The sequence below is a fragment of the Cnephaeus nilssonii genome (genome assembly GCF_951640355.1).
Source record: "Cnephaeus nilssonii genome assembly, chromosome: 9".
Classification (NCBI taxonomy): domain Eukaryota; kingdom Metazoa; phylum Chordata; class Mammalia; order Chiroptera; family Vespertilionidae; genus Cnephaeus; species Cnephaeus nilssonii.
In genome coordinates, this window is record NC_137080.1 from 85,213,408 (window position 1) to 85,458,114 (window position 244,707).

Consider the following 244,707-nt stretch of genomic DNA (forward strand, 5'->3'; position numbering starts at 1 on the left):
ATCAAGTTCTTGGATTATCTTTTCCTGGACCTGCAATCTCTGTGTGACCTGCAGGCTCACTCACTCCATCACTACGGGGCAATAGAGAACAGAGGGTCCCCTCAAGGAGTTCACAGACTAAATATCATTACAAACTAGGATTCTGGAGTGCCTGGGCTGAGAATTTCATTTATTCCCCCAACAGATAATTACTATGAGCCTTTTACGCTGGGCATGATGTCATATGCTGGGATTATCTAAAACAATAAAAGCATAACATGCTAATTAGACCAGACATCCTTCCGGATGACCTTCCGGACAAAGCTGGGGCTGCGAGAGAAGCCCAGGTCCCGGGCGCCAGAGGGAAGCCGGTGCCGGCAGTCAGGGGAAGGAAGGCCTACTCTTGTACGAATTTCATGCATTGGGCCTCTAATGGGGTATAAAAAATAGTAGACACAACCAGAGCCCTCATGGAGCCTATAGACAAATAAGAGCTTAATCTTTGTGAAAATGCTGCACATTCCACTAATCCTATATAATAAAAGCCTACTATGCAAATCTACTGAACGGTGGAACGACCAGTGGAACGACTGGTCGCTATGATGAGCACTGACCACCAGCGGGCAGACGCTCAACACAGGAGCTGCCCCCAGCCCGCAGGTCCCAGGCCAGCCAAGGCGGGTGCCAGCGGGGGCCCCCGATCACCCCGCCAGTCGCCCCACAGAGGGAAGCGACTGGCTGTGGTGGGGGGTGGGGACGGTGAGCGGGCGGTGCCAGGCTGGCCAAGGCTGGTGCCAGTGGGGGCCCCTCTGAATGCCCCACCGGTCACCCCACAGATTGGCCCTGATCGCTGGCCGAGCCTAGGGACCCTACCTGTGCACGAATTTTGTGCACCAGGCCTCTGGTATTATATAACATGTGACTGTTTTACACTCCCTTATCTGTAAAGTGAGGCAAGATTAGGTCAGTGGTTCCCAAAATGGAAGACCTTACAGATAGAAAGGCTTCTATAAAGAAACTAGAGGCCCGGTGCACAGATTCATGCACATGTGGGGTCCCTCAGCCTGGCCTGCACCCTCTCACAATCGGGACCCCTCAGGGGGATGTCAGACTGCTGGCCTGGCCTGCGGGGATTGGGCTGAAACCCGGCAGTCCAACATCCCCCCAAGGGATGTAGCAGTGCTGAAGCGGGGGCTGGGCGCAGCTCCACTGCCGCCCATCCTGGCCCCACTGCACCTGCCGCAGCCGCTCGGTAGCACTGCCAGGAAGGCGGGAGAGGCTCCCGCTGCAGCTGCGATCACCAGCCATGAGCCCAGCGTCTGGCTGAGCGGTGCTCCTGCGGTGGGAGCGCACTGACCACCAGGGGGCAGCTCCTGTGTTGAGCGTCTGCTCCCTGGTGGTCAGTGCGTGTCACAGTGACCAGTCGTTCCAGTCGGTCAGTCGTAATGGTCGCTTAGGCTTTTATATATATAGATAGTTTTAAAAGAGAAAAAGAAAAGAGAGAAAGGGGATATGATCTCACAATACAGTTCTCTAAACTGAAGGGATCGTGTCATTTAAAAAAAAAATCACTCCACAGCCTTATTTTTTCCTTTTAGCAGAAGCCCATATTTGTGCCGGTATTAAAGGTTCCCTCAGGGCTTGCCCAGCTCAGTCTTCCCAGGGTTCTTTGTGGGGGTTTTGCTCATTTGTTTTTTCAGTACAGTTTACCTTTCAGTTCTGCCCAGTTACCCTCCAGAACTCAGGAAGGCCAAGAGCCCCGTTTCCAGAAGAATCATTAAAGGGCCCTTTCGGAGAAGGTCAGAACGCACACTGCAAATTCTGGCTCCACCACTCACTCCGAGGGCTGGGACGTGCAAAGGGACCAAGGCCCAGTGGCTGGAAGGCAGAAAGAAACCTGGTGGTTGCTGAGGGTCTGCTAGAGGTCTGGCCCAGTACCTGGCACTTTCCACACATTATTTACCATCACAACGGTCCCAGGAGAAGTGTCTACTGCTTTGTCCCCATTTTACTGTTGGTGGAAACTGAGCTCAGAAAGGTGAAGTTTCACGCCCAATGTCACACGCTAGTCATCAGCATTTAATGTCAGATCTGTCCACTTATTACCACCAACACACCTCACTCACCGACAGGAAGAGACACCGAGAAAGAGCAGGTGCAGGACCATTGTGAGAGATTTATGCGCCTTGGACATGAAAAGAATTGGAAACTATATTCAAAAGACAATTTAGATAGCTGGCTATTTAGCACTCTTTTGCAGAGTCAACAGCGTGGGCACCTCTTTAACTTGGCTCTTTCCTGGTCCCTCCGCGGTTACCCCCCTTTCTTCCCCTGGACGCCTATCTCCTGCGCTAGAAATGAGAGCAAGCCCCCCGATTCACTTCTAATCACAGTCCTAGGAGAGGTCTTCCTTTTGTCTCAAGTCTTCATCCGCTAACACTTCTATTTAATGAGCATTTATTATGCACCCCCAGTGGGCCAGGCCCTGTGCCAAGCATACAGTGTGGAATAAAACACATCCCCACTGGGGCTGCAGAACAGATGATCTGGAAATGGATACCGTCTTCACAAGCTGATAAACACTCACCCAGAGCTAACGGAGGGAAGAATCCAGACAGGCTTCCCGGAAGAGATGTGTGAAACGGGTTTTGTAGGAGGCAAGCGATGAGGACGAGAAAAAGCACAGGCTCACAGGCAAGAGAAAAAGGAGCAAGCGGCGGGTCCCAAATGGTCCCACCAGCCTCTCTGCAAACCTGCTCCTCCCGGCTCGCTGTCTCAGGCATCAAGATCAGCTCCTCAAACCAGGACCTCCGGCACCCCTTCCTTCCCATGGATCACCGAGTGCCGTCTAGCCTCCTGCTAAATCTCAGCCATTTCCTCCTTTATCCGCACTCCCATCACCGTAGCCCAGCACCACCACTTCTCCTTGGCTCCTGCAACAGCTCCAAACTGACACCCGTTTACTTTGGCTGCATTTGAATCCATTCCACACAGCACATCCAGGCCGCTCCTTTGTTAAAGGGGAAAAGCGGGGGGAGGGTGATTGATTCTGTCACTATCCTGTTGAATCCTTCAGTAGTTCCCAGTGCCTTCAAGATTAAGCCAAAACTTCCGAAAGGGATTTATGAAACTCTTTGTGGTCTGGCCTCTGCCCACCTCTCTAACCTCATCTCTGATCGCCACTCCCAGCCTCAATGTGCTTCAGTTCCTCTAACACGGTGGCTCATCCCTCTGGTTGCCCATTAGAACCACTAGGGAGCTTCAACAAATACCAATGCCAAGGTCTCACTCCGAGATCCTGACTGAATTGCCCAGGAAGGCCTGGCCATCAGGCTGCTGTAGAGCGCCCTCCGCCCCCCCTCCCTGCCATATGAATGTGCAGCCAGGCTGAGGACATTGCTCAAGTTTAACATGTCTTTTTCTCATGTCCAGGTTTACTGTACATGCTCTGTCTGCTGCTTGCTGGCCATGATGCCAGAGACTTTTCATCTGTCTTATTCACTGCTATAGTTCCAGAACCTAGAACAGTGCCTGGAACATAGTTGGTGTTTCATGAATATTTGTAGAAAGAAATGAATGAATGCCCTAGCTGGTTTGGCTCAGTGGATAGAGCATCAGCCCTCGGACTGAAGGGTCCCGGGTTCGATTCTGGTCAAGGGCACGTCCCTCAGTTGCAGGTTCGATCCCTGGCCTAGGTCGGGAGGCAACCAATAGATATGTCTCTCTCACATTAATGTTTCTCTCTCTGTTTCAATGTCCCTTTCACTCTCTCTAAAAATCAATGGAAAAATATCCTCAGGTGAGGATTAACAACAACAAAAATAAATGAATTATTGAGACTCTGCTTTCTCCCATCATGGGGTTAGATCACAGTCGCTCTTTATCCATCTTAGATTTCCTAAAAGACACCCTGGCCACCAGCCAGCCCAGATGCCCCTGGCCTGGATTAGGTAATCTTTCGTGATCTCAGCACCTAAGATCCCTCCCATTATAGCATCTATCACACCACCCTGTATTATATCCCTCACTTAGCTGTGAGCTCTGAGGGAGCCCTGTCTGTGTGTTCATCAGTGTCCCTCCATCACCCGGCAAAGGCCTAGCATATGGTGGGTGCTGATTACATAAGTGCATCATGAACAAATAGGAGTGAATGAGCCTGGTGTGTGGTGCAACGGCAGAGCATGGAATGGCTGGAGTAAGAGTGGGGGCGGGAGAGGAGGCTGGAGAGGCACACAGGCTGCCAAGGGCCTGGCATCCACACTAAGGAGTGAACTGTGTTAGACAACAGGGAGCAGCACAAGTGTTAAGTGACACGATCAGCTTGAATTTTAAGGCAACAAGTTGCTGCAGCATGCAGGACTGGGGGATTCAGAGAAACACAAGGGTCCTGGGTGTGCAGAGAAGATGAGGAGGGGCCGAGGCCTGCAGGGGGGACCAGACCTGAGAGGCAGAGAGAGAACACTTCTTGCAGACCCTGTGGACCAGTGAGGGAGAATGAGGTGCTGGGATTACTGGTTTCCTGCTTAGAAGGCTATGGGTGTGGCATTGGGAGCATGATCAGATGTGGTATCATGATTGGGCAGATGGAGTTAAAAGCTTGGGCTCAGTGCCCAAGCGGCGTGGTTCAGTGGTTGAGCATTGACCTATGAACCACGAGGTCATAGTTCAATTCCTGGTCAGGGCACATGCCCGGATTGCAGGCATGCAGGAGGCAGCCAACCAATGATTTTCTCTCATTATTGATGTTTCTCTCTCTCTCCCTCTCTCTCTCTCTTTCCTTTCTGAAATCAATAAAAATAAGCCCTAGCCAGTTTGGCTCAGTGAAATCAATAAAGATACTAAAATAAAATAAAATGAAATGAAAGCTTGGACTCAGCAACAAAACGCCTTGATTCAAATCTTAGCTCCACCACTTACTAGCTCTCAGTCCTAAGGAAGTCACCTTCACCTCTTCAGTTCACCTGCTCAATAGGGATAGTAGCACCTGCATCGCAGAGATGTTGAGAAGACCGAATGAGGTAAAACTTGTAAATGCTCAGCCATTGCCTAGCACGTAGCAGATGGCATAAGAGTTAGCAAAACGATGCATACACAGCATGGTGGCTTAGCTGCAGATGGCTGCCAGGACTCTTTCCATCCCTTTAAGTGCCTGCTGCCCACCTGTAAGAGGTGGAGTCTGTTTCTTGAATCTGGGCTGGCTTTGGGATTTGCTTTGACCAAATGCATACACTGCACGGTGACATTGCCCTGTGGGAGCCAGCCCGCATGTGGAGAAGCACGAGAGGCCACACAGAGGGAGTGAGGGGCACCTGCTGACAGCCAGCACCACGGCCCCAGACAGGTGAGTGAGGCTACAGCCTCAGCTGAGCCCACAGAATTGTGGGAAATCATAAATGGTTGCTGTTTTAAGCCGGTAAGTGTGGGTTGGTTTGCTACACAGCAGTAAACTTGTGTACAGAAGAAAAAGGACATTACTGGGGCGGTAAGGGCTTCGTTTTAGGCCATCTCAACTAGGAGGCATTTTGGATAGATCACTACATGGATAGTACGCAGTTATGTGCAAATATCTAGGTCACTACATGGAAATGTCTAGGAAGGTGTTGGAAGTTCAAGTTTGGGCTCAGGAGACAGGTGGAGGGAGGAGATAGAGGTTCAAGAGTCAATCAGCATCGAACAAGACTTGGTGCCCTGGGAGAAGCTAAGCTTTTCAAAGGAGGTGACAGGAACAAGAAAAGAGTACCCGGATAGAATTCTGGCCTCATGGATATTTAAGGGGTGGATGGAGAGAAGTCTGTAATGGAGACAAGAAGTAATGATCAAGAATGGACAGAGAATAAGACAGAACAGGGAGCTATGCATTGAGAAGGGAGAATTGAGAGCTTACAGCTACAAAGAGCAATGGATTTGAGTTAGGAGGGAATGGCGATGACAGAGCAATTTGTTTCAAATAAAGTGGCAGGGGTGGAAGTCGGATGATAAGGGGCTAAGGAGGGAATACAATTGAGAAACTAGACACAGCAAATGTAGATTACTGCTTTTAAAAGCCTGTTGTTGCCCTGGCTGGTTTGGCTCAGTGGATAGAGCATCAGCCTGCGGAATGAAGGGTCCCAGATTCGATTCCGGTCAAGGCTCATTTCGGAGTTGCGGGCTTGATCCCCAGTAGGGGGTGTGCAGGAGGCAATCAATCAATGATTCTCTCTCATTATTGATGTTTCTCTCTCTCCCTCTCCCTTCCTCTCTGAAATCAATAAAAAAAATACATTTTTTTAAAAGTCTGTTGTTAAAATGGAACTCACAGAAACAGAGAGCAGGTTAGTGGTTGTTGGGGACTGGGGGATGTGGGAAATGGTAAAGGTAGTCAAAGAGTACAAACTTCCATCGTAAGATGAGTAAGTTTTGGGATGTAATATACAGCATGATGACTATCCTATATAACAAAAGGCTAATATGCAAATCGACCACACGGCGGACTGACGGTCGCTATGATGTGCACTGACCACCAGGGGCCAGACGCTCAATGCAGGAGCTGCCCCCAGGTGGTCAGTGCGCTCCCACAAGGAGAGCACCGCTCAGCCAGAAGCCAGGCTCACAGCTGGCGAGCCCAGCGGCCCCGCCTCCCCGGCAGGGCTCCCGGACTGCAAGAGGGCGCAGGCCGGGCTGAGGGACCCCCCGAGTGCACAGATCTCGTGCACTGGGCCTCTAATAGTTAATAACACTGTATTGACACTTGAAAGTTGCTAAGAAGGTATATCTTAAAGGTCTCACCACATAAATAAAAATAGAGACCTATGTGAGGTGATGAATATGCTAACTTTACCATGGTAATAATTTCATAATATATACATATGTAAAATCATTTTGTACATTTTTAAAAATTTAGTTTTTACTGATTTTAGAGAGAGGAAGGGAGAGACAGAGAGAGAAATATTGATGTGAGAGAGAGACACATTGATTGGCTGCCTCTTGTATGCACCCCAACCAGAGATCGAACCCACAACCTGGGTATGTGCCCTGATGGGGAATCAAACCCGCCACCATCTGGTGTACAGGACGATACTCCAACAAACTGAGCCACAGTGTCAGGGCTCATCATAATGTACATCTTAAACTCACACAATATCATCTACCAATTATATCTCAATAAAGCTGGGAGGAAACAAACCGAATTACCTCCCCCCTCCCCAATATTAAAAATAATAGCATAAAATAAAAAGTCTGTTGTTGCCCTAACCGGTTTGGCTCAGTGGATAGAGCATCAGCCTGCGGACTGAAGGGTCTCAGGTTCGATTCCGGTCAAGGGCATGTACCTTGGTTGTGGGCACATCCCCAGTGGGGGGTGTGCAGGAGGCAGCTGGTCGATGTTTCTCTCTCATCGATGTTTCTAACTCTCTATCCCGCTCCCTTCCTCTCTGTAAAAAATCAATAAAATATATTTTTTAAAAAAAGTCTGTTGTTGATTGAAGTAAGAAACTTAAAGCATTCACTTGGGTTGAGGGGCCTTTCTTACTGAGAGGAGATGCCAAAGAAGACAGAGATTACAGATCCCAAAAAAAAGAGAGGATGACTGGTGGCTGGAGGGCCCGGGAGATGGAGGGAAGGGGCACGGGACTCGGTGGAAAGCTTTGCTTTGGGCGAGAAGAGGAAGAGACAGAGAGGTAGAACTTCACAGACAACTTATAAGCGAGATGGGAGGCAAGGTGAGGGTCACGTCTGGTGGCCTTCCTTCTCTGTGACGAGTAGGTGAGGTCGTCTGGTGACAGGCAGTGCGGGTCTTGGGAGGAGTGAGGTAAGCTTCTGAAGAGTTTTGTAGGGAATGCCTGAGGGGCTACAGGAGTCAAGACTCCAGACTCTTAGGAGGATTTCCTGCTCGTGAGGGTCAGGCTCTCAATACAAGCTTCTCTCCTCTGGCCTGTCCCAATTCTATCCCCTTCCCCTGCGCTGCTCCCCAGCCCGGACTGCTCCCTGGAGGTTCTCAATCCCTCACTTGTTCTCCAAGTATTTGCTGAACATCCACACTACTGAGCCCCATTTCTCTGCGCAACAGACTCTCCCTCTTCCCACAGGCTTTCAAACCTTCCCACACTTCAGACACCGCCAGTGCCTTCCTCCCACACCGGGTAGAGGACCTCACTGCCCGCTTCATAGGGAACAAAGAAATCATAAACTCATCGGTCAAGTGTCAAACACACAAATGCACCTACAGCCGCACCCTCGCCTGCTGATACAGCTTTTTTAAACTGCAGTTTAATTTAGGGGGTCTTGATCAGCATTTTTTCTTTTTAATCCTCACATGAGGATATTTTTCCATTGATTTTTAGGGAGAGTAGAAGAGAGAGGGAAAGACAGAGAGAAACATCGATGCGAGAGAAACACATGCACTGGTTGCCTCCTGCACGAGCCCTTGACCAGAATCGAACCCGGGACCCTATGGTCCAATGCTCTGTCCACTGAGCAAACTGGCTAGGGCTTGATCAGCATTTTTAATGCAATAAATAAAACAGAAAATAGTATCTTGCACAGAGTAATGTACTGTTTCTTAAAGCGTCTGTTTCAATTATGAGGCACCTGTTACTATGGGTTGAGGGGAAAACGTTTGTGCATGTTGGAAAACTTCAATAATAAAAAGTTAAAGCAACAACACTGCAATAGAAAGGCTGTCTCCAACCCTCAGCTAATGCTTGTTTTAGGTCCCCCCGCTAACCTTTTCAGGACCCTTATATTCTGGACTTTAAGCCTTCTCTTTCTGTAAAAATCAAAAACACCTCAGTGGCCTCCTCCCAACCCCAAGTTCCTCTCCCTTCCCCTTCCCAGTCAAACTTCTCCAAAGAGTTATCTATCAGCTCCATTACCCCACTCCCACCCCTAAAGTCTGTCTCCTGCCCACTGCACTCCCCTGACACAGCTCTCCGTAAAGTCCCAGTGACCCCAGGAGCCCATACATCTAGAAGACACTCACTCACTTCTTGTTAATTCCTTCTCATCCTTCCAGCCCCGTGGGGAAGCTTTCACTGACCTCCCTAACAAGGTCAAACCACCCACTGGTGGCTCTCTCTGTTCCTCTTTCCTTTGTAACAGTTCTTAGTTGTCACTGTTAAAAAATGTCACGTGTTTGTGCCAGTATTTGCCTAGATTAGGCCTCCTCAAAGACAGTGATTAAGTCTGTCTTTATTCACCTTGGCAGCCGAGGGCCTCCCTGGCCCAGTGCCGGACACAGTAGGTGCTAAATAAACGGATGTTAGATAAATATTCGGTGCCAGTCTGTGCTAGGCTTTAGGTGTCTGATGATGAAAAAGGTTCCAAAAAGTGAAGGTGGTGGGAGGAGGAGAGCCAGGGAAAGGTGGACGGAGGGCTGCTCCTGTCCTGCTTCCAGACCAATTTGGAGCCTTTTTACGAAGAGCACATACCCCACAGCTGTCAGAAAAGTCAGCGACCAAGGTAGGAATATTTGCCTACCATTCGATAGTTGACATATAGAGCTCTTTAGTGAGTGCTTTATATCCTCTATAGGTGACACCTCTTTCTGGCATCGAGCTACTAGAATTCAGGGTCTGGATCTGTTTTATTGTGCCTACTTGTGGCTGGCATCTTCCACATCGCCGGTCCCTGACGAACTCCACGGAACAGCAAAAGGCCTTATTCTTTGCTGTATCGCCATAGCCACAGGCCCTTTTATTGCGCGTAAATGCTTTCACTACTTGGTTGCTGGTTTCCTGCGGTATATCAGTACATAAACACTCACTTTTGACATTAAAAGATCAATACATATGACAAATATTTAATATCTAACAAACACAGTATGGAGATGCAGCCAGCAAAATACAGACTATCAGAAACTCTACTGAACAAATGACCAGGTTTTTTCCAACAAAACAATTGGGGGGGCGGGGGGTTAAGTGATTTAAGGGACATATTAATTAAACAATTGTATGGGATTGTTTGGATCTTTATCAAATAAAATAACTTGAAAAGGAAATTATAGGATAATCAGAGAAATGTGAATATAGACTGGAACTCTGATGATAATAAGGATATATCACCACTTTTTTTGGAGTTTGACGATAGTTGATAATATTGCGGTAAGGTTTTAAAAGGGTAGTCCTAATCTCTTTGAGATACATATTGAAATACTGATAGATTGTAAAATATGAAGTAATATAATGTATGGGATTTGCTATAAAATAATCAGAGGGAAGTGGGGTGGGGAAGAGGCCAGGGTTTTAGAAGGAAGAAGATTGTCAGTTGTCAATGGTTGAAAGCTAATGTAACTAATAGAACCCCAAAGGACCTACCGTTTAAAGTAATTTTTAAAGTCTGTAATAACTTAGAAGTTTTACACTTTTTAAAATGTCTAAAAGAGAGCAGTGCTTTGATTCACAAGCCTCGTACGGTATCTTTGAAAAAAGGCCTCAGAGCTCCCGGCTGCTCGCCTTTTGTCACGGTTCTGTTGTAGGGCTCCCCTGCTTTACCCCCATCACAACAGGAGCTGGGTCTGTTTCAAGGATGCACACTGAACTGCCTGCCCGCAGACGTCAGGAAGAAGATACCAATGCCGTCGGGCCAGGCCAGAGGCTTCGCAGCCTTCCTACTGCTTTCGAACCCAGGCATGTAGCTTTACACCCATGCCTTCACCGAGCTGTTTGCTGGGGGCTGGACAAAACTGCCAAGTCAATGCTTCAAGACCACACCACGGGCCCCTGCCCATGCCCACTGGGCTTTGCATCTGTCTCTGACACACTGGGTCAACCGGTGACCTGCCCGTTTCTGCCCTTTACTGCCTCTTTCTCATAAAACTTCGAACTAGCCACCTTAAAAATATTCAGAAACTTCTCATGTCCACTGGACCCTGTGCCAAAATCGGGTGTCGGGCAGAAATGAAATTCCTGCAAGAGTTTAACGACATTCAATTGCCTGCTGATACAGACGACACTAACCACCGCTCACGTTTACTGTGGCTAAAGCGGAAATGTTGCCTGACCCCAGCCAGCTGTAACTCCCAAGTCCCATAAACCTTGCTTGGCTACAAACTTTCTTAATTTCTATGAGACAGATCCAGTTGCCAAAAAACTTAAGAGAGAGACAGATTAGGGGTTCCCCAGCAAAATAAGTCTTCCCTAAACCTTCCTTGGTTAAATCAACTCTTCATAAAATAAAGCAGCGAAGTCATTCCTTCGTATGACGTGGACAAGATCAACAGCTAGATTTCATTCACCAGCCTCAAAAACATACCAAACACCAAGAGCCGCATTTATCTTGTCCATGAACAAAGCCAATGGAAACAAAGAACAGTATGTACAAGCGGAAGCACAGGCGTGTTCCAGCTCCATCTGCATGGGGGCAGGGACACACGGACAGCACCCCCCCCCCCCACCACCCCCCGCGCGGAATCTGCCAGCGGGTAACCTGTACTGACGTTCAGTAGAGAGACACGGAAATGTGTGCGTTTTGTCTGTTTTGTTTTAAATGGGAAGGAAAGGAGGAGAGTGGGGCGTTAAACATTGGCGATGTCTTCATTCTTTCCTTTCCTCCCACCCTTCTCTGCATGACAATGCAGGCATACGGGGAGATGTCCAGTGGCAGTTTCTTGGGCAGTTAAATACCCCAATTACAGCCGAGGAGGGCCGGGAAGGGTGTGTGTTCGGGAGGGGAGGGGAGGGTGAAACCCCGGACTGGGAGGGTGGGCCGGGTCCGAGAGCCCTGCGCTCCGCCGGCGGCACCGGCACGTCCGGGCTCTCGGCCGCCCGCGGCCCCGGGCCCGGCTGGTGACGGCGCCGCTGGGGCTGCCCACTCACACCCCGGGCTGGCCGCGGCGGTAGGCTAGGCTCCTTCACTTCCGGTGGCAAATCCCTCCCACCGCCTCTAGAAATAATGTGACATTTCCCCCACCGCTTTCCCAAAGACTGACAGCCCCGGCGAGAGCCGCAGAGCCCGGGGCTGGGGTCTCGCCCGTCACGCCCAGCGGCGCCCAGCTGCGGAGGGAGTGACAGCGAAGGGGAGGGAGAGGGGGAGGAAGAGGAAGGGGGTGTGGAGTCTCACTCTCCCGCCCCCACCCCGCCGACTGCCGCAATTGGCCAAAAAAAACAGTAATTCGTTTTTAGGCTCCCCCAGGGCCCCCTGAACCCCGTAGCAATGAGGAACCCAGTCTCTCCCACCCGGGTGGCCTTCGCCTTCTCCCGCCCCCGTAACTGCCTACGGGGACCCTGGAGCCCCAGGCCACGCCGAACTGCAGAGGCTGGGGCGGGAGGGGGGGTGGGTAGGATAAGGGTTTTGGGGCGGCAGGAATGGGTTGGGAGAAGGGGTGGTGGAAAAGAAAAAAACAGAGGCATGCAAGTGGCTCCCTAGCCAGCTGTTCCAGCTGCCGCTTCCTCCGCCGCGGGCCGGGCGGTGCAATATTCCACCCCCCCTCCATCTTTCTTACCACTACCTGTCCCCCCACCCACCACACGCACACATTCCCCCCACCAGCAGCAGATCTCTGGCCTGTCAGGGGGAGGTAGGGAGGAGCTGGGGGGGAGGGGGAGGCCTGCGAGTTTTCTAACCTTGTTCTTATAAACAAACCCACATGTGCAGCTGCCGCTGCTGCAACTCACCCCACAATCCCGGATATAAGTCCTGCCCCTTTAAGAAGAAAAAAAAAAGCTTCTCCCTCCTGCCTCCCACCCCACCCATCCACAAGGACCTTTGTTTCTCCACCCTCTTTGTCAGTCGGCCCCGCCCCTCCATGTAGAGGAACCAATGGGCTAAGGAAATAAGGCCGGTCTTCGACGTCATCGTATCTGGCCAATCAAAGGGCGCGTTGGTGGGACGCCTCACGGAGGGCGCGCCCAGAGGAAGGCCGGCAGGAGAAAGGAAGCTTGCAGTCAAGATGGAGACAGCTAGTTGCTCCGCTACGGTCGTCGGGAACGGGGACGTGGTGTCCCAGCGGGAGCGGAGCCTGCTGCCTGAGCGGCTTCAGAGGCGAGACCAAGAGAGGCAACTGGAGGTGGAAAGGCGCAAGCAAAAGCGGCAGAACCAGGAGGTGGTGGAGGAGAAGAGCGACTTTTTCACTGCCGCCTTCGCCCGGGAGCGAGCCGCGGCGGAAGAGCTTCTGCAGGGCGGAGAGTCCGTCGAGCGGCTGGAGGAGGCGGCCGCTCGGCTCCAGGGGCTCCAGAAACTGCTCAACGACTCGGTTTTGTTCCTGGCCGCCTACGAAGTGCGGCAGGCACAGGAGGCGCTAGCGCAGCTGCAGGCGGCCCTGGCCGACCGGCGCCAGCAGCTGCAGCCCAAGAAGCGATTCGCCTTCAAGACCCGGAGGAAGGATGCTGTTTTGGCCCCCCAAGTAGTAGATGCGGCTCCCGGCGCCGCGGGGGCGGAAAGCATCCTGGCCTCCCCGCCCTCCCTGACCGAGGAGGGAGCCGCGGGCTCTAGCTGGCTCTGCGGCTTCTCCAACCTGAAGTCCCAAGTCTTGGAGAAGAGAGCGGAAGAGTTGCACCAGCGAGACGTCCTTCTGACCGAACTGAGCAATTGCACGATCAAACTGTATGGCAATCCCAACACCCTGCGGCTGAGCAAGGCCCGCGGCTGCACGTTGCTCTGCGGCCCGGTGTCCACTTCGGTGTTCCTGGATGATTGCAGTGAGTGCGTGCTGGCCGTGGCCTGCCAACAGCTCCGGGTACACACTACGAGAGACACCCGCTTCTTCCTGCAGGTGACCTGCAGGGCCATCGTGGAGGACTGCCACGGGATCCAGTTCGCCCCTTACACCTGGAGCTACCCGGGGATCGACCGAGACTTCGAAAGCTCTGGCTTAGATAGGAGCAAAAATAACTGGAACGATGTCGACGATTTCAACTGGTTGGCTCGGGATATGGCCTCCCCCAACTGGAGTGTTCTGCCTGAAGAAGAGCGAACGACCCAGTGGGACTAAGCAGTTGTTACTCTTCTCTCCACTTATACCAAATTCTTCCCGTGTGGGACTGACCCCCAACTAATGGGACCCCAAAGTGTACTTATCATTGTCACATAGTGTATGTTTTCAGTAATTAAGACGTAAAATTGTGATAGGCGATTTGTGATTTCCATTCAATTCGAGACAGGTATAACACTTTTATTTTTGCTATTTTGATAATTATTGCTAGTATTTGCCCATGACAGTTTGAAGCCTGGGGGGCGGGGGGAGGGAAAGAGTGTGGTTTTCTGTTGGTTTTTTTTATTTGTGGTATTTAAAACTTATTGCATGAGAAAGCAGGCCTTCAATAAATATTTAATAAATGAATGCAGCAGGGCTCTAGTAAGAGGTGGTTAATGTGGAACGATGGTACCGAACCTGTGCCGAGTACCATGAAGGAGAACCTTTTTGGGTTGAGTGCTCTCAGCAGGGTGCTCTGGGGGAAGCCGCCTCTTTGGTCTTCAGCTACACCTTAGCTTGAGCTTCTGGAATCCAGCTGGTCATTGACTTGTTTGGGTCCAAAAGTTCGGCTTGGACCCCCAGAAGCTCATGAGTTTTCCCAACTGTAAAGCCAAAATTATTATAGCTACCAATTTTTTGTGCATTGAAAATGTCATAGACACTGTTCTAAGTACCTTACTCTCCTCCTTCCTCTATCTTTAAAATGTTTCTCTCTCCTCCTTCCTCTATCTTTAAAATCAATAAAATACACTTATTAAGGCCTCAGAATCGTATGAGGTAGGTTCTGTTTGCACTGTTTTTCAAGCGAGGAAACATACGTTGCTCGAGGTCACGCATGCTGGTGGACTGGAATTTAAAGTTGGCTCCAGAGCCCATCTTCTTAACCCACTACAAGATGGTGATTTTGAATTGTGTTGACTTGACAAGAAGCATGCAAAATAATTAAAAAGGGCAAATTGCTTTTTAAAAATATTTTTTTTATTGATTTCAGAGAGGGAAGGAAGAGGGAGAGAGAGAGAGAAACATCAGTGATGAGAGAGAATCATTGGTTGGCTGCCTCCTGCACGCCCCCCACTGGGGATCAAGCCTGCAACCCCTGGGCATGTGCCTTGACCAGAATTGAACTGACCACTGAGCCATGCCAGCCAGGTGCATTGCTTTTTTTTTTTTTTTTTTTAACTTAGGCATAATTATGGTAGGTTTCCTCATACAAAAAAATGGAGACAGTCCTGGCAGGGTCGCTCATTTGGTTCAAGTGTTACCCTATGTGCCAAGGTTGTGGGTTTGATCCTGGGTCAGGGCACATACAAGAATCAACCAGTGAATACATAAATAGGTGGAACAACAAATCAACGTTTCTCCCTTCCTCTCTCTCTCAAAAAAAAAAAAAGAAATTGAGGCAAACATCTGGTTCAGTTTTTTTTTAATGATGTTTTCTATACCCATGTGGTATTAAATGTAACGTGACATTGACAGACATTAAATGGCTGTCTAAAGAGAAGAGGGCATGGAGACAAGATCCAGCTCAGTTTTCCACTCATTTTGCTATGATTAAGGTTACAAACTTGGCTTTTTGCTCTATACACTACCATTCGTTATTCTTAAATGGCTAGTTGAAGGATTTTAAAAAAGCTTTTTTTTTAGTCTAATGGCCTGTAACTAATTGCTTTATATTTAATAATTGCCACAATTATTAATGTGTTTGAAGTACCTTAAAGTATTTATATGTTTAATATTTATATGTTCTATCTTGTTCCAAAAAAGTAAAGTAATTTCTAGGATATGTGAAATGTAATAAGATAACAACTACTGAGGAGGAGGAACAGGATAGTCACAAAATGGAGGCAGAAAAGAGGTCAATAAAAGTGTAGCCTGCTGTCCTGGCTGAGTGGTTCAGTTGGTTGGAGCATCGTCCTGTACAACAAAATATTGTGGGTTCAATTCCTGGTCAGGGCACATACCTAGGTTTCGGGTTTAATCCCTGGTTTGGGAGGCAATCGATTGATGTTTCTCTCTCCTCCTTCCTCTATCTTTAAAATCAATAAAAACATCCTCGAGTGAGGATTTAAAAAAGAAGAAAAGTATAGCCTGCTGAGCCCTATTCCTTAGTCTGATGTTAATCCAGAATTTTCCCCCTCTATTAGCTGACTTGAAAAAGGATCCTAGTCAGTTTCACAATTTACAACATGCACAAAGAAAAAGAAGGGGCGGGGAGGGGGGATCAGTTGCTTAGGAGGAATAATCCTGATAATAAAAGATAAATATTTTATAATGAAATTCTCAATCATATCTTCACATTAGAAACTATGATTGGTATCCCAACACTATGGCCCTGAACACTGATAGCTTAACACCTAGTATACTGCAGGAGAAACCCTGCTTGTGGTATAATAGGCTTGCAATTCATATGTGTGGAATGATCATTTTTATAAGAAAAGTAACTACATCTAAAAAAATGAACCTTCTGCAAATCTGCACTTTTAATCCTATATAATAAAACCTTAATATGCAAATTGACCGAACGGCAGAATGACAGTTGCTATGATGTGCACTGACCACCAGGGGGGAGACACTCAATGCAGGAGCTGCCTCCTGGTGGTCAGTGCGCTCCCACAGCAGGAGCACTGCTCAGCCAGAAGCTGGGCTCATGGCTGGCGAGTGCAGCGGTGGTGGTGGGAGCCTCTCCTGCCTCTGCTGCAGGTGGGTGGTAAGGAGTGAGGGGTCTCGGACTGCAAGAGCCCCTGACTGTGAGGGGGATGTCTGACTGCCAGCTTAGGCCCAGGGGGATCGGGCCTAAGCCGGCAGTCAGACATCCCCCAAGGGGTCCCGGACTGCGAGAGGGTGCAGGCCGGGCTGAGGGAACACACACCCCCTCCCGCCCAGTGCATTAATTTTGTGCACCAAGCCTCTAATAGATAATAAACTCACAAAATTATGGCAGTTTGAACCCTAGTTAATGCTTGCTAACCTCAGCTGAGCTTTCCTTGCTGCTTAGCAAGCCTGTCCTGCCTTCCTGAATAGCCAGCACCACATTACTTATGTCAACTATCCCAGACCTTTTTCTTCTTTCCTAAAACTCAAAATTGAATGGCTGTAACTGCTGATCTCACCTAACACATTGTAGGCCATCCAACTAGAACCCCCTTAACATTCCTCAATATTTGAAAAAATTTCCAGAGCTACCTCTTCCACCTGTGCCCATCCCCTCCTACTTCCTATAGATCCTGCTCCCTTCCCATGGGCCTTTTTCTTTTTCAAAATACCAGATCCTGAGATCTCCACCCTACATATCACTGAATGGTGTTCCAGCTCCTTCCCTCTGTCAGCCATCTTTTTAAAAAATATTTTTTTTATTGATTTCAGAGAGGAAGGAAGAGGGAGAGAGAGAAACATCAATGATGAGAGAGAATCATTAATCGGCTGCCTCCTGCATGCCCCCTACCAGGGATCAAGCCTGCAACCTGGGCATGTGCCCTTGGCAGGAATCGAACCCAAGACCCTCCAGTCCACAGTCAGATGCTCTATCCACTGAGCCAAACCAGCTAGGGCTCTATCAACCATCTCAAAAGAGTAGCTGTGTCCACCTACAACTACATCTGCTCCTTTATGTCTGTAACCTTACCTTGCTTTCTCGGCTGAACTGGCTCATTGATGGTATCAGCATCTAAGCACCAAATCTAGCAGTTCCCGCTCCCCTCCATCCTGTCCTTTCTCTAGGTGCAGTTTACTACCTTACCCTTTTGAAGTTCTCTCTTTCCTGGCCCTCCATAGCCTTGCTCTACCCTGTTGCTCTTAGGGCAGCTTCTTTCCCTTCAGTGGGGTTCTGGTGACCTACAGGCCTTAAGTGTGAGTGATGCTCCACGTTTTGTCTCCAGCTTCTCGTATTTGGTCTCTTCAGAATCTCAGCTCTCAACCTGATGTGCACAGTCCTGTCTGTATCCCCAGCCTCCACCCTCAGTGGGCTCAGCTGCCTTTCAAATTCCATATATCCTTTAAAATCTCCATTCTCATCTCTTTCCCTCCCAAGTTCCATGTTTCATTTAATGATGTAATTGTTCTCCAGACACTTTGCTTACCAGGGCCAAGCAGGTACAGTCAATGAGGAAGCTGCTGGGAGTAGTCCATAGGGAGGAGGGGACCAGATGACTTGGCAGACAACGTCAAGCATTTTGAAAACACTGTACGAGCCAAGCAAGGCTTTTCTGCAGTCTGCATCTGGTCCCTGCGCTGTCCAATTTGTAACATCAGATTTCCAAATCGTATCAGTTCCACTCTCAGCAGGTCCTGCCCATTCATACTGTCCCTTCAAGTCTCTCTGCCATTTCAGAAAGTTAGACCTTACTGTGTTTTCCCTAAACTTAAACTGCCACGGATTTTTAAAACCAAATCAGCAACAATAAAAAACCCTCAAAACCTATGTTAAAGTCACATCCCTGACTTTAAGTGTTGATTAAAGTAATTTAGTTAAGTTTTTATTATGCAAATCTAATGATAATGTCAGTACAATGAGGGCCTATGGCACCAACAGTGTGATGACCAGTTTCATTAAAATTAACTCTGGCCCTAGCCAGTTTGGCTCAGTGGACAGAGTGTCAGCCCAGGACTGAAGGATTCAGGTTCCATTCCAGTCAAGGGCACATACCTAGGTTGCAGGCTCAATCCCCAGCCCTGCTCCGGGCTTGTGTGGGAGGCAACCAATAGATGTGTCTCTCTCACATCGATGTTTCTCTCTCTCTGTCTCTCCCCCTCCATTCCACTCTCTAAAAATCAATGGAAAAATATCCTTGGGTGAGGATTAACAACAACAAAAGTTAACTCTGGAAAAGCAATAAAATAGCACATTAGTCAAGCGATTCGTTTGTTAAATTTCATTTATGAACAGATATTACGTATGGTATGGTATATGGTATTATATGAGTATTGTATAAATACTCATAAAGGATCACTCCAGAGTGTCAACCCAATAAAAATAAGAAATATAGTCAATTTCCTTGTAAGTTCCAATGCTGAAATTCTGATTACAAGAGTTATTATTGAAAAAAAATTGTTTTAATTTTCTTAATCAGGCAGAAATGGACAAAAACAGCAAGATGTAAAGATTCAATACACTATGGTTAATGTTACATGGTAAAACTATGTTTTATAAACATCATGCCAATTACTCTGGTACCATAGAAATTAGACAACTAAATTGCATTTAATTAAAAAATCTCATCACCAACTTAAAAACTTAGTCACACTATTTAATTCTTTTCTTATAAATAAAATAAAGTGGCCATTACCATTAAGATGAGGGTCAATTATTTGCCCAGCTTACCAGGGCCAAGCAGGTAAAGAAGGGCAGGCACAGTGTGGCACAGAAAGCCAAATGTTTTAGCCTTTACTATGCACCTGTTTAGTGCTGAATGCTAAGATCATAATGCTAAACAAAGCAAGCGAGGTCTTCTCCTTCATGGAAGTTCCAGTCTAGTTGAAGATCAAAGGAGTGAAAGAACAATCATGATAGAGAGATTCTGAGAACTCTGAGAGGGTACTGCCCCGTTCTAGCCTCTCCAGGTGAGGGGGGCCTTAAGTAAAGCATCCCTAGCACCACCAGTCCAGGGTTTGAATTCCCTGGGTGACACCCCTGCCCGCTGCCTACTCAGAGCAGCAGCGTCACAGGAGGAAGGAGTTATTCAAAGGCCTGCCTTCCCACCTTTCAGATACTGTGCTTGCCCTCGACTGTAAGAACTGACTAGACCAAGCAAGACAATGCAAGGCCTTTTACTCACCTGGTAACCAACCTCAATGTTCTGTTCAGCCTTTCAAGTACATTATTATAAACTAGGGGCCCGATGCACGAAATTCATTCAAGGGGCTTGGCCCTTTAGCCACGGAGGCTGCCTCGGCCCTCGCAGCCCCCACTTCGTCCGGAAGGTCGTTTGGAAGGTCGTTTGGCTGTCCAGTCTAATTAGCATATTACGCTTTTATTAGTATAGTTTTTTTTTTTTTTTTTTTAGTTTAAGACCTCTCAGTTGTGTTTGTTTCACCAAGAAAGCTATCCATAACCTAATTTTTACAACTAATATCAAGGTACAGGTTTGATTCTAAGATGATTTTTTAAAACAGATAAGTCATGCACAGGTACAGAAAGATCAGAATAAAAAGTAATTCTCCCTCCTTCCTTTGATCCCAGCCATTCAGTTCTCTTCTAAGAACAACTAACCTTTACCTGTTTCCTTTGTATTCTTCTGGCCTACGCATTTTCAAACTTATGTACAAAATATTCTTCTATCCGTATCGTAGGTACCTTGCCTTTGTCACTAACATTATAGTCAGTCCTCGCTTAATGTTGTCAATAGATTCTGCGACTTCAAGCAAAATGATGGATAATGAAACCAATATTACCATAGGCTAATTGCTACAAACAAGAGTTAAGTTCCTAAGGCATCCCATCAATGTTATAATGAAACTATGGGGCCCAGTGCACGAATGTGTGCACCTTGAAAGGAACTGTGGGCCACAAAGCTATGGTAGGCACAGGGGTGGGTCTCAGCCCATCCTCTGCGCCCCCATCCAGCCCCTCCCACCATGGCTCCCAGTCTCCTGTCTGCCAGCAGCCCTGCTCCTGCTGCCGCTGCTCCCAAGTGCTGACGACACTGACCCCACTCTCACCAACTGACGGTGTGAAGCAATTGGGGCTGACGCCAGCAGTGGATGTGAGCGGCGGCTGCTGGGTGATCAGGGCCGGCAGCCGCCACTCGCACCCGCTGATGGCGCTGAATGATCTGGATCAGCGCTGAATGATCTGGATCAGCGCTGGGCACTAGCAGTGGGTGTGAGTAGGGCCGGCACCAGCAGCAGGTGTGAGCACCAGGTGGAACCACGGCACACGGGAGCAAAGAATTTTCAGTAACCACCAGAGGCTTGTCCCAATAACAGTGACTGGCACTCTGCCTTAGTCTGGCGCCCCTGCTCACCTGCTCCACCATCCCGCCCGGCTAATACCCACCATGTTTTGAACATGCCCCCTGGTGGTCAGTGCACATCATAGCAACCGGTGGTTCGGTTGTTCGTTTGTTCTGCCAATCGGTCTAATTGCATATTAGCCTTTTATTATATAGGATGACATTGAACGAAATGACATAGAGTCCTCTCATTCTATTTACCTGCTGAATAGTATTCTGGTATAAGAAGGAATGTACCGTACTTATTTATCCAGTCTGTGATGAACATTTAGGTTGTTTCCAATCTTTAACCATTAGAAAAATACTACAATGAATATCCATATACATAAGTCATTCAGCATGTGTGCAATGTTACCTGTAGGCTAAGTACCTAGACGTGGAATTGCTCAGTCCACAGGTTATAAACGTTTCTAATACTGACAGATCTTATATAATTGCCGTCCAAAGAATTCACACACTCTCTAGCCATGTCTGAGAGTGCTCTTTCTCCACACCCTTATCCAGATACTATGCCATCAGGTTTTTGGATCTTTGCCAGTCGGGTGGTTACAAAATGTTACCTTCCTGTAACAGTAATTGCAATCATCTAACCTGCCACCCGCCTCCAATTTCTAAACCATTCTGCATGTAGCTACCAAACTAGTTTTCTTAACGCATGTCACTGCTGGTCTAAACCCTCTCAGGCTCCGCTGCCTGCTGGACTCCCTGGCCTGGAAGACAAACTCCTCCGCCATCTGCTCTCCCCCAGCCTCCTGTTCCCACACGATGTTTCACTGCTTCATCACACACACTTCATGCTCCAACTAGTCTGAACTAATACCCATTAATCAAACACTGTATCCGTCAGGGGCCTGGCAGGAAACAGATGGCGCACTCAAGATGGGTAATTTGAGAAGAGCTTAATACAGGAGCTACTCACAAAGCTGTGGGCAGGGTTTAGGAGAAGCGTAAGGGATGGGGCAATACCTGTCACACTAGCAGACCAACTCCAGAAGCACATAAAAAGATAATATATCAGAGTTTATTCTAGGAAGGCCAGAATAGTCTGACTTTAGGAAAATGACATTTAATTTATCACACTAAGAGATAAAGGGAAATCCTTTATGATTATCTTAACAGAGATAGAATAAGCCTTCTATAAATTTCAGCTTCTATTCATGAGAACACACTTTTGGCAAAGTAGGAATAGAAGGAAACTAACTCTTTAACTTGTTAAGGATATCTTCTAAAACCTACAGCAACCATGTTACTTAATGGTGAATCATAAAGAAGTTAATTAAGATCAAGACACCAAAAACAGTCCTGGCCCTGTAGCAGTTGGTTAGAGTGTCGTCCCGATATGCCAAGGTTTCAGGTTCAATCTCCAGTCAGGGCACATACCAGAAGCAACCAACGAATGCATTGTGCAACAACATCTCTCTCTCTCTCTCTCATCAATAAATAAAAATTTCGCCCAGCTGGCATGGCTCAATGGTTGAGTGTCGACCTATGAACCAGGAGGTCATGGTTCAATTCCCAGTCAGAGCACATGCCGAGTTGCAGGCTTGATCCCCAGTGTGGGGCCTACAGGAAGCAGCCAATCAATGATTCGCTCATCTTTGATACTTCTATCTCTCTCTCCCTCTCTGAAATCAATGAAAATATTTATTTTTATTTTTAATATATTTTATTGATTTTTTACAGAGAGGAAGAGAGAGGGATAGAGAGTTAGAAACATCAATGAGAGAGAAACATCGATCAGCTGCCTCCTGCACACCCCCTACTGGGGATGTGCCCGCAACCAAGGTACATGCCCTTGACTGGAATAGAACCTGGGACCCTTCAGTCCGCAGGCCGACGCTCTGTCCACTGAGCCAAACCGGTCAGGGTAATAAAAATATTAAAAACAAAAACAAAAAAACATTGGCGCCCTAGCCAGTTTGGCTCAGTAGATAGAGCATTGGCCTTCGCACCAAAGAGTTCTTGGTTTGAGGCTCCTTTCCGGCCGGGGAGGAGGCAATCAATCGATGTGTTTCTTTCACATCTATGTTTCTCTCTGTCTTTCCCTCTCTCTTCCATTCTCTCTAAAAACCAATGGAAAAATATCCCCGGGTGAGGATTAAAAAAAAAAAAGACTGGAAAATTCTACTAAGAACTTATCACTGTGGCCAGTGTGGGTCAATGGTTAGAATGTCAGCCTGAGCACCAAAGAGTCTTGGGTTTGATTCTCAGTCAAGGGCACGTACCTGGGTTACAAGTTTGATTCCCCGAACCCAGTTGGTGTGCGTGCAGGAGGCAACAGATCAATGTGTCTCTTTAACATCCATGTTTTTCTTTCTCTCTCCCTCCCTCCCTACCTTCTCCTATTCTCTCTAAAAATAAATAAATAAAAATCAATGGAAAAAATATCCTTGGGTGAGGATTTAAAAAGAGGGGACTTATCATATTAAATTCTTTTTTTTTTTTTTTTTTGTGGTGGCTTCTCTTTTTTTTTTTCCAATTTTTTTATTAAGGTATTATGTGTACATATCTTACCATTGCCCCCCCCACCCCACTCCCATATATGCCCTCACCCCCCAGAGTTTTGCATCCATTGGTTATGCTTATATTATCATATTAAATTCTACTATTAAGAATCTATGATCTTCAAAAGATGCCATAAAGAAAGTGAAAAGTCAAGTCACAAATTGGGAGAAAATAATTTTTAATACATGTAATGCCAAATAAATATTATATATGAAATATAAGAAAGTTCCACAAATCAATCAGGAAAACACTAACAACCCAAATTAAAAATGGGCAAAAGACTAGCACTTTCATTTTACAGAGGAAGCACAAATGCAAATAATTTATGAAAAGGTACAACTCCTTAGTAACCAGGGAAATGCAAATTAAGGCCACAATTAAAACCAAGGAAACAAACATTAAGAATGTCTGACTCAACGAGTATAAATTGGGCTGATCACTTTATTTATTTATTATTTATTTTTTTAATCATCACCTGAGGATATTTTTCCATTGATTTTTAGAGAGAGTGGAAGTGAGAGGGAAAGACAGAGAGAAATTTTGATGTGAGAGAAACACATCCATTGGTTGCCTCCTGCAAGAGCCCCAACCAGGGCCCAGGCCGGGGAGGAGCCTGCAACCGAGGTATGTGCCCTTGACCAGAATCGAACTCGGAACCCTTTGGTCCCAAGGCCGATACTCTATCCACTGAGCCAAACTGGCTAGGGCTGGACTGATCACTTGAGAAAACATTTTGGCATTACCCCATAAAGGTGAAGATTTACATACCCCACTTCTCAGCAGTCCCCTCTTAGGGACCCCAGAGAAACTACTGCTCAGCAGGAGACATGTACAAAATGCTGAGAGTAGCTCTGTTCATAAAAGCAACACTAGAGCTCTGGTGGGTGGCTCAGTTGATTGGCGTGTCGTCCCATACACTGAAAGGCTGCAGGTTCGATTCCTGGTCAGGGCACATACCTACGTTGCCCAGTCGGGGCGCATACAGGAGGCAACTAATGTTTCCTTCTCACATCAATGTTTCTCTCTCTCTCTCTCTCTTTGCCTTCCTCTCTCTCTAAAATCAATGAAAAGATATTCTCGGGTAAGGACTTAAGAAAAAAAAAAAAAAGCAACACTAGAAATCATCTTTAAAAACCCACTGGAAATCACCCATATATCTACCAACAGGAGAACAGATCACATGTGGTATGATCTATAGATGAAAATGAACTGTAGCTACATGAAGCGACATGCATGAATCTTAAAACATAACGTTCAGGCCCTGTCCGGGTAGCTCAGTTGGTTGGAGTGTTGTCCCAATATGCCAAGGTTTTGGGTTCAATCCCTGGTCAGGGCACATACAAGAATCAACCAATGAATGCATAAATACGTGGAAAAACAAAAATCAATATTTCTCTCTCCCTTCCTCTCTCAAATCAATAAAAAATAATGTTATAAAAAGCACATAATGTTGAGTGAAAAAAAGAAGATCCTGAAGACTGTGTATGATATGATATAATTTTGTGACTCTTGAAAACAAGCAAAAATAGATGTGTGGGGAAATAAACACTACATGATTGTTATGTGAAAAGAAAAGTTAAGGTGTTCAGAATCATGGCTACATTGGGCTGCCGTAACAAAACACCACAGGCTGGGCGCCTTAGCTATAGAAATCTATTTTCTCACAGTTCTAGAGGCTGGAAGTCCAAGAGCAAGGTGCCCACTGATTTGGTTTCCGGGGAAAGCTCTCTTCCTGCTTTCCTGCTATGATCAAGCTGTACATTTATGATTTGTGGGCTTTTCTGTATGTATAAATGTTTTAAAAGTAATGTTTGGGGCCTGGCTGGCGTGGCTCAGTTGGTTGGGCATCGACCTATGCACTGAAAGGTTGACGGTTCCACGCCCCGTGGGGGGTGTGCAGGAGGCAGCAGGTTGATCAATATTTCTTTCTCACATTGATGTTTCCCTCTCTCTAAAAATCAAAATATATTTTTAAAAGAGTAATGTTTGGGGGGGAGGGCAAAGCAAAAAGAATACTTAGATGATTCTATTTATGTCAAGTTCAAAATCATGCAAAACTAAGCAGAGTATTGTTTAAGGATATATGCGTAGGTGGTACCACTAACGAAAGTCACGAGAAGGATGCATACCAAATTCAGATGGCCTCCCTCTGGGAGTAAAGAAGGAGGGGCATCCGGTACTGGGGATAGTCTGTGTCTTATGCTGGGGGAGGAAATAGAGATGTTCATTTGAGCCTATTCTCTTTATGTATGACATATTTATCAGGGAAAAAAAAGGAAAGAAGGAAGAAAGGAGGAAAAAGAACGGAGGGTAAAGGAAAGTCAGCATGACAATCAAGGGAGAGAGGTTAAGGGCACAAAAGCCAGTTAATTATTCAAAGACCCAACCTGTGCCTTGGACGGGAGGTCCAGAGAGATGATCTTTTGGGTTTCTTTTTTTTTTTTTTAAGAATTTAAAAAAAAAATTATTATTATTTTTTTTTTAGAGAGAGGGGGAGAGAGAATGAGAAAAAGAGAGAGAGATTTGTTGTTTGCTTATTTGTGCATTAATTGGTTGCTTCTTGTATGTGCCCTGCAACCTTTTGGTATGCAGGACGACACTGCAACCAACTGAGCCACCCAGCCAGGGCTTGGGTTTTTAAAATTTTTTTTAATCCTCACCTGAAGATATTTTTCCATTGATTTTTTTTTTCAGACAGAATGGAAGGGAGAGAGGAGAGAGAGAGAGAGAGAGAGAGAGAGAGAGAGAAACATTGATGTAAAAGAGACACAGATTGGTCGTCTCCTGCACATGCCCTGACCCTGGTCGGGGATCTTGCCTGCAAGCAAGTACATGCCCTTGAACGGGAATTGAACCTGAGGCCCTTTGGTCCGCAGGGCCAACACTCCAACCACTGAACCAAACCGGCCAGGGCTTTGTTTTCTTTATTTTTTAAAAAAAGGTATAATTTCATTATTTTAATCCCATTATTATATTAGCATTAAAGGAATTGCTAAAGAAAACCAAATCACCCCTAATTCCATTAACATATTTATAATTGATTTATAGCATCTAGACTCATCTCCATTGGTCCAGTGGGGGAGGGAGCCAGCTGTCCATCAGAGATTCCTTAGTCCTTCCTCTACAACCCACTTTTCTCTGCTTGTTCCTCACCACATCCTGCCTTGCTTCATAAACTCGAAGGGTTTGGCCAGGGACCTATCTGATGTGTCTGTTCTCTTACCTTTCTAGATAATATACATACTCAAGGATTCTAGCCTAAGAGACCCCGTCCCCCTTTTCTCTTCATGGAGGCCATTCTACTTCTGGCCACCAGGGGGAACCCTCGGGCTTGCGAGGGGCTCAACTCTGCCCCTTAGGTCATTTGAGGAATATAAGGTCCTTGACTAATCCGGTTATCTTAGAGCTATTTTAAGATTTTGTTTCTCGTTTCTACATCAAATCTTTCTTCTTTTCCTCCCCTCTGATTTTCTGTTCTTTGCACACATCTCCTAACAGGTTCTCTGAGAGCTTCTCAGTCATTCTATCCCTTTTCTCTCAGGGTACTTGCCTTCAGATTCTGTGTATATGAACGAGGAGTCTGGTCATACCTGTGAACATTTTCTCTTGTGGGGAAAAAGCTCCAGAAAACAAACCACATTTTCCCCCAATGTCTTTGATGGTGAAGAGTTGCGATCCTTTGAAGGCCCAAAGCTATTGGAAGCCAAGTCTGTCATTTGGGATCTAAAAATGTCATCCTATATAATAAAAGCCTAATATGCTAAGTGTCCGATCGTCTGGCCATCCATTCAACCAATCAAAGTGTAATCCTACCTAATAAAAGGGTAATATGCAAATAACCATCACTCCACTACGCCCACGATTGGGCCGGCAGGAGGCTGGGGGGTGGGACTCGGGGTGGCCTATCCAGCCGTTGAGATAGGTCCCCCCCCTCCGTGGCTCTCAACAGCCAGATCGGCTGCCGCTGAGGGGGGACTGATGGGGCTGAGGGGGGACCGATGGGGCTGAGGGGGGACCGATGGGGCTGAGGGGGGACCGATGGGGCTGAGGGGGGGACTGATGGGGCCAGGGGGAGGCGCGGTGGGAGTGGCGGCGGGGCCCGGTCCTGCCCCTCAGCGATCGCGGTCAGAGCAGCGGCAGCGCCCGGGTCCCTCCTATCACTGAGGGACCTGGGTGGTGGCGGTGCCCCAATCGTGGATGGCGGCGTGGGGCCCGGCAGCTCCCGCCCCACGTTGCCGCCGCCGCCGCTGGGGTCCAAGCCCCCACCCTGAAAGAAGGCGGAAGGAAAACTGGTGCCAGTAGCCAGGTGAAGGAAGGTCTATTGCACGATTCTTCGTGCAAAGGGCCTCTAGTATGCTAATAATAGGCTAAAACTGCTCAACTGCTCGCTATGATGTGTACTGACCACCAGGAGGCAGACGCTCCAACTGGTAGGTTAGCTTGCTGCTGGGGCCTGACCGATCAGGACTGAGTGAGATGGGCCAGACATGCCCTGGAGCCCTCCCACGGTCCGTCCCTGGCTGGCCAATCTCCCACATCCCTCCCTGGCCCCAATCGTGCACCAGTGGTGTCCCTCAGCCTGGCCTGTGCCCTTTTGCAATCTGGGCTGAGGGATTCCCCCCTCCCCCGAGTGCATGAATTTCGTGCACTGGGCCTCTAGTCTAATAATAAAATAACAAGACTGATTTCCCCATATGGACCAGACCTGACCTTGGAGATCATTCCCAAATTGGAGTCCAAAATTAAAATGGAGGTTGAGCAATGGAATCGTGTTTCTTTAACATGGCCCTTTTTCCTTTCTGTCTCTCCATTCCTCTCCTTAATCATTAAGCCCTTAGGACATCAGATTCTGGTCAGTATCAAACTGCCTAAGGAAAAGCCTCAGGCCCTGGCCGGTGTGGCCCCGTTGGTTGGAGCGTCATCCCATACAACAAAGGGAGTGCACATACCAGGTTGGGGTTCGATCCCTGAGCGGGGTGGGGTGGGTGCATATGGGACATCGATGATTCTCTCTTCCTTCCTCTCTGTCTAAAATCAACTTAAAAAACAAAACAAAACATATCCTTGGGTAAGGATTTTTAAAAAAAGCCTCAGGTCTGTTGAGTCCAGGAACAGAGTTTTGGTCAACTAAAAATAACATCTTGACTTCAGCTGGGTTCCCGCCCCAGGCCCATGAAACCAGAATGACCTACAGATGAGCCCTCAGAAAACCAGACAGATCGATCCCATGGCTGACATCAGGCCTGAATCAACAACCAACTGTTCCTGACCCTGGCCCCAACCAAGCAGTAGAGCCTGTGACCCCAACTTCTTTAGCCACCATGAGTAATAATCTTTCGCTATATAACCCATTTCCTGGAGGCCATTGAGGAGACAGGTCTTTGAGCACCAGCTTACCTGCGACTCTGGGCTTGGCAACATTTCCTCAACTAACAAACCTTTTCTTTCTTGTCTGCAAACTCCTGTTCACTTTTGATTGGCTTTGATGCACACAGTCAAATGGATCCCTTTGGCCAGGTAGCTCGCTGGAGGGAAAAACCCCTCGTATCTCATTGCTTTGTTCTCACACCCCATCTGTGGAGAATACTCCTTGGATTTTACTTAGTGACTTGGAGATCTTAAAGAGGAGTGTGCAGGTACTGGATCTAGTGGAACCAACGTGCCTAAAGGAAGAACGGTTCCAGGTTGGAGATTTGACCCACTTACTGCCTGAGCTTCTTATTCTAATTATGAAGCATTATTTGGTATTAAGTGCACATGAATTTGAGGACAACATAGGTTTGTTATTAAAACTTCTTGTGCTGCCCTGGCCAGTATGGCTCAGTTGGTTGAGCGTCATCCCGTACACTGAAAGATCACTAGTTCGATTTCTGATCAGGGCACATGCCCAGATTTTGGGTTTGATACTCGGTTGGGGTGCATGTGGGAGGCAGGTGATCCATGTTTCTCTCTCATATCAGTCTCTCTCTCTCTCTCTCTCTCTCTCTCTCTCTCTCTCTCTCTCCCCCTCCCTCCCTCCCTCCCTCTCCCTCTTCCTCTCCCTTTCTCTCAAAAATCAATAAAAACATATTAAAATGTTTTAATAGAGATAAATTATTCTCCCAAAAGGCTATAAAAAGTACAGTCTAAAGAAAACAAACAACCTAATTAAAAAGTGGGCAAAAGTGCTGGACAGACACCTCACCAAGGGACATATACAGATGTTAAATAAGCATATGAAAAGATGCTCCACATCATATGACCTCAGGAAATGCAAATTAAAACAACAATGAGGCCCTAGCTGGTTTGGCTCAGTGGATAGAGCATCGGCCTGCAGACTGAAGGGTCCTGGGTTCGATTCTGGTCAAGGGCACATGCCTGGGTTGTGGGCTCGATCCCTGGTGGGGGGGCGGCGTGCAGGAGGCAGCTGATAGATGATTCTCTCTCATTGATGTTTCTCTCTCTCTCTCCCTCTCCTTTCCTCTCTGAAATCAATAAAAATATATATTAAAAACAACAATAACAACAATGAGATACCACTACACACGTATTAAAATGGCTGAAATATTGAACACTGACAACACCGAATGCTGGCGAGGGTGCAGAGCAACAGGAACTCGCATTCATTGCCTGTGGAACTGCAAAATAGTACAGTCACTCTGGAAGACGGGCAGTTTCTTACTAAGCTAAACACAGCCTTACCGTATAATCCAGCAATTACGTTCTTAGGTGATTCACAGAAAAACCTGCATGCAAATGTGCAAATGTTCAATTTATTATTGCCGAAAACTGGAGGCACACCTCGATGCCCTCGGCTAGGTGAATGGTTAGGCTAACAGTGGTACATCCATGTAGTGCAGAGGCCCGAGAAATCAGTTGGTCTGGTCCTGCCCAGGCATTAGGGGCGAGTTAATTAAATGTTTGACCAAATAGAGCAGGCTAACTTTTAAGTTGATAATTTTGTATGGCCCGTGAATGATGTGAAAAATATCCAAATGGCCCCTGGCAGAAAAAAGGTTCCCCACCCCTGAATGGAATACTATTCAGCGAAAAATAGAAACAAGCTATGAAGCCGCAGAAAGACATGGAGAACCAGTAAGTGCATGTAGCTAAGGAAAAGAAACAAGTCTGAAAAGGCTACATACTTTATGATTTTAACTATAGGACATTCTGGAAAAGGCAAATACATAGGGACAGGGGAAGCCTGGGGTGGGGCAGGGAGAGGAGGAGCAGTGAGTGGGAGGAATGCAGGGACTGCTGTTAGGTCAGTGAGACCATTCTGTCTGAGACTGTGGGACGTGGGGGACACATGAAATCATGCATTTGGCAAAACCCATAGAGCCGTACAACACAGAGTTAACCCTAATGTAAACTATGGGCTTTAGTTGGTAATAACAATGCTATATCAATATTGGTCCACCAATGTAACAAATGTACCATACCACCACAAGATAAGGGAAACTGGTTAGAGAAAAGGAGTATATTGGAACTCTGTCCTTTCTGTTAGTTTTGTGTGGGGTTTTTTGTAAGTCTAAAGCTGTTTTAAGAAATGAAGTTTAGCCCTGGCCAGTCTGGCTCAGCGTTGGCCCTCAGACAGAAGGGTCACAGGTTCGATTCATGGTCAAGGGCACGTGCCTTGGTTGCAGGTTCCCAGGGCCCAGTGCGGGTGAGCGCAGGAGGCAACCAATTGATGTGTCTCTCTCACGTGGATATTCCCCTCTCTCTCCCACTGCTCTCTCCCTTCCACTCTCCCTTGAAATCAATGGGAAAAAAATCCTCGGGTGAGGATTATAAACAAGAAAGTTTATTAATTAAAATAATAATAATAATAATTTACAGACTCAGCAAAAGTATGTATCTCCCTTTAGACTATCTTTGTTTTCACTGTTTGGTGACAGGTGCTCAATCTGATGAATCCAGTTTGGTATTCTATTAGTTTTAATTTGCATTTCCCTGTGTTCTCCTCGGATTGAACATCTTTTCCAGTCTGTTGGACATTTCACATTCTCTTATTATAATTGTTATTGATTGATTGGTTTTTAGAGAGGGAGGAAGGAAGAGGAAGATAGATAGGTATCAGGATGATGTTCTAACCAACTGAGCTACTCAGAGCCTCAACTTTCCTTAGTACAAGTCATTTGTTCCTGCCCTTGGCCTGTTTATCCAGTTGATTGTTGATCTTTTGATTGTGGAATTATGGGAGTTTTAAAAATTTGCTTATTCATTCTCTTTTTTGTTTACATGTTGCAAATATTTTCTCAGAATCTGCTGTTTTTCAACTTGAATAATGATGTCTTTTCTCCATGGAAAGTTGTTTCTTGTTTTGGTTAATCCTCACCCAAGGATTTTTTTTCCCATTGATTTTTAGAGAGTGGAAGGGAGGGAAGTGAGAGACACACATCAATTGGCTGCCTCTGCACGTGCCCTGACAGGGGCAGGGGATCAAACCTGCAACCCAGGTAGGTGCCCATGACTGGGAATTGAACCCGAGACCCTTCAGTGTGCGGGCCGGCGCTCTAACCACTGAGCAACCGGCCAGGGCATGGCCACAGAAAGTTTTAAATTTTGAAGGAGTTTGGCCTGGAAATGTGCTCTGTGATCCGAGCCGCCCTCCGACGGAGCCCATTGCTCTGGCCAGCCTTGTCCTTCTGCCCCGACGCTCCACGCTGAGCCGAGCTCTGCTCCGGGGTGCCCCTGAGCCTTCTGGGCAGGTTTTGAAACTGGCTTGGCTTTATCTAATGGGATGAACCTGGCTAAGGAGATTAGCAGGTTGCCTGTGGATCCCACTTCTAATCTGCACCTTCAGGCTGTCCCTTCCTGGCTGGGAAGGAGCTGCAGAAACGGCCGGGGGACTGGCCCCTTCGTGAGCTGGGACTGAGCTGAGGGGGTCGGGGGCGAGGGGGCGTCACCATGGGCAGCCCCCAGGGCAGCGCCCTTCCGGAGGCCCTGAGTCTTCGGCCCCGGGCTCGCTAAGGTCACGCGTGGGAGCTGCGCGTGGAGGCTGCCAGGACCGCACCCTGCACCATGGCGCTGCTGAAAGTCAGGTTTGACCAGAAGAGGCGGGTCAAGCTGGCCCAGGGGCTCTGGCTCCTGAACTGGCTCTCTGTGCTGGCCGGCACGGTGGTCTTCGGCCTGGGGCTGTTCCTGAAGATCGAGCTCCGGAAGAGGAGCGACGTGATGGACAACGCGGAGAGCCACTTTGTGCCCAACTCCTTGATCGGGGTGGGGGTGCTGTCCTGTGTCCTCCACGCGCTGGCCGGCAAGGTCTGCTACGACGCCCTGGACCCGGCCAAGTTCGCCAAGTGGAAGCCCTGGCTGCGGCCGTACCTGGCCGCCTGCGTCCTCCTCCACGCGGCCCTCCTGCTGGCGGCGCTCTGCTGCTTCCTCCTGCGCGGCTCCCTGGAGAGCACGCTGGCCCTCGGGCTCAAGCAGGGCCTGCGGTACTACCGCGACACCGACACGCCCGGCCGCTGCTTCATGAAGAAGACCGTCGACCTGCTGCAGATCGAGTTCAGGTGCTGCGGCAACAACGGCTTCCGGGACTGGTTTGAGATTCAGTGGATCAGCAACCGCTACCTGGACTTTTCCTCCAAAGAAGTCAAAGAGTGAGTGCCCGCCCCCGTCCCCCCGCCCCGGCCCGGGGTGGGAGCTGACCGGGCCCTGGAGGCCCGTGTCCTGTCCGCCCCTTGGGTGGTCGCCGTGCAGAACTTCTTACTGTGCGTGCCAGGCTGTATTGGGGGGCCCTTATGGAGTTGCTGATATTCTGATATGGTGATCCATAAAGGTGGCAACTTCATATGGTCCCACCTAACGTCGGCTATGGTGGGAGGAGGTGTCAGCTACATAAGCTGTGGGACAGGAGTCCCCAGGGGGGACCTTGGCGTTCGTAGAGCACATTACTGAGATGCTGACCAGCTTGTCTCCTTCACTCAGAGTACATGGGTGCAGTCCCAGAAGCTTGCATTTCTTGGTTCGTTCCCTTTCTCCAGCCTTCGGGGCCTGAGCACTGACCTCAGTGTGTCCTTGGGTGTGGAGGGGAGAGCAGGGGACGGGCAGCCAGGAAGTCGAGGCCGTGGCTTTGGCTCTGCCGTTAGTTAGCCGGTGACCGTGGTAAGTCACTTGCCCTCTGGGCCCTCGCTTGCCCAACGGTTAGATAAAGACCCTGGAATAATCTTGGAGGTCGCCTTCGGGCTCTGTCTAGAGCCCGGCAGACAGCAGGTGCTCATTCAATGTTTCCTTCTTAAATCACAGCAGTGCAACACGGTGAAGTGTGTCTGAAGTATTGTATGTGCAAATATAACAGCCTAGGTGGGAAGTCGGGAGGTGCTGGTGGGAGAGAGAATCTCGCCCTGGAGCTGCGGTCCACACGCGTGCGACGCCAGCACACGGCTCTCCCGGTGCCCCCGCCGCCCCAGGGCTCCAGCCCTTCTCCGGGGAGGGGGCAGCCTGCCTGAGCCTCCTCCTGTTTCCTGCCTGTGCGAGAGGTTATCATCCAGGCGAGTTTCCTGTAAGGCTGGCGAGTCCGAGGGACGTGCACAAGGGTGCTGGGCGCGCTGGCAGCAGGGCACGGTTGAAGCCCAGACAACACCACCACCAAACCCCGGAAGGCCGCACCTCGGGTGGGAGGGCAGTCAGGCTGAAGGTCACTGCTGGGATTCTATTTTCTCTGCGGCTGCGGATTACCGCTACAAATCCCCAGTCAAGGAGAGACTTGTAAACTGCGCTGCCCTTCCTAGCTGACAGGTCTGCAGGGACAGCTCGGAGGCATGGTCTCTGGAAGGTGCCCCCGGAGGGTGTGAAGCCAGAGGGACGGGCAGAATTCCTGGGGTGGGGCAGGGAGGAGGGATGTTGTTGTAGAACCAGCCCTTGTGAGCTTTTCATCCCTGCCTTCACTGTCGTTTCCCGTGATTGCCGTCTGCACAGCGCCAGTCCTTGGAGAGATTTAAAATCTCTCTGTAATCCCCAAATCCCCTTCTGTCCCAAAGCGGAGACATTCTCCAGGTGGTTCCACTCTCGTGGTCAGCATGGCCACATTTTCAGGCAAACATTAAGCTCAATGCTCCACACCAGCCAACTTGTTTAGATTTTTTAAAAAGTGTCTTACACAAAAAATCAGGTGACAACATTAAGAGAAACAAAAACAGGAGAAGAAATTCAAGTCAGATTCTCAGTCACAACTGAACATCACCCGCTTTAGTTTTTTCACATTTCACTCTCGTCTAGTTAACATCTACATAATGACACAGTGTAACCACGGCATAATGGCAAGTGAGTGCCCATTTTGCAGTTTGATAGTATAACCTTTGCTTAATGTCCAAAATGATCATTTCCTCTCAGCATCACTGCGATATGATTAACAATATAATTAACAAATAACACTGTGAAAGGTTAAGGTGCACACTGTGTTGATCTGATACATTCACAGATTGTAAAATGATTGCTACCATAGCTTTTGCTGACTCCTTCATTATGTGACATAATTACAATTTCTCTTCTGTAGTGAGGACATTTAAGATCTACTCTCTTGAGCAACTCAACTTTTATTTTTTTGCAACTTTTCAAGGATGTAACACAGTGTTGTTAACTGTAGTCACTACATGTACATTAGATCCCCAGAACATTTCGTCTTATAACTGGATGTTTGTGCATTTGGACCAATATCGTCCCTGCCCCCAAAGCCCCTGGCAGCCATCGATCTCGGGTGTTTCTATGCATTCGGGTTTTCCGACTCCACATATATGTGATATCAGACAGTATCTGTCTAAAACGATTATGATCACCGATTGGGTAATAGTCCGCTGGACAATGGACACACTGACGTGGTCATTTAGGTTGTCTTTATTTCTATTATAACTAACACCGGAATGGGCATCTTTGAGGCTTTTCCTCTCTCTCTCTCTCTCTCTCTCTCTCTCTCTCTCTCTCTCTCTCTCACACACACACACACACACACACACACACTTCTCTTTTAGGCTACATTTCTAGAACTGGAACTGTGGAACTGAAATCCTTTCTCCTTTCCACGCTCCCCACACGCCTCCCCCGCCCCCCCCCCCACTGTGACGTCACACCGTGTTGCCAAGGGAACAGCCTGATAGGTTCCCTAGACAGAGAGGCTACATCATCATTTCCCACAAACTTTTACATTAATGATCAGTGGGTGAAATTGTGAGGGAGGTGAGGCTCCTGGGGGCTGTGACCAGAAAGCCTAGTGGGGCTGGACTTGCCTGAGGGCCGGGGCTAGCTGGCCTGTTGGTGGAAAGGAAGAACAAAGGAATGAATGAGAGAACTTGAGTGGCACCTCTCCCCGGCCCTCGCCCCCCCAACATTTCTTTCTGTTCGCATTTTGACTGCTCACTTAGAAAGATTATTAAGTTTACCTGACAAAGTGGATCCCCAACATAGAAAGTGCATGTATTTTTTGAGAGGCAAAGCACTGAGAAGTGGTAAGCATTCGCCTTTCCCCGGCTTTTCTCAGCAGCATCCTCGGGGCTAGAATTCTGAGGCCACAGAGGCCAAGAGAAGCAAGGTCTCTGGGGAAGGATTTGTAGTTTGCGACCAGTGCTTTCATGTTTTGCATTTTCAACGTTCATTACAGAAAATCCAAGCCTCCACAAAAACAGAGATTTAACGAACCCCCATGTACCCACCACCCAGCTTCCACGAACATTTGGCCTTTCTAGTTTCATTAACACAAATCCTGGGCATCATTTCCCTTTACTTGTAAATACTTTAGGAGGGAGTTCATAAGGAGGGTGTTTTTTTTGTTTGTTTGTTTTGTTGTTTAACATAAGTACAATTAATCATCTCAACAAAATTAGCATTAATATCATCTAATACCCAGACTGTTCAATATTCTGATCGTCTCAAAATGTCTCCTCCGGCTGGTTTGTTCAAATCAGGATCCAAACCGAGCCCACACTCGGCACTTGGGTGCTTCTCCTGAGTCTCTCCTCCTCTATAACAGTTATCTTGTCCTGAAAACCAACCAACCAACCAAACAAACAAAAAACGTTTGTATTGATTTTAGAGAGACAGGAAGGGAGAAACATCCATGTGAGAGAGAAACATGGAGGGGTCGCCTCCTGCAGGCACCCGACCTGGGATTGAACCCACAACCGGGGCACGTGCCCCGACCGGGAATTGAACCAGTGACCTTTTGGTGCACCGGGCGACGCTCAACCAAATGAGCCACTCGGGCCAGGCGACAGTTACCTTTCTCATGCCACGGGTGTCTTGGAGAAACGGCCACGTGTCCGCCAGAATCCCCCTCACTCGGGTTAGGCGGCTGCAGCCACGCTGTCTCCTCGTTCTGCCCGCTCACCCAGCTCAGGGCGCAGGTGCCATCGGATTGAGGTTCGGTTTCGGCAAGAGGTTGAGAGGGCGCTGCTCTGGGCATCTGACCGCATCACACCAGGAGGGCCAGGAGGTCGCTGGCCTGTCCGTAACAATTCCTTTGACAGTTCCCTGTGTTCAGGATGAGCAGAGCTTCAGTGTCTGGGGTGAGAGGCAGACAGGAAGGAGCTCGGAGGCGTGGCACCAGGCCCGGTTAGCCAGGGGGCCTGGCCCGGGCTCTCACAACGAGGGGAGAAGTTGGCACCAAACTCTCACTTTACTGTCCTCAAGGGGACCCGCTGGCTATAGGCATCTGTTCCTCTTCCCGAACAATTTATAAACATCTTAAGACGTTCTACACGTTGGCTAGAAGCTCCCTGAGGAGAGGCCGTGTCCCCCTCAGACTGGGGCTCCCCGAGGAGAGGGCTGTGTCCCCCTCAGACTGGGGCTCCCTGAGGACAGGGCCGTGTCCCCTCAGACTGGGGCTCCCTGAGGACAGGGCCGTGTCCCCTCAGACTGGGGCTCCCTGAGGACAGGGCTGTGTCCCCTCAGACTGGGGCTCCCTGAGGACAGGGCTGTGTCCCCCTCAGACTGGGGCTCCCTGAGGACAGGGCTGTGTCCCCTCAGACTGGGGCTCCCTGAGGACAGGGCCGTGTCCCCCTCAGACTGGGGCTCCCTGAGGACAGGGCTTTGTCCCCTCAGACTGGGGCTCCCTGAGGACAGGGCCGTGTCCCCCTCAGACTGGGGCTCCCCGAGGAGAGGGCTGTGTCCCCCTCAGACTGGGGCTCCCTGAGGACAGGGCCGTGTCCCCTCAGACTGGGGCTCCCTGAGGACAGGGCCGTGTCCCCTCAGACTGGGGCTCCCTGAGGACAGGGCTGTGTCCCCTCAGACTGGGGCTCCCTGAGGACAGGGCTGTGTCCCCCTCAGACTGGGGCTCCCTGAGGACAGGGCTGTGTCCCCTCAGACTGGGGCTCCCTGAGGACAGGGCCGTGTCCCCCTCAGACTGGGGCTCCCTGAGGACAGGGCTTTGTCCCCTCAGACTGGGGCTCCCTGAGGACAGGGCCGTGTCCCCCTCAGACTGGGGCTCCCCGAGGAGAGGGCTGTGTCCCCCTCAGACTGGGGCTCCCTGAGGACAGGGCCGTGTCCCCTCAGACTGGGGCTCCCTGAGGAGGGGGCCATGTCCCCCTCAGACTGGGGCTCCCTGAGGACAGGGCTGTGTCCCCTCAGACTGGGGCTCCCTGAGGACAGGGCTGTGTCCCCCTCAGACTGGGGCTCCCTGAGGACAGGGCCGTGTCCCCCTCAGACTGGGGCTCCCTGAGGACAGGGCCGTGTCCCCTCAGACTGGGGCTCCCTGAGGACAGGGCCGTGTCCCCCTCAGACTGGGGCTCCCTGAGGACAGGGCCGTGTCCCCCTCAGACTGGGGCTCCCTGAGGACAGGGCCGTGTCCCCTCAGACTGGGGCTCCCTGAGGACAGGGCTGTGTCCCCCTCAGACTGGGGCTCCCTGAGGACAGGGCCGTGTCCCCTCAGACTGGGGCTCCCTGAGGACAGGGCCGTGTCCCCCTCAGACTGGGGCTCTCTGAGGACAGGGCCGTGTCCCCCTCAGACTGGGGCTCCCTGAGGACAGGGCCGTGTCCCCCTCAGACTGGGGCTCCCTGAGAACAGGGCTGTGTCCCCCTCAGACTGGGGCTCCCTGAGGACAGGGCCGTGTCCCCCTCAGACTGGGGCTCCCTGAGGACAGGGCCGTGTCCCCCTCAGACTGGGGCTCCCTGACAGCAGGGAGGTGTCTCCCCTTTCTTATGGCCCCCCTCACCACCTGCAGGACTTTATATGCTGTGGCTACCCCAAAAAGAAATACTAATACTGCACTTGCTGTATACCAGGTGCTCTCTGTGTATTCTCCCATTTAATCTGCACCACAGGCCTGTCAGGCACCATATTGCCATTTCTCAGATGAGAAAACTGAGGCTCACAGAGGTCGTTGCCAAGCTCGACAGGGGTCCGGTGGGGACTGACTCAGCAGCTGTTCTCCTGCCTCCCTCCCTCCCTGCTGTGCCGTTTCCATTCGGCTTTCCTTATTGATTTATGGATTCACTGACTAAATTACGTTGGTTTCTCCAGGGAAACTCTGACGCGATGAGTTTCCCGTCAGAGGTGGCTTGGCCACGGGACAGTGGGCGGCAACAGATGGCGGCAACGGGCGGTCCGTGAGGTTGGCGCCCGCTGGGCTAGAACACAGGCTTGTCAATTAAGACCCTCAGGAGCCTGGGCCCTGAGCAGGCGGTTTGCAGCCTGGAGCACGGATGTAAATAGCAGCTCCCTGAGGAGCACCTGCCTGGCTTTGTCTTAAGAAGGCGAGTGGGGCCCTAATCTGTGGTTGGACCAGGGCAAGCGCCGAGCAACAGACGTGCTTCTGGGAGGGAGGGCCAGTTCCAGAGCTGTGGCCCCAAGGGGTCCCCGGCTGGGGGGAGACACAGCAATGCCCTCAGGGAGCCCCAGTCTGAGGGGACACAGCCCTGTCCTCAGGGAGCCCCAGTCTGAGGGGGACACGGCCCTGTCCTCAGGGAGCCCCAGTCTGAGGGGACACAGCCCTGTCCTCAGGGAGCCCCAGTCTGAGGGGGACACAGCCCTGTCCTCAGGGAGCCCCCGTCTGAGGGGACACGGCCCTGTTCTCAGGGAGCCCCGGTCTGAGGGGACACGGCCCTGTCCTCAGGGAGCCCCAGTCTGAGGGGGACACAGCCCTGTCCTCAGGGAGCCCCAGTCTGAGGGGGACACAGCTCTGTTCTCAGGGAGCCCCAGTCTGAGGGGGACACAGCCCTGTCCTCAGGGAGCCCCAGTCTGAGGGGGACACAGCCCTGTCCTCAGGGAGCCCCAGTCTGAGGGGGACACAGCCCTGTCCTCAGGGAGCCCCAGTCTGAGGGGGACACAGCCCTGTCCTCAGGGAGCCCCAGTCTGAGGGGGACACAGCTCTGTCCTCAGGGAGCCCCAGTCTGAGGGGGACACAGCCCTGTCCTCAGGGAGCCCCAGTCTGAGGGGGACACAGCTCTGTCCTCAGGGAGCCCCAGTCTGAGGGGGACACAGCCCTGTCCTCAGGGAGCCCCAGTCTGAGGGGGACACGGCCCTGTCCTCAGGGAGCCCCCGTCTGAGGGGGACACGGCCCTGTCCTCAGGGAGCCCCAGTCTGAGGGGGACACAGCTCTGTCCTCAGGAAGCCCCAGTCTGAGGGGGACACGGCCCTGTCCTCAGGGAGCCCCAGTCTGAGGGGGACACGGCCCTGTCCTCAGGGAGCCCCAGTCTGAGGGGGACACAGCCCTGTCCTCAGGGAGCCCCCGTCTGAGGGGGACACAGCCCTGTCCTCAGGGAGCCCCAGTCTGAGGGGACACAGCCCTGTCCTCAGGGAGCCCCAGTCTGAGGGGGACACAGCTCTGTCCTCAGGAAGCCCCAGTCTGAGGGGGACACGGCCCTGTCCTCAGGGAGCCCCAGTCTGAGGAGGACACGGCCCTGTCCTCAGGGAGCCCCAGTCTGAGGGGACACGGCCTGTCCTGTAGGGACCAGCGAGGTTGCTTCTCCACTGGGCTCAGCAGCGAGGTGAGGGGAAGGCGCCGCCCAGAAGGCCAGCCTGCAGCTCGGACCTGGGGCCTCAGCCCGCAGACTGCAGCCTGCCCTCACTCCGGTGCGGCGCTGGGTGAGGCCCTGCCCTGCCTGGGGCCCCTTCCTCTTCTGCAGAACCACCTGGTGGTGGGCCAGGCCCCAGGGAGAGGGCCCTGCGTGAGGGAGCCCACCTTCTCCGAGGGCTGGGCCAGCTGCACCCCGTGCCGGTCTCTGCTAACCCACAGCCGCTGAGAGGGCCGTTCACCAGCGCTGGCTCTTTCCCACGGGAGGGCACTGGGAAGGGCCCAGGTGGGACACGGTGCTGCTGGAGCGGCGCCAGGGCAGGCGGGGCAGGGAGGGCAGGCGGGGCAGGGAGGGCAGGCGGGGCGGCGGTGAGCTGGGCCACTCCCGGTGAGGAGATGAGGAGGTGGTGGCGGGCTGCTGGGCCTGCTGGGCTGCTCACTGCAGTCAGTGGGGTTGGAGCGAGAACTTCTCTAGCAGCCGCTGCCCTCCCACAGGAGCCTGACAGGCCCCGCTGGTGGCGAGCCGTTCTCGCAGCAGGCGCTGGCTCCCAGCTTCCTCAGCTGACAGGGCCCACGCACCCTCCACACTGTGTCCCCAGCAGTGTGTCACGTTGTCACAACGGCTCCCTGGGACCCCTTGGTTCATAGGTCAACGCTCAATCACACCAGCTGGGCTGCATCTTTTTTTTATAGTCTCAACTTTTATTAAGTAAAAATATGAACGCTTCATGACTTAATGTGTCATCCTGGCGCAGGCGCCATGCGAATCTCCGTGTATTCCAATTTAGTACACGTGCTGCCAGAGCGAGCACCACAGATGGCTCTTCAACATGTTAGACACCAAACTCCACTCATGAGAGAAGTGGAAATTAAAACCACCACGAGATACTGTTTTTCTTAGTCCTCACCCAAGGATACGTTCTTTTGAGAGAAACATCGATGTGAGAGAGAAACATCAATCAGCTGCCTCCCGTACTCGCCTGACCAGGAATTGAACCCACCATCTTTTGGTGTACGGGACGACTCTCCAACCAACTAAGCCACTGAGACAGGACCCAGGATACTCTTTCCATGGATCAGCGTTCACTTACCTATCCTCCATCAAACCTGTGTGGTTTGGCTGTGGGGAGTGGCTCTCGCAGGGGTGGCTGGTGGGTGTGACTGCCCAGCCCCGAGGAGAGATGCAGAAGGGGTCTGGTGTGCTCACAGACGGACCCACCTTCTGGCTCAGGAATGCATCTTTGAGGGATTTACCCTCTAGATGGATTCATAACATGCAGGACGACACGGAGACTAGGAAACCCCAAGCGCCCACCACAGGGAATGCACAGCACTCCAGGAACCATCGGCACAGTGGGGACACCATACAGCTCACTGAACACCTGACGACACTCCCCACTGGCAGACATAAAACATCTTACGACATTGTTAAGGGTAAAAAGACAGTAGTATAGCCTTAGCCGGTTTGGCTCAGTGGACACAGCATCGGCCTGTGGACTGAAGGGTCCTGGGTTTGATTCCAGCCAAGGGCACATACCTCGGTTGCAGGCTGGATCCCTGGCACTGGTCAGGGCGTGTGTGGAAGGCAACCCATTGATGTGTCTCTCTCACATCGATGTTTCTCTCTCTGTCTTTCTCCCTCCCTTCCACTCCTTAGGGGGAAAAAAAAAAGACAGTAGTATATAATGCTGCTACTTAGGTTAAAAAAAAAAAAAAAGCAAACCAGGAAGAACATTTATGGAACCAGCGTTTGCTTGTCCCTGCATGAAGCCTCCCAAAAGGACAGACACGTTGGCCATAGTGGGGGGACTGGAGGCCCAGGGACAAGAATGAGGGGAGTTTTATTGCATGAAGGAGATTTTACTTAGAAGCTACATATGAAAATCTATTTATATTGTCTTTATTTTTAATATATATATATATATATATATATATATATATATATATATATATATAGTTGTTGACTTTAGAGAGAGAGAGAGGGGAAGGGGGAGAAACAATGATTTGTTGTTCCACTTATTTATGCATTCATTGGTTGATTCTTGTATGTGCCCGGGCTGGGGATCGAACACAACCTTAGCGTACTAGGATGATGCTCTAACGAACTGAGCTACCCAGCCAAGGTGAATATCCTTTTTTTAGAGTGCAATTATCATTTCAGTGAATATTGCTGAAAACAATTTCTATTTTAAACAATTACAGGCTTTCTATTCTTGTGTTGTAAAAGTCTGCTATCACTATGGAATGCACTGTTCATGTGCAACTTAAACAATTTTTTTTTACTCAAGATAACATGCATACAGTCAGGTGCGCCAATCTCAACTGTGCAGCTCGATGGATTTTGACACATCCAGACCTGGGTAACTTCCCTCAGGTCAGGTAGAGCATAGCCAGCCCGCCTGATGGGGAGGGAAGACCTGTCACTATAGAGACGTCCCTCCTCTTGAATCCTGAACCCACACGAACATACGGTTGCTCTAACTAAATACATACATAAATATAGAAATGCAGTTATGAGGGTGCATCCTTCAGGTGAGTAAGAAGTGCCCACCCAGCTGGACAGTTCATGTGGACGGTGAGCAAATGGTGAGCAAAGCGAGGGGCAAGCTTCATCCCCTGCACAGGCCCTGACACATCTGTTGAGAAGAACTGATCTGGCCAGAGGGGGTCTTGGTCCCAAAGGGGGAGATGAATTTGGAGAGAGGCCTGGGGGCTGAAGTCTGATGGTCACGAATACCAGACAGAGCCCTGTCCCACAGTCACCGCCGTCCTGTTGCTCTGACCAGCCTGCCATGGTTCTAAGAAATCATTGCATGCCAGGGAGGGTGGATGATCTCTACATTCCCCACTTATTTGCTTCTTGGTTTATCATCTATCTCATCCCCCTTGAACAGGGGTGGGGAACGTTCAGCTGTGGGCTAAGGCCCGAAAAATCATTTGGTCTGGCCCTGCCAAGGCATGAGGGGTAAGTTAATTAAACGTTTGACCAAATATAACAGGCTAATTTTTAAAAATAACTTTCTTTTAAAAAGTATATTTTTATTGATTTCAGAGAAGGAGAGGGAGAGATGAAAACATCAATGATGAGAGAGAATCATTGATCGGCTGCTTCCTGCACGTCCCACACTGGGGATTGAGCCCACAACCTGGGCATGTGGCCTTGATCAAAATCGAACTCGGGACCCTTCAGTCCCCAGTCCGATGCTCTATTCACTGAGCCAAACCGGCTAAGGCCAGCAGGCTAATTTTTAAGTTGATAATTTTGTATGGCCCGCAAATGATGTTACAAATATCCAAATGGCCCTTGGCAAAAAAAAAAAAGGTTCCCCGCCCCTGGCTCCAGAACATAAGTTCCAGCACGGCAGGGCACTGGCTCTCTGGGGTCACTGCTCCATCTTCAGTGCCTAGAACACTGGCTGGCACATAGTCGGTGCACAGCAAATATTACCGAGAGAGCAAATGAATGAATGAGTGAGTTAGACTGTGGCGGGGGACGGGAGGAACTGGCACCTGGTGAAAAGTCCGAGCAGCCCTCTCAAGTTGTCTATTTTTCCTCCAGTCGCATCAAGAGCAACGTGGATGGGAGGTACCTGGTGGACGGTGTCCCCTTTAGCTGCTGCAACCCCAACTCGCCACGGCCCTGCATCCAGTACCAGCTCACCAACAACTCGGCGCACTACAGCTATGACCACCAGACGGAGGAGCTCAACCTGTGGGTGCGAGGCTGCAGGGCCGCCCTGCTGAGCTACTACAGCAGCCTCATGAACTCCATGGGCGCCGTCACGCTCCTCGTCTGGCTCTTTGACGTAGGCTCCTGGCCCGGGGTGCGGTGCAGGGGAAAAGGGAGCCATCTGCCCATTTGGATTTATTGTATTTTTATTTTTTAATCCTCACCTGATATTTTTCCCATTGATTTTCAGACAGAGTGGGAGGAAAAAAGGGGAGGGGGGAGAGGGAGAAACATCAGCGTGAGAGAGACACATGGATTGGTTGCCTCCTGCACCTGCCCTGACCAGGGTCAGGAATCGAACCCACAACCGAAGTATGTGCTCTTGACCGGGAATTGAACCCACAACCCTTCGATCTGTGGGCTGATGCTCTGAGCAGCCAGCCAAGGCCTATTTGGATTTAAAGGGAAGAAACTGGGCCTGGAGCACATGCCTTCCTCCCTCCCTTCTTGGAACCAGCCCTCTGCCTGGCTGTGCGTCAGGAAGGCCAAGGCTTGAACCCCAACACCTCCACTTTCCTTTTGTTTGTTTCTGTCCTGTTGCTTAAAAAATAACTTATTGAGGTGAAATTCACAGGACATAAAATCAACCATTTTGAAGTGAACAATTCAGGGGCATTTAGAACATTCACAACGTTACGCCACCACCACCTCTATCTAGTCCTCAAACACGTCCATCACCCCCAAAGAAAACTGCATACCCATTAAGCAGTCATTCTTCAATCCCCCAGCCCAAGCCCCAGGCAGTCCCCAATCTGTGGTCTGTCCTTGTGGATTTACCTATTCTGGGCACTTCATATAAATGGAATCATGTATTAGGTGACCTTTGGTCTGGCTGCTTTCCCTTTGCATGTTTTAGAGGTTCAGCCTGTGCCTCCACTTTTTGGTCTGAGGTCTTAGAAAGTGCTTAACCTCTCTGTTATATGGGGCTGACAGCACTTAGCTCTGGGACCACTGACTAGGTATGGGCGAATGTTCAGCAAATGCGAGCTCTTTGGATTCATGCTTCTTTTGAGATGTCGATCGCCGTTTACCTGCTATTCTAATTATTTGTGGCTTCATCTCAGCTGTAAGGCCTAATTCCTCTCTGTAGCCACAGGGCTTGGAATGTAGGAAGCCCTCAGTGAATGCTGAATTCATTTATTGAAGAGAGTTCACAAACCTACCTTGCTGTGCTCTGGGCGCTGTCCTGGGTGCTGAAGGGGAGTGTGCATTAGTGAGTGGTAGAACAAGGTGGCACAGAGGGTGACTTTGGCTCCAGCTTTGAGCTGACAGCAGAAAATCCAGACTCCAAATTCCAAGTGTACAAAGTCAGAGACATTAGGTGGGGAAACGTTCTGTCAGAGAAGATTCACTGAACGGTTCCTTTAAGTCTCTCTCTCCGTCTATGGAAATTCTCATGCAGCTGTGCCCTTGGCTGATAGTCCACTAGCCACGTTCCCTAGAGGGGCTGTACTCCCTGAGGGTGGGTGGCTGGGGAGGGAGGGCTTCCTTTAATGTTGAGGCAGAGTCTTGGGAACGAGTGGGTAGAATTAGGAGAGAAGCTTACTGCCAGAAGGCTGGGCTCCACTGGCTGCCCCAGTGCAGCACCTTTTCAGGAACCAGCTCACTATGGACAGGGAGCTCGAATGCCCCTGACTTTTACTTGGATTCATGCTTCTTTTGAGATGTCGACCGCTGGGCAGAGGTCTTTCGTGGGCAGAGCTCTGTGATGAGCACAAGGGTGGCTGGGTTAAGATAGGATTCTGCCCTGAGCCTTGCCCTCCCGGACTTCACAACCCTGTTAGCAGATGACATCTAAGGCATGAACCTAAGGGAACCATTACCAAGTGCAAAACTCAGTGCTGCAGTGGGCCGCCTTCAGGAAGGCAGGAGGGGATCACAGTGGTACATGCAGGAAGAGGACTTGCAGGAAGAGGTATGCTTTCCCACTGTTAAAACTATTAAACTTTCAATGGACCATAACCATAACTTAAAACTCTATTAGTTACTGTTATCATCTACTACCATAATTATAAAATGCCCCCAGAGTAGCCATTTTCAACCTTTTTCATCTCATGGCACACATAAACTAATTATTAAAATTCTGTGGCACACCAAAAAAATTTCTTTTCTGATCTGATAAAAAAAAAGTGTAATTTTAATTCACTTACACCAGACAACTATGTTGTCATTCTTTTATTTGACAATCTAAGGGAAAAGAGGTCAGTGCCCCTGAATTAATAGTCAGATGTCTCAGCATGTTTTATACATTCTTGCAACACATGGGTTGAAAATTGCTGCCCCATAGCATTCATTCAACAGATGTTTACTGAGGCCCTCCCACCAGCCAGTGTGGTTCCAGTGCATTTTACTGGGTGAACGAGATGGAACAGGGTCACCCCTGCCTTGGGGTGGACGCTCTCCATTAGTGGGCCTAGTTCCTTCAGAGTTTGCTATACCCTAAAAGGAGAAGTATATGAGAGCAAACCAGGACTTTGTGTAGAAACAAGTGGCTGACACAATACAATAGACAGCTGGAAACAATACTCACCACACTGACTAATAACCAATACAGCTGACACCTCACCGTGCACCAGGTGCCATGGCCTACACACACTGAAGTGTCACAGCACACACATGGGGCAGGCGACACTTCATCTGAAAACCTGCAAACCAGATGAGTAAACAGGTTTCCTCATCACATGGTTAACTCGGAGCCCAGGCATTTTGTCACCAGTGTTTGCCCCAGTGATGACTAGTGAACAAATCCGAACAAACCACCCACTCACCCCCACACTACTGGAGATAACAGAAGTAGAGAAAACCACATAGCATACTGTTTGCAGAAAAGGAGGTCATTTAAAAATTCCTTCCAGCAAATAGCTACTGAATACCCAATGTGTGCCAAACAATATGCTAGGAACTGGGGGGCACACGGGTGGGGGGCGCACAGAGAGAAAGAGTCCAGGCCTAATGCCCCCAGGACAGGAGAGACCTGAGAGGATGGGAAAGGAGAGCGAGGAGCAGGGACAGGCACCACGGAGGGCTGAAGCTGAATTAACAGGTGAATGTGGAGGAACAATATTCGAGGCATAGAAAGTAGCAATGGTACAGACTGGGGAAGAGAAAGGCTGGGGTGCGGAGGGATCCCAAAGAAGCACAGGGTGGCTGGAAAGGGAGAGAGGGGGGGAGGAGATGAGGTTGGATAGGGGCTGGTATCTTGAGTGCCCCAGCAAGACTCATCAGAGCCCACCTCATTGAAGGGCCCCAGTCATGAACAGGCCAATGGCTCCCCTAGTTTCCTGACAGCCCCAATCCCCCGCTACTCCTCCCAGACCTCCCCTAAGTCTCCTCTCCCCCAACCAGGTGACCGCCACGACTGGGCTGCGCTACCTGCACACGGCACTGGAAAGTGTGTCCAATCCCGAAGACCCCGAGTGCGAGAGTGAGGGCTGGCTGCTTGAAAAGAGCGTGCCGGAGACCTGGAAGGCCTTTCTGGAGAGCTTGAAAAAGCTGGGCAAGAGCAACCAGGTGGAAGCCGAGGGCGCAGACGCAGGCCAGGCCCCAGAGGCTGGCTGATGGCTCCTGGGTCCCCTCCTTCCCGAACACTGGGAAGTAATGGACTCCAAGAAATGCGGACACACACCCTTGTTCAATGTGAAGATCCCGAGGAGGACGGCCATCTCACAGACTCTCCTTGATGGTGGGATGGGAAGTTTAGTGTCCCTAAAAGCATCAGTCAAACATTTGTTGAATGAATGACTCAGAATGTGAATGAATGAGCCCCTTAAGGCCCACTGCTCTAGCACATGGTCTCACAGTGGCCTCAGGGGCCTCTGGGGATGATTAGCCCACAACCTCTCTCTCACACAGCACCCATCTCAGTTCCACCCTGAGGCTACTGGCCACACCGAGGGCTGCTTCCCTTTGCTGAGTTTGCCATTATAAGCTCCAAGAGGCTTCACTCTATATCCAAAGCATCACCAGGTACATAAGCACCGGAGTCTGAAAAAATGTACTGGCCACGTTATCATTTAAAAAAATGCCAAGACTGACAGGTCAGCCATTTTATCTGCTTAATGGCGGAAAGTGGGGACAATTATACTCTTCTAAGAGTACTGGACTCTCCAAATTAGGGAGGGCTCAAAAGAAGAATTCTCCAATGATAGGGCAAGAGCATTTAAAAACAGAGGATTATTTCTCCCCACCAAAAACGCAGTTGAAGGCCTGCTCCTGTCTCAGTCTTGTGCCCTCACTTGGCCAGGAGTGAGCTATGGGTGGAGGAAGTCAAGCTGTTGTCATGTTCCAGCAACATCCCACCCCGAAAGGTCGGGGTGGCCTCCTCTGGCTCTGGGTGAACGGCTGCCCTTCCGTGGAAGAGGAGCAACAATCAGACAGGAGTCTACCCTTTGGAGACCAGGCCTCACCTGGTGGTGGGCCCAGGGATGCCCGCACAGGTGGCCGTGTCAGCCAGCCCCCATGGGCAACACTAATTGTCTACAGTGGAGGGCAGAGTCCTCTGGGAGCTTCTTCCTGTTTCTATCCCCAGACAGCCATCCTTCAAAGCAATATTCTTGGGATGCCTCTGCATTAAAGAGGATTCTTCGAGACAGCCCATCTTCCTGAGCTAGCAACTGCAACACAAGTTTTCAGTTCCTTCAGGAAAAAGAGAGAAAGGAAGCTTTTTTAGTTGGAGAGAATGATTTCATCGCTGTCCTGAGTTTTTGGTGTGGAGAAAGCAGGACTTTTGGTGCTGCCTGGGGTTTGTTCTGGGGCTCTAACTTTCCCATGCTTAAGACCCATCAAAGATGTTTGGACACTGAGATTTTGGTCCCAGGTTTAATTTGACTTCTGATTCCCTGGGCCCCTTTTCTGGAGCCCTCTTTCCTCTCAGGAGTGCTGAGAACCACCGGGAAAGTGCTGCTCTAGGCCAGATGTGTAACAGCTGTACAATAGACATTAAAAATTACATTGTTTGAAAACCACTTTTGTGTATAGTATGAAAATGCCTATCTTAGCCCATTCAACAGCACCCCCAACTTTACCTAATATATAAATATATGTATTTAATATTTTTATTGATTTCAGAGAGGAAGGGAAAGGGAGAGAGAGATAGAAACATCAATGATGAGAATCACTGTCAGGCTGCCTCCTGCATGCCTCACACTGGGGATTGAGCCCACAACCCGGGCATGTGCCCTTGACTGGAATCAAACCCGGAACCCTTCAGTCTGTAGGCCAGCTAGGGCTCTACCTAATATTTTTTTTAACAAAACCAAACCTGACATTGAACAGAAGCACTGTTCATGACCAGGGTAGCTGTGTTTCAACAGCATAGGAGTCACCGCCTTCCTGCCTTCTTACTCTCTTACCTGCAAGAACAGTGACTATCAATTTATCCAAATAATCTCAACATTTTGCTAGAGTCTGGACTACAGTTGAATTTATCTAATCACTATAGTGATTTAAGTAAAAATTTCAAAGCATTTTTCCCCCTGGTCAAAACGTATTTTCCCAAACAGAGAAATATGAATCTCAATGGGGCCAGTTTATAGGGGCAGGTATAAGCAACTTTATGGTCTGAGGTCCAAGGACTAACTGACCGTCCAATAATTATCACCAGTTGGTTCAGAGCAGACTTAGGGTGAGCTGCTTCTTAACAGGTCTCCTCAGGGAGCCATCGTTGCCAGAGAAAGCTGGCCCACCTCTTTTGGTCATTGACCAGTGCCCAGTAGAGCTCTGGCACCAGGTTCTCCCTGGTGTCTAACTTCATTCTTTCCTTGGGCCAGTGCAAATTCATTTCACCCAAGGGACTCCAAGATTTCAAAGTCCTGCTAGCCTAGCCCTGGGATAGGGTGAGAGGTAAAGACAGTGCCTTAGGAGTTTTATTTTTAAAACATTTACTCCACAGTGTAGAAGTATGCAATGCTTATTCTAACATTTAGGAAGGTGGGTTTCCTAGAATTTGTGGCCTCAGTTCAATAACCCACAGTTTCTTGCAACACATTAAAACCAGGACTGAGCCACCAGCAGCAAATAAACCCTGAGTAACCTCAATACGGGTTAATAAGATTAGCTACTTGCTCTGCACGCTGCCCTGCCCCTCCTCTTCTGGGCACCTGTGGTGCTAGGCCAGAAGGTTTGCAGCTTAGCCTGGTGGCCGGGGGACCAAAGCAATTAGGGCCTCGGACCTGCACTAGATAAAAAGATAGCTGATGACAGCATGGCCAGCCAGTTGCGCTGTGTGTTGGGAATAGGGATGTGGGGGAATGGGAATGCCTTCCTAGTCCTCAGTGGACTCGAGATTGGCTTGAAGGGAGGATATATCAGTCCTTAACTCCTGATGCACTCTCTTTCTTGTCCTCCAGAGGATGAGTACAAATAGCAAAGTTACAAGAATGTAGTACAAGGACGGTGTGGGTTAAGTTATATATAAAGGCAAACTCCTATTTACCTAAGTGAAATGAAAACTTAGGTCCAAACAAAAACCTATACATGATTGTTTATAGTGGCTTTATTTATAATCACCAAAAATCGCCCAAATGTGCTTCACCTGGTAACTGCACAAGCACTAGTGATGTAAACACTAAAAGATAAAGGGTACATGTGTTGTTATTTCATGTAAATTCATCTGCTGTGTGTGCACAATTCAACAGCCTGTATTACAGGATTCCCAACTCTTTGGCAACCAAAGGAAATATGGATGACCCTCAAACACATGCCTTTTTTTTTTTTTAAATCCTCACCTGAGAATATTTTTCCATTGATTTTTAGAGAGTGGAAGGGAGAGGGAACAGAGAGAGAAACATTGATATGAAAGAGACAAATCGATTGGTTGCTTCCCACAACGAGGGCTGGGAGCCTGAAACCGAGATATGTACCCTTGACCAGAGTTGAACCTGGAACCCTTCAGTCCACAGGCCAATGCTCTATCCACTGAGCCAAATCGGCTAGGGCCGCATGCCTTCTTTGAGAAGCAGACTCAAAAGGCTACATAAGATAGTTGTATAACATTCTGGAAGAGGCAAGGCAAAGGGATGGGAAAAAAATTAGTGGTTGCCAGGGGTCAGGATGGGAGAGGTGACCACAAAGGGGCATGGGAGAGCTTGGGTGATGGAACTATTCTATTTCTTGATTGTGGTTTTTGTTAAACAAATCTCAAAAAACCTGACTTGGAAAACAAGAGTAGGAACAGAGCAATGAGTGTATCACAGGGCTTAACGAGCCCTGGAACTGATGACACTAGGACCAGGGAAGGGAGAAAGCTGGAAGCAGCATTAATGATAGGGGATAGTACAATGGAAACCTGCTTTTTCAGTGTGATCCTTTCCTTTGAAGAGGATTTAAGAAAGTACAGCCGAAAAAAAAATAATAAAAGAGTACAGCAGAGCTCTCATAGGCAATGCTTCCCTGGCATTGGATGCAACTCCTCTCCTACCTGTCTCTCTCATAAGCAGAAAGTGTCTGGGGAGTGTGTAAGAACAAGACTGGGATCAAGTAAGGATGAGCAAAGAGTTTACACCTGGAGACAGGTCTTGGAGTTGCGAGAGACGCCCCTTTTCTCGTGACTTGAGGTCCATAATGGTTTAGAAAGGTTACAAGCTGTCATAGCCAATTAACAGGAAACTTAATCAGCTGAAATGATGATCAAGCTTTTTATGGGAAGGTCAAGATCGTCTGGCTAATGGCCATAACAGACACTAATAACATAAGCATCTTAAATGCCAAGCTAATACAGATGTCCCACTTTGTTTGTAGCAAGGTGACATGGGGAATACTTCCAGGGTATTTAAGTGTGAAACAAAATGAAAATGTAGACAGACCCAAAGTAATGTCAACACCTAAAGCATTTATTTGGATATCTTTAAGCTTTTTACATATGATACATTCCAAATTTTACAAGTTTTCCACAGATATTAAAGTTATAGCCAATTTATTAAACAGATATGATTTTCCCTGATATAGAAAGCATGTTACATAAACATTTCCACAATAAACATAATACATGCGGAACAAATCAAAATACTAAGATGATTCATTAGGTAGGGAAGACAATTAGCTTAATGATGCAAACATTATTTCATCTTCTAAATTTATCTTCTCTCAGACTCTGACATTCTCAGAGAGTGAAATTCAGGGATGACACCCTCAGTCCTAAAAGCTGGAAAATGCTCATGATTTGGTGAAAATGTCCATAATCCATTTACGAGGGAGAAACCAGACCTGGTCTTCATTTTAAATTGAATCTTGATGAACATTATTGAGAAAAGCCCAAAGAAGCTGGACTTAAAAGCTAAAGGAATGAGGATGTGACAAAAGCCAAAATAAACAATATCATTATGCCATCCACAGTCCAAACCATCAGATCTTACCAATGGCAAAAAGGCCAGAAAAAAGGGGAGAGCACTAGGTTCTAATCTAGGTTTTCTTCCTGTTGGGTGAGAAACGCCTCCTCTCATCTGGGTGAGTCAGTCCCAAGCAAGAAGGGTCAAGGTCATCCTTTCAGAAGACTACCTTGGAGAGGAAGCAGTGACTGCAGCTTCTGCATCCCCACTTATTTTACCCTGAAGCCTGGATTCTGACTTTCCTCCTGGGTACACTGTGGAGTGTGTAAAGCTGCGTGTGATGGAACCTTTAGATGCAGTTCAAAGAAAACCGAGTGAAAGGATTACTTGTATCGGCTGAAAAAAAATCCAAGAGCCTTTCATTGTTCATTTGTCCCTTAGCCTCACCTTAGAGAGGCTCCGAATTTATTCCTCCACAAATCTGCCATCAATCTGTGTGTATCCAAGCTCTCGGCACATGTACATCAAACAGAGTGGCCATGTGGTATAGAATAGTTATAATCAATTTTACTAAGCGGCTATTATTCTAGGAAGGCACCTCTTAGTAAAAACAGTAATGTTTAAAAAGAATACAAAGCCTGGGCACACAGGCTGTCCCAGGAATGTACTAAGTGAGCCAGCACGTAATCAGAGATCCATCTTTCCAGGAAATGCGAGTGGGGAAGGGGGTACGTGAACTTCAAAAGACAGATCTTTTTTTTTCCTGCTAGTGTTTGATTCTAGATGCATACACTTCTCCATTTAGTCTTAGAAATAAAAGAATATGTTGTCTGAAAAATTAGGATACTCTGTAACTTTTCAAAAAGCCCTTTAAAATGAGTTTTCTCTCTCAAAGTCAGAAGTCTTGCCAAAGAAAATAAAATAAAAAATCCAACCTTCCACAGTTCTGAGAACCACCCAGCATTTGAAGACACAACTGCCTCCCCTTCCTCACAGGGGTTCCTCATGCACAAGTGCCCCAGTCCTCTGACAGCTGGCGCAGACAAGGGAAAGCTGCTTTACAAATCCACTGCTTTGCTCTTAGAGGTAGGGTCCATCAGCAGAGGGGACGCCAACCCAGTCCATGTTGAGTCACTGAGCGGGACTAGGAAGTGTGACCCCAATAGACCAGAGACTTTGTTTCCTCCTGCTGGTGAATCAGCTTCAGGCTTAGAGTGCCCTGTGATCAGTACTGTAACATGGCTCAGATGACTGGGAACGGTCAAACGCAGTCAGGTACCCACAGAGGGGCTGTGTCCAGCCCAGGAAGAGAAGCTCCTTGCAAGAAGTTATGTTTGAGGGATACAGCAAATGGTGCAAGGAAATATGCTGACGGAAGATGATTTTCATCAGTCCCTAAAGCCAGAAACTATAAAAAAAAAAAAACCTGGGAAGAAAAGCATAACTAAACAATTTATTTCCAAATCCAGTGGAACTGATTTCCTATTCTTTTTCTTGAAAAGCTGCTGGGTTACAAAAATCCGAGTTTATGTTTTTGGTAGCGCATGACTATAAATGTTGCCAGTCAATGCCAACCAGTGTCTGATTTGCTTCCTGTGCATGTCCAATTTCCTCTGTGATACTGTGCTGGTGCCAGAGCTTCTGAATCTTCTTAAATCGCTCTTTGCACAAATGTAAAGGATTTCCCCGTCTAGAAAGAAGACAGATGTCACTCTGGATGCATTCTGTTTATTCATCTATTTATCCCAGCCTTTCCCGGTTTAGGAAAAGTTATAAGTTATTGCTTTTAGATCCTCTGCAAAATTTCTGTTTGGCAGGCGACTGTGGTTATTAAGACGTTAGTTTTGCAGGTTTGCTAGGAGAAGCTGAAAGGGAATAAGTGCTGAAAAAAAGAGGAAAATGCACACGAGCTATACTTCCTCAGACAGGGCTGAGGGAACAGGGGCAGGGTTGAGAAGTTAAAACTATCAATTTATTGTCCATTTCGTTAGTTGAATGTAAAAAGAAGGGAGGGGCAGGGGAGAGGATAGAAGGAAAATTACAGGGGTACACATGTTCCTCAGAGTACTATCTTTCAGCCACAAAGTCTAAGCAAAGCAGCCAAATGTAAATAACATCTGGGCCTAATATAATTAAGCACAGGTTTTGGAGAGTTCATCCCTGGGGCCTCTGCTCCCAATTCACAGGACACACTCCTCTCACTCTCTAACCAGGGCTCCTCCTAAGAGCCCACACTCCTTAGAGAATAGGAAAACCATCACCAGGAGGCATGTGCCTAACAACCTTGCAACCAAGCACCTGGGGCAGCCCATCTACTTATTCTGCCTGTTTCAGACCTTGAACTTCTGATCCTCAAGACTGGATGGTTATATCTAGGTTAAGACTTACCTTCTTTGGGCAAAAAGAGATGGTCTAACAAATTTTTTAATAGTACTTGAGGGAACTGTAAGCATTTTGCTTATAATAGAAGTTACCATAGAAGTGATTAAGCCAGTTGTATTGCTCTATACACTGAGTGGCCAGATTATTATGATCTCTGAACGCATAATAATCTGGCCACTCAGTGTGAGTGTGTGTGTGTGTGTGTGTGTGTGTGTGTGTGTGTGTATTAGAGGCCTGGTGCATGAATTCGTGCATGGGTGGGGTCCAGCCAGCCTGGCCAGGGGGTGGGGACATGGGCGGTTGGCTGGCCTGCCTGCTGGTCGAACTCCTGGTCAAGGGGACAATTTGCATCTTAGCCTTTTATTATATAGGATATACACTGAGTGGCCAGATTATTATGCGTTCAGAGATCATAATAATCTGGTCACGCAGTGTATGTCCTAAATCTTTGTCCCCAGGTTCTTAAGGAAATAAGCTTATTTCTTATCAATGAAGATTTGCTCTCTTTAGATCACTTGAAGAGCACCGGTTTCCCCATAAAAGCCACACAAGTTCCAACGGGCTCTCCCTATAGAGCTCTGATGCTGTGGATGCCACAAGTAATTCAAACAGTTTTGATTCTCTAGAGTGAGAAATGGAAAAAAGTTGCAACCTGTCCTGTTCTTTCCTTTATCTATCCCGATGGCCCTCATGACATTCTAAGGGCTGGGAAAGGGAGTGCCAAACCAGGCACCAGGTGCCCTCGTTGGAGGAGTCCACAGATACCAGGCATCTCTGCCAGAACAGAAGCCCTGCAGCAGCCTGGGCTGTGAGCAGACCGGCCTCCGAGCTACATGGCTCATCATGTTCACCATGTACTGAGGGCTCTGGAGGCCCAGAGTCAGTGAACCCAGCCCCCCAGGATGGGGGCCCTTACCTGAGTCCCTGGTCAGTCTCCCCATAGTCATCAAGGTACGGAGGAGAATAAAAACAGCCTTTGGTTTTGCCAGCTAAAAATAGCACCTGACATTCCCGTACTCTGTAGAGAGACCATTTACATGTTATACATTACAACCAAGGTTTGGCTTCAGCTTCAAATGGGTTGAAGTCTTATAAAAATAAATAAACAACAGCATTTACAGCAGAGACAGAAGAGTATCAACACATCACTAAAAATCACTGAAATGACTGTACTGTAAATCAATATAGTGAGAAAGTGGAACACTGTGGAATAGGAATTGACAGCTCCCATAATAGTCACATTTAAAAAACTGTTAAGTGTGAGAAAGTTAACTTCTAAACATAAAATAGTTACTGGTATTTTTAACCACTATCATGAGAAAATTACCCATTAAAAAATGGTATACAAACATTTTGAATTAGGCTGACTTGAAACACAAAACAATTCTGTACATGACAAAAAGAATTTTGAAATATGACAGACGGGGGAAAATGCTACTTTCACATTTTCCCTAAGGGCTATTTAAAAAAGTGTCTCCTGATCCCTGACAGGTTTGCTTGACTTTTTAAAAACTGAGCTCAATTCAACAGTTATTGAAAACCTATCACATACAAGAAACTGTCAGGCACTGAGATGACTAAGATATGGAGATGATCTATGCCCCGAGGAGCTCATACTCATGTCACTTCTCTCCTTCAAACCCTGAAATGGCTTTCACCTCACTCACAGACGACACCAGGACATGCCAGGCCCCACGAGTCTCCCCATGATTTCATTCACTCCAGCGACACCAGTCTCCTGGCTGTTTCTAACACACAGCAGGCACATTCCCCAACCACTGTGTACTTGCTCCCTTTCTAGAATGCTCTACCACTTCTTTAGGTCTTTCTTGAAGTTACTTTTTCAGGGAACCTTCCCTGGTTCCCTATCTAAAATTCACCCCCCAGCTGCCATTACCTATTCCCCTCCTTTGCACACAGCACTTTCTAAATCCTTACCAGTCTTGTTGACCTCCTGCCTCCCTCACTAGAAGATAAGCCCAGGAAGGCAGAGACTTCGGTCTGCTTTGTTGACTACTGCACTCTCAATGCCCAGGACACACAAGTCATAACAAGTATTTGTTGTATGTTGTTGAACATACACAACTATATATATTGACCTGTAATATGTCTGAATCCAAAACCATGACGATACAACAAAAGGAGTAATTGTAACTAAATCTGGGTAGAAAATCTAGTCAGACAATTGGAAGTTTCACATTAGAGTGAGGCATGAAGAAAGCAGAACAGAACTGTCATGGGCGTGGGAATGATGATAATAGAACCAATCAAGTTAGCACGAGCCAACTGTGGGATGTGAGAAGACGAGGCTCCCCATGTTCTTCAAATGAATACAACACATGCGAACAGCGTCTCGGAATCCTCTGCAATGTGGCAGTTTTAGAGCCACTCTTAGACAGGCATGCACCGCAGCAGATGCAAAGCTAACAAGCTCCCTCAGGGCTCACCTACCTCAGGAAGATGCCCACTCCAGTACCACAGGAGTAGGTGTGAGCCGTGCAAGCGCCCACATCCTCCCCTTCCAGTTCAGTCTGGCAGCAGTAGCTCTGGGAGCACAGCAGAGTTCCACATACAAGGCACAGAGTTGGGGTTCTGCTCTTATCACCGCCTGATTTGGGGCACCTCCATGGAATAAAAAAAATAAAAAGCACAAGTCATTGCTCTACAGAAGAGGGGCTGAAGAGCTGCTGGTGGTAAAACCACTGTTGAGCAAAACGGTGCAACATTAGGTAGAGCTGAAGATGCCTATACCCTATGGTCCAGGAAAACGATTTCTATAACTGGGAACACCTCACACATATACACAGACACATGTACTGGAAACAATCAACCATTAGAGAAAAAAGAAATAAACTCATCATTAGGAGGAAAAATATAAATTCTGCTACTATTAAATAGTGAAATACTACATACAGTAAAAAGTGATGAATTAAAAGTTATATATGTCAAATGTATAAATAAATCTTACAAACAATGCTGAGTGAGAAAGGTGTAGGATATGTACAGTGCAATGCCATTTTATAGCTTAAAACATGCAAAATAATAATAATAATAAATAAGAATGCTGCTTAGGAATATAAACATTTGCAGTTAACATGTAAATGCCCAGAAATGCTCCCACTCCATTCAGAACAGTGGATCACTGATGCACCAGAGAAGAGATACACACACAGCTTCAACTGTCTAGGCCAGTGGTCGGCAAACTCATTAGTCAACAGAGCCAAATATCAACAGTACAACAATTGAAATTTCTTTTGAGAGCCAAATTTTTTAAACTTAAACTTCTTTTAATGCCACTTCTTCAAAATAGACTCACCCAGGCTGTGGTATTTTGTGGAAGAGCCACACTCAAGGGGCCAAAGAGCCGCATGTGGCTCGCGAGCTGCAGTTTGCCGACCACAGATCTAGGTAACACTTAATTTTCTACACTACTGATTATTCTTTATGTTACTGGCACATTAAATATGTAATCATGTATTAAAAATTACTAAGGGCTCTTATTACTTTAAACCGGGTGGGGCAAAAGTGGGTTTACAGTTGTATGTGAAAGACAGTTTATTCTTATATTATTACTTATTGTATTACTAGAGGCCAGTGCATGAATTCGTGCACCAGTGGGGTACCTTAGCCTGGTCTGCGGGATCGGACCGAAACTGGCTCTCCAACATCCCCCGAGGGGTCCTGGATTGCAAGAGGGCGTAGGCCGGGCCGAGGGACCCCACCAGTGCATGATCAGGGCTGGGGAGGGACGTGGGAGGTTGGCCAGCCGGGGAGGGCTCCAGGGCATGTCCAGCCCATCTCACTCAGTCCCGATTAGCCGGACCCCAACAGCAAGCTCACCTACCAGTCGGAGCATCTTCCCCCTGGTGGTCAGTGCACGTCATAGTGAGCAGTTGAGAGGCCTTAGCATATCATTAGCATATTACGCTTTGATTGGCTGAATGGCTGACCTGATAACTGGACACTTAGCATATTAGACTTTTATTATATAGGACTAGTGGCCCAGTGCATGAAATTCGTGCACGGATGGGGGGGTGTCCCTCAGCCCGGCCTGCACCCTCTCCAACCTGGGACCCCTCGAAGGATGTCCTACTGCCAGTTTACAAGGATCGGGCCTAAACTGGCAGTCGGATAGCCCTCTCGCAATCTGGGACTGCTGGCTCCTAACCGCTCACCTGCCTGCCTGCCTGATTGCCCCTAACCACTCAACCTGCTGGCCTGCTCGCCCCCAACTGCCCCCCGCTGCCGGCCTGCTTGCCCCCAAATTACCCCCCATGCCAGCCTGATCACTCCCAACTGCCCCCCCGTGCCAGCATGCTTGCCCCCACCTGGCCCCCCTGCTGGCCTGCTCACCCCCAACTGACCCCTGCTGGCCTGCTCACCCCAAACTGCCCCCCCCGTCCTGATCACCCCCAACTGACCCCCACTGATGGCCTGCTTGCCCCCAACTGGCCCCCCTGCTGATCTGCTCACCCCCAACTGCCCCTACCTGCCAGCTTGATAACCCCTAATGGCCCCCCTCACTGGCCTGATCACCCACAACTGCTGTCCCATTCTGGCCTGATCACCCACAACTGCCCTCCCCTCTTGGCCTCTAACCACCTCTACCTTGGACCCGCCACCATGGCTTTGTCCAGAAGAACGTCTGGAAGGTCTCCTGGAAGGTCTCAAAGTCTAATTAGCATATTACCCTTTTATTAGTATAGATAGGCCTGGTGCACAGGTGGGGGCTGGCTGGTTTGCCCTGAAGGATGTCCCGGATCAGGGTGGGGGTTCCCTTGGGGCGTGGGGCAGCCTGGGTGAGGGGCTGATGGCTGTTTTCAGGCTGGCCATGCCCCCAGTGGGGACTCTTACTCCATGGGGGCGTGGCCAGCCTGGGTAAGGGGCTGAGGGCCATTTTCAGGCTGGCCACACCCCCTTCAGGGCAAGGGTCCCCACTGGGGTACCTGGACAGCCTGGGTGAGGGGCTGATGGCTGTTTTCAGGCTGGCCAAGCCCCTCAGCGGGGACCCTCACCCCATGGGGGTGTGGCCAGCCTGGGTAAGGGGTTAAGGGCCGTTTTCAGGCTAGCCACGCCCCCCAGGCTCCCAGCCCCTCCTCTGTCGCCAGGGGAAACCCAAGCCTCCTGCTCGCTCTAGCTCCATGGCCACCACCATCTTTGTTGGGTTAATTTGCATACTCACTTCTGATTGGCTGGTGGGTGTAGCGGAGGGATGGTCAATTTGCATGTTTCTCTTTTATTAGTGTAGATTTTCCATAAAAACAACTGTAGACCCACTTTTGCCCCACCCTGTAGTGCAAATTGTTATTTAGATAATCTTGAATGAACCAAACTTGTTTCCCCATCAACCCCTTATTCTGAAACATGGTGAAATGATGCTTTTACAAGTTAACTAGTGTAAAGAATACTGATGTTACGATTTTCCTACCCAAACAAAACAAAACAATGAACAAAATCCCTTAATTCCGTGTAGTGTTTCCAGTGGTAGGAAATGCTCCATCTTCTAATATCAAAACTTACGAGAAATTAGAGGCTTGATTAATGAGGCTGCTGTAATCCTCTGGAAGGTCTATCAATTTGTTAGATTCTCTTGGATAGCTTAAAAACACACAAACATAAAACCAATTAATATGAGGTCATATCACAACAATGACAGGATAACTCATTTTAACTTAGTCAAAACAAGTAAAGGCATACTGAACCCGAGTGCTGAGAGCTACCAGTGGTACATGAAGCCACAGTAAAAAATTTAAAAAGTTACACTTAACATAAGACCTTATGGTTAACATTTTTACTTGCAAAGCTCAGAATAAGCCATTAGGACAGGACAGTAGACAGTACATAGGTCCTGCCCCATTTAAGTGAAAATGTGGTAGCTCTGGGAAGCTGGGGGGAGGGACAGGAAAGGATATTCATCCCCAGGTTTCTACCAAAACACCCCGGTAATTGAGAGCCCAACCACAGAACCTAGCAGAGAGCAGACAGAAAAGATGTGCTGATTAAAGGTGATCTTAAGGCACAAATGAGTGGGAGGAGAGAAGTAGAGAACAGCTAAGTTAGAGGTACTATGTGATGTTGGCAAGTTAATTCAAATATAATTTAGAACTGAATTCAATTGGTATTTGAGAGCACACTCTCAGGGCTCACACCTGCCCCGAAAGGGCCATGTGGTTCGGCCCTTCCCTACTTTACCTACGGCAGAGATAGGAATGGACTGACACCAAGAGGGAGCTACTTGGACCATAGTACTTATACCAGAATCGCTTGGGGAAAATTTGAGGTAGAGGGACATACATGCGAGGAGCCCAACGTTAGAGAAATAGATTTGGTAGGTAGGGCCCCACTTATGTTTTAAAGTTTCCAGTGTTGTTCTGATGTATACCTCAAGTTGAGAACTACTGTTGCACATTATGAGTTCTGTCTGCAGGTTGAACCATATGAAATTGGTGGTACTCAACCATTTTTACTTCTAAAAACTGCAATTTCATATTGTTCAACCTAAAATAATTGTGGTGTTATGGTCTCTGGATTTGGGGCAGACTGTGTATAAAAATCAAAGAAATAGAAAACATAATCTCCTCTAGCCTTCTGATTTTTATGAATATAGTCAGCAGAACCAAGGAAATATTAATAGATGAAATACATCTGTTATCACCTGGTAGAGCATACTGCAGAATCAGAATAGAGCTAATGTCAAAGGAATGAAAAAAAAAAAATGACTGGTTACCACTTGACAATTAGTGAAGTTGAGTAATAGATATATGGAGTCTTATTATGCTATTTTATTTTTCTTTCAGAACTGCTTTTATTTGGATAAATGACCCAAGGAGTCTCATTTGTAACGAAGATGGAATTCACAGGATGTTGTTACATTCACACTTAAAAAATATATCTCTATGTACAGGAATTTGCAGATAGATGTAAACATATGTTACTTTTCAAGTATATTCCTCCCCTTCTTCCCGGAGGAAAAAGAAAAAAGCCATCCAATCAGGCAACTCCTTCAAAATAACTTTAATATAAAGATGTAGATATCTCAAAACAAAAAAAGGGGTTCTTCTGACTGACTGGGTCTCATAGGAGAGAACACAGAATGAAAGTGATGACAACAGCTTGACTTTAGATGGAACTGGACTGTTTCACACTGTATCTAGGAAAAATAGGCAGATTTCTAGAAGGAAATTCACTCCTTATGGAAGCTATTTACTGAGCCAATATGGCTGGTTAACACTCTCACTAGTATACAGTCACCTAGAGCAGGACTCTTGGCCTCAGCTGACACCAGCACAGCCAGGTGGCCACAGGTACTGCCAAGGCTGTCCCCACTCTCTAGGTATGGAGGCCCACCTGAGTTCCCCTCTTGTGCTTGGTCCATGCCTTCCCATGCTGCAACTGTCTAGCATTATACAAGGTACCCTGCTGCTTACTCATTTCAACTACCCTTCAAGTTAACTAGAAAAACTTTTGTTAAAATAAAGGGGGGAAAATGCATCAGGTTATATCATCCAGGCTGTGTGCCCAGTCCCAACTGGAGGCATGTGAGGTGGGGGTATGTGTGGGGGCATGGGTGGCTGTCCTCCAGGGGGGACAGATGGAGGTGGGTAGCTAGCTGGGGGCAGGCTCCGGCCTGGAGGAGGGTGAGGCGGGACAGCATGGGTGGGGAGCAGGAAGTTTGGGTTGTAGGTGGATGGAGGTGAAGGGTAGCTGGAAGTGGGGGGTGGAATGGTCAGTGGGGGTAAGAGGCTGGGTGAGGGTATACTAGCTGAGGGGGTGGTTGGCGGGGGTAGACATGGAGGTAGTAGGGCAGGTGAGCTAGTGGGCCATAGGCTGGGGGCAGGGTTCTGTAGGAGGGGCCCTTGGTCTTCATCATGGACTGCAGGCTCTGGAAGTCCTCTCCAGACATGTAGGAGCTGGTGGTGGACATTCAGTTATATAGCTGGAAGGTGGTGATGGCAGTGGCCATGGTGGTAGCTGGTGCACAGGGGTTGGGTGGGCCGGGGGAGGAATCTGGATTTTGGGGAGGTCACTGGAAACCATAGGGCCTGGTGGCTTGGCCTTGCCTAAGGAGCCAGAGGGGAGGCTTCCAGTCTGGCAGTGGGTGGGCTGGAAGCAATGGAGGGTAAGTGGCTTCAATTTGGTGGTGGTTCTGCTGCTTTGCTCTTCTTTGGGAGAAACAACCGTGGCTCTCTTCACCTGGTGGGGAGGACTAGGCTACAGGGATGGCTTCTTGAGTTGCTGGGCTTGCTGTGGCAGCAGGGCTGATGGCTGCAGGTCCTTGTGGGGACAGTTCAGAGCCAACTGTGACGGTGGCACTGGTGACGCTTGTGTAGGGGTGAGTGATGGGGCTGATGCAGCTGATGAGTACTGTGATGAGGCATCTGCTGCTTTCCTTATGAGTAGTAAAGATGCAGGATTTGGTGGCAGGTGTCTTCCAGAACATCCACAGGGCCATCTTGCGCAAACTGCCCCCACCATCTCTGATACATGGGTTTGGAGGTTCATTCTTGTATTTCAAATGTGCATAAACATCTGCAAGATACATGACTGCTACTGCTATGATCTCTGGTTCCCACAGCAGTGACAAGGATGTGCAATAACTGTCATTTACAAAGGCCCATGCCATTTGAACCAACTTTTGAATTTTGTTTTATCACCTTTGAGTTGTTTTGCATATTTGAGTAGGAACTAGTATGGATGTTCTACCTGTAAGTCAAACTTTATAGTCTGTAGTAAGATTTCTCTAAACCAAGGGTCCTCAAACTTTTTAAACAGGGGGCCAGTTCACTGTCTTTCAGACCGTTGGAGGGCCAGACTATAGTTTAAAAAAAACTATGAACAAATTCCTATGCACACTGCACATATCTTATTTTGAAGTAAAAAAACAAAACGGCAAAAACATCCGCATGTGGCCCGTGGGCCCTAGTTTGAGGACGCCTGCTCTAGACCCACTACTTCTTCCTTTGAGTCATTTCCAAACTGGCCAAACTGTATATCATTTAATAGACTACAAGTTGTTTTGATGATATCTTTCATTTTTTTGTGAGTTTCTTCTACTTTCCCAGCCAGAAAGAGATAACAAGCTCCTGTTACATATCTTGGGAATTGTTTGAAGGAATGAAACATATAGAAGTGATGAAAAGAAATCATTTCAATAACCAGAGTATTGTAGTTAGCCCCAAATGTGTGTCCACATCAAAGATGAACTGAATCCCATCTTGGCAGTACCAGTTTTCAGTGGCTGGATGGAGTCCTAGTTGAGCAGGTGTACGAGCTAAGTCTTTCTTAAATCCCAGTACCAGCATGGTTTTGTGTGTTCAGGTTTGTTGACGTTACTGAAGAGCTGAATCTTCTCTATTCTCCTTCATTTATTTAAGTAGACATGTTTTTTTCAAAAGATTCTCTGAAAATGTTAGAATCCCCTTGCCTCAGGCAAGCCCCTCACTGACCTCTCTTCTTGCCGACTTCGGCCATTTTGGATGAATATTATATTAGTCTTTAAACTTTTGAATAGTTTGAAGTTTTCCATAATAAAAGAAAAATATAAAGCTAAGAAAAAACTAAAAGAGGACCCACATTTTTTTAAAGCAAATATTTCAAAAGTAATTGTTATTTGCTTTCTCTGCCAAAAATAATACACTATATTTATGTTCCTAATTTTGATTTTTTTTACAAACTTGTCACCACCATTGGACTAAGAAGAAAAAAATATGAAGGCACAATGGTCTACCTCTTGGATTCACTTAAGGAAGCCAGTGTTGAAGGAACACAGTATCTATACCCTGCCTCCCTGCTTCCCGCCCCCACCATGTATTTGACAAAATTTAACTTACCTAATAGCATCTCTTTCACCTTCTAGATATCTTTTAACTTCAATGTGCTGACACCAACTTTAATGTAATTGGGAAAAAAGAAACCATTTTTTACTTTTGAAAGGTTAGAACTAGAACTTTTTCTTCTCTAAATCCAGTAAGAGGAAAAAAAATATCTTTGCTTAATATATTTTAACAACTCAAAAGAAAGAAGCTTAGAGAAATACCATTTTTGTCTGCAACTTGTAAAATAAAAAATATGACCCTACGATTTTCTAAAAGAATGCTAAATATATTAAAATTTGTGGCTACATACACAGTTACTCTAATTTGGACACTCTGGAAAAACCAGTATGAATTAATGACAAGCTCTTATTATGGAGCTAGAACACTTATATTAAACGTCTTTTTTATTGTAGTAAAATATATAAAACATAAAATTTATCATTTAGCCATTTTTAAATGTATAGTTCTGTGGAATTAAGTACATTGACATTGTTGGGAAACTACCACCACCATCCATTTCTAGAACTTTTCCAACTTGACAAATTGTACTTGTTAAATAGTAACCCATCCCTCTCTCCCCAGCCCCTGGCGATCACCATTCCATTTTCTGTCTCCATGAATTTGACTACCCTACATTCCTCAAATAAGTAAAAACATATAGTGCCCTTTTGTGACTGGCTTGTTTCACATAGCATATCCTTAACCCTTTGCACTCACTTGCTTTTTTCTCGATTCCTTTATTCTAATGCTAACCGTGTTGAGTCACACTCGACATCCGAGTGCAAAAGGTTAAGGTTCATCCATGTTATGGCTTATATCACAATTTTATTTATTTACCTATTCATCTGTTGATGGATATTGGCTATTGGTGGATATTGGCTCTTAACATGAGTGTACAAGTATATATGTAACCCTACTTTCAATTCTTTTGCAATATACAGTATATCTAGAAATGGAATTGCTGGATCATATGGTAATTCTATGCTAACTTTTTGAGGAACTACCATACTGTTTTCCAGAGTGGTTATGCCGCTTTCTATTCCTACCAGCAATGTACATGGTTTCCAATTTTTCAACATCCTCATCAACACATACATTGCTGTCTGCCTTTTTGAGTATAGCCATCCTAATGGGTGTGAAGTGGTATCTCATTGCTGTTTGGATTTACATTTCCCCAATGACTAGTGACTTTGAGCATGTTTTCATGTGCTCATTGGCCATTTGTACATGTTCTTTGGAAAAATCCTTTGTGCTTTAAAAATTTTTTTTCTGAAAAATTTTTTTTCTTTGCTCATTTTTAATGGGTTGTTTGCTTTTTTTCTTGCTTAGATGTAGGAATTCTGGATATACATATATTCCGGATATTAATCCCTTGTCAGATATATGATTTGCAAATATCATCTCTCATTCTTTGCATAAAATACCCAAATTTTACTTTAAACATTGATCGCTGCCTCACATACGTGCCCTGACCAAACACCAAACCCGGACCTTTCAATGCACGGGGTTGAAGCGCCAATTGGGGTTGAGCCACACTGGCCAGCGCAAAACAGCCCAATTTTATTTTATTTTGTTTTAAAACCAAGGGTATTGGACTAGATAATCCTTAAGGTATATTTCAGTTCCCCAAATTTATGGAACTGAGTCCTTAATAAGTAAGTTGATCAGAGGAAATAACCATTTCCACCACTACTCTCCTAGAGTATTACTTGTTATAATAACAAATCTTCTTACGTTATTCACCAGCGTGGCAAAAATCTTACCATAAAGGTAAATCTTTAACTAAGAAGGCCTAATCATTATGGTTTAAATTACATGGATTGAATTCTTCCAAGCTCACTACTTGAGAATTTTGCAATATCTGTGATAAACTGAAGTTTGTTTCCATATAATTTCATTCAATGTAATTTTAAAAAAGTGTATAATTATTACCTTTCAATCAGTAATTTCGTTATTTCACTATTTTCTTGAAAAAGGCAAATGAGGTTGTTTGGCAGGGAAAGATAGTTACATAAGTGTTCAAAATGGCTTGTTCCAGAAACTGTAAATGGAGAAGAAAATAGTAATACATATAACAACTAGGAGTAAAGCCTGTATTGGAGTAAGCAATAGCAGAGCTTAAAAAAAAAAAAAAGCATGAGGAAAGAGTTCAAAATTGCTAGGTACATAACTTGTAGGAAGTTAACAAGATGGCACATGGACGGGACCCACAGAAAATGACACAAGTCAGAGGAGTCAGGTGACTCCTAAGTCAAACTGGTTATAGTTCCTTGGTGTCTGTTTTACCATTTGCAAAATGGTTTACCTGCATGACTACTTCATGGGGTAAGTTATAAACATTAAATCACAAAAGCAACATTTGAGTGCTCCAGAAAAGTATAAAGCAGCACAGGAATGTAAGATGATTTCATTATGGGAGATGGATTGAGACACTTATTCTAATCACCCCTGTAAATGATTAGGAAGTCTAAATCAGTCTATATGGGGCCTGGGCAACTAGCTGAATGGAGATGCTAGTCGACAAACTTTTAGAGAGCAGCATTACATGCAGGCACCCCATGCCCTTTGCCAGGCTCTATAGATACAGTAAACTTTAAGTCTACCTTTATACTATTTTCATGAAATGAATCAAAATAGAACATAGAAAACAACCATGAAATAGCAAACGAATTCCTACATTAAAATCAGATTTATGTGTAAATATGGACATTCTGAACTTTAAAGAAACACTTGAAATAGTCAGTTTTCACTTTTTAAAAGCCAAAGACCCCAGTTTATGAATAATATATAATTGAACATTTTAACACATGAAAGCAAAATTAGTATACTTTAGAACATGTAAACATACAAAAAGCATATTACTGAGATCCAATAAAAGCAGACATATATCCCTGGCTGGCATAGCTCATTGGTTGAGCATCGTCCTATGAACCAGGAGGTCATGGTTTGATTCCCGGTCAGGGCACATGCCTGGGTCGTGGGCTCGATCCCCAGTGTGGGATGTACAGGAGGCAGCCAGTCAAAAAAAAACACCACATTTTTTTGATGTTTCTATCTTTCTCTCCCTCTCTCTTCATCTCTGAAATCAATAAAAATATATTTAAAAAACCCAGACATATAAATACACGTTTTTATTCTATAATTGTGTACATCACCATAGTCAATTAGCTATATTCTAAACTTTTAATCCGTTTTCATTTGTGCAAGTCACCTTAATTCTAAGCTGCTAGAATGAAAGACTACATACATTTCCTACATTTTGAAAGAAATTAGAAGTTACCTTGAATTTCAGGTGGGGAAGGAACTCCATTTAAGTAATGAAAAAACAAAGCGGAACATTTCAGGAAGGGCATGATGCCAGCTCTGACACTCCTCCACAGGTGCCAGCCAGAGGGTATTTCTTTCAAAGCACTAAGAGAAAAATGAAAATAGAAAAATTTAAAAGAAAAAGGTCATTCTAGTTACAGTACAATGTGGGTAGCCCTGACTCTAATAGAATGTCAATTATAAAATGGTGATATATCCCTAGCCGGTTGCTCAGTGGTTAGAGTGTCAGCCCATGGACCAAAGGGCCTCAGGTACCATTTCCGGTCAAGGGCATGTACGTGGATTGCAGGTTCAATCCCCTGGCCATGTCAGGGAACAAGTGGGAGGCAACCAATAGATGTGTCTCTCTCATGTCAATGTTTCTCTCTCTCCCCCACTCCTCCCTCCCTTCCACTCTAAAAATCAATGGAAAAAATATCCTTGGGTGAGGATTAAAAAGTAAAAATGAATAATAAAATAACATGGTGATATAGCTTTGAATGTTGTTATTAAAATTTATAGAAGTAATATAAAAAGAAAAATCGGAAAATAAAAACTATCCACTATTCTAGAATTTTTATCAGCAGGCACTATTTTGACAAACTATTTTCATACTAATTGGTCTTAGTCATAATTTAACATGAAATTTAAAATTAACATGCTTTTCAGAATATCATAAATGCAATATTCTGGAACACAGCAATCATAACTGATACCAAATTATTCCCCTGCAAGCAAGCACTCAGACTGCTTTAAATTCTTTGCTAATATAAATAATATCAGAGTGTATACATTTATGCCTATAGGTTTTTAATATATATATATATTTTCATTGATTTCAGAGAGGAAGGGAGAGGGAGAGAGAAATAGAAACATCAATGATGAGAATCACTGATTGGCTGCCTCCTGCATGCCCCACACTGGGGGGTCGAGCTTGCAACCCAGGCATGTACCATGACTGGGAATCCAACCATGACCTCCTAGTTCATAGCTCAACGTTCAACCACTAAGCCATGCTGGCTGGGCAGGTTTATCCAAATATTGGATTATTTTGTTAGTGTGGATTCTCAGAAATGGGATAACTTGGTAAAAAAAAAACCAAAACAAAACCGAGTTCTTGACATATACTGTGAGGAAGCTAAATGAAGTTGTACCAAATCAAAAGGACTCCAACAATATGTGAGGTTCGAATAATTTCACTGCATTCCTGCCAGTCTTGATATTGCCTTAAAAACAAATTATGCCAATTAATTTGCACTTTTTATTTCCTAGTGAGATAAAGTTATAAGATAATGTTTTAGAATAGCACTTTCCAAAATAAATTCCATGTCTCCATGTACCATATCCTAAGCAAAAGAAGGGTTCTATGGCCAAGTAAATGTGAGAAGCTCTGAGAATTCTTTTTTAAAACATATCAACTGCCCTGGCTAGTGTGGCTCAGCTGGCTGGGGGTCAGACTGTGCAATGAAAGGTTGCAGGCTCCATTCTTGGTCAGGGCACATGCCCATGTTGTGGGCTTAATCCCTGAAAGGGGCATGCAGGAGGCAGCCAATCGATGTTCCTCTCTCCAAAAATCAGTAAAAACAGCAACAATAAAAACATGTCAACAAACAGCACTTTCCCTTATTTACAAATAAGTGCCTTTTTCATGCTATCATGTAAAGATTATGAACCCACCTTCCTGTATACTGGCGAAGTGTTTTATACAAAGCAAGAACTGCTAATTCTTCTTCACCAGCAGGAGTTTCTTGATCCATTTCATTCTCTTCTGAAAGAAAAGGAAATAGTACTCTGTATTTGCTTATTAAGTGGATTGGTGATCACGTCATTTAAGCACTCAAATATAGCATGAGAATACTCCCACAAAACACACAGAACTTAAATTCCTCAGGTGTGAGCACAGTATTGCTCTCCATCATAATAAGGAGCCTGCAAGCTTTGAGAAGAAGCTGTGCTGATTCAGGGTGCCAGGTAGCCTGCAGTGAGCTAGATCAGCTAAACATATAGTCTATGGTACTCAAATATTACTAAACTTATAAAATAAAAATAATGACTCACATTGCTAAGGAATTTTAATAGGAGAAATAAATTTGTTTCAAAACTTGTCACATTAAACAGTAAGGATAAGTAGTCTAATTATAATTTATATACTATTCTCATCCAAGTACCTTTTCCTTTAATACTTCCTTCAAGAAGCTGACAAAAAGGAGTTACCTGTACATGAGGTAAGTAGGATCTGGATGATGTGTGCCATAGTAACCAGATGGAAAATATGGAGGTCTCCAGTGCCAAGGCTGATCCCTGAAAAATCCTGACACTGCAACGCAGGGAAAGCAAGCACCAAGCCCACCTAGATACCAAATACAGAGCATCAGACAGCTCGCATTCCCTTCACACCTAAACGTGTTTCCATCTTCTTGATATGATCCCCTTTGGAGCTCAGCTCCTCCTTTAAGAAATTTTGTTCATAAATAGCACATACATTAGAAATCCCACTAGAATTGGCTAAATGGAATTCCTTAAGAGTAAAGGGTCTTGATGGGTACTATCATTTCATTTATCCAGTGATTCCCCTCTACAGAACTTACTGTTAATAATCTATATTATAAAAACCCAGTGGCCCTACTGCCATAACGACCAAAGACCAGCGCGGGTGGGCAGGGCTGCAAGCGCGGTGAGGAGTGCACGGGTGGGTGGGGCTACGTGATTTCACGCATTGGGCTTCTAGTCCTATATAATAAGAGCCCAGTGACTGAATGGCAGAATAACCAGAACAATCGGTCTACCAGTCGCTATGATGTGCACAGACCACTAGGGGGCAGATGCTCAATGCAGGAGCTACCCCCTGGTAGGTCAGTGCACTCCCACAGTGGAAGCACCGCTTGGCTGACTGGGATGAGCGGCTGCTCCTGCAGTGGGCTGATTCCCTGCAAGCCACGCCCCCCTACCAGTGCACGAATCCCGTGCACCAGGCCTCTAGTAATAAAAATAATAGCCCTGGCTGGTGAGGCTCAGCTGGTTGGGCATCGTCCTGTGTACCAGGTTGCTGGTTCAATTCCCGGTCAAGGGCACATGCCCGGGTTGCGGGCTCGATCCCCAGTGGGGGGGTGTCAGGAGGCAGCTGATCGATGTCTCACTCTCACATCGATGTCTCTCTCTCCCTCTCTCCTCGCTCTCTCTAAAAATCAATAAACTATTCTAATGAAAAACAAGCAAACAAAAAATAGTTGAAACCTTTCTAGGAGTAAGCAGTGGAAAAAGCATGGATTTTGGACCTCCAATGATCTAGCTATGAATTCCAGCCCCTCTTATGAGCTTTTTAGACAAGTTAACACCTCTGAGTCTCCATTTCCCTGTTAGTAAACTACAGATAATATACACGTGTTTTTAATACTTCAGTAGCAAGGCTGTAAAGGAGTAAATAAGAATGCATGTGAAAGCAGTCAGGTCTACAATAAGTGTTAGCTCTCCTGTTACCTCCTGCTGCCTATACGATGGTGGTTACACAGGAGCGATGCGAACAGTCGCAAAGGCTAACACTTACTAGGGACACAGTGCTCTAAGCTCCTTACATTGATCATCCCACTGAGTTCTGACACATTGTATGAGGTAGGTACTAACCAACTTAAAGGTACAGAATCTGATGCCCAAAGCAATTAAGGAAATAGCACTTGGCACTGCTGCCTGTGGCACTGAACTCAATGTCCTGAGGAAGGGGACCCATTTGAGGTGGGGCTGAAGTTCAGCCAGTGTTGTGTCCTGGCACCAGCCTGCCCAGAAGACATATCTTTCCCTAAGTCACACAAAGGAGATTTCTATTGCTAAGTAGTGTGACCACCGACAGGGCTGTATCTGCTCAATAGCACGGGTCAGCAGCAGCCCTTAATCACTAGTATTATTTTTACATTTCTGTAGGCAAAAAGCATAGAGAGGTTAAAGTTATTTTTAAAAAAATGTATTTTTTATTGATTTCAGGTAGGAAGGGAGAGGGAGAGAAACATCAATGATGAGAATCTTGATCAGCTGCCTCCTGCACGCCCGCAACTGGGGATTGAGCCCATAACCCGGGTATGTGCCCTGACCAGGAATCGAACCGTGACCTCCTGGTTCATGGGTTGACGCTCAACCACTGAGTCACACAGGCCAAGCAATGTTTTCTTTTTGAGGCCCCTCAGAAAGAACTATACTCAGAAGTGGTAAGAATTATAGATGGTAACTCCTCCTGTCTGCCTCTATTACGTTCACTAAGTCTAAGGTAAAGTTCTATAGTACAATAAAGGAACTTTCAAACACAAATTACAAGATACTCACCAATAAATGAAACATGTCAATATCTAATATGCATGGAAGGTCTCCATAATTGTCATTAGGCACCAATGCTAAATATTTAAAGAAAAAATACATTAGCACATTTCATATGCCAATATAAGTATTATTTTTAAAATGTATATAACCTAGTTTACATTTATCTTTTTGCAAGATATATATGAATTTATAAGCTAGAACTTGTATATAAAACCAACAGTATTACCAAAATATTTCTCTCATAATGGAGAGAAGTTGCATGACTAAAAACAAAATTATAGATGAAAAATTACCATAACATCTACGGTACATGTATTAATACTCACATGCAAAAAGTTTACAAAAGTGCCCTTGCACCACTGAAAGTAATGCCACTGTCCAATGTGCTGCAGCGAATCTTGTCAGTGACCTAAGACAGTCATCCTGAAATTGATTGACACAAAGAAGCCAGCATAAGTAGTTCTTTTTTGAGGACTGCTAGTTGAAAATACAGCCAATTGAAACAAAGCTAGACGCACAATGAGATCTCTCTAAATGGTATGCAACTGAATTTATGACATCTTTTTGAAAAAATGTTTTTTATTGATTTGAGAGAGAGAGAGGAAGAGAGGAAGAGAGATATTGATAGGTTGCCTCCCATACACATCCCAACCAGGGTGATTCTACATGAATCAGTTTACATGATTTTACTCTTCAGGACATTTTATGATGTACCTGACACTAGCTATACAGTAAAATTCAGCTAGCTTTGACTGTACATTTCCCTTCCTCATTTTTCTAGGCATAAAATGTACTGTTTTGACATTAATGTGTACTTAATTTAAATGTCGCTTATGAAAGGTAGTCGCATGTGGAGAACAAGCACTGTTTTTAGTTTTTCCCCCCATCTTTTCATGTGTTTAAGCAAGAACTCTAGATGAAGAGCTGAAGTCTATTTAAAAGAAAAACTAGAAATTAACCCACAAACATTACTTCTTCAATATCATTATAGAAAAGGGGTTTACTATGAAATGAGTAAAGCTATGCCTAAATAACCAATTCAGTTTTTAGGCTTTAAAAAAAAGCAGAACCAAAGAATTTTCATTCTACCATTCTGTGAAGTGAGTAAATTGATAACTTACCAGTCTGCAAGGCAAAGGACCAAATAATGGTTTATCTTCATCACTTAAAATTCTTTCTGCAGATTAAAAGTGATTAAGATGGTAAATTTTGAGTGTATACTTTATCACAATTCCAAAAAATAGTAAAAAAAATTCTTTTTGGAGAGAGCATAATACTGTCAGGTTTTGAAATTTCAAGTCATTATACATGAATGAACTTTGGATGAAAAGTAAAAATGAAAACACATTCCCTCAACTGACAAGAAGCTAAAACCCCACCAAAATGAGTTCTCTGTTGCTGGTTAATTTACCACCTGCCAATCTAATATTTTGTCAGTATGTTGCATTTCCTACTTCAAGGTCTTCATATTGTTGCCCACTTTAAACATGTCATATAAATACAGGCTTCTACACATAACTCATGTCCATGTATGCTTGTGACTTAATGAGAGACTTTAAATCTCTTACCTATGCTTTGGATGGTGTATGCACAACTACCCCAACACATTATGGGCACACGGGGATCTTCTTCATTGGGATGAACCTTTAGTCCCACCTTGTAAGTAGCAGTTCCAAATGTTGTTAGCATTTCTTTTATGCTATCAGAATAAGGGTTCCTGAAGTGAACACACAGAGGATTGATTAGCTCAAAACAATGTGCTCACATCAAATATTTCAGATTCTTAACAGCTATTTGCTATGTTGGAACTGAATCACTTAAACTACCTAAGGTAGTTGTATGCAAATTAGTAAAGAGGAGAATAAGAGATCTAGCCAAGTAAGAGAAACATAGCCAGGGGAATTCTCAGGGTGACAGCAGTGTTCAGTCTTGATTGATGCGGGAACACTCAGAAAAGGTATGCTAGGCACCTGAAAGCTCTACTGTAGCATTTAGGGGGGAAAAAGTGACACCTATAGAAAACCAAGTGCATGAAAAAACACACAAACAGGGCAATTATTAACCACAGGAAAGACAAAATTGTAAAAGAAAAAATATATAATTATAACACGTAACATGTATCTGCAGCAACAATTATAATGTAAACATTGCCAACAGATTTAACCAAAAATTGTGAAAGAACTCTACTGGGAGACTGGTAAGGAAGTGGGTATGGTTGAGGTAACAGCTGAATACTAAATTGCTAGCCAGTCAACACAAATTACTGTTTAGAAATGATAAATCAAAAGAGAAGCTAACTAACTGTTGTAACTAGAAATATGGAAGTAAATAGCAGGACGGGGGAAAGGGAGGGGGAATGTGGGAGGCATGGGACTGATTTTTTTTTCTACTTAAGTGTTATTTTTATTGTGTTACTTAGTACATGCCAGGAATAACTTCCAGGTGGCTTTACATGTATTATGTCACTTAAACCTCATAATACTTTACAGATGAGGAACCTGAGGTACAGAGAGATCAAGCAATTTGTACAGCTGCACAGCAGGTAGGCAGTATTACCAGGAACCAAACCAAGCAGTCTAGCTCTAGAATCTACACTATACTTTATAACTAATTGGCTACGGGGTAAAAGAGGATAAAAATACTCTAGTTTTGATCCTGGTGTTAACATAAAAAAACCATTGAAACCTGTAAAGAATTGTTGTGAGTTTATTTGAGCCAAACTGTCGACATATGCCAGGAAGCAGAACCTTAACGAATTGAGATAATGCTCCGGAGAATGGCGGGTTACATCTGTATTTATACATTACAATCAAAGCAGGCATGTAGGTGGGTTACATGAAATTCATTGGTGATAGATTAAGGAGGTGGGATAAAGCAAAACGGGGGAAACCCCTGAGATTGGATAAAAAGTAAAATGATGGACACATACTTAGGTGGGTGCAGGAACAATTAACATGATAATGAAGGAATTGGTGGTATCTGTCCTGGCGCCCAGCATATTTGGTTGTGCCCCAGGGGCTCCAGAAAAAGGGAAGTTACTAGTTACCCAGACATTTCAAGGGTATGTTACCATAGATGCAAAAAGACAGATAGGCTCAGTTAAGGTAAAGGTTGACCTTGTCAGTGAAGATACCGGCCTAGGATGCCCACCATAACTGCTTTTAGTTAAAGTTTAATTTCAGACCATCCTTTGTGGTTACTTTAGGTCTCTGAGTCTGCAAGACTGCTATGCAGGCCTTCCCTGAGCCTGTCAGGTCAGCATGTGGCCCCTTTCGTCCACACTGGGTTACTAATAAGTTGGCGGGGCCATAAATAGATATATGGGGATCAGAAGGAAAGCACAGGATTTGGGGGTAGCTGAGCAGTTTGGATTTAGATGTATTGATGAGGTGTTATTAAGAAAAGCCAGATAAAGGGGTATAACAGGGAGTCAGCAATTCGAACTAGGAGAGGTTGGTGAGAAACATGCAATGTAATTCTTAGGTTCTCTGATCAATATACTGGCAATAACTATCATTATGCAATGCTTAAATGTCAGAATTCAAGATCAATGTCCTATAATATTTTGCTCCCAGCTTACAAATCATATTTTTACTAATTGCTAACTTAGCTTTTCATTTCAAGTGGTCCAAGCTTGAAAGGAATAAATAATGTACTCACTTAGGATGAAAATCAGGCCTAAACCCTTCAGGGAGCTGCAATTCATCCATATTTTCTGAATTCTTTGAAGAGGCAATATCTATAGAAACAAGTATTTTATATCATTACTAGAGGCCCAGTGCACGAAATTCGTGCACGGGGGGAGGGGTGTCTCTCAGCCCAACCTGCACCCTCTCCAATCTGGGACCCCTTGGGGGATGTCCGACTGCCTGTTTAGGCCCGATCCATGGGATCGGGCCTAAACAGGCAGTCGGACATCCCTTTCACAATCTAGGGCTGCTGGTTCCCAACTATTCGCCTGCCTGCCTTCCTGATTGCCCCTAACCACTCTGCCTGCCAGCCTGATCACCCCCTAACCACTCCCCTGCCAGCCCGATCGACACCTAACTGCCCTCCCCTGACACCCCGGTCACCCCCAAATGCCCTCCCTTGCATATTCCCTCTTTATTAGATAGGGTTTTTTCTTTAGCATATTGAACAGTCCTAATTGGTTTGGCTCAGTGGATGAAGCATTGGCCTGCAGAATCAAGGGTCCCAGGTTCGATTCTGGCAAAGGGCATGTACCTTGGTTGGGGGCACATACCCAGTGGGGAGTGTGCAGGAGGCAGCTGATCAATGTTTCTCTCTCATCGATGTTTCTAAATCTCTATCCCTCTCCCTTCCTCTCTGTGAAAAATCAATAAAATATGTTATAAAAAAAGAAACATTTAAGATTCCTCCATATCTGCCTGGCTGGTGTGACTCAATGGTTGAGACCCCAGGCTGCCACCGCTGGAAGGGGTTCGGGCCTTGGCCAGGCTGAGACCCCAACCCAGGTTGCCGCCTCAGCCCAGCCAGGCTGAGACCCCTGCCCAGGCTGCCATCTCAGCCTGGCTGGGGATAGCCCGGTGGGGGTGCGTGGTTCCAGCCCAGGCTGCCTTCGCTGGCCTGAAGATCGTGCATTGGGGGTGCACTGCCCTGCCGGCTGGAGACCCCGGCCCCAAGCCGCCGCCGCTTTGCCCCGGATCACGCGGCTTGGGGGCTCGGGGCTAAGAGGACTGGGCGCCGCCATTTTTGTTGTGGAGTGATGGCTAATTTGCATATTACTCTTTTATTAGATAGGATTCATCAGTCCACAATATTTCTCTGAATTTCCAACATAAATTTCATTCTTTTTTTTTATATATATATTTTTTATTGATTTTTTACAGAGAGGAAGAGAGAGGGACAGAGAGTTAGAAACATCGATGAGAAACATCGATCAGCCGCCTCTTGCACACCCCCTACTGGGGATGTGCCCGCAACCACGGCACATGCCCTTGACCGGAATCGAACCTGGGACCCTTGAGTCCGCAGGCCGACGCTCTATCCACTGAGCCAAACCGGTTTCGGCTAAATTTCATTCTAAATATAGGTCAAAGAAATTAGAAACTACAGGAAAAATTTCCATTAATAAAAGCTTGCATAACATGCATTTAAAGCATACGGTATCCCATTGCTCTGATTGATCAAGGCACCTTCTTTAGTAATCTGTGCTTTTCCTAATAGTAGAACCACTACAACATAGCTAGGGAAGGTAGCAAAAGGAGGAGTATGCTGTTTTGTTTTTTATAAAAACCAATGATAAAAATTCTGCTCAGATTGCTTTCCCTGCGTCATAATTGCAGTGCATGCTGTGAAACTTGGGAAGCCTTTGGTAATGCCAACAATAAAATTAATTAGGCCACTGAGAGCTAAAGCTAGCTCTGTAAGAGATAGTTAACATTCGCCCACACTCAGAAGCTCTTCATTAACACGGGGGAATATGTGAGAAATATTTATTATAAACCTCACATAAGCCAGTGGCTTTTCAAGGAATAAGAAGTAACATAGTCAAGTCAAATGTAGTTCATTAAGACAAAGAAAATTAAAGTAAGCCAAATTTTAAAATGAGAGGTTTCATTTAAAAAATACTATGCTGCCCGGACAGCATGGCTCAGTGGATGAGCATCGATCTATGAATCAGAAGATCACCGTTCGATCCCGGTCAGGACACATGCCCAGGTTGCAGGCTCAATCCCTCATGTGGGGCGTGTAGGAGGCAGCAGATCAATGATTCTCTCTCATCAGTGATGTTTCTATCTTTCTCTCCCTCTCCCTTCCTCTCTGAAATCAATAAAAATATATTTTAAAAAATATTATGCTAAGTGAATAAGCCAGTTAGAGAAAGACAGATATCACATAATCTCACTTATAAGTGGAATCTAAAGAACAAAATAAACTAATAAAATAGGTCTCAAGGCTGGATGCATGGAACAGAATAAAAAACTGGGGTTGGGATGGGGGACAGGAAGAGATTAACCAAAGAACATATATGCATACATGCATAACCTATAGGCACAGACAATAGAATGGGGAAGGCCTGGGTGGGTTGGGGGTTGAGTGGAGAAAGGCAAAAAGGGAGAAAATGGGAGACATTTGTAATACTGTTAACAATAAAATAAACATCTTAAACAATTCTTTCTGGACTTGAGGGAAAAATGAAAGCAGATTATCAGAACTTACTAGGAATCCGTTCTTCTTTCCTAAGAATCTGTAATGCTTTCGTTTGCTGAGATATGGTTCTAACCCACTGAGTCAGATTTGGTTGGTCTGAAAAATTTAACCTGCTAGAAAAAATTATAAAAAGTATTTAGTAGTTTGTTGTTGTTGCTTAGTTAAGATATAAAGACTCCTTAAATGATTATGGGTCTAATATTTTTCTTTCTTTTCTTTTTTTTTTTTTTTTTTACAGGGAGGAAGGAAGAGGGATAGAGAGCTAGAAACGTCGATGAGAGAGAAACATCGACCAGCTGCCTCCTGCACACCTCCCACTGGGGATGTGCCCGCAACCAAGGTACATGCCCTTGACCGGAATCGAACCTGGGACCTTCCAGTCCGCAGGCCGACGCTCTATCCACTGAGCCAAACCGGTTTCGGCATGGGTCTAATATTTTAAACATACTTTTGCCAATGGAAATAGAAATATATTATTTGTTACTATGATGCTAATAACATTATTTGTCAAAAAGTTCACTTTTTTCAGTACTGGAATTTGCAAGTATTTCTGAAATACCACAATCACCATACCACCACCATTATTTACTGAGTGCTTATTATGTGACAAGCACTTAGTAAAGCATTTAACAGTATTAGATTTAATCCTCAAAATATTAATGAAACAGGTTATATTATTATCCCCATTTTACAGATTAGGAAACTGAGGTTTAGCACTATGTAACTTGATTAGGCCATCTAAGGAACAGATCTGGCATTCAAACTCAGTCATATCAGACTCCAAAGCCTTTATTCTTCATTATTATGCCATAATTGGCTCTTATGGAAAAAATACAAAACCTAAACCATAAAAGTGAGGTGAAATCCAACAAAGGTGTTCTTTTTCTCCTTTTATGTAGTGAATCCTTAATTTAACAATGATTAATTTATCAGTTCAACTACAGATTAAGTCAGTACCATGATTTTCTTTTGTGATTAAAAAGCATGAGCTTGCATGGCTGGCCTGGCTCAGTGGTTGAGCATTAACCTATGAACCAGGAGGTCACGGTTCGAATCCCAGTCAGGACACATACCTGCTTGGCGGGCGTGATCCCAAGTGTGGGGTCTGTAGGAGGCAGTCAATCAATGATTCTCTCATCATTGATGTTTCTATATTTCTCTCCCTCTCCATTCCTCTCTAAAATTAATAGATTCATATTCATAAAACTTAAATTAGTACTTGTTCATGTAGATACCATAAGTCTAAACTGAGAAATGAAAATCATATTTAAATAGTAGACAGTGCCGAAACCGGTTTGGCTCAGTGGATAGAGCGTCAGCCTGCGGACTCAGGGGTCCAAGGTTCGATTCCGGTCAAGGGCATGTGCCTTGGTTGCAGGCACATCCCCAGTGGGGGGTGTGCAAGAGGCAGCTGATCGGTGTTTCTTTCTCATTGATGTTTCTAGCTCTCTATCCCTCTCTCTTCCTCTCTGTAAAAAATCAATAAAATATATTTAAAAAAAAATAAAATAAATAGTAGACAGTATTAAATCCATATTTTGAAATAAGTCACACCTATTAACTAGAATCACCCTAAAATTTTTGAAATGACAAAAATTTTCCATTTTAAATACACCAATGGATTTTCATTATTTGGGCCCAATTCCTGAAGCCAGTAATTTGCAAAATATTATATTTAATTGTTAGAATATTCAATAAAGTCCATTTGAGCTTCTGTTCCCTCCCCTATCAACTTACTGAGCATCTCTTGAAAAGTAAGCAGGATCCTAGAAATAACGACAGTTTTCATGAATACACAGGAATTTTTATGTTCTATAGTGTCTATGGGTAAACAAGAAATTGTTAAATTTTGGCCTATTTCTTTCTAAAAACCAAAATATTTTATAGGCCTGCTAGAAGAAATGACTAAATAAAAAGTTTGGAAAGTATCTGGAAAATATTATACAATTACCTAGATTCCCCCCTCTGGGCTTATTATTTCATTATCTTCAAAGGCAACTATTGCTTTGATATAAAGGTTTTATGAGCCAAAACTTACTTGTTAAAAATATTTCTTGGAGGAAGCAGCAGAGGAATAACAGTGTTACTCAAGCACTCACAAAGGGGACAAAGGAATTCTCCATTTTCTACATCATAGCTTGTATGTAAGCGTAATCTCTGTTGCCTTCGCTGTTCTTTAGCTTGAACGGAATCAAAATACCTTTTCAATTAGAAAACATGAGGGATCAAAAACAACGGTATTTTTTTCAGTAAGTACCATAAGCCTCAATATTTTAAATAATTTGTTTTCACACATAATGCAAAAATAAAAATCTTAACATGAACTGAATTATTTTTAATACTGGTACTTTAATTTTTGAGTTGCTTTAATTATCAGAATGGGTTCTAAGAGTTCTAAAACAGGAAAATTTGTGGTTATCCCAACTTAGCTCAGGGAGCCATGGCAATTTCAGGAAGTAACAAGTACACTGTAAAAATATTTTCTTCATCCAGTTTGTTAGTGGACATAGATCCCCACATTAAAAAATATAGCTGATATACTATGAAATTTGTCATTCCTTTATAGTATGTATAACAAAGCAACTCAATTTTAATTGTTATTAGGCAGTGATGTGGAGTTTTTCTTTAATATTTTTAATTCTTTTTCCCTTTTTCTAGAATGGAATTTCCTTTATATAAAAATTCAATTTTGAGCCTTTGAATAAGCTTTTCTTGACCAATAGTAAGAATATATTACCTTTGCCAACAATGGGCATGCATAACGTGTCCACAGCTACCAGTGTGTGTTCCACATGAGAGATCAGGGTGCATGAATAATGGATCATATTTTTCTGCATTACAAACAAACAAACAAAACCCAAGCATTTAATTTTCCCATAACAAATGTAAAACTTTACTTTGTGAAATCCTTGATAAAGGCTTGTAAACTTGAAATGAAATGCTAGTTTATTACTTTCCTTTGAGATACCAATGATTTATGCAAGACCCTGGATTATTTAGAAAGCAGGACCCTTTAACTTTCATCACCCTGAGCAAATAAAACATCCCTGAATTGTTAAAGAAAACTGGAATTCTGTATTTAAGCACATCTTATCTTTTGAACATTTCATACTCTCAGGGCATTGAGAGACTCCCAATCCCTCCAAAAGCCCTGAGCTCAGTAAAAGGGATATTCTTCTTGGGGCTGCATTTAATGCCTTCACGGCAGTTGGGTCACAGTGATCTTTAGCAAAGAAGATGCTTTGGCAGTAATGGGGCACTCCCTAGAGAAGATTCTGTCTAACGACAACCCATCAGAGAAGAACCACAATCACTGGACCAGGGTCCAAGTAGCAGCAAAATATCCAGGACAGCAACCCAGACCAGAGGTGGGGAAAAGGGAAAATCAGTTACTGCTCTGGTGCTAATTTTTAATATTCAAAGGAGATGAAAAATAAAGACAACCATAATATGGGTGCCTGGTTTCTTTTGGAATATTTCGAGTTCTCTGTGTAAAGTAGTATTATCCTAGAAATTTTATAACATTACAGAAAGAATTACTCAAGTTTCAATTTGATTGATAGAATAGAGAAAATATCACAGCATGAAGAAAATCTGCTTTCAGCCAGCCAAAGTTTTTTTCTTCATGAAATAACAAAACAAATAAACTTAGCGACTTTATCTTTGATCTGGAATGAAATTATAAATCGCCTAGTTCAAATGAGCATTTCAAAAGATGAAAACAGACCAATCTTTCCTAACTGGGTGCTTGACAGTCACACTGTGCAGACTTTCCTTACCAGTGAGTTTTCAAACCTTTCAATCCTACAGTGTGAAAGGCACTTGCTACCTAAGTGCATTGGAAAGTCCAAAGACAGCTCCTACTCTCAAGAAATTTACTGGTATTGCTGAAGCATATAGGAACAAGCACATAGGAACAACACTAAGAGGAGAGTCAAGTGTCTATGGTGGACACAGTAACGTGCAGCCTAGATCCTCTGCAGGAATGATGACTTACTCCTCAGCAGTTGGAAGACACTCACTGCCATTCCTCTTTAAAGGGTGACTGCTTTGCTCAAGGTCACACCTCTTTCCAGAGGACCCCAAAAGCAGTCACTGATCAGTCTCCAGGTACAAAGACCCAGCCCTCATGCCCCAACTCAGCATGCCTCTGGAGGGCCAACCAGCTGCAGAGCTCCCATGGGACTGTGTGAGGACTTTTGGGACAGCTTAACTTCTCCCTTGCCCAAACTTGCTTCCTTTTCCCCGTCCCACACACACTGATGCCAAGGCTCTCCCTAACAAATGTCCCACACGGCGATCTCTATCTATCTCAAGAATCTTTCTGGGGAGAAGAAAAAAAAAAAAGAATCTTTCTGGGGAACCCTATCTGAGATGTGATCATTACTCTAAGCCAGAATCTGGCTCAAGGATTGCTTCTCACATAGGTAACTCACACAACTGTTCTCAAGACAGTACACATGGGTTCTATCCATGAGACAAATAAATTGTTGTTTCTGTGTGTCAACTAATATACAAGTGTGTTGAGGAATGGGAATGACTGTTAAGTAGCAAAGCATATTAATGTTCTATCACAAAGAAAAACTTTCCATTGAATCCCTGCTATTTACGAGCTGTGTAATTCAGAAACAATATTAAGCCTTCTGCAATGTTTCCTTATCTGTCAAATGGGGAATTTCTGCCCAAGTTACCTGAGATACCACCAAGCCTATGGAGTTATTGTTAGTTTAATAAAATTTCTGTATATCACCACACGCACTAGGTGGCAGTCATTATTATTTTTTAAAATATATCTTTATTGATTTCAGAGGGGAAGGGAGATGGAGAGAGAGAGAGAGAAACATCACCAATTAGAGAGAATCGTTGATTGGCTGCCTCCTGCATACCCGCAACTGGGGATGGAGCCCACAACCCAGGCATATGCCCTTGACTGGAATCGAACCTGGGACCCTTCAGTCCACAGGCCGACGCTCTATCCACTGAGCCAAACCGGCTAGGGTGGCAGTCATTATTAAAAGGAGGAGAGGATGAAGCTATGACTTACCTGGATCCTGAATGACTTTATTTCTGTTTTTTGATAATACAGTTGATCTTTGAACAAATGCTGCCAGGACCATTGCCTTGCTTTCCACCTTCACCTCTTGCTCCTCTTGACACAATATACAGGTAACAAACTGTCTTTGTTTAGGGACCTGAGTTTGTGCTGGGCCCAATGCTGTAAGTGTTGTATCTGACACCATAGGGCTGTAATGAAAGGTCATGAATATAATTAATAAGCCTAAGAAGTTTCTATATAATCAGAAAACAGTACATGCCAGGTTTGCACATATACGGTTTTGATGACTTAAAATGCCAGAAATCTTTCATATTTATCAAACCATCTCCTTTAGTCCTTAGGGCATTCAATATGCAACACAGAAGCCATACACTCAGTTAACTGAGCCTAGTGTACTCATTCTTTGTTGTTTTGTTTTTGTTAATCCTCAGTAGAGGATATTTTTTACATTGATCTTTAGAGAGAGTGAAAGGAAGGAAAGGAGGGAGGGAGAGAAACACTGATGTGAAAGAGACACATCGATTGGCTGCCTCCTGCACATGCTCTGGACTGGGGCCGGGGGATCGAATCTGCAACCCAGGTACATGCCCTTGACTGGGAATTGAACCCACAACCCTTTGGTGTGTGGCTGATGCTCTAATCACTGAGCAACACCTGCCAGGGCACTGTGTACTCATTCTTTTATGAATGGCAAGGGTCTTTTGTATAACATTTTAAGCATACACATTAATTATCTTATCTACTAGAGGCCCGTTGCATCAAGAGATTTGTGCAATAGGCCTTCCTTCCCTTGGCTTCCAGCACCGATTTTCCTCTGGCACCCAGGACCCAGGCCTTCGCTCTGGCCAGAGTCCACCTTCTTCGTCTTTGCTGCAGACTCAGGCCGGAGTCTGCCATCTTTGTCTTCGCTGCAGACTCCGGAGTCTGCAGTCTTATCTTCGCTGCGGCACTCCGCCCCTGTAGATCCCTTCACCCCCCCGCCCTCCCTCTCATAGCAGGTGTCCTGCCCCGCCTGGCTACTCCGTGCCTGGAGCAGCTGGGCGGCAGCCATCTTTGGCCTTCTAATTTGCATACTCACTCTGATTGGCTGTGGGTGAAGCGGAGGTACGGTCAATTTACATGTTTGTCTATTATTAGGTAAGATAGTTAGAGATGCACTCATAAATATATACTAAAAAAATTCAGATTTATAAGATTAATTCCTTTAACTAGAGGCCACAAAATTTACCTATCAATCTTCTAAATTATTTTAGGATTAAAAATGTACTTATAAGGAAAAAAAACTTTCACAGTTGAGAATCAATGGTCAAGAGATTAAAAATTTTTGATTTTGAAAATTACCCATTATCAAGAACAGCAGAGTTAGAGGCTTCCTCCGCTACTGTCTGCTGGAAGAGGTCTTTGTTCTCATCAATAAAGTTCCGCTGCATCTCAGACATCTGGGCCATGACCTTTTCCCTGCGCAGTCTGGCAATCTCAGCTTTTCTCTTTCTCTCAGCCTTGTCTTTGTCTCTTGAACTCTGAAATTATGCTTCATTTAATTAGACCATTAAATGCTAAAGAAAATCCCACCCCCCAAAAGCCCCTAGAAATATCTTTATTGGTAATACTAATTAAAATCTATTCTACAACCTCACTTTTCTAAATGAAAAATTTCTTCATCAACCTAACATGTTAAAAAAAAAAAAAAAAGCAGACTATAACTATTAAACCTTTGCACTCGCTTGCTTTTTTCTCGAGCTGTTACCGATGCTAACGGTGTCGAGTCACACTCGACATCCGAGTGCAAAAGGTTAAAGATAAACAAGTAGGGGCACATTTCTTGGAAATTACATTTTTGTGACTAGTATCAACTATCAACTTATTGCAGATAAATTTAAATAGTGAACTTGCTACAATTTTTGGTGTTACCACTCGCTACTTCTTATACCTCTTCCGTTATGGTTCCTTCTGTCTCTGCCACAGAAATGGCGGATGAACTTTCCCTCATTTTCTTAATAGCATTAAAAGTCTACAAACAAAAAAAAAGCATTAGTTACTCTGAAGCTATGAAACATTATCAAAATTTTAAATAAACATTTAATGTTTCTCACAAAAAACAAGAGTGATGCAGAAAATTTACCTTTAATATCCACCTAATCATGTCTTTGTGGACTTCCAGATAGGGAGCATTCTGCAGTGTTTCCAGCATTGCTAATATGCTGGGGGAGTTGTTTGGTGCTTCACCAGGTTCTAGGGCAGAAAAAAATGAAAGGCGGAATAACAACAGCTAACACTTCACAGCGATTATTGCTATGCACAAGATAAATGAAGTTGCTTATAACATCATGAGCCTATCAATTGATTTCAGCTCTACTTATTAGAGATTTTCAGTACTTCTTCAGAATGTGACATATTTGTACTTCACAAACAACTTAACAATAGAAAGCTTTAATCTTTCAAAACTGACATCTTATACCAAAATGATTACTTTAATCAATTAAAGTCCAGCTAAAAAGTCTTCCTGAGATTCTATAAGTCTAAGAAAATAAATTAGAATTACAGGGATGCATTTGTGTTTAAATATACCAATTTGCTGTGACCTTTTCTTTAATAAAACCTAAATTTAAAAAAATTCTTCCTTTATGAATTATTTCTTTATTTGAGGAAAAGACCTAAAAGGCAAGTCCACAATTGGAAAAAAAAAAAAAAGGTTTTTATTGGTTTTAGGGATCTGGTATTGAACCTGCAAATCAGGTACATACCCTTGGCGGGTAATCAAACCCATGACCCTTTGGTGGGCAGGCCAATGCTCTAACCACTGAACAACAACCACCAGGGCTCAAATCCATATTAATAAGAGTACATTTAATCCAATGTTAGCTAATTTAGTTTTACTATTAAGAAATGCCAAATTACTGAGTTTTCTTATACATGTACTTTTTATTTTTTTAAATCTTTATTATTGAAAGTAATACATATTTCTCCCTTTCCCCTCATTATAATTACTGGTTTTCTTGATTTAAGTGTTACCATTCTAGCAAACGGTTCCTCTTTCCTAAAAGAAGAGATTGAACTAAGTGATCTTTCATATTTTTCCAGACCTAAAATTCTGTGGCTATGGATTAGGGATCTGGCTTTAAATAATGTGTTTTAATGATTTGAAATGTTTAAAGAGAAATATGAGGAATGTTCAGAGAAAATGATTGTTGAGAGGAAGAAAAGAGAGGTGGGCAGGGAGGGAGAACTTGAGATTGTCAAGTGATGAGTGAATAAAATTAGTTTTCTGTGTGGTTATTTTAAAGTAAAAGCACTTGTGATAAAGAAGGCAAAAGACAATGTTAATACATAGAAAGAAATACTGGCAGAGAACAATAGGGAAAGGCTGGCACCTAAGACTAAAGTTTTCAGTGAAAAGAGGCAGTTTCCCCTCTTTCTCCCACTTAACTGGATGAGGGCTAAGGGGGAAAATAGAGATCTATGAGCACACAAGGATTATTCCTGCCCACCTCCGAGTAGAACCTGGTATTCTCAGTCATTATCTTTTAGGAAGAAATGGCAGAGAACATAACACTAAACAAAGTTATAAATATAATCCCTTGCAATCAGGGAATTCATAAACTCCTATTTTACCACCTCGGCATTTAAACACCTCAGCAAATGGTTCATGGTGGTTTGGCGCAGAAAAAGTACAAGATGAGCTGGGGGCAGTCATCTTTTGTACCCCAAAGCAACGTGATATTAACGGGTTGGGTTAAAAGGACAAAGCAGCCAACTGAACAGACTCCCTCTGACCAAAACTGGCAGTTTGACGATGAAAAGGAATACTGATTATAACTGACTATAAAACACTGAATAAAGAACAGCCCACAAGTAAGATGAAAACAAAGACAACCCTAAGCAAAAAGAGTCACAGTTGCCAACCCTGCAGGTAATTATCAGACCAACTGCTTATTCTGAAAATTATTAAAAAAAAAGCTTTTCTTTAGAGTCAAAATGGTATGATGTCTGAAATAAATGGTTCAAAAAGGTGTGCAAATGTAAAAGCAAATATAGCAAATATACTGAATCTAAGTGGTAGGTACATGAATATTTACAACTCTTTCAACTTGACTATGTTTGTTATTTTGAATAAAAAGCTAAAAAAAAACCTCCTTAGCCTTTTAAAAAAGTCACATTACTTTATATAAAATAATCTCATCCTTTAAAACTAATTTTATTATTTTCAATATATTTTTATAAAATAACAACAATTTAGAGTGAAGTCCTGATAGCATACTTTGTGTTTTAAAAAGTATATCTTAGAGTTAAAATGTATGTGCTACACTCATTTAATATTTCTGTTTATGAATAAAATTCATATTTTTAAGTATATATAGGGCCTAAATATTTTTATAAAAAAATATCAGGATCTGATATAGTATCTTTACTACATAGATGAATATTATATATAGCCTCAAATATATATTCAAGTTTGGATTTCCTATAAGATCAAATAAAAGAGGCTATCTTACATATTTAAAATCACTGCTATTTTGAGTTAGTTTAATAAAAAGTGTATACATACTTGATATCTTCTGAGCAAAGGTAAATGTTACTACATGCTCCTCCATGACATTCTCCAAATGCTGTTTTTCTTCTTGTAGTGCCATTCCAATTAAATGTAACACCTCAAATAAACAGGTTTTATAACTTTTAGTAAAACAAAAGTACATATTTTTATCAGAAATAACAAAAAAGAATTCACTATTGAAAAAAAGAAAAACTATTAACGACTAAGTGCAACAAAAAACAATTTGAAGTATTAATTTTTATTAAATTCAAACTTTACGGTTCATTTTGTAATAAAGCAAGGGAATAATTTCTATTTCAGCTAAGAAGAAAATTCAATTGCAAGTTCTTAGGGTAAGTTAAAATTATTTCCAGATGTGACCAGCAATTCAAATAATATTTGATATTAAGAAATGCCAAATTAGGGCTAGGGTTAGGGTTATTCTTTCCCTACAGTCTTAAAAATCTTCTAAGAATCAATGGCCAAATAATTAGAGCTGCAAACATCTACCATGTAATTATCTAGTCTACAATACTACCTAGTTTAATTTTTGTATCTAAAAATCTTAATCATCTCAGAAAGAGACATACTTTTATCTCTAATACCACACAATTTATAAAGATATTCAGAAATCTTCAGTATATCTCAAAAACTTTCTTACCAAAAAATAAAAAATAAAAAAATTCCTTACCAGACTTCTAAGAAAACACATAACTACACTGACTCTCTCTGCGTTTTTATTGCTCTTACCGTGCTTTACAATTGTGAAGCAGATGTGTGCATGGTTTCCTCAGACACAGGGCTACTGTGGTTGTCAGATGTGCTAAAACTAGGTTAGCCTGAATGACAGGCAGCGAACGTCATATTAGGACCAGTCAATGAGAGGCAGATTGGCCAAAAGGACCAAGGTAATCACAACCATGTAGTCTAAAAAAATCTGTCAGGCTTGTATTTTATTGGCAGATACAAAAGCAGTAACAACATATTTTAAATTAAGGTAACTAACACTACATTTGTCCTAAATTTTCTGTGTACAGATACTGACAAATGTACTTTGGCTTTTACTACAAAACATATAAATAATAAATGTCTTCAAACCTACCCTTTGCAACATGGACTCAGACCAGGCATATCCATTATGTTCTACAGCCCAGTGCAGTATTGTTCTTATGATGTACAACATGACATCTGACTGCAAAATGTTAACCAGGCTTGCAAACAGAGGGCAGAATGGAGGCAAAATTGGAGGTGGAAGTGCTGAAAATAAAGTTATTATTATTATTTTTTTTTTGTAGAACATGCTTAAAAAACTATCTCTTTATTAGATACTTTTGATAGTCTTCACTCAAAGAATTATTCATTAACATGTATCTTAAAGCTATATTTTACTTTAAGGACAGTCAAATGCCTAAAAACAGCTTCATAAATAGCAGTACAAAGGAAAGCCTTTCTTTTCCCTAGAAATTTCTTAAAATCTGAGATAAAACCATTAAGCAAGAGATGACTCAGTATAGACTATTTCCATATTAATATATTTATTAGTCCTGTGAATGTTCACTAGGGAAGCTTATATTTAAATCTTCCACTTCACCAGGATAAACATCAGTGTCAACAGAAAACAATGTTTAATAAGTAAGAGACTGACATGAGATTTTTGGAAAGATTAAAAATACCTGTATCTTCCCTATTTTGTCTTTTTAATTTCCGTTGAGCTTCCTCTGCCTAATAAAAGAAAAGTAATTTGCACAGGGAATTAGTAATATAAAACAACCTAATATCTGAAACTACTGACATAATCTTTGTTATATTATCTTCTGACTTGAGAAGATTTTTATCTTTAGTTTTTCAACCCTCCCCCCCATTGATATATCAAGGTTAATTCCCCCCACTCCCACAATGGGTTCTGTTTTGCTTTAAAATGCAAGAGAAACATGTGCAACCAAAAACTATTTAGGTTTGAATGCTATGACATGCATCAAAAACCAAACAAAAACTCCATGTTTAAGTTTTATTTAACGCCATTTACTGAAAAAGTATTTTAAGAGTAGACTGCTAAAAGACAAAACTTAACTAGCTAAGAATAATTAGGAAAATTCCTAACTCACTCTGGAAAGTTGCAATGCTAAGTTGTAGCAATTCTGAAATGAGTATAAAAGAAGCTAACTGATTATAATACAAGTTGACAATTTGTCTTCAAAAGCCAATAAAATACAGTTATACCATGTATGTGTGTGAGTATGTATATAATATAGATCTTATATATCTATGCACAAAACACTGGGAGCAGGGAAACCCAAAATGTTAGGTGGTGTTATAAATAACCTGTATTTTCTTGTTTGTATCTATTTATACTTTCCAACTTCCCTACAATATAAATGTATCCCTTTTTAATCTGTGAAAGCAGTAAATTTTGCTTAGACTGAAACAACAATAGGAAAACCCAACCCAACTCAACCCTTCCCCAGTACACTTTTAATTTTTCCAATTACCTTGGACTGCTCGGCCCTTGAAAAGTGATAGAAATATAAGTTGAACTCTTTGGCACATTCTGGTTTCAGTTCATACATGCCTCGTCCTGTTAATCCAGGTTTCCTAGGGGAAAAAAAAAGGACCTTAAAATATTATTACTAAAATCATACACTAATTCATGAGATAGTCTTAGATAATAGGATAAAAAAACAGAACTCTTGCCCTAGCCGGTTTGGCTCAGTGGTTGAGTGTCGAACTATGAACCAGAAGGTCCCAGGTTTGATTCTAGTCAAGAGCACATGCCCGGTTGTGGGCTCAATCCTCAGTAGGCAGCCAATCAATGATTCTCTTTCATCATTGATGTTTCAATTTCTCTCACCCTCTCCCTTCCTCTCTGAAATCAATAAAAATATATAAGAACAAAACAAAACACAACAACAACAAACCAGAACTCTCATATATTGCTGGTGAGTGTAAAGCTGGTACTACTCTCTATGGATGAAATTGGCAATCTACATCTCAAGCTTTACATGAGATGTAGATTGCCAATTTTATCTAGCACATCCAAACTCTGTTTATCCTAACTGGACAAGTGAATCTGATGGTGGTGCAATGGCAATAATTCAAAGTCTAACAGGGAATAGGTTACACACATTATGATATCTCCAAACAATAGAACAGTGATGTTAACTTCTATATCTTGACATGTAAAGATGTCTATAATACCAAGTAGAAAAAAGTAGGTACAATTTTAGGATTTAAAGATTCTATACACGTATTTTATATTTTTTCTTAAAGTGTGTATTGTCTTCATAATTGACAAAAATAAAGACACTGCCATTGGGATGGAGAGCCAGGAAAAAGCAGGATTAAGACACTGCCTCAACAACCTTAAGGGGATAAACTGCTTTACTGACTGGGCCACACACTGGATACTAGAGGCGGCAGCATTCAGAGGCCATTCCACAGCTTAGGTGGCACATTCAAATGGAACAATGAAAGCAATTTTAAGGAAGCTTAATGCATTTACTTAGATCACCTGCTCAGGTTAATTTTAATTATCTAAAGCTATTGGCTATGAACACCTATTCTGAATACAAGGAAAATCTTCATAATGCTACTTTAAGTTGCTGAGCACAGGGCTAGATAATAAAAAGTCAGTGAGATATATAGTTGGGAATTATGTATTTGGAAATGTTACTCTCTGAAGGCAACAATATCATTCTCAGTTCCATCAAATGAAGCACTCTAAAAAAAATGAATATATAAAAAAATTAAATGAGGAAAAAAAATAAAGTAAACTCACTTGAAATGGGCAACTGCTTCAATGACACTCTCCATGCCAGTCTCCTTGTTCTCCTAACGGTATAGGAAACAAATTAAAAAGAAGTCATTACCATAGGAATCAAGGTGACAGCTTTCAAAAGGAATTAAATGAAAACAAAGTACATACAGTATTTAAATAAAATTTATGCACTATACTGTAATATTTTGTGAAGTAGTTATACTAATTTCTTATCTATGTTCAGTGGAACATTTCCTAAATCATATCCCATTCATGGTAAGATGTTACTAAGAATACTGTGAATAAAGAATTTTCTGGTGAAAAATGTTTGATAAATGTAGTTGCAAGGCATATTCACTTTTAAAATGCTGTTTTAAATTTTATTACCGTACTTTCCGGCGTATAAGACGACTGGGCGTATAAGATTTTCCTGGGTTAAAAAGTTGTCTTATATGCCGGAAAATACGGTAGTCCAATATATCTACCTAATCCCATCAATATAGTCCAATATACCATATTTTCTGGCGTATAAAACGACTTTAACCCAGGAAAATCTTATACGCCCAGTCGTCTTATACGCCGGAAAGTACGGTACTCCTTATTCTAAAGTCTAAATGAAACTAATTACTTCTTTATCTAGTAACTCAGGATTCATTTCTTGCATTAAGAAGTACAACTAATTTTCTTTTTAAGATCAAAAAAATTTTTTATTGATTTTTAGAGAGAAGAAGGGAGAGAGAAAAACATAATATCAATCGCTGCATGCCCCCTACCAGGGATCAAGCCAGCAACCCAGGTATCTACGTGCCCCGACCAGGAATAGAACCGGCAAACTTTCAGTGCATGTGCAATGTTCAACCAATTGAACATCACTGGCCAGGGCTAAAGAACAATAACATTTTATCTTACCTCGCTATTTAGGGATATTAAAAAGTTGTAATTATTGTTGTTTTCTTTCAGGTGTGTTAATGACATATAGACAGATTTTCCTAAAAGCCCCTCTCTTTTAGATCAGTTTCTCAACATTTTTACTCTGACCTTTGGATCACCTAATTCTTTGTTATGGTGTGTGTGTGTGTGTGTGTGTGTGTGTGTGTGTGTGTATTTGGAAATGTTACTAGGATTTGTAAATATGTGTGAGTGAGCACATATGCGCGTGCGCATATGCTGTATATCGTACAATGTTAAGCAGTATACCTGGCCTATGCTCACTGGATGCCTGTAGCAACACACACCCTGCCCTGAGTACCAAAGGTCCCCTTGGGGTCAAAATCGTCCCTGGTTAAAAACCACTGGTTTAGCCGAAACCGGTTTGGCTCAGTGGATAGAGCGTCGGTCTGCGGACTGAAAGGTCCCAGGTTCGATTCTGGTCAAGGGCTTGTACATTGGTTGCGGGCACATCCCCGGTAGGAGGCAGCTGGTTGATGTTCCTCTCTCATCGATGTTTCTAGCTTTCTATCCCTCTCCCTTCCTCTCTGAAAAAAATCAATAAAATATATTAAAACAAACAAACAAACAAAAACAAAAACCACTGGTTTAGGTATGTACAGTTCTATTAATAGATGAAACGGTAAATCTCTACAAAATAATCCAGTGGGGTGTAGGGACTAGTGAGTGGTTGGGGTATAGATAAAACAAGACTGGCCATCTGTTGAAGCCAGTGATGGGTTCTTTATGTTTCCTATTTCTATAGATCTTCAGAAATTTTCATAATGCAAAGTTTAAAAGAAGTGTTAATATGCAACAGTACAGGTTTAAATTCTAGAAGAATGAAACTAGAGTTCAAAGTTTCTATCTATATTTAAAATTTGGGAAAACATTTTGAAAAGACTCAATGAAAATAAAGTCCGCTCCCAAATGTAAGTTTGGGATTTCTAAAAAGCCCTTGGCTGAAAAACAGGTGGCTTAGTATTTATGATCCTGGGAGGGAAAATAATTTAATTAACCTATGAAAGCCCATGTGAATTATCTGTTTACATTCACTAAAAAAGAGAAATGGTTCACTAAGGAATCTTCAGAAGGAAAAACTTCCAGAAAATGTTAGTTTACTCAACACAGCTGAATAGGTTTTTCTCACTCCCTTCTTCAAAATACTTTATCCATGTCAACTTTGTACTAAAGACCCTATAATAACCTCCCTCTAATGGATATCATTTTTGTATAATGGATATACAAAAATTCATTTCCAAGGACTAGATTTACTTTTATTCAGCTACTTAACTCTTTCAAAGCTTCACTGTGAAATATTCTATTCCTAAGCTGCTTTCCACTCCCAGTCCCTAGTATTCTCTTTTTCTGGTTATTTCTAGTAAGAGTGACTAGAGTGATACATGTCCTCGAAATGTGGAAATGGTATATACAATTAAATCTATAAATACTAAGACTGATAGGTAGGAAAAGACTGTTATAATTTTCTTTTTAAAAATGTAGATACTTACATCTTCAGGTAAAGACTTTACCAATTCACTATGAGCCATAGGTTTGATGCTCAACTGATGGATAATCTCTCGCTTAATTTCATCTGTAGCGTTTACCTGTCCAACTCCAGGACTAAATCTCTCTCCTGTTAACAATGAAAAAGTATACTCACACACACACACATTTAACATAAATACGACACTTATGTGATACATACTTATAATTCACACAATATATTTTTCTTTCTGTACAATGGAAAAGCAGTGACTGGCCTGGCAACGAGCTAGGGGAGAGGAGCTCCCAACTGTCCTTCTGAGTCTCAGGAACAAGTGGTGAGTGCAGGTTTTAGACAGTGGAGAGAACTCTGATTGCAATTTTGAAAGAATAGGATCAGAAGGTAGGACGGGATTAGATATAGTAAAGACTTGGTGCAGCAATAGTTGTACCAGTAGTCTAGGGAACTGCTTTCATGCCGTCTGCCACATGGTAGCAGGGAAGGAGAGCCTTCCTCTGTGTCCTATCTAGTGGCAAATGAGCTATCACCTTCTAATACCTCCTTCACTGGTATCACCTCTTGACAGTTGCCAGGAGTCTCTGCGATACAGACTGTATAGAGTCTGAAATAGCAGGGGAGGTAGAAGAAGGTAAAGAATAAAAGAATAGCAAAGATGGAGGCAACAGGACTGAAAATGTAGGCAATAAGGTATCTGCATCGATTAGCTATAGGTCTCTCTCTGTTAACGTGGAATTGTTATGTCTGAAGTCAATATGACACTTTTACACCATAAACCATGGAGGGAAACATAGCTAAGATATAAAGTAACAGTAAATAGCTCTTAAATATCCTATTCTTGCTAGCTAAATTCTCCTGCTCCTCCTATCCCCAAAACACTAAGAGTCTTTCACTTTATTCTGCTTCAGCAGTTGTACTCTCTTTTTCCCGAAGCAACGGTGCTGTTACTCTCATCATTACAGTAATCAGAGGGGAGAAAAATCTCCTTCCCCTAAAACTGAGTAATCACTCAAACAAAAGAAACATGGTTGAGAAATTCTGAAATACATGCTACCACAAAAGCCAATATAATTTATAAATGTCTCAAAATTATTCACTTACCAACCAGCATTATAATGAGGTATAGCATTTCTTCTATTAGAGTATTGTTTTGCTGAACTACATCCTATAACAAGTGTGTGTGGGGGGGGAGAGAATAAAGTTCAGAGATAAGAATAAAGATACTGTATTATTTCAATGATTAACATAACAAAAAAAATGAAAGCTGTTTCTTTAATGATGTGTTGTGGTCTCATGAAACATACTCTTACCTTATGAGTAATTTCAGAACTAAGTCTTTTTCCATAGTCCGGAGTACTGAAAATCTGATAAAGTTCAAAGCGACTGAGCATTATCATCAGGAAATGATTTGGATCCATCATGGAGACACCTGTCTTTTTTTTTTTTTAGATGAAGGAAAAGAGGGAGGTCAAAAGCACTATTAAACAATCAGTGAAAAATATTTTGGTTTGCACAAGAGAAAGCTGCTTACTTGTTCACCAATCCCAATAAAAGATGGAAACCCATTTAACCCCATTCCCTAATTGTGGTAGCTTTAAGTGTGGACAGGAATCTAAGCTAGTAAAACAAAACAAAACAACCCCCTAAATCCACACATCAGAATAATGTGGATTTTATGTTCTCTTTTCTCTTAATGCTTTGAATTAATTGTATCCCTCTGGATTCAATTCTAAAGTTTTATTTCAGGGTTCCCTCATGGCAAATTCAGGGAATCTATATTTATATAAATAAAGAGATAATATGCAAATGAGGCCGGGTGTAACGACCGACCGGACAGGAGGAGGTTGCGTATGCAGGTGAGGCCGGAGCAGAGACAGAGACAGAGGCAGGGGGGCCTGCCTGAGCCGGCGTGGGTCCCAGCCCCCTGCAGGGTGCCTCCTCGCGTGATTTCAATTGCGCACTGGGCCTCTAGTTTTAACATAGTTAAGTATCACAGTTCTTGGAAATCAATTTAAGGGGTTGGGATTTTAGCCAGAGGAAAATGAAGAAAGGATAGCTTTCAGGTTTCTTACTTAGTTGAACATTTCACCACAGTAGAAAATCCAAGAGATGAAGAAGGTATGGAGGAAGTAAGAGTTATATTTTGAATATGTTAATGTTAAATCTGAAATGTGTCCAAAAATCTAGATGGAAATGTTCTATAGCCCATTAGTCATATAAGTTTGCAGTTTAGTAGATGGGGCTAGGCTAGAGTTATAGATCTGGGAGTGCTTATAAGTGTTTGGGTTCTATGGAATTAACAAGAAGAAAAACTCTCCCCATACCTTTACGTGTAATGCTTTTAATTCATTACCTGAAGCATTATTATATCCTTGTCAAACATTTCACGTCTGCATTTCACATTATGATAGTAATAAATCTAAAAAATAAAATTGATTATATTGGGTAAATAGGTTTTCATTTGTGCAGCTTTCTCCTCTCCCCACATTCCGAAAGAGCAAATGGGTTTTGGGCAAGTGTGCATGCACACACACACAGTGTGGTTTCTGCAATAATACTCTTAATAAAGATTAATGAATTAAAAATTTCCAGATTACAGTGGTCACTCCATGGTTCACATTTTGTATCCAACTTTCTGAATTTCTTAACAAAGTTATTTCTATAAGGTTCATAGCTAAGAAAAATAGGGTGGGGGGGGCAACGTATAGCAAGCCTTGGTAAGGTTTAAAAATTAAAACCTCAATTTTGGAGTTATACTAACAGAAATTTTATCTTTAAACCTAATTTAATTTAAGTAGATAAAATCTGAATTTTAATTTTTTAAAAATATCCAATTTTGTCCTAAAAATGCTTGCAAGTAAAGAATCAAGAAAAGTGCATTCCTGTCTTTAACCTTTTGCACTCGGATGTCAAGTGTGACTCGACACGGTTAGCATCGAGATTAAAATTACTCTTTGAATGTATCAATAATTTGAAATATAAAAAAATCCAAATAAATAAGTTTGTATGAAAAGAAACTCCAGTTTTTTATTCTACTGCCGTGCTTGTAAAATCTGGGGTATTTAAAAAATTAAATCCCGAGTAGAATAAAGGAATCGAGAAAAAAGCAAGCGAGTGCAAAGGGTTAATACTGTTTCTTGACAAAGTACAGATAAAAGTTTTAAAAACTTTTTTGGTTTAACATATTTATCTTCTCAATTTTAATATAGGTACAACTTTCAATGACTAAGTACATTGAAAATTATATCCTTCACAGAAGCCAAGGAATGAATTGAAAAATCTCCATAGAATTAAAAGACACTTACCTGGTTTACCAGAGAGAAGCCATTTCTTCTCCACATTCCTGCATGTACTTGGGCACATAAAACAAGACATCTAAGAGGGTGTTCTATCAACATGGGTGGGCTAAGTTCACTCTGTATATACAAAAACAAAAACACGAAGGTCTCAACTCTGAAGAATACTGTTTGATAGAGATGGAAGTATTAAATGAAACACAAGTTAAAATTCTTTCAAAGTATGTTTGTGTGGTTAATTTTATGTCAACTTGGCTAAGCCATGGTACCCAGTTTTTTTAAGACCAGTCTAGATGTTGCTCTGAAGCTATTTTGTAGATGTGATTAATATTTAAATCAGTAGTCTTTGAATAAAGCAGATTATTCTTCATATCAGGGGGTGGGCCTCATCCAATTAGCTGAAGGTCTTAAGATAAAGACTGAAGTCCCCCCAAACATGAAGAATTTCTGCTTCCAGATTGCCTTTGGGCCTCAGACTGCAATATCAAAGTTGGGAATCTGGCCTGGCCTGTCAAACTGCTCTGCAACCATATTTCAGACTTGCCAGACCTCATAACTGCATGAGCCAATTTCTTACAATAAATCATTCTCTGTCTCTTCCTCTCTCCATACATAAACATGTGAGTGCACACACACATACACTCTTCTTTTTCTCTCTTTATTGATTCGGTTTTTCTGGAGAACCTTGACTAATAAACTTTGTGTTTCAAAATGACTTCAAATACATGAAGCATAATAAACAGGCATTTACTTTTAAAGTTAGTACTACTTACTAGAGGTAGGAGCTCTGGAAATTTATATGCCACTTCACTTTTGCTTAATAACACATGCAAACCTACATGGAAGAACAAACAAAAATGTATTTTTATAAGTGAAACTCTTTAGGAGAAAAAAAACCCTAAATATTCACTTACCTTTATATCTAACTTCTTTTCTCTTTGAAAACCTATCATGCTACATATTATGATATAGAATGAATTACATTAATAAATAAAGCTTTATTCTCGTGAACCTCTTGAAACTAGTCTTAATTACATGTACCAACATACACTGATAACATTTTCTAAGTAAATGTTAGACATAGAAACATAGCAAGAGCAGCCATATAACTATCAAAGTAATTTATATATGTTTGCCAACTTTAACAGTCATATTTCACTTGGTAATGGAGTTTCTTCCCATTTAAAGTACTGTAGTGAGAGATCTTTCTGGAAACTGAACAGAGAAACTGGCCCTGGGATTCACCGTATTGATCCTAACCTCAGAACTAAGTTCTCCAGAACTTCCAGTTTAGGATCAAAGCTCTTTAGTTCCTAAATGCAAAGGGCTTGTTCATAGCTCAACCTTGGATAATTCTGTTAACTAAGAATTAATTGTCCTGTTTATCTTACCTTATAATAGAGAAACATGCAAATTGACCGCACCTCTGCTATGCCCACGATTGGGCCGGCAGGAGGCTGGGGGCGGGACTCCGGGTGGCATATCCAGCCGTTGAGAAGATCAAGATGGCGGTGCCCAGTGGCCGGGCCCATGCCGCCGCTCCCGGGGGTGCCTGGGGCGATCGGCACCCCGGGGGGGCGTGGCCGGACCCATGCCGCCGCTCCCCGGGGTGCCTGAAGCCATCGGCACCCCGGGGGGTGGCGTGGCCGGGCCCATTGGCACCCCGGGGGGGGGGCGTGGGCGGACCCATGCCGCAGCTCCCGGGGGTGCCTGGGTCCATCGGCACCCCGGGGGGCGTGGCCGGGCCCATGCCGCCACTCCCCGGGGTGCCTGGGGCGATCGGCACTCCGGGGGGCGTGGCCGGGCCCCTCCCGCCCCTCCCGGGGGTCCCGGGGGGCGATCGGCCACCCGGGGGTGCGTGGCCGGCCCCTCCCGCCTCTCCCGGGGGTCCCAGGGGCCGAGGCTTTCCAGGCCTTGGGCACCAGCGGGGAGCCTGCACCGATCGCAGGAAACCACTGGGGGTCGGCTCCTGTGATCGGTAGCAGGGAAGCTGGGTGCGGCGAGCCCAAGGCCAGGAAAGCCTGGGGCGGAGGCTTTCCTGGCCTTGGGCACCAGTGGGCAGCCTGCACGGATCGCAGGAAACCACTGGGGGTCGGCTCCTGCGATCCTTAGCAAGGATGTTGGGTGCCGCCCGGGGCCAAGCCCCGACCCTGAAAAAGGCAGAAGGCGGTGGCCACAGCCAAGGCCTGGGTCCCTGGTGCCGGCAGAAAACTGGTGCAGGCAGCCAGGTGAATGAAGGTCTATTGCACGAATCTTCATGCAAACGGGCTACTAGTGTTGTATAAACAGAGAATGCTTTTTTACAATTTTATCAGTAAACTAGAGGCCCAATGCACGAAATTTGTGCAAGGGCCTCGGCCCCCGCCACCACGGAGGCTTTGTCTGGAAGGAAGGACATATGGTCTAATTAGCATATTATGCTTTTATTATTAAAAAATAGAAGCCCGGTGCACGAAATTCATGCACGGCGGGGGGTTGTCCCTCAGCCCAGCCTGTACCCTCTCCAATCTGGGACTCCTGGAGGGATGTCCGACTGCCCGTTTAGGCCCGATCCTGGTGGACATCCCTCTCACAATCCAGGACTGCTGGCTCCCAACGGCTTGCCTGCCTGCCTTCCTGATTGCCCCTAACCACTTCTGCCTGCCAGCCTGATCACCCCCTAACCACTCCCCTGCCAGCCTGTTTGCCCCCAACTTCCCTCCTCTGCCAGCCTGGTCACCCCTAACTGCCCTCTCCTGCAGGGTTGATCACCTCCAACTGCCCTCCCTTGCAAGCCTGGTCCCTCTCAACTGCCCTCCCTTGCAGGCCTGGTGCCTCCCAACTGCCCTCTCCTGCTGGCCATCTTGTGATTGCCATCTTGTGTCCACATGGGGGCAGGATCTTTGACCACATGGGGGCAGCTATATTGTGTGTTGGAGTGATGGTCAATCTGCATATTACTCTTTTATTAGATAAGATAGAGGCCTGGTGCACAGGTGGGGGCCAGCTGGTTTGCCCTGAAGGGTGTCCCGGATCAGGGTGGGGTTCCCTTGGGGCATGGAGCGGCCTGAGCAAGGGGCCTGTGGTGGTTTGCAGGCTGGCCACGCCCCCTGGCAACCCAAGGGGAGGCCCTGGTATCTGGGATTTATTTTCCTTCTACAATTGAAACTTTGTAGCCTGGAGTGGAGCCAAGCCTCCTGCTCCCTCCGGGGCGGCAGCCATTTCTGTGGCAGTTAATTCACCTTCTACAATTGAAACTTTGTAGCCTTAAGTGGGTGAGCCTGGCCAGGGTGTGCAGAAAGCTTTGCTTCCCCTGTTGCCGGCGGCAACCCTGGCCTGCTCTCTCAAGCTCCATTCTGCCGCCATTTGTTTGAATTTGTTTACCTTCTATAATTGAAACTTTGTAGCTTGAGTGGAGGCTTAGGCCTGCAACAGCTATGGAAAGCTTGGCTTCCTCTGTTACCTGGGAAACCTTGCTCTCTGTGGCTGTAGCCATCTTGGTTTGGGTTAATTTGCATACTCGCCCTGATTGGCTGGTGGGCATGGCATATGTAGCGGAGTGATGGTTAATGTGCATATTACCATTTTATTAGAGAGGATATTGGCCACTTGGTCAAGGCTGGTTTGAGGCTTTCCTCATCCAAGAAGACTTGCTTTATGAATCCCATTCTAATAACATATACAGTACTCTCAGCATTTGCCACTCAAGCTCCACTAGCACACACTCCAAGTTATTCTTGAACTGTTTTGGGTATGCTTACTTAGCTCTCCAATCCTACCTAATAAAACAGTAATATGCAAATTGACCGCACCTTCGCTACGCCCAAGCCATGCCCACCAGTCAAAGCCACACCCATCAGCCATCAGGGCGAGTATGCAAATTAGCCAACAAAGATGGCAGTTAATTTGCATATGCTGAGGGAGGGAGGAGTGAAGACTGAAGACAACTTAGAAGGAAGAGGGAGGAAAAGTGGAAAGCAAGGTGGCTGCCAGAGGGAAAGCCCGGGCGGGGCGGAGCTGGGCGGGTGGCAGCGGCACGCGGGTGCAGGCGCGGCGGCCGAAACGGTGGTGGCAGTGGCAGCGCACGTGGCCACAGTGGCCGCTTGCAGGATTCTTCCTGCAAATGGGCTACTAGTTAGATTATAAGCATTCAGGCCAAGGCTTGTCAAACAGAGTGAGACAGAATGCTCAAAAATGTTCAATGAGACCCCTGGCCAGTTTGGTTCAGTGGTTAGAGGGTCATGGGTTTAATTCCCAGTCAAGGCACATACCTCCGTTGTAGGTTCCCCAGCACTGGTAGGGGCATGTGCAGGAGGTAACCAATCAATGTGTCTCTCTCACATCAATGTATTCTTTCTCTCCCTTCCACTTTTTAAAGAAATCAATGGAAAAAAAATATCCTCAGATAAGGGTAAAAAAAAAGTTCACTGAGAGAGGTGAGGGAGCTTAATGAGGTAGGCATAAAATGGTAAATTTGAAGGTATTGACTATTTTCTTTGTGGATAATTATCAGTATCAGTTACCACCCATACAACCAGATTTTTAAAGGCAGAAAACTCAGCAGCTGAGTCTGAGCCAGGACTTACTTTCCTGCATTCCAGTTGAATACTTTTTTACAGCACTATGGTGATACTTTCCCATATTGAGAATCAAGTTTAGTATGCTCAAAGCACTTTCAAAAAACAAAACCGGGCCCGAATAAGTTACAGGAATTAAGAGATTTCTTCTTACATTCTCAACTTCAGTCTAGGTAGTTATTTGCTGTACTACTAATATTCAGGTGTCTAAGTTATCTTATATCACCATGATTGCAATAACAACCCAAACGCCTTCAGAAATGAAAGAGGGATTATTACTATTGATCCCATGGACATTGAAAGGATAAAAAAGGAGTACTATGAACAACTCTATGCCCACAAGTTTGATACCTCAGATGAAAAGGACCAATTTCTTGAAAAAGAAAAACTACCAAACTTACACAAGCAGAAAAGGATAACCAGAACCAGCCTATATCTGTTAAAGAAATTGATTCAATAATTGATTCTCTCATCATTGATGTTTTGATCTCTCTCTCTCCTTTCCTTTCTGATATAATTAAAGAAAAGAAGGAAGAATGAATACCAATTCACCACAATCTCTTACACACACAACCACTTTCACATCATATTATTACTGAGCTAGCTACACACTTAAGATAAATCACAAATTCTGCAATGAGTAAAAATAGCTAGCTTCAGATCTTCTCTTTTCTAATCTGGAACTAAAGGAAACAATAAATATTACGTGAGGAGGACAAGCATTCCTGAATCGGGAAATATGAAAGGAAGTATACTGAAATGAGTCTGCAGAGATGGACAAGTACATTTCAAAGTTTTTGGCTGCTGCAAGGTGGCAGCTTCAAATATTCTACCAAGAATAAATGGCTTGTAAATCAACTATTTACAATGAAAAAAAACCATCACCCCAACTTGGGGCTCACTCTTGACCTGCTGCTTGAAAAGGTTATCAATAAATGATTAAGAAACAGCTTATGAGATAAAATCTAGGGTGGTTTCAATTTGTCAGCAATCACTTAAGCAAACTTAATTATAATACCTACCTCATAGACTGATGTGATGATTAAATAAAGTTGATATACATAAAACTCTCAGACTGTGAGGTACATATTCAACAAACATTAACCACAAAAAACCCCCCCCAAAAAACACAAAACAATTTAAAATATATTTTCAGGGTTTTCATGGGGAGAAATGCTTTACCTGCAAGTAAGCGAGAAACTGGGAGGTGAATGCTGACTTTTTCTTGAGAAACACAGTATCTGATAGTTTCCACTGAATGTCCACAAATGCTTAATGTGACGGGCTGTTCACCATCAGTAAAACCACCATGACACTGCATCAGTACAGCAAGGCATTTCTTGTAAGCTTCAATTAACACTTTTTCCTTAAAAAAAAAAAAAAAAAGGTATTTTGTAAGTTACTCCAAAGTTAAATTTTTATAAAACTGAATAAGCACATCAAATTCAACAATGAGTAAGTACCTCAAATATTAATACAGGCAAAATCAAGCCCAATCATCCCTTCCCAACCTGGTCCCTCTTCCAGTGCCTTGTCTCAGTGAATGACATCTCTGTACAGCTATGGAAATCTAGAAGTTATTCCAATATCCTCCTTTCCCTCATTCCTCATTGTCCCATCTATCACCAGGCTATCAATTTCATCTTCTAAATTTCTCTCAAACCTGGCCACTCATTATCTCCAGTAACTCAAAGGAAAGTCAATTCTATTATAAATTCACTCTATTATAAATTCCCTACTCTTGCTCCCCTCCATATAAAGCAATTTTTAAAAATGCATAAATTGGACTATGTCACCTTTCTCCTTGGTAGTCTCTAATGGGTTCCCACTTCAATTAGAATAAAATCCAAACTTCCTTCCATGGCCTCCAAGGCCCTGCAAAATTTACTTAAAAATCTGTCCACTTCTCTACCTTTAACCTCTACGCTCCAACCAGAGACTTCTCACAGCTCCCCTAACAATTATACTCCTCATAACAGAGCATGATTCAACTGTCCCTCAGTCAGGAATATTCTTTACTGTTTGATCAGTTAACTCTGACATATAGCTCAGATCTAATGGAAGCCTTCTCTGACCTCCCAACTTAAGCTCTCATCTAGACTTTATAATCAAAACAAGAACAAAACAATTTTAAGATAGGACAAATATACCAACAGTAAAACTTTATTTTTGGATAAATTTGAAATTATTCTTTTTATATGCTCAAAATCTAGATGGGATAATGGAAGAAATAAAGACAGAAACATAAGATAAAGAGAGTATGGATTATTCCTCCTCTATATATTTTCCAAGTTTTTTAAAAAGACTTTAGAATTTTAACTTTTACTTAATTAATAGGTAGAAGAGGAAAATATGATGTTTTATGAGCTAAGTATCACCACTATCCTCTCCAAAGCTCCTTAAAATTTACTTAAAAATCTGTTTATTCCCCTTCTCCTCCATCTTTCTCCTATCTCCTATCCCTAGGAGAAACTCACGTCTAAAGCACACCAGTCCTGCATCATTGAAATAACATGTGTTAATTTCATCTGCAATGTGAAGGCTGCTTCCCATTCTGGTTCCATTTCAATATGCTGTCCTACTTGACGTGTAACTGGATCCATTCCCTTAAAGAAAGTGAAAAGATTTTAAATAAATTAAAATTATGTTTGTTCTCTTACATGAAAACTTAAAAAATAATGTAGAGGAAATACATACTGATTACAAAAACGTAAGAATTTTCAAGTAGTATGAGAAAGTTCAACTTCTTAAATTATATGTTTATTTAACATTCTCTAAAATATACATTAAAAATCCTAGTAAAGTATATAGAAAATTATTTTGGAGGCAATCTTCCATATGTTTTAAACAATAAAAAGAATACTTTACTGCAACAATCCTTCGAATTCTGTTTTAGGTCTGTTATCTATAGGAAAATTATTAGAAGAAGTCTGATAAAATGTTACTGAACTTATAAATGTATTTTATTCAAAATGACCAAAATAGGTATTATTTCTATAGATACCCCAAACACCACAAAACATATAAATATTATTATAAATTTAAACACCAGAGAAAATTTTTAAATAAACAATGTAACCCTACACCTAAAAGAACTAGATAAAGAACAACAAGGCCCAGAGTAAGTAGAAGAAAGGAAATTACAAAGTTCAGAGCAGAAATAAACAACATAGAGACTGTAAGAAAATACTATAAGTAATTACATGCCACAAATTGAACAACCTGGGCAAAATAGACAAATTCCTAGGAACATCAAATCTTCCAAAACTGAATAGGAATAATAAAAAACTAGAACAGACCGATAACAACTAATGATATTGAAGCAGTAATTAAAAAAACTCCCAGCAAAAGTTTTGGACCGGATGGCTTCACAGGCAAATTTTACAAAATATTCAAAGAAAATTTAACACCTATCCTCCTCAAATTATTCCAAAAAATTCAAGAGGAGGCAAGACTTTCAAGCTCTTTTTATGAGGACAACATTATTCTAATTAAAAAACAACAACAACAGATAAAGACACTACAAAGAAAAAAATTATACGCCAGTATCTCTGATGAACATAGATGCTAAAATCCTCAACAAAACATTAGCAAATCAATAAATGTGATATATCACATAAACAAAATGTAAGATAAAAATCACATAATCATATCACAGATGCAGAAAAAGCATTTGTTAAAATCCAGCACCCATTTATGATAAAAACTCTCAGCAAGCAAAGTGGGAATAGAGGGATCATACATCAACATAATAAAGGCTATTTATGAAAAACCTACAGCCAACATACTCAATGGGCAAAATCTAAAAGTGTTTCCCTTAAAATAAGGAACAATACAAGCATGTCCACTTTCACTACTCTTATTCAACATAGTACTGGACACCAAGTCCTTGCCACAGCAATCAGACAAGAAGAAATAAAAGGCATTCAAATTGGAAAGGAGGAAGTAAAACTATACGGAGATGATATGATATTGTATATCGAAAACCCTAAAGACTCCACCAAAAAGCTATTAGATCTAATAAATGAATTCAGTAAAGCAGCAAAATGTATCAATAATATTAAGAAACCAGTGGGACATTTTTATACACCAATAAAGATCAGAAAGAGAAACTAAGAAAACAATCCCACTTATTGTAACAAAAAAATAAAGTACCTAGGAATAAATTTAACAAAAGAGATAAAAGACCTGTACTCATAAAATGATAGGATATTGAAAAAAGAAACAGAGGAAGACACAAACAAGTACAAGCATATACTGTGTTCATGGATTGGAAGAATTAACATCATTCAAGTGTCCATACTACCCCAAGCAATGTGTACATTCTGTGCAATTCCCATGAAAGTACCAATGGCATATTTCACAGATTTATAACAAATATTCCAAAAATTTATATGGAACCAAAAAAGACCCTGAGTAGCCTCAGCAATATTGAGAAAAGAGAACAAAGCTGGAGGGAACACAATACCAGATATCAAACTCTAGTACAAAGTCACTATAATCAAAATAGCCTAGTACTGGCACAAGAACAGGAGTTATAGATCAATGGAACAGAACAGAGCCCAGAAATCAACCCATGCTTTTATGGCCAATTAATATTTGACAAAGGAGACAAGAGCATATACAATGGAGTCAAGACAGTCTCTTTATTTATTTATTTTTATTAAAAATATTTTAAAAAATATATATATTTTTTATTTCAGAGAGGAAGGGAAAGGGAGAGAGAGAAACATCAATGATGAGAGAGCATTATTGATCGGCTGCCTTCTGCACACCCCACACTGGGAATTGAACCCACAACCAAGGCATGTGCCTTTGACCGGAATCGAACCTGGGACCCTTCAGTCTGCAGGACGACACTTTATCCACTGAGCCAAACCAGCCAGGACAAGACAGTATCTTTAATAACTGGTGTTGGAAAAATTGGACAGATACATGCAAAAGAAAAAATAAAATAAAATAGGAAGGAAGGAAGGAAGGAAGGAAGGAAGGAAGGAAGGAAGGAAGGAAGGAAGGAAGGAAAAAAGAAAGAAAAGAAAAGAAAAGAAAAGAAAAGAAAAGAAAAGAAAAGAAAAGAAAAGAAAAGAAAAGAAAAGAAAGAAAGAAAGAAAGAAAGAAAGAAAAGAACTAGACCACCAACTTACATCATACACAAGAATAAACTCAAAATGGAAAAAAGAGCCCTAACTGGTTTGGCTCAGTGGATAGAACATGCCTGCGGACTGAAAGGTCCCAGGTTCGATTCCGGTCAAGGGCATCTACCTTAGTTGTGGATGCGTCCCCAGTAGGAGGTGTTGGGAGCGGTTATAGGGTTAAGCCCCAGACTGACCTGCTGGCAAAGTCGCAAACAAGTCCCAGCTTGGAGGGCACAGTCCTCTAAGCATAATTAAGCTTGATCTTGTAACTGCTCCCTAGATCTTTCCTGGGTAGCTAGTGGGCTGTGGGAGGGGCAGCAAGTGCTGACAAAACAAGTGAAACTTACAACAACATTGTAGATTACCTTGTTTGTCCCTGATTATAAATAAAGCCTCAGCTTTGCAGTCTGGATCTGTTCTGTGGCCTCAGCAAGGCACAGAAGATCCACCTAGACCCAGCTTTTTCTCTTTGTCTATCATTTCTCCATCCTTCCTGCTCAGGCTCGCTGAACCCTTGGCTGTGCTGGCGTGGCACAGGAGGTGTGCAGGAGGCAGCTGATCGATGTTTCTCTCCCATCGATGTTTCTAACTCTCTATCCCTCTCCCTTCCTGTCTGTAAAAAATCAATAAAATATATATTTTTTAAAAATGGAAAAAAGACTTAAATGTAAGTCACAAAACCATAAAAATCCGAGAAGAAAACAGGCAGTAAAATCTTAGACATCCCTTATACCATGTTTTTGTCAACATATCTCCTAGGACAAGGGAAATAAAGGAAAAGTAAACAAATGCGACTATATCAAACTGAAAAGCTTCAGCACAGCAAAAGAAAACATCAAAATGAAAAGAGAACCCACTGTATGGAAGAAAATATCTGCCAATGATATATCTGATAAGGGGTTAATTTCTGAAATATATAAATAACTTACACAACTCAACACCAGAAAGATAAACAACCCAATTAAAAAATAGGCAAAACACCTGAATAGACGCTTCTCCAAAGAGGACATACAGGTTGACCGAGAGACATACAAAAAAATGCTCAATGTCACTAACCATCAGAGAGATGCAAATTAAAACCACAATGAGATATCACCTCACACCTGTCAGAATGGCTACCATCAATAAACCAACAAACAATAAGTGCTAGTGAGGATGTGGAGAAAGAAAACCCTAGTGCACTGTTGGTGGGAATGCAGACTGGTGCAGCCACTGTGAAAAACAGGATGCAGGTTCCTCAAAAAATTAAAAATGGAACTGCCTTTTGACCCAGTGATCCCACTTCTGTGACTATATCCTAAGAATCTCAAAAGACCAATCACAAAGAATATATGCATCCCTATGCTTATAGCAGCATTATTTACAACTAGAGGCCCAGTGCATGATTTAATCATGCACCTGGTGCACCAGCGGGCTGGCTGTCCGCCGGTGCACCAGGCCTTCCGAAAGCCTCCTGTGCGGCGGAGGCTTTCGAAAGGCCTTGTGCCGGAGCAGACAGCCGGCCAGCTCCCCCGCTTTGGCTTTTGATCGCGGGGGAGCTGGCCGGCTGTCCGCCGGTGCACCAGGCCTTCCGAAAGCCTCCGGCGCAGCCATGGCACAGACGCTGAGCTCGCGGCGCCAGTGGTGCCGCGAGCTCAGCGTCCTGCTGGCCCAATCAGCTACCCCGGCCACCCTGAGTCCCGCCCCCTGCGCCTCCTGCTGGCCCAATCGTGGGCGTAGCGGAGTGATGGTAATTTACATATTACCATTTTATTATGTAGGATAGCTAAGATCTGGAAACAGCCCAACTCCCCATCAGTACTAGTAAATGAGTGGATAAAAAAAGCTGTAGTTGCCCTGGCCAATGTAGCTCAGTTGGTTAACTGGGCGTCATACGATGCACTGAAAGATTGCTGGTTCAATTCTCAGTCATGACACATGCCCAGGTTGCGGGCTCAAACCCTAGTGGGGAGCATGCAGGAGGTAGCTGATTGATGTTTCTCTCTTTCTTTCTCTATTTCTCTCCCTTTCTCCCTCCCTCCATCTCTCTAAGCATGTACTTAGGTAAGGATTAAAAACAAATAAACAAAACAAAAATATTTTAAAACAAAGTTATGGTACATTTACACAATGGAATACTATGTGGCTGTGAGAAAGAAACAATTCTTACCCTTTGCAACAGCATGGATGGACCTGGAGATTATTATGCTAAGTGAAATAAGTTAGTCAGAGAAAGACAAATACCATATGATCTCACTTATATCTGGACTCTAATGAGCAAAATAAACTTATGAACAAAACAGAACCAGAGGCATGGAGCACTGAAACGGACTGAGGGATGTCAGAGGGGAGGGTGGTGGAGGGACTGGATAAAAGAAAGCGAAGATGCCCGGCAGGTGTGGCTCACTGGTTGAGTGTCGACATATGAACCAGGAGGTCACAGTTTGATTCCCAGTCAGGGCACCTGCCCCAGTTGCAGGCTCCATTACCAGTGTGGGCGTGTAAGAAGAGGCAGTTGATCAGTGATTTTCTCTCACCATTGATGTTTCTATCTCTCTCTCCCTCTCCCTTCCTCTCTGCAATTAATAAAAATATATTTTTTAAAAACATGATGGGATTAGCCAAAGAACATATATGTATAACCTATGATCACAGACAACAGTGTGATGAAGGCCAGGGGAGGAGAAGGGTCAGGGATTGGGAGGTGGACAAAGAGGAGGAAAATGGGGGATATCTGTACTAGTGTGAACAATAAAAAAAATTTTTTTAAAAATTAAACACCCAGAAATCACTACCAACACGGAACTCGAGTATTTTCTAAAAACAGTAGGTCAACTCTGTGTATTCCTTTCTTTAGAAAAGCCAGATAGCTACTAAAAGAATCATGATAACACTGCTTAGATTTATTGAGATGTCATCCATCTTCTCAAAGTTATATATAACTAGTTCTATATGCCAGTTTGTTTCTGTTTCTAGATTCTATTTTGTATATGAGGTGTTTCCAAACGAGATAATTAAACAGAGGGGGAAGAGTTCTATACTATATTATATAAATATCTAAAGGAAAAAGAAGTATGGGAACATTAAAAAAATCCAAACATTATAGTTTCTTAAATAACTGACAATACTTCCATATAAGCATATTAAAAAAACTTGCAACCTCCAAAGAAAGAATGTTAATGGTGACCAAAAGAAAAACCTAATACAAAAGAACATGAGAGCCCTGGTTGGATGGCCCAGTTGGTTGGAGCGTCATCCCATGCACCAGGAAGTTGCGGGTTTGATTCCCAGTCAGCACACATACCTAGGTTGTGGGTTCAATCCCTGGTCGGGGCGTGTAGAGGAGGCAACTGGTTGATGTTTCTCTCTCCCATCAATGTTATCGATGTTTCTCTTTCTCTCAAAATAAACAAACAAACAAACAAACAAACCTGTCCTGGGATAAGTATTTAAAAAAAGAAAAAAGAACGGTAGATACCAGAACCTTTGCTAGGATTTCATTCATTCTACACCTTTCGAAGAGTTGCCAATTAAAGAGGCGCTTGTTGGTCCAAATGGTAGCCATATAAATCATTCTTTTGGAGATGTGCCCGAAAGGAAATAAAACCATAGACAGAAAGGTGTTCACTTCAATGAACAACAACAAAAAAAAAAAAAAAAAGAAGAAGAAGAAGAAAGAAAAGAAAAAGGAGAGTGTTTCCTTTTAAAAATGTATCAGTTTATACATACCTGCATACATTTGAGTAATTCCAAAAAGGCATCAAATCCTTCTAGGAACTTCTGCCTGAGATCATCTGACCATTCAGTTGGTTTACTAATCAACACATACCTAAAAAAGAGAAAAATATCAATGAATATATAGATAAACGCTGACATTTTACAACTTGCAACTGGTTTGATAATTAAACAAAAACTTACTTGAGGTCTAAAATAAGGCTCTGAACTCTTCTAAATTTGAAGGCTTGTAAAGCAGTATATCGTTCAAACTGAAATCTACCCTGGGCATCTCGATGTCTCAAATGATCCATAAAAGTCTTAATGATAATGGTCAGCAGGTTTTCTTCTGTGATGAGCATCCGAGCCTAGAACAAAGTGTAACAGACCACATGGTAATCAAAACCTATTTACTAGGAATCTAAGAAAACGTCACCAACTTTGGTTAGAGTTTTCAGTTTAAAGCTTTTCAACATAACTAGAGTATAATAAAATAAATAATACATTACTGTGTATTTCTAAATAACAATTACTTACTCCATTTGCCACTTGTATGAAGCAACAATTATATCATGGAGAAAGATGCCAGAATGTTAGGAGACACATCCAAGGCTCATTATTCAAAGACAATTCAGGGTGGGGGCCTGAACTGGGCTGCAAATTTTCCTTAACCGAGGTATTTAGACACCTATAATGGTATGGTATAATTACTCTAGAATCCAGAGGTTTATTATCACAGATTCTGTAGAATTTAGTATCTATATATATAAAAGCCTAAGTGACTGTTACAACCGAACTACCAGAACAACCGGTCGCTATGACACACACTGACCACCAGGAGGCAAATGCTCAATGCAGGAGCTGCCCCCTGGTGGTCAGTGCGCTCCCACAGCCAACCTCCCCCACCAGCCAACCTCCTGCGTTCCCTGCCCCTGGCCAGCAGGCCCCGATTGCCTGATCATGGCTGGGCCCCGGACTGGGATGGAGAATCACGGGTGGGTGGTGGTGGACGTGACCCCTTTCCCAGGGGGGTCGGTGGCCAACATCCTGTGCCCCGACCCTCCCCCCAGCAGGCAGGCCCCATTCAGCCCGCCACCCACCAGCTGCCGTGGTGGCACGGCTGCGAGGGAAGGAGGAGGGGCGGAAGGTGGGGAACTGCATGGTGGCGGAGCGCCGATGATGGTGGTGTCGGCATCCAGCGCCCGTTCCTTCTGCATCTGGCCTGGTGACCATCACCTCCTCTCCCGACCCCACTGGGGGCTTCGGGCCCCAGACTGTGATGGAGAACTGGGGGTGGGTGGCAACAGATGCGGCCCCTTTCCCAGGGGGCTGAGGGCTGGCTCCCTCCTTGGGGCTGGTGGCCAACCTCCCATGCCCCATCCTTACCCCAGTCAGCAGGCCCCAATCGGCCCACTGCCTGCCCACTGCGGTGGTGGCATGGTGGAGTGGGAAGGAGGAAGGGGGAGGTGGGAACCACATGTTGGCAGGGCACTGACATTGGTGGCATCGGTGTCGGGTGTCTGTTCCTTCCTTGCCCGGCCCAATGACCGTTGCCTCCTCTACCAACCCCGCCGGGGCCTTTGGGCCCCAATTGGCCCTGATCACCGGCCAGGCCTAGGGACCCCACCTGTGTACGAATTTCATGCACCGGGCCTCTAGTGTGTATATAATAATAAATATTCATATACATATATATGTACATATATACGTTTATAATAGCTGGATTAAGTGTTCTAAGTGGATAAAAGTATGGATATGTATAATTATGTCTACCCCCCCACCAAGAATAGCATATTATAAATACTGTTCTACACTTCGTTATTTCACTTAATATATTTTAGAGATTGCCCCATATCAATTCATATAAATTCCTTTATTCTTTTTAACTATCACTAGGTATTATTTGGTATCATACTTTATTTAGCCAGGCCCTTATTGGTGAGACATTTGTTTTTCCCCAGTCTTACTTACTACAAACATACTACAATAAATATCTACTCTATATAGTTGAAAGAATATTTATAATTTCCTAAAAGTGGAATTACTGTGTTAAAGTGTATGTACATTATAACTTTTGACTGATATCACCAAACTATCCCCTCAAAGCTTACCAATATATGTTCATCTACAATGTGTGCTTTCCCCTCTTGCCCTCAATAACACAATGTAATTTCAAACACTTTGATGTCTATCATTCCAATGGTTTTAATTTACATATCTTACTATGAATAAGGTTAAAATTATTTTTTAACAATTTGCATTTCCTTTCTTGCTCCTCAGCAAGTTACAAAAGTCTAATATTACTTTGAATGCCACATATTACTCTGATATTAAAGATCATGGATTTCTCTGCACTTGTATATTTAACTATGTTCCAAGCTGTTATTGGTGCTAGGTGACTATTTAACTGGATCTTACATTAGCCAATGTCAGGTTTATTAGCAATATAGAAAGCTGCATCAGAAAGTAGGACCAAGGAAAAAAAAGCAGGACCAGCTCTGACCAGTGTGGCTCAGTTGGTTGGGTGTTGTCCCGTGCACTGAAAGGCTGCCAGTTCCATTTCTGGTCAGAGCACATGACGAGATTGTGGGCTAGATCCCCTGTAGGGGTGTGCAAAAGGCAGCCAATCAATGTTTTGATCTCACATTGATGTTTCTTTCTCCTTTCCTCTCTCTCTAAAAATCAATTAAAAAATCTAAAAAAAAAAAAAAAAAAAAGTAGGACCAAAAATGCAAAAGAAAAAAGTCTGAGACTATAGTGAAGTTGTATTCTAATGTAGAGATTAAATTCTAAGGTTATCAGATAAGGAGAAAATACATATAAATCAACAGGGATTAACTGTTGAAGACTGAGGTCAAGTTTGGAGGGGAGGTGTTAACAGATTAAGTAAAAAGATTTTCCTTTTTTTTTCATGCTATATTAGTTGATTTTGATGAAGAAGTTACGTGAGTATAATGCAATTTCGCTAATATAAGGGAAAACACTGTAGAGCCTGCTTACAAGATTTATAACAGGCAGTAAAAGGAAGTTTGGTGGAGTGACAACTTAATATTGGTGTAACGTAAATTTCACCAACTGAGGCACTTACTAGCAATTTCAGTTTCATATGAATGTTAAAAGAGATGGCTCATCCACTACATAGGTTTGGATTGGATTCTAACTTCTTTACTGTCTGTACTAAGGGACCACCCCATTAAAGTAGGGAATTTATTAAGGCATTTCTACTTCTAAAAAGATAACTAAAGAAAGTATGTATTTTCCAGGATACAACAGAAAAGAAAAACTTTAAGTGCTTGTCTGTATCACCTCATGCCTAGATTGTTGCTAACTTTTCAAGGTGATTTTCAACATTAAATATCTAACATTATATAGTTCTAACACTTCTTATCACACACCCTAAAACATACTTGATTTTTATATTGACAATTTCACTTTGCTTTTAAAAGACACATTACTGCTATTACCTTAATTACAGTTTTATTCATATTATGTAATTTATATTCAACTTTGTATTACAAGGCTCATTATGTATCTAATAGCATATTCAACATGGGCCAAATTCCTCCCAAAGACTCTAATAATGGTCTGTGCACACAGTTTTAGTTCAACTAAACATGACAGAGTATACAGGGATAATGCTGACTAATGAGGGCACATTTCATAAAATAAAATAAGTAAGATACTCTTACTTAGAGTATTAGTACCAGTTCTTGACCAAACTATTTAAAAATGAAGACTGTGCTACCTATAAGGTAATTCTGATTCAAAAGATACCAATAAATGGGATTCTATCACTGCTATAAAACATCTTATTAATATATAGGGCCAGATGTCTTTAACCAGGTGTGCATAAGAATTATTAACATTGCTTTTTCAAGAAATGATACATGTACTCTTCAGCTTCTAGGCATGATGAAGTGGGTTGAAGCTGACCACCATTTCTACCAAGAACTAGAAAAGGTCAATGAAAAGAAGAGTCTGGAGTCTGGCTGGTGTGGCTCAATGGTTGAGCACTGACCCATGAACCAAGAGGTTACTGGTTCAATTCCCAGTCAGGCTTGATCCCCAGTAGGGGGTGTGCAGGAGGCAGACAATCGAAGATGTTTCTTATCGGTATTGCTTTCTCTCTATCCCTCTCCCTGCTCTTCTCTCTAAAAACCAATAAAACGTATTTTTTAAAAAACTAAAGGGATGTTCTTACAACATTCTTAAAAAAAAAAAAAAGTTTAAAATTACTAGAGAGCTGCTGAGCCGACAAGGATTGCAGTGGATATAACCATGGAGAAGGGTGATGGCAGAGGAAGGTGAGCCAATAATTCTAAACTACTTTTCCCTCAATATTTGACTGCTCTGGGAGTGGAGCAAGATGGGATTGAAGATCCCAAGAGTGTGACAAAGCTGCTAACAACAGGGGGAAAAACCTGTTGAGATTTCAAAAACAACAGAAAGGTGGGAACCAAGTCCAACTTTCTTCCAGTTTTCCCCTTAAGACGTGCAAAATTCTGAAGCTAAGCAGGCTAGAAATGTAAGAAGAGAGAGCAGAAAGCCTAGTAGAGCAAAGCAGTGACGTGGCAGTCTTTTAAAAAAAAGTTTTATTACAACTTTTTAAAATAAATTGCATCCGCCGAGACCGGTTTGGCTCAGTGGATAGAGCGTCGGCCTGCAGACTCAAGGGTCCCAGGTTCGATTCCGGTCAAGGGCATGTACCTTGGTTGCGGGCACATCCCCAGTAGGGGGTGTGCAGGAGGCAGCTGATCGATGTTTCTCTCTCATCGATGTTTCTAACTCTCTATCTCTCTCTCTTCCTCTCTGTAAAAAAATCAATAAAATATATTAAAAAAAATAAATAAATAAAATAAATTGCATCCATTTTCTTTTTAAAAAAATATTTTTATTGGTTTAAGAGAGAAAGGGAGATAGAAACATCAATGATGAGAGAGAATCACTGATTGGCTGTCTCCTGCATGGCCCCTACTGGGGATCGAGACCACAACCCAGGCATGTGCCCTGACCGGGAATTGAACCATGATCTCCTGGTTCATAGGTCAACACTCAACCACTAAGCCACACCTGCCAGGCTTATGAAAAAAGTTTAATGTTGATATTACTAGGGGTGCCTCTCTCCACCCACCCCCCGCTTGCCCACCTCTTCCCACCTTGGCCTTCACAAAACTATTGTAGGTGTCCATGAAGTATGCATATATGATCTTAAACTAATCCCTTCACCTTCTTTATCCAGCCTCCTCCCCTCGGGCACTGGCCAGTCTGTTACATGTATCTGGTTTCATTTTGTTCATCAGTTTATTTTGTTCAGTAGATACCACATATTAGTGAGATCATATGGTATTTGTCTTTCTCTGACTGGCTTATTTCGCTCTCCAGGTCTCCGTCCACACTGTTGCAAAAGGTAAGAGCTCCTTTTTTTTTTTTTTTTTACAGCCACGCAGTATTCCATTGTGTAAATGTACCACAGGTTTGTTATCCACTCACTAGAGGCCCAATGCACAAAATTCATGCAAGAGTAGGCCCTTGCAGCCCCAGCTACCTCGTGGCCCCACCCCCTGCCCACTGGTCATTCTGGAAGGTTGTTCCACCATCCAGTCTAATTAGCATATTAGCTCTTTATTATATAGGATCTGCTGATGGGCACTTGGGTTATTTCCAGATCTTGGCTATTATAAATAAATAGAGGCCCGGTGCACAAAATTCGTGCACTGGGGTGGGGGGGGGTCCCTCAGTCCAGCCTGCCCCCTCTCACAGTCCAGGAGCCCTCAGGGGATGTCCTACTGATGGATTAGGCCTAAGCCAAGGTCTGGCCTCCCTCTGCGGGAAGTGACCGGGATGATCAGGCGAAGGCACCACCCCCATCACCCTGCTGCTGCTGCCACTGCCAGCTGCTGCAGCCACCAAGGTGTTTTCATCAACACGGACATCTAGTCCCTTCACCACGAAAAAAGGCATTTTCAAGATGTGTCTTTCATAGGATATGACACTTTTCTTTCTTTTTATCCTCACCTGAGGATATGTTTCCATTGATTTTTAGAGAGCTTGGAAGAGAGAGGGAAAGACAGAGAGAAACATCAATGTGAGAGGGACACTTCAATTGGTTGCCTCCTGCATGAGCCTTGACCTGGGCCCCGGCCAGGGAGGAGCCTGCAACCTAGGTACATGCCCTTGACCAGAATCGAACCCAGACCCTGTGGTCCACAGGCCAAGGCTCTATCCACTGAGCCAAAGCGGCTAGGACAGGATATGACATTTCTTAGCCCCTCCAGCAGCGGACCTTCGTTTTTTCCTCCAGGAGTGTGGTGGAAAAACCCTGTACCACCTTCTTGGATTCTTATTACCCAAGTTACCAAGAACATTGCAAGTGGCGGCGTACAGGGAGCTTATCCAATGAGCGGTCAGAAAAGGTGTTTCCTCTGCAGCTCACGTGCAGAGGCCCCCCCCCCGGTGTTTGTCTGCTGGGGTGGGGGTGTGCTCCGGCCTGCCCCCAGCCCCAGCCTCCCTGCGGCTGCTGGGGCTGGGGGCGGCATGCAGTCCCCTCCCGCCCATCTGTGTGCGCAGCTTCTCCTGAGCCAGAAGTGACGCCTTAAGGTGTCCTGGCTAATTTGCATATTATCCCCCCCCCCATATATATATGGATGCTGCTATAAATATAGGGATGCATACATTCATTTTAACTGGTGTTTCAGGATTCTTAGGATATATTCCCAGAAGTGGGATTGTTGGGTCAAAAGGCAGTTCCATTCTTAATTTTTTGAGGAACCTCCATACTGTTTTCCATAGTGGCTGTACCAGTCTACATTCCCAAATGTGGCACTCTTTCTATGCTGAGTAAACAGGACTAGAGTTCAGGACCTTATAGAAGGGAAGAACTCTAGTGAACACTCCAAGCTCTAAACTGGGGACCCTTAAAGGATTATGTTCCAAGGGCGAGAATAAATCAGAAATAAGAGTGTTGCCAAAACAACCTTGAGTCATGTCAATTCCTTACTGAACTAAGGTGATCAGCCTCACTCTACCTAACAACATTAAGGGGAACATTCTTGAGAGAAAGATATCATGCTGTGTGTATGATTTTTAAATAAACAATGTTTACTCAAAGGGCAATGAGAAAAAGAAAAAAAAAAGGCAATGAGAGCCCTGGCTGGTGTGGCTCAGTTGGCTGAGTGTTGTCACATGCACCAAAAGGCTGCTGGCTCGATTCCTGGCAAATGCCAGAGTTGTGGGCTCGATTCCCAGTAAGGGGAGGGGGAATGCAGGAGGAAGCACAATTGATGCTTTTCTCTCTCTCTCTTTCTTCCTCCCCCTTCCACTCTCTCTAAAATCAACAAAAACATATACTGAAAAAAGGCAACGAGAAAGAGAGAATGGGGCAGAAATCATATTTGAAGAGAGAATGGCTCCAAAATTTTGAAAAGTGGAAAGGCATCAGACTAGAGATTTAATATCTACAAATCACAGTATTTATAAATATAAAGAAAACCACATCTAGGTAAATCACAGTAAAACTGCTGAGATCTAAGATAAATGTCAGTAAAGCATTATTAGGTATTCCAAATGACTGTAAATGAAAAGGGGTAAATATTAATAAAAAAATCAAACAGTAGGAACAAAACTATAGATGACCACATATTCTCAATGATTTGAAAATAGCTATGATTTACATATTCAGGAAACTTAGGAAAAGATAGTTTCACCAGAAAACTGGAATGCATTTATATATTATACACACACACACACACACACACACACACACACACACACACACACAGACATTTTTTTTTTTACTGATTTCAGAGAGGAAGGGAGAGGAAGAGAGAGACAGAAATATCAATGATTAGAGAGAATCATCGATTGGCTGCCTCCTGAACATCCCCATACTGGGAACTGAGCCTGCAACTCGGGCATGTGCCCTTGGCTGGAATCAAACCTGGGACCCTTCAGTCCGCAGGCCGATGCTCTATGCACTGAGCAAAACCAGCTAGGGCTGAAATGCATTATTTATTTATTTATTTATTTATTAGAGGCCCGGTGCATGGATTTGTGTACTGGTGGGGTCCCTCACACTGGTGCATGATCAGGGCTGGGGAAGGACTGCGGGAGGGCTCCAGGGAATGTCTGGTCCGTTTCACCCAGTCCCACCAGCCTGTTTCACCCAGTCCTGATCGGCCAGACCCCAGCAGCAAGCTAACCTACTGGTCGGAGAGTCTGCCCCCTGGTGGTCAGTGCGCATCATAGCTACTGGTTGAATGGTCGAATGGTTGCTTAGGTAGGTAAGTAGCTGGTTAGATAGATAGGTAGGTGTGTAGATAGATTTTTGTTTTGTTTTGGAATGCATTTAAAAAATACACAACTTTCACTTTAGGGTTCAGGGAAGATGGAGTAGATGTACTTTTCTCTAGTACATTTTCCCACTAAGTACAACTAAAAACTCTGGACATTATATGCAAAAGTAACACCAAAGACTCTGAAAAGCAGTGGGTTCCTTGGATTCTGAGGTCCCCACTGGCTAGGGAACCTCAGAATCCAAGGAACGACATAGTAGAATTCTTTGTGAAGAAGCTGGCAATCTGCAAATGCCAATGGGAACAGACTTAAAAAATTTCTTTATAAAAATGCCCTGATAAAATCCTGCTCTCTCTAGCCACAGGAAAGGAATAACTTAACAAAACAAAACTTTCAGATAATAACTCCTCCACTCTAATCAACCACCACAGAAATAAATTGGGGCTCTATTCCCACTGACACCCGCAAAGGCAGAGTGGAGAATCTAGACTTTTACTTTTAAGAGGCAGAAATGTGGTGTTGACTACAATCAGGATGCATGTCATAACCTCCAGGGCAATGCTGCTCAAAATATGGTCCACAGATGAGCAGCCTAAAAACTGCTTGTTGCCAGTTGTGATGAGAAGTTGGCAACAAGATAAAATCAACTACTTATAACAGTTCAGTTGACATTATTTTTCATAGCAAGATTTTCTAAAACAATATTTTAAGAAGGAGAGAAAGGAAGGGGGGGGGGGATACATTGATTGGTTGCCTCCTGCATGCATTCCAGTTTTCTGGGGATCAAACCTGAAACCCAGGTATGTGCCCTTGACCTGAAATTGAACCTGAGACCCTTTGGTGTTTGGGCTGACCACTGAGCAACACTGGTTAGGGCCACAGCAAGATTTCTGCTGAAAACAGTAATGTGTGTTTCACATTCTGGTACAAACTGTTTATCTTTTCATAACTGACACTTTGAGTAAAACTTCTCTAGAGAGACCCTTAAAAGTATTAAATGAATGTACAAGTAACAAATTAATAAAAGGAAAAATAAAAAATAAATATTTAATCCAAAAGAAGGTTAAAAAGGAGAGAAAAAGAAACAAGATAGGCGGGTTAAACAGAAAAAAATCATCAGGTGGTAAATATAAATCCAAATATATGGGTAATTATATTAAGTGTGCAGAAAACTAAAATATTAAGTGTCAGATTAGATAAACAACAAAACCCAAATACATGCTTTTTATAAGCAATACAACTTAAATATAAGGGTACAGAAAAGTAAAAATATAACAATAGAAAATATACACTATGCAAACACTACCGAAAAGAAACTAGTTGATGCTATAATATCAGATAAATTAGACTTCAAGGCCAGAACTATGGTTTGAGATGAAAAGATATAATCTATATATATAATAAATATAAAAAGCCAGTGTCCCTAAAGACCGGAAACAAAACGACCTGTCGCCATGAGGTGGCACTGACCACTTCTCAGTCCCTCCCCCATCCTGCCTGTGAGCAGGGGTGGGGTGGGACTGGCGACTGGTGAGCAGGCTGAACTGCTGACCTCTTGGTCCCTCCCCTCGGCCCGCAGGCTCTAATGGATCAGTGATGGTGAACGGGGGGAATCGGGTGGGTGGCAGGAGGACCGGGCTGGCTATCAAGCTGTTGGGATCACCAGTTCATCCCCGGCTGCTCAAGGGATCAGGCCTGCGGGGAAGCGGGCGTCAGCAATTTCACCTCCATGTGCATACGCCGGGCCGGCCAATGATGGAACACGCTGCCCACTCAGGGCCACTCATACCGAGGCGGTTAGGTCGCGGGCGCACCAGGCAGCCTCCGTCAGCGCCTCAAGCCCCACCATCAGTGGCAGCGGTAGTAGTGGCAGTGGCGCCTGTGTGAGTGGCCCAAGCAGACAGCGCATTCCATCAGCTCTCCTGTGCCTGCTTTCCCGCAGGCCTGAGCAGCCAGGGATGAGCTGGTGAGCCCAACGGCCTGACAGCCTGGCAGCAGAGGCGGCGTTCGGCCTGGGGACCCTAGCCACACGATTTAATCGTGCGCTGGGCCTCTAGTATGTATATAAAAGGCTAATATGCAAAGTGACCCCTTGGGAGTTTGGTCACTCGCTAGGATGTGTGCTGACCATCAGGGGGTGGCGCGGAATGAAGGAAGGTCCCAGCCGGCAGCCAGCAGCTGGGGAAGGGAGGCCCCGGCCAGCAGCCGGCAGCCGGAAGGCCCTGATCGGCCCTGATCGCCAGCCAGGCCTAAGTACCCTAACCGTGCATGAATTTTGTGCACCGGGCCTCTAGCTCATATATAAAAGGCTCAATTTGGAAAGTATAATTCTAAATTTGTATACATTCAATCAATCATATTGCTTTAAGATATATGAAGCAAAAACTTAGAGAAGTAAAAGGAGAGAAATCAACAATCATTGTGGGAGATTATTAACATGCTTTGATAGTTCATAGAACAAGTAGTTAAAAAAAGTGAGTACATAAAAGACTTATACAATGAAAATGAACAAACTTGACCTAAGAGATATATATAAATACCGTGCCCAATAATAAGAGAATATTCATTGCTTTCCAGTCCACATTGAATATTTACCAAAGCTGACAACATTCTGGGTCATAAAATCAAGTCTCAACAAATTCCAAAGGACAAGAATCAGAGTATGTTCTCTGACCACAGTGAAATTAAGTTACAAAATTATTAGAAAATGCCCAAATGTTTCAAAATTTAGCAATATACTTCTAAAAAGAATAATCACAAAGAAGAAAAAAAGTAGGTTAAAGAAGAAATCATGATGGAACTTGGTTTTATGAACTAAATAATAAAAATATGACATAAAATTGTGGGATGCAGCTCAAAAAATTGTTTAGATAGAAACTTAAGCCCTAAGTGCTTATCAGAAAAGAAAGGCTGAAAAAGTCAATGATTTAAATATCTCAAGAAATAACAAAAAGAATGGTAGTCACCCTGAAAAGCAAAATTTTTTCTCGGAAAGCTTTTAATATTTCACCATTACATAAAATGTTTCCTTTGGATTTTTACTTTTTGTTTTGGCTTTAGATCCTTTACCACATTAAAAATTTTCTCTTTTATTCCTAGTTTGCTATGAGGTATTTTTATTTGTCTTAATTCATAAATAAGTGTTTAATTTTCATGAATTCAGGAAAAGCATTTAATACGATTTTTCCCTCCTCTTTTGTTTGTTAAATAAGGTGAATTATGTCAATTGATTTTTTTCAAATGTTATACTACTCCTGGTTGTGATGTATTATCGTTTAAAAAAATATTACTTGATTCAATTTGTGTGATCTCATTTGTGGTAATTAGACGGTAATTTTCTTTTCTTATAATTGCCATGTTGGGTTTTGGTATAAAGATTACACAGGACTCAATTAAATTGGCAAGTACATTCTCTTTCTTTGTCTTCAGAAAAACTTACGTAAGACAGATGTTATTTCTTTCTTAAATATTTAGAAGTATTCCCCAGTGCAGCCATTTTAGCCTAGGGGTTTCTTTATAAGAAGATTTTTATACTAATTAAAAATTTCAATTTCTTGTTTTTTCTTTTCATAACTTGTGTTTTTTCCCTGGGAATTTCTCATTTCATCTAAATTTCTAATTTTATTAATTTGGTCCTCATATTATTTTATTTTCTATTCAGTATCTTTAAGATCTACAGTTTTGTTTAAATTTTAAAATTTTCTGTTTTTCTTATTAGTCTTAATAGAGATCTATCCCTCTTTTCTGGTCTTTTCAAAGTACCAACTTTTGGTTGTGTTGATTTTTCTCTTTTGAACATTTACTTTGTTTTATTAATTTCTGCTCCTTATTATTTTCCCTTTTCTACTTTCTTTCTTCTTTTTTTGTCATTGTTGATTCTATTGCCGTATCTTAATAAGGGGAAGGGACTTCTCAAAATGTAAGATTATATACACAAGCTGTCTGTTTCTAATGGATAAATTTGTCAGACCAATCAGCTTAATTTTAACTCCTCAGTTCAAAACCTCAGGTAAGTACTATGAGATAGTACAGATGAAGGTAAATTACTTTTCCCCTCCAGATTACATATTTGAGGCTATGTTCTAGTATGGTTGAAGGTATCTGAAGTCTGATCACCCATTAATAGAATATTATTCTATTCAGGAATATATAGATCTTAGTTCTCTATTATTTTAAGGCTTTATTTTTAGTAATGGAAAGCAAAAAAGTTCTTCTTAGTCTTTCAGTACTTACAAGTGAAGGAACTGTGAATATCTGAACCGAGAGGTCTGCGACTGAAAACTCTCTGTCGTGGTCATCTGTCACATAATCACTCTGCAAACGCTCATAGTTCTATTAAGAAGGCAAAAAAAGGCAAGGAGTGCCAGCTATCAGTTACAAAGGAAAGGCAAGCACTACTCACCAGAGTAGGTGCGGTGAAGAACTGGACAGACAGAGCAGTCACGGACACTGCTCGCTCGTGATCATCCTCCATAAAATCTCTCTGCAACTGCTGGTAATTCTAAACAACAAGGGGGAGATTCACCTCTAATCCACATTGACCAAATGGTTAAGGAGAATAATGAAAAATCAGTGCGGGAGGTGTCAATGAGATAACACGCACTGACACATAAGAGTGATAACTGGAATAATTTCTACTAAATAAAGTATGTATAAATATTGACTCACTGGACAATCCGTTAAAACACAAATGGCAGTTTATGAGCTGAAATAGGAGTAACATCCTGGGATGTAGTGGAGCTACACCATAGTGCTTAGCACCATCACTGATAAAACCAGACTGTATTATTTCTGGATGTATATCAGAATCACCTGATGGCTCTTTCAAAGTAAAAATGCTTGGGCCCCATTCTTGGTGAATCTGCTTTAGCAGATTTGAGAATAGAACACAAACACATATATTTTGAAAAAACTTCCCAATGATTCTTACACACTTCCTTGGTTAAGAACTCCTAATTTAGATAAATAATAAAAAGAAATAGCCATTAGCTTAATCACATGCTGTTAAAAAGAACAGAATTCAACAATATCAACAATCTTGAGTTCATGATTTTTAAATCACATCCATATATACACATGGTTTCAACTAAGATGAGCTCTTCCTTGTATAAAATTTAATAGAAATAATACCATAATTCACAATGGGATAGGTTTAAATTTTCATTTATCGTTTCATATCATATATATCATACATATTCATGATATTCACATTACCATGGCAGACAATGAACAAGAAAAGCCTCACTGAATTTTATTCTATTAATAAAAGATAAAAAGATCATTTATGAAGTTTCTTAGAATTTAAAAGCAACACACTGACATATTACTTTAGCTGCTAATTTTATAAAGGCTAGATATAATCATGGGCAATAGTTACTCTGTATACAACCTGATGATTTTGTTAATCTTCAAGTCTGAGAAACAACTTACCTTTGCAAATCGAACAGCAAACAATTTCTTGTATTTCAAATCCATAAGTAGACTGCTCATGAACAACTGATGATACACACTCCTAGCACCTTTTACAAAGGGAGCAGATGTAAGAGAAGGATATATAAAACAAACCAAAAATTACATTCCCCAAGTTTTATATGGACAACTGTATTTTAAATCTCAAGAGCAAAACTACATGTGTTCCTTACTGTAAAATATTTATAACCTGCTTCTTTAAAAAAAAAAAATCGGTTTTTCTAAATATAGTTTCTAACAAAATATAAAGGTTATTTAATTTGGGTCATGGACCCCAGAATCTGTTTGTTTTTTCCCCAAAGAATAAGACTGCATATGCTAATTTGAAAAACCATACTTAAGAAAACTTAACATCCCAGTTACCTATATAGGTTCCCCTATACCTTAAAAGTAGTTAAGAGACTCACCTTTCCACAATTTGGAATCACTGAGCATCAATCTATCCACAAGAGAAGAATTTTCACCATCTGGCTCTTCTTGTAAACCAACTTGACATAAAATTCGGCGAAGACCATCTTAAATAGGAAGAAAAGTAGTTATGAAATAGTAACTTCCAATATTAAACTAAAATTTTAGTAAAAACGTTCAAATAAATCTATGGAGTTTTACATGTTTGTACTAAAGGTCAAGCTAAATCAGAAAAAGTGAACATATTAATGATTTTATTAACATTTTCATAAAAAGGAGAAAAATTCCAAATCTTGCATTATACATAAATTCTTATTCAGGAACATCAAAATATATGCCTATCAGAAAGGCAATGACCTCTTATGCTGTAAAGAATTTAAAGAGCAACTCAGCTGGGGTTGCTAAGTGGTTGGAACGTCATCCTGTGCACTGAAGGGTCTCATGTTTGATTCCCAGTCAAGGGCATGTACTTGGGTTGCAGGTTCCATCCCTAGCCCCAGGGCCCATGCAGGAGGCAAACAATTGATATATCTCTCTCACATCAATGTTTCTCTCTCTCTCCAAATCCCCTCCCTCCCTCCTTTCCACTCTCTCTAAAAATCAATGGAAAAAATATCTTCGGGTGAGGATTAACAACAACTAAAGAATTTAAAGAGCAAAGAATAAAAACAAAAACAACAACAACCCACTGAAATAATCACAGTTCTTCAAATACCAATGTTAATTAAATCGTATTATAGCAAAATTGTATTACCATTTAAAAGAAGGCATGACTTCAGTGCTGTAATATATACCAGTTCTTTTTATTAATGCCATACAAAATGTTCATCATTAAACAAAAATTCACTGTGTCTGTGTACCTATCTATGTGGACCTACTATGTGAGAAAACCTGGAAAACAAATTCCTACATCCTCTAAATACTAAACTTAAAAAAAAAAAAAAGTTGCTCAAATCCTATTAATAAAAGCCTATGTGGTCATCACGCCGTGACGCCCTCACACCGCAACAAGTGATCACCAGGAGGCTACGTGTGCAGCGGGAGCATGCGAGTGGGCGGGGCTGCGTGCGCATGGGCTTGATGCTGCATGCTTGGCGCGGAGGTGGGTCCTGCAGCTCCCCTTGGCGAGGCCTGGGGATCCCATGGCTCCGCGTGGCGCAGAGGCGGGGCCCGCTGCTGTGCGAGGCGAGGCCTGGGCTTCCCGTGGCTCCAGCCTACCTCTTTGGGGCAATCCATTGAGGAGCCCTGAATGGGTGGGTGGGGCCTACCTCTTTGGGGCGATCAATCGCGGGGCTCCCACACTGTGAGAGGACACAGGCCAGGCTGGGGGACCCCCCCACCTCAAGTGCACGAATTTCGTGTGCCGGGCCTCTAGTATTGATATAAGCATTAACATAACCAAAACTTTAATACCTTTTTGTTTCATATTTTATAATTAAAATTACTATTTTCAGAATTCTACAAGCATGCAAATAATTAGAAAAAATAGAATAATTTTTATTATAGCACCTACTTGGCATACAGGTACCCAATGCAAAACATCAAAACTTAAGAAATGAGGGTAAGAGCTCCGGTCAGGTAGCTCAGTTGATTGGAGCATCATCCCATGCACTAAAAGGCTGAGGGTTCGATTCCCAGTCAGGGCACATACAGAAGGCAACTGATCGATGTTTCCCTCTCAATTTGATGTTCCTCTTTCTCTCTCCCTTCTAAAATCAATAAACATAAGCCCACCCGGCATGGCTCAGTGGTTAAGCATCGATCTATGAACCAGGAGGTCACAGTTCAATTCCGTTCAGGGTACATGCCCAAGTTGTGGGCACAATACCCAGTGGGGGCCTGTAGGAGGCAGCCAATCAATGATTCTCTCTCATCATTGATGTTTCTCTCTCCAACCTTCCTCTCTGAAATCAATAAAAGTATAAAAAATAAAAAATGAAATCAATAAACATATCCTCAGGTGAGAATTAAAAAAAAATGAGGGTAAGAAAAAGAATTGGAAAGATATTTATAAGTCAAGCAAACATGTTCTCTTAAATATCCACATCTTGTTTTTTTACCTATCAGTTCAGTGTGGCAATGGTCTTTCAAACAGCATTTCAATACATGTTTCAGAAATTTTCTTTATAGTAATACATATCAGAATGTCACTTATCCAAACCTCCTCTCTTGCCTGAAGAACAGTATATAGATAGCTCCCATCTATTCCTGTTTTACTCTTTAATGTTATACACCAAACTTGTATTTTTGACATTGGACAGAGGGCTCTAATTCTGTTACCATTACATTAAAAAGATTATCTAATTTGTATACTGTGTAAAAACAAAAAACTAAATTAGTAACTTCAAATTTGCAAATTTTTACAGTTGCAAATTACTGGTAACCAAAAGTTGCAGGAGTCAAAACAAAAATATCAAGATTGGTGTATTATCCTTTAAACTGCTAACTATTTAGGTTTTATTTACAGTATCATTTTCCAGTTTGCTAAGTGAAAGAGTTCCACAGGTACTCCTTTAAAAAAAAAAAAAAGGTTCTTATATCAAATTGTGAGACTTAGATTTCATTAGCATATTAAAGTCATTTATAATTGTTAAAACACATGTATCCTGTGTTAATTTGAACACAAAATCCTTTGCATGCATATAAAAAGAATCCTGTGGATCAAAATTTGGGAAACAAAGGTTTTTATGTGCATACAGATATTCCGAGATGGTATTTTAAAATGTGAAATTAAAGCAAAAAGTTCTTTCACTTGATATTTTTTTCAAAAGTTTTGCAAGGGCATATGAGCTCATTTTTCAGTCAAGTAGCACCAGATTTTATGAACCTACCTGAATATCCAATAATGCTTCCCAGCCAAGACAAAAGTTTCAAACCAAAATTCTGATGCGCGACAATAGACGAATGCATAACTTGAACTTTAAGTGGCTTTGTCTGTCTACTGGTATTTCTCTTAAAAAGAAATGGCAGGATGAAAAAACAAACTTAAAAAAGCTATTTTATAAGAAAAAAGTTAATATTTTTATTTCATATAACTACAAACTGTTATTTTATTTTGTTTATATTAACCATCCTAATGGGTATGAAGTGGTATCTCATTGTGGTTTTTATTTGCATTTCCGTAAGGATTGGTAATGTTGAGCACGTTTTCATGTGCTTATTGGCAATTTGTATATCTTTTTTGTGGACATGTCTCTTTAGTCCATCACAACTTTTTATTTAACATGTCCCCCTTCACTTCTGTTTAAACCATTTCTAGCCTCCCATTTAATCCCATCTCCATAACCCACATCAATACAGTAGATCTTTGCAAAGTTTCTCCATCTATACAAATTACATATGTATACATTAAAAAAGATGTTTGATTTATAAAACTGGAATACTATATATACTCTTGTGCATCTTAGTGTTAACTGTTATTTTTGGTTAATGACTCAATATTCTGTGGTGTGGATTTATTCAAACATCCTCTAGAGAAGGGCAATCATATTCCATGTGTTTTCAGTCTTCCGTGAATACAAAAAAAGCAGTACTAAAGATCTGTGTACACACACTTACTGGTACTTATATTCTATGGGATAAATTGCTAGAAGTAAAACTTTAATAGATGCTACACTGTTTTCCAAAAATGCTGTTGCAATTTCTTTTTATACAAGTATTCCTATTCTCTGCATCTCTGCCAGCAAGATATTTTATCACACTAACTTCTCCATTCTGTTGGGTATGAAATCTCCCTGTCATTTCACTGATTACTGTTGCGTTTGGGTCTCGTTTCATATATATAGACCACCTACATTTTCTCTGTTGTGATTACTTTTTTGTATCTTATTACCTTTTTTCTATCTTATTTATTCCCTACTTGATAATCTATAAGTGCTGTTTATCATAAACATGAAATGTCTACCCTATTTTAGAAATAATTTTTCTAAATCTACTATTTATTTACTGATTTTGTTTATGAAATATTTTGCAATGCATTTTTTTAAAATGTATTTTTATTGATTTCAGAGAGGAAGGGAGAGGGAGAGAGAGATGGAAACACCAATGATGAGACAGAATCATTGACCGGCTGCCTCCTGCACACCCCTACTGAGGATTGAGCCTGCAACCCGGGCATGTGCTCTTGATGGAATCAAACCCGGGATCCTTCGTCCACAGGCTGATGCTCTATCCACTGTACCAAACTGGCCAGGGCTGCAATGCAATTTTTTTATGTAGTAAAAATAAAATGTTTCTTTTCTAACTCCATTGGGTTCTAGTCTTAGTTAAGATGATCTCTTTTGCCCTAGCTAGTTTGGCTCATTGGATGGAGGATTGGCCTGCAGACTGAATTGTCCCGGGCTCGATTCTGGTCAAGGGCACATGCCCAGGTTGTGGGCTCGATCCCCAGTATGGGGCATGCAGGAGGCAGCCGAACAATGATTCTCTCTCATCATTGACGTTTCTATCTCTCTCTCCCTCTCCCTTCCTCTCTGAAATCAGTAAAAATAAAATTTTAAAAAAAAAAAGCTCTCCTTCTCCCTTAAAATGTACCTAGGGTTTTCTAGATTTTCCTCATATCAGTATCTATTTCTGGACTTTCTATTTTATATTATGAATGTATCTATGCAAACACCTCCAGCGATTACAAGCACTAATATTTAAAAAAAATATTTAGAAGATTAAGTATAAAGGTATGCATGAGAAAATGAATTCACAGAAATAATTATCTCCCGGGAAAAAGTAAGGGGAATGGGATTAAGGAATAAGACAGGGGCCACTATACTATTTTATTTAAAATAAGTATAAAAAATGTATATAATGTGGACACACAGGTGTTCATCATATTATCTCTATTTTTATCTATATATTAAAAACATTTCACAATATATAAAATTATTTTTAAAAAGGAGCTTTACATAAAATGCAGTTACATGGAATAGTTAAAAATAATAAATGCTAACTTTTAAAAAATTTAAATGTGGGGATGCTTTCTTTTCGAGAAATAATACATGTAATAAATGCTATTAAGATATGCAGCATACCTTGCTATAAGGTACCAAGAAACAACTTCCCTTGAATTCTAATCTTGGTGCTAAAGGCCAGTTTAATTCTTAAAAAGTAACGTGAAACCCTATCAAAAACAAAACAAGACAAAAAGCAAAAAACTTTCTAGAGATGTCGATGTCTCTGATGAAATAAGAAGGCAGAATATATATATCATCTAAACATTCATTTTCTATATTAATATTACACAGCTTTAAAAAATTAAATAAAGCAATAATGCAATGCTCAAGAAACTTATCCTCAAACGTAATTTTTGGCTGATGTTGGCTTTACATTAATAAAGGCAGAAAAATGTTTTCATAAATGCCAAAATATGAAACTAGTCTTAAACTAATAAAAAGATAATAGTGTAGACATGTCTTAAAATTACTTACCACAATTACTGATTTTGCCTGCTCACAATATGGAAAATCTCCATATCGAACAGACCTACGTCCCTATAAACAAAGATATTTACAATTAACTTGTGAAAATATTATATTCAGTATTAATAACTTTTGAACCAGGAAACAAATAAACATATTTGAGCATACAACAACTCTGGTCAAATTTTAATATTTATAACATTTATTCTATTCATTGATAAAAAGTAAATGAAAATACTGTTTAAAGTATTACATGTATCTTTTTATCCCCGATTGATCGCACCCACCCCTATCCCTGAGGGCAAGCCCCCACGCCCCAGTGTCTGTGTCCATTGGTTACACTAATATGCATGCATACAAGTCCTTTGGTTGATCTCTAACCCCCCTATCCCAACATTTTCAAGGCATTAATAAATATATTTTCTTGAATAAAACAACATTTATTCTTTCAGGCTGCTATAATTTCTTCCTTTTTTAAACCGGCTTTAAGAAAACAGTTTATTTAGGATCATGGAGGCAAATATTGTTAGTGTTTCTCTCTGGAGATATAGAATAGTGCTTGGGTTTCTGTAATTTTTATTTTCATAACTAAAGATTTTGAATCACTGGGTAGAACAAGGATAACTATATCTACGTATATTTTCTCCTAAACTTCTTATCTGACAATAATTTATAGTTATACCCAACATATATTTGGGCCAATATTTAAATGAAATTTAAAAAATAGCTTACACTTATATACCTAATTCTATATAACTTACCTGTGTAAAAGTTCTATTTTATTATGTGACATCAATTTAATAAAATTACTTACATCTCGATCTACTGTAGTTGCAAAGCCAATGGCTTCTTTTTGTGTACAGTTAACAGCTTTCTGAAGAGTATAAATAACTTGTTCGTAGGTATGAACCTCATCATTAAACAGCATGCAATAGTAGGTGTCAGTCTTCTCTCTGTGGGATCAAATATTAATGATATATTATCTATTTGCATATTCCTTGCTCTAGGCTAATTTACAAAGAGTATACTTTGTTCTAGGGAATGTGCTAGGTACTAACTATACCAAAGTCATCCATGGTCCCCATGCTCTATGACACTACTATCTGGTGATAAAGATAGATATTGGACATATAATTCTATGTGAACTACTTTTATCAAAGGTAGGATGCTAGAGCAGGGTAAAACAGGTCTTGAAGCTCAAAGAGGAACTGTCAGAGAAGTAATCTGAGACCCGAAGTCACAATTGGCTATCAGTGCCTCTTAAAAGGGAACAATTCTCCTCTACCCCAGTCGACCTACCCCAGTCGACCATTTGACAATGTCTGGAGACAATTTTGGTTATCATGATTAGGAAAGGGGGGGTGGGGACTGGCATCTAGTGGGTAGGGACAGAGATGCTGCTAATTATTCTACAATCCACTGGACAGTCCCCATAGTAAAGAGTTAATCTGACTCCAAATGCCAGCAGTGCTATGACTGAGAAAACCTGGGCTAGAGGAAGGTGTAAGCAAAGGCCACGAAGTGATGAAGGTAAATATTAGGATCTGGAGCACAGAGGAGGAGGAGGAGATTAGTCTGGAAAGAGGCAGAAATCTAAAAAACTTTTTAATTAATTCTGATTATGCCATCCTAAGGGCAATCAAGAATTTGAGTAGGAAATATGGTCAGTTTGCCTTACAGTGTGGAAAATGAACCGTGAGGGACAAGAATGGATATGGCAATCCAGTCAAGAAGGCCATATTGTCCAAAAATGAAATTAATGTAATTTAGGCTATGATAGTAGTAACGGAGATGAACAGTAGAAAATTTTGATAGAAGGATTTACTAAGAAGTGAAAACAGTACAAAGAAGCAAGATTCTTTTTTCTTCTATGCTGGTGTCCTGAACCTACAAATGAACAAAAAAATAAAAAATAAAACTCTTCTATTATCTTAGATCAATGAATGGTTCCCAACTTGAAGTACATGAAGATAAAGTCATGAGGTACTAATTCATTTTCAACATTTTATTAAACCACTTAACCCACAACTAATTATCTGAATCACTGTTGAGAAAACAAAAAAGAACTAACACCAATGTCCTTCAGACTCTCATTCCAACTTGTATTCAACTTTAACTACGAAAACAATTCTGACAGCCTGGTTAGAGTTAAAAGTAAAAGAGAAGACTGCCTAAGGCAAGCACACTCACAAGAAAAAGTAAGCCTTTAGCCTTAATAGAACTATGGCAGAATACATTTTCCAGTCACAAGTTTTTGTGACCTCCTCAATAATCTAAGTACAAATGGTAAATATGTTAGATGTACACTAAAAGAAGCTCAAAGTGTAGAATATATTTTATAAAATTTTTTGAATCAAAATGAGTTTGAGCATTTAGTCAAACCAGAAAACTCACATCAAAGAGCTCATTCCCTAATCTTACCTGATAGACAAAATAAAAGGAATTGCAGAATTAACTTACCAGTTTTATCACACAAAGAAGAAAAAATTGCTTATGCCTGAGCTTTGATGTAGCTTAAATATGGCTATAAACCAACTAAACCAACCAACTAATAGGGAGAAACTGCTACCAATTAAGTGGATCACACATATTTTAAAAGTATAAAATCAGGATTACTGTTCTGCTGAAAATTAATTATTGCAAAAGAATTGCTATCCTAGCTATATTAAAGTTAACATGAGAAATTAGAATAAAAATGGTTAAAACTGAGTGTGAGGAAATACATACAAATACAAAAAAATGGTTGTACTTACACCATCTCTAAATCTGCTGGTAATTCACTTTCTTTTTCCCAGGTTAATATCTCTACTGCATAATGAAACATAATAGCAAAAATGTTGTAAGTTCTTGTTATCACATCTTCTGGTAAATGAATGAGAGGATCCTGAAAAAAGAACAGAAAAAAAAAATACAACTTCGTTAAATGCACATTAATTTTCCTCTTTCCCATTCTGCCTCTACCTCTCAAAATATTACTGTAAAAAGCTGATTTTTCAGCTTAAGCTTCTCTTCAATTTGATCGTGTATATTACATCCTACCAAATTAAGCTTCCTAAAATGTTTTGTTAAATTATAATCCCAATTATGAAACCAATTGAACCAAAATATTCAATGGAACTCCAATGTCTAATGAATAAATCTAAAAACTTTAGAATGACATTCCAGGATCTTTAAAACCTAACATCAAACCATCTTCATAGCGTCCTAATCCTTAATTTCCAGAATAAACAAAGGAATGTTATCCAAGGACAGACAACCAATTTAGTTTTACAGGATGAAGAAGAACCTGATTTTGAGGATTACGAAGATGAGAAGTCAATAAAGTCAGAAAACTGCTCTTTGATGTTGTAAGAATCACTCACAGGTTGTGTATGCATGTAACAGTAAGCTTCCTTCTTTAGATTTAACAGTAAGTTACTAAATTTCTAGGTTAATGTAAAAAAAATATTACTTAAACATATATGTACTAAGTTTATCATGGTGTCTTTCAGTCATGGTTGGCAAAATGTTTTTAATCTTAATGTTTTATCTTAAATCTAAACACATTATTTAGCATAATGGCTAAATAGTGTTATATTCATGTCTCAAATAAAAGATTAGTATGTTCCAACATCACAGAATGAGAATCAGCACATTCTTGCAAATATACATAAGGCTTCACAAAGATAAGCCTAGTGGAACTGGGAGAACACAAATGGAGATGGGAGATAAAAAGAATGGAGGGAAAAGGACAAAAAGGACAAAGATTCCTAGGACTTAACGAATGTAAGAAAAAGTAAAAAAAAGTAAGGAAAGTCCTGGCCGACTTACATCTGTTGGTTGGAGTGTTGTCAGTACACCAAAATGCCATGGGTTCGAATCCCGGCCAGGACACATTACCCAGGTTATGGATTTGATCCAGGATTGGGCAGGTGCAGTAGGCAAACAATCAATATTTCTCTCTCCCTCTCTCAAAAAGAAAAAATATTTTTTGAGGTCTTACCTTTTACCTCTATTTCTTTTCAACAGGCTGCTTTTTATTTTATTTTTATTTTTGTTAATCCTCACCCGAGGATATTTTTTCCAATGATTTTTAGAGAGGGTGGAAGGGAGGGGGAGAGACAAAGAGAGAGAGAAACACTGATGTGAAAGAGACACTTCGATTGGTTGCCTCCCACACGAGCCCTGACCAGGGATGGAACCTGAAACTGAGGTATATGCCCTTTGACTGGAATTGATCCTTGGACCCTTCAGCCCACAGGCCTACACTCTATCCACTAAGCCAAACGGGCTAGGGCTCAACAGGCTGCTTTTTATGTCTCACAAAATAAATAAATAAATAAATAAATAAATAAATAAATAAATAAATACAGACATACATACATACATACATACTTTTTTTTATCCTACTGGCAAGGGTTACTACTATTTCTTATAAAGACTTTAGAAACTGTTAACATATTGCAACCACCTGTACAAAAAGGAACTAGAACTGGTACCTCCTGCGGATTCAATAAAAGAGTGGATATAGTAAAAATATGAGCCTTGAACTACACCAAAACAGAAAGTAGAACCTTAAAAATAGTATCTTACTATACGTATAGTCACTCCTTTTCTTACAATTCAGTCCCATAACATTTAGAAGATTGAAGAATTACAATAAACAGGATTCATAAAAATTAAATGATCCTGGGACAGAAACAACTGCCAATTCTCAAGAATCCATGCCAGTAGTACCCAAACTCTGTTCTGCAAAATCCCAGGACCTGGTACAGCTGTTTCCTATTCAAATTACACATCAAATGCCCTAGCTGGTTTGGCTCAATGGACAGAGCGTTGGTCTGCGGACTGAAGGGTCCTGGGTTCAATTCCGGCCAAGGACACATGCCCAGGTTGCAGGCTCAATCATCCCCCTACGGGGGATGCAGGAGGCAGCGGATCAATGATTCTCTCTCTTCATTGATGTTTCTCTCTCTCTCTCTCTCCCACTCCCTTCCTCTCTGAAATCAATAAACAAATATATATTTTAAAAAGTATAACATTACATATTAGGAATCACCAACTGGTAATTTTGCTGCTACATTAACCCTGTTTGAGGCAGGCCAAGGAATATGGATTCCTGTGCTATCTTTGTATGCATATGTTATCTTCTTGTAAAATGGTCACTGAGTAAGAATTATTTTTGCAGTGAAAAGATGCTAGGCTGTGCAAATCTACTCATATGTACAATCCTAAACTAAAGGTTAGGAAAGATTTCTGCTCAAAGTGCTCGTATCATAACATAAGTTAGCTAGAATGAGTAAATAAATGACCATCTTATCCTATGTTGTATTATCAACTATCCTATATAATAAAAGCCGAATGTGCAAATAGACCGAACGGCAGAAAGACCGGTTGCTATGACGTACACTGACCACCATGTGGTAGACGCTTAACGCAGGAGCTGCCCCCAGCCCGCAGGCAGTGGTGGCGGAGGGTGGGGCAGGTGGCACCAGGCAAGCCAAGGTGGGTGCCAGCGGGGCCCCCCCATCACCCTGTCAGTCGCCCTGCAGAGGGAGGTGACTGGCAGCGGCTTGCGGGGGGGGGGGGGGGGGGAGGGGGGCGGAGCCATTGAGGGGGCGGCACCAGGCCAGCCAAGGTAGGTGTGAGCGGGAGCTCCGATCACCCCTCTGGTGGCCCCACAGATCAGCCCTGATTGCCGGCCAGGCCTAGGGACCCTACCCATACATGAATTTCGTGCACCGGGCTTCTAGTCACTAATAATTACAGTTCTTTGATTACATTTATGTTAGAGAATGCAAGCCTTTGTGAATCAACTTTGATTTACTCTTCTTTCAAATTAAAAGAATGCGAGAGGAATACCTCTACCATCAAAAATGTTATCTGTGGTTATTTCTGAGGGCAGTGGAAATTACGGAAAATTTTCATCTTTTATGTAATATACTTCTATAATGTTTAAGTTTTTTAAATGTAACCATGTATTATAATAAAGAGTTTAACTGTTTTCATATGTAAATAAAGCATGAATGAAGATTTTCTCCATACTACCATACTAAAACTAGAAACAAACTAGAATTATCTTTTACAGACTAGTTTTTTTAAATTTCTGTTGGTTTTTTTTTTGTTTTTTTAACTTGATTTTTAGAGAAAGAGGAAGGAAGAGAGAGAGAAACATCAACATGCGAGCAGAATATCCATCATCAGCTGCCTCCCACATGACCTCCACCGGGGATCAAGCCCGCAACCTGGACATGTGCCCTGACCTGGAATTGAACCAGCAACCTTTCAGTGCATGGGATGACCCCCAACCAACTGAGCCACACTGGCCAGGACTGAATGATCTTTCTTTTCTTTTTTTGTTAATCCTCATCCGAGGATATTTTTCCACTGATTTTTAGGGAGAACTGAAGAGAGAGGGAAAGACAGAGAGAAACATTGATGTGAGAGGATCACATCAATTGGTTGCCTCCTGCATGAGCCCTGACCAGGGCCCAGGTCAGGGAGGAGCCTGCAACCAACGTATGTACCCTTGGCCAGAATCAAACCCGGGACCCTTTGGTCCACAGGCTGTCACTCTATCCACTGAGCCAAACCAGCTAGGGTCTGAATAATCTTTCTTAACAAGTCAATAATATACATTTCAACTTATAAAAAATAAATTCATTAATAATAACATTTTTATCTGTCTTATTATTGTAATTTAAAAAATTAGAATCTTATTTAAAATAACAATTCCACTGCTAAAGATGTTTAAAAAACCAGTATAAGGTACTGTCAAAAAAGTTCCATTACTGGAGCCTATACTACCTAAGTTTAAAGCACTGCTCTAGCACTTACTATGTGGGACACTTTGAGCAAGTTTCTTAATCTCTCTTAAAACTCAAGCTTCTGCAGATATAGAATACTAGCGTTCCCGTTGCAGGAAAAATCCTGCAATAGGGTTTCCTGCTGCACTCTACCCCACCCTGCCTGCTCTCCTCCCTTGTTCCCCGCCCCGCGATCTCCGCCAGCCCGCTCTCCTTCCTTCTCCCCTGGCCCCGCCTCCGCTCCTCCCTTCTCCCCTGGCCCCGCCTCCACTCCTCCCTTCTCCCCCGGCCCCGCCCCTTCTCCCCCGGCCCCGCCTGCTCAACTTCCTTCTCCCCCGGCCCCGCCTCTGCTCCTCCCTTCTCCTCCCCCCCCCCCCGGCTTGCTTGCTTCTCTGCAGCTTTGCTCCCTTCTGCAGCTCTTGGCTTCTTTCTACGCTGTCGCGATAAGCAAATTAGCCGCCATCTTTGTTGGGATAATTTGCATATTCATCCTGATTGGCTGGTGGGCGTGGCTTGGCTGGTGGCGTGGCTTGGGCATAGCGAAGGTACAGTCAATTTGCATATTTGTCTATTATTAGATTAGATTGGTACTAGCAATATTTATCTTACATGGCTGTTCTCAGAACTAAATGAGATAAATCAAGTATAGTACTTAGCATAATATTTAGCTATTAATAATTACTAATCTGCATTTGCCTTGGCTGGTGTGGATCAGTGGTTAGAGCATTGGCCAGAGCACCAAAGAGTCTTGGGTTGGATTCCTGGTCAAGGGCATGTATTGGGTTGCAGGTTCAATCTGGCGTGGTTAGGCACATGCAGGAGGCAACCAATCAATGTATCTCTAAAATCAATGGGAAAAATACCATTGGGTGAGGATATTAACAAAAAACAAAAACAAAGCAAACAAAAGATTACTAATCTGCATTCAAATGAGATGAGAGCAGCAAAGTGAAAATTTTTGATTAAAAAGTATTTGCTGAGATTGCTCATTCAGTTAATATTTGTTATTGAATTAAATTTTGTTCCAAAAAGTATTTACAACAACTGAAGAATATAAGCAGTATAATAAAATAGAATTGAAAAATAGATATACAAAGCAGGTAAAGTGAAAAATAAAGGTAGGAAAATAAACTGAAGTCCAGATAATACCTATTTATAAATTCAGATCACAAGTTTTCATATAGCTACTAAAGACAGGCTCTATTTCCAAATACTTTGGCTCTGTTTTCCAGATGCCTCAACAAAAGGAAACACAATCAATTATCAGGTTCAACCAAGAGAAACATAACATTTCCTAATGCAGAGATCTAAGAGAAATTTGGTATGGTTCTTATGATCAACAAAGGAGACAATACATAGTAGGTTATATAGTATGTGGGAGGTCTCAACTAGAAGAGGTACTATCCCACCAGCCTCCTGACTTACCCCCACACCCAAGCACGGGAGATGGCATTTAGTGAGTGGGAATCAGGCATCCTATATAATAACGAGGTAATATGCAAATTGACCCTCATGCTGTAATGCCATCACAAGATGGCGGCGGGCACAGAGGAGGCTGGGTTCCCATAACACAAGATGGCCGCGCCCACAGGGGAGGTGGGATTCCTGTAACGAGCCGTAATGAGCGATCAGCAGGGACCTAAGGCTGCATGGTGCTGGGCCAGGGTGGGGGACCCTAGCCTGCCCAGCAGGGCTTGACGGGGGACCTCAGGATGCGCTCCCACCTGGCGGGGCTTGATGTGGGACCTCAAGGTGCGCCCCCCGCCCCAGCTCAGAGGACCCGAGGCCGTGCCCCCCGCCCGGCAGGGCTTGACGGGGGAACCTCAGGCCGCGCCCCCCGCCCTGGCACTGGGCAAGGGGACCTCAGGCCATGCTGCCCGCCTGGTGTGCACCAGGGGATCTGAGGCTGTGCCTCCCACCTGGTGGGACTTGACGGGGGCCCTAAGGCTGCGCCTGCCGCCTGGCAGGGCTTGATGAGGATGGGGCCAGCCGGGTCTGGGTCTCGTGCAATTTTGAGGCGCGCGGGTGGGTGAGGACTTGACTCTGAGTCCCACAGCGTGCCCCAGACTCTAACAGGAGGAAGATTTTCATATACATTTTACTAATTTTCTTTCATCTCTGACACTTCTATTATAGAGAAAGGCAAATAGCAATATTAAAATATTTCCTCTAATTCCCTTTTAATGTGCATGAATTTCGTGCACCGGGCCACTAATAATAAACAAAATGCTTCTGCTAGTGTATACCTGGTGTCAGAAAACCTATTCTGTGAAGAGTCAGTAAGTACTTTAGTTGTTGCAGTCTACAGGGTTCTCTGTCTTAGCTACTCAATTTTGCTACTGTAGAAAAAAAGCAGTTATAGATCATACACCAACAATTAAGTATCACTGTGTGCTAATAAAATTTCATTTATGGACACTAAAATTTGAATTTCATAAAATTTTCACATGCCACAAAATACTATCCTATTGATTTTTAAAACTATTTAAAAAGATAAAAACTACTAGAGGCCCAGTGCACGAAATTCATGCAATGGTAGGGTCCCTAGCGGCTGCCAGCTGGGTACTTCCTCCGTTCCCCCAGTCGCTTGCCGCTGCTGCCAGCTGGGGCTTCCCTCCCTTCCCCTGGCTGGCCCTGGTCCCTAGTCGAACTCCTGGACAACTCCTGGTCGAGGGGACAATTTGCATACTATGCTTTTATTAGCTAAGATTGCTAGCTTAAGGTGGTGCATAAACAGGCTGCAAATAAGATTTGATCTGTAGGGCTATAGTCTGTGGATCCCTCCCACCACAGTAGCCCAGAGTTGAGAAGACCTGTGGAACTTCTAAACATTATCCTTACAGAACTATACTATGAAATTTCTTCCAGCTATTTCTTAAGATTCAGGCTGATGAATCTATAACAACAAAAGTTCAATAAAAACTCTATGACAGACTAAAAGTGCATTCCAAATATTATATAGCTTTCTCCCTTTCAAGCATAAAATCGAAAGCCTAGATATATGTATTAATTTAGTAAGTGGGAACCAGGTATGCTAAATACAATGCTATCTATCTATATATAAAAAGGCTAAGTGACTGACTGTCCATCCATCCATCTGACCGGCCAATAAGTACATAATGAAGTGCACTGGCAATCCTATATAATAAAAGGCTAAAATGCAAATTGACCAAATGGCAGAACTACTGGTTGCTATGACACGCACTGACCACCAGGGGGCAGATGCTCGATGCAGGAGCTGCCCCCTGGTGGTCAGTGCACTCCCACAGGGGGAGTGCCATTCAGTTGGAAACCAGGCTCATGGCTGGCAAGTGCAGCAGCAGTGGCAGGAGCCTCTCCTGCCTCCATGGCAGGCGGACATTTCCCAAGGGGTCCTGGACTGCAAGAGGGTGCAGACTGGGCTGAGGGAACCTCCCCAGTGCACGATTGTCATGCACTGGGTCTCTAGTTTAAAAATAAATGTTGACTCACACATGCGTGATACATATAAAGCTCTCGGTTGTTCTGATTCCAAGAAATGATTTGTCCCCATCTGACACTGACCTCCTATTTAAATTAATTCGAAGACAGTTTCCCGTGATGCCAGCATTTGCGATGACTATTAATAAATCACAAGGACAAACTCTAGACAGAGTAGGAATATTCCTACCTGAACCCGTTTTCGCACATGGTCAGTTATATGTTGCTTTCTCTCGAGTTCGAAGAGCGTGTAACATTAAAGTTGTAAATACTTCATCACAAGGGAAATTAGTCAAGCACTCAAAGTGTTTTTACTCTTAATGTGGTATACAGTGAGATATTAAAATAAGTTTAATCAGTTGATCAGTCATTGTTTTTTATCAATGTTGTTTTTATATCATGTCTTTGTTGTTGTTATATCATGTTATTTATTTATCAATTTATATATTATTTTCATATACATTTTACTAATTTTCTTTCAACTCTGATACTTCTATTATAGAGAAATGGCAAATAGTGATATTAAAATATTTCTTCTAATTAATTTCCTTTCAATGTGCACAAATCTGTGCACCAGGCCACTAGTCTTTTTATCTTACCTTATAATCTTATCCCTGAAGACCTCATTTCTCTTAACTGAATTCTTAAATAGGAATTAAATGGTAGAGTCCAGAGGTTTAATTCTCTGTCAAGTTTCTATGGAGTATATATTCTCTAGGCAGGGCCATGTAGTTTCAGCCAGGCAAGTGATCTTGCTGTTCGATTCTTAAAATTCAAGAAATTACCTAAGTCTGCACTTTTTGATAGCTACCCTACTAAAGTATGAGGATAAAGCCAATAGAGTAACTGCAGGCAGGTTCATAATTTTTCTTAGAAAACTATTTAAAGCCTACTTTAAAACAGATAAAAAGGTAACAGAAGTCTTAAAATTTTTCTTTTTAAATAATCTATTGAGATGAAATTCATAGAACATAAAATTAACCATTTTAAAGTGAACAATTCAGTGGTATTTTGTATAGATATAATTTGTGCCACTAACACCTCTATTTAGTTTCAAAACTTTTTTTTTTAAAATCCTCACCTGAGGATATTTTACCATTGATTTTTAGAGAGAGTGGAAAGAGAGAGGAAACCTAGAGAAACACATCGATTGGTTGCCTCCTGCAGGCATCCTGACCAGGGCCCAGGGAGGAGCTTGCAACTTAGATACACGCCCTTGATGGGAATTGAACCCCGGACCCTTCAGTCCACAGGCTGACTCTCTATCCACTGAGCCAAACCAACTAGGGCTAGTTCCAAAACATTTTTATTACTTCAAAACAAAACCCTTTACCCATTAAGAGTTTTTCCTGGCAACCACCAGTCTGTCTCTACAATATTACCTATTCTGGATATTTCATATAAATAGAACCATACAATATGTGACTTTGTATCTGGTTTATTTTACTTAGCATAATGTTATGGAGGTTCACTCATGTTTTAGGATGTATTGGTATTTTATTCATTTTTATGGCTGAGTAATATTACATTGTATGTATATGCCACAATTTATTTATCCATTTAATGCTAGATATTTCAACTACTTCCACCTTTTGGCAATGGTGAATAATGCTGCTACAAACATGCATGTTTATGTACTTACTTGAATACTTGTTTTTTATTCTTTTGGATGTATACCTAGGAGTAAAATTAGTTTCATATGGCAATTCTGTGTTTAAAATTTTGAGGGCAGGCTCATATGGAAATTCTATGCTTAACACTTTTTTTAAGAAAAGCCAAACTGTTTTTCACAGCATTGAAATAATTTTGCATTCCCACTAGCAATGTACAATGGATTACAATTTTTCTACATCCTCACCGACACTTTTCCTTTTTTAAATTTTTTATTACAGCCATCCTAGGATAACTTATTGTGCTTTTGATTTACATTTCCTTAACTAATGATGTTGAACATGTTTTCATGTGTCTACTGATCATTTGCATTGTATCTTCTTCAGACAAATGTCTATTCAAGTCCTTTGACCATTAAAAAAATATATATGTTTTTATTGATTTGAGAGAGAGAGAAAGGAACATCAACAATGAGAGAATCATTGATCAGCTGCCTCCTGCTCATCCCCCACTGGGGATAGAGCCCACAACCTAGTCATGTGCCCTGACTGGGAATTGAACCATGACCTCCTGGTTCACAGGTTGGCGCTCAAACACTGACCCACACCGGCTGGGCATCATTTGCCCATTTTTAATTGGGTTGTCTTTTTATTGTTGTAAGATACATATTTTAGATACTAGACCCTTATCAGATATGACTTGCAAATATTTTCTCCCATAGTCCTAATGTTTTATACTAGTTTTCAGTTCTTTTTAAAGCAAAACTTTTTTTTCAAATATATATTCATTTGTCTTATTTGTAATTTTACATACAGAACTCCAATCTGATATCTATACTAGTAAAAGGGTAATATGCTAATTAGAGCAGATGTCTTCCAGACATTGATCTGGACGTCCAGGGTCTAGGGCCAGTGGCGGCACGGGAGAGGAGGAGGCACCTCAGCGGGAGTGGGAGTGGAGGCGGGGCCACCTCCACCGCGGGAGCGGAAGCCTCCACCTCTGCTCCTGGTCCCAGCGCACTGGGGGAGTGGGCCTAAGCCATCAATAGGACATCCCCTGAGGGCTCCCGGACTTGAGGGGGGCAGGCTGGGCTGAGGGACCCCCCCCCTCCCAGTGCACGAATTTTCCTGCACCCGGCCTCTAGTCATATCTAATAAAACAGTAATATGCAAATTAACCATCACTCCGCGACAAAATGGCGACGCCCATGGCCACAAGATGGCGGCGCCCAGTCCTCTCATCCCTGCCGGAGTCCCCCAGTCCGCGCAGCCTTCGCAATGCAGGTTGTCCAGCTCGGAGGCGCCTGTGCCCCCACACCACGATTCTTGCCCAGCAGTGTCAGCCTGGGCTGGGGTCTCAGCCTGCGAGGGGCACGCACCCCAACAGCACGATCCCCCTCCCAGCGGCCATAGCCTAGGCTGAGTCTAAGCCTGCGAGAGAGGCGCGCACCCCCATGGCGCGAACCCCTCCCAGCGGCCTTAGCCTGGGCTGAGTCTAAGCCTGAAAGGGCGTAAATCCCAATTGCACGATCCCCCTCCAAGTGACCATAGCCTGGGCTGGGGTCTCAGTGCGAGGGGCGCGCACTCCCACAGCGCGATCCCCCCCGCAGCAGCCATAGCCTGGACTGAGTCTAAGCCTGCGAGGGGCGTACACCCCCACAGCGCGATCCCCCTCCCCGCAGCCATAGCCTGGGCTGGGGTCTCAGCGTATGAGGGGCGCGCACCCCCACAACGCGATCCCCCTCCCAGCAGCCATAGCCTGGGCTGGGGTCTCAGCCTGCGAGGGGCGCGCACCCCCACAGCGCTATCCCCCTCCCAGCAGCCATAGCCTGGGCTGGGGTCTCAGCCTGTGAAGGGTGCAATCCCCCTCCCAGCAGCCATAGCCTGGGCTGGGGTCTCAGCGTATGAGGGGCACGCACCCCCACAACGCGATCCCCCTCGCAGTAGCCATAGCCTGGGCTGGGGTCTCAGCGTGCGAGGGCCGCGCACCCCCACAGCGCGATGCCCCTCCCAGCAGCCATAGCCTGGGCTGGGGTCTCAGCCTGTGAAGGGTGCAATCCCCCTCCCAGCAGCCATAGCCTGGGCTGGGGTCTCAGTGCAAGGGGCGCGCACCCCCACAGCGCGATCCCACTCCCAGCAGCCATAGCCTGGGCTGGGGTCTCAGCCTGTGAAGGGTGCAATCCCCCTCCCAGCAGCCATAGCCTGGGCTGGGATCTCGGTGCAAGGGGCGCGCACCCCCACAGCGCAATCCCCCTGCCGACAGCCATAGCCTGGGCTGGGGTCTCAGCGTGCGAGGGGCGCGCACCCCCACAGCCCGATCCCCCTCCCGGCAGCCATAGCCTGGGCTGGGGTCTCAGCGTGCGAGGGCCACACACCCCCACAGCGCGATGCCCCTCCCAGCAGCCATAGCCTGGGCTGGGGTCTCAGCCTGTGAAGGGTACAATCCCCCTCCCAGCAGCCATAGCCTGGGCTGGGGTCTCAGTGCGAGGGGCGCGCACCCCCACAGCGCAATCCCCCTCCCAGCAGCCATAGCTTGGGCTGGGGTCTCAGCCTGTGAAGGGTGCAATCCCCCTCCCAGCAGCCATAGCCTGGGCTGGGGTCTCAGCGTGCGGGGGCCGCGCACCCCCACAGCACGATCCCCCTCCCAGCAGCCATAGCCTGGGCTGGGGTCTCAGCGTGCGAGCGGCGCGCACCCCCACAGCCTGATCCCCCTCCCAGCAGCCATAGCCTGAGCTGGGGTCTCAGCGTGCAAGGGGCACGCACCCCCACAGCGCGATCCCCCTTTCAGCGGCCGTAGCCTGGGCTGAGCCTAAGCCTGTGATGGGCGTTCACCCCAACAGCCTTAGCATGGGCTGGAGTCTCAGCATGTGAGGGGCGTGCACCCCCACGGCCCAATCCCCCTCCTAGCAGCCATAGCCTGGGCTGAGTCTAAACCTGCGAGGGGCACACACCCCCATGGCACGATCCCCCTCCCAGTGGCGGCAGCCTGTGGTCTCAACCACTGAGTCACACCAGCCAGGCAGATATGGAGAAGTCTTAAATGTTACTTTTTTTGTTACATATATTTTATTGATTTTTTACAGAGAGGAAGGGAAAGGGCTAGAGAGCTAGAAACATATATGAGAGAGAGACATTGATCAGCTGCCTCCTGCACACTCCCCACTGGGTATGTGCCCCTAACCAAGGTACATGTCCTTGACCAGAATCGAACCTGGGACCCTTGAGTCTGCAGGCCGATGCTCCATCCACTGAGCCAAACCAATTAGGGCTGTCCAATATGTTAAAGAAAAAACCCTATCTAATAAAGAGGGAATATGCAGGGGAGGGCATTTGGGGGTGACCGGGTTGTCATGGGAGGGCAGTTGGGGATGATTGGGCTGGCAGGGGAACAGTTAGGCATCGATCAGGCTTGCAGGGGAGTGGTTAGGGGGTGATAAGGTTTGCAGTCAGAAGCGGTTAGGGGCAATTAGGCAGGCAGGCAAGCAGTTGGGAGCCAGCACTTCCAGATTGTGAAAGGGATGTCTGACTGCCTGTTTAGGCCCGATCCCTGTAGGATCGGGCCTAAACAGGCAGTCAGACATTCCCCGAGGGATCCCAGATTGGAGAGGGTGCAGGTTGGGCTGAAGGACACCCCCTCCCCCAGTGCACGAATTTCGTGCACCGGGCCTCTAGTATGAGATAAAAATGAAGCTGCTTTAAAAGGAGTGAAGAAATCCAAAACCCTGACCATATGGTGTCTCTCTGTAGCAAATTCTAGAACACTTGGACAAAGCACATAAAACACAAGATACACGTTTTCTATAGCACTGAATAATTGTGCACAATTTTATCTGTCCAAAACATAGTGGAACACAGTCTAAAAGACATTGTCCCTACACCATAAAGTCTTGGTAGTTCTGTTAAAATATTTGAGACCTATAAGGTATGAGCACCAGGAAGGATTATTTATGCCTCAAATCTGTATCAGACCTACTAATAACACAGAAGTACTTTGAACGTACCCATCTCTCTGCCATTTAAAAATAAAATCTGCAATAAGGATCTTTTTTGTTTTTTTTTGTTAATCCTCATCTTTTCTCACACTTCCTAAATAGCCTTCTTTGAAAAGAAAGGAAGCTCAGGAAATACAAAAGTGGACTGAGGATATTTTTTCCATTGATTTTTAGAAAGAGTGGAAGGGAGGGAGGAAAGAGGGGGAGAGAGACAAAGACAGAGAGAGAGAAAAAACACACCAAACCACTGATGTGAAAGACACACTGAATGGCTGCCTCCTGCATGCACCCCACCAGGGCAGGAATCGAACTTGCAACCCAGGTATGTGCCCTTAACTGGTAATCAAAACCATGACCCCTCAGTGCTCGGGCTGCCACTCTAATGACTGAACAACACTAGCCAGGGCTGAAATAAGGATCTTGACTCAAATATCAAGTTGTCACAAACAGCAGCAGAGAGTCAAGTATTTATTCACCAGTAGTTATAAATATACCCTTATAAATATCAGTTAGGGAAAAATAATACAGGACCAACAATTTATTACAGAACATATTTACAGATGGAGTAAGTATAATTTGTACTGAGCTATCATCTCTACACTTGGTCGCATAACATATCCAATGTCACTGATTTACCAGATGACAATTAGAAATGGCTGCCAGGTATGGCTATAGAAAAGAGAGGTATCTGGCTTACGAAGTCTTAGTTACAACACAAATATACAAAAACCAACTAAGTTAAGTGGTCTACACATATAGGAAAAGTAATCCCTACAATAACAAATGAGAACTTAAAAAAAGTTGAATTAAACTAAATTTCCAGAATTTCAAGTGTGTACTATTAAAAATTGTTTGGCATCATTAAATGCAAAAAAACTTTTAAAGTATATCTGGTCACTATTAATAGTGACAGGACTATTTTGCTTATCCATTGTTCATATTATTACCTTATTCCTATGTCTCAAAGTATTTTAAACTCATGGTTAAAATAGTATTTCCTTAAAAACAACAACACCCAAACTTTGAAAATTGTATTTACCTCTTCTTCCTCAATTTCAGAGGTGTTAAGTTTGTGTTTTTCACAGTAAGGACCTTCTTTCCAAGCTTCAGTATCACCACAGTCACAGAAACCTCCACCTCCTGATGTTGTCATCTTAAAAAAAAATCATAAAGCATCTTGTCAATAAGTGTTTGCTGAGGGCTCTCAGATTATAAGAAAAGCAAGTACTAAGAAAATAACATTGCTAGAGTGTTTAAATTTCTTTGGAGGGATGAAATTTTAAAAAATGGCAAACCTCTCAATGTTTTAAAGCTTATTTTAAATAAGCCTATAAGCTAATATAAGTTATTTCAAAATAAAATAAGCTACTTTGTAGTGAACTAGAACACTACAGATATTTTAAAGAGATAAAATATGCCCACATACATAAGTTCTTTAATTAGGGAAATCACAAGGGTTTGGGGGCTGGATTTTGTCTATTGGTATAATGCTGGCCTCCATGCTAGCAGGTTACAGTGCTACAATGTAATACACCACATTCAAGGGTTATAAGAACTAGAATAGTCCAGTAAGAGTGCTGCATTTGCATTAGAGGAAGTAAGATCGTTTATTTTTCTTTTCTTACACTCCCTAAATAGCCTTCTTTGAGAAGGAAGCTCAGGAAATACAAAAGTGGACTGCCTGGTCACAAAATACCTTTGCATCACTTGCAGGGTTCAAGAATTATTTATACTTCTTTTTCTTCTTTTTTTGGGGTAAAGACAGTTTATTCAATAAATGGTGATGGGAAAATTGGACACATACATGCACAAAAATGAAACTAGACCACCTTTTTATACCATACACAAAAATAAACTCAAAATGGATAAAGGACTTAAATGTAAGTGATATCATAGTAGTGGCATCCTGAGAGATCCCCCTGGTCTCTCCCCTTGAAGTTTCAAGAATTTGAACAACCATATCACAACAAAATATCCCCTGTTCAATGCACAAATATACCTGAGAGATCAGTGCATTGAAACATCTAAAGGCGGATAGGTGGAACAAGGGAGGAGGAAAAAGGGGGTGGGGCTGATACAAACCAGGGAGACAGCCCAGAAGCTGGGAGCTCATGATGGAGCTCAGCCCAGAGAGGAGAGGAATCCTGCTGCTGCTGACATCCCCCTCCGCCAGGAGAAACAGGGGAACTGGGTGGACACTCCTGCAGGAGTGAGCAGGACTAGTTATAGCTGAGCTGAAAGACTATTTGCAAAAAATTACTAGGCAGTATGTCTGGGGTAGCTATAGTAGCTTCTGGTCAGGGAAATCAGGAGCCATTCTGGAAGTTGGGAAGTCCAAGAGAAAGGTGCCAGCCAGAAGGTTTCATCCTGAGGCCTCTTCTCTTGCCTTGTAGACGGCCACCATCTTTGTGCTCAGATGACCTGGCTTTGCATTTCCACATAAGGAATGGAGAGGAGCAAAAGAAGCTATTTATTCTTTTAAGATATGGAAATGATTCAAGAAATTTGGCAAGACAGAATCGATTAATTAATCATTGGTAGAATGGAAATTTTGCTCTTTAAAAAATTCTGAGAGTTTAGAAATGGTTAAGTGCAAATTTTAGATCAGTCTTGATATATTTTGCCCAAACTATCTGTGTGTTATATATATATCACAGATAATTAATGTAAACCCACAAACGACAGTTATTCTCAGGGACTGCAAAGATATATGTCAAGAAACATGGGCAGGCAGGCATTTGAAAAATGATAACTCCACCCTACAGTTTTCATGCACATTCTCTTACCGAAGATAGGTAAACAGCTTAAAGGAAACTGGGATTCTCTTACTGATTTAGGAAAATAAAGAGAACACAAACATACAAGGAGTTCAACTTTGTAGCTCTTTTTAGTTCGTTATTACCAATATTTGGGTTCTATGAATAAAAACAAATAGGAGGAAGTGTCTTGAACCAACAGGGCTCCTGAAATAATAAGACTGATGTTCTCGAACATTTTATTTGAGATTAGGGTGAAAAAAGCTCCAGCTACTAACAGTTCCCTAATTTCTAAATGTTCATGGATCTGTTTTGAACTCTCAGTAGAGAAACCAAGACAGGATTAATAATAATCTGCCTTTGTCATATCCCTGACTTAAAAGCAAACAAACCTGATTTTTGTCAAAGTACCGATTGCATTATAGCAGAGAAAAAAATAAAATTAGTGGGTCTTATGTTTTAGATTGAGCCCTCTTCTACACTGTAGTAGCTGCCTCTTTAATATTAAGAAATGACAAATCTTCTGTGGAAGATGACCAATAAACAGAACATTTTTTAAATGTACACTGAGTGGCCAGATTATATGATCTCTGAACACATAATAATCTGGCCACTCAGTGTGTGTGTGTGTGTGTGTGTATAGTGTGTATATAAATATATATATATATATATATATATATATATATATATATATATATACATATAAATAAATAAATTAAAGGTCCGGTGCATGAATTCATGCATGGGTGGGGTCCAGCCAGCCTGGCCAGGGGGAGGGGACATGGGTGGTTGGCCGGCTGCCTGCTGGTTAAACTCCTGGTCAAGGGGACAATTTGCATCTTAGTCTTTTATTATATAGGATATACACTGAGTGGCCAGATTATTATGCGTTCAGAGATCATAATAATCTGGCCACTCAGTGTATAATCCTGTCACTTTTCCTTACTCCTTGTCTCACACAAACCCCTTCAGGAACTTCCCTCTCATACTTTAAACTCAATTTTATCCTCTGATTTTTGATAACCCCTTTCATAAACCTAGAGTTTTGAAGATAATAAACATAGAAAAACATCAAGATAAACTAATTGAAAACCAATATGGAGGAGCTGATATCTGTGTTGTCTTTCTTAAATCACATGTTTCAAGAAGTCTAGATTCATAATTCATATCTACACTGCCATTGTATGTTTAATGGTGTTTAAATAACACATTTCTTAAACCACACTCTCCTATTTTAGTGTTATACCTTAGAATTTTAAAAAAGCAGAAAAGGTATCCTAAATAATATAAGAGTAATATGCAAATTGACCATCACTCCAACACACAAGATAGCCGCCCCCACGTGGTCAAAGATGGCTGCCCCCATGTGGATACAAGATGGCCACCACAAGATGGCAGGCAGGGGAGGGCAGTTAGGGGTGATGGGCCGGCAGAGGAGGGCAGTTGGGGGGGACCAGGCCTGCAGGGGAGGGCAGTTAGGGGTGACCGGGCCGGCAGAGGAGGGCAGTTGGGGGAGATTAGGCCAACAGAGGAGGGCAGTTGGGAGGGACCAGGCCTGCAAGGGGGGCAGTTGGGGGGACCAGGCCTGCAGGGGAGGGCAGTTGGGGGGGGACCAGGCCTGCAGGGGAGGACAGTTGGGGGGGGGACCAGGCCTGCAGGGGAGGGCAGTTGCGGGGAACCAGGCCTGCAGGGGAGGGCAGTTGGGGACAACCAGGCCTTCAGGGAAGGGCGACCAGGCCAGCAGGGGAGGGCAGTTAGGGGCAATCGGGCCAGCAGGGGAGCAGTTAGGCATTGATCAGGCTGGCAGGGGAGTAGTTAGGGGGTGATCAGGCTGGCAGGCAGAAGTGGTTAGGGGCAATCAGGCAGGCAGGCAGGCGAGTGGTTGGGAGCCAGCATTCCTGGATTGTGAGAGGGATGTCCGACTGCCCATTTAGGCCTGATTGGAGAGGGTGCAGGCTGGGCTGAGGGACACCCCCCAACCCGTGCATGAATTTCGTGTACCAGGCCTCTAGTGTAGTATAAAATTCAATACTAGGTATGGTTATTATCTGGACATTACTAACCCTGTATCGATGGTCTCTGTGAATACTTCCCAAAAAGCATTCCATGCATAAAACACAAGTTGGATCAACTGCACAGTCTCTGTAAAGTTAGAGAAAAAATAAAAATCAGTGTCATAAAATAACTGCATATTTCACAACATAATACTTCATATTAGATTCCATTCTAGAAGAGCAATAATAGTGAACTGTCGTAATGTTAAAAGGAAATACTATTCTCAAAGATCTCTCAGATCTTTGATCAATGAAGTCAGCTTAAGAACCTGTTTCTCATACTGGATATGTAACTAGTGAGTCTTTGAAGGCACATATTACTAGAATGGTAATTTCCCCCAAAGATTTGGGGAAATCACATTGTATATTAAAACACACAGATGTTATGGAATAGATTTTAAACTTTATCTTGCAATTTCAAGTAACTTCCTTCAAACAGGTGTTTCAAATCAATGGTCTTCAAAGTGGTATGTGTACACCCCCAGAAAGACAAGAAAATATTAGAACTTGTATTTCTATTTAAATTTTAACTAATTTAAAAGGGAAATTAAACAGTCTAAATGATTAATGTACAGACTGACATGTGTCTCCTCACTTGGTCATTATGTCTGATGGTCACACAACACATATGGTTTCTAAGATATCCTGATGAGAGAAGAAGAATTCCACAAGGCTGCCCTAGCCAGTTTGGCTCAGTGGATAGAGCATCTGCCTGCAGACAGAAGGGTCCCAGGTTTGATTCATCAAGGGCATGTACCTTGGTTACAGGCTCCTTCCCAGCCCGGGGCCCTGGTCAGGCCTCAGGCAGGAGGCAACCAATCAATGTGTTTCTCTCACATTGATGTTTCTCTCAGTCTTTCCCTCTCTCTTCCATTCTCTCTGAAAGATCAATGGGAAAAAAAAATCCTCAGGTGAGCATTAACAGCAGCAACAACAACAACAAAAGAATTCCACAAGGTGGATGGGCTGTGACAGTGGTGTCCTCAGTCATTTCATTTGCTTTCATCATACTGCCAGTTCGATATATCTACAGATCACATCTTCTATATATATAAAAGCCTAATATGCAAATTGTCCCCTCAGGAGTTCAACAGCTCGCTATGATGTGCACTGACCACCAGCGGACAGTGTGGAATGAAGGAAGGCCCCGGATGGCAGCTGGTAGCTGGGGAAGGGAGGCCCCAGCTGGCAGCCAGAAGGAAGGCCCTGATTGGCTCTGATCACCGGCCAGGTCTAGGGACCCACCCATGCACGAATTTTATACACTGGGCCTCTAATCTTAAATAAGAGAATCTCTCTAATGCCATGAAATGAGATGGGGAATGATGAAAAATCTTTAAACTTCCCTTATCCTTGGTTCTTATATCCTCATAAACAAACCACTCTAATGTGCTTATTGTGTGCCTTTTTATTCATACTAGATGCCCGGTGCATGAAATTCCTGCACTGGGTGGGGGGGGGCATCTCCCAGCCCAGCCTGTGCCCTCTCGCAGTCTGGGACCCCTCAGCGGACATCCCACTTGCAGTCCGGGACCCCTCACTCCTTACCGCCCGCCTGCTCACTGCTCCTTACCACTCAGCTCACTGCTCCTTAGTGCTGCCGCGGAGGTGGGAAAGGCTCCCACCACCGCCTTCGCCAGCTGTGAGCCTGGCTTCTGGCAGAGCGACGCTCCCCGCTGTGGGAGCGCATTGACCTGCGTAGAGCGTCTGCCCCCTGGTGGTCAGTGCACATCATATTGACCAGTTGTTCTGGTCTTCTGCTGTAACAGTTGCTTAGGCTATTATATAGATGTTCTTGCAAAATGTTTTTGAGTGCATGTATTTTTAATATATGCAAATCTTCCTGTTATATATCACATTCTATTCTTTACTTTTTCACTTCTGTAACATGATCCATTCATTTTGTATGAGTATATCTGATATGCTGCTAGACAATATGCCATGGCCTGTATCCAAAACATTTTATCTCTCTACTATTTCTGGGCCCAACATCTGAATTACCTACAATGACTTTCTATTACAAAAGATGCTATAAGGACATCCCTGTAAATGTTCTCTTATAGATGTGTCTGAGACTTTCTTTGGTATATAAACTCAAGAGCAGAATTGCTGAGTCAAAAAGTTCTTATCCTGAGTGCCATGCTACTGTCCAGAGTGCCTACACACACCCCCACCAGTGTGTGAGGGTTCTAATAGTCCTGAATCTTCATCAGCACTTGGTTTTATCTGGTTTTCTAATGTGTGTCAGACTAACATATATGAAATTATATCTTAATGTTTAAATTTGCATTTCCCTGACTGCCAATATGCTTGAACAACTCTTCATATGCTTACTGCTTTGGGGGCTTCCTTCTCTATAAATAGCCTGTTTTTATCCTTTGCCCATTTTTCTGTTGGGATTGCTTTCTTTATATTGCTTATTTATAGGAGTTCCCTGTATAATCTAGTTTAAAGGACATTAATCAATGGCAATATTAAACATTGCAAATATTGGTCTCCCATTTGTCATCTATGTATTAATTTTGTCTGTAAGGTCCTTTGTTAAACAGAACTCCCTATTTCGATGCAATTAATTTTACACACACACACACACACACACACACACACAATTGGTTTGTGATTTGAGGTTTTAAGACTTTCTCCAAACGAGGTCACAAAAATAGTTTTAATTTTCTTCTATTAACCTTTTGCTTTTATCTTCCAAATTGAAGTGTTTAATTCATCTGGAGTCTACCTTTGTATATGATATAGACTAGAGATAGGCTTATTTCTCTACATACAATGAGCTTCCCCCCCTCAGCACCACCTACCAAACAATAGTTTATCTACTAGAGGCCCGATGCACAAAATTCATGCACTTGGGGGGGGGGGTGTCCCTCAGCCTGGGAGCCCTCGGGGGATGTCTGATTCCGGCTTAGGCCCAGGAAGTGGACATCCTTAGCGCTGCTACAGAGGTGGGAGAGGCTCCCACCATCGCCGCTGCACTCACCAGCTGTGAGCCTGGCTTCTGGCTGAGTGGCGCTCCCCCTGTGGGAGCGCAGTGACCACCAGGGGGAAGCTTCTGTGTTGAGTGGAACTGGGCCGAAACTGGCTCTCCCATATCCCCTGAGGGGTCCCGGATTGCGAGAAGGCACAGGCTAGGTTGACGGACTCCACCGGTGCACAATTAGGGCTGGGGAGGGACACGGGAGGTTGGCTAGCAGGAGTGGGACTGTGGGAGGGCTCCAGGGCATTTCCGGCCCATCTTGCTCAGTCCTGATCAGCCAGACCCCAGCTGCAAGCTAATCTACCAGTTGGAGCGTCTCCCCCCTGGTGGTCAGTGCACATCATAGAGACTGGTCAACTGGTTGATTGTCTGCCCCCAGGTGGTCAATGCACATCATAGCGAGCAGTTGAATGGCTTTAGCATATCATTAGCATATTATGCTTTAATTGGTTGAACGGACAACTAGACACTTAGCATATTAGGCTTTTATTATATCGGATTGATTGTGGTATACCTTCATAATATAAGTTCCCACATATTCCTGGTTCTACTTCTAGGCTCTCTAATATGTTTGAGTGATCTATTTGTTCACACTGTATTTCTATGGCTTTGTACTATGTCTTAACATTTGGTACTGGAAATTCCTCTTTATTCTCCCTTTTTTAGGTTGACTTAGCTATTTATAAACTCTTTATTCTTCCACACATCATAGAGGATAAGTTTATAGAGTTCCTCAAAAAATATACAGCTAATATTCTGACAGAGATTACTTGGAATTTATTGATAAACTTCAGGAGCTATAACATTCTTATAAGAGTAAATCATCATGTCCATAAACATTTCTTATGTTTTTTATTAAAGTTTTAAAGGTTATTAATTTTTAATCCTCACCTGAGGATATGTTGCTGTTCTTTATTATTTTTAGAGAGAAACACTGATCAGTTGCCTCCTGCATATACCCCAACTGGGGATCAACCTGCAACCTAGGTATGGGCCCTAACTGGGAATTGAACTTGCAACATTTTGGTGTACAGGACGGTGCTCCAAGCAACTGAGCCACCTGGCCAGGGCTAAAGTTTTTTCAAGGTAAATGAGTATACAGTCTGTACATATTGACATTTCTTTTATTTTTTTTAAGTTTTTTAATTAAGTTTTAGAGAGAGAGAGGAAAGGAAGAGGAGAGAGAGAGAGAGAGAGAGAGAGAGAGAGAGAGAGAGAAACAGTGATGTGAGAGTGAAACGTCTATTGGCTGCCTCCTGCATACCCCTTACCAGGAATCTAGCATGCAACCTGGGCATGTGCCCTGACCAGGAACTGAATCCGGCAACCTTTTGGCACACAGAACGATGACCAACCAACCGAGCCACACAGGGCAGGGCTCCATTTCTTTCTTTACAACATTTCAAAGAATTGATAAGGGATTATATTCTTTTAAATAATAAACTAAAAAGCTAATAAAGAAATGATAGCCCAGCCAGTGTGGCTCAGTGGTTGACCCTCGACCCATGAACCAGGAGGTCATGGTTCAATTCCCGGTCAGGGCACATGCCCAGGTTACAGGCTCGATCCCCAGTAGGGAGCATGCAGGAGGCAGCCAATCAACAATTCTCCCTCATCATTCATGTTTCCATCCCTCTCTCCCTTTCCCTTCCTCTCTTTAAAATCAATAAACATACTTTTAAAAAAAGGAAAAGAAATGATAAGTTAGAATGTCACCATTTTGCTACCTCCTAATAAAATAATGATCCAGACCAGCGATTTTCAACCTTTTTCATCTCATGGCACACATAAACTAATCACTAAAATTCTGTGGCACATCAAGAAATATATTTTTTATCAATCTGACAAAAAATTAGGTATAATTTTGATTCATTTACACTGGATGGCTATTGTCTTGGCTGTTGTCATTTTATTTATTTATTTACTTATTTATTTATATTTTTATTGATTTCAGAGAGGAAGGGAGAGGGAGAGAGAGACAGAAACATCAATGATGAGAGAGAATCACTGATTGGCTGCCTCCTGCATGCCCCTCACTGGGGATGGAGCCGGCAACCCAGCCACGTGCCCTTGACCAGAATTGAACATGGGACCCTGCAGTCTGCAGGTTGATGTTCTATCCACTGAGTCAAACTGGCCAGAGCTCATTTTATTTTATTTTTTTGAGAGAGAGGAAGGGAAAGGGATAAAGAGATAGAAACATCGATAAGAGAGAAACATTATCGGTCAGCTGCCTCCTGCATACCCCCTACTGGGGATTGAGCCTGCAACCTGAGCCATGTGCCCTGATCAGTTGACCTCTTGGTTCCTTGGTCGACACTCAACCACTGAGTCACACTGGCCAGACTGTTGTCATTTTTAAAAATTTGACAATCTAAGGGAAAAAAGGTCGAGTCCCTGATTAAATAGTCAGTTAATGCATGTTTTAAAAATTCTTGCAGTACACTGGTTGAAAATTGCTGATGTAAGCAACAAGTAATAGTGACTGCTAAAACATCAAGTAATGGTTGCATCTGCCAGGTACATAAACCCACTGATCAATCTCAACAAAACAAAAGTAGCCAAGCATCATGTGCTTCTTGGCATGAAGAATTAAACAGTTACACATTAATAATTATGCAGTGACTCCCCAACCACATAACAAAATTTAATTAAGCCTAGCTACCTGTGAAGAGGAAATACAAGGAATAAAAAAAACATGTTAAAGAGATTCCGGTCAAGATGGTAGTAGGTATAGGTAAATGCAGTTCTCACACCACATCAAAATTACAAATAAACTACAGAACCATCATTCAGATCCTCCTGAAGTCTAAACAAAAATCCTACAACTAAGGAATAAGAAGAAGCCACATAGGGACCAGTAGGAGGGGCAGAGATGCATGATGGACTGGTCCCACACACACGTGTGGCAGATAAAAATCAGGAGGGGTATTTCAGCTGCAAAGGTGCCCCCAAGGAGTAAGGGGACCTAGCCCCACACCTTACCTCCAGCCCAGGTTTCCAGTGCCAGGAAGAGAAGTCCCCATTACTTCTGGCGGTAAAAACCAGTGGGAACTGAGGCTGAGGGAGATGGAGGGCTGATGGAGTCCCAGGCAGTTCCTCTAAAAGGGACTGCATTCAGACTTGCTTGGACACACTCCCACTTGAGCTCTAACACTAAGGCAGCAGCTCAAAGGGCACCAGGGACATTCGAGGAGGAACTGAATTGTATGGCATCAGGATGCAGGCGGAGGGGCAGCTTTCACCCAGGCAAGTGCTGACAGAGGCCATTGTTTCTTTCCTAAGCCTTTCTCCACAGAGCCAGCAGGTGGGCGCCATATCTGAGTTTTCATCAACCTGGCTAACACTGTTAGCCCTGCCCTGGTGATTTCCTGAGACCCTGCCACACAACTTTTGGGCCCAAATATGCTGTTTCCAGTGGCTTTTCCATATTAATGGCCTGTCTCGACTCATGCTTCTGACTTTACTACAATCTCTCAAACAAGCAGCATCTGGCCTGAGCGTGCCCCATGCCTCTTGCTAAGTGACCCCAGAACAGGCACTAGCAGCAGCTGGCCTTAGTTTGCAGCGTAAGCTCTCTTCCACACCTCTAAGCCCAGCACAAGTAGCAGCCATCTGCAGATTGCTTTGTAGCTCATGCCAGGAGGCCCCAGGCAGAACATAGGCAGTGGCTGACCTTGGCCTGTACCTCCCAGAAGGCCCCAGAGCCACCTGGTAGACAGCTTCAGAGCACACTGAAGACGCCCAACCACTTCCATGAGATTTACTCAATGGGCGGACTCAGAGCCCCGCTGAAATAAGTCCTATACTATGGGGTGGGCCCCTGCACAGCTGATCTGTTGCAGCCAGTACTTCCAGCTGATCAGCCTGGGGGTCAATCCTTCCCATTAACGTGGCAAAAGCAGTCAAGGCTCAACTACAATAGGAGGGTGTACACAGTCCACAGGGTGGGGAGGAAAGCATCTGGAGTGCCCAGCTTGGATGAACAGGGAGGCTGTGCCATTTGACCCCACAAAACACCTACTACATAAGGCCACTCTACCAAGCCTGGAAGACATAAAAGCTCTACCTAATAACTAACAAACACAGAGAGGTTGCTAAAATGAGGAGACAAACATGTCCCAAATGAAAGAACAGAACAAAACTCAGAAGAATAAAATGGAGATGAGCAATCTACTAAATGCAGAGAACAAATCATTGGTTATAAGGATGCTCAAGGAATTTAGTGAGAACTTCAACATCATAAAAAAGGACATGGAAATCATAAAAAAAAGAACCAGTCAGAAATGAAGGATACACTAAAAATTAGTTTGCGATAGATCATAGACCCAGACATAAAATCTAAAATTTCAGGGAGAAACCAAGATGGCGGCATAGGTTAAACACCTAACCTACAGCCGGGCACAACAATATCAAAAACACAACTAAAAGTCAAAACGGACATCATCCAGAACCACAGGAAAGCTGGCTGACTGAAATGCGCACAATTAGAAGGAAAAAGAAAACCACAAGGAAAATCAGAGAAGCCGTAAAAGCTTGAGGTATGGAGACACGGGCGGAGAGACGAGCCCGCGCGCGTGCGGCGAAGCCGGAGCCGGAGAGGAAGGGGCGGCTGGCCACCTGGCTGGCGTTCTCTGGCGGGAAGGAGATAAAAGCGCCAGATTGTGCTGAACCCCAGCTCCGACTGCACTGAACCCCAGTGCCCGGCGAAACCCTGGGAAGCCGGGCTCATGCTGGGGGAGTCTGGGCTGTGGGACAGAGACACAGAGGAGCTGCGCCGGAGCCGCGCACGGGAATGTGTGCAGAGGAGGGTATGTTGCCTGTGCCGCTGGATTGCCCTAGCGGGAAGGAGACAAAAGCTCCGGACTGTGCTGAACCCCCAGTTCCAACTGCACTGAACCCCAGTTCCGGGAAAGACCCGGGGAAGCCATGCTCATACTGGGGAAAGCTGGGCTGTAAGGCAGAGATGCAGAGAGGCGGCGAAGAGCAGAGCACCGGAGGCGCACACAGGATTGTGCGCGGAGGATGGGCTGTTGACTGTGCCGCTGAGTCGCCCTGGAGGGAAGGAGACAAAAGCGCCAGACTGAGGTGAGCCCCAATTCTGACTACACGGAAACCCAGTTCCGGGAGAGAATCTGGGAATCCAGATTCATTGGGGGAGAAACTAGACTGTTTGGCAGCGCGCGAAACTCCAGGGCGCTTTTCTCTCAGAGGTGTTTGCAGGGAGTACAGAGGGACACTGAGACACAGGAACCTCATAGGGCGGGGCTGACGGGAAGCCAAGGCGGTAGGCTCCGCCCTGTAACTCCGCCCCATCCAAGCTGAACACAGAGGCTTTTACAATTTTGCAAGTCTAGTTGAATGGGGCTGTCTCCCGGCATAGACACAGCTGATCCTCACAGCCAATTGGACTGGAGGTCACATCCTCCCAGTGTACCAACAGCAATCAAGGCTTAACAACACCAAGACTTTGCACTCAGCCCACAAAGGGGGGTATCAAGAGCGACCACCTAGGGAGATTGGGGAAGCTGAGCGATAGGGAGGCAGCCAAAAGGGGAAGACACCGAAATAGGTCACGAATATAAGGGATGCTGTAATTCCTGCTGAGGGGCCACAGGCAGTAGCTGACCTACACTCCATTGGAGACCCAGAAACGAAGGCATCTAGTGGTCGGTGTGAGATGACATCAGATTTCGACCACTCCCATAAGGGACACATTCAAGGGGCAGACGCAGTGAGCACCGAAGCCTGGCTGCACCAAGACCCGGCACATAGGCGTGTCTCCCGCACAGCAACTCTTCCTTTATAGACACAGAGGGTCCGCACGGCCAATAGGCCTGGAGGACAATTCCTCCCAGTGACACCAACAACAATCAAGACTTAACTATACAAACAAGGACCAAGATGGAGGCATAGGGCAGAAGCCTGATTGCTGCCTACCACAACGGTTTTGAGACTACAACGGGAGAGCGGAGCGGACACCATCCAGAACCACCGGAGGGCTAACTGAGCGGATGCTATACAACTAGAATAAAAGAGAGGGGTACGCGGGATGAAGCTGATGCCGGTGACCCAAAGACCACACTTTAAAAGCTACGGCTCAGGCGACACAATGGCGGCCTGGAACGTGCTCGGCGCAGTTCCCCCAGCGGTCTCCGGCTGAGGGGAAGGCTTCACTCGCTGCCGAGCACGGACAGACGAGCCCCTGGGAGACATGGGGCGGGAGACTACGCGCTTGCTGACCTCCGAGTCCTTCAAGAATCTCAACGCCCCGGAAGCGGCCAGGTGCGCACGCTCGGCGACCAGCCACCGCTGCAGACCCAAGGGCCGACGCAGCCACCCCGGACCAGCCCGCCGCCGCGCACCGGGCACACCGGAGCTTCGCCGAGCCCGCCCAACGAGTTCTGCGGTGGCTGCCCTGGAACTCTGAGAAAATGGCCGAAGGAATTGCTGAGAGGGAATTGACCAACAGGAATTGGGATCAAGAAGACGAAACTCCGCTGGGTCCCGGATCCGGGTGAAGCCGCGTGCCCCTGGGTCCGGGTGAGGCTGGGAACTGGGTCAGGGTGAGGCTGGGCCCCGGGTCCGGGTGAGGCCACGTGCCCCTGGGTCCGGGCGAGGCCATGCGCCCCTGGGTCCGGGTGAGGCTGAATCCTGGGTCTGGGCGAGGCCGTGCGCCCCTGGATCCGGGTGAGCCTGGGTCCCGGGTCCGGGCGAGGCCGCGGGCCCCTGGATCCGGGTGAGCCTGGGTCCCGGGTCCGGGCGAGGCCGCGGGCCCCTGGATCTGGGTGAGCCTGGGACCCGGGTCCGGGCGAGGCCGCGGGCCCCTGGATCCGGGTGAGCCTGGCCCCGGGTCCGGGTGAGGCCGCGGGCCCCTGGGTCCGGGTGAGCTTGGGTCCCGGGTCCGGGTGAGCCTGGCCCCGGGTCCGGGTGAGGCCGTGGGCCCCTGGATCCGGGTGAGCGTGGGTCCCGGGTCCGGGTGAGGCCGTGGGCCCCTGGATCCGGGTGAGCCTGGCCCCGGGTCCGGGTGAGGCCGTGGGCCCCTGGATCCGGGTGAGCCTGGGTCCCGGGTCCGGGTGAGGCCGTGGGCCCCTGGATCCGGGTGAGCCTGGCCCCGGGTCCGGGTGAGGCCGTGGGCCCCTGGATCCGGGTGAGCCTGGGTCCCGGGTCCGGGTGAGGCCGCGGGCCCCTGGATCCGGGTGAGCCTGGGTCCCGGGTCCGGGTGGGGCCGCGGGCCCCTGGATCCGGGTGGGCCTGGCCCCGGGTCCGGGTGGGGCCGCGGGCCCCTGGATCCGGGTGGGCCTGGCCCCGGGTCCGGGTGGGGCCGCGGGCCCCTGGATCCGGGTGGGCCTGGCCCCGGGTCCGGGTGGGGCCGCGGGCCCCTGGATCCGGGTGAATCAGTGCCCCTGGGTCCGGCCGAGACCAAACCAGAGGGAGTCGGACCTGCATTACCACCATTTGTCCACCATCCAGAGCTGAGGGGTCAGTGCCGACATGTACTCATAGGGAACTGGTGGACATTGATATTGGGTCTCAAAAGAACTGTTGGTCCAGAAAGAAACTCACTACAGACTGATTCATTTGCCTGTCAGCATAACTATTATTGCTCGTCGCACATTCAATTCTTCTAAGTATATCTCTAGTGACACATGATTTCGCTCATCTAGGGGAAATGATGACAACATAGACTGATGAACAAGAACAGAACCAGAAACAAGGAGGCATCGATCGGACTATCGGGCCTCAGAGGGAGGATAGGGGAGGGTGGGGGGAGGGGGGAGAGATCAACCAAAGGTCTTGTGTGCATGCATATGAGCCTAACCAATGCTTAAGTTCAACAGAGGGTTGGGGCATCCAAGGGGAGGGGTGTGGGATGGGAATGGGGGGATGAGGACAAATATGTGACACCTTAATCAATAAAGAAATTTAAAAAAAAAAAAATCTAAAATTTCAAAGTTTATAGACAAAACAGAGAGAATATCTTTGCCATGTGGGAGAAGGCAGACATTTCTGAAACAGGATACGATCATCACAAAAGAAAAGATTGGTAAAATGAATTTCATCAAAATTTTAAAACTTCTGTCATCAAAAGATACCATATATGCAAGCCACAGACTGGGAGAAAAAAATTCACAGAAATGTCTGACAAAGGACTTGTACCCAGAATATACAAAGAATTCCAAAATTCAATAAAGACAAACAATAAAAAACAAAATGAACAAAAGACTTGAACAAAACTTCGGAAGTCAGATGATGAGCAATGAGCACATGTAAAATTCCACCAACATCATTAGTCATCAGGAAAAAGTAAAATTAAAACCATGCCCTGGCCAGTGGGGCTCAGTTTGTTGGAGGTTAATCCAAGACTGAAAGGTTATGGGTTCGATTGCCAGTTAGGGCACATACCCTTGGTTGTGGGTTTGATCCCCAGTGGGGGCACGTGTGGAGGCAACTGATTGATATTTCACTCTCATAACAATATTTCTCTCCCTTTTCCTCTAAAATTAATTTTCTAAAAAGCATGTCTTCAGATGAGAATTTTTAAAAAGAAAATTAAAACCATAATGAGATACCACTACATAGAATGGCTAAAAATGAAAAGACATCAAATGTTGGTGAGGATATGGAACAAGTGGAACTTTCATGCATTATTGGTGTGACCAAAAAACCATTTTGGAAAAAGTTTTGCAGTTTCTTATTAAGTTCATCATATACCTGACCCTTTGACTGAGCAACTCCATTTGTAGGGATTAATACATGAAAATGAAACGTATGTCCACAAAAAGGCTTGTTTACAAATGCTCATAGCCAGCAACTAATGTATCCGCTAATAGTGTTCACTGTATGAGATTCCAGTCTAGAAGACCTATCTTGTAATACTGTCTTTATATTCCTAAAATGTGTCATGAAAAGCTGAAGATTTTTAGTAATGCAAGATTTATGTTATTTGGCATATTAAACACATAGAAGTACAGAATAATAATGCCTAATACTTTAATACTAGAGGCACAGTGCACGAATTCGTGCATCAGTGGGGTCCCTTGGCCTGGCCTGCACAATTGGGCCAAAACTGGCTCTCCGACATCCCCCAAGAGGTCCTGGATTGCGAGAGGGCGCAGGCCAGGCCGAGGGACCCCACCAGTGCACGATCAGGGCTGGGGAGGAATGTGGGAGGTTGGCCAGCCGGGGAGGGACTGTGGGAGGGCTCCAGGGCATGTCCGGCCCATCTCACTTAGTCCCTAATGGCCGGACCCCAACAGCAAGCTAACCTACCAGTCAGAGCGTCTGCCCCCTGGTGGTCAGTACATGTCATAGCGAGTAGTTGAGCAGCCTTAGCATATTATTAGCATACTAGAAGCCCGGTGCATGAAATTCGTGCACGGCGGGGGGTTGTCCCTCAGCTCAGCCTGTACCCTCTCCAATCTGGGACTCCACCAGGACCGGGCCTAAACGGGCAGTCGGACATTCCTCTCACGATCCAGGACTGCTGGCTCGCAACTGCTTGCCTGCCTGCCTTCCTGATTGCCCCTAACCACTTCTGCCTGCCAGCCTGATCACCCCTTAACCACTCCGCTGCCAGCCTGGTTGATGCTTAACTGCTCCCCTGCCAGCCTGTTTGCCCCCAACTTCCCTCCTCTGCCAGCCTGGTCACCCCTAACTGCCCTCTCCTGCAGGGTTGATCACCTCCAACTGCCCTCCATTGCAAGCCTGGTCCCTCTCAACTGCCCTCCCTTGTAGGCCGGGTGCCTCCCAACTGCCCTCTCCTGCTGGCCATCTTGTAGTGGCCATCTTGTGTCCACATGGGGGCAGGATCTTTGACCACATGGGGGCAGCTATATTGTGTGTTGCAGTGATGATCAATCTGTATATTACTCTTTTATTAGATAGGATAGAGGCCTGGTGCATGGGTGGGGGCCAGCTGGTTTGCCCTGAAGGGTGTCACAGATAAGGGTGGGGGTTCCCTTGGGGTGTGGGACGGCCTGAGCGAGGGGCCTGTGGTGGTTTGCAGGCCGGCCACGCCCCCTGGCAACCCAAGGGGAGGCCCTGGTATCTGGAATTTATTTTCCTTCTACAATTGAAACTTTGTAGCCTGGGGCGGCAGCCATTTCTGTGGCAGTTAATTCACCTTCTACAATTGAAACTTTGTAGCCTTAAGCGGGTGAGCCTGGCCAGGGTGTGCAGAAAGCTTTGCTTCCCCTGTTGCCACCGGCAACCCTGGCCTGCTCTCTCAAGCTCCATTCTGCCGCCATTTGTTTGAATTTGTTTACCTTCTATAATTGAAACTTTGTAGCTTGAGTGGAGGCTTAGGCCTGCAACGGCTATGGAAAGCTTGGCTTGCTCTGTTACCTGGGAAACCTTGCTCTCTGTGGCTGTAGCCATCTTGGATTGGGGTTAATTTGCATGCTCGCCCTGATTGGTTGGTGGGCGTGGCTTGGCTGGTGGGCATGGCTTATGTAGCGGAGTGATGGTTAATTTGCATATTACCATTTTATTAGAGAGGATTACACTTTGGTTGGTTGAACAGACGACTAGACACTTAGCATATTAGGCTTTTATTATATAGGATGTTGCATTAAAAATATTGGCATAAGCTAATATAATTATGAAATAAATTATCATTTTTCTTTCCTTTAAATTTTAAAAATTTGCACTAAAGAAAGAGAATGAGTTGCTCAAACAAAAGGTCATAGAAGCCTTGTTCATGATAGCCTCAAACTGGAAACAACCCACATGTTTATCAACAGGACAATGAATTATGGGCAATTACAGTACATTTATAAAATGGACTAACACTCATCAATTAAAAAGGAACCAATTTCTAATGATCATAACATTGTGGGTAAATCTGATAGACATTTAAAAGCAAGCCAGAAACAAAAAGAATATGATTTCATTTTTATGAAGTTCTAGAACAGGCAAAACTAATCTAAAGGGAAAATATCAAACAATAGTGGTTATGTAGGGGCTGAACCTGTTAACAAGGAAATTTCTAGTCAGATGGAAATGTTCTATATCTTGATAGAACATGAGTTACATGAGGTTAACTATTGTTAAAAATGTACAATTAAATTTGTCTTTCGAAATACATAAATTTCCCCTAAAACAACAACAAAAAATTTGGTAATATAAATCCAAGTTTCCACACTTGAAAGGATTCCCATAGTAATCTACTTTAGTTCTACTATTTCCTAACATCTAGACAAAAGCATGCATGTAAAGTTGAGGTTGTACCCCATGTAATTCTATGCTTGACCCTGAACCAAACTGGTGCAGAATTAATAAAAATGATCACATATCTCTAAGCAAATGATCACGACTCATTTTAGACAATTACAGGAATCCACACTAGATTATCTAGGAAATATCACCAACAACTTACTTTCATTTTCCCAGGTCAGAGACTAGGGTAAACAAGGGAAATTTCCAAGATATTGAAGGCCACAGTGACAACACATAGCATTGAAATTCTACTTCTAGGTATTTACCTTGAAAAATACTGAAACGTGTACAAATACAGGGGTTGGCAAAAGTAGATTTACAGTTGTAAGTACGTGAAAGTTTATTCTTGTATTATTATTTATTGATTTATTATTTGTACTATAACTATAAACCTACTTTTGCCCACCCCTTATGTACAGGGTGTTCTTTGCAGCACTATTTGCTATGGGGGTGGGGGGGAAGCTTAGATATTCCCCATTTCTGACTTGATTTATAGAGCAATCAAATAAATTATAGCTTGTCCTTACTATGAAAACACAGCAGAAAGAAGAATATAGATTTATATATTGACAGATTGCTATTTCCAAGACAAACTGTTAAATGAAGACAAAAAAGCCACAATTACAATATGCACAGTAAAATTTCATTCATGTATCACCACCACAATTAAAGGTAACTAACATTTTTTTAAACTAACACAGCACTGATTTTAACCTCTGGACTATTCATGTTAAAAATAAACAGTTTTAAAATAGAACTCTGCTAAAAAAAAAAAAAATCAAGTGTTTAAAAATAAGAAGCCCTAGCCAGTTTTGCTCAGTGGGTAGAGCACCAGCTCTTAGACTGAAGGGTCACAGGTTCAATTCTGGTCAAGGACACATACCTGGGTTGCAGGCTGAATCCCTGGCCCCAATTGGGGCGCATGTGGGAGGCAACCAATTCATGTGTCTCTCTCACATCGATGTTTCTCTCTCTTTCTCCCTCCTTTCCACTGTCTAAAAATTAATGGAGGATTAACAACAAAAAATAGTAAAAAACTGAATAAACAATTCTTCTTACTGGAATTAAGTGGTTCTTCCATATTAGAGCTTTATATTTCCAGACAGAAAAGGAACAAAACTATCTCTGCCCCTCTGATATTACTCATGGCTCAATATCTTATCTGAAAACCAAGTATCTGGCTTTAAAAAATCTTACATACTCAGAATGGAAAAATGTCCTGTATATAATAACTATTAGTCCTAGAAAGTAGCTGATTTACAATAAATACGATATTGCCACTAAACGAGTATGGAAATATGGAACAAATAGGAATACGAAAGCAATTTAACTAAAGTAGGAACAGCAAAATAACATCTTTCAAACTGTCCTCTGTATTTTGAACAATATGGCAGGCATTTGCTCAACAAATATTTGCTGAGCACCTAATGAGTATGAGGCACTATTACATGTGCCAAACATATGCAATTGGGAAACAGTAGCATATAGAGTAGACTATTGAGATAATGAGGGAAAAAGGAACTCAGGCCAAGTCCACAATTCTGTCACCAAAAGCTCTTTCTCCAGCCTAATTATGATTTTTATTTAATATTCTTTACATTACTTCATGGTTCAGAAAATAGTACTGCAATGCAACTTGATTTTCTGGTTAGGAGTCAGAGTCCTTACTATGTAGTAGTTCCTGTATTTCAGAGTTTCAGGGATGAGTAGAATGAGCAAAAAAAGGGAGCTGCTAATTTTTTTTTTTCAAGAACATTAAAAAACAAAACTACCTAATTGTCTTTATTTTATATACTAATATTTTAACAATAAAGAATATCTCTCAGAATTTAGGAACTAAATAAATTTAGCCACAAGAATAACTCAGTCTTTTTCTCCAGTTTTTTACTCATTTTACTGAGAATAAGTGAAAAATTCAATAGACCAATATGTGAGATTCCAAAAAAGGTAAAATTAAAAAAGAAAAACATGGATTTTAGAGTAAGAGAGCTCTGGTTTCAATTTTCATAACTGCAGGAAGTGCCTTAAACTATTCTGCGCCCTTTTCCTAAGAAGTTTATGAAAGGATTAAATGTGAGTATATAGAAAGATTAGCATTAAATTTAACACCTAGAAGGTGCTCAACAAACTTAAACAACTTCCACTGTTAAAATAAATTGTGGGATTTCCATTTCTGATTATGACAGAAAACTGGTACTAACTCTCCCACTGTACACAAACATAAAACTAGATGAATACATGAGGCAACTACTTCCAGGCACTGAACTGGCAGCACTAGGATGCAATAACTAAGAGAAGGGAAATTCATGAACTGAGCCCCATAATGGCCCTGCTCTCACTGAGGGGGTAAATTCCCACCTGGGGCACAATAAACTAGAGTCTAAGCAGAGCAGAAAGGTTCTGCTTAGCTGAGGCTAGATCAGAGTTTGGGGCAAGTGAAATAGATGAGGGTCAGGATACCAGAAAGATGGAATGTGTGAAGGATGGGGGCAGGTAGGGGCAGAAGTCTGTGGGGGTCACCAGTGAATGAGTTCTTAGCTGATGGTTGGGCTACATATGCATAGGGAGACACTTTCTAAGTTTATTGGAGAATGGCTGCTATGGAATTGAGAGAGCCACAGAGAAATCTAGCAAGAAGACTTTGGGAACTCCCATTTGACCCAGTAATCCCACTTCAAGGAATATATCCCAAGAAATCAGAAACAAAAATCAGAAAGGATATATGCACCCTTATATTCATAGCAGCACAATTTACAATAACTAAGATTTGGAAACAGCCTAAGTGCCCATCAACCGATGAGTGAATTAAAAAACTATGTTACTTCTACACAGTGGAATACTACGCTGCTGTAAAAAAGAAGGAACTCTTACCATTTGTAACAGCATGGATGGACCTGGAGAGCATTATGCTAAGTGAAATAAGTCAGTCGGAGAAAGATAAATATCACATGATCTCACTCATTTGTGGAATATAATGAACAACATAAACTGATGAACAAAAATAGATCCAGAGACATAGAAGCATCGAACAGACTATTCAACCTCAGAGGAAAGGCAGGGGAGTGGGGGGTGTAAAAGATCAACCAAAGGACTTGTATGCATGCATATAAGCATAACCCATGGACACAGACAGTAGGGGGGTGAGGGCGTGTGCTAGGAGGTGGGAACGGCTGGGGAGAGGTCAATGGGGGGAAAAGGGGACATATGTAAACAGCAAAGAATTAAAAAAACAAACTTTAAACAGCAAAGAATTAAAAAAACAAACTTTGGAATTCTGATCAAGATAGACATCCAGCTGAGATAATAGAAAGGCCAGATTTGAATTAAGGACCATGCATTTTAAAGTAAGACTTATTTTATATCTGCCCTAACAAGGAATGTGGGGAAAGCCACCAAGGCCCAGCACAGAGGGTAAAGTTCAAATGGGGTAAAACAGGGCAACTATGCAGAGCTGGGTGGCAGCAGCAGCAGCAGCAGCAGCAGCAGCAAGAGAATGGTTACATACCATGATCAAATAAGTATTTTTAGGATGGGAATCACGCTCATCAGAAGGGACTTTCAAATATGTAAAGGAAGAAAATGAGAAAGAATATTGTGGTGTTAGACTGGAATTGGAAAGAGATCACTGTAAATGTATGGTCTTCAGTAACTCTTTCACAATATGTATCTACAGATACAGATCCACTGAGAGGGCCTGGGATTAGTAGCATACCCAGACAACAAGCACACCTTATTTCTAAACACCAGTCTCTACTAAAAAGGAACCAGGCTCTTGGAGAAATGTTTGCTTTCAGGGCTGGGGAAGGGAAAATTCCAAAATGTGCCCCAAACATCTTGTGTCAGAAAGAAAAATGAATTGCTCGGAGAATGATGGGGACATGAAAAAGAACAAAGAAGACAGCTTTGAAGGGCCTCCTAAAAAATTTGAGCACAAGAATAATGGGACGCCATGAATACATACTAATATAAATAAATGAATAAATTGAATGTTTGGTAAGAAACGTAGTAGTTAGTAGTTTCAAAATACCTTCCCACAAAATACTTACTAATTACAGAGGGTGAAAGAGTAACTTTACAGTGAAGTTTACAGCATCTCCTTAATCAAGTGATCTAAGTTAACATCACCAGTTACCAAACAAATCAAAATCATATGCTACTTGATAGGGTACAATGAGAACAGGTGACTTCTGTGATATTTCTGTGAAAGATACAACCTGACTTTAATCATTAAGTTTATCAGACAAAGCCAAATTAACAGACATTTACAAAATAACTGGCCTGCGATCTTCAAAAGTATCCAGATCATGAAAGTAAAAGAAAAATGGAGGAAACGCTCCAGATTGAAAATTAAAAGACATGCTTTGAAAGTGATTCCTTTGGCTACAAAAGACATTACTGAAACAAATGAACCTCAGTTTCCTCATCTGTAAATCATGAGAGCTAACTAGCTCTATTGCTCCAAATATCAACTAAGGACTCAAATATGTTTTTGTAAAGACAGACAAAAAATGAGATCTGACAGTCTATCTCTATTGGTATTATAACCATGCTGATAAAGATGACCATAGATACCCAGAGGCCTTCCCCCAAATTACAAGAAGTTTTATAGAAAAAAATGTTATACAATGCCTCTATTAATAGTACATCCACACAATGGATTATCTGGTTATATCAGCTGATATGAACAGATGTCAATATTTTGTTAATCAGAGAAAGGAAAATTTAGCCCAGTATATATAGCACTAGAGGCCCGGTGCACGAAATTTGTGCGGGGGGTGAGGGTGGGTGGGGAGGGTTGTCCCTCAGCCCAGCCTGCACCCTCTCCAATCTGGGACCCTTTGAGGGATGTCCGACTGCCGCCCAGTGGGATCAGGCCTAAATGGGCAGTCGGACATCCCTCTTACAATCCAGGACTTCTGGCTCCCAACCGCTCGCCTGCCTGCCTGCCTGCCTGATTGCCCCTAACCGTTTCTGTCTGCCAGCCTGATCACTCCCTAACCACTCCCCTGCCAGCCCAATTACCCCTAACTGCCCTCCCCTGCCAGCCTGGTCACCCTTAACTGCCCTCCCCTGCCAGCCTGGTTGCCCCCAACTGCCCTCCCCTGCAGGCCTGGTTGCCCCCAACTGCCCTCCCCTGCCAGCCTGATCTCGCCCCTAACTACCCTCCCCTGTCAGCTTGATCTCGCCCCCAACTGCCCTCTCTTGCCGGCCTGATAGCCTCTAACTGCCTCTGCCTCAGCCCCATGGCTTTGACCAGAAGGAAGTCAGACATCCGGAAGATGGCTGGTCGACCCAGTCTAATTAGCATATTACCCTTTTATTAGTATAGATCAGTGATGGCGAACCTATGACATGCGTGTCAGCACTGACACGCGTAGCCATTTCTGATGACACGCGGCTGCTAAGGCGGCCGCATGCTGAGGATGAAACATTTGCTGCTCCTGAGGATGAAACATTTGCAAAATAATGTTTTTTCCTCAAAGTGACACACTACCCGAGTTATGCTCAGTTTTTTGGCAAAGTTTGACACACCAAGCTCAAAAGGTTGCCCATCACTGGTATAGATAGATTATGTAGGATAGGATTGCTTAAATTGGGGGGGAGAGGGGGGAGGTGTTTAAGCCTTTTTCAGCAGGAGGAGATACCCTTGGCAGACAAAAATACATAATCCCTATACCTGGACTGATAGCCAGCCATAAGCACTATACTGCCAAACCGGTCATTAAAAAATTGAACTGCTTTCTTACACCTATACCAAACAGCTATTGCCCTTAAAACCCCTCCTCAGCCCCCATCTTAGGTTCTGCCTTCATATTTCACCCAGATTAGGTTCTGATTGGTCGGTTTCTATGCCAGTCAGCGTCAAAAGCTCCACCTCCTAGGCAGCCATTGGCTCCTCACAGTTCACCCAGATTTGGTTCTGATTGGTCAGTTTCTATGCCAGTCAGCAACTCTGGGCCTATTTCTGGGCCTGATCAGAGAGGCAGGGCTGATCAGCAGCCCTCGTGAACGCCTGGAAAGAAAGAGAGACACGGCTGCTGACCAGGCCTGGAGAGAAAGAGTGAGGCAAGGGCTGAACAGCTGCCATGGAGGCTATGGATAAGACCCTGCTTCTCTCTCCTGGTGGTCAGTGCATATCTCCGGGCCTGATTCCCAGCTCCCTCGGCAGTCAGTGCTGGGTCACCGTGCTGGCAGCAGTGGCAATCAGTGCTGGGTCGCCACAGCAACCCAGCACTGACTGTAGGACTGCTGGTTGGTCGAGCCTTCGGTCGTTTTGGACGTTATGGACCCTGGATTTTTATATACTAGGATAATAATAAAAGCATAATATACTAATTAGACCGGACAGCCGAATGACCTTCCAGACAAAGTCAAGGCTGTGAGGGCTGAGGGAAGCCACAAAGGCTGCGAAGGCCAAGCCCCTTGCACAAATTTCATGCATCAGGCCTCTAGTATAGATATATATGCCTGCATATGCATATAAACTTTCTAGAGGGATACATAGTAAAATGTTAACAATGATTAGTTCTGACAAATAGGAATAGAAAGTCATAAAGGAGATGAGCACTTTCTATCTTCTACCCTTACATACTCAATATTCAACAAGAAATTTTTAAAAAAGAAAAAAAAAAGTCATCCTGTAGCAGTAGGTAACTATAACACCCATATCTTGCTTCCTAACTACCATTCCCAACTAAAAGGGAACTGCCTCGAATAACCTGTAACCCTGATTAGATCACTCTAAAATTTATAAGGTTTATGTAACGCTATCTTTAAAATTTGCTGAAAGTTCCACAGAAAGACCAAAACTTAGTCAGATGTTTATCCATACCTACACAATCCCTGATGTTGATGATTGCTACTAATGTTTTTCATGATCAAGCCCAGGATATTCTGCAGGACCAGGGGGTGAACCAGCTAAAATCGCCTGAGACTATCTGGAGCAGCCTGAAGAACCCTTCAGTGACCTCCACATGAACTTTCCTCATTAAAACACAAAAATCTCCACCCAGGGGTAGATTTGCAGAGGTTTTTCCATCATTTTTGCACATGCAATGTATGTTTAAGCATGTTTCCTAAGTGCGCAAGCGCTGGCATGTCCCTACCTATATATGCAATGACTAAATCTACCTTGATGCTAGTGCATGATTTCCCCTAATAAATATGGATTATATACTTGTCCTTGCTTGCTGGCTCACAATGAAGTTCCTTCTCATAAAATCATCTTTTTGCTGGCAACTACTGAGCATTCAGATCCAGTTTGGTCGGTAACATGATTCTGCATATGGGTCAGAGTAATAAATAGTGAGCTGTGGACATTTTGAGACAGAAATCAAAGGAGTATTCAAACACTAATGAAGGAATGTATAAAGGATAAAGATGCTAGTGTGATGAGGCTTCCACAGATCTGGGTAATATGAACATCAAAAAGAATCACTGTAACTGAAAAATGATCAAGAAAAGCAAGGACACCCTAGTCAGTTTGGCTCAGTGGTTGAGCGTTGACCTATGAACCAGGAGGCACAGTTCGATTTCCAATCAGGGCACATGCCTGGGTTGCAGTCTCAATCCCGCGTGTGGGGCATACAAGAGCAGCCAATCAATGATCCTTTCATCACTGATGTTTCTATCTCTCTCTCCCTCTCCCTTCCTCTCTGAAATCAATAAAAATATATTAAAAAAAAAAAAAAAGAAAGCAAGAAAGTGATTATTACAAGAGTCAAGGTAGCAGTTAATTATGGGGTAGGAAGAAAGCATACAGTGGGTTTCTAGGATGCTGGTGATATTCTACTACTTGACCTGGAAAATAATTTCATGAATGTTTATTTCATAATTACTTATTACACTGCATATACTTGCTGTGTACACACACACACACACACACACACACACACACACACACACTATACTTCATAATTTAAAAACAAAGATATGTTTTCAGGAGGAAAAAAAGTCAAGTAAAAACAAGAACCTTTTATAAAGAGAATGATAATATTTTACCTGCAAGAGTAAGTAGGCTCTCCTACTTTAAAAACACGACCACAAAGATGAGAAGGTTTGTTTGCTTGTTCAAGTTTTGGAAATCCAAATGCAGGATCTTCACCACAAATGTACCATTCCATTGGTCCCAATAAGACAAGCTGTGCCAGCATGTCTTCTCTCTGTGGAAAAGGGTTGGGACCCCTGCAGTAGATTTTGGGTACATAGTGGGCTAAATGCTGGTACACTTCTCTAGTGAGGTCAGTAGACTGCAGCCATTTCTGTAAAAAAAGAAAAAAGAAAAGAAGTTTTAAACAAAGTCAACAAACTAATTTGAATAAATCTACTCTATTTCCTTTTAGGTACAAAAATAATGGTAAGAGTCTTATAAATTATTTTGTTGGCAACACTCATCACTGTATGTCTTCTTTCCAAAAAGGGCAAAATTTAAAACCAAATCCAAACTATTTTAGAATTCTACTGAAAGTGAAAGTAAAATTAAAAGTGAAAGGAGCCCTTCTTCCTCAACTCTAGAAGCAATCTACTGTAGGCAGAACAGAAAAATGACCACATCAATTATCATATAAATCACGAGCCAGTGAGCCTATTCATTTCTAATGCTTTGTTCAAAAAATTTTTTTCAATTTATTTCCTAAATTATTTTCAACTAGAGGCCTGGTGCACGGATTTGTGCACCAGTGGGGTCCCTCAGCATAGCCTGCGAGGATCGGGCTGAAACCTGCAGTCCAACGCTGCCTGCTGCTCCTGCTCATCCTGGCCCCGCTGCACCTGCTGCTGCCATGGCTCAGTAGGCTCGCTGCCGCTCTGCTGCCATCTCCAGGCTGTGGCGGCCAGCTGTGAGCCCTGCGTCTGGTGCCCTTTGGTCAGCTGAGAGATACTCTCCCACCAGGGGTCAGCTCCTGCATTAAGTGTCTGCCCCCGGTCGTCAGTGCACATTATACTGACCAGTCGTTCGGGCACTTGGTTGCTTAGGCTTTTATATACACTGAGTGGCCAGATTATTATGATCTCTGAACGCATAATAATGTGGCCACTCAGTGTATATAGTATATATATATTAGAGGCCCAGTGCATGAATTCGTGCATGGGTGGGGTCCAGCCAGCCTGGCCAGGGGATGGGACATGGGCAGTTGGCCGGCCTGCCTGCTGGTTGAACTCCTGGTCGAGGGGACAATTTGCATACTAGCCTTTTATTATATAAGATTACATTCGACAGACATTATATTAGTGTCAGGTCACAACATAGTGATTAGGCATTTATATACCTTATGAAGTGATCACCCTGATATTATGACTGTGATTTGGATTATTTTTATCAGTTTGCCGACAGGAACACCATGTAGTGAACATCAATAGCCAATACATTAGTTATATTTCTGACTGATTAATATGAGATGATATGCCACTCTTATGAATATCAGTCCACAAGAGACTTTGTTTCACCAATTTGGCTTCTTTCCCTGATCAACCTCACTATAAGCCCTTTCCTCTTTCTTCTCCCTGCAAGAAACAAACCAAAAACAGCCACTTTTTTGTTCCCAAACTTTTATGTTCAACTACCTGTGATAATTATACTGATAGCTAATAGGTACTGTGGTATTGTTATTTATAATATGTATTTGGCCTTTTTCCCATTCCTGGCAGATCTCTAATAAAACTTTTGAAATTTCCAATCTACAGACCTCACTAGAGAAGTGTACCAGCATTTAGCCCACTTTGTACCCAAAATCTACAGCAGGAGTCCCACATTTCATAAGGGAGATAAAGGTGAAAGGAGTATCTTTTGTTATTTATCACAAGCCCCTTTGAGGAGCTGGTTGCCAGGGGAGCCAACCCAGTGATTAGAAGGTTGAAATTTACAGTCTCCACCTCCAACTCTGGGAGGGGAGAGAGCTGGAGGCTGAGTTAATGGCAATGATTTCATCAATAATGCCCACATAACAAAGCTTCCATAAAAATCCCTAAATGTTGGCTTTCAAAGTTTCTGGGTTAGTAAACATACAGAGGTGCAGGCACAGGGCATGGTAGCTCCGCACCCCTTCCACATACCTTGCTCTATGCATCTCTTCCATCTGGCTGTTCCTGAGTTCTATCATTTTAAAATAAACCAGTAATCTATATATATAAAAGCCTAAGCAACCGTTTGCCCGTTCACTATGATGTGCACTGACCACCAGGGGGCAGACGCTCAACACACAGGCATGGAAACATGGAACAGACTGATGAATCTCAGAGGGAAGAGGAGAGGGGGGAGGGGGGCAAGAAGAGATTAACCAAAGATCTTATATGCATACTAGAGGCCCAGTGCACGGATTCGTGCACCAGTGGGGTCACTTGGCCTGGCCTTCGGGGATTGGGCCGAATCTGTGCACTGGGCCTCCGACATGCCCGAGGGGTCCTGGATTGCGAGAGGGCACAGGCCAGGCCGAGGGACCCCACTGGTGCACAAATCCATGCACTGGGCCTCTAGTCTAGTAAATAAACTAGATGTTCTACCAAATGATTGAACACAAAGAAAGGATCATGCAAACTCCCGATTTGTAGTCAACTCAGACGAAGTTGTGGATAACTTGAGGACAGTGGTAAAGCAGGAAGTCTTGTGGGACTGAGCCCTTAATCTGTAGGATCTAATGCTTATTCTAGGTGTATAATGTCAGAATTGAATTGAATTGTAGGCCACCCAGTTGGTGTCTCAGAGAATTACAGAACTGCTTGGTGTGGGAACCCTCCCCCCGCCACACACACACACACACACATTGGGCAGCCAGAGTATTGGTGTAAGTGTAGAGAGAAAAAGAAGAAACAGAGTTTTTCCTTTCAGATACCAACTCAACATGTCCAAAACTGAACTAATGATCACCCCACACACCCCCAAACCCTGCTATTACCATTACTTTCCTATTTTAGATACCAGCATATACGTAGGTATCCAAACCAAAATAACCCTGAAAATATTCCTCATTCTCACCACAATGTCCAATTAAGTCTTGTCCATTGGGCTTCTTAAATCTTTACTAAACCCATCCATTTCTTTCTCTCCATTTCCACAAGCATTAACTCTACTAACTTAGTCAAAATTCCCCATTCCTATCTTTCACCAGAATTAGTTTAACAATGTCTTAAATGGTGATCTCCACACCTCTTACCCCTCTACAGTCCATTTCCCAACCTCACTACCAGAGTGATTCTTGAAAAATTCAGCTTTGCCTTGTACTGAGAATCAAGTCAACTCCCCTAAGATGATTTACAACGTCCTTGCCTTGTATCAATACTCTCCGGTCTTCTCCTCCAGACCCATATTGGCTCCTCTCTCTGCTTTATAAGGCTATTTTCTACTCATTTTTCATATCTCAGCTTATGTTTTACTTTTTCTAAGATGCCTTCTTAATCCATTCCTCTCCCCCGTCTCTCATCTCCATATACCCTCAGGTCTAAAACAAAAGTGGGCCTCAGTGAGCATTTAGTAAAATCTGCTAACTGAATGACTATAAGTATGTTTACACTACTTACTGTCACATTACACTAATGTTGTGGAAAGACTCTCTATATGGTTTCAATGAAAACAAAGATAGAGCAGATCCAGACCTGCAGACTATAAAAACTAAACCAAATAAGCCCTAGGTAAAGCATCCTTCAAACCACTTCCTGTCTGTTCCCTTTCTATTTCCTGAAGTCTTTTCCCTGTATTCTGTCACTTACCCCTGTCTCCACTGCCAATTGAGTTGGTATGTTTATTTGTTCTCCATACTACTTTATGTTCAAGTGATGTCTAACACCATAAAACAACAATATAAAATCTTCATTTTAACTATTTGTACAATCTTCAGCCCACTTCCTTCCAAAAATAACATATAGAAAGAGATTTTAAGTATTCAGGAGGTGTTATATATTAACTTTCTAATCAATTCACATTGCAGAGAATGCTTACTAAAATGTAAAAAGCTTGTTCATAAGTTAAGGGGCTGTATGGAAGCTTTATGCAGGTAGGAAAGAGACTAAATTACTCTTAAAATAACAGCATTTCTTGAGAGACAATCCCAAAGGTTTAAGAATTTGTCCCCATTTATTTGTTTGTTTGTTTATAAATCCTCACCCGAGGACATGCTTAACAAGAGGAAGGGGGAGAAAGGGAGAGAGGGAGAGAGCGGAAAAAAAAAACAACAACAACATTGATGTGAGAGAGAAACAATCGGTTGCTTCCCAAATGCTCCCCGCCTGGGGATAAAACCTGCAAGCAACCACGTATGTGCCTAACTGCAACCTTTCAGTGCATGGGACTACGCTCAACCAATTGAGCCACATGGCTGGGCTCTTTCTCCCTTTAGAGCAGTAGTTCTAAATAAAAATTACATATATACTTCAGTAATTATAAAAGTGACAAGAAAAAAAGAGTTAAGCCCCTGGCTGGGGTACCTCAGTTGGTTAAAGCATTATCCCAATACACCAAGGTTGCAGGTTCTATCTCCAGTTAGGGCATATCAAGAAGCAACCAATCTATACTAATAAAAGGGTAATATGCTAATTAGACTGGGAGACCTTCCAGGAGACCTTCTGGACGTCCTTCCGGACAAAGCCATGGTGGCGGGGCCAAGGCAGAGGCCAGCAGGGGGTGGCAGTTGGGGGGAAGCAGGCTAGCGGGGGGGGCAGTTGGGGGCGATCAGGCCATCAGGCAGAGTGGTTAGGGCCGATCAGGCAGGCAGGCAGGTGAGTGGTTAGGAGCCAGTGGTCCCGGATTGTGAGGGGGCTGTCCCAGATTGGAGAGGGTGCAGGCCAGGCTGAGGGACACCACCCCACCCACCATGCACAAATTTCGTGCACCGGGCCACTAGTCTACACTAATAAATGAGAAATATGCAAATTAACTGTACCTGCACGACACCCACCAGCCAATCAGGAGTGAGTATGCAAATTAACCCAACAAAGAAGACTGAAGGCTCCAGCCCGAGTGAAGACTGAAGACTGAAGAAGCTTGGCTTCTCCGCTGCAGCCAGAGCGGAGAAGCCTCGAGGCTTGGCTTCTCCGCTGTGGCCAGAGCGGAGAATCCAAGCCTCGCTGCGGCCGGAGCGGAGAAGCCTCGAGGCTTGGCTTCTCTGCTGCGGCGGGAGCAAAGGCCTAAGTCCCGGGTGCCGGAGGAAAACTGGTGCCTGCAGCCAGGGGAAGGAAGGCCTATTGCATGAATCTTCGTGCAACAGGCCTCTAGTGAATGCATAAATAAGTGGAACAGTAAATCAATGTGTGTTTTTTTTCTTTCTCTAAAATTAATTAAAAGGCAAACTAGAATCTAATTCTTTGAACTAAAAAACCATTTTTTGGGTTACATTCAAGGGTAAATTTCTAGTTTTCCACCCATTGCTAGTAAACCCTATTTAAAATATGAATATAGAGTCAAATTATCCTAAGCAATTTACTGTTTATGAATGAAAAATTAAGCATTAAGAGTCAATGGATTCCCAGGTGGGTACTAGAATTAAGGAGGGTGGGAGGGAGTTGGGGGGAGGTCACTTCATAAATCATATAATTGTCTAACCACTACACTTTATACCTGAAACTAATATGAAATAATATTGAATGTCAACTGTAATTGAAAAAAATATTCAAAGAATTCACCTCCATGATCATGGAAAATTATGCTTTAGGCCAGTGGTCGGAAAACTCATTAGTCAACAGAGCCAAATATCAACAGTATAACGATTGAAATTTCTTTTGAGAGCCAAATTTTTTAAACTAAAACTTCTTCTAACACCACTTCTTCAAAATAGACTCGCCCAGGCCGTGGTATTTTGTGGAAGAGCCACACTCAAGAGGCCAAAGAGCCGCATGTGGCTCGTGAGCCGCAGTTTGCCGACCACGGCTTTAGGCAATCTTAATTTACAACACATTTAAAAATTTTGTTTTAAAAGCAATTTTTGTTTTTATTTTTATGTTCCCATTTCTCTTAAAACTTCGCTTGCAGCCCTGGCTGGTGTGGCTCAGTTGGTTGAGCATCACCCTATGGACTGTGAGTCCCAGATTCGATTATCTGACAGGGCACATGCCTAGGTTGCAGGCTCAATCTCCAGTAGGCACATGCAGGAAGCAGCCAATTGATGTTTCTCACATCAATGTTTCTTTCTCTCTCCCTCTCCCTCCCTATAAAATCAATAAAAACATATTAAATATGTTTTATTAATAAGAACAAGCAAAAAAATAAGAACAAGCATTTCATTCTAAATATTATTTATCATACATTATTCTAAATTATTAAAAAGATATAAAATCTGATTCAAGAGCCCTAGCCGGCTTGGCTCAGTGGATAGAGCGTCAGTCTGCGGACTGAAGGGTCCCAGGTTCGATTCCGGCCAAGGGCACATGCCTGGGTTGCGGGCTCGATCCCCAGTGGGGGGCATGCAGGAGGCAGCCGATCAGTGATTCTCTCTCATCATTGATGTTTCTATCTCTCTCTCCTTCTCCCTTCCTCTCTGAAATCAATAAAGAAATATATATTTAAAAAAAAAAATCTGATTCAAGAAAGGCAGGCATAGCCCTGGTCAGTGTGACTCAGTTGGTTGAGCATTGTCCCTTGCACCAAAGGGTCACTGGTTTGATTCCTGGTCAGGGCATCATTCTCTCTCTCTAAAATAAATAAAAACATTAAAAAAAAAAAAAAAAGAAAGAAAAGAAAAGAAAAGGCAGGCATATATTCCAAATTCAAAACCATGCAACAGATTAGCGATCCTTTACAGGCATTTTAATGTTTTTAATTTAAACAATATATAAAGCAAACTACCTTCACATGAGACTTCTATACCAGAGATACTGAATCAGTGACCTGCAACAGCTTAGATTAAAAGGGGGGTGGGGGTGGGGAGAAGTTGCAAAGAGAAAGTGATCAGGAAGAAAAAACTTTCTGGGTGCCTTTCAAAATAACGGCTCATGTATTTCTCTAAAGAATAAAATTTACAGCTTTTCATATTAGTTCTCACTAACATAAGCTGATTATGTAAGTGTTTAACATGAAAAACTATTGAGATTTCTAATTTGGCTGGATGTTAATTTGCCTTTATTTCAGACCCTTGTGGCTGTCAAACCAATGTGCCCAACAGTGTAATAAACACTATCTTATTAGGAGCCCTCCATAGAGAAGTAAAGAAACTGTCAACTCATTCCACTAAAGTAAACATGTTATGACAATGTTTCCAAGAGCTTTCCTTTTTTTGAATGCTACATTTAAGCCTGGGATAGAGAGCAACTACAAACACAACAATGAAAGATTCCCTAGAGATTAGCTTTTTATTACATTATCTAATTATTATTCTATACCCAATTAAAACTGCATCCTTTACCCCTATTTGATTTTGCTTTCAAGCGAGGATAACCAATGTGTAAATTAATTGTAAAACGACAAATGCTAGTCCTGAAATGGAGTTTTCTGGACTATAAATTATTAAAAATTATTTAAACAAATCATATTATGAGTTGTAAAAATGAAGTAAAAGCATTCACAAATAAAAATAATATACAAACTCAATAATAAAAGACAAAAAAAAATCTAATTTCAAAATACACAAACGATAGTAACTGAAACTTCTACAGAAGATACACAAACAGCCAAAAAACTCAGGAAAAGATGATCAACATCATGAGTCACAGGGAAATACAAATCAAAACACACCCAACAGGATGGCTATAATAAAAAAGACAGTAACAAGTGTTGACAGGATGTGGAGAAATCCACATCCCTCATATTCTGTTGGTGGGAATGTAAAATGATGTAGCTACTTTGGAAAACAATTTAGGAGGTTCCTCAAAACATTAAGCACAGAATTATCATGTGACAGAGCAATACCTCTCCTGGATAAAAGCCCAAGAGAAATAAAAACATATGTCCCCACAAAAAAATTGTACACAATGCTCATAGTAGCATGATCCACAATATTCAAAAAGCGGAAACAACCCAAATGTCCATCAACTGATAAATGGATAAAGAACGTATGGTATATGCTTGCAACAAAATATTACTTTGCAATAAAAAGGAAAGAAGTATTGATATATGCTACAATGCGAATCTTGAAACATTGTTAAGTGAAAAAGCCAGAAACAAAAGACAACCTACTGTACCATTCTATTTATATGAAATTTCCAGAATAGGAAAATCTATGGAGACCAAAAATAGATTAGAAATTGCCTAGAGTTTGGGAGTTCAGGTGAAAAGGGGGACTGACAGCTAATGGGCACAGGATTTCTGTTTGGAGGTGATGAAAATGCTCTAAATTGATTGTGGTGATGGTTGTACAACTCTGTCAATATAGTAAACACCATTAAATTGAACTATGCATTTGAATTATATATGAAAATTAAAAATTTTAAAGCAAAAATAGCCATAATGAATATGTATTTCTTTTATACTTGGGGAAAATAAATGTGCTTCTTAAATCATGATCATCCATTGGAACATATTATAATCAAACTAGTGACCCAGTGCACGAAATTCGTGCACATTAAAAGGGAATTAATTAGAGGAAATATTTTAATATTGCTATTTGCCCTTTCTCTATAATAGAAGTGTCAGAATGAAAGAAAAATAGTAAAACGTATATGAAAATCTTCCTCCTGTCAGAGTCTGGGGCGCACCACTGGAACCAGAGTCAAGTCCCCGCCCACCCATGTGCGCCTCGAAATTGTGTGAGACTCAGACCCAGCTGGCCCAACCCCGGCCAGCCCCGCTGGCCGGGGGGCATGGCCTCAGGTCACCAAGCCTGGCGCCGGGGCAGGGTGCGAAGCCTAAGGTCCCCAGGCCTGGGCCAGGGCAAGGGGCATGCCTTAAGGTCCCTGTCAAGCCCCACTGGGCAGGGGGCGGGGCCTCAGGTCCCCCGGCCTGGCACGAGGATAGGGAGTGCGCGATGAGGTCCCCCGTCAAGCTCTGCCAGGTGGGGGACATGGCCTGAGGTCCCCTGTCAAGCCCTGCCGGGCAGGGGGTGCGTCCTGAGGTCCCCCGGCCTGGCACCAGGATGGGGGCATGGCCTGAGGTCCCCTGGCCTGGCACCGGGGCGTGGGGCGTGGCCTGAGGTCCCCTGCCCTGGCCCAGCACCACGCAGCCTCAGGTCCCTGCTGATTGCTCATTAAGGCTCGTTATGGGAACTCGGCCTCTGCTGTGGGCATCTTGTGTTACGGGATCCCTGCCTCTGCTGTGGGCGCAGCCATCTTGTGTTACGGAATCCCTGCCTCTGCTGTGGACGCAGCTAGGTGTGATGGTCAATTTGTATATTCCTTCTTTATTAGATAGGATCAGTGGAGCATGCACCATAGCAGACTCAAAAAGTGTTGAGAAAGTGATACTTGTGGAGTCAGTTCTACCAATTAAAAGAGAAGACTGAGAAGGGAAGGCCTCTTTAATATCCTAAACGTAAAATTATTGAAGATAGCACCTACATGCTTTATTTGTGAAGCATACTATTTAGGAAAGATGGGAGATCACAAATAGTGATCTCATAATAGGAGAAGCTGTGCGTAAATAAAGTGTGGGAAAGATGACACTAGTGCTTATTAAGTAATTTCAAATGGATGTGATCCCAACAAACTGTAGTATCAGAGATCTAAAGGCTGCAATAGCTGCTTTCTGAACTTGTTTGCCCTCTCTAAAATTTACTTCTCACCTGAGAAAACTTTATTAATTCATTTTAGTTTGTCTCTGTCACCGGTTTTATAATTGGCTTCCTCAGGAACCTCAACAAGTTGAAGCTCTAATCTACTTAGTAGCTTGTACTTTTAAGACTGGGAAAATAGAGTACATAGCCTGTAATACTGGGCCAACAGACCCTAAATTCGGTGGGAGTAAAAGAAAGTATTACTTTGAGATAAATACCAGATTAGTTACCAATAAGATGACATGGAGATGGAAAATCATGATGACCATTTTACTATTTACTTCTAACACTGCTTTTTCTTTTTCAAATCTTTGATAAATGAAAGGCCAATGGCGGCTGAAAATCCTTGGTGGTTGTAATATTAAGCAGAAATGAAAACTGCCTAGACGAAACAAGTGTGTTAAAAAAAATATGTAGCAAACACTTATCACTCAACAATGTATTTCTTTAAACTCTTCACCTCTACTACTCCTGTCATGTATTCCATCCACTCTGACTTCAATGTCCTCCTCAATTCACCCAAAACAATTCAGTGACCAACAGCCCCACAGTGCTCTGCTAAAATTTTGTTTCTGACATTCAGGTTGTTGACGTTAGCTTTCTAAACTGAAGGCCACAGAGGTGGGGCCTGGGATGTTTTGGTCCATTCATAATCATTCTGGACAATCTGCTCTAATGGGTGTTCCCTGTCCTTGAAGCAACATGCCAACGAGCTCATTGACGTAATCGTCTCACAACTCTGCTACCCACACGAGCACATTCACATTACGGTTTCAGTACAATCCCGGGTTTGGATGGTTTAAGTTTGGGGCATAACTGTTCCCACTGTGCCATGGCCAAACCTAACAGTACTAACTTCTGTTTGTTGAAAGCTGCTCTCTCAGAGTTACATAACGTTTGTTCTCCGTCCAACTACCCCAACTCCTAGAAAAATTGTTATTTTTTATCTCCCGGCCTCCACCCCTACTTTCTCACACTCAGTAAACATGTCGAAACACTACTTTCCGCACATTCATCAACACTGTGGACGGACCAAATTCTACCTGATTCCGTGAAAACGCACTGAAGAGGAGAGAGGGGGGGAACGGCATGGTGTGCATCCCCTGGTGCTCAGGGCAGTCCCAGGAACAAAGTAGGGCCTCGCACCCGGAGCCAGAGCCCCGCTCATCTCAAGAAACGGAACCAGGTAGAGAAAGTAGGGCGATGACACCCCAAACACCGAGAAGACGCTTTCCTTCGCTCTCGCAAGACCTGGCGTAAAGGTCAAAGGCCTTATGTTGGGGGCTTAATGGGAGTTGGGGGAGGGAGGGATGATGGAGAGCTGTGGGTTCTGGGCAGGAGGGGAACGTAAGAGGTGGCCGGTGCACAGAGCAGCCTTCGGGGCTGTGTGAGAATAAAGAGGTGAGGGAAGGGGCCACTCCCCGCGCGGGGAGGCCGGAGAGCCGGGCCGCTCCGGGATTTCCGGGAGTCGGTCCTCCCACGGGGCTTGGCCTGCGAGGGCCGGACGTCCCGCCCGGGCCGGCACTCACCCCCGCCGTCTCCTCAGCCGAACATTCCAGCAAACTCTGGTCGATGGCCGGCACCTCCGGCTCCAGCTCCGACGCCATCTTCCCTCGTCCTTCTCCCCAGCGCTGACGCCGCTGCCGCCGCCCCAAGGGCCGCGGCCTCGCTACAGTCCGGTGGCCAAGCTCGCCACCCCTGCCCCGGGCAGTCGGTCCCGAGCCGTCCAGGCGGCGGCGGGCGTAGGAGACGGAGGGTAGCGTGAAGGGAGCGGGACAGGAGGGACCGTGGCCTCCGGCGCTCCCTGCCGGGCTCGGCGCCCGAGTCCAGTCACTGCCTCGTCCCTGCTCTGGGGAAGGGCACGGAACAGCCCGGGCCTGGCACTGTCGCTCGCTTCCACCGCGTCCCCGACTGGGAAAGGGGCAATACCACCCGAGAGCGGAAGCAAAGCTCTCTGGGAAGTGTAGTCATCCCTCCCTAGGCCTTGGAGAATTGTGCCCTTATAGGGTAGGCACAGGGTCATTGTGGGAGTTGTAGTCCGTCTGCTAACGAGATTAGGCAAAGGGCAGGTGTGTGGGCGGGGCTTCTCTGCACAAAAGAATCATGGGAAGAGAATATTGACCAGAAGCGCCCACCTGGCCCTAGCCGGTTGCTCAGTGGATAGGGCCTCGGCCTGCGGACTGAAGGGTCCTGGGTTCATTCCGGTCAAGGGCACAAGCACCAGGGCTCCATCCCCCAGTTGGGGGCGTGCAGGAGGCAGCCCATCATGATTCTCTCTACCTCTCTCCCTTCCTCTCTGAAGTCAATAAAAATATATTTAAAAAAAGAAAAAAGAAGCGCCCACTTGGAAAGAGGCAGAAGAGCATGCCATTGTGAGAACTGTAGTTTTATCCTCCCAATCCCATGTGTTCATTTTTGTATGGGCACATTCTAGAACAGTGCCTGGCACTTGGTAGACACTTAAGTACTTTTCAAAGCCTTGCGTATGATAGACACTCGAATACTCTTCCAATTAGTGAATGGATTACATTCTATTCCTATAGTTCTATAGCCCTGTCATTTATAATCCCATCCTTTAGACTAGTAATGGGCGTGAACATTACCAGGTGTTTGAAGGTTTTACAATACGTTTAAATACTATTTTAAAGGAAACATTTCCAAGCAAGTTAGTTATGACCACTTATCGGAATTTATTACAAGTCTTGCTGCAAAGGAAAAGGAGTCTACCAAACCAATTCAGAGACTTACTCTTGATAGAGACGTTTTACAGAAATAGATAATCATTAGATTAGGTACAAAATAAAATTATGTTTGGTTAGAGACACACATTAGACTGACAGTTGGAATGAATGGGTTTCTTAGAACAAATCTTAAATTCCCTTAGATCTATCAAGTAATTGCTTACACATTTTATCAGATATGCTAGTTTATTCTCAGAAGGAGATTGTGAATTACATTAGGGAAAAAAAAAAGTTCTGACTCAGTCCAGGTTTGGGATTTGTTTTTGTTGTTTTGTCGTTGTTAACAATACTATAATATTAACCAAGTTTTTTAAAGGAAATAAAAATTACCCATAACCTCATAGTCCAAATAAGCCTTGTTATCACTTTTAAAAATAAGTAATATATGTATAAGGTTAGAAATTTAAACTCAATAGAAATATTTTAAAGAAAAAATAAAAACTACTCCTCTTACCCCAAGTATTTCTCCCCAAAGAAAAGAATTTTTAATACTTTCTTATTATTCTATCCAGAAAAAAATGTATGCATACCTCTGCATAGATATCTAGAATGGGATCTCTTCAAATGTTCTTCTGGGTATTGCTTTTTTCTTTGCCCAAATTCCTTACACTGATGCACTGCCTAGTCAGGATGAACCTGGCAGAAAATTGGGATTGTTACAATCCAGAAGCAAAGATAATATCTTTCTAAGGTTCCTAACACAGAATTCAAGACAGTAAAATACATAGATTGCAAATAATTTTATGCTCTTAACATTATTATTTTCTTAATTCTATTACTTTTGGATTGATTTTAATGTTACTTTTCTAAATTTTCAAATTGGATGTTTGCTATTAATCTTCCTCTTTCTTTCAATATGTACATCTAAGGCAGTGATTCTCAAACTTGAGCATTTACCAGAAACGCTGGGAGATCCTGATAAGATACAGATTTTTGGCCCAGCCAGCATGGCTCAGTGGTTGAGCTCAGTGGTTGAGCATAGACCTATGAACCAGAAGGTTACAGTTCGATTCCCGGTCAGGGCACATGCTCAATCCTATGTGGGTCATGCAGGAGGCAACCGATCAATGATTCTCTCTCATCATTGATGTTTCTATCTCTCTCTCCCTCTCCCTTTTTCTCTGAAATCAATAAAAAAAATTTTTTTAAGTTAAAAATATTATGGAGGGTGAAGGTAAAGATGAGGAGTAAGAGCAATGGATAGGTTAGCTAGGCAGGCATATCTGAGGATGAGAGAATTGAACTGAGCCCTGAGGAAAAAGAAAAGAGCTAGTCACCTGAAGATCTAGGATAAGAGCATTCTAGATAAAGGAAACAGCGTGCGCAAAGGCCCTGGGCTGAAACAGACTTGCACTGAACCAAGGACAGGAAGAACGCTATGGCTTTATCGCAAAAAGTTTTCAGGTAAATTAATAAGTGCTATGCTCACTAGTAATAGTAACAGGCATATTATTTCTATTCTTTATTAAAACGCTTTCAAATATGTGCTATTTTCAGTTAAAACACAATGAAACTGAGGCTCAGAAAGATAAGCTAACTTGCCCAAAGTCACTGTGGTAGATTGATTGCAGTTTTATGGCCCTAATGAATGACCTTCCGGTACCCACTCTCTGCTGTGTGACTTTGCCAGTCTTTGAGTGGAGTCTACTTTCTTCCCAGCTTTGAATCTGAGCTGGCCTTGGGTCTTGCGTTAGAAAACAGAATGCCGGTGGAAGTGACAATGTACCACCTGCATCCCTAGATGTGGTCTTGCACACTTCTTGAACCTTGCTTTTTCCATGAGAACAAGTTAGGGCTAGCCTACAGGAGGATGAGAAACCACAGGGAGAACAGAGGTACAGAGGTTAACAGAGAGCTTGCCAAAGCCTGGAAGCAGAAACACGGAGCTGACCTGTGGGTAGCTGCAGGCACCTGAGGGAATGCAGGGAGACCAGAAGAACTGGCCTAAACTGCTGACCTGCAGAACTGTGAACTAAATGTCACTTAAGCCATTGAGTGTAGAGGTAATTTTATATGCATCTATAGCTAATTAACTCAGTCACATAGTTAGATGAGAAGCAGAGCTGGCATTTGAACTAAGGTTCTCTAAGTCCAACGCTCATATTCCTTCCACGCCATGTTGTTCCCCCGATGTACCTATTTCTAGGGAAATCAATTTATTTATTTTTTCATAATTAAAATAACCAAGCTCATGTATAATAGGCCAAAACCCAGTCTCACTTTTTCTTGAGAAATCCCCCCCAAAATCAATTGGCCCTGAGTGCCTGGGTATGATAGGTGTCCACCCAAATGGGCCTTTTCCATAGTCTTGTCCACTCTGAGCCTCACTTTACTACTTTGGCCCTTCACCATTTATATTATTCCTTCTGACCTAATAAACTCCCTTGTAAGAATTTATCCTCTGGCTATCCTTTTAGAAAGTTCGTTAAATCGAGATCAATGAGGAATTTCATTCAGTATTATTTTAATCACACAAAACACTGGAAAGAGCCAATGAGTTAATCAATAAGGTTAAATACGTTTATATAATGGGATACTGTGCAGACATGAAAAATAATGAAGCATTATTAGGTTAAAATTCAATGTGGAATTCTGGCACCTAATATGCTGTAGACACTTACAGGAACATGAATAAATGCATGAACAGGGTCCTTACCTTTATTGAACTCATGTTTTAGCTCTTCTGGAAATGAGACAAACTCTATTAACTAAACCACCATCACTCCCAACACAAATACCTAGAAATGTTGGATAAAAACATAACAAATATGATCGTAAATGCATATTTTAAAGATTGACACATCCAGTGCCATTCTGATGTGTCTTTGTGATTTCTCTTTCTGAAAGTTTGTAGGATTCTCTCTTTGTTCCTGATGTTCCAAAGTTTTCAAAAGATTTGCCATGATAATCTTGAAAAAAAAGAGAGAGAGAGAGAGAGAGAAATTAAAAAAACACTCATATCCTGTATGCTAGGGATTCCAGCTCCAAAATTTTATCAATTCCACAGATGTACTCATATAAGTACAAATTTCAAGAGTTACATTGTTGTACAAATTTGTTTTTAAAAAAAGAAAGAAAAGAAAAAGAAGCCCTGGCCAGTAGGACTCAGTTGATTGAGCATTGTTCTATGTGCGGGTTTGATTCTGGGTCAAGGCACATACTCAGGTTTCAGGTTCAATCCCTAGTCCAGGTACATCCGGGAGGCAACTGATCGATGTTTCTCTTTCCCTTCCTCTCTCTCTAAAATCAATTTTTTAAAAACATAAAAAAAGAAAGAAAGAAAACCAAAGCTGCTTCCATTATCTCAAAATAGCTTCCTTGTATGGCTTCTTGGTTGTTTTTTCATTTTAGGCATTAGTTATGTACTTCCTGTTATGAAAGATAAGGATTTCACTCTCTTTCAGCCACTGTCCCCACCACATACCACTCTTCCCATTCCTCTATCCTCCTAATATGGTTATATTGTAATGCAGTTAGGTAACTTTCCAGAGTTTACATTATCGTGCTGATAAGTTATTTATAGCTGAGTCACACAGTAAATTATGGTGACTTTTGTTTTCCTGAACAAACTTTTGTTTTCCATGGAGTTAATAATTGTCTTATTTTTTATTTTTATCGTTTCCTCTGAGCACACCAGGATATTCCAGCCCCAATTCTCCAATTGCTAAATCTCTCATGATACTGAGACACATCCAGTGGTCTACAAATTTTACCTTGCAGAAACCTCTCCTGCAAGTTTTCCGACCTGCTCGCAAAGGACTGGGCGCCCTGTGAGCCAGCAGTGGATTGCCTGTGAAGCTGATGAAACTTACGCTTTAGCAATGTATCCACATGATCCTGAGTTTTGTAAAATTAGCCAAGTAAGATATTTTAATTGTGATTGGTTCAATTCGCTGTCTCTTTCCTATCCAACTTTCCATCTATCACATTTCCTTCACAGTGATGTTTTGTGATCCAATCAACAGGAGGTAAGTTGGAGAGCCACTCAGTTTAGATTTAGTTGGATTTACCAGTATTTATGTAGTTTGCATCACATCTGTATAAAGTTAGATCAGTGTCAGCGAACCCCTGTAGGAATTGCTTCAGGAATATTCCTTCCTCCTACTACACTAACTCACCCTGGGTTGTAACCTGAAGGTGCAGGGTCAAAGGTTATAATAGGATATGTACATGAGAGCATAGGCTGCCTCCTGCATGCCCCCTTCCAGGGATCAAGCCTGAAACCTGAGCATGTGCCCTGACCAGGAATCGAAACCAGCAATCTTTTAATGCACAAGATGACGCCCAACCTACTGAGCCACACCAGCCAGGGCTTCCTCCAGAATTTTGATGGCAGTTCCCAGTTGTCTTCTCTCTTCCAATGTTTTTATTGAGAAATCTAACACCATTCTAATTCTTTATCTCTGATCTTTTTCTATTTCTGGAAACCTAAAGTATATTCTTTTTATCCCTACAGTTCTGAAATTTCACAATGATGTGATTTAATGTGGATCAGTCTTTTTGTTTGTTTGTTTATTTTCTTTACTAGAGGCCTGGTGCACAAAATTCGTGCACGGGGGGCGGAGGGTGGTGTCTCTCAGCCCAGCCCGCACCCTCTCCAATCTGGGACCCCTCAAGGGATGTCCGACTGCCTGTTTAGGCCTGATCCGGTGGGATCGGGCCTAAACGGGCAGTCAGACATCCCTCTCACAATCCAGGACTGCTGGCTCCCAACTGCTCGCCTGCCTGCCTGGCTTCCTGATTGCCCCGTACCGCTTCTGCCTGCCAGCCTGATCACCCCCTAACCACTCCCCTGCCAGTCTGATTGATGCCTAACTGCTCCCCTGCCAGTCTGTTTGCCCCTAACTGCCCTCCCCTGCAGGCCTGGTACCCCCCAACTGCTCTCCCCTGCAGGCCTGGGCCCCTCCCAACTGCCCTTCCCTGCAGGCCTGGTCGCCCCCAACTTCACTCCTCTGCTGGCTTGGTCACCCCTAACTGCCCTCCCCTGAAGGCTTGATCGCCCCCAACTGTCCTCCCTTGCAGGCCTGGTCCCTCCCAACTGCCCTCCCCTGCTGGCCTGATTGCCCACAACTGCCCTCCCTTGCAGGCCTGGTCCCTCCCAACTGCCCTCCCCTGCTGGCCATCTTGTGGTGGCCATCTTGTGTCCACTTGGGGGCAGGATCTTTGACCACATGGGGGCAGCCATCTTGTGTGTTGGAGTGATGGTCAATCTTCATATTACTCTTTTATTAGATAGGATAGAGGCCTGGTACATGGGTGGGGGCCAGCTGGTTTGCCCTGGAGGGTGTCCCGGATCAGGGTGGAGGTTCCCTTGGGGCGTGGGGTGGCCTGGGCGAGGGGCCTGTGGTGGTTTGCAGGCTGGCCACGCCCCCTGGTGACCCAAGCAGAGGCCCTGGTATCTGGGGTTTATTTATCTTCTACAATTGAAACTTTGTAGCCTGGAGCGGAGCCAAGCCTTCTGCTTGCTCCGTGGCAGAAGCCATTTCTGTTGGGATTGATTTACCTTTTATAATTGAAATTTTGTAGCCTTAAGCTGAGGCCTGGCCTGGCCAGGGCAGGCAGAAAGCTTGGCTTCCTCCGTGGCTACCACCATTTCTGTTTGGATTTATGTATCTTCTATCATTGAAACTTTGTAGCCTTGAGTGGAGGCCTAGGCCGGCAAGGACAGATGGAAAGCTTGGCTTCCTCCATTGCCGGGGCAACCCAAGCCTCCCTCCTGCTCTCTGTGGCCGTAGCCATCTTGGTTGGGTTTATTTGCATATTCGCTCCTGTTTGGCTTGTGGGCGTGGCTTGTGTGTGTAGCAGAGTGATGGTTAATTTGCATATTACTCTTTTATTAGATAGGATTGATTAAGGTGTTACATATGTGTCCTAACCCTCCCCTTACCCCCCCAACCCCATCCCGCTCATGCCCTCACCCCCCTGGTGTCTGTGTCCATTGGTTATGTTTATATGCATGCATACAAGTCCTTTGGTTGATCTCTCCCCCTTACTCCCACTCTCCCTTACCTTCCCTCGGAGGTTTGATGGTATGATCGCTGCTTCTCTGTCTCTGGATCTGTTTTTGTTCATCAGTTTATGTTGTTCATTATATTCCACAAATAAGTGAGATCATGTGATATTTACTTTCTCTGACTGACTTATTTCGCTTAGCATAATGCTCCCCAGGTCCATCCATGCTGTTGCAAATCAAGGTAAGAATTCCTTCTTTTTTACAGCAGCGTAGTATTCCATTGTGTAGATGTACCACAGTTTTCTGATCCACTCATCTGCTGATGGGCACTTAGGCTGTTTTCAAATCTTAGCTATGGTAAATTGTGCTGTTATGAACATAGGGGTGCATATATCCTTTCTGATTGGTGTTTCTGGTTTCTTGGGATATATTCCTAGAAGTGGGATCACTGGGTCAAATGGGAGTTCCATTTTTAGTTTTTTGAGGAAACTCCATACTGTTCTACACAGTGACTGCACCAGTCTGCTTTACCACCAACAGTTCATGAGTGTTCCTTTTTCTCCACATCCTGGCCAGCACTTGTCGTTTGTTGATTTGTTGATGATAGCCATTCTGACAGGTGTGAGATGGTACCGCATTGTCGTTTTGATTTGCATCTCTCGGGTGATTAGTGACTTTGAGCAGGTTTTCATATGTCTCTTGGCCTTCCTTCTGTCTTCTTTCGAAAAGTATCCATTTAGGTCCGTTGCCCAATTTTTGGTGGGGTTGTTTATCTCCCTTTTGTTAAGTTGTATGAGTTCCCTGTAAATGTTGGAGATTAAACCCTTATCAGAGATAACATTGGCAAATATGTTCTCCCATGCAGTGGGCTTTCGTGTTTTTTGTTGGTGGTTTCTTTTGCTGTGCAGAAGCTTTTTATTTTGATGTAGTCCCATTTGTTTATTTTCTCTTTACCTTCCATTGCCCTAGGAGCTGTATCAGTGAAGATATTGCTTTGGCTTATGTCTGGGATTTTGCTGCCTGTGCATTCCTCTAAGATTTTTATGGTTTCCTGTCTTACCTTTAAGTCCTTTATCCATTTTGAGTTTATTTTTGTGTATGGTGTAAGTTGGTGGTCTAGTTTCATTTTTTTGCATGTATCTGTCAATTTTCCCAACACCATTTATTGAAGAGACTGTCTTGATTCCATTGTATGATCATGCCTCCTTGTCAAATATTAATTGAACATAGTGGTTTGGGTCGATTTCTGGGTTCTCTATTCTATTCCATTGTTCTATATGTCTGTTCTTGTGCCAGTACTAGGCAGTTTTGAGAACAGTGGCTTTGTAATACAGGTTGATATGTGGTATTGAGATCCCTCCTACTTTGTTCTTCTTGGATAAGTCTTTTTGTTGTTGTTGTTGTTGTTGTTAACCCTCACCTGAGGATGTTTTCCCATTGATTTTCAGAGAGAGTGGAAGGAAGGAGAGATGGAGAGAGAGAAACATTGATGTGAGAGAGACACATCAATTGGTTGCCTCCTGCATGCACCCCAACCAGGGCCAGGGATGGAGCCTGCAACTGAGGTAAGCGCCTTTGACCGGAATTGAACCTGGGACCCTTCAGTCCATGGGCTGATGCTCTATCCATTGAACCAAACCAGGTAGGGCAATGTGGATCAGGGTTGGTGCTGAGCACTAAGTAGGCTCTTTCAATATGAAAACTCATGTCCTTAAGGTCTGGAAAATGTCAAAGAATGCATTTCTAAAAAGAAAGTTCCCCCTATTTTTCCTCTCTCTCTTTTTTTCTCTCCTGGAACTCCTGGGCTAATCTCTTTATCTTATCTCTCCATTTTCCATTAATGTGTCTTTTTTGCTTTACTTTCTGGGAGATTTCCTGAACTTTATCTTTAATCCTTTTAATGAATTTTAAATTTCTTCTTTCCATTTTGAATTACCAGGAACTCAATTTTATTCATTGACCATTCTTTTTTAAAGAACATTTGCTTTCAATAGCTTGTCTCTGAGGATCTCAATTATAGGTGTGGTTTTTGGTTTTGTTGAAGTTTTCTTTCCTCTTATATAGTTTCTGTTTTATCCGACTTCTTTCTCCCCCTCCAGCTAGTTTTAATCTTTATTTTTTATATTAGAGGCTTTAAATGTTGTTGTTGGCTCATTTTTAAGAGTGGGAGACTAAAAGGTGATGAGATGTTCTGAAAGCATGGGTAGGGCATATCAATGGTGAAATTTGCTATAGGATGATCTGTCTGGGATGTTTCGTTGGGAAACCTCTGATGTCAATATCTGTAGGTCTTTCCTTAGTCGTGTCATATTTCTCACAGAAGATCCTTAGTCTTTAGCCTGGATGGTAAAATGGTCCTATCTTTTCCAACTTTCAAGGGAGAAGTCCAATATGGCACCACCCACTGTCAGAATTTGCAGGAACAGAATTGGCAGACGCCCGAGTTGAGCCACTTAAATTCATAGTAGACTAGAAGGGATAAATGTGTTCATCTATATATATAAAGGTTAATATGCAAAGTGTCCCCTCGGGCATTTGACAGGAGACTGGGAGTTAGATCACTCGCTATGATGTGTGCTGACCACCAGGGGGCAGCATGGAATGAAGGAAGGCCCCAGCTGGTAGCTGGAAGGAAGGCCCTGGCCAGCAGCCAGAAGGCCCCCATCAGCCCTGATTGCTGGCCAGGCCTAGGGACCCTACCCGTGCACGAATTTCATGCACCGGACCTCTAGTTTTTACATAATAGGGTACTAGTATACTTGTGTTAAAAATCATTCCCATGGACTTAGGGTCTGTATACAAAAATTACTATTGGCATTTGTTTCAGTCCATTACTTATTTTTGCCAATAGTTGAATCCTTTGATGGTTGAGCTTATACCCATCTGGTCTTCTATCTGCAAATACTGTATAATCCTATATAATAAAAGCCTAATATGCTAAATGTCTGGTCATCCAGTCGGCCGTTCAACCAATCAAAGCGTAATATGCTAATGATATGCTAAGGCCACTCAACTGATCGCTATGACGTGCACTGACCACCAGGGGGCAGACAGTTGACTGGTCCACCAGTCACTATGATGTGCACTGACCACCAGGGGGTAGATGCTCTGACAAGTAGGTTAGCTTGCTGCTGGGGTCCAGCCGATAGGGACTGAGCAAGATGGGCCAGACATGCCCTGGAGCCCTCCCACGGTCCTTCCCCTGCTGACCAACCTCCCATATCCCTCCCCAGCCCCGATTGTACACCGGTGGGGTCCCTCGGCCTGGCCTGCGCCCTCTCGCAATCCGGGACCCCTTGGGGATGTCGGAGAGCCAGTTTCGGCCCGACAGTGGAATGACCAGTCGCTATGACGTGCACTGACCATCAGGGGGCAGACGCTCAATGCAGGAGCTGCCCCCTGGTGGTCAGTACGCTCCCACAGGGGGAGCACCACTCAGCCAGAAGCCAGGCTCACGGCTGGCAAGCACAGCGGTGGTGGTGGGAGCTTCTCCCGCCTCCACGGCAGCACTAAGGATGTCCGACTGCCGGCTTAGGCCCATTCCCTGTAAGGAGAGGGCCTAAGCTGTCAGCTGGACATCCCTCGAGGGCTCCCAGACTGCAAGAGGGCATAGGCTGTACTGAGGGACCCCCCCCACCACCACCACGAGTGCACGAATTTCATGCACTGGGCCTCTAGTTAAGTAATAATAGAGTATGTGACTATTCTTATTCCATCCTAGTTTGGGAGGTTCGTATGTGTTCAATCTGTCCAGAACTGATGTCTGAGGAGCCACCTCATGTTGTAGGTTGTGCTGCTTCGCAATGCAGGGAATAATCCCACACATATCAAGGGTTGGCCTTTGATCAGTAGGAGCAATCATGAAATGAAACATAGCAGATATACTAGAAAAGGAAGATTCAATCAAAGATCTCGTATATGATTTGGGGATATTAACTTATGTTTATGATCATATTCAGTGTTTCCTGGGCCTCCTTTCTTTTTCCCTTTATTATTTGAGTGCAGATAGTAAGTTAATAATCTATCTACCATTTGGGTAAAAGGAGTTTTCATTTTTACTTTAGCCTTTCTGGTGAGTTGTGAAATCACAAGTTCCTGTATCAGTATACTCAATGAATGAGCATCATATTGTTTGTTCATATTGTGTAAAACCCAAAAGGTAGGAGGAAATTTCATTTCAGACTCACATGATTAGTTGTTGTTTTCCCCAACTCATAATTCTTTCCCCACTCTTTTCACCAATCCTTCACTTGTGCTTTATCAAAGCAAAGTGTAAGACTCATTATTTATATTGTTTAGGTACCTTCATTCGTGGTGTCATCAGGTATATTTGGGGGCTTGGACCATTTATTGGCAGAACTCTTACATATACCTTATTATTTTTACTCCTCCCTTGGTCCTACCACCATGGAGGTATAAGATAGAGAGCAATTGTCACTAGAGTAAATGGCTTGTGTCAAGACTGTAGGCCTCCTCATGCATGTTCTTGAGCTAATGAGCATCCTCAGTGACAGAATGAGGGGTCAATTCCTTTCTCTTTTCTTACCTGCTGCTTGGGAGAGATGGGCATGTTGGAAGGGCTATTTTATATTTACATTATAAGCCCATTCTTGAATCACATTAGCTGTAAAATTGTGTTTCCAAAGTAGATGCTAAGGAAGCAGGAATGCCATTTTTCTGCACAGCTTTCTGAGTAAGCTGAGTTGACTCCATAATGGCTGTTTTTACCTAATTAAGCATTAATCATTGTGAACATACTTTTGGTCTTGATGGGTTGGGCAGCAGTGAAATATAATCTACCTTTCAGCAGTGGGTTCGGTGTTACCTCCAGGCACAGCAGTAGGCAGGGAAAGGCCACCTCACTGTGTTGTTGAATGTAACCTGTTGGCTGTTAATTGCCTTGGCTCTGACGTTCACTTGCCTGCCTCGTAGGCGTATCTTGTCAGAACATCTACGGCTTTGTTCCAACGAGAGTCCTCACCAGGGATTTGGCGGCATCTATACAAGGAACCAGGAGCTTAATTTTGTCAGAATTGCCCGCCAATTGAATCAAGCAGCCAAGCCAGTGATGTAAACACTAACCCCAGGAATTTTAATACAGGAGAGAATGTCTTGTTTTATCTCTAGAGCCCAGGTTCATGACGTGGGCACTGCCCTTAACCTGCCCACTGGGACAAGACCCTTCATTCTCCTCTCCAAGTTGCTCCCCAGGCTAGGCGTAAGATGACTGCCATGCATGGAGGTTTTAGAAGTGAAGGTGACAGAGCCCATGGGCAGAGTAAGAAGAGAGCGCTTTTTCGACAATGGTGCTGGGTGACTGCAGGGGGCGCTCTTGCCCAGGGCTGGTCTCTGCTGCGCCTGGAGGAGGACCGGCTTTCCTGTCCCTGGGGTTTCTCTTCTGTAACAATGGAGCTTGCATTCGTTTGAGTCCGGAGAAGTGCCTGATGTCCCTTTGCTGTTTTGGATCCAGTAAGCTGTAAGTAACTGACATTCAAAGGGAGTTATCCTCAGGACCGGAGGCCTGAAGCCAATTCCCTCCCTCGGAGACACCTCCTATTCTGATCTGTGATATGGACCCAGAAGAAGGGCGGCATGAGCTGTCTGTAAGGCTTTCGAGGCGTGTGATTCAGACTATAAAAATTCTGATGCAAAACCCAGATGTGGGGTTCCTGTCTCCAGGGCCCCATATGCCCATGGATATCTGTGGCTGCTTTTTGGAAGTAGGGCGCTTGAAGAGCAAAAGCCTCTGCCTGGTCCAGAGTGAATCCTCTCCGTGCCAGAGAGAGAGCCAAACTGTGTCTTGGCGGACCCCTGACCTTTCTCCTGGTTGATAATGCATTCCTCTTCAGTCACAGCAAGTAAAGGAAGACAGAACTCTATGCACACTTGTTTCTGAATCATCCCGAAGTAATATGTGGTAATTGAATGGCCTAACTTTAATGTCTGAATTAGGCCACCTGTTGAAATCTGGCCTTATCAAATTATGGCACATTACTGGAGAATCGATATTGCATTGTGCAGGACCAAAGGAGTTCCTGGCCTTGTTAAATGAAGGCTCATTATAAATAGGTTGTCAGATTTTGCAAATACAAATATGAGACACTCCTTTTTAAATTTGAATTTCAGAGAAACAACTTTTTTTTTTTTTTTTGTATAATATGTCCCAAATATTGCATGGGAGTACTTATACTAACAATCAATTTGTTCTTTCTCTGAAATTTAAATGTAATGTAAGTGGGTGTCCTGTATTTTATCTGGCAACTCTGTGGGGGAAAAAAAAAAAAAAAGAAGAAGAAAGTTCAAACAATCTAAAAGACCTTAGGTTCTCAATCTCATTGTGTAGATACCACCATTAATAGTTTTGGTTATATTTGGACATACACAAATATTTATCTGTGTGTTTAAATCCTGGCTCTTCCGGTTATTAGCTGGGTGACCTTGGATTTCTCTGGATCTTAGTTTCCTATTTGTAATAGTAATACTAATAATAGTATCTGCCTCACAGTGTTAATGGGGGTTTATGAGTCTGTCACATAGAAGGCACTGAATTATTATCATTAATATTATACATTATGTCTTCAAAATTCAAATGGAGACATACTGTTTGAGTTGTTCTATACCTTGCCCTGCCTTTTGTATCTTGCTTCTTCTTCTTTTTTTTTTTTTTTTTTTACAGATGCACAGAAATCCTTTTTAAAAAGTTAACTAGTTTCTATTGATGGTCATTTAGGTGATTTCAACCCTCTTCTATCTGAATGCTGCTTCAGTGAACATTTTGTGGTACAATGATTGTTCAAAAGTGCTTCTTCTAAATAGTTTAGTCTACTGCTCCCAGTGGGCGAGGCTGCGACTGAACTCGTCAGTGGAACCGGGGGGCTCCTTCATCCAGGTGCTGGCAGCTGGCTTTCCCAGACAACACAGTAAACATGGTAACAGGGCTGAGATTGGAATGCCTGGTTGCAAAATTTAAGAGGGCACTCAATGTCAGTAATCAAGAAAAAGGATATTTACTAGTAATGTAGTATTTTAAAAATATCAATATTAATGCAAATAAATCTATGATGAACAATATATCAAATAAAATTTGAAATAAAGACAGCATCAGTAATGGCACTATGCTGAGTCATATTGAATTATACATTAATTTTTATTTTAAAATATTATATTAAAATATAATTTATCTTGATTACTGACTTTTTGGTTCTCTCTTAAATTTTGCACAGAGATGAGTGCCTCATTTGCCTCACACTATGTCTAAATTCTGGCTGCCACCTTAGCCAGATGGCACAATGTCCAACTTGTGCTTCATTGATAAGGTGGTTCTCACACTTGCCCTAAAAGAGAGGAGCCCCTCAAGGCATGGGGTCCTGGCACACCTCTCCAGGGACGAGTGGGTTGATAGAGATCACGGGCCTTTTCTTGTTGACCTTGACCTTCATTAAAGCCTATTCTTTTTTAAAATATATATTTTATTGATTTTTTACAGAGAGGAAGGGAGAGGGATAGAGAGTTAGAAACATCAATGAGAGAGAAACATTGATCAGCTGCCTCCCGCACCACCACCTCCCTTCCCCCCTCCACTGGGGATGTGTCCACAACCAAGGTACATGCCCTTGACTGGAATAAAAAAGTTATTTCTTCCATCAGTCAGAAGGCCGATGCTCTATCCACTGAGCCAAACTGGTCAGGGCTAAAGCCAATTCTTTAACCCACACCTGGTGGCTTGTGGAATTTTGTTGAATCCTGTCACACAGCAAGAGTTATGTTCACTGTTCTTCCTGGAACTCCTGTTATTTGGGTATTGGATTTCCTGGACCAGGCTTCTAATGTTCTCCCTTTTTATTTCCTATTTTCCATCTCCTTGTGCTCTACGCTCTGGGAGATTTTCTCAACACCATCTTCCAAATCCTCTGTAGTTTAAAAACAAATCTCTGATGTCATTCCTTCAAATTGCAAGGGTGCGATCTGTCTGTTCTCCGAATATTTTTTCTTTATAGGATTCTATTCTTATTTTATGGATGCAATATCACAGTATCTTTTTATTTTTCTAAAGATAGCAATGATTGTTTCTTTGTTTTTGTTTTCTTCTCTGCAGAACTGTTTAGTACACTTCCTCCAAGTTCCCTTCTCTGTTTGCACATTTTGGTTTCTGTGCTTCCTGTTAGAAGTTTTCCTCTGATGCCTGGTGATCTTTGATCACCTGCTCCTATTTAAGCTGATTGGAAGCTTTGATTGTGTAGGAAAGAATTGTAGGGTATTCTGCCTGGATGGTATCACTGGGGGAACCAAGATACCTTTATGTCTTTCCTTGGGAGCTGGCCAGATTCCCCAGATAAGTCTTTTCCAAGCTCCTTCTGGAGGATGAAAGCCAGGCTGTCATCCTCTGGCAGCAGAGGTAGGCATTTCAGCATCTAATACAGGTGTTTTTGTCTGGTTCCTTTGCCCTCAAGTGTGCCTAGTGTCCTCCAGACCAGAGATGCCCTGGGCTTTCCTTTTTCAGAGAATAAACGGTGGTGGGGCAGAGCGTAGGGAGGGTATTTAGGGCTCCAACTGCCTTATTATTATTTTTTAATTAAAAATTTAAGAGAGAGAGAGAGGCATCAATTTGTTGCTCCACCCATGTATGCACCCATTGGTTGATTCTTGTACTGTATGTGCCCTGACCGGGAATGGAGCTCACAACCTCAGCATGTCAGGACAACACTACCCGGCCAGGGTTCCAACTGCCTTTTAAACCGTATTCCAAGTCGTTCTTTTTGTTTATCCCTCTTTTATTTTCAAAGGTCTCTGGTTCCACCAATTCCTAGCATTGGATTTTGTAGTATAAATGGGGTTGATTCTTATCTTTCCCACTGCCCTCTTAGTCTGTTTTCTCAGGTCTGCGTCATTTACATAGAGGGCAGCTGTTCATTTTTGTATATTATTTTGCAATTGTCTTATTCTTATGTTTTGAAAGTATACAATCATAACATCTGCAATCAATGAAAATTTTCTTTTCTTTACTAACTTTTATATTTCCCATTTCCTTCCCTTCTATAATTGCATTGGCTTATACCTTTAGTACAATAGGAAATAATGGTGGCAATGTGGGCATCTTTGCCTTTTTCTTAGATTTGCTGGGTGTCTTTTAGTATTCATTTTGTGTGACGCTGCTTTTGGTTTGAATGTATACATTTATTATGCTAAGGAAATATTTATCTTTTTAGTTAAGTAATTTTATCAGAAATTAATGTTGAGTCTTTCTGATTTTTAAAAACTATTATTCATGACTAGAATTGGCCTGTAGTTTTCTTTGGCTGCTATATTTTTCAGGTTTTGGTATCAATACAATACCGGTTTTGTAAAAAGGAGTCTGAAAGCTGCTTTCTCTCTTATGCTTTTGCATCCTATCTAATAAAAGAGTAATATGCAAATTAACCATCGCTCCGCTATACCCACAAGCCATGCCCACCAGCCAATCAGGAGCGAGTATGCAAATTAACTCAACCAAGATGGCTGCGGCCACGGAGCCAGCAGGAGGCTTGGGTTTCCCCGGCAATGGAGGAAGCCAAGCTTTCCGCACACCCAGGCCTCCACTCAAGGCTACAAAGTTTTAATTATAGAAGATAAATAAATCCAGATACCAGGGCCTCCACTTGGGTCACCGTGGGGCGTGGCCAGCCTGCAAACCACCACAGTCCCCTCGCCCAGGCCGCCCATGCCCCAAGGGAACCCCCACCCTGATCCGGGACACCCTCCAGGGCAAACCAGCTGGCCCGGACCGGTGCACCAGGCATCTATCCTATCTAATAAAAGAATAATATGCAAATTGACCATCACTCCAACACACAAGATGGCTGCCCCCATGTGGTCAAAGATGGCTGCCCCCATGTGGACACAAGATGGCCACCACAAAATGGCCAGCAGGGGAGGGCAGTTGGGAGGGACCAGGCCTGCAAGGGAGGGCAGTTGGTGGCAATCAAGCCTGCAGGGGAGGGCAGTTAGGGGTGACCAGGCCGGCAGAGCAGGGAAGTTGGGGGTGACCAAGCCTGGGGAGTAATTAGGCATCAATCAGGCTGGTAGGGGAGTAATTAGGCATCAATCAGGCTGACAGGGGAGTGGTTAGGGGGTGATCAGGCTGGCAGGCAGAAGCGATTAGGGGCAATCAGGAAGGTAGGCAGGCGAGCAGTTGGGAGCCAGCAGTCCTGGATTGTGAGAGGGATGTCCGACTGCCCGTTTAGGCCCGATCCCGGTAGGATTGGGCCTAAACAGGCAGTTGGACATCTTTCGAGGGGTCCCAGATTGGAGAGTGTGCAGGCTGGGCTGAGGGACACCCCACCCCCGCCCGTGCATGAATTTCGTGCACCGAGCCTCTAGTAGTTTAATAATATTGGAACTATCTACTGAGTAAATTTTAAAAATTATAGTGTCCAGTCCTTGGGCAGATTACCCCCTACTGTCCTTCACATCAAATCACAGTTGTAGGCTGATGCCTGCCTCTAAGCAGACATCCATTGTAGTCTCAGCAGGCTCAGAAGGAATAGTGAATGAAAGATGAAAAATTTACTTTCTGGAGGCTTCAGGGAGCCGGAAAAGGAGGAGAAGGAAAAGGAAAAGGAGGAGGAGGAAGTTAATTGTATTGTTTGGATAAGAATTTAGTTCAACAGACCATGTTTCTCTTTAGCAGGCCTGATAAAATAGGACAAAGTAAAAGGAATTTCTACTACTCCTTTCTCCACAGTCCTCAGAGTTGGCCCCACAATCCTGAGGTTGCCCCAGTTGCCTTGTAGAAGCTTCCTGAGGAAATAAGAGGCCTCTCTGTACCACGGGAACAGGTCTGGGGTTCTCAGTTGCTGACAACCAGCAAAGCCCTGTGTTGGTTCAGTGACTTGCTGATCCCTTTCTCTGTTGAGACAAGGTGATCCATTCATCATACCCACTTTGATTTACTGTCTAATTCAAGACCTAATGGCTTTTCAAAGTTTCTCTACCAGCTGGAGAAGCTGAGGGGGAAGGTTCTAGAGAGAGTTTAATATGCTGTAAGTGAGAAACTTCTGGCTGTGTTTGAAAATGGTAGTTGCTGCCTCTGGAGGCTTGACGTTACCATCAGGGGCTGAACAGGATGATTGGGTGACTCTTAATTTTCCAAGTCTATGAAACAGGGAGATTTTTGGTTTTGTTAAACTTTTTTTGCTTAATCCTGAGCATTTCCTCCTGATTTATTTATTTGTTTACTAGGGGCCCAGTGCATGATTTCGTGCACCTTGAAAGAAACTGTGGGCCGTGAGGCTGTGGTGGGCACAGGGGCAGGTCTTGGCCCATTCTCTGTACCCTGGCCTGGCCCCTCCTGCCACGGCCCCCAGTCCCCTGTCTGCCAGCAGCCCCACCGCTGCTGCTCCCATGCACTGACGGCGCTGGCCTCGCTCGCAAAGCAAATGGCGTGGAGCTATTGGGGCTGGCGCCAGCAGTGGGGGTGAGCAGGGCTGGCACCATCAGCGGGTGCGAATGGTGGTTGCTGGCCTGATCGCCCCTCAGGAGCAAGGGGAGGTGGAGAAGCCCTCAGGGGCAATTGGGGCCCACAACTGCTGCAACGGCGCCGAGTGATCAGGACCAGCACTGGGTGCTGGCAGCAGGTGCGAACACCAGGCGGGACTGTAGTGTGCGTGAGCAAAGTAGTTTTAGTAACCACCAGAGGCTCGCCCAGATGACAGCAACCAGCGCCCCGCCTTGGTCTGGCGCCCCCGCTCACCCGCTCCCACTGCAACCAATGCCTGCCATGTTCCACACTCTGCTGCCTGCTGCCAATGCCTGCCATGTTCTGTGAATGCCCCCTGGTGGTCAGCGCACATCATAGCGACTGGTTCTTCAGTTGTTCAGTTGTTCTGCCATTCGGTCTATTTGCATATTAGTCTTTTATTATGTAGGACTGTTAATCCTCACCTGAGGATATTTTTCCATGGATTGTTAGAGAGAGTGGAAGGGAGAGGAAAAGACAGAGAGAAACATTGTTGTGAGAGAGACACATTGATTGGTTGCCTCCTGCATGCACCCTGACCAGGGCCAAGGAACCTGCAACCAAGTTATGTGCCCTTGACAGGAATCGAACCTGGGACCCATCAGTCCGTGGCTGATGCTCTAGCCACTAAGCCAAACTGGCTCGGATGAGACGGAGATTTTGAAGATGTTTTCATATTTTATTTTTTATTTATCTTTTAAAAATACGTTTTTGGTTCATGGGTCAACGCTCAACCACTGAGCCACACTGGCCAGGCAGAAGATGTTTTCATATTTTAGATGGGGCTTTGAATTTAGATAATCTCCCTTATAACTGTCATAATTGATGAGAGAGGCAATATAGCTCAAGTGACCAAAAGCATAGACTGTGGATTCATACTGACATAGTATGAATTCCATTTCTGCCCTAATTAGCTATATGATATTGGTCAAATTAATGAGCCTCTCTGGGGATAAGCATAGTACCTATGTCATAAGGCTGATATGAAAATGAAATGGGATACTGGGTATAAGGCTTCTGACATGGCATCTGGGCCATATTAAGGACTTATTGCATATTAGCTATTGTTATTGTTCTTACTATTATTCAATAACTAGAGGCCCATTGCACGAATATTCATGCAATAGGCATTCCTCCCCCTGGCTGCCGGCACCAGTTTTCCTCTGGCACCCAGGACCCAGGCCTTCGCTCCGGCCTCAGCAGAGAAGCCAAGCCTCTTCAGTCTTCAGTCTTCAGTCTTCGCTTGGGCCAGAGCCTTCAGTCTTCACTCTACACCTGCATATGCAAATTAACTCACCATCTTTGTTGGATTAATTTGCATACCCACCCCTGATTAGCTGGTGGGTGTCGTGGTGGTTTGGTCAATTTGCATATTTCTCTTTTATTAGTGTAGATACTAAGAATAATACTTATTTTTATTTTATAATAAGAAGTATAGTACCTCTCAGACTGATACTTATGCCACTAAATGGGAGCTTTTGGAAAGATACTGATAAAATCCAGTCCTATTTGGAAGTTAGATGGTAGTTGAGGACTTGTATAAACCTGTGGGCCTTCTGGTCAACAGGAAGATGCTCAACCCTGACTCTAGTTCTTGCTTTTGTGTTTCTTTCTCAGAGGAAATGGTGGAAACTTTGAATGCCTAAGTCCTGTCCTCTGAAAGTAGGCCAGAATCTTTTTTAAAAAAAATATATTTTATTGATTTTTTTTTTTTTTACAGAGAGGAAGGGAGAGGGAGAAAGAGTTAGAAACATCGATGAGAGAGAAACATCAATCAGCTGCCTCCTGCACACCCCCTACTGGGGATGTGCCTGCAACCAAGGTACATGCCCTTGACCGGAATCAAACCTGGGACTCTTGAGTCCACAGGCCGACGCTCTATCCACTGAGACAAACTGGTTAGGGCTAGGCCAGAATCTTTATTTTGGTTCTAGAGGGAGAGACTGGACTCCAGGTTGGCAAGTTTGGTTGCTACTTCTGATTGGTCATCAAAGGAGCAAAGGGCACCTCGGGGGAGTCATGCGCTCCCTGCACCATCTGAGTCTTCCCTGCTCATCACACCATCCTTCACAGGACGTTCTGGACAACACCGTGCGGCTCAGCTTCCTCTCTCTGACTGCAGCCACCAGTTGGGTCCTCTTTCTGACTAGTTAGTCCGGGTTCCCAGGAGTAGTCTAGAGTTGGACTGGCTACCAATGAAGAAGTTTGCTCCCTTCTCCACACTCTACCCTCTCTCTTGCTTCCCCAGAGACTCACCAGTCTCTACCTCCTCCAGTTACTCTGTTTCTATTCTTCTTCCCATTAAAATCACAATTTTATATCTTTTATTCACAAAATTTAATAAATTAATCAGATTACTTGGAGTGTGTGTTGGGCTCTGTTGCTTGTAATAAACAGTCTTCCTCGGATCAGCACTGAGAGAGGCTTCCCAGCTGGGCTTCATTGGAAGTAGAACATGTTCATTAGAAACCAGGAGGGGGCCAGGACCCTGAGCTCTAAGCACAATGACTCGTCCCCACCTTGGCAGGAGATTGCCCACTCCACTCTTTCAGCTCCCCTCTGCCTCTGCTTCTCACACTTCTATTGCTGCCAGCCCGCCTCTCACTTTTTCCCTCTACCTCATGGCTTCCACTCTTTCCAAGCTTCTGCTTATCAAGAATTCTGGGCCTTGCCCATTGGGTGTGGCTTAGTTGGTTGAGCATCGTCCCATGCACCAGAAGGTCACGGGTTCGGGCACATGTCCAGGTTGTATGTTTGGTTCCTAGTAGGGGGCATGCAGGAGGCAGCCAGTCGATGATGTTTCTATTTCATCGATGTTTCTGTCTCTCCTCCCTTCCTCCCTTCCTCCCTTCTGCCTTTTCCTCTTTCTCTCAAATCAATAAAAACATAAAATAAAAAAAGTTCCAGGCCTCCATGGCTTCTACTGCCTCCCGTCTGATAGGCAGGTGTTTCTATAGCAGAGCCCCTCTTAGGCAGCTGCCTGGGCCACTCACTGGCCGACCTTGCGTTGGTTTCCCACCCTTGGCCCCTTCACCTGCAGCTCTGTCTGCAGCTTGCGCCTCAGCACAAGGATATGGCAGGGCTGTGTGTGTGCCCAGAATGCTGAGCTTGGCTTTATCCAGGGACCTATCAGTCTTAACAGATAACACTACTATCGCTCCCCAACGCATAAAAGGGTTAAATTGGAATTTTAGTGATTCCCAAGTCAGGTGAAGAGTAGGCTCTCATGGACAAAGTGTTACACATGCAGATTTCTAGGAGCCACTTAGTGATAAAATGGGGCAGTGCTAGCACCTCATAAGGTTGCTGTGACCTCCTCTCTTGTTTTTTTTTTTTTTTTTCAGATTTATTGACTTATTTTGCTAAGCTTGCTATGAAAAGCATTGGAAATCTCATGACCCTGATTAGGAACTTGGTAAGTCAGTGGTTCTCGAGGTCTGGGAGAAGGAGAGAGGGACCACATTTCTGAATTGCTTGGGGAATCCCCTCCCTGATCTATGTCTCCAGAATGGAGGCAGAGGTTGAATTTCCCAGGTGGTATGATATACCAGCTGCAACCCCGACCCGCACTTGGGACCTACACTTGTATGTCCTGAAGATGGAATCTCCTGGGGCCAATCAAAATGATCTTGCAGAGTGTCTTTTTTTTTTTTTTTAACATGCAAAGGAGGTCATGATAAATCATTGAATAAAAAAGATTATAGAGTGCCCGGCGAAACCCTGGGAAGCCGGGCTCATGCTGGGGGAGTCTGGGCTGTGGGACAGAGACACAGAGGAGCTGCGCCGGAGCCGCGCACGGGAATGTGCGCAGAGGAGGGTCTGTTGCCTGTGCCGCTGGATTGCCCTAGCGGGAAGGAGACAAAAGCTCCGGACTGTGCTGAACCCCCAGTTCCAACTGCACTGAACCCCAGTTCCGGGAAAGACCCGGGGAAGCCATGCTCATACTGGGGAAAGCTGGGCTGTAAGGCAGAGATGCAGAGAGGCGGCGAAGAGCAGAGTACCGGAGGCGCACACGGGATTGTGCGCGGAGGATGGGCTGTTGACTGTGCCGCTGAGTCGCCCTGGAGGGAAGGAGACAAAAGCGCCAGACTGAGGTGAGCCCCAATTCTGACTACACGGAAACCCAGTTCCGGGAGAGAATCTGGGAATCCAGATTCATTGGGGGAGAAACTAGACTGTTTGGTAGCGCGCGAAACTCCAGGGCGCTTTTCTCTCAGAGGTGATTGCTGGGAGTACAGAGGGACACTGAGACACAGGAACCTCATAGGGCGGAGCTGACGGGAAGCCAAGGCGGTAGGCTCCGCCCTGTAACTCCGCCCCATCCAAGCTGAACACAGAGGCTTTTACAATTTTGCAAGTCTAGTTGAATGGGGCTGTCTCCCAGCATAGACACAGCTGATCCTCACAGCCAATTGGACTGGAGGTCACATCCTCCCAGTGTACCAACAGCAATCAAGGCTTAACAACACCAAGACTTTGCACTCAGCCCACAAAGGGGGGTATCAAGAGCGACCACCTAGGGAGATTGGGGAAGCTGAGCGATAGGGAGGCAGCCAAAAGGGGAAGACACCGAAACAGGTCACGAATATAAGGGATGCTGTAATTCATGCTGAGGGGCCACAGGCAGTAGCTGACCTACACTCCATTGGAGACCCAGAAACGAAGGCATCTAGTGGTCGGTGTGAGATGACATCAGATTTCGACCACTCCCATAAGGGACACATTCAAGAGGCAGACGCAGTGAGCGCCGAAGCCTTGCTGCACCAAGACCCGGCACATAGGCGTGTCTCCCGCACAGCAACTCTTCCTTTATAGACACAGAGGGTCCGCACGGCCAATAGGCCTGGAGGACAATTCCTCCCAGTGACACCAACAACAATCAAGACTTAACTATACAAACAAGGACCAAGATGGAGGCATAGGGCAGAAGCCTGATTGCTGCCTACCACAACGGTTTTGAGACTACAACGGGAGAGCGGAGCGGACACCATCCAGAACCACCGGAGGGCTAACTGAGCGGATGCTATACAACTAGAATAAAAGAGAGGGGTACGCGGGATGAAGCTGATGCCGGTGACCCAAAGACCACACTTTAAAAACTACGGCTCAGGCGACACAATGGCGGCCTGGAACGTGCTCGGCGCAGTTCCCCCAGCGGTCTCCGGCTGAGGGGAAGGCTTCACTCGCTGCCGAGCACGGACAGACAAGCCCCTGGGAGACATGGGGCAGGAGACTACGCGCTTGCTGACCTCCGAGTCCTTCAAGAATCTCAACGCCCCGGAAGCGGCCAGGTGCGCACGCTCGGCGACCGGCCACCGCTGCAGACCCAAGGGCCGACGCAGCCACCCCGGACCAGCCCGCCGCCGCGCACCAGGCACACCGGAGCTTCGCCGAGCCCGCCGCCCAACGAGTTCTGCGGTGGCTGCCCTGGAACTCTGAGAAAATGGCCGAAGGAATTGCTGAGAGGGAATTGACCAACAGGAATTGGGATCAAGAAGACGAAACTCCGCTGGGTCCCGGATCCGGGTGAAGCCGTGTGCCCCTGGGTCCGGGTGAGGCTGTGAACTGGGTCAGGGTGAGGCTGGGCCCCGGGTCCGGGTGAGGCCACGTGCCCCTGGGTCCGGGCGAGGCCATGCGCCCCTGGGTCCGGGTGAGGCTGAATCCTGGGTCTGGGCGAGGCCGTGCGCCCCTGGATCCGGGTGAGCCTGGGTCCCGGGTCCGGGTGAGACCGCGGGCCCCTGGATCCGGGTGAGCCTGGGTCCCGGGTCCTGGTGAGGCCGCGGGCCCCTGGATCCGGGTGAGCCTGGGTCCCGGGTCCGGGTGAGGCCGCGGGCCCCTGGATCCGGGTGAGCCTGGGCCCCGGGTCCGGGTGAGGCCGCGGGCCCCTGGATCCGGGTGAGCCTGGGCCCCGGGTCCGGGTGAGGCCGCGGGCCCCTGGATCCGGGTGAGCCTGGGCCCCGGGTCCGGGTGAGGCCGCGGGCCCCTGGATCCGGGTGAGCCTGGGCCCCGGGTCCGGGTGAGGCCGCGGGCCCCTGGATCCGGGTGAGCCTGGGCCCCGGGTCCGGGTGAGGCCGCGGGCCCCTGGATCCGGGTGAGCCTGGGCCCCGGGTCCGGGTGAGGTCGCGGGCCCCTGGATCCGGGTGAGCCTGGGCCCCGGGTCCGGGTGAGGCCGCGGGCCCCTGGCTCCGGGTGAGCTTGGGTCCCGGGTCCGGGTGAGCCTGGCCCCGGGTCCGGGTGAGGCCGTGGGCCCCTGGATCCGGGTGAGCCTGGGTCCCGGGTCCGGGTGAGGCCGCGGGCCCCTGGATCCGGGTGAGCCTGGCCCCGGGTCCGGGTGAGGCCGCGGGCCCCTGGATCCGGGTGAGCCTGGCCCCCGGGTCCGGGTGAGGCCGCGGGCCCCTGGATCCGGGTGAGCCTGGGCCCCGGGTCCGGGTGAGGCCGCGGGCCCCTGGATCCGGGTGAGCCTGGGCCCCGGGTCCGGGTGAGGCCGCGGGCCCCTGGCTCCGGGTGAGCCTGGGTCCCGGGTCCGGGTGAGGCCGTGGGCCCCTGGATCCGGGTGAGCCTGGGTCCCGGGTCCGGGTGAGGCCGTGGGCCCCTGGATCCGGGTGAGCCTGGGTCCCGGGTCCGGGTGAGGCCGCGGGCCCCTGGATCCGGGTGATCCTGGGTCCCGGGTCCGGGTGAGGCCGCGGGCCCCTGGCTCCGGGTGAGCTTGGGTCCCGGGTCCGGGTGAGCCTGGCCCCGGGTCCGGGTGAGGCCGTGGGCCCCTGGATCCAGGTGAGCCTGGGTCCCGGGTCCGGGTGAGGCCGCGGGCCCCTGGATCCGGGTGAGCCTGGGTCCCGGGTCCGGGTGAGGCCGCGGGCCCCTGGATCCGGGTGGGCCTGGGTCCCGGGTCCGGGTGAGGCCGCGGGCCCCTGGATCCGGGTGGGCCTGGCCCCGGGTCCGGGTGGGGCCGCGGGCCCCTGGATCCGGGTGGGCCTGGCCCCGGGTCCGGGTGGGGCCGCGGGCCCCTGGATCCGGGTGGGCCTGGATCCGGGTCCGGGTGGGGCCGCGGGCCCCTGGATCCGGGTGGGCCTGGATCCGGGTCCGGGTGGGGCCGCGGGTCCCTGGATCCGGGTGGGCCTGGCCCCGGGTCCGGTTGGGGCCGCGGGCCCCTGGATCCGGGTGGGCCTGGCCCCGGGTCCGGGTGAGGCCGCGGGCCCCTGGATCCGGGTGGGCCTGGCCCCGGGTCCGGGTGAGGCCGCGGGCCCCTGGATCCGGGTGGGCCTGGCCCCGGGTCCGGGTGAGGCCGTGGGTCCCTGGATCCGGGTGAGCCTGGCCCCGGGTCCGGGTGAGGCCGTGTGCCCCTGGATCCGGGTGAGCCTGGCCCCGGGTCCGGGTGAGGCCGTGGGCCCCTGGATCCGGGTGAATCAGTGCCCCTGGGTCCGGCCGAGACCAAACCAGAGGGAGTCGGACCTGCATTACCACCATTTGTCCACCATCCAGAGCTGAGGGGTCAGTGCCGACATGTACTCATAGCGAACTGGTGGACATTGATATTGGGTCTCAAAAGAACTGTTGGTCCAGAAAGAAACTCACTACAGACTGATTCATTTGCCTGTCAGCATAACTATTATTGCTCGTCGCACATTCAATTCTTATAAGTATATCTCTAGTGACACATGATTTTGCTCATCTAGGGGAAATGATGAACAACATAGACTGATGAACAAGAACAGAACCAGAAACAAGGAGGCACCGATCGGACTATCGGGCCTCAGAGGGAGGGTAGGGGAGGGTGGGGGGAGGGGGGAGAGATCAACCAAAGGTCTTGTGTGCATGCATATGAGCCTAACCAATGCTTAAGTTCAACAGAGGGTTGGGGCATCCAAGGGGAGGGGTGTGGGATGGGAATGGGGGGATGAGGACAAATATGTGACACCTTAATCAATAAAGAAATTAAAAAAAAAAAAAAACTAAATGTTGGGGAGGGTGCAGAGAAACTGGACCTCTCAGACATTGCTGATGGGAATGTAAATGGTAAGGCCACTCTGGAAAATAGTTTGGTAGTTTCTTATAAAACTAAATGTCCACTAATTGCACAACCCAGCCATCACATACAGGCAGCTACTCCAGAGAAATGCATAAAAACCTATGTATGAGTATTCATGGAAACTTTACTCATAATAGTAAAAAACTGGAAATAACCCAAATGTCCTACAATGGGAGAATGGTTAAATAAACTTATACAACGGAATACGAGGCAGCAAGGAAAATGAATGAGTTATTGATACATACAACAACTATTTTCTATGTTGCAGATATAATCTTCCAGTCTATATCTTGACTTAAACTATGTTTATGGGACTTTTTGTAATGGAGAAATTTTTTATTTCTAATCACCTAATTTATAAATATTTTCTTTTGTGATTTGTGCCTTTTATTATATCTTAAATAATATTTTCCTGACCCAAAATAAAAACAATATTTTCTTTTTGAAAAAAAAAAAAAGATTATAAACAGGACTATGGTAGGATTTTTAAAAATCCTCACCCAAGAATATATTTTTATCAATTTTAGAGAGAGAAAGAAAGGGAAAGAGAAAGAGAGAAACATCAATTGGTTGCTTCCCAACTGGAGATCGAACCCACAATCTTTTGGTGTAGGGGATGATGCTCCAATCAACGGAGCAACCTGCCTAGGGATATGATAGGACTTTTTAGAGAAAAAATACAGATAGCTGTCTATAAATAACTAAGGATCTGGAATATTAAAAGTATGGGTGGCAGACTTGCTGCATCAGCATCCTTGTGATAGAAATGTAGAAACGGGGCCTTACTCCAGACTTAGAATCTGCCCTTTGACAAGATTGCCACGTGACTGGTGGGCACATTGACCTCTGAGACCCACTGTTCTGGAACACTGGTTCTTGTCTTGTGTGTTCATTAGAATTCACATAGGGAGCATTAAAAATTCTCAATGCCCAGGGACACCCAGACCTATCACATCACAGCCTCTCAGGGTGCAGCTGGGCATCATATGGCATCAAACTCCCAGGTGATCCTGATGAGCAGCCAGGGTTGGACACAGCTGCTATGTGGCTTGTGGATTGTGGGAATCTGGTGGTTCCGATCTACTTCTTTCTGCTTCACTATATTTTCTGACTTTTTAAAAAGGAAGCATGTGTTATTTTTGTAATGATAAAGAGGTTATTTTTCATTGAAAAACCCTACATGAATGCCAGGCTCATGTGAAGTTTAGACAGCAACCTTGAAATGAGGAAGTTGTTTTAGGACAGGATTCACAACAGAAAGCAGGGTAGGGGGCACATGCTCCCAGGTTAGGGGAGGGACAGTGATAACAACACAATCTTATGTTTTCAGTCATGACATCACATTGGTATTGTATTTTGAAGTGAAAAGCATCACAGAAATAAAGCATGAGCTTTTTATGTTCAGCAAAAGGGAACATGGGTTAAACGTGTTGAAAAACCCTGTTTTAGAGGAAAAAGAGGAGTCATTCCACCCAGCACAGGACCTGGTACATCTCTTCCCCTTAAGACAAAAGAAACCAAACATGGTTGAGAGCTCACTAACCACCCAACATTGAAATAGGCATTTCAGTGATCCTTGTAATAACGCCAAGGAGCAGCACTACTGCACCCCCTTTGTAGGGGAGACTGAGCCCCAATTACTTAATTTGCATTTCACCCCTCTCCTGGGCTGTCCAATGGTAGCCACTAGCCACATATGGCTATTGAGCGCTTAAACTGTGGCTGTTCTGAATTGATATGTGCTGTGAGTGTAAAATTCGCACCAGATTGCAAAGACTTACTGTGGGGGTAAAAAGAATGTAGAATAGCTCATTAATAATGTTGCATATTAATTACACATTGAAATGATATTGTTTTGGATATATTTGGGTTAAATAAAATATATCATCACAATTATTTCACCTGTGTCTTTTCCCCTTTTTAAATGTGGCTACTAGAAAGTACTTATGTGGCTTGATTTGTGGCTCAGACTTTATTTTCAGCTGGCAGTGGCATCAAGAGGTTAGATCCAGAGGGATTATTCAAATTTGCTGTTTATTCTCTTTGGAACCCTCCTCAGAACAGAGGAAGTGGTGAGAGAGGAAGCAGCTTCTCCCTAGCCTGTCTGATTGATGTTTGGACTGAAAAGAGGTTAAAATGAGTTTGAAGGCATCCCTGCCTACCTTGCTTAGCCCAGTGGTTCTCCACTTTAGCTGAACATTAGAATTTCCTGGAGAGCTTGTTAAAATCCTGATGCTCAGCCACACCGCTATCTGATTAAATCAGAATCTGGAGAATCCCTATTTTTCAACTGACAACTTTTAGAAAGCAGAGACTGAAGATGATCTTAAGGGGTGTTACTTGGGTCATTTATAATATACCAGAGGCCCATTGCACAAAGATTCATGCAAGAATAGGCCTTCCTTCCCCTGGCTTCGCTCCCGGGAGCCTACAAGTCCTCTCTCCCAGCGGAGTGCTGCTCCTGTAGCTCCCTCCGCTCCCTGCCCTCCCCCATCATAGCAGGCATCCCGCCCCACCCAGCCGCTCTGCACCTGCATATGCAAATTAACCTTCTATCTTTGTTGGGTTAATTTGCATACTCACTCCTGATTGGCTGATGGGCATCACAGAGGTACAGTCAATTTGCATATTTCTCTTTTATTAGTGTAGGTATTTTTTAAATTGAGGTTGCTTTATTTCCCTTTTGTGAATTAACCTTGAAAGAAGAGGGTTAGTTATCTTGAAAATTCAGTCTCTTGGCCGCCAGGGGGACTGGATTAAAACTCTTGCCGAAGGATAAACTGTGTCATTGGGAAAACAGCTCAGAGTAGAGGTAAGTTGGCCTGTCATCCTGGTGGGCTAAGGATCAGTGCACTTTGCTACTTTTTAACTTTTGTTTAGGTCCTAACTCCCAAAAAGGACTTGACCTTTGTATGAATGACAATTGATACAATCTTTTTGGAGATCACTTTAGCAATATAATTATAGAAAATATTTATTGAGTGTTCATTCTATGTCAGCCACTGTGCTAAGTGCTTCACATTCTTTATCTCATTTAAATCCTCATAACAAGCCTATGAAGCAAGTACAATTATTATGTTGATTTCAGTTGAAAAACTAGGCCCTGGCTGGGTGGCTCAGTAGGTTGGAGCATTGTCCTGTACACCAAGAGGTTGTGGGTTTGATTCCCCATTAGGGCACATACCTAGGTTGCAGATCTGATTCCTGGTCGGTGCACATACTGGAGGCAACCAATCTCTCTCTCTTTCTCTCTCTCAAAAAAGCAAAAACAAACAAACAAACAAAAAAATAAGGACTGGAAGGATCAAAGAACAGACCCATGGCCACAGAACTGGAAAATACAGGATTTGTATTTTCTGTTCCCTGAACCTGCCTCTTAACCTCCAAATGATCATATAAAATAGACTTTGCTCAGTGACTTTAGTTCGAGGACTTTACTCAAGGAAGCAATCAGACAAGTGGATTATCCAGAACCAAGGATACCTAAAAAAATCCCAATGCTCCTATTCTTTAGGAGACTAGTTAAGTAAATTAATATATTACCATAAAATAAAGTAATACGTAACAGCTAAGAGTGCTAATGGAGAAGCCATTTATTGAAAAGGGAAAATCTTGCCCTAGCCGGGTTGGCTCAGTGGATAGAGCGTCAGCCTGTGGACTGAAGGGTCCCAGGTATGATTCCAGCCAAGGGCACATGCCTGGGTTTCGAGCTTGATCCCCATTAGGGGGTGTGCAGGAAGCAACTGATCAATGATTCTCTCTCATCTTTGATGTTTCTATCTCTCTCTCTCCTTCTCCCTTCCTCTCTGAAATCAATAAAGCAATAAATTAAAAAAGAAAAGAAAAAGAAAAGGGAAAATCTTCATGAAGAATTATTAAGTTTAAAAAGCAAGTGAGAAAACATATTCAGTACAATATCCAGAAAGAAAAAGTCTGGGTGTATGGGTGTGGGAGGGAACACTAAAAACATTCATAGTGGCTATATTTAGAGGGAATAGCAGGAATTTTAACTTTCATCTTTACATTTTCTTGTATAAGATACATAATGTGTCTTTCAAGCAGTATTTTTTTTAAAAAGCGATGCAAGCTAAGATATTTCAGGATATGAAAGAACAATGCCCGATTAAAGGAAGTGAAGAAACAAATGGGAACTGGTTCTTGAAGTTGTCCTGGGCACTAAATTTAGCACTAAAACTGGCAGCTGAAGGAAAAAGAGAAACATATTGGTTGTATAAATTTCATATTATTCATTTAATGTTTTACTTATTTATTTTTTATTGTTGACAGTATTACAGATGTCTTCCATTCCCCCCTCCCTTTATCCCCCTCTGCCAAACCCCTATCAATTCCCCCAGGTTTTCATCACCCTATTGCCCGTGTCCATGGGCTATGCATATAAGTATATACATTCTTTGGCTTATCTCTCCTTGTTCCCCAACCCCCACATGCCTCCATGCTTCAGATCTTATTTTGTTGGTCAATTTGTTTTGTTCATTAGATTACATAAATAAATGGGATCATGTGATATTTGTCTTTCTCAGATTGGCTTATTTCACTTAGCAAAGTAGTCTCCAGGTCCATCCATGTTTTTATATATTAGGATAGTATTCTATTGTGTAAATGTCCCAAAGAGTAAGAGATTCCTCTTTTTTATTGATGCACTAGTGGCCCAGTGCATGAAATTCGTCCACTGTGGGGGTGAGGAGGGGGTTCCCTCAGCCCAGCCTGCACCCTTTCCAATCAGGGACACTTTGTGGGATGTCTGACTGCCGGTTTAGGTCCGATCCCACAGAGATCGGGCCTAAACTGGCAGTCAGACATCCCTCTCGCAATCTGGGACTGTTGGCTCTTAACCGTTCACCTGCCTGCCTGCCTGATCGCTCCTAACTGCCCTCCCCTGCTGGACTGATTTCGCCCCCAACTGCCCTCCCCTGCCAGCCTGGTTGCCCCCAACTGCCTTCCTCTGCCGGCCTGATCTCGCCCCCAATGGCCCTCCCCTGCCAGCCTGATCTCGTCCCCAACTGCCCTACCCTGCCGGCCAATTTGGTTCTAATTGGTCGGTTTCTATGCCAGTCAGTGTCAAAAGCTCCACCTCCTAGGCAGCCATGGGCTCCTCACAGTTCACCCAGATTTGGTTCTGATTGGTCGGTTTCTATGCCAGTCAGTGTCTCTGGGCCTGTCTCCAGGCCTGATCAGAGAGACAGGGCTGATCAGCAGCCCCTGGAGAGGCCCGGAGAGAAACAGAGGTGTGGCTGTTGGCAAAACCTGGAGAGAGAGAGGCAATGGCTGATTAACAGCTGCCATGGAGGCTGCGGATCAGACCCTGCCTCTCTCTTTGGGCCTCTCTCTGGGCCTGATCCGCAGCCCCCTTGGCAGTCAGTGCTGGGTCACCACGGCAACTCAGCACTGACTGCAGCACTGACTTCCGGTGTTTGGTGGAGCCTTCGGTTGGTCATTACAGACCCTGGGTTTTTATATATTAGGATAGTATTCTATTGTGTAAATGTCCCACAGCTTTTTTGTTCACTCATCTACTGATGGGCACTTGGGCTGTTTCCAAATCTTAGCTATCCTACCTAATAATAGACAAATATGCAAATTGACCATACCTCCGACACACCCACAAGCCACGCCCACCATCCAATCAGAGCGAGCATGCAAATTAACCCAAACCAAGATGGCTACAGCCACAGAGAGCAAGGTTTCCTAGGTAACAGAGGAAGCCAAGCTTTCCGCCTGCCCTTGCCAGGCCTAAGCCTCCACTCAAGCTACAAAGTTTCAATTATAGAAGGTAAACAAATTCAAACAAATGGTGACAGAACGGAGCTTGAGAGAGCAGGCCAGGGTTGCTGGTGGCAACAGGGGAAGCAAAGCTTTCCGCACACCCTGGCCGGGCCCACCCGCTTAAGGCAACAAAGTTTCAATTATAACCCCAACAGAAATGGCTGCCAGCCTCAAAGGGAGCCCCAGGCTTGGCTCCACTCCAGGCTACAAAGTTTCAATTGTAGAAGGAAAATAAATTCCAGATACCAGGGCCTCCCCTTGGGTTGCCAGGGGGCGTGGCCAGCCTGCAAACCACCACAGGCCCCTCGCTCAGGCCACCTCACACCCCAAGGGAACCCCCATCCTGATCCGGGACACACTTCAGGGCAAACCAGCTGGGCCCCACCCCTGTCCCAGGCCTCTATCCTATCTAATAAAAGAGTAATATGCAGATTGATCACTGCAACACACAATATAGCTGCCCCCATGTGGTCAAAGATCCTGCCCCCATGTGGACACAAGATGGCCACCACAAGATGGCCAGCAGGAGAGGGCAGTTGGGAGGCACCCGGCCTGCAAGGGAGGGCAGTTGAGAAGGACCAGGCCTGCAAGGGAGGGCAGTTGGAGGTGATCAACCCTGCAGGAGAGGGCAGTTAGGGGTGACCAGGCCGGCAGAGGAGGGAAGTTGGGGGCAAACAGGCTGGCAGCAGAGTGGTTAGGGGGTGATCAGGCTGGCAGGCAGAAGCGGTTAGGGGCAATCAGGAAGGCAGGCAGGCAAGCAGTTGGGAGCCAGCAATCCTGGATTGTGAGAGGGATGTCCGACTGCCCGTAAATCGGACATCCCTTGAGGGATCCCATATTGGAGAGGGTACAGGCTGGGCTGAGGGACAACCCCCCTCCATGCACGAATTTTGTGCACCGGGCCTCTAGTTATAAATAATGCTGTATGAACATAGGGGTACATATCTTCTTTCTGATTGGTGTTTCAGGGTTTTTAGGATATAGTCCCAGAAGTGGGATTGCTGGGTCAAACAGCAGTTCCATTTTTAATTTTTTGAGAAAACTTCATACTGTTTTCCATAGTGGCTACACCAGTCTGCATTCCTACTAGAAGTTAACTAGTGTTTCCTGTTCTCCATATCCAGGCCAGCACTTGTTGTTTGTTGGTTGATTGATGGTAGCCATTCTGACAGGTGCGAGGTGATATCTCATTGTGGTTTTAATTTGCATTTATCTGATGATTAGTGACTTCGAGCATTTTTTCATATGTCTCTTGGCCATTTGTATGTCTTCTTTGGAGAAGTGACTGTTCAGGTCCCCTGGATTGTTTGTCTTCCTTTTGAGTTGTATGAGTACTTTATATATTTTGGAGAGTAACCCCTTCTCAGATGTATCATTGGCAAATATGTTCTCTCATACAGTGCATTTCCTTTTAATTTTGATGGTGGTTCATTTAATGTTTTAGGGGACAGCCTATTAGGTGGTTTTCTGCATTTCTAATTGTTTACTCTTGGGAACTTCAGAGTGTACGACACAAAATAGATGCTCTATGCAAATCCCAGTTCTGTGTTACCAAGTGTGTTGAACTCCACTAAACCTGTGTTCATTGAGTACCTCCCTGGTGCCAGGCTGGGGGCCAACAACACTCTGACTCTTACCTCCTGCTCAGCCCCCATTTGGAATCCCATCCTATTCAAATGCTCCTTTTTCCTAAATCTAGTTCAAGCACCCCCACAAGAGTCTGTGGTCCAAACCAATCTTCCCCTTTTGAGAGTTCGAACACATTTCTTCATCATTTCATAGGCATCTGCTGTGTCTTCACTATTAGACTGGAAACACCCTTTGAACATGGGTCTGTTCTCTCTTCTGTACAGAATCCTGAAATTACAACATTTTCCAGTTTGAAGGGGGTGCCTGACAGCTAGGAGAGCCAATGCTTCTTGGTTTGTCTGGGACTTTCTTGGTTTTAGCCCTGAAGGCACCACATCTGGAAAAACCACAGACTCCTGGCAAGATAGTTGGGAACTTTATGAGTTCTCACTAATTATTTCTTTTTTTTCCAATTATATTTATTTACTTACTTATTTTAATTGATTTCAGAATGGAAGAGAAAGGGAGAGAGAGCTAAAAACATCAATGATGAGAGAGAATCATTGATTGGCTGCCTCCTGCAGAGTTGGTTGCTTCAGTAAAACTTGAGGCAGTTATAGAAATACTAGAGGCCCAGTGCACAAAATTAGTGCACTCAGGGGGGAGGGGGGTCACTCAGCCTGGATTGCAAAAGGGTGCAGGCCAGGCTGAGGGACCCCATCGGTGCACAATCAGGGCCGGGGAGGGATGCGGGAGGTTGGCCAGCTGGGGAGGGACCACAGGAGGTCTCCAGGGTGTGTCCGGCACATCTCGCTCAGTCCCAATTGGCCAGACCCCAGCAACAAGCTAACCTAATTGATTTTCTAATAAGAAAAATAAATAATTACTATTAATTGTTATTAAAGAGCATCTGCCCACTGGTGGTCAGTGCACTTCATAGTGATTGGTCAACCGGTCGACTGTCTGCCCCCTGGTGGTCAATGCACATCATAGCGAGCAGTTGAGCAGCCTTAGCATAGCATTAGCATATTATGCTTTGATTGGTTGAATGGCCGACCTGATGACTGGACACTTAGCATATTAGGCTTTTATTATATAGGACACATACCATGCAGTTAATGCCCACTGGTGGTCAGTGCACTTCATAGTGATTGGTCAACCGGTCGACTGTCTGCCCCCTGGTGGTCAATGCACATCATAGCGAGCAGTTGAGCAGCCTTAGCATAGCATTAGCATATTACGCTTTGATTGGTTGAATGGCCGACCTGATGACTGGACACTTAGCATATTAGGCTTTTATTATATAGGACACATACCATGCAGTTAATTTTGTAGAAAAATGTTTAATGACATGAAAAATATTCATGACCATGTATATTATTAAGTGAAGAAAGCATGTTGCCAGGCTGTGTTCAGAGTATGATCCTATGTTTATACACACACACACACACACACACACACACACACACAGCATAACTTGTGCATTACAAATGATTTTTTATTTTTATCTTTTACTTGTCTGCTTTTTTACAGTACATGCTAATTGATTTTCTAATAAGAAAAATAAATAATTACTATTAATTGTTATTAAAGAGCACTTAGATCCTGGTTTTCTGAAGGTATGGAATTACAGGGATGTTCATGTTTTATGATATATATTTCTGTAATGCTTGAATTTTATTTACTGAATCTGATCATGTTAATAGTCAAAAGGAAACAATTTTAAAATAAAAATAGGGTTAGGGAACCGAGAAGTTCATACTCTCTAATCCAACAATTTTACTTTAAGAAATGTTCTTAACTCTGAATATAAGCAAATATTGATCCAGAGATTGACCATCACAGCATCTACACTAATAAAAGAGCAATATGCAAATTGGCCATCACTTCGTGACGCCCACAAGCCAATCAGGAGTGAGTATGCAAATTAACCCAACAAAGTTGGTGGCTGCTCCCGCCCCCCAGCCGCTCTGGGCCTCTGGGCAGCACGCATGTAGGTGCAGAGCAGCTGGGTGGGGCGGGATGCCTGCTATGAAGGGGAGGGCAGGGGGTGGAGGGAGCTACAGGAACGGCGCTCCAGTTGGAGTGAAGACTGAATGCAGCAGCCAGAGCGAAGGCTTGGGTCCCGGGTGCTGGAGGAAAACTGGTGCCGGAAGCCAGGGTAAGGAAGGACTATTGCATGAATCTTCGTGCAACGGGCCTTTAGTTATTTATAATAGAAACAAAACAAACATCCTATAAATAATGTGTAAGCACCATCTAAATGTCTAACTATAGGGAGCTAGATAAATTATGATAGGCCAGCATTGTGAAGTCAGCCTGAGTCCAGCTTGCCTGGATTCAAATCTCAGCTCTGCCACTTACTTGCTGTGTGACCTGTACAAGTTATTTGACCTCTCTAAGGTTCAATTTCCTCATTAGTAAAATGGGGATGACAATAGTACCTACATCATAGAATGGTTATGAGAATTTTTAAGTCAGAGTCCATGCAGGAAACAGGTGACACACTCAAATTGGGTATTTTGAGGAGAGTTTAATAAAGGAGCCCCCCCCCTTTTTTTTTGCAAAGGCAAATTTCATTTATTTATTTAGTTTTTCAATTACAGTTTGCATTCAATATTATTTTGTATGTGTTTCAGCTGTACAGCATAATGGTTAGAAAATCATACTTCCAGTACCCACCTGGCACCATATCTATGTATATAAAAGCCTAAGCGACCGAACAACTGGTTGACCGGTTGACCGGTCACTATGATGCGCACTGACCACCAGGGGACAGACGCTCAATGCAGGATCTGCCCCCTGGTGGTCAGTGTGCTCCCACAGCGGGAGCACTACTCAGCTGACCAACCCATCTTGGTGGCCCACCAGCCCTGCGGCAGCCATTTACTCCTTCAGTAGTCCTGTAGGTCCAATCTCTGGAGAACAGTCCAGGCACTGATTGACCAGCGCCGTGGGCATGATCCTGACAGCACTGCTGGCCTCCTGGAAGTCAGCCTTGGGCACTGCGGCCACTTCCCCTCCCTAGATGCTCCACAAGGAAGAAATGATATAAAAGCGGCTGCCAGGTGGCTGCCAACAACCGGCGCAAATGTAAGCAGGACAGGCCTGCCCGGAGGACTGATCGCATCCCACCCCCCACCCCCCGACCCCTGTCGGGACTCCACCCATGCACAAATTCATGCACTGGGCCTCTAGTATAATTATAACAGTACTATAGCCCTGCACACGAATCTGTGCGCCAGTAGCTTGCTGCCTCCCTCCAGTAGCTCTCTGCTCGCTGCCCTGCCCCCCTCATAGCTCGCTGCCCTGCCCCCTCCTGTAGCTCTTCGCTGCCCGCTTGTAGCTCGCTGCCACACCATCCTGCTGATCCGTGACCCAGTCGTTCCGCGGTTGGTCTTTACGCTTCACGGAGTAACGACCATTTGCATATTACATCTTTATTTTATAGGATTATTGACTATATTCCCTATGCTGTACTTTACATCCCGATGACTATTTTGTAACTCCTAATCTGTACTTCTCAATCCCTTCACCTCCCCCTTCCCCCTCCCTAAAGGCACTTTTTTCAGAGGTGTGAGCAGGGTGTGGGGAAATCACCAAGGGAGTGCAGTACTCTGGGCTAGTAACAGCAGGAAGTCTTAGGGAGAAGTTGGGCAGTTATTGGAAGCTGGAGAGGGAGACAGAGATCCTAGGAGGAGCTGTGCCCTTTGATGAGAGCCCAGCGGCCCTTCATAAACACCTTGACCTCACTCTCCAGGCCTCTCTGAACACCTGTGATTAGCCTCCCACTGTTGCAATGATGGTGCATACAACCCACCTCAAATCTCAGTAGCTCCCACCTGTGAACATTTGGTTTTTCTTGCTCCCCATTTGACTGGGGTGGCTCTGCTTCAGGTTTTGCATTGGTTGGGTTCAGGTCAGCTTCATGACCCTGTTTTGTTACCACCAGCCAAGAGGCCGAATCAAACAGGCAAGTCCATTGCAGGCCTCTGTTCGTGCCAAGTCTGCAAACATTCCATTGGCCAAAACATGTCACGTGACCGAGCCGAAACTAAATAAAGTAGAGATATTTATATTACATATACTCTCGTAAAAGGCAAACTCCCATGGCAAATCCTAAGACAGGGAGAGAGGGGAGCGTGCAGTCAGGAATGATAGTCCAATCACCACACCTCGTCACTGGCCAAACCCAGGAGAAGTGAGGGCACAGAAGCTTATTGGAGGAGTCTGTACAGGTGAGTGTTCCGGGGCACAGGGCTGGGTGGAGGAGGGCAGGGGTATCTGGAGCAGCAAACAGGAATATCTGTGCAGGATTACACAAATTAATATTTTTAATGACTTTAGGATTGAGACTGGCACAGAAAAAATACTACATAAGCGGCCTCTCTGGCTCAGTTATTGAGCTTGGGCACATGAACCAGGAGGTCACGGTTGGATACCCAGTCAGGGCACATGTCTGGGTTGTGGGCTTGATCCTCAGGAGGGGGGATATGCAGGAAGCAGCCAATCAATCTTTCTCTCATTGATGTTTCTGTCTTGCTATTCCTCTGTCTTCCTCTCTCTAAAATCAATAAAAATATATTTAAAACACATTATATAAGAATTTGTTAAATGAAATATAAACTATATTGCCATTGAGAAGGATGTTTTCGAGGATATTTAATGAGATATCTTCATTGTTCATAATTCATTATTAAGTAAAAGAGGTTCAAAGCAGGTGTACATTATAACATCACTTAAAAATACAATATACCTAGGAGAAAGCCTGGAAGGAAACTTAGCGAAATGTTAATGTTGTTGCTGGGGGGCAGAATCATGGGGGGTCTTTTCATCTCCTGCTCTGTGTTCAGAATAAGGTTGCCACACACGGTCTCCTCGGCTGTGTCCCGCACCACTCCTGGAGGCCCTCTTGTCTCTCTTCACACCGTCAGCTCGTACAGACTTCTTTACTGCCCAGAGCTTCTAAGATGCACGTGTATTACTCATGTGTCATCAAATAAATGCAGTTTTTAAAACCGCAACCTTGCTGTTTCTTTCTAAAACGTTTCAAATACAATTGAAGTTGATCTAGCTTGGCATTTTTGTTAGAACGAGAGAGGAGTGATCTCTGTACTCTAAAACAGTTGTTTTACAGGCTCCATCACCAACACTGGAGACAATCAGGGTACAGTCACCACTGCAGAACTGAAAGGTATCGCTTCACGCATGTGGCATAAATAAAGGAAACATTTCTGGCCTGAGTGAGTTATTAAAATTAAAAAAGTAATATATTTTATTCACTGGAGAAATCCAGAACTGATGGATCAGAAATGATGAATATAAAAGTGGGGTAAACTATAGAATAAAAGTGTAGTATGCAAATTGTCTCCTCGACCAGGAGTTTGTCCGGGAGTTCGACCAGGGGACAGGGCCAGCTGGGGGAAGGGAGGGAGGCCCCGGCCAGCAGCCGGCAGCTGCTAGGGACCCTCCCAGTGCGTGAAATTTGTGCACTGGGCCTCGTTCACAATAAATCCACAATGGAGAAGATTTAAAGTAAAATGAAGGCTTCTCTCCCCATGTCAAGGATGAGAGGAGTCTGGTTCTTTTAAAAAAAATCCTACCCAAGGATATGTTTTTATTGATTTTTAGAGAGAGAGGGAGAGAGAAACATTGATGTGAGAGAGAAATATTGATCAGTTTGCCTCCTGTACATGTCCCGACTCCAGAGCAAACCCGCAGCTGAGGTATGTGTCCTGACTCGGAGTTGAATCTGCACCCTCTGATCAACCGAGCCACCCGGCCAGGCAGGAGCCTGGTGGTTAATGGCATCCAGACCAAACGTGTACTTCCTGCCTTCATACTTCTTGTTATATGAGATAATAAATATCGTTACTTCCTAGGCCACTGTAATTGCATATTCTATTACTTGCAGCCAAAAATTATATATATTCTCTTTGAAGCCTTCCCTTCCCATTTCCTCGTCTATCGCCCACAATCTCTGTAAGTACCTCTGTTCTAGCATATCGTGGGATGGTCATTGCCATGACTTGTTTGCGGGATCGTCCAAACAATTCATGGATTTTCTTTCATTTTTGTAACCTCGGTATTCTTCTTGGTACCTAACACAGAGGCACTGATTTCATAGTGGTCAAGACTTCATATATTCCCTGTTCTGGGAGGTGTGGAGGGCGCTCTTCCTTGAAAAAACTGGTGGACCCAGCCCTTGTATACACACACACACACACACACACACACACACACACACACACACACACGATCTCAGAGCCCCGTGGGGCTGTCAGTAAAGGCTGAGTCAGAAACGAACTCTCCCTCAAGCCCTGAGTCCTGGCAGTGCACTCCTAAGAATTGGTAAATGGAACTGAAAGTTACTCTAGATACAGCGTGGGGCAACCCGGAAGAGTATGTCTCTCCTCCCATTCGGATTCTTATTAGCTATTATTTTAATTTTATTTTAAAAAATTATTCTTGGAGATTAAAATGTTGGCTTCACGACAAAGCTAGATCTGAGGATGTGGTATGGTTGTGAAGTCAGATAGGCTTATTAATACTCTCCTATTCTGAACTTACCCTCCAAAATGCTCTGCTCCACCCCTGCTGGGCCAGAGCCGTCCTTTTGACGTCCCCACATGGCCGGAGAAAGAGAACAGAACACACCTGCATCCCCCAGAACAGGCTGCCAACCAATGACTCAAGCAAAAGTGTGCTCAGAAAGCCAGGCCTAAAGTGAGTTCAGAAAGGCCTGCTAGAGGGGGAAGGTGGCGAGTGAGCATGAACTCCTACTGGATCATCCGCTACTCCGAATTTTTAAAAATCTTTCTCACTTTCCTCTGCTGGTTTCGATCATGGAGAGGTCACCGTGCTTGAACATCTCCCCCCAGTCTTGGTTGGGCTTTTGCTTTCTTACAATACGAAGAATGTAGCTTCTGAGCTGAAGAATGTGGGCTGCAAAGCGCGCACTGCTTTTTGTTTCTCCTCATCTTACTTTGATACTTGATACACAGTTTCGACGTGACGGCTGGAATTATCATTGGCAGAATTATGCAGGAATCCGAAGTTGACAATTTGGGCCCCAGGCTGCAGTAAAAGTAACCAGTCCAGCCCTGGCTGGGTGGTTAAGTTGGTTGGCACATCGTCCCTCACACCAAAGGGTTGTGGGTTTGATTCCCATTCAGGGCACATATTTAGGTTGTGGCTTTGAGCCCCAGCCAGGGCTCGTATGGGAGGCAACCGATCTAGGTTTCTCTTTCACATCAATGTTTCTCACTTTCTCTCCCGCCCCCTCTCTCTAAAGATCAATAAAAACATATCCTCAGGTGAGGATTAAAAAAAAAAAGTAGCCCTAGCCAGTTCGGCTCGGTGGTTGGAATGTCAGCCAGGGGACTGAAGGGTCCAGGTTTAATTCCAGTCCAGGGCCCGTACCTCGGTTGCAGGCTCCATCCCCGGCCCTGGTCAGAGTGCTTGCAGGAGGCAACCAATTGATGTGTCTCTCACATTGATGTTTCTCTCTTTCTGTCTCTCCCCCTCCCTTCTACTCTGTCTAAAAATCAATGGGAAAAATATCCTCAGGTGAGGATTCACACACACACACACACACACACACACACACACACACACACACACACACGTAAGCAGTCCAGGGTGCTATTTTCAAAATTCACAGGTCCCAATGGTCTAATGTGATAACGTGTTAATAGCAGAGGAGAGGTTTATATGTGAGGCCACCCACAGCCCCTTTAATGCCTTGACTCAAAGGTGGGTGTCCTGTAGGAGTGTTAAACCATGTGGCAGGTCTCCTCAGGGAGGGGTGCTTCATCTGGCACCCCCAAATCATGGCATATAGGAAGCTCCTGCTTTATTCTCCCACACACAGGCTCGCAATTGTAAGAATGTGGTGGGGAAGGGGGCACTTTTCCAGATTTGATTCAGAAGGAGCAAAGCACAGGTCCAGCCCGAGGTGCCCCCCCCCCCCCCCGCATCGAGATACACTTCACCAGCTTGGGCAGAAACAGGAAGTAGGTGAGGGCAACCCAGAGCCCCGGGAACGTGACCAGGGCGCCATGCCTAGGTTCAGTAGAATAAGTTGATCTGATCAGGCTCCATCCAACCACTCTGAGACGCAAGCTCTCCTTGTAGCCTCCTCAGCCTAATACTGCCCTGGGCCCCAAAGGCCAGCTGCCCCGGCCCCACCCCACAGCCACAGCCCTTGTACTGCTAACCTGGTGATTCTCAAGTAAATGACTCTTTCGGGTTCTCAGGGGACTGGGCAAGAGGGTGGATGACTCAGCGGGGCCCATCCCCACTATTAGAGAAACAGCTCAAAGCAAACAGCCTGTGACAGTGAGTGCGTACCGTCAGCTTTACTGGAGGATCTTTTATGGAAGGTGCAGCAGTGAAGAGCATTTGCAAACCTTTTAAGACGGATTTTTGTGCCATGAAAGGGGAAGTTAAATAGACTGAGACTGAGATGATTTATTTCTCAGTTTAGACTTGTGTGCCTCATTCACTTCTGGGACGTCGCTTCTCGTCGATCTGCCATGGGGGACCAGCATTGAAGGAGGAGTGAGTCATCGTTTGGCCTCGCCTTATTTTCTGGTTTAATCCCTTAATGTAAAAGAGAATTAGGCAAGAGGATTAGAACAGATTAAACCAGATTCATTACTGAATTATTAAAAAATTAAGCTCTGGCTTAAGACAACCTAAGAGGAAACATGTACAACAAGCTGAGGGACAAAAACAAAAACAAACAAAAACTCCTTACTTAAGCACAAGAGATGTTATCCATTTGATTCTTGGTAAAAAGAAATAATTAATAATAATAATAACATGCTCAAAAGAGATCATAATGTTTCTTCATCCACGAAGAGACCCACCTCTGAGAGGGTCTAGACCTGGAGGGTAGCTCTGGTCCTGAGTGGGTTAACCTGACACTCCTCATGGACCGGAGGACCAGCCTTCTTACCCAGGGCACTCAGCTTCCAGCTGCTACACCAGCAGAGGAATGCTCAGAGGGTGTGTGAGCCCTAGGGAATACTCCAGGGCAGGGCTTCACGGAGACACCCCAAACAGGCAAAGGTCCCTTCCTCCTTTTCAGTGACAGATGTGGCTGTCAAGGTCAGCGTCTTCATTTATTCGTGCCCTCTAGTCTCTAGGTGGGAGAACAGAGAGTGAAGATGGAGGAAAATTTCTGGAAAAAAATAAAATTAGGTTTTCCTCAGAGAACTCCAAAAAATAAAATAAACATTTTCGAGTATAGAAGGTGAATAAAATGTTTAAAAGATAAGAGGATCATATGTTGCTTATTCAGTTTCGTTCCCCCCAAAGGTATTTCTTTAAACCACAAAATATGGAAAGTTTCTGTAGATCCAGCTCACGCTCAGATTACACTTCCGGACGTCAGAGATGGGCTGAGGATCTCCATACACAAAGGGTGTGTCTGCCTTCAGAGCTGCTAGGATTTTTATGAGAGGGAGGTTGCTGCCTTATCTTTGGGGGCTCATTGCTGTTGTATTCAGTTTAGAGCCAGGTTTTGTAACCTCCTACGAGGACCCTGGATGGGCAACTGGGGGTCTGTGGACCCCAGGAACTTGTAGCAACATTATCATTATACTTACATGGGTTGGGGAATGTGGAGGATCCAAATCTCTCCTTAGATTCTCAGAGAAGTCCACGATCCCTACTTGAAGAATGCTGGTTTCAAGAATGGAGCATCTGCATGCTTTCTAGTTCAGCTGCAGAGCCCATACTTTAAATGAAGGTAATAGATTGTTATCCCCATGGTGCAGATGAGGAAACAGGCTGACAGAGTTTACATAACCTGTCCAAGGTGCTACAGCTGGTAAATGGTGAAGCCACGTTATGACCCAGGTCTGTGCGACTTCAGAACCTGAACATCTCATTAGTAGGCAATGCTTTGTCTACATTTTACAGGCCTAAAAGAATAAGATCTAGAATTTTCTAGGGCTTTTCCAACCTACCCAAATCCTTATAGCAGCACCCCTTGATAGGTGACCCAGTTCTGTCTGAACCCCTCTGGAGGTGGGAAGTGTCTGCCTTGCCAGAGGTTGGCTCTATTGTTGATCTTAGTGAGTGCTTTAAAAATATCAAGCCCCAATTAACCTTAGGACTGGATGCTGGCAAGATGTGTTCAAGGGTTGTAAAATGCAGAACATCTTCAGGTGTGCTGTCCAGGACTGAAGTTCTGCATCATGGACACCTCTACTGCTCTCCCTCTTCAGAACAGAGCAGCTGGGGAAAGGGGCCTGTGTTGGCAAATACAAGCAGGCACATCAAGAAATAACCTACCATGTGGCGTGGTGGAGAAGGCAGTCTTCCAGAAGCATTAGAAGGAGGTGAGCTTTGAAAATGAGAACGACCTGGGACAATTTCCATATATGGCAAAATCTTTATTTGCAGACTTTTTTTTTTAGCGTCTTTTGTAAGAATGATCCTTTTTGTATCTAGAGAACAAGAAATATGGAAGAGAGGGAGGATGTTTACTTAGAGTATCGATGGCTTCTTGTGAGCTTAAGTTTTTCCTGTTTCTCAAAAGTCCTGAATGATAGAAGCCTTAAAAATGGAAAGCACTGAACAGAAAGCACTGAACAGTTAGGGGTGAACGGGCTGGCAGGGGAGGGCAGTTAGGGGCAATCGGGCCAGCAGGGGAGCAGTTAGGGGCGACCAGGCTGGCAAGGGAGGGCAGTTAGGGGTGACTGGGCCAGCAGGGGAGGGCAGTTGGAAGTGACCAGGCCTGCAGGGGAGGACAGAAATGTTAGTAAATTAGAAAAGTTATTATTATTGCCTGAGTAAACTCTTCTCTTTTTTTAAATCCTCACTGGAGATTGTGTTTTTATTGATTTTAGAGAGAAGAAGGGAGAGAGAGAGAGAGAGAGAGAGAGAGAGAAACCGATCAGCTGCCCCAACTGGGGATCGAACCCCAAACTGGGTATGTGTCCTGACCGGGAATCAAACCCACAATCTTTTGGTGTATGAGACAATGCTCCAACCAGCCATCTTGCCAGGGCTAAACTATCCCTTTTGTGTAGCTAGTCTCCAAATATGGTCCCCAAGGGCCCAGGCCTCCCAGGATTCATGCCCTTGTGTATGATTCCTTCAGGCAGAATTGAGACTGGTCCAGAAAGACTTTAACCAAAAGAATGTGGTAGAAGTGATACCATTCATGCCAGTTCCAGGCCTAAGCTTTAGAAAAGTCTCAAAGCTTCCACTTCTACACTTTTGAGGGCTCGGTGCTCCATGTATGAAGTTCAACTACACTGCTGGAAAGAGAGAAAGAGGCCACGAGACTATGTGGAGAGAGAGAGTCCCAGCTGCCCAAGCATCCCAGCCTTCCAGCCATCTCTGAGAAGGTGACAGACATGTAGGTGAGCTATCTTGGATGTTCCTGTGAAGCTGAGCTCACAGGGGACTGCAGCCCCAGCTGATATCATCACATAGAGCAGAAGAACCACCCCACTGAGCGTAGTCCACCTACAGAATTGTGGGAGATAATAAAATGGTTGTTATTTTAAACCTCTAAGTTATGGGGTGGTTTGTTACTTAATAATAGATAACCAAACACTTTTCATATAGCAAACCTTATTATTTTTATGAGTAAACAAAGTTAATAAAAATTAGTAGGATAGAAAAGTGACTAAAAACATTTATTTATCTTGCAGAACACCGAATCAGAAATAAGCCTCAGTAAAGTAATATTTGGACCACAATCAGATAACCCTTTACACCTACTAGGATGGTTATAATAAAAAAAAGACAGGCAATGACAAGTGTTGGTAGGCAGGCAGTGGAATTGTGACCCTCATACAGTGCTGGTGGAATGTAAAATGTTGCAGCTGTTTTGGAAAATGGTCTGGTAGTTCCTCATAGAGTTAGCATTCAGCCTAGCAATTCTACTACCAGGTATATACCCAAGAGCTGTGGTCAGCAATTCTACTACCAGGTATATACCCAAGAACTGTGGTCAGCGAGCCACATGTGGCTCTTTGGCCCCTTGAGTGTGGCTCTTCCACAAAATACCATGGCCTGGGAGAGTCTATTTTGAAGAAGTGGCATTAGAAGAAGTTTAAGTTTAAAAAATTTGGCTCTGAAAAGAAATTTCAATCGTTGTACTGTTGATATTTGGCTCTGTTGACTAATGAGTTTGCCGACCACTGCCCAAGAGGAATACAAATATATGTCCCCACAAAAACTTGTACAAGATTGTTAATAACATCCTATATAATAAAGAGGCAATATGCAAATTGTCCGTCACTCCAACATACAAGATGGCAGCCCCCATGTGGTCAAAGATGGCCGCCCCCATGTGGACACAAGATGGCTGCCACAAGATGGCCGGCAGGGGAGGGCAGTTGGGGGAGATCAGGCCTACAGGGGAAGGCAGTTAGGGGTGACCAAGCTGGCAAGGGAGGGCAGTTAGGGGTGACCAGGCCAGCAGGGGAGGGCAGTTGGAAGTGACCAGGCCTGCAGGGGAGGACAGTTAGGGGTGACCAGGCTGGCAAGGGAGGGCAGTTAGGGGTGAACTGGCTGGCAGGGGAGGGCAGTTAGGGGCAATCGGGCCAGCAGGGGAGCAGTTAGGGGCGACCAGGCTGGCAAGGGAGGGCAGTTAGGGGTGACTGGGCCAGCAGGGGAGGGCAGTTGGAAGTGACCAGGCCTGCAGGGGAGGACAGTTAGGGGTGACCAGGCTGGCAAGGGAGGGCAGTTAGGGGTGAACGGGCTGGCAGGGGAGGGCAGTTAGGGGCAATCGGGCCAGCAGGGGAGCAGTTAGGGGTGACCAGGCTGGCAAGGGAGGGCAGTTAGGGGTGACCGGGCCAGCAGGGGAGGGCAGTTGGGGGCAACCAGGCCTGCAGGGGAGGACAGTTAGGGGCGACCAGGCCGGCAGGGGAGCAGTTAGGCATTGATCAGGCTGGCAGTGGAGCAGTTAGGCGTCGATCAGGCTGGCAGGGAGTGGTTAGGGGTGATCAGGCAGGCAGGCAGGCAGGCAGGCGAGCGGTTGGGAGCCAGCAGTCCTGGATTGTGAGAGGTATGTCCAACTGCCTGTTTAGGCCTGACCCCACTGGGATTGGGCCTAAACAGGCAGTTGAACATCCCTCAAGGGGTCCCAGATTGGAGTGGGTGCAGGCTAGGCTGAGAGACACACACCCCTGTGCAAGAATTTCATGCACCGGGCCTCTAGTTATTTATAATAGCCGAAAAGCAGAAGCAACACAAATGTCTATTATCTGATGAATGGATGAAAAACATGTGGTACTATCTACACATTATCTATATATATAAAACCCTAAGTGACCTTTTGACCGTTTGACCAGTAGCTATAACGCATACTGACTAACAGGGTGCAGACACTCAACACACAGGCATGGAAACATGGATCAGTCTCAGAGGGAAGGGGGAGGGGGAAGGCGGGAAGAGATTAACCAAAGATCTTATATGCATATTAGAGGCCCAGTGCATGGATTCATGCACCAGTGAGGTCCCTTGGCCTGGCCTGAGGTGATCAGGCTGAAACTGGTGGGGTCCCTCCACCTGGCCTGTGGGGATCAGGCTGAAACTGTCAGTCTGACATCCCCTGAGGGGCCCCGAATTGAGAGAGGATGCAGGCCAGGCCGAGGGACCCTGCCGGTGCATGAATCCATGCACTAGGCCTCTAGTTTGGCAATAAAAAGGAATGCAGTACAGCCCTAGCCAGTTGCTCAGTGGTTACAGCATCGGCCTGTGGACTGAGGGTCCTGGGTTTGATTCCAGTCAAGGGCACATGACTGGGTTGTGACCTTGATCCCCAAGGGGGTGTGCAGGAGGCAGCAAATCAATTATTCTCTCTCATCATTGATGTTTCTATCGCTCTCTCCCTCTCCCTTCATCTCTGAAATCAGTTATAAAAAAAAGAAATGCAGTACTGATCATTTTTTTCTTTTGGTGGTGGTGGGGGGGAAGGAATGAAGTACTGATACATACTATAACATGAATGAACATTGAAAATGTTTTAAGTGAAAGAAGCCAGTCACTAGAAGCCACATACTGTATGATTCTATTTATATGAAATGTCCAGAATAAGCAAATCTACAGAGACAGAGAGTAGATTAGTGGTTGCCTAGGACTGGAGAACAATGGGGAATGACTGCTAATTACTACAGAATTTCTTTTGGGGTAATAAAAATATTCTAAAATTGACTGTGTTTATGATTTCAAAATGTGAATATATCAAAAACATTGAGTTGTGCTTTTTTAAAAAAATCCTCACCCGACGACATGCTGAGAGGGAGGGAGGGGGAGAGAGAGAGAGAAAGAGAGAGAGAGAGAGAGAGAGAGAGAGAGAGAGAGAGAGAGAGAGTTCTATGTGAGATTGCCTTCCATACATGTCCCAACCAGAGATCAAACCTGCAACCAAGGTATGTGCTGGGAATTGAACCGGTAACCCTTCAGTACACAGGATGACACCCAACCAACTGAACCCCCCCTCAGGGCTGAAATGTGAATTTTAAATAGGTGAATTGCATGGTATGTAAATTGTATCTTAATAAAGGTATTTTTAAAAAGGCAATCTATAATAATGAAAGCGTAATATGCTAATTAGATTGGACATCCTTCTGGACAACCTTCCGGACAAAGCCAGGGCTGCAAGGGAAGCCTGGGTCCTGGGTGCCAGAGGGAAGCTGGTGCCAGCAGCTGGGGGAAGGAAGGCCTATTCTTGCACAAATTTCATGCATTGAGCCTCTAGTCTATATATGTAAAACCCTAATATGCAAATAGACCAAATGGCGGAACAACCGAACAACCAAATAACCGGTTGCTATGACATGCACTGACCACCAGAGGGTGCGTGCAGAACATGGTGGGTGTCAGCAGCAGATGGCAGAGCGTGGATAATGGCAGGTGTCGGCCATGGCGGGATGGTGGAACAGGCGCGCGGGGGTGCCAGACCAAGGATGGGTGCCAGTCACTGTTATTGGGGTGAGCCTCTGGTGGTTACTGAAAATTCTTTGCTCCCACATGCTGTGGTCCTGCCCGGTGCTCGCACCTGCTGCTGGTGCCAGAGCCGCTGCTTGCACCCGCTGCTGGTGCCTAGTACTGGCCCCAATTGCTTGGCACCGTCAGTGGGTGCAAGTGGCGGCTGCCAGCCCTGATTGCCCCTTAGGGCTTCTCCACCTCCCCTGCTCCTGTGGGGCGATCGGGGCTGGCAGCTGCCTCTTGCATCTGCTGCTGGCGATGGCCCCACTTGCACCCACTGCCAGTGCCGAAGCCGCTGCTCACACCCACTGCCGGTGTCAGCCCCGCTTGCACCTGCTGTCGGTGCCTGGCGCCAGTCCTGATCTCTTGGCACCGTCAGTGGGTGCAAGCAGTGGCTGCCAGCCCCGATCGCCCCTGAGGGCTTCTCCACCTCCCCCTGCTCCTGAGGGGCAATCGGGGCAGCAGCTGCAGCTCGTACCCACTGACAGTGCCGGCCCCATTCACACCTGCTGCTGGTGCAGGCCCTAATCATGGGAGCAGCAGCAGCAGCAGCAAGAGCAGGACTGCCGACAGACAGGGGACCAGGGGCCATGGCAAGAGGGGCCGGGCGAGGGTGCGAAGGATGAGCTGAGACCCGCCCCTGTGCCCACCACAGCCTCACGGCCTACTGTTCCTTTCAAGGTGCATGAATTTGTGCACTGGGTTATCCTATATAATAAAAGGGTAACATGCTAATCTACTGAATGGTGGAACGACCAGTCGCTATAATGCACACTGACCACCAGGGGGAAGATGCTCAATGCAGAAGCTGCACCCTGGTGGTCAGTGCACTCCCACAGGGGGAACACCGCTCAACCAGAAGCCGGGCTCAGGGCTGGTGAGTGCAGCGTCAGTGGTGGGAGCCTCTCCAGCCTCTGCAGCAGTGCTAAGGATGTCTGACTGCTGACTTAGGCCCGCTCCCCACGGAGAGTGGGCCTAAGCCGTCAGTCAGACATACCCCGAGGGCTCCCAGACTGCGAGAGGGCACGGGCCTGTCTAAGAGACGCCTCCCCCCATCCAGTGCACGAATTTCATGCACCGGGCCTCTAGTATTCTATAAAGACAGATGTCTATTTTGTTTTGACCACTTTGGGTGCCAAACTCCTATCTATCATCACATAAGGTCACTCAACCCAGATAGCTAACTATAACAACACTTGAATGGGCTTTTTGGTGGGGGAGTTTATGGAAACAACATATAAAATGAGAATTGTCAGTTTATTATGCAGTTAAAATAGTGTAATATTACAGTTAATATTCTTATCTCCCTCTTACCAACAAGGCGAAGATTTGGTCTGAGTCCTTACATTCTCTGACTGTGAGGTTTGTTAAATAATCCTTGGGACCTGCTGTGTTCTGATTGTGATATTAGCATGTCAGCATGAAGAAAAGGAAGGGGGAAATATTGGGCCCCTCCTCCACTTCTCAGAAAACAAGACAATGTTCATAACACTTGCAAGAACCATCAAAGTATCTTGCATAGCAAGGAAACATAAGTTACAGTTCCACTGTCCTACAGCACACTGGTAGCACATTTCTCATTGTCTAATGGTAACTACATGGCTGACTTTTATAGGTATTTTATATGTTTTTAAATTAAATGTGTTTGCTCCGTAGTGGGGTACAGTTCTATGCATATCCATTAAAGCAAGCTTATTAATTGTGCATTTATGTCCTCTGTAGCCTTATTAATATTTAGCAACTTTGTTTAAAATTAGAATAATAAATAACTTTTTTTTTATAATCTACTAGTAGAATGTGTCAGGGTTCTGACGATTCAATTCTGATAGGACACAATTCCTGCCCTCAAGGAGCTCACAGTAGATGACAAGAGTCTCAATAATGTCTCAATCTATGAGGATGTAAGACCTGCCAATGCCAGTTTGTATTTACTTTGAATTTATATTGTACACAAAAATCTCCCACTATCGTCATGAAGTCATCAAACCTCATCAAATTCTCCTTTAGGCCTGCCAAGTTTTGCAGTATATTAATATACTTTGAGGCTCCATTGTTAGGTGCACAGTGGTTCAGGATTTTTATAACTTTCTGGTGAACTTTCTTTTTGAAAAATATATTTCAGAGAGGAAGAGAAAGATAGAAACATCAATGATGAGAGAGACTTATTGATCGGCTGCCTCCTGCATGCCCTACCCTGGAGATGGAGTCTGCAACCTGGGCATGTGCTCTGACGGGGAGTCAAACCGTGACCTCCTGGTTCATAGGTCTACACTCAACCACTGAGCCATGCAGGCCAGACGTGAATCTTTTATTTTCTGAGGTGTCTAATCTGCTCTTCACACCATCCAGTGAAATTGCATCACAGACATTGTAGTTTTCATCCCTAGAGGTTCAATTTAAGTCTTTCTGATATCTTCCATGTTTCCACTTAACATGCTCAATCTTTCCTCTCTACATTCTTCTTTTTTGTTAAACCTCACCTGATGATATTTTTTCCATTGATTTTTAGAGAGAGTAGAATGGAGGGAGGAAGGAGGCAAAAGAGAGAAAGTGAGAGAGATCGACATGAGACACATTGATTGGTTGTCTCTGTACGCTGGGGATTGAACCTGCAACCCAGATATGTGCCCTTAACTGGGAATCGAACCTATGACTCTTCAGTGCATGGGCCGAAGTTCTAACCACTGAGAAACACCAGCCAGGGTACCCTCTCTACATTCTTAAACTTATGGAATATACAGACAATAACTTCTAGTGTTCTTGTCCACTAATTCTTTTGTCTGTGCTGTTTCTGGCTGTATTTCTATGGATTGATTTTCCTCTTTTCCTATGGGTCATAGTTTCCTGCTTCTTTGTCTGGTAAGTTTGGATGGGTTGCTGGACATTGTACATTTTACCTTCTTAAATGCTGACTGTTAAGTATTCCTGTAAATATTCTCGAGCTTTGTTCTGGGACACAGTTAAATGACATGGAAACAGTTTGATCCCTTTAAGGCTTTTGTTATTTTCAAGCTTTGTGCGGTGGGACCCGAGTAGTCTTTAGTCTATGCCTGATTTTTCCCTACTACTGAGGCAATAGCCTTCTGATTACTCTGTGCACCACAAATTGCAAGGTTTTCTACTTTGTCTGATTGGAGTCCAAGTACTCCTATCCCGTGTCATCTCCTTGGATGGCTCCCTGAGCTCCTTTTGGGTCATTCCTTCTCTGGCTTTTGTAGGCGCCTCACACTCACATGCGGATGAGCACTGAAGACAGGCGGGGATCCTGTGGAGCTCTCTGGAGTGGTCTGTCTCTGAGCACCTCCTCTCCTCACTGTGCCTGCCATCTAGCAGTGGTGGCCCTCAGACTCCCACATCTATCTCTTCAACTCAGAGACCACAGGTTAGCCTGGGCTCCTCCTCTGGTGCTGTGACTTGGGAGACTCTCCAGGTGCTAAGCTGGAACAACTATAGGGTTTGTATTTATTCTGTTCAAGACTCACTTGCTACTTTAATGAAAGAGACTCATATGGCCCTGGCCGGTATGGTTCAGTTGTTGGGCACCCTCCTGTGCACCAAGAGTTTGCTGGTTCATTTCCCAGTCAGGGCACATTCCTAGTTTTGGGCTCGATCCCCGGTAGGGGGCATGTAGGAGGCAGCCGATTAATGTTCCCTCTCACATCCATGTTTCTCTCCCTCCCCCTCTACCTTCCTTTCTTTCTAAAAAATCAATTTAAAATCTTTTTAAAGAATACTTTTATTATGTTTGATGGTGTCCTGTCCTACCCAGGTCCCTCTTCAGGACTGAAGGACTTAATCCCCCAGGTGCTGGGAGCTGGGGGTGCTTCCAAAAGACAGTGCTCAGATGTCAGTCCTCTCCAGGAATTGCCCTCAGGAGCTGACCAGTGCTGCTTTGTCCACCAGGTCACACCCCTTCCTGAGGACAGTCTGCATCCAATGATTGGTCGATACAAGGTTTCAAAGAGCCAGCCTTCTTGTCCCGATGTTGGACAATCCTTTTTTCTTTTTAAATTTATTTTATTTTATTTTTTAAAATAAATATTTATTGTTCAGATTATTACAGTTGTTCCTCTTCCCCCCCCCCCCCCCCCATAGCTCCTCTCCACTCGGTTCCCATCCCACCCTCTGCCCTTACCCCGCCCCCCACTTCCTCATCCATAGGTGTACGATTTTTGTCCAGTCTCTTCCCACCTCCCCCCACACCCCTTGCCCCCCGAGAATTGTCAGTCCACTCCCTTTCTATGCCCCTGATTCTATTATATTCACCAGTTTATTCTGTTCATCAGATTTTTTTATTCACTTGATTTTTAGATTCACTTGTTGATAGATATGTATTTGTTGTTCATAATTTTTATCTTTACCTTTTTATTCTTCTTCCTCTTTTTAGAGAATACCTTTCAGCTTTTCATATAATACTGGTTTGGCGATGATGAACTCCTTTAGCTTTTTCTTATCTGTGAAGCTCTTTATCTGACCTTCAATTCTGAATGATAGCTTTGCTGGGTAGAGTAATCTTGGATGTAGGTTTTTGCTATTCATCACTTTGAATATTTCTTGCCACTCCCTTCTGGTCTGCATAGTTTCTGTTGAGAAATCAGCTGACAATCGTATGGGTGCTCCCTTGTAGGTAACTAACTGCTTTTCTCTTGCTGCTTTTAATATTCTCTCTTTGTCTTTTGCTCTTGTCATTTTAATTATGATGTGTCTTGATGTGGTCCTCTTTGGATTCCTTTTGTTTGGGGTTCTCTGCACTTCCTGGACTTGTAAGTCTTATTTCTTTCACCAGGTAGGGGAAGTTTTCTGTCATTATTTCTTCAAATAGGCTTTCACTATCTTGCTCTCTCTCTTCTTCTGGCACCCCCATAATTCGGATGTTGGTACGCTTGAAGTTGTCCCAGAGGCTTCTTACACGATCTTCATATTTTTGGATTCTTTTTTCTTTTCCCGTCAGGTGTTTTTTGCTTCTTCATATTTCAAATCTTTGACTTGATTCTTGCGATCCTCTAGTCTGCTATTGGATCTCTGTATATTATTCTTTATTTCAGTCAGTGTATGCTTAATTTCTAGTTGGTCCTTTTTCATATCCTCAAGGGACTCACTAAATTTATCGGCGGTTTCTAGAAAATTCTTGAAAAACCTTATAACCGTGGTTTTGAACTCTATATCCAGTCGTTTGCTTTCCTCCATTTCTTTCCTTTGTGACCTGTTTCTTTGTCTCCACATTTTGGCTGCTTCCCTGAGTTGATAGAGTGGCTTTGTGTGCTAGGTGTCCTATAGGGCCCAATGGCTCAGCCTCCCCAATTACCTGAGGTGGACACTCTTGGTGCACCCCTTTGTGGGCTGTGTGCACAGTCTTGTTGTAGTTAAGCCTTGATTGTTGGTATCACTGGGAGGAATTAACCTCCAGGCCAATTGGCTGTGAGGATCAGTTGTGTCTATGATGGGAGAACTTCTGTGCTGGAGGCACCCTTATGGGGCAGGACTTGCTTCAGTGGGGCTTTGGTGCTCACTGAGTCTGCCCCCTGAGTGTGTCCCTTATGGATCTGAGGAGTTGTAATCTGGATGATCCCACTCTGACCACTGGCTCTTGGATCTCCAAGGAGGTACAAATTTAGCTCTGCCTGAGGCCACCCAGCAGGAGCTACAGAGAGATCTGCAAATTCCTCTTCTTTGTTTGGGGTTTGGAGGTGCCCAGATGAGGTCCAGCTGTGAAGCAATGCAGGCTGCTGTGGGCCTTGGGCCTTCTTTTGGAAGTTCTGGGGCTCTCTGACCCAGCTGCAGTTTGTTAGGTAATTTTAGATTGCAAAGGGCCAGGCTATTCATATGCAAAGCCTCTGCGCACAGCTGGGATGGGGTTGTAAATTGTGTGGGGCGGGGTCGCAGGGAATTAACAGGGTGGAGTAAACAGCTATGGCTGATCCTCAGCCCTGCCCTAAGAGGCCCCTGGGTCTCAGTGTCCTGTGGTAATCGCTGCAAGCACCTCGGAGAAAAAGCCACCCTTGTGTTCCAGCCCGATGCCAGACAGTCCAGTTTCTCCCCGTATGAGTCTGGGTCCCCAGAGTCTCACCCGGAACTGGAGTTCAGAGCAGTCAGGAGCTTGTGTCTCCCTCTCTATTGAAAAAGACAACTGCGTCCTCAGTTGCCAGCCCTTTCCGCGTGCGAGCCCCTCTGTGCCTCTGCACTTTACTTCCGCACCTCCTCTGAGTCTCAGTGTACTTTTCTCTTCCCTTCTAGTTGTAGAATTTCCACTCAGCCAGCCTTCCTGTGGTTCTGGATGATGTCTGTTTTGTCTTTTAGTTGTAGTTTTGAAGTGGTTGTGCAAGGCAGCAAGTTCAGGTGTTTACCTATGCCGCCATCTTGGTTTCTCCTGGACAATTCTAAAGGTCCATCTTAGCTTCAGAGTCCCCCATGGTTGGATGATCAGCTCATTCAGCTTTGCCAGAGTCTTACATCTCTGAATCCCCTCAACCTCACGTTCTGGGAAACTCCTCAATCCTGGGCAAACCGGGATAATTGGTCATCCTTCCCATGAAGTTGGCCGAAGTCTTTATTGAGAGACTGCATCACTGCTCACCTTCTCCCTCTGTCCAGTCCTGCTTCCATCCTTTTCACTGGTATTGATCCCAAGAGGTCCCCACAATAAGCTTCCTGCATACTAATCTATTCCCCAGGGAACCCAACCTGCAACACGTGTCTTTCTAAATTTAATTATAGAACATTCTGAGATATTTTCTCTCTAAATATTACCTTTCACAGTCTCCATTGTTTTCTTCAGGGACAGGTACAAAATGCATGTTGAAACTCTTCATTCTATCCTCCACTTCTCTTCATCATTCTCCCCTTCACCCTCCACCCCCATCTTTCTCTCTTTCTCTTTGAATGTGCTAATTTCATCTTCATGTGGCTCTAATTTGCTGTTTAACCTATCTATTGACTTTTACATTTTAATAACTTCCTTCATTTGGCTTTGAAGACACATAGTCATCTGGTTTTCTTCCTGTATTTCTGGTTGCTTTGTTTCAGTCTTATTAGCTGGTTCCTCTTCATCGTCCCTACTTCTAAGTGATGAAGTCCTGGGACTCGGCTCTTGGACCTCTTCTCTTTTTCACAATCTAAACCACTTTCCAGATGAAGTCATCAATCTTGGGACTTCAAATGCCATAGATATGCTGATATCTTCAAAACTTGTAACTCCAGTTCAGATGTCTCCTTTAAACTCCTGACCCATTTATCCAGCTGGCTCTGAGACATCCCCTCTTGGAAGCTTTGAAACTGAGCTGCTGACCCTCATTCACAAACGCTGCAGTGTTTCCTGTATAAGTTAGTGGTGACTATTATTATAGACTAGGAGCCCGTTGCACGAAGTTTCGTGCAGTAGACTTTTCCTTCACCTGGCTGCAGGCACCAGTTTTCTGCCAGCAGTAGTTTTCCTCTGGCCACCCGCGGATCAGAGCGCCTCCAGCCAATATGATCGGCCACCCCGAGAGGAACTCCGATCGGCGTGTGGCCAGAGGAAAACTGCTGCTGGCAGAAAACTGGTGCCGGCAGCCACACAATCCGCCACCCCGAGTTCCGCCACCAGCGTCTTCTGCCGGCCCCATGGGTCCTTCCGAAGCACCGGCCATTAGGCCGGCAGGAGGAGCAGGGGGCGGGGACTCGCGAGTCCCCGCCCCCTGCTCCTACCGCCAGCCAATCGGCCACCCTGAGTCCTGCCCCCCCCCTCCCCCCGCGCCTCCAGCCGGCCCAATCATGGGCGTAGCGGAGTGATGCAATTTGCATATTACCTTTTTATTATGTAAGATGTTCAGGCTAAAATCCTTGGAGTCATCTTTTTATTTTTAATTAAAAAATATTTGTTATTGATTTCAGAGAGGAAGGGAGAGAGAGAAACATCAATGATGAGAGAGAATCATTGATTGGCTGCCTCCTGCAGGCCCCATACTGGGGATCAAGCCCACAACACGGGCATGAGCCCTTGACCGGAATTGAACCTGGGACCCTTCAGCCCGCAGGCCAAACTTCTATCCAACTGAGCCAAACCGGCTAGGGCAGGAGTCTTTTTGTTCTCCTCTCTTTGTCTCACATTGCAAATACAGCAAATCTTATGGGTTTGACCTAAAAAATGGACCCAGAATTTGACCACTTCTTACAGTCCTCACTGCTTCCTCCCCTGGTCCAAGTCACCATCATTCCTCAACTGGATTATTGGCCGGCCTGTATTCTAGTCTCAACATGACAGCCAGAGTGATCCTGTTAAAATGTTAGTTGAAATCCTTACTACCCTCTGTTCAGAACGCACCAGTGACTCCTTTGTCACTTGGAGTAAAACCAAAGTCATTACCGTGACTCCCAAGTCCCTGCATGATCCAGCTTCCTGTTCTCTATTGGACTCATCTTCCACTGCCCTCTCTCTCTCTCTCTCTCTCTTTCTCTCTCTCTCTCTGCTCCCACCCATCCACAGTGGGGTCCCTGTGTTACTAAAAAACCCCAGGCACATCCCCACTCAGGGCCTTTGCTCTGCTATTTCCCTGCCTAGAAAGTCCTAACCCACATTTGCATGTGGTTTGTTCTCCCACTTCTTCAGGCGCTAAATACAAATCACTTATTAGTTTGGTTTTGCCAGATGCCTTATCTAAAATTTCAGCTACTCCCTCTTGATGTGTCATACCCCTCTACCCCCCTTATGTTTTCTCCTTAGCACTTAACCCCACCTCATATGCTATAGATTGTATTTATTATCCATCTTCATCATTAAAATGTGAACTCTATTAGGACAAGCTTTTTTTGTCTATTTTATTCACTGCAGCATCTCCAGAGCATTGAACTGACACATAATATGATCTCGGTAAATATTGGGTGGATGAATGAATGGGTGACTCTATTTTTCATTTATAGAAATTCGATTGCATTCTTTCGTCAGATCTGCCTGTTCTTATTCAATAGTATCCTGTTGCTTTTAATTTATAGTGATGAAGAGCATGTGCTCAGAACTCAACGGTTTGGGTTCAAATCCCAGCTCTGCTACTCTGATAGCTGTGTGACCATGGACAAATTTCCTGACATCTCACCGTAAAATGGAGAAAGTAATATTTGTATCTACTTCACAAGGATATAGTGACGATTGAATGAGCTAATATCCCTTAGAACAGTGTTATGTGTTTGCTATCTTCATTATTTTTATCATACTTAAAATCTACTTCTTATTTATAACTAAAGGCCCAGTGCATCACATTGCGGGGGGAGTGTCTCTCAGACTGGCCTGTGCCCTCTCGCAATCCAGGACCCCTTGGGGGATGTCTGACTGCCGGCTTAGGCCTGCTCCACTGCCGCTGTGCTCGCCAGCCGTGAGCCTGGCTTCTGGCTGAGCAGTGCTCCCACTGTGGGAGCGCACTGACCACTAGGGAGCAGCTCCTGCGTTGAGTGTCTGCCTCCTGGTGGTCAGCATGTGTCATAGCGACCAGTCGTTCCACTGTTCGGTTGATTTGCATAGTAGGGTTTTATTATATAGGACATCTTTCAGATTTTATATTATTCTGACTTTTGAGGAGGTGCCAATTTTTCTCTTACTTACATATGCAAACTCTACTGATAAAGCCTAGTCAGCCACAGACAACTAAGAGCAAGCGTCTAGTCTGCCCAACCACAGTTCCTGACTCAGGGAACTGTGGCTCCACAGAGGGAGGAGGAGACCACCTTGGTAAGGTTCAGGTCCTGCTGAAGCGTTCTGAGGGTTCTAAGGGAAGTGGACATCAATTCTGGATTACCGAGGCGGATTAGGCAAAGTGGGGATTAACTAGAGATTGGGTCATGAACCGAAGGTGGTTTAGCAGCCCTTGGGTACCCCAGAAATAGAAAGGTATGGCAAAGTGGCCCGGGGATTTGGTAGGAAAACAGTAGTCACGGAAAGAGGGCTCATTAGGGCATTTTACATCTGTGGCCTGACCTTGGGAGAAACACATGCTCCTCATTAACTTTAACTTTGCAGCTGGCTGTGCTGGTGCCTGTCCTCCCGGCTTCATTTGGCAGGGCTGCCTTTTTTTTTTTTTTTTTGCTAAGCTGATTTTCACTCTTTAAATCCCAGGTAGGATTTTACTCTTTCACCAGCACAGCAGGATTATTTGCAATTTTTTATTGTGAACTTATCTTCAGCAGAAGTTGTTTCTTCCTGTGGGAGGCCCTGAAGTTCTGGACACTGACATATCTTCATGGAGCAGATGCACAGTTGCTTCGACCAGAATGCTAAGTGTCTCAATGGCCCTAAGCCATTTTTTTTTTTAATGTCAAATTTTCATCTTGGAATTTGCGCCACGTCGGCAGCTTAATTTAGATCGCCCCCCTCCCACTCCTGCACATGGCATAGGCCTAGGGTTTAAATTTCTCATGGGTGACATTTTCCCTCCACATCTAAGAACCTGGATAAACGGTGAACGTCCTGACCAATTCCTAGGGCCTATGTGCAGTTTTTCTGCCCCATTTCAGAGGGAAGAGCCTTCAGGTTTTATGTAGAGAATGTAACCACAGCTCAGTGCCTGCCTCCTGTCCCCTCATGAACTTTAGCTCCTGACCCCAACTCCAGATCCAAATTCAGTGGGCTGCTGTGACATCAGCTCACCTCCTGCTCTGCCTGCTAGGATTCCCTCCATTCATAGCATTTGGAGATTTCCCTTTACTTTTTTCAAGCTTAGTTGTTACTTAAACATATATTTGGGTCATACTTTATTCAGCATCTTCTCTGTATTTGTGATAGAATTGGGCCTATGTCCACAGTAGCTCAGGTCACTGAGTCTTGATGCTAGGACTTTGATAGTTATTAAAGGCTTAGGCTCTGAGATCAGATTTGGCTTTAAATCCCAGAGTATATACATTTTTCTTGTATGACTTTGGTAAACTCTTTAAGCCTCCATCTCCATCTATAAAATGGGAATAATAAGACTTAATTAAATGAGGTAATGGACACAAAATCCTATATAATGAAAGGCTAATATGCAAATAGACCGAACGGTAGAATAACCGGAACAACCAAACAACCGGTTGCTATGACGTATGCTGACCACCAGAGGGCATGTGCGAAACATGGTGGGTGTTGGCCATGGTGGGATGGTGGAGCAGGTGAGTGGGGGCGCCAGACCAAGGCGGGGTGCTGGTCGCTGTCATTGGGGCGAACCGCTGGTGGTTACTGAAAATTCTTTGCTCCTGCGGACCATGGTCTCACCCGGTGCTTGCACCCGCTTCCAGCATCAGAGCTGCCACTCACACTCGCTGCTGGTGCCTGGTGCCAGCCCTGATGGCCCCTGAGGGCTTCTCCACCTCCCCGTGCTACTGAGAGGCGATCGGGGCAGCAGCTGCACCTCGCACCCGCTGACAATGCCAGCCCTGCTTGCACCCACTGCTGGCGCTGGCCCCAATCACTCCGCGCCATCAGTGGGTGCAAGCACGGCCGGCGC

General features: G+C 44.4%; 3 protein-coding genes and 1 pseudogene across 10 annotated transcripts; 2 read left to right on the forward strand and 2 right to left on the reverse strand.

The window, feature by feature from the left end:
- Nucleotides 1-12,825: 12,825 nt before the first annotated feature.
- Nucleotides 12,826-15,876, forward strand: TBCC (tubulin folding cofactor C). The gene has a single exon (XM_079780030.1). It carries the CDS (start codon nucleotides 12,842-12,844, stop codon nucleotides 13,880-13,882), a length of 1,041 nt encoding a protein of 346 aa, XP_079636156.1. The 5' UTR covers nucleotides 12,826-12,841; the 3' UTR covers nucleotides 13,883-15,876.
- Nucleotides 15,877-32,319: 16,443 nt separating this feature from the next.
- PRPH2 (peripherin 2) lies at nucleotides 32,320-47,529 on the forward strand (the record flags this gene model as incomplete). Its single annotated transcript, XM_079781077.1, has 3 exons — nucleotides 32,320-32,900; nucleotides 43,801-44,047; nucleotides 47,317-47,529. The coding sequence occupies 3 exons, from the start codon at nucleotides 32,320-32,322 to the stop codon at nucleotides 47,527-47,529; spliced, it is 1,041 nt and encodes a 346-aa protein (XP_079637203.1).
- A 4,250-nt stretch (nucleotides 47,530-51,779) lies between these two features.
- UBR2 (ubiquitin protein ligase E3 component n-recognin 2) lies at nucleotides 51,780-184,702 on the reverse strand. 7 transcript variants are annotated; one of them, XM_079780560.1, is made up of 47 exons: nucleotides 184,265-184,702; nucleotides 173,113-173,372; nucleotides 150,915-150,993; nucleotides 147,135-147,248; nucleotides 133,003-133,133; nucleotides 131,064-131,202; nucleotides 130,259-130,321; nucleotides 127,670-127,790; nucleotides 124,838-124,945; nucleotides 124,392-124,480; nucleotides 123,364-123,462; nucleotides 110,874-111,037; nucleotides 110,685-110,784; nucleotides 104,319-104,447; nucleotides 103,024-103,207; nucleotides 98,059-98,120; nucleotides 97,295-97,405; nucleotides 96,343-96,408; nucleotides 95,300-95,422; nucleotides 95,091-95,154; nucleotides 93,997-94,121; nucleotides 91,580-91,632; nucleotides 90,294-90,396; nucleotides 89,478-89,526; nucleotides 88,907-89,061; nucleotides 87,820-87,922; nucleotides 85,396-85,505; nucleotides 85,204-85,284; nucleotides 84,615-84,793; nucleotides 83,262-83,461; nucleotides 80,955-81,048; nucleotides 80,256-80,417; nucleotides 78,227-78,327; nucleotides 75,704-75,782; nucleotides 73,612-73,760; nucleotides 73,165-73,220; nucleotides 72,370-72,466; nucleotides 72,050-72,117; nucleotides 69,953-70,088; nucleotides 69,416-69,506; nucleotides 67,713-67,843; nucleotides 66,365-66,473; nucleotides 64,448-64,504; nucleotides 60,138-60,215; nucleotides 57,069-57,239; nucleotides 55,534-55,635; nucleotides 51,780-53,925 (listed from the first exon to the last, which is right to left on the reverse strand). In XM_079780560.1, the coding sequence occupies exons 1-47, from the start codon at nucleotides 184,340-184,342 to the stop codon at nucleotides 53,784-53,786; spliced, it is 5,265 nt and encodes a 1,754-aa protein (XP_079636686.1). In that variant the 5' UTR covers nucleotides 184,343-184,702; the 3' UTR covers nucleotides 51,780-53,783. The 7 variants fall into 7 exon arrangements, 6 of the variants coding, with proteins under 6 accessions (XP_079636686.1, XP_079636685.1, XP_079636683.1 ...); XM_079780559.1 differs by lacking the exon at nucleotides 123,364-123,462 and adding an exon at nucleotides 123,195-123,293 and having other exon boundaries at nucleotides 184,265-184,701; XM_079780557.1 differs by lacking the exon at nucleotides 123,364-123,462 and adding an exon at nucleotides 123,195-123,293 and having other exon boundaries at nucleotides 78,227-78,330; nucleotides 184,265-184,701.
- LOC307105093 (cyclin-K-like) lies at nucleotides 60,232-64,419 on the reverse strand (annotated as a pseudogene). Its single transcript has 2 exons — nucleotides 63,550-64,419; nucleotides 60,232-63,357 (listed from the first exon to the last, which is right to left on the reverse strand). The product of its transcript is annotated as a cyclin-K-like (transcript).
- Nucleotides 184,703-244,707: the final 60,005 nt, after the last annotated feature.

What these genes read in the sequence shown, in the direction of transcription:
- UBR2 (XM_079780557.1), bottom strand. Translation starts at nt 184,342, where the DNA reads ATGGCGTCGGAGCTGGAGCCGGAGGTGCCGGCCATCGACCAGAGTTTG. An exon ending in GAAAGAAGAACGGATTCCTA is followed by an intron (nt 75,783 to 78,226) that starts GTAAGTTCTGAT and finishes TTGTTTCTATAG; the next exon opens with ATATTGCCTCTTCAAAGAAT. An exon ending in GTCCTTTGCCTTGCAGACTG is followed by an intron (nt 72,467 to 73,164) that starts GTAAGTTATCAA and finishes AATCAATTTCAG; the next exon opens with GATGACTGTCTTAGGTCACT.
- TBCC (XM_079780030.1), top strand. Translation starts at nt 12,842, where the DNA reads ATGGAGACAGCTAGTTGCTCCGCTACGGTCGTCGGGAACGGGGACGTG.